Source organism: Crinia signifera, chromosome 7 (assembly GCF_055691185.1).
Source record: "Crinia signifera chromosome 7, ASM5569118v1, whole genome shotgun sequence".
Classification (NCBI taxonomy): domain Eukaryota; kingdom Metazoa; phylum Chordata; class Amphibia; order Anura; family Myobatrachidae; genus Crinia; species Crinia signifera.
The window spans coordinates 72300345-72588702 of NC_139223.1; the positions used below are offsets into that span (position 1 = coordinate 72300345).

The 288358-nt window shown below is 41.4% G+C and overlaps 1 protein-coding gene across 1 annotated transcript; it reads right to left on the bottom strand.

The window, feature by feature from the left end:
• Positions 1-26676: 26676 nt before the first annotated feature.
• Positions 26677-201014, bottom strand: LOC146021199 (uncharacterized). Its single transcript, XM_083154995.1, has 7 exons — positions 200864-201014; positions 30422-30487; positions 30231-30299; positions 29476-29559; positions 29098-29193; positions 28719-28796; positions 26677-26891 (listed from the first exon to the last, which is right to left on the bottom strand). The coding sequence occupies exons 1-7, from the start codon at positions 201012-201014 to the stop codon at positions 26692-26694; spliced, it is 744 nt and encodes a 247-aa protein (XP_083011121.1). The 3' UTR covers positions 26677-26691.
• Positions 201015-288358: the final 87344 nt, after the last annotated feature.

The window sequence follows — 288358 nt, forward strand, 5'->3', positions numbered from 1 at the left end:
TGCACTTGTACAGAGGTGACTGTGTAACCATGGCAACAACATAAACAGTGCACTACTACAGAGTTGACTCTGTAACCATGGCAACAACATAAACAATGCACTCTGCACTTGTACAGAGGTCACTGTGTAACCATGGCAACAACCTAAACAATGCACTACTACAGAGTTGACTGTGTAACCATGGCAACAACATAAACAATGAAGCTACTACAGATTTTACTGTGTAACCATGGCAACAACATAAACAATGCACTACTACAGAGCTGACTGTGTAACCATGGCAACAACATAAACAATGCGCTTCTACAGAGCTGACTGTGTAACCATGGCAACAACATAAACAATGCAGTGCTACAGAGGTGACTGCGTAACCATGTCAACAACATAAACAGTGCCCTTCTACAGAGTTGACTGTGTAACCATGGCAACAACATAAACAATTATCTACTACAGAGTTGACTGTGTAACCATGGCAACAACATAAACAATGCACTACTACAAAGTTGACTGTGTAACCATGGCAACAACATAAACAATGCACTACTACAGAGTTGAGTGTGTAACCATGGCAACAACATAAACAATGCAGTACTACAGCTGTGACTGTGTAACCATGGCAACAACATAAACAATGCACTTCTACAGAGCTGACTGTGTAACCATGGCAACAACATAAACAATGCACTACTACAGTGCTGACTGTGTAACCATGGCAACAACATAAACAATGCACTGTGCACTCTTACAGAGGTGACTGTGTAACCATGGCAACAACATAAACAATGCCCTTCTACAGAGTTGACTGTGTAACCATGGCAACAACATAAACAATGCACTACTACAGAGGGGACTGTGTAACCATGCCAACAACATAAACAATGCATTGTGCACTTGTACAGAGGTGACTGTGTAACCATGGCAACAACATAAACAGTGCACTACTACAGAGTTGACTCTGTAACCATGGCAACAACATAAACAATGCACTCTGCACTTGTACAGAGGTCACTGTGTAACCATGGCAACAACCTAAACAATGCACTACTACAGAGTTGACTGTGTAACCATGGCAACAACATAAACAATGCACTACTACAGATGTGACTGTGTAACCATGGCAACATCATAAACAATGCGCTTCTACAGAGCTGACTGTGTAACCATGGCAACAACCTAAACAATGCACTGCTACAGAGGTGACTGTGTAACCATGGCAACAGCATAAACAATGCACTACTACAGAGTTGACAGTGTAACCATGGCAACATCATACACAATGCGCTTCTACAGAGCTGACTGTGTAACCATGGCAACAACCTAAACAATGCACTGCTACAGAGGTGACTGTGTAACCATGGCAACAACATAAACAATGCACTACTACAGAGTTGACTGTGTAAACATGGCAACAATATAAACAAAGCACTACTACAGAGGTGACAGTGTAACCATGGCAACAACATAAACAATGCACTACTACAGAGGTGACTGTGTAACCATGCCAACAACATAAACAATGCATTGGGCACTGGTACAGAGGTGACTGTGTAACCATGGCAACAACATAAACAATGCACTACTACAGAGATGACTGTGTAACCATGGCAACAACATAAACAATGCACTACTACAGATGTGACTGTGTAACCATGGCAACAACATAAACAATGTGCTTCTACAGAGCTGACTCTGTAACCATGGCAACAACCTTAACAATACACTGCTACAGAGGTGACTGCATAACCATGTCAACAACATAAACAATGCCCTTCTACAGAGTTGACTGTGTAACCATGGCAACAACATAAACAATTATCTACTACAAAGTTGACTGTGTAACCATGGCAACAACATAAACAATGTACTACTACAGATTTGACTGTGTAACCATGGCAACAACATAAACAATGCACTACGACAGAGCTGACTGTGTAACCATGGCAACAACATAAACAATGCACTACTACAGAGTTGACTGTGTAACCATGGCAACAACATAAACAATGCACTACTACAGATGTGACTGTGTAACCATGGCAACAACATAAACAATGCACTTCTACAGAGCTGACTGTGTAACCATGGCAACAATGAAAACAATGCACTACTACAGTGCTGACTGTGTAACCATGGCAACAACATAAACAATGCACTGTGCACTTTTACAGATGTGACTGTGTAACCATGGCAACAACATAAACAATGCCCTTCTACAGAGTTGACTGTGTAACCATGGCAACAACATAAACAATTATCTACTACAGAGGTGACTGTGTAATCATGGCAACAACATAAACAATGCACTACTACAGAGTTGACTGTGTAACCATGGCAACAATATAAACAATGCACTACTACAGTGCTGACTGTGTAACCATGGCAACAACATAAACAATGTACTGTGCACTTGTACAGAGGCGACAGTGTAACCATGGCAACAACATAAACAATGCACTACTACAGAGGTGACTGTGTAACCATGCCACCAACATAAACAATGCATTGTGCACTTGTACAGAGCTGACTGTGTAACCATGGCAACAACATAAACAATGCACTACTACAGATGTGACTGTGTAACCATGGCAACAACATAAACAATGCGCTTCTACAGAGCTGACTATGTAACCATGGCAACAACATAAACAATGCAGTGATACAGAGGTGACTGCGTAACCATGTCAACAACATAAACAGTGCCCTTCTACAGAGTTGACTGTGTAACCATGGCAACAACATAAACATTTATCTACTACAGAGTTGACTGTGTAACCATGGCAACAACATAAACAATGCACTACTACAGAGTTGACTGTGTAACCATGGCAACAACATAAACAATTTACTACTACAGAGTTGACTGTGTAACCATGGCAACAAAACAAACAATGCACTACTACAGAGCTGACTGTGTAACCAGGGCAACAACATAAACAATGCACTACTACAGATGTGACTGTGTAACCATGGCAACAAAATAAACAATGCGCTTCTACAGAGCTGACTGTGTAACCATGGCAACAACATAAACAATGCAGTGCTACAGAGATGACTTCGTAACCATGTCAACAACATAAACAGTGCCCTTCTACAGAGTTGACTGTGTAACCATGGCAACAACATAAACAATTATCTAATACAGAGTTGACTGTGTAACCATGGCAACAACATAAACAATGCACTACTACAGAGTTGACTGTGTAACCATGGCAACAACATAAACAACATACTACTACAGAGTTGACTGTGTAACCATGGCAACAACACAAACAATGCACTACTACAGAGCTGACTGTGTAACCATGGCAACAACATAAACAATGCACTACTACAGATGTGACTGTGTAACCATGGCAACAACATAAACAATGCACTTCTACAGAGCTGACAGTGTAACCATGGCAACAACATAAACAATGCACTACTACAGTGCTGACTGTGTAACCATGGCAACAACATAAACAATGCACTGTGCACTCTTACAGAGGTGACTGTGTAACCATGGCAACAACATAAACAATGCCCTTCTACAGAGTTGACTGTGTAACCATGGCAACAACATAAACAATGCACTACTACAGAGTTGATTGTGTAACCATGGAAACAACATAAACAATTCACTACTACAGAGTTGACAGTGTAACCATGGCAACAACATAAACAATGCACTTGTACAGAGGTGACTGTGTAACCATGGCAACAACATAAACAGTGCACTACTACAGAGTTGACTCTGTAACCATGGCAACAACATAAACAATGCACTCTGCACTTGTACAGAGGTCACTGTGTAACCATGGCAACAACCTAAACAATGCACTACTACAGAGTTGACTGTGTAACCATGGCAACAACATAAACAATGTACTACTACAGATTTGACTGTGTAACCATGGCAACAACATAAACAATGCACTACTACAGAGCTGACTGTGTAACCATGGCAACAACATAAACAATGCACTACTACAGATGTGACTGTGTAACCATGGCAACAACATAAACAATGCGCTTCTACAGAGCTGACTGTGTAACCATGGCAACAACATAAACAATGCAGTGCTACAGAGGTGACTGCGTAACCATGTCTTCAACATAAACAGTGCCCTTCTACAGAGTTGTCTGTGTAACCATGGCAACAACATAAACAATTATCTACTACAGAGTTGACTGTGTAACCATGGCAACAACATAAACAATGCACTGCTACAGAGTTGACTGTGTAACCATGGCAACAACATAAACAATGTACTACTACAGAGTTGACTGTGTAACCATGGCAACAACACACTGTGTAACCATGGCAACAACATAAACAATGCACTACTACAGAGCTGACTGTGTAACCATGGCAACAACATAAACAATGCACTACTACAGAGTTGACTGTGTAACCATGGCAACAACATAAACAATGCCCTTCTACAGAGTTGACTGTGTAACCATGGCAACAACATAAACAATGCACTACTAAAGAGTTGACTGTGTAACCATGGCAACAACATAAACAATTCACTACTACAGAGTTGACAGTGTAACCATGGCAACAACATAAACAATGCACTTGTACAGAGGTGACTGTGTAACCATGGCAACAACATAAACAGTGCACTACTACAGAGTTGACTCTGTAACCATGGCAACAACCTAAACAATGCACTCTGCACTTGTACAGAGGTCACTGTGTAACCATGGCAACAACCTAAACAATGCACTACTACAGATTTGACTGTGTAACCATGGCAACAACATAAACAATGTACTACTACAGATTTGACTGTGTAACCATGGCAACAACATAAACAATGCACTACTACAGAGCTGACTGTGTAACCATGGCAACAACATAAACAATGCACTACTACAGATGTGACTGTGTAACCATGGCAACAACATAAACAATGCGCTTCTACAGAGCTGACTGTGTAACCATGGCAACAACATAAACAATGCAGTGCTACAGAGGTGACTGCGTAACCATGTCTTCAACATAAACAGTGCCCTTCTACAGAGTTGTCTGTGTAACCATGGCAACAACATAAACAATTATCTACTACAGAGTTGACTGTGCAACCATGGCAACAACATAAACAATGCACTACTACAGAGTTGACTGTGTAACCATGGCAACAACATAAACAATGTACTACTACAGAGTTGACTGTGTAACCATGGCAACAACACAAACAATGCACTACTACAGAGCTGACTGTGTAACCATGGCAACAACATAAACAATGCACTACTACAGATGTGACTGTGTTACCATGGCAACAACATAAACAATGCACTTCTACAGAGCTGACTGTGTAACCATGGCAACAACATAAACAATGCACTACTACAGTGCTGACTGTGTAACCATGGCAACAACATAAACAATGCACTGTGCACTCTTACAGAGGTGACTGTGTAACCATGGCAACAACATAAACAATGCCCTTCTACAGAGTTGACTGTGTAACCATGGCAACAACATAAACAATGCACTACTACAGAGTTGACTGTGTAACCATGGCAACAACATAAACAATGCACTACTACAGAGTTGACTGTTTAACCATGGCAACAATATAAACAATGCACTACTACAGTGCTGACTGTGTAACCATGGCAACAACATAAACAATGTACTTTGCACTTGTACAGAGGTGACTGTGTAACCATGCCAACAACATAAACAATGCATTGTGCACTTGTACAGAGGTGACTGTGTAACCATGGCAACAACATAAACAGTGCACTACTACAGAGTTGACTCTGTAACCATGGCAACAACATAAACAATGCACTCTGCACTTGTACAGAGGTCACTGTGTAACCATGGCAACAACCTAAACAATGCACTACTACAGAGTTGACTGTGTAACCATGGCAACAACATAAACAATGCACTACTACAGATGTGACTGTGTAACCATGGCAACAACATAAACAATGCACTACTACAGATAGAAAGAAATATAGAGAGGATGGCAGCGCCAGGAGTTGCAGCCGTGTCTATATTCGTGGGGCACTAGCTCTCCTTGGGTAGACGTTCAAAAACAGAAATAAATATACACTTCGGCGCTACTCCATAGGGTTTTTACCATGTGTAAATGTCAACGCGGTTTTCTCTAAGGCGGAATAAGCTAGAGCCGATTTTTCAACGCTATCTTGTTCACACATGTGTCTTGATTCACTGTCAACATTTTCCTGGTTTTCCCAGTGTTTACGCAACGTCTTAAGGGCACCTACTGAAATTAAAAAAGGTCCCTATGTGCACGTAGAGGTTTCTTTTATCCTTGCCAGGAAAACTGGTACTCTCAGCAGGTGGCAAAATAGGTGGATTACTGACCTTATAAAAAGGCCCTATGTTCACATAAGGGTATCTCTGTCCTATAGGTCTGTATCAGCTTCACTCCACATACAATCACTAGGAAACACACTCACCTCAAAATGAGGCCCTATGTTCATGGAAAGGTATCTTTAGTATGTCCACATCCGAAAGTCCCCTTGTAATAATGCTCGGATATCGCCGTAGCAGGGAAAAAGTTTATTCCAGGACGTATACAATAAAAACATACAGAAAAATCCAATTAAAAATACACACAGTCTCAGGTAAGCCCAAAGTCACTCACTCCCTGTATCTGGATACTAGGAGGAGTCAGACCAGATGTAAAAATGGTAAAGGGTCTCACCTATGCTGTGGATTCAGTCCTCTCACCAACGCGTTTCGGGCTTTAAGGTTAGCCCTTTTTCAAGGTGTGAGGAGTGTTGTAGTACCAGGGTATTTATACCCTCTAAGCAGTAAAAAACAATAAGGCATCTAAAAACCCGGCCTGGGGTAGTAATTCCCCTTTCCGGTATTCACCTACATACCTCTCTAATACAACTTCATAACCTCTCTATCTACCTAAACATATACACCGCTAGAGTCATACATGCTGGTGACACACATCAGGAGAAAATTACAGTGTATTAAAGATAAATGCATAATGTCCGTGTGTGTGTTGCAGTCCGGTGGTCCCGGTTTTCTATCTCACTTCATATCATATTCTGTCGATCAGCTGGTCTGGGAGGCTCGTTCTTGCGAAAGCGCGTCATTGCGCTTCCGTTTTGGACATCCTCCGTCGTTGGAACGCATATTTCCTGGTTTGCGTTCCAAAGTAGCGGGCGCCATTTTGTGCGTGGCTTTTACTTCAGCGCTTGGTGTGTATTCTTGTCCTTATTTCCACGCCATATTGGAGATTTGCTCAGCGAGATCAGCGCGCCATACAAACAACATATAGAACAGAATATTAGTATTATGTATTCATTATCCTATTTTCAAACGAAAGGATCATTTAGATTTGAACATAGTCAATATGATTAATATACATATGTTGTTTAAAAATGTGAATATCGAAAATATATATAAATATATATGAAAATGGGGTCTTAAAAAATTTCATTGATATAATAAAATAGAGATGAATAAAAATATTTTTTAAAAATGTTTACTACTACAGAGTTGACTGTGTAACCATGGCAACAATATAAACAAAGCACTACTACAGTGCTGACTGTGTAACCATGGCAACAACATAAACAATGTACTGTGCACATGTACAGGGGTGACTGTGTAACCATGCCAACAAAATAAACAATGCATTGGGCACTGGTACAGAGGTGACTGTGTAACCATGGCAACAACATAAATTGAACTACTACAGAGTTGACTCTGTAACCATGGCAACAACATAAACTATGCACTACTACAGAGGTGACTGTGTAACCATGGCAACAACATAAACAATGCACTACTACAGATTTGACTGTGTAACCATGGCAACAACATAAAAAATGCACTACTACAGAGGTGGCTGTGTAACAATGGCAACAACATAAACAATGCACTACTACAGAGTTGACTGTGTAACCATGGCAACAACATAAACAATGCACTACTACAGATGTGACTGTGTAACCATGGCAACAACATAAACAATGCGCTTCTACAGAGCTGACTGTGTAACCATGGCAACAACCTAAACAATGCACTGCTACAGAGGTGACTGCGTAACCATGTCAACAACATAACAATGCCCTTCTACAGAGTTGACTGTGTAACCATGGCAACAACATAAACAATTATCTACTACAGAGTTGACTGTGTAACCATGGCAACAACATAAACAATGTACTACTACAGATTTGACTGTGTAATCATGGCAACAACATAAACAATGCACTACGACAGAGCTGACTGTGTAACCATGGCAACAACATAAACAATGCACTACTACAGAGTTGACTGTGTAACCATGGCAGCAACATAAACAATGCACTACTACAGATGTGACTGTGTAACCATGGCAACAACATAAACAATGCACTTCTACAGAGCTGACTATGTAACCATGGCAACAACGAAAACAATGCACTACTACAGTGCTGACTGTGTAACCATGGCAACAACATAAACAATGCACTGTGCACTTTTACAGATGTGACTGTGTAACCATGGCAACAACATAAACAATGCCCTTCTACAGAGTTGACTGTGTAACCATGGCAACAACATAAACAATTATCTACTACAGAGGTGACTGTGTAATCATGGCAACAACATAAACAATGCACTACTACAGAGTTGACTGTGTAACCATGGCAACAATATAAACAATGCACTACTACAGTGCTGACTGTGTAACCATGGCAACAACATAAACAATGTACTGTGCACTTGTACAGAGTCGACAGTGTAACCATGGCAACAACATAAACAATGCACTACTACAGAGGTGACTGTGTAACCATGCCAACAACATAAACAATGCATTGTGCACTTGTACAGAGGTGACTTTGTAACCATGGCAACAACATAAATTTCACTACTACAGAGTTGACTGTGTAACCATGGCATCAACATAAAAAATGCACTACTAAAGAGGTGGCTGTGTAACCATGGCAACAACGTAAACAATGCATTGTGCACTTGTACAGAGGTGACAGTGTAACCATGGCAACAACATAAACAATGCATTACTACAGAGGTGACTGTGTAACCATGTCAACATCATAAACAATGCATTGTGCTCTTGTACAGAGGTGACTGTGTAACCATAGCAACAACATAAACAGTGCACTACTACAGAGTTGACTCTGTAACCATGGCAACAACATAAACAATGCACTCTGCACTTGTACAGAGGTCACTGTGTAACCATGGCAACAACATAAACAATGCACTACTACAGAGGTGACTGTGTAACCATGGCAACAACATAAACAATGCACTTCTACAGAGCTGACTGTGTAACCATGGCAAAAACATAAACAATGCACTACTACAGTGCTGACTGTGTAACCATGGCAACAACATTAATAATGCACTGTGCACTTTTACAGAGGTGACTGTGTAACCATTGCAACAACATAAACAATGCACTGCTACAGAGGTGGCAGTGTAGCCATGGCAACAACAGAAGCAATGCACTGTGCACTTGTACAGAGGTGACTGTGTAACCATGACAACAACATAAACAATGCACTGCTACAGAGGTGACTGTGTAACCATGGCAACAACATAAACAATGCACTGCTACAGAGGTGACTGCATAACCATGTGAACAACATAAACAATGCCCTTCTACAGAGTTGACTGTGTAACCATGGCAACAACATAAACAATTATCTACTACAGAGTTGACTGTGTAACCATGGCAACAATATACAGATAGGGCAGGTCCCATCCTTGCCGCCAGGCCGCCATGGCGGAGGTTCTGGCGCTCCGAAATTCTTCTTGCGCCGGCGTCCGCCAAGGGGCGTGGGTTCACGCCATGCAATACAATCCGCCACCACTGGGTGGCTAATGCTCCATCAAGCTAGAGTCGGAGTGCTATACTGCAATGTGCCAATGGAAACCCGCCATTCGCCGTACGGAGCGCGCTTGCAGTATGAGACGCTCGTGCGTGATGAGCTGCTCATAGGAAATGAGACGCTCGTGCAAATGAGTCGCTCGTGAACATCGAAGCGCGCAAAAGGGCCGTGTACTGTAGTGTCATGATCCTACAGTATAAAAGCATTTACCTTCACGTTCACGTAGCCGATGCTGAATATTTTGAACTGTTGGTACTGTGCATAATGTGTATGTCAATCGCCTCCTCCCTTTCCAGGGGAGGAGGGGGTTGACTTGACCTTAAATACAGTACAGCACATTACAGCGCTAATTCTTTAAAGGACCGTCTCAGACGCTGTCGTCGGGACTCGGGTTTCGCCAATGGGGCTGCAGACGCAACAGATTATTATATCAGCATTCTACCGACCAAAGACATCAATGTGTTGCGTAGTGTAGTGGGTAGCTGCGCCCGTCTTTATGCAGGAGACCCGTGTTCGATCACGGTGTCAATTTTTTTTTTTTTTTTTTATTCGAATATTTTGTAGAGTGATATTTCTTAAAGCCAAACCATGAAATGTAACAGTTTTAACAAAACTAGACAAAAAAAACAGTTAATGTTTTACAGGTGTCCTCACAGAACCATACTGTAAGTGAGGTAATTAGCTCCACCTGTGGATCATTTATAATGTGTCAGTCAGTAACGAGTACACCTGTGCCACAGCTACTGTAGGTGTTCATGAAGTGTTGGTACTGTAGAGTAAGAGGACTTGATTTGGCTACAGTACCATTGCACTATTGTCTCTTCCACGGAGTAATGTGTACTACAGTATACTGTATGCAGCTGAGGTCAACCGCCTCCTCCCCTCCCCCCCCTCACCCCAGGGGAGGAGGGGGTTGAATTGACCTGAAATACATTCCAGGACATTACACTACACCATCTCCTGCAGCGGTAATCCACGAAGGGGCGGGCCGTCTCAGACGCTGGTCTGTCTAGGGCGGGCCGTCTCAGACGCTGCTGGGGCTCGGGTTTCGCCACTGGGCAGCAGGCCCCACAGATTATTATATCAGCACTCTACCGACCAAAGACATCAATGTGTTGCGTAGTGTAGTGGGTAGCTGCGCCCGTCTTCATGCAGGAGACCCGTGTTCGATCACGGTGTCAATTTTTTTTTTTTTTTTATTCGAATATTTTGTAGAGTGATATTTCTTAAAGCCAAACCATGAAATGTAACAGTTTTAACAAAACTAGACAAATAAAACAGTTAATGTTTTACAGGTGTCCTCACAGAATCATACTGTAAGTGAGGTAATTAGCTCCACCTGTGGATCATTTATAATGTGTCAGTCAGTAACGAGTACACCTGTGCCACAGCTACTGTAGGTGTTCATGAAGTGTTGGTACTGTAGAGTAAGAGGACTTGATTTGGCTACAGTACCATTGCACTATTGTCTCTTCCACGGAGTAATGTGTACTACAGTATACAGTATGCAGCTGAGGTCAACCGCCTCCTCCCCTCCCCCCCATCCCCCCAGGGGCGGAGGGGGGTTGAACCGACCTGAAATACATTCCAGGACATTACACTACACCATCTCCTGCAGCACTAATCCGCAAAGGGGCGGGCCGTCTCAGACGCTGGTTCGTCTCAGACACTGCTGGGACGCGGGTTTCGACACTGGGCTGCGGATGCTACGCTGGCCACGCCACAGTATCTAAAATCAACTCCATGCCAACGTGGACAGTGGGGGTATGAACTATCCGCATTGGCATGGAGTTACAGTAAGTTACTTTATTTTAGATACAGTAGTTTGGCGAGCGCACCCAACCCGGAAGTAGCACGGCGCCATGATGGCGCCGTGAAACTACACAAGAACAAAATAAAGTTTTGGGACGCATGATGAATGTCATGTGTCGCACACAGCGTGTGTTACTAGGACGCCCGCTCCGCCATTTTTAGCCTACTGCACTGTATGCTGTACAATGGCGCAGCGCAGCAGAGAAGAGCCATACAGCACCCGGGAGCTTAGGCACCTGGTGCGCTGTAGAGACCTCACTCTCTCCAGCAACAGGGAGAAGGTGCGGGCGTATAAAAATGCCCGTAGGGCAATTCTTGCAGACACTGGCCGTGAGCGGTCTGTCCACTCCCTAGAGCGCCGGTGGAGCGACCTGGTCAGGAGAGATCCTGACAGACTTCAGGGCATCAGACGCTGTAAGTACAGTAATGTGAGGATACTGTACAGTGTACCAGAATAAAGTTTTAATAAAGTGGTGACTGCAGTACAAGTGTATACAGTAGTAACGCCAAGTGTACCCTTTAATTCCTGTGTTCACTCAAAGTTTACTGTACACAGTGTACAGTACCTGGGTGCCCGCCATGTGTATCCTACTGTACAGTACTATATAATAATACAGTACTTGGTGTCCCCCATACCTCCCAACATGACCCTCACCAGCAGGGACACAATGCTCTGCTTCTGGACTTTCCTCTTAATTTAGGATTACCATCACCTGTGGAGAAACACCTTTCTTATTAGTTAACCTGTTCAAAAACTGGTGATTGGCAATCATACTGTACTGTACATTAAGAGGAAAGTCCAGAAGCAGAGCATTTTGTCCCTCCTGGCATGGGTCATGTTGGGAGGTATGTAATACCGGTGGGGCCCACCATGTGTATCCTATAATTATACAGTACTTGGGGTCCCGCATAATACCGGTGTGGCCCTCCATGTGGATCCTATAATAATACAGCATTTGGGGTCCCCCATACTGTAATAAAAGTGTGGTTCCACCATGTGTATCCTACTGTATAATAATACAGTATTTGGGGTCCCACATAATACCAGTGTGGCCCTCCATGTGTATCGTACTGTATACAGTACTGCAATAGTACTGTACCTGGCGTTACAATATTTGTCACAATGGTTTTTATATAGACCTGTCACGCCGACGTCGGAGGGAGGAGCGGCGCTGCCCCCCCCTTACCACAGAGGCAGAGGAGGAGGATGATGAGGAGCAGCCGGGCACCAGCTCAACTGGTAAGTACTTTACAGTATAACACCAGGGGTCCAACCATTTCATTTACTGTACAGTATGTTTACAGTTTTTTTTGCATTTGTAGCATCGGTAAGCCACACCCCCACCCAGGGAGAAGAGGTGGTGGTGATGGAGGAGGAGGGAGATGAAGTGGTGGAGGAGGAAGAGGGGGAGGAGCAGGAGGAGGAGGAGGCGGCGCCATTCAGTAAGTACAGTGGTACAGTACATACTGTACACTATGAACAATTGGGGTTGTGTGTGAATAGCGATCAACAATGCGGTGTACATTGCTAAGCAAGGTTTACAGTATTTAATAAAACAATACAGTACACGATCTTGCATACAGTAAATTACACTGTACAATGCAGGGGGTACTGTGCAATGGTATTGCCAACTATTACGACAGAAGTGAGACATCTCACAGGATCTCTGCTACTGCAAGGTTTACAGTATTTAATAAAACAATACAGTACACAATCTTGCATACAGTAAATTACACTGTACAATGCAGGGGGTACTGTGCAATGGTATTGCCAACTATTACGACAGAAGTGAGACATCTCACAGGATCTCTGCTACTGCACAAACAATGGGTTAAACTACAGTACAGTGCAGTCCGGTTGTTATTGGGTGTATGGTGGGGGGGTGGCCAGTACACCTTGTCTGGCTGTGGCTTCTCGCTAGTCTGGACCTACAGTACAGTACTCTGCTAAGGGCAGCCAGATGCCTCTGTCCGGTGGAGGGGGTGCTTTGTGGGATGCGGAGGTGGGGGTTGGTTGCTGAAGAGGGTGGAAGTGCAGGTGGTTCTAGAGGACCTGACGATGCCATTTGGTTTAGGCATTCACTTTGGGGGGCTCTGCGGTGGGTGTCACGCAGCATTTGGGCCTTGGCTGGTTGTAAAGTAGGTGGCTGGTGCCCGCTTGGAGATGGTGTGTAGGCATTTCAATCTACAGCATTAGGGCCTTCTTCTACGGAGTTGTACAGTAGTAGGCAAATTACTGTACAGTATGTTGACAGTGTTTTTTTTTTTTTTTTTTTTTTTTTTTACATTTGCAGCATCAATAAGGCACACCTCCACCCAGGGAGATGAGGTGGTGGAGGAGGAAGAGGGGGAGGAGCAGGAGGAGGAGGAGGCTGCGCCATTCAGTAAGTACAGTGGTACAGTACATACTGTACACTATGAACAATTGGGGTTGTGTGTGAATAGCGATCAACAATGCGGTGTACATTGCTAAGCAAGGTTTACAGTATTTAATAAAACAATACAGTACACAATCTTGCATACAGTAAATTACACTGTATAATGCAGGGGGTACTGTGCAATGGTATTGCCAACTATTACGACAGAAGTGAGACATCTCACAGGATCTCTGCTACTGCACAAACAATGGGTTAAACTACAGTACAGTGCAGTCCGGTTGTTATTGGGTGTATGGTGGGGGGGTGGCCAGTACACCTTGTCTGGCTGTGGCTTCTCGCTAGTCTGGACCTACAGTACAGTACTCTGCTAAGGGCAGCCAGATGCCTCTGTCCGGTGGAGGGGGTGCTTTGTGGGATGCGGAGGTGGGGGTTGGTTGCTGAAGAGGGTGGAAGTGCAGGTGGTTCTAGAGGACCTGACGATGCCATTTGGTTTAGGCATTCACTTTGGGGGGCTCTGCGGTGGGTGTCACGCAGCATTTGGGCCTTGGCTGGTTGTAAAGTAGGTGGCTGGTGCCCGCTTGGAGATGGTGTGTAGGCATTTCAATCTACAGCATTAGGGCCTTCTTCTACGGAGTTGTACAGTAGTAGGCAAATTACTGTACAGTATGTTGACAGTGTTTTTTTTTTTTTTTTTTTTTTTTTTACATTTGCAGCATCAATAAGGCACACCTCCACCCAGGGAGATGAGGTGGTGGAGGAGGAAGAGGGGGAGGAGCAGGAGGAGGAGGAGGCTGCGCCATTCAGTAAGTACAGTGGTACAGTACATACTGTACACTATGAACAATTGGGGTTGTGTGTGAATAGCGATCAACAATGCGGTGTACATTGCTAAGCAAGGTTTACAGTATTTAATAAAACAATACAGTACACAATCTTGCATACAGTAAATTACACTGTATAATGCAGGGGGTACTGTGCAATGGTATTGCCAACTATTACGACAGAAGTGAGACATCTCACAGGATCTCTGCTACTGCACAAACAATGGGTTAAACTACAGTACAGTGCAGTCCGGTTGTTATTGGGTGTATGGTGGGGGGGTGGCCAGTACACCTTGTCTGGCTGTGGCTGTGGCAGCATTAGGGCCTTCTTCTACGGAGTTGTACAGTAGTAGGCAAATAATGTTTTTAATCTTTTATTCTCCACTCAGCCATCATTGTGGTGGATGACTATGCAATGGAGCTGGAGGAAGAGGAGGAGGAGGATGAAAGCGGTAAGAATTACTGTAGTACTGTACTGCTATATTTCAACAGGCTCCAGCAGAAACTGAGGCCCTTATTCTAGTTCACTCTTTCTGACAAAATCCTTCTTACTGTAGATGGACAAAACCATGTGCACTGCAGGTGGGGCAGATGTACTGTAACATGGCCAGAGAGAATTAGATTTAGGTGGGGTTTTACTTCAAAGTGAGATGTACTGTACTGTACTGTATACTGTATTGCATTGTAAAAATAAAGCAGCCAGTATTTACCCTGCACAGAAACAAAATGACTCACCCAAATCTAATTCTCTCTGCACATTTCAAATCTGCGCCCCTGCAGTGCACATGGTTTTGTCCATCTACTGTAAGAAGGATTTTGTCCAAAAGAGTGAACTGCTGTAGAATAAGGGCCTCAGTTTCTGCTGAAAAATAGCACTGGCTGTACTGTATTGTAACCAAGGGTTAAAGTGATGGGGAACGGGGTGGAACTGATTTCCACTACCTCTAATGGTAGGGGGAACTAATCTTGTGCAATCAGTAAATGGACTGTAGTGTAGACGTTGCTCTCTCAATCTACTGTACAGTATCTTTCTCACACTACAGTACTTCACAGTACAGTATCTCTCTATAACTACTGTACAGTACTGTATCTCTCCATACAGTAGCTCTCTCACTTTACTGTATTTCCCTTGGTACTGTCAGTTGCGAAAATTTGTATACTGCACAGTACTGCATTCTAATGCTCATTTTTTCTCCCACTACAGTGCCAATTGTCCATGGGGGCCCAAGGCCCGAACAGTGGCTGGGCAACCCCCACCGGCGCTCTCAACAGGGCAGGACAGATACAGGCTCCCAGGGGCCTGGCCCGGGCACCGGGCCAAATGATAGAGGTACTGTACAGTAATGTCAGTGATTCAACTGTTTGAATTGCTTTTGCACCTCAGGACTACTGTAAATCGCCTGTGTGCACCCCCTAGGTTTGCCACCTCATCCCTTTAAAACTGGAGACATATTAATTACACAGGTTCTGTGGCTGGCTCACTTCAAGACTCAATTTCAAATGTTTTATTTATTTATTTATTTTTTTAACAGCCATCAAACTTCATTCCAACTGTATTTTTGTAATCAGCCACATTAATATGTCTCCAGTTTTAAAGGGATGAGGTGGCAACCCTAGCGGATTAGGTGGCAACCCTAACACCGCCATCAACATACAGTACTGTATTATCACTACTACACTGTTCAATAATAACAATAACTGTATTTGTGTTGTACTGTACTTAAAGTAACAATAATATTTTACTTCCCCCCCCCCCACAGAACAACAACAAAGGGCTCAGCGGCTGAGGGCACTGGAAATGCTGCGGGTGCTGATGCACCACATTATTGATGTGCTTTTTAATTTTTTGTTGCGTTTAATTTAATGTTATTATTATTATTTTTTAATGATTTTTCTTACTTTATAAATATTTTATGGTTACTCCAATGTATCATTGTAATTTTTCCAGCGTGGGACAATACTGTACAGTAACTTACAGTACTGTATGCTACTGCAAATAAACACTTTTATTGACGGCAGATGGATTATATGACATACAGTACAATCAGTGGGGAAAAGGTAGTAAGGTACAGTACAGAATAATAAAAAAGGTAAAATCACACACACAACATTTTTTTTAATTTTTTTATTTTAATATTTGTTTGGGGTAGGGGTTCAATGAGACACACACAGAAAACAGACTGGTTACATCGCACAGAATCAACATTTTTTTTATTTTTTTTATACTTTTTTCAATTTAAAAAACACTTTTATTGACAGCAGATGGATGATATGACATACAGTACAATCAGTGGGGAAAGGTAGCAAGGTACAGTACAGAATAATAAAACAAGGTAAAATCACACACACAACATTTTTTTTATTTTTAATATTTGTTTGGGGTGGGGGGTTCAGCGAGACACACAGAAAACAGACTGGTTACATCACACAGAATCAAAGTTATTGTATTTTTTATATTTTTTTACCTCTAGAAAGAAACACTTTTATTGACAGCGGATGATATAAGATACAGTAGTCCGTTTTATAAATGCATATACTGTACCTGTACAGTGTACATTCCAATTAACTGTCTTCTTAACAACCTGCGTACAGCACTACATACCACTGGCTTGGCCATTTCTTTCAACGACAACAGGCAAAACTTTATACAGATGATTTATGTAATTATTACAGTTGTCCGGTGTCAGCACTTCTTGCCAAAATTTACGGATCCCATCTATCAGCTGCTGTTTTGTTGTTGGCTTCGCAGTGTTCCTGATGTACTTCTTCAGTTGAGCCCATACCAATTCAATTGGATTCATGTCCGGGGATCTAAAGTAAACAGTATGGTAAAGTATTTCAATAATGTTTCTTATAGAAAAGAAAAAACTTTTAAAACACAAAATACTTTAGAATGCAATACTCACTCTGGTGGAGTGCGTTCCCAATTGATGCCTTTCTCAACCATGAATTTCGCAGAGGCAGAGTGTTTGGGATCATTATCCTGGAATAGTCTGTGATGCAATGGGTAATATTTTTGCACGAATGGCACCATACATCGCTCTACTATATTTTCTTGAAAGAATTGTTTATCCATGATCCCTAGAGACATAACAACAAACAGTATTGTTTATTAATAATCACCTTATTCAATTTTAATTATTGTAGTGTACAGTATTTCTTACAAGCACAGGCAGAGCATCAAATAGACAGTAGTACTGTACCTTCGAACACTAACATGGGACCAGCTCCTAATCGTGATATGGCTCCCCATACGTGGATCTTCAATGGATGCTTTGGACGTGGCTTAAATGAGATATGGCCCTTCTTACGGAATGACATTCGTGAGAACCTCTCGAGTGCTACTGAGGATTCATCTGTGAAAATGGCATCCGGAAATGTTTCACCGCTCTCAATCCAACGACGTGCCTGTTCCACTCTCTTCTCTTTGTTAACATCTCTAATCATGGGAGTTATCCTGCCAACAGCACAAAAATCTAATTAAATACTGTTTACTGCACATCATTATACAGTCGTACTGTACTTTGTAAAGTACAGGTATTAAATGTGAAAAGGTGCGCATTATTGCATTACTGCTTTATACTGTATACAGTAGTCTTACCTTGAAGATCTATAGCTCCATCCCATATTCCGACGCATTTTTCGAATGCTGCCGAGTGAAATGTCAAAGTCATACTCTGATTTGAATATGTTTTTGATTTGTCGAGCAGTCATTTCATCATTGGCACTAGTTAATTGCTCCACAATTTTTTCAGCTCTCCTACAGTGCATAAATAAGAATTAATGAACAATTCAATGACTGAAAAGTAATGTTTTATGGTTTTCACTATACAGTATTATTACAACAAAGGTTAATACTACAGTACCGTTGTTTATAGTCAAGACAGTACAGTACTTTTTGCCAGTTTAACAAACAATACTTTTATTTACTGTACTGTACAGTAGTGATCTTACCATGAGCACTTTGGAGCAAATATTTTCTTTCTGGTTGTTGTTCTCTCGAAAGCATGATAGCGCACTGTTTCTAAAGTGACTACAATCCCACTTTCCTTCAGCCAAGCTTGGATCTCTTTGGTACTTTTCTTGTTTTTTTTCATGGTTGCAATTTGTTTGCTCATCGCCTCGTTGATTTTAACCGGCATGTTGTATAACTGTACTGTACACGGTCCTGTGTAAAGAAAATACATTTTTAAATACTGCTTTAGAAGACATGGACTTTTTTTTAACAAAACATTTACTACTTTTAATTTTATTAAAAATGTAATCTTTATTTGTCATTTGTAATATCAATGTAATAAAAAATGCAATGCTAAACAGTTTCAAAAAATAAAAAAGTATTTACAATGGTTCAACCACAGTGTTTGACTCCACCCCAACCCAAAATAATAAATAAGCTTCTAGTGCGTCTCATTTGCAAGTGACTCTCCTTTCCTTTGCAAATGAGTCTCCTTTGTAAGTGAGTCACATTCGCAAGTGAGTCTCATTTGCAGGTAAATTCATTTGCAGATGAGTCTCATTTGCAAGTGCCTTTCAGACTCGTGGGAAAGCAGACTCCTGGGCGTCCCAGGAAAGCTACCTGGCTACGGTACTGGCTGGGCTTGCGTCCTATTTGCTATTGCGACCGAAGCGCCGGGAGAAGGGAGCGTGCTGCAATGGGGCCGTGCTTTACGTACATGGCACGCTCGATACCGCTCGAGCGAGTTTCACTCGGGAGCTTACAAAATGGCGCCCAAAGCCGTGCAGACACGTGGCCAAGCCACGGAGGGAAACACGGAGTTAGAGCTAACTGGCTACGGTACTGGCTGGGCTTGCGTCCTATTTGCTATTGCGACCGAAGCGCCGGGAAAAGGGAGCGTGCTGCAATGGGGCCGTGCTTTACGTACATGGCACGCTCGATACCGCTCGAGCGAGTTTCACTCGGGAGCTTACAAAATGGCGCCCAAAGCCGTGCAGACACGTGGCCAAGCCACGGAGGGAAACACGGAGTTAGAGCTAACTGGCTACGGTACTGGCTGGGCATGCGTCCTATTTGCTATTGCGACCGAAGCGCCGGGAGAAGGGAGCGTGCTGCAATGGGGCCGTGCTTTACGTACATGGCACGCTCGATACCGCTCGAGCGAGTTTCACTCGGGAGCTTACAAAATGGCGCCCAAAGCCGTGCAGACACGTGGCCAAGCCACGGAGGGAAACACGGAGTTAGAGCTAACTGGCTACGGTACTGGCTGGGCTTGCGTCCTATTTGCTATTGCGACCGAAGCGCCGGGAGAAGGGAGCGTGCTGCAATGGGGCCGTGCTTTACGTACATGGCACGCTCTATACCGCTCGAGCGAGTTTCACTCAGGAGCTTACAAAATGGCGCCAAAAGCCGTGCAGACACGTGGCCAAGCCACGGAGGGAAACACGGAGTTAGAGCTAACTGGCTACGATACTGGCTGGGCATGCGTCCTATTTGCTATTGCGACCGAAGCGCCGGGAGAAAGGAGCGTGCTGCAATGGGGCCGTGCTTTACGTACATGGCACGCTCGATACCGCTCGAGCGAGTTTCACTCGGGAGCTTACAAAATGGCGCCCAAAGCCGTGCAGACACGTGGCCAAGCCACGGATGGAAACACGGAGTTAAAGCTACCTGCCTACGGTAATGGCTGGGCATGCGTCCTATTTGCTATTGCGATCGAAGCGCCGGGAGAAGGGAGCGTGCTTTACGGACTAACTACGGGAAAGCTTTTATCTGGCTACGAGCGTCTCAGTATGCTACAGTAATACAGGGCAAAGTTACGGTATTTTAATATAGAAATCATTAAAGAGATAGAAAAAGATTTACCGTTCAGGTACTGTACTTTTGGAACAAGCAGTTGAAATGAGCTGGATTCCGTGAGGCCAGCAACGATTTCAAGTGCAGTATTCTGTGGTATGTGAACAGTTGCAGTGAGATTTTCTAAGTGGAGACGGTCTGGAAAGCAAGTCTAGTGAGCAGTTAGGAAGCCTGCTATGAAGGAACCAGATATGCTGGTGAGACTCCCTTTTTATCTGATTCAAACAAAGGAAGTTTTTGCCGCCCAAAGCAGATCCTGGGATTGGCCTCTGCGGATATGTTGTGGGCGGTAACATTTCCATAATCCAATCACAGGATCTGCTTTTGGCGGAAAAAAATTCCTTTGTTTGAATCAGATAAAAAGAGCGCTCACAGGGACGCCAGCTACCAGTCGGCAAACCTGTTTCTTTGTTTGCAGACTTGCTGTCCGGCTCCTCTCAAAACTCGCTGAAGTTTCGTGCTACTGTTTCTGTACTTCTGCTTGAATTCCTGCATTTGAAATCGTTGCTGGCCTCACGGAATCCAGCTCATTTCAACTGCTTGTTGCAAAAGTACCTGAACGGTAAATCTTTTTCTATCTCTTTAATGATTTCTATATTAAAATACCGTAACTTTGCCCTGTATTACTGTAGCTTACTGAGACGCTCGTAGCCAGATAAAAGCTTTGCCGTAGTTTGTCCGTAAAGCACGCTCCCTTCTCCCGGCGCTTCGATCGCAATAGCAAATAGGACGCAAGCCCAGCCAGTACCGTAGCCAGTTAGCTCTAACTCCGTGTTTCCCTCCGTGGCTTGGCCACGTGTCTGCACGGCTTTGGGCGCCATTTTGTAAGCTCCCGAGTGAAACTCGCTCGAGCGGTATCGAGCGTGCCATGTACGTAAAGCACGGCCCCATTGCAGCACGCTCTCTTCTCCCGGCGCTTCGGTCGCAATAGCAAATAGGACGCATGCCCAGCCAGTACCGTAGCCAGTTAGCTCTATCTCCGTGTTTCCCTCCGTGGCTTGGCCACGTGTCTGCACGGCTTTTGGCGCCATTTTGTAAGCTCCCGAGTGAAACTCGTTTGAGCGGTATCGAGCGTGCCATGTACGTAAAGCACGGCCCCATTGCAGCACGCTCCCTTCTCCCGGCGATCCGGTCGCAATAGCAAATAGGACGCCAACCCAGCCAGTACCGTAGCCAGGTGGCTTTCCTGGGACGCCCAGGAGTCTGCTTTTCCACGAGTCTGAAAGGCACTTGCAAATGAGACTCATCTGCAAATGAATTTACCTGCAAATGAGACTCACTTGCGAATGTGACTCACTTACAAAGGAGACTCATTTGCAAAGGAAAGGAGAGTCACTTGCAAATGAGACGCACTAGAAGCTTATTTATTATTTTGGGTTGGGGTGGAGTCAAACACTGTGGTTGAACCATTGTAAATAATTTTTTGAAACTGTTTAACATAGCATTTTTTATTGCAGTGATACACATGATTTTAAAATGGCTGACTTTGGTACTGTAGTGCTCTGGCTGTTCAGCCTGACTAGACGTTGGACATAAAAGTTTAAACTGTTGTGCACATGATTAGATGTTATTGTATTTTAACCATAATGTACAGTATTGTGCTTAACATGCTTTACTGTTTACTGTACACAATTTAATGGTTTATTATATTTTTTTGTAGACAAACAACAATGAGCGTACCAAGTGCAACCTTCTATGGAAAACGCAGTGCACGTCCCACCAAAAGACAATTGTCTTTGGCTGCAATGGCTCCGCAACATCCACCCAAAAAGACAAAGAAGAATGCCCAAAAAGAGAATGTACCTGTGAAGCCAAGGAAAAATGCCAAGGCCAAGAATGGTTGTTTGGAACTCTTTGGTGGTGTTTTGAATGAAGTTAACAATGTGCAGTTATTTATTGCAGATAATGAAGCTGGCCCATCCCAGAAGGAGACTGAAGTGGCTGGATATGTACCAGTGCTCAGCATGGATCAAACCCTGGTACAGGCGGTGGGTAATGAAGCTGGCCCATCCCAGAAGGAGACTGAAGTGCCTGAACATGTGCCAGTGCTCAGCATGGCTGAAACCCTGGTACAGACAGTGGGTAATAATGTAAATGAAGATTGTTTGGTTTTAAATTTTGTTTCAAACCCAGGTCAGCAAATACATTCTTCACCAAGAAGAAAGCTTGATTTTGCCAATCTTTCTGGAGCAAAAGAATTGGGGAAGATGACGGACAACCTGCAAGATGACCATGGAGCACAGGACCTTCAAGCGAAGGTACATCGGCTGGAGATAGAAAATGCTGTGCTGAAAAATGCCTTGAAGGACACCATCGGATCAATGCAGGATGCGCTCATCGAATCAGTGAAGGACGCCCTCATCAAAGCGGTGAAGGACGCCATCTGCAACGCAATGAAGAAACACACACCACAAAGCATGGAGTAGCTGTGCCTGTATGTCACATTGAGGATGGACCTGGCAGACTGGGTGCACTCTGCGAATTGGAAGGATCGGGTGCACTCTGCGAATTGGAAGGATCGGGCGAAGTGGATGCATTCGGCGAACTGGATGCACTCGGCGAACTCTGTGAATTGGATGGACCAGGCGAAGTGGATGCATTCGGCGAACTGGATGCACTCTGCGAAGTGGATGCTGGCGGCGAGGTGGATGCACCCGGTGAAGTGGATGCACCCGGTGAAGTGGACAGCAGAATGGACTTCAACACACATGAACAACTGTCTTCACCAGCACATCCAGTGGTGAACTTTGATGAAGTAACTTTGCAGCTTCCTCGACCACCCATTCAGTGCAGCACCCCTGCAGTGTTGAAACCCAGGGAAATTCATGGTCCTCTTCTGCCCGATATTCCCCTTACTGACATCACGGCAGAAACTGAGAACGTGCTTTATGGAAAAGCAGATCAAAAACTCAACAGATATGCACAATTTCTTTTCCAAGAGCATGTGCCATTTGAAGTCTATTTGACATGGGCAAATCGTGTCAACTACTATGGCAAGGCTGGGAAATTTGCACTGCCAAGTAATTTGACCAAAGACATCATTACAAGATGTGGCAAAAAGATTGTACTTCAGGAGCACCATAAAACCAAGATAGTCAATACAATCAATGGACTACTACGGATGAAGAGGTAACACCGTGGGTCCGTCTCAATCATGTCACAACACCTTTACCACCATTGCCTACAGTAACACCATTGCCCAGAGTTTGTCCTCTCTTGTACACAACTTGGTGATGAACTTCAACCACACCATACGGTACAGTATTTCCTTTTACCCATCTATTTTCCGTGTGTGTGTCACTGTTCCTAACCCCCTGCAAAAATAAACCTACTGTACTGTACAGTAAAACAAAACATAATAAAAATAAAAACATAAAAAATCAAAAATAATATTAAAAAAATACAAAAAGCAAAAATAAAAAAAAATAATAAAAAGAAAAAAAAAGGAGTGTGTGATGTTAGCATTGTTTTTTTCCTCTGTGCTGTACTGCATCTTGTTACCTCTTCCCCACTGATTCGACTGTACTGTATCCCTAGTCATCCATGTGCTGTCAATAAAAGTGTTTCTTTCCAGTTGCAGCTGAACCAATTTTGGCGCCGTGCATCCAGCATCTGCTATTTTCCTTCACCGATCTGTCCTCTGTGTGTGTCAGTGTTACAAACTACTGTACCCCCACAAAAAAGGATAAAAAAATACAACCCCCCCACACACCCCCACACACCTCACCCCACCCTACAGTACAGTATTTCTCTTCACTGGTCTGTTTACCATGTGTGTGTGCTGCTGTTCCTACACACCCACCCCAAACAAATATAAAAAAAAATATATATACAAAAAGCAAAAATAAAAATAAAAATAATAAAAATAAAAAAAAAAGTAGTGTGTGATGTTAGCATTGTTTTTTTCCTCTGTGCTGTACTGCATCTTGTTACCTCTTCCCCACTGATTCGACTGTACTGTATCCCTAGTCATCCATGTGCTGTCAATAAAAGTGTTTCTTTCCAGTTGCAGCTGAGTCCATTTTGGCGCCGTGCATCCAGCATCTGCTATTTTCCTTCACCGATCTGTCCTCTGTGTGTGTCAGTGTTACAAACTACAGTACTGTACCCCCACAAAAAAGGATAAAAAAATACAACCCCCCACACACACCTCACCCCACCCTACAGTACAGTATTTCTCTTCACTGGTCTGTTTACCATGTGTGTGTGCTGCTGTTCCTACACACCCACCCCAAACAAATATAAAAAAAATATATATACAAAAAGCAAAAATAAAAAAAAATAATAAAAAGAAAAAAAAAAGTAGTGTGTGATGTTAGCATTGTTTTTTTCCTCTGTGCTGTACTGCATCTTGTTACCTCTTCCCCACTGATTCGACTGTATCTCTTGTCATCCCTCTGCTTGCTGTCAATAAAAGTGTACTGTAATTGACCACCCTGTCCCCCCCTTAAAAAATAAAAAAATTATAATTAAAAAATTGATGTTGTTCGTGTTTGTTTGTACAGTATCTTTACAGTATCTTTTGTATTGTTTGTTACTCTACAGTACAGTACCTCGTTTCCCTTTCCCCACTGATTGTATCCCAAATCATCTTCCGTTAATAAAGAAAGAGCCAAAACTACAGTATTGAACGTTTTTAACTTTATTTAAAAAAAAAAAAAAAAAACTAAAGCTGGCGGAAGGCGCCAATAAATAATTGGTCCACCAATTGGTGGAGAACCAGCTCAATATTCAATAAGGTCCTCCTGAGGTTTTCTGTGGGGGGAAAAAAGGGATACTGTAGTACAGTATTATGATACAGTAACTAAAACCCTACTTTAAGATAAATACAGTAACTGTAGAAACATATACTGTACTGTACTGTAGTAGAATTTGACGGCAGATACTGTAAGAACCATTTGCCCCATCTAGTCTGGCCCTTATTTATCCTTCAGGTCATCTTAACCCTTTTTAATCCTTATTTCTTTGTAAGGATATTCATAAGCCTATCCCAAGCATGTTTAAAATGTTCTACCGTCTTAGGGGGATATTCAATCTCCGTCGAGCATCTCCCGTGGAGGAGATGCTCGACGGGCCCTATTCAATGCTGTCTTCCCCGACAGCATTGAACAGGGTTTCCTGCCAGAACGAGCCCGACATCTCTAGCTGTCGGGCTCGTTCTGCCGAGAACAGCCGGGAAGTGACGAGCTGCCGGCTGCAGCTTGTCACTTCCCGGCCGCAACTCGCGGCCACGCCCCCTTCTCGACGCTCGGCGGCCGGGACATTGAATCCCGACTGCCGAGCTCCAGGCGAGCTCACCGAGAACGGGACAGGGGCACGGCTGTCGCACTAGCTCGACAGCCGTGCCCCTAACATTGAATACCCCCCTTGGCCTCTACCACCTCTGATGGGAGGCTATTCCACTTATCCACTACCCTTTCTGTGAAGTAATTCTTTCTAACATTTGACCTGTACAGTACCTTTTATTAATTTTATTTTTAATATTCCCTTTCTTACCCCTCTATATTGTAAGATAGGGAATATTAAAAATAAAATTAATAAAAGTTACATTTTAATAAACATTTTTTCAGTGCGTTCCCCCAGACAGCCTTTTCCTTCTCCTGCCTTGAAACATGTACCTAATGCTGTAGGGAACAGCACCCCCGTACTTGATTAAAATCTGGGGTCTACCTAACCTGTTTAAATCAGGGAATAATCAAATTAATAGGTTGTGCGAGCATGCACTAACTCAACACGGAGTAACCCCCCTTACCTGTACAGTACCTACATTACCTCCCTCCAGTTTCAGTGCATGTCCTCATGTTCTACAGTATAACTTCTTTTCGTGTGAAGAAAATTTCCCTCCTTACTACAGTATGTTCAAACCCTTGATACAGTATATTTAAAGATTTCTATCATGTACCCCCTTTCCCTTCTCTGTTACCTCTTCTTTTTTCGGCTACTGATTCCTCTCCCTATGCAACTAAGCATCTGACTAGCCTTCATCATTGCTTTGCTACTGTACTATTGCTTTCCTGCCTTTAAGTCATTTGAAATAATGACTCCTACTGTACAGTACTGTATATCCCTTTCCAGCATGGTGAAGAGAAACAGTGCAGTATGATTTACCTCTAGACAATGGGTCCTCTGGGGGAGTTTGGCTGTCCCACACAGCTCTGCACACCATATGCACCATATGGTGAAATATGGGCCACAGGGCACGCAGCCTTTCACGGTCAAGGTTACCTGTGAAAAAAGCAAAGGAAAAAACTGTAGGTTAAAGTACTGTATTGTACTGTACAGTATCCAGGACACATGTTCAGTAATGTGTACTGATAATACAGAAAATCAACGAATCAATAAATCTATGCTTTTATTATATTCTGTTTTCCTGACTGCTGCTATTATTGCTGCAGATGACTTTAGCTTGTTGCACAATGTACTATTCACTGCGTATGAGGCCTTCCCTTTGCGCTAAACAGTTATAATATGTCAGAAACGGCAGCCATTTTGTTGAACCATGACTTGCATAATAACATTATAAAATGGCTGATCATTCAGAACAGTGCTATAAAAGTGATTTCGGTACTTATGTAGTAACTGGGCTGCCGATTTTGAAATCGGGTCCATCGCATCGCATCGCACCCGACCATATCGCATGCGATGCGATGCGATGCGATGCGATGCGATGCGATGGACCCGATTTTTCCATAGGATTCAATGTTAAAATGGACTCTGTCCATTTTAACATAGAATTCAATGGGAAAAGGGGTCCTTTTCATACCCCTACTATCCAAGTGGGCATGGAGTTGGATATAAACCTGTGGCGAGCGTAGCGAGCCACCGAGCCCGAAGCGTGGCGAGCGTAGCGAGCCCCGCGAGGGGACACAGAATACCGTCCCCTCGCGGGGCTCGCTTCGCTCGCCACGCTTCGGGCTCGGTGGCTCGCTACGCTCGCCACAGGTTTATATCCAACTCCATGCCCACTTGGATAGTAGGGGTATGAAAAGGACCCCTTTTTCCCATTGAATTCCATGTTAAAATGGACTCAGTCCATTTTAACATTGAATCCTATGGAAAAATCGGGTCATCGCATCGCATCGCATGGTCGTATGCGATGCGATGCGATATCGCATCGCATCGCATCTGATTGTATGCCTTAACTTAAGGCATACAATCAAAAAATCGGCAGCCCAGATACTACATAAGTACCGTGATTTCTTATAGAGAATTGTTTTTGGTTTTAGAAGCTTACAGTAAGAATGTGATGTTGACAGTATAATGTAGCAAGGACAGAAAGCTACTGTACAGTAGTCTCCACAAACTGAATAATATGGGAACAAGGCCACACATGCGTAGACCCACAAGGCCACTGAAGTTGGGTGTTGGGTTAATTATGACATCATGATTGAAAGCAGAGCTTTCCAATAAGACTCAATGCTTATGAGTAATTAATTAATTAATGTGATTAAGGTTTAAATATCAGAGTTATAGAAGGAGGGGGAAGGCAGTTGAGGAAGAACCAGCAAGCACGGGGGGCTGGAGGTAATTATGAAGGAGGTTTAATCATGGCTGATCACTGTCCTTGAAAGGTGTCCATTTTGATTTAATTTAGAATTACTGTTTAAGTATTAGCTAGTCAGTTTTATGTTTCTTGTGTTAGTCTGCATTTGCAAATACCTGTAATGAAGCTATTCTTTAAGTAAAGCATTGTCATACATTTTATAACAAGGTTGTGTGGGTGTGCAATCATTTCAGCGTTGCCGTTATATTTAAAGGTAATAAGGTAAATAAATAAAAGTTTGGGTTATCAATCATATCTAATCTTATCAGATAAATATCTGCGTTATCAGTACTGTACAGTAAATGACAGTTGCACCACAATTATGGTAAACAAAATCTATTCTGGCCTTAGCATCTGGATGTGTCACGGCCGTCGTGCTGGGAGGAGAGGGGAAGTCGTATGGATAGTATAAACCATGTACAGTAGTTTCCTGTCAGTGCCCCCATTGTCTGTGCATCACCCCTGCTGTCTCTGTCCCAGATGAAATCAGAGTACTGTACAGTACTTACCAGCTGCCAATGGCCTGGAGGGGGATGGCTCAGTGGTCCTGCGGCGGCGGTGGCGGAGGGTCGTCTGGGTGGGTGGAACTGCAGAAAAGAACAGAAAAAGAGGTTAGTTTGAAACATACTGTACTGTACAGTATCCAGAACACATACAGTATTCAGTAGTGTAACCGTGACAATTGCAACACAATTCTGGTCACCTACAGTAAATGTATTCTGGCCGCGGCTTCTGGATGTGTCACGGTCGCTGCGCTGGCAGGAGAGGTTAGGTCATACAGACTGTTTGGCACCTGTTTCCTGTCAGTGTCCCCGTTGTCTATGTACAGTATCACCCCTGCCGTCTGTCCCAGATGAAATCAGGAGTAATGTACAGTACAGTACTTACCAGCTGTTGATGGGCCGGAGGGAGAGGGTGCACTGCTTCTGCGGCGTCGGGGGCGGAGGGTCATATGGGTGGTGGGGACGCTTTGGGATGTTGTAACTGTAAATAAAAAGACTAAATAAACATACAGTAGAGTAAATGGTTGGACCCCAGTTGTTATACGGTACAAATACTGTAACAGGCCTTTGTTCACTAACATGCCAACTGTATACAGTACTTGGGACACACGGCCATCTACTGTACTGAGGCTGGAGGAATAGAAATTCTGTACTGAATTACTGTAGAGTACTACTGTATGTTACAGGGTGGACCTACACGTACAGTACAGTACTTTCCGGTACACGTGGCGGGAGCCCTGATGTTATACAGTCCAATACTTACAATCCGCGCTGGTTCCCGGCTGCGGCTGCTGCTGCTGCTGCGGCCCCTCGCGGGCGTCCAGGGCGGTGGGGACAGTTTCAGACACTGCAACAGAAAAAAAAGACAAAATACAGTAAACATTCAGTACAGTAATGTACTGTACTGGACCATACAGTACTGTAGATACTGTACTGTATGTTTTACTTAAGTCAACCAACTGAACTGTAGTGGACAGTATCTACAGTAACTTGTAACTAATGAGTTACAAGTTACTGTAGATACCGTCCCGTACAGTTCAGTTGGTTGAACTTGATGGACTACAGTAACTTCTTTTTTTCAGCCTGAATTACTGCACAACAGTACAGGTAGAGTACTACTGTATGTTACAGGGTGGACCTACACGTACAGTACTTTCCGGTACACGTGGCGGGAGCCCTGATGTTATACAGTCCAATACTTACAATCCGCGCTGGTTCTTGGCTGCTGCTGCTGCTGCTGCGGCCCCTCCTGGGCGTCCAGGGCGGTGGGGACAGTTTCAGACACTGCAACAGAAAAAAAAGACAAAATACAGTAAAGATACTGTACCGTACAATAAATGGTATAAGGTACACCAGGTGTTATACCGCATGGCACACATGTGGGTCCCACAAGTGTTATAGGGTTCACATGGTGGTCCCACAGGTGTTACGCAGTACACATGTCGGGCCCACAAGTACAGTATGATATTATTCAGCACACATGGCGGGAACACTGGTGTTCTACAGTACAATACTTACCATCCGCGCTGGTTCCCGGCGTCTCCCGCTCCTCCGCTTCCTCTTCCTCTGTGTCAATGACCAGGCGTCCTGTGTGTAAAAGAGACAGTATCAAGTAGTGTCAAATAAGCAAATACTGTAATACAGTAACAGTAATACAGTATTACTGTATACTGTAGGAAAATAGTGAGCGTAACAATAACAATGATTACCACTATCTGAGCTGTCGCTGCTCTGCTGCTGCTCCTGGGTGGTGGGGCAGCTTTCAGCTGGCGCAACTAAAAGAAAAAGACAAAATACAGTAAACATACAGTACAGTAATGTACTGTACTGGACCATACAGTACTGTAGATACTGTACTGTATGTTTTACTTAAGTCAACCAACTGAACTGTAGTGGACAGTATCTACAGTAACTTGTAACTAATGAGTTACAAGTTACTGTAGATACTGTACCGTCCCGTACAGTTCAGTTGGTTGAACTTGATGGACTACAGTAACTTCTTTTTTTCAGCCTGAATTACTGCACAACAGTACAGGTAGAGTACTACTGTATGTTACAGGGTGGACCTACACGTACAGTACAGTACTTTCTGGTACACGTGGCGGGAGCCCTGATGTTATACAGTCCAATACTTACAATCCGTGCTGGTTCCCGGCTGCGGCTGCTGCTGCTGCTGCTGCGGCCCCTCCCGGGCGTCCAGGGCGGTGGGACAGTTTCAGACACTGCAACAGAAAAAAAGACAAAATACAGTAAACATTCAGTACAGTAATGTACTGTACTGGACCATACAGTACTGTAGATACTGTACTGTATGTTTTACTTAAGTCAACCAACTGAACTGTAGTGGACAGTATCTACAGTAACTTGTAACTAATGAGTTACAAGTTACTGTAGATACTGTCCCGTACAGTTCAGTTGGTTGAACTTGATGGACTACAGTAACTTCTTTTTTTCAGCCTGAATTACTGCACAACAGTACAGGTAGAGTACTACTGTATGTTACAGGGTGGACCTACACGTACAGTACAGTACTTTCCGGTACACGTGGCGGGAGCCCTGATGTTATACAGTCCAATACTTACAATCCGCGCTGGTTCCCGGCTGCGGCTGCTGCTGCTGCTGCGGCCCCTCCCGGGCGTCCAGGGCGGTGGGGACAGTTTCAGACACTGCAACAGAAAGAAAGACAAAATACAGTAAACATTCAGTACAGTAATGTACTGTACTGGACCATATAGTACTGAAGATACTGTACTGTATGTTTTACTTAAGTCAACCAACTGAACTGTAGTGGACAGTATCTACAGTAACTTGTAACTAATGAGTTACAAGTTACTGTAGATACTGTACCGTCCCGTACAGTTCAGTTGGTTGAACTTGATGGACTACAGTAACTTCTTTTTTTCAGCCTGAATTACTGCACAACAGTACAGGTAGAGTACTACTGTATGTTACAGGGTGGACCTACACGTACAGTACAGTACTTTCCGGTACACGTGGCGGGAGCCCTGATGTTATACAGTCCAATACTTACAATCCGCGCTGGTTCCCGGCTGCGGCTGCTGCTGCTGCTGCTGCTGCGGCCCCTCCCGGGCGTCCAGGGCGGTGGGGACAGTTTCAGACACTGCAACAGAAAAAAAAGTCAAAATACAGTAAACATTCAGTACAGTAATGTACTGTACTGGACCATACAGTACTGTAGATACTGTACTGTACTGTATGTTTTACTTAAGTCAACCAACTGAACTGTAGTGGACAGTATCTACAGTAACTTGTAACTAATGAGTTACAAGTTACTGTAGATACTGTCCCGTACAGTTCAGTTGGTTGAACTTGATGGACTACAGTAACTTCTTTTTTTCAGCCTGAATTACTGCACAACAGTACAGGTAGAGTACTACTGTATGTTACAGGGTGGACCTACACGTACAGTACAGTACTTTCCGGTACACGTGGCGGGAGCCCTGATGTTATACAGTCCAATACTTACAATCCGCGCTGGTTCCCGGCTGCGGCTGCTGCTGCTGCTGCTGCGGCCCCTCCCGGGCGTCCAGGGCGGTGGGGACAGTTTCAGACACTGCAACAGAAAGAAAGACAAAATACAGTAAACATTCAGTACAGTAATGTACTGTACTGGACCATACAGTACTGTAGATACTGTACTGTATGTTTTACTTAAGTCAACCAACTGAACTGTAGTGGACAGTATCTACAGTAACTTGTAACTAATGAGTTACAAGTTACTGTAGATACCGTCCCGTACAGTTCAGTTGGTTGAACTTGATGGACTACAGTAACTTCTTTTTTTCAGCCTGAATTACTGCACAACAGTACAGGTAGAGTACTACTGTATGTTACAGGGTGGACCTACACGTACAGTACAGTACTTTCCGGTACACGTGGCGGGAGCCCTGATGTTATACAGTCCAATACTTACAATCCGCGCTGGTTCCCGGCTGCGGCTGCTGCTGCTGCTGCTGCTGCGGCCCCTCCCGGGCGTCCAGGGCGGTGGGGACAGTTTCAGACACTGCAACAGAAAAAAAAGACAAAAAACAGTAAACATTCAGTACAGTAATGTACTGTGCTGGACCATACAGTACTGTAGATACTGTACTGTATGTTTTACTTAAGTCAACCAACTGAACTGTAGTGGACAGTATCTACAGTAACTTGTAACTAATGAGTTACAAGTTACTGTAGATACTGTCCCGTACAGTTCAGTTGGTTGAACTTGATGGACTACAGTAACTTCTTTTTTTCAGCCTGAATTACTGCACAACAGTACAGGTAGAGTACTACTGTATGTTACAGGGTGGACCTACACGTACAGTACAGTACTTTCCGGTGCACGTGGCGGGAGCCCTGATGTTATACAGTCCAATACTTACAATCCGCGCTGGTTCCCGGCTGCGGCTGCTGCTGCTGCTGCTGCTGCGGCCCCTCCCGGGCGTCCAGGGCGGTGGGAACAGTTTCAGACACTGCAACAGAAAGAAAGACAAAATACAGTAAACATTCAGTACAGTAATGTACTGTACTGGACCATACAGTACTGTAGATACTGTACTGTATGTTTTACTTAAGTCAACCAACTGAACTGTAGTGGACAGTATCTACAGTAACTTGTAACTAATGAGTTACAAGTTACTGTAGATACCGTCCCGTACAGTTCAGTTGGTTGAACTTGATGGACTACAGTAACTTCTTTTTTTCAGCCTGAATTACTGCACAACAGTACAGGTAGAGTACTACTGTATGTTACAGGGTGGACCTACACGTACAGTACAGTACTTTCCGGTACACGTGGCGGGAGCCCTGATGTTATACAGTCCAATACTTACAATCCGCGCTGGTTCCCGGCTGCGGCTGCTGCTGCTGCGGCCCCTCCCGGGCGTCCAGGGTGGTGGGGACAGTTTCAGACACTGCAACAGAAAAAAAAGACAAAATACAGTAAACATTCAGTACAGTAATGTACTGTACTGGACCATACAGTACTGTAGATACTGTACTGTACTGTATGTTTTACTTAAGTCAACCAACTGAACTGTAGTGGACAGTATCTACAGTAACTTGTAACTAATGAGTTACAAGTTACTGTAGATACTGTCCCGTACAGTTCAGTTGGTTGAACTTGATGGACTACAGTAACTTCTTTGGACCCCAGATGGTATAAGGTACACCAGGTGTTATACCGCATGGCACACATGTGGGTCCCACAAGTGTTATAGGGTTCACATGGTGGTCCCACAGGTGTTACGCAGTACACATGTCGGGCCCACAAGTATGATATTATTCGGCACACATGGCGGGAACATGGGAACACTGGTGTTATACAGTCCAATACAGTACTTACCATCTGCGCTGTGTCCTGCCTCCTCCTCCGGGGTGGTGCTGCTCTCCTCCTCGGAAGTGGGGGCGAGCGAACGCCGCCGCGGGCTCCGTTGACTTGGTGGGACTGTGGAAAAGCAAACCAAAAATAGGAAATTTTGTAACACACCTGTATTGTATGTGTTACAGCATGACACCACATGCATACTGTACATTACTGTACCTCCCAACATGACCCATTTCAGGAGGGAAAAAATGCTCTGTTGCTTGACTTCCATGCCAGTGGCAGTTGCAGGACTGCAGCAGAGTCCAAAAATCAGATAGGGTAGACCCACCAACTGCCACCCCAAACACCACAGTCCAGGACTCATTGTGTGGTTCCCCTATTTGAACTTTGGACAATGGTGCAGTTCCGCCTCTGCAACTGGCACTGGCAAGGAAGTCCAGGAGCAGTATGCCACATGTTTTAAAGTCAAAATCCATCTTTGTGCATACAGCAGGATACAGTACTGTATACAGTATGCACTGCAATGTACAGTACAGTACTGTACTTACAATGGTGTTGGTGCCTCTCCAGCGGCGTCATCCTGCTGATACCTGTAAAAATACAGTATACAGTATACAGTTACAGTATACAGTACCCATGAAAAAATGCACGCAAATACTGTACAACATGGCAATGAGAATGTAAGGACATGTAATGACCCATGGCAACAGGCATGTACTGTACTGTAATGACCACATTGAAAACAAATATCGTATGCAATCCCTCGTGCCAACCAACTACTGTAGCATGTAATCAGCCCATGGCAACAGGCATGTACAGTAAAGACCACATTGAAAACAAATACTGTAGGCAATCCCTCGTGCCAAACAACTAGCATGACAACATTGCAAACAAATACTGTTGGAAATCCTGTGTGCCAACTACAGAATCATGTAATCACCCCATGGCAACAGGCATGTAATGACCACCATGAAAACAAAATGCTGTAGGAAATCTCTGGTGACAACTACTGTAGCATGTAATCACCCCATGGCAACAGGCATGTAATGAACACATTGAAAATAAATACTGTAGGAAACTAGCATGTGGCAATAGGCATGTAACGACCACATTGAAAACAAATGCCGGCCCTAGGCATAGGTAAATTAGGCAAATTTCTAGGGCGTTTGGAATGCCTAGGGGCACCAGCAGCTAGGCATAAAATGATATGCAGCATGCCTATAATCTGTATGTGACTGAGGCTGTATCTGCATACAGTATGAAATAGTGTACTCATGGAAATCACTGTAACATACTGTACTGTACTGTAGCATTCCATATGCAGGTACAGCCAGCTTCTGGACCACATTGAAAACAAATGCTGTAGGAAATCACCCATGGCAACAAGCATGTACTGTACAGCATAGTTGCCTACCCTCCTGCAATCTGCAGGAAACTCCCTGAAATACTGTAGCAGCAATCTCCCTCATTAGTCTAGCAATCTCCCTCATTTCACCTAACCCCCGCAAGGGGACTCAGACGCACGGCGCCATATTGGCGTACTGTATAATACTTACATTCCCTTAGGGAGTCCAGCAGTTGGGGGTCCCGACGGACCAGGTCGCTCCATCTGCGCTGGAGGGCCCTCACTGGTCTCTCCCTCCTGAAGCGCACCCTGATGGCTTGGCTAGCCTCCTGGTATGCCTCCACCACCTCTCTGTTGGTCACCAGGGGCCTGTCCCGCCAAGCAACCAGGATGAGGAGCTCTCCGCGCCTGAAGGGCCTCGCTCTCCTCGCTCTGCGTGGTGCAGCCATCTTTTATTATCTTGATAATAAAAATGGCGCCCTGATCACGTGCGTCCTGTGCGGAACAAGCGTCGCATTCTGCGCGCCTGCCATTGAGTAGTTTATCACATAAAAATGGCGCCCTGATCACGTGCGTCCTGTGCGGAACAAGCGTCGCATTCTGCGCGCCTGCCATTGAGTAGTTTATCACATGGCAATCAGCTCCTACAGTAACTGTGAATTTACTTGTACTGTACATGCTTGTCCTAAAAACATGACAGGTACTGTACAGCACAGCAATGTATACAGTAGCAGCTGAATGACCACTGAAAAACTGTACAGTACTTCTGTAGTTTCACGGCGCCACTATGGCGCCGTGCGTCTGAGTCCCCTTGCGGGGCTCGGTGGCTCGCTACGCTCGCCACGCTATTTAAAATCAACTCCATGCCAACATGGATAGTGGGGGTATGAACTAACCATGTTGGCATGGTGTTAAGTTACAGTACTTTTTTTTACATATTTTGTGGCGAGCGTAAAACCTGTGAAACTACAGACATTGTATCACTTCAACGAGCTTACTAAATCTACAGTTCCACTGTATACTGTACATGACTGTAACCGTACTGTGTGCAAAAGTAAAATGATCCCTATACGAATCAGTAACTTACTGTGAATGTCATAACACCAAAATGTGGCCACCGTTAGAACATACTGTATACTGAGACGCATTAGCGTCCGTGCCGCTCCAGTATAGTACCAGTATAGTACCCGTGCAGACGCTCAAGCGCCCATGCAAATTTAGACGCCAAGAAAGCCTTATTGGTAACCGGAATTTTTTATGTGTGTTAAAACTACAATACTGTACTAACCAAAGGCCAGCACCTGTCAAAAAAAACCAATGAGACGTACAATACAGTACAGTATAATTTAATGTAATGATTGTGTACGCAATGCAATGTAATTTTATTTATTAGTGTGTACACTATCTATAGAACAGTACAGCTTGCTGGACACAGCACAATAGTAGTAAAGTACTTTACTGTAGTACCCTGCCATAATAACAACTCAGACGCAAAAGCATCTCATTACTGGAACGTCTGTGCAACTGGGTCGCAAGAGCGTCCGTCAGAGACGCTCCTTTGTGTTAAACAAATGCAGCGCCTCTCCGCCCGCATCAGCATGATCCTCTCCTTCAAAGAGATGGGATCATGCTCGTGCCGGTGGTGTGAGAGAGGCGCTGACTAGGCTTGCCAGGGACAATAAATTATTTAATGTAGTTCCTGCGCTTCATGCACGCGCTGCAGCATAAATTTTACGCATGCGCAAAGAGGTTTTCAAAAGTGACATCTGGTGGATGATCACTGGTATTGCACTCATCCGGAGACGCCACGGCGAATCGCCAAGCATTTAAAATGTATTGCGATAGCGGGCGCCATGGCCAGCTGGCGAAACTCTCGCCATAGGTAGCCAAGATGGGACCTGCCCCATCTGTAAACAATGCACTACTACAGAGTTGACTGTGTAACCATGGCAACAACATAAACAATGTATTAATACAGATTTGACTGTGTAACCATGGCAACAACATAAACAATGCACTACTACAGAGCTGACTGTGTAACCATGGCAACAACATAAACAATTCACTACTACAGATGTGACTGTGTGACCATGGCAACAACATAAACAATGCACTTCTACAGAGCTGACTGTGTAACCATGGCAACAACATAAACAATGCAGTGCTACAGAGGTGACTGTGTAACCATGGCAACAACATAAACAATGCACTACTACAGATGTGACTGTGTAACCATGGCAACAACATAAACAATTATCTACTACAGAGTTGACTGTGTAACCATGGCAACAACATAAACAATGCACCACTACAGAGTTTACTGTGTAACCATGGCAACAACATAAACAATGTACTACTACAGAGTTGACTGTGTAACCATGGCAACAACACAAACAATGCACTACTACAGAGCTGACTGTAAAACCATGGCAACAACAAAAACAATGCACTACTACAGAGTTGACTGTGTAACCATGGCAACAACATAAACAATGCACTACTACAGATGTGACTGTGTAACCATGGCAACAACATAAACAATGCACTTGTACAGAGGTGACAGTGTAACCATGGCAACAACATAAACAATGCATTACTACAGAGGTGACTGTGTAACCATGCCAACAACATAAACAATGCATTGTGCACTTGTACAGAGGTGACTGTGTAACCATAGCAACAACATAAACAGTGCACTACTACAGAGTTGACTCTGTAACCATGGCAACAACATAAACAATGCACTCTGCACTTGTACAGAGGTCACTGTGTAACCATGGCAACAACCTAAACAATGCACTACTACAGAGTTGACTGTGTAACCATGGCAACAACATAAACAATGCACTACTACAGATGTGACTGTGTAACCATGGCAACAACATAAACAAATCACTTCTACAGAGCTGACTGTGTAACCATGGCAACAACATAAACCATGCACTACTACAGTGCTGACTGTGTAACCATGGCAACAACATAAACAATGCACTGTGCACTCTTACAGAGGTGACTGTGTAACCATGGCAACAACATAAACAATGCCCTGCTACATAGTTGACTGTGTAACCATGGCAACAACATAAACAATGCACTACTACAGAGTTGACTGTGTAACCATGGCAACAACATAAAAAATGCACTACTACAGAGTTGACTGTGTAACCATGGCAACAATATAAACATTGCACTACTACAGTGCTGACTGTGTAACCATGGCAACAACATAAACAATGTACTGTGCACTTGTACAGAGGTGACAGTGTAACCATGGCAACAACATAAACAATGCATTACTACAGAGGTGACTGTGTAACCATGCCAACAAAATAAACAATGCATTGTGCACTTGTACTGAGGTGACTGTGTAACCATGGCAACAACATAAACAGTGCACTACTACAGATTTGACTCTGTAACCATGGCAACAACATAAACAATGCACTCTGCACTTGTACAGAGGTCACTGTGTAACCATGGCAACAACCTAAACAATGCACTACTACAGAGTTGACTGTGTAACCATGGCAACAACATAAACAATGTACTACTACAGAGCTGACTGTGTAACCATGGCAACAACATAAACAATGCAGTGCTACAGAGGTGACTGCGTAACCATGTCAACAACATAAACAGTGCCCTTCTACAGAGTTGACTGTGTAACCATGGCAACAACATAAACAATTATCTACTACAGAGTTGACTGTGTAACCATGGCAACAACATAAACAATGCACTACTACAGATGTGACTGTGTAACCATGGCAACAACATAAACAATGCACTTCTACAGAGCTGACTGTGTAACCATGGCAACAACATAAACAATGCACTACTACAGTGCTGACTGTGTAACCATGGCAACAACATAAACAATGCACTGTGCACTCTTACAGAGGTGACTGTGTAACCATGGCAACAACATAAACAATGCCCTTCTACAGAGTTGACTGTGTAACCATGGCAACAACATAAACAATTATCTACTACAGAGTTGACTGTGTAACCATGGCAACAACATAAACAATGCACCACTACAGAGTTGACTGTGTAACCATGGCAACAACATAAACAATGTACTACTACAGAGTTGACTGTGTAACCATGGCAACAACACAAACAATGCACTACTACAGAGCTGACTGTGAAACCATGGCAACAACAAAAACAATGCACTACTACAGAGTTGACTGTGTAACCATGGCAACAACATAAACAATGCACTACTACAGATGTGACTGTGTAACCATGGCAACAACATAAACAATGCACTTCTACAGAGCTGACTGTGTAACCATGGCAACAACATAAACAATGCACTACTACAGTGCTGACTGTGTAACCATGGCAACAACATAAACAATGCACTGTGCACTCTTACAGAGGTGACCGTGTAACCATGGCAACAACATAAACAATGCCCTGCTACATAGTTGACTGTGTAACCATGGCAACAACATAAACAATGCACTACTACAGAGTTGACTGTGTAACCATGGTAACAACATAAAAAATGCACTACTACAGAGTTGACTGTGTAACCATGGCAACAATATAAACATTGCACTACTACAGTGCTGACTGTGTAACCATGGCAACAACATAAACCATGTACTGTGCACTTGTACAGAGGTGACAGTGTAACCATGGCAACAACATAAACAATGCATTACTACAGAGGTGACTGTGTAACCATGCCAACAACATAAACAATGCATTGTGCACTTGTACAGAGGTGACTGTGTAACCATGGCAACAACATAAACAGTGCACTACTACAGAGTTGACTCTGTAACCATGGCAACAACATAAACAATGCACTCTGCACTTGTACAGAGGTCACTGTGTAACCATGGCAACATCATAAACAATGCACTACTACAGATGTGACTGTGTAACCATGGCAACAACATTAACAAATCACTTCTACAGAGCTGACTGTGTAACCATGGCAACAACATAAACCATGCACTACTACAGTGCTGACTGTGTAACCATGGCAACAACATAAACAATGCACTGTGCACTCTTACAGAGGTGACCGTGTAACAATGGAAACAACATAAACAATGCCCTGCTACATAGTTGACTGTGTAACCATGGCAACAACATAAACAATGCACTGTGCACTCTTACAGAGTTGACTGTGTAACCATGGCAACAACATAAAAAATGCACTACTACAGAGTTGACTGTGTAACCATGGCAACAATATAAACATTGCACTACTACAGTGCTGACTGTGTAACCATGGCAACAACATAAACAATGCACTACTACAGTGCTGACTGTGTAACCATGGCAACAACATAAACAATGCACTGTGCACTCTTACAGAGGTGACCGTGTAACCATGGCAACAACATAAACAATGCCCTGCTACATAGTTGACTGTGTAACCATGGCAACAACATAAACAATGCACTACTACAGAGTTGACTGTGTAACCATGGCAACAACATAAACAATGTACTAATACAGATTTGACTGTGTAACCATGGCAACAACATAAACAATGCACTACTACAGAGCTGACTGTGTAACCATGGCAACAACATAAACAATTCACTACTACAGATGTGACTGTGTAACCATGGCAACAACATAAACAATGCACTTCTACAGAGCTGACTGTGTAACCATGGCAACAACATAAACAATGCAGTGCTACAGAGGTGACTGCGTAACCATGTCAACAACATAAACAGTGCCCTTCTACAGAGTTGACTGTGTAACCATGGCAACAACATAAACAATTATCTACTACAGAGTTGACTGTGTAACCATGGCAACAACATAAACAATGCACCACTACAGAGTTGACTGTGTAACCATGGCAACAACATAAACAATGTACTACTACAGAGTTGACTGTGTAACCATGGCAACAACACAAACAATGCACTACTACAGAGCTGACTGTGAAACCATGGCAACAACAAAAACAATGCACTACTACAGAGTTGACTGTGTAACCATTGCAACAACATAAACAATGCACTACTACAGATGTGACTGTGTAACCATGGCAACAACATAAACAATGCACTTCTACAGAGCTGACTGTGTAACCATGGCAACAACATAAACAATGCACTACTACAGTGCTGACTGTGTAACCATGGCAACAACATAAACAATGCACTGTGCACTCTTACAGAGGTGACCGTGTAACCATGGCAACAACATAAACAATGCACTTCTACAGAGCTGACTGTGTAACCATGGCAACAACATAAACAATGCACTACTACAGTGCTGACTGTGTAACCATGGCAACAACATAAACAATGCACTGTGCACTCTTACAGAGGTGACCGTGTAACCATGGCAACAACATAAACAATGCCCTGCTACATAGTTGACTGTGTAACCATGGCAACAACATAAACAATGCACTACTACAGAGTTGACTGTGTAACCATGGCAACAACATAAAAAATGCACTACTACAGAGTTGACTGTGTAACCATGGCAACAATATAAACATTGCACTACTACAGTGCTGACTGTGTAACCATGGCAACAACATAAACAATGTACTGTGCACTTGTACAGAGGTGACAGTGTAACCATGGCAACAACATAAACAATGCATTACTACAGAGGTGACTGTGTAACCATGCCAACAACATAAACAATGCATTGTGCACTTGTACAGAGGTGACTGTGTAACCATAGCAACAACATAAACAGTGCACTACTACAGAGTTGACTCTGTAACCATGGCAACAACATAAACAATGCACTCTGCACTTGTACAGAGGTCACTGTGTAACCATGGCAACAACCTAAACAATGCACTACTACAGAGTTGACTGTGTAACCATGGCAACAACATAAACAATGCACTACTACAGATGTGACTGTGTAACCATGGCAACAACATAAACAAATCACTTCTACAGAGCTGACTGTGTAACCATGGCAACAACATAAACCATGCACTACTACAGTGCTGACTGTGTAACCATGGCAACAACATAAACAATGCACTGTGCACTCTTACAGAGGTGACTGTGTAACCATGGCAACAACATAAACAATGCCCTGCTACATAGTTGACTGTGTAACCATGGCAACAACATAAACAATGCACTACTACAGAGTTGACTGTGTAACCATGGCAACAACATAAAAAATGCACTACTACAGAGTTGACTGTGTAACCATGGCAACAATATAAACATTGCACTACTACAGTGCTGACTGTGTAACCATGGCAACAACATAAACAATGTACTGTGCACTTGTACAGAAGTGACAGTGTAACCATGGCAACAACATAAACAATGCATTACTACAGAGGTGACTGTGTAACCATGCCAACAACATAAACAATGCATTGTGCACTTGTACTGAGGTGACTGTGTAACCATGGCAACAACATAAACAGTGCACTACTACAGAGTTGACTCTGTAACCATGGCAACAACATAAACAATGCACTCTGCACTTGTACAGAGGTCACTGTGTAACCATGGCAACAACCTAAACAATGCACTACTACAGAGTTGACTGTGTAACCATGGCAACAACATAAACAATGTACTACTACAGAGCTGACTGTGTAACCATGGCAACAACATAAACAATGCAGTGCTACAGAGGTGACTGCGTAACCATGTCAACAACATAAACAGTGCCCTTCTACAGAGTTGACTGTGTAACCATGGCAACAACATAAACAATTATCTACTACAGAGTTGACTGTGTAACCATGGCAACAACATAAACAATGCACTACTACAGATGTGACTGTGTAACCATGGCAACAACATAAACAATGCACTTCTACAGAGCTGACTGTGTAACCATGGCAACAACATAAACAATGCACTACTACAGTGCTGACTGTGTAACCATGGCAACAACATAAACAATGCACTGTGCACTCTTACAGAGGTGACTGTGTAACCATGGCAACAACATAAACAATGCCCTTCTACAGAGTTGACTGTGTAACCATGGCAACAACATAAACAATTATCTACTACAGAGTTGACTGTGTAACCATGGCAACAACATAAACAATGCACCACTACAGAGTTGACTGTGTAACCATGGCAACAACATAAACAATGTACTACTACAGAGTTGACTGTGTAACCATGGCAACAACACAAACAATGCACTACTACAGAGCTGACTGTGAAACCATGGCAACAACAAAAACAATGCACTACTACAGAGTTGACTGTGTAACCATGGCAACAACATAAACAATGCACTACTACAGATGTGACTGTGTAACCATGGCAACAACATAAACAATGCACTTCTACAGAGCTGACTGTGTAACCATGGCAACAACATAAACAATGCACTACTACAGTGCTGACTGTGTAACCATGGCAACAACATAAACAATGCACTGTGCACTCTTACAGAGGTGACCGTGTAACCATGGCAACAACATAAACAATGCCCTGCTACATAGTTGACTGTGTAACCATGGCAACAACATAAACAATGCACTACTACAGAGTTGACTGTGTAACCATGGTAACAACATAAAAAATGCACTACTACAGAGTTGACTGTGTAACCATGGCAACAATATAAACATTGCACTACTACAGTGCTGACTGTGTAACCATGGCAACAACATAAACCATGTACTGTGCACTTGTACAGAGGTGACAGTGTAACCATGGCAACAACATAAACAATGCATTACTACAGAGGTGACTGTGTAACCATGCCAACAACATAAACAATGCATTGTGCACTTGTACAGAGGTGACTGTGTAACCATGGCAACAACATAAACAGTGCACTACTACAGAGTTGACTCTGTAACCATGGCAACAACATAAACAATGCACTCTGCACTTGTACAGAGGTCACTGTGTAACCATGGCAACAACCTAAACAATGCACTACTACAGAGTTGACTGTGTAACCATGGCAACAACATAAACAATGCACTACTACAGATGTGACTGTGTAACCATGGCAACAACATAAACAAATCACTTCTACAGAGCTGACTGTGTAACCATGGCAACAACATAAACCATGCACTACTACAGTGCTGACTGTGTAACCATGGCAACAACATAAACAATGCACTGTGCACTCTTACAGAGGTGACTGTGTAACCATGGCAACAACATAAAAAATGCACTACTACAGAGTTGACTGTGTAACCATGGCAACAATATAAACATTGCACTACTACAGTGCTGACTGTGTAACCATGGCAACAACATAAACAATGCACTACTACAGTGCTGACTGTGTAACCATGGCAACAACATAAACAATGCACTGTGCACTCTTACAGAGGTGACCGTGTAACCATGGCAACAACATAAACAATGCCCTACTACATAGTTGACTGTGTAACCATGGCAACAACATAAACAATGCACTGTGCACTCTTACAGAGTTGACTGTGTAACCATGGCAACAACATAAAAAATGCACTACTACAGAGTTGACTGTGTAACCATGGCAACAATATAAACATTGCACTACTACAGTGCTGACTGTGTAACCATGGCAACAACATAAACAATGCACTACTACAGTGCTGACTGTGTAACCATGGCAACAACATAAACAATGCACTGTGCACTCTTACAGAGGTGACCGTGTAACCATGGCAACAACATAAACAATGCCCTGCTACATAGTTGACTGTGTAACCATGGCAACAACATAAACAATGCACTACTACAGAGTTTACTGTGTAACCATGGCAACAACATAAACAATGTACTAATACAGATTTGACTGTGTAACCATGGCAACAACATAAACAATGCACTACTACAGAGCTGACTGTGTAACCATGGCAACAACATAAACAATTCACTACTACAGATGTGACTGTGTAACCATGGCAACAACATAAACAATGCACTTCTACAGAGCTGACTGTGTAACCATGGCAACAACATAAACAATGCAGTGCTACAGAGGTGACTGTGTAACCATGTCAACAACATAAACAGTGCCCTTCTACAGAGTTGACTGTGTAACCATGGCAACAACATAAACAATTATCTACTACAGAGTTGACTGTGTAACCATGGCAACAACATAAACAATGCAACACTACAGAGTTGACTGTGTAACCATGGCAACAACATAAACAATGTACTACTACAGAGTTTACTGTGTAACCATGGCAACAACACAAACAATGCACTACTACAGAGCTGACTGTGAAACCATGGCAACAACAAAAACAATGCACTACTACAGAGTTGACTGTGTAACCATGGCAACAACATAAACAATGCACTACTACAGATGTGACTGTGTAACCATGGCAACAACATAAACAATGCACTTCTACAGAGCTGACTGTGTAACCATGGCAACAACATAAACAATGCACTACTACAGTGCTGACTGTGTAACCATGGCAACAACATAAACAATGCACTGTGCACTCTTACAGAGGTGACCGTGTAACCATGGCAACAACATAAACAATGCCCTGCTACATAGTTGACTGTGTAACCATGGCAACAACATAAACAATGCACTACTACAGAGTTGACTGTGTAACCATGGCAACAACATAAAAAATGCACTACTACAGAGTTGACTGTGTAACCATGGCAACAATATAAACATTGCACTACTACAGTGCTGACTGTGTAACCATGGCAACAACATAAACAATGTACTGTGCACTTGTACAGAGGTGACAGTGTAACCATGACAACAACATAAACAATGCATTACTACAGAGGTGACTGTGTAACCATGCCAACAACATAAACAATGCATTGTGCACTTGTACAGAGGTGACTGTGTAACCATGCCAACAACATAAACAGTGCACTACTACAGAGTTGACTCTGTAACCATGGCAACAACATAAACAATGCACTCTGCACTTGTACAGAGGTCACTGTGTAACCATGGCAACAACCTAAACAATGCACGACTACAGAGTTGACTGTGTAACCATGGCAACAACATAAAAAATGCACTACTACAGAGTTGACTGTGTAACCATGGCAACAATATAAACATTGCACTACTACAGTGCTGACTGTGTAACCATGGCAACAACATAAACAATGTACTGTGCACTTGTACAGAGGTGACAGTGTAACCATGGCAACAACATAAACAATGCATTACTACAGAGGTGACTGTGTAACCATCCCAACAACATAAACAATGCATTGTGCACTTGTACAGAGGTGACTGTGTAACCATGGCAACAACATAAACAGTGCACTACTACAGAGTTGACTCTGTAACCATGGCAACAACATAAACAATGCACTCTGCACTTGTACAGAGGTCACTGTGTAACCATGGCAACAACCTAAACAATGCACTACTACAGAGTTGACTGTGTAACCATGGCAACAACATAAACAATGTACTACTAGAGAGCTGACTGTGTAACCATGGCAACAACATAAACAATGCAGTGCTACAGAGGTGACTGCGTAACCATGTCAACAACATAAACAGTGCCCTTCTACAGAGTTGACTGTGTAACCATGGCAACAACATAAACAATTATCTACTACAGAGTTGACTGTGTAACCATGGCAACAACATAAACAATGCACCACTACAGAGTTGACTGTGTAACCATGGCAACAACATAAACAATGTACTACTACAGAGTTGACTGTGTAACCATGGCAACAACACAAACAATGCACTACTACAGAGCTGACTGTGAAACCATGGCAACAACAAAAACAATGCACTACTACAGAGTTGACTGTGTAACCATGGCAACAACATAAACAATGCACTACTACAGATGTGACTGTGTAACCATGGCAACAACATAAACAATGCACTTCTACAGAGCTGACTGTGTAACCATGGCAACAACATAAACAATGCACTACTACAGTGCTGACTGTGTAACCATGGCAACAACATAAACAATGCACTGTGCACTCTTACAGAGGTGACCGTGTAACCATGGCAACAACATAAACAATGCACTTCTACAGAGCTGACTGTGTAACCATGGCAACAACATAAACAATGCACTACTACAGTGCTGACTGTGTAACCATGGCAACAACATAAACAATGCACTGTGCACTCTTACAGAGGTGACCGTGTAACCATGGCAACAACATAAACAATGCCCTGCTACATAGTTGACTGTGTAACCATGGCAACAACATAAACAATGCACTACTACAGAGTTGACTGTGTAACCATGGCAACAACATAAAAAATGCACTACTACAGAGTTGACTGTGTAACCATGGCAACAATATAAACATTGCACTACTACAGTGCTGACTGTGTAACCATGGCAACAACATAAACAATGTACTGTGCACTTGTACAGAGGTGACAGTGTAACCATGGCAACAACATAAACAATGCATTACTACAGAGGTGACTGTGTAACCATGCCAACAACATAAACAATGCATTGTGCACTTGTACAGAGGTGACTGTGTAACCATAGCAACAACATAAACAGTGCACTACTACAGAGTTGACTCTGTAACCATGGCAACAACATAAACAATGCACTCTGCACTTGTACAGAGGTCACTGTGTAACCATGGCAACAACCTAAACAATGCACTACTACAGAGTTGACTGTGTAACCATGGCAACAACATAAACAATGCACTACTACAGATGTGACTGTGTAACCATGGCAACAACATAAACAAATCACTTCTACAGAGCTGACTGTGTAACCATGGCAACAACATAAAAAATGCACTACTACAGAGTTGACTGTGTAACCATGGCAACAATATAAACATTGCACTACTACAGTGCTGACTGTGTAACCATGGCAACAACATAAACAATGTACTGTGCACTTGTACAGAGGTGACAGTGTAACCATGGCAACAACATAAACAATGCATTACTACAGAGGTGACTGTGTAACCATCCCAACAACATAAACAATGCATTGTGCACTTGTACAGAGGTGACTGTGTAACCATGGCAACAACATAAACAGTGCACTACTACAGAGTTGACTCTGTAACCATGGCAACAACATAAACAATGCACTCTGCACTTGTACAGAGGTCACTGTGTAACCATGGCAACAACCTAAACAATGCACTACTACAGAGTTGACTGTGTAACCATGGCAACAACATAAACAATGTACTACTAGAGAGCTGACTGTGTAACCATGGCAACAACATAAACAATGCAGTGCTACAGAGGTGACTGCGTAACCATGTCAACAACATAAACAGTGCCCTTCTACAGAGTTGACTGTGTAACCATGGCAACAACATAAACAATTATCTACTACAGAGTTGACTGTGTAACCATGGCAACAACATAAACAATGCACCACTACAGAGTTGACTGTGTAACCATGGCAACAACATAAACAATGTACTACTACAGAGTTGACTGTGTAACCATGGCAACAACACAAACAATGCACTACTACAGAGCTGACTGTGAAACCATGGCAACAACAAAAACAATGCACTACTACAGAGTTGACTGTGTAACCATGGCAACAACATAAACAATGCACTACTACAGATGTGACTGTGTAACCATGGCAACAACATAAACAATGCACTTCTACAGAGCTGACTGTGTAACCATGGCAACAACATAAACAATGCACTACTACAGTGCTGACTGTGTAACCATGGCAACAACATAAACAATGCACTGTGCACTCTTACAGAGGTGACCGTGTAACCATGGCAACAACATAAACAATGCACTTCTACAGAGCTGACTGTGTAACCATGGCAACAACATAAACAATGCACTACTACAGTGCTGACTGTGTAACCATGGCAACAACATAAACAATGCACTGTGCACTCTTACAGAGGTGACCGTGTAACCATGGCAACAACATAAACAATGCCCTGCTACATAGTTGACTGTGTAACCATGGCAACAACATAAACAATGCACTACTACAGAGTTGACTGTGTAACCATGGCAACAACATAAAAAATGCACTACTACAGAGTTGACTGTGTAACCATGGCAACAATATAAACATTGCACTACTACAGTGCTGACTGTGTAACCATGGCAACAACATAAACAATGTACTGTGCACTTGTACAGAGGTGACAGTGTAACCATGGCAACAACATAAACAATGCATTACTACAGAGGTGACTGTGTAACCATGCCAACAACATAAACAATGCATTGTGCACTTGTACAGAGGTGACTGTGTAACCATAGCAACAACATAAACAGTGCACTACTACAGAGTTGACTCTGTAACCATGGCAACAACATAAACAATGCACTCTGCACTTGTACAGAGGTCACTGTGTAACCATGGCAACAACCTAAACAATGCACTACTACAGAGTTGACTGTGTAACCATGGCAACAACATAAACAATGCACTACTACAGATGTGACTGTGTAACCATGGCAACAACATAAACAAATCACTTCTACAGAGCTGACTGTGTAACCATGGCAACAACATAAACCATGCACTACTACAGTGCTGACTGTGTAACCATGGCAACAACATAAACAATGCACTGTGCACTCTTACAGAGGTGACTGTGTAACCATGGCAACAACATAAACAATGCCCTGCTACATAGTTGACTGTGTAACCATGGCAACAACATAAACAATGCACTACTACAGAGTTGACTGTGTAACCATGGCAACAACATAAAAATGCACTACTACAGAGTTGACTGTGTAACCATGGCAACAATATAAACATTGCACTACTACAGTGCTGACTGTGTAACCATGGCAACAACATAAACAATGTACTGTGCACTTGTACAGAAGTGACAGTGTAACCATGGCAACAACATAAACAATGCATTACTACAGAGGTGACTGTGTAACCATGCCAACAACATAAACAATGCATTGTGCACTTGTACTGAGGTGACTGTGTAACCATGGCAACAACATAAACAGTGCACTACTACAGAGTTGACTCTGTAACCATGGCAACAACATAAACAATGCACTCTGCACTTGTACAGAGGTCACTGTGTAACCATGGCAACAACCTAAACAATGCACTACTACAGAGTTGACTGTGTAACCATGGCAACAACATAAACAATGTACTACTACAGAGCTGACTGTGTAACCATGGCAACAACATAAACAATGCAGTGCTACAGAGGTGACTGCGTAACCATGTCAACAACATAAACAGTGCCCTTCTACAGAGTTGACTGTGTAACCATGGCAACAACATAAACAATTATCTACTACAGAGTTGACTGTGTAACCATGGCAACAACATAAACAATGCACTACTACAGATGTGACTGTGTAACCATGGCAACAACATAAACAATGCACTTCTACAGAGCTGACTGTGTAACCATGGCAACAACATAAACAATGCACTACTACAGTGCTGACTGTGTAACCATGGCAACAACATAAACAATGCACTGTGCACTCTTACAGAGGTGACTGTGTAACCATGGCAACAACATAAACAATGCCCTTCTACAGAGTTGACTGTGTAACCATGGCAACAACATAAACAATTATCTACTACAGAGTTGACTGTGTAACCATGGCAACAACATAAACAATGCACCACTACAGAGTTGACTGTGTAACCATGGCAACAACATAAACAATGTACTACTACAGAGTTGACTGTGTAACCATGGCAACAACACAAACAATGCACTACTACAGAGCTGACTGTGAAACCATGGCAACAACAAAAACAATGCACTACTACAGAGTTGACTGTGTAACCATGGCAACAACATAAACAATGCACTACTACAGATGTGACTGTGTAACCATGGCAACAACATAAACAATGCACTTCTACAGAGCTGACTGTGTAACCATGGCAACAACATAAACAATGCACTACTACAGTGCTGACTGTGTAACCATGGCAACAACATAAACAATGCACTGTGCACTCTTACAGAGGTGACCGTGTAACCATGGCAACAACATAAACAATGCCCTGCTACATAGTTGACTGTGTAACCATGGCAACAACATAAACAATGCACTACTACAGAGTTGACTGTGTAACCATGGTAACAACATAAAAAATGCACTACTACAGAGTTGACTGTGTAACCATGGCAACAATATAAACATTGCACTACTACAGTGCTGACTGTGTAACCATGGCAACAACATAAACCATGTACTGTGCACTTGTACAGAGGTGACAGTGTAACCATGGCAACAACATAAACAATGCATTACTACAGAGGTGACTGTGTAACCATGCCAACAACATAAACAATGCATTGTGCACTTGTACAGAGGTGACTGTGTAACCATGGCAACAACATAAACAGTGCACTACTACAGAGTTGACTCTGTAACCATGGCAACAACATAAACAATGCACTCTGCACTTGTACAGAGGTCACTGTGTAACCATGGCAACAACCTAAACAATGCACTACTACAGAGTTGACTGTGTAACCATGGCAACAACATAAACAATGCACTACTACAGATGTGACTGTGTAACCATGGCAACAACATAAACAAATCACTTCTACAGAGCTGACTGTGTAACCATGGCAACAACATAAACCATGCACTACTACAGTGCTGACTGTGTAACCATGGCAACAACATAAACAATGCACTGTGCACTCTTACAGAGGTGACTGTGTAACCATGGCAACAACATAAAAAATGCACTACTACAGAGTTGACTGTGTAACCATGGCAACAATATAAACATTGCACTACTACAGTGCTGACTGTGTAACCATGGCAACAACATAAACAATGCACTACTACAGTGCTGACTGTGTAACCATGGCAACAACATAAACAATGCACTGTGCACTCTTACAGAGGTGACCGTGTAACCATGGCAACAACATAAACAATGCCCTACTACATAGTTGACTGTGTAACCATGGCAACAACATAAACAATGCACTGTGCACTCTTACAGAGTTGACTGTGTAACCATGGCAACAACATAAAAAATGCACTACTACAGAGTTGACTGTGTAACCATGGCAACAATATAAACATTGCACTACTACAGTGCTGACTGTGTAACCATGGCAACAACATAAACAATGCACTACTACAGTGCTGACTGTGTAACCATGGCAACAACATAAACAATGCACTGTGCACTCTTACAGAGGTGACCGTGTAACCATGGCAACAACATAAACAATGCCCTGCTACATAGTTGACTGTGTAACCATGGCAACAACATAAACAATGCACTACTACAGAGTTTACTGTGTAACCATGGCAACAACATAAACAATGCACTACTACAGAGCTGACTGTGTAACCATGGCAACAACATAAACAATTCTCTACTACAGATGTGACTGTGTAACCATGGCAACAACATAAACAATGCACTTCTACAGAGCTGACTGTGTAACCATGGCAACAACATAAACAATGCAGTGCTACAGAGGTGACTGTGTAACCATGTCAACAACATAAACAGTGCCCTTCTACAGAGTTGACTGTGTAACCATGGCAACAACATAAACAATTATCTACTACAGAGTTGACTGTGTAACCATGGCAACAACATAAACAATGCACCACTACAGAGTTGACTGTGTAACCATGGCAACAACATAAACAATGTACTACTACAGAGTTGACTGTGTAACCATGGCAACAACACAAACAATGCACTACTACAGAGCTGACTGTGAAACCATGGCAACAACAAAAACAATGCACTACTACAGAGTTGACTGTGTAACCATGGCAACAACATAAACAATGCACTACTACAGATGTGACTGTGTAACCATGGCAACAACATAAACAATGCACTTCTACAGAGCTGACTGTGTAACCATGGCAACAACATAAACAATGCACTACTACAGTGCTGACTGTGTAACCATGGCAACAACATAAACAATGCACTGTGCACTCTTACAGAGGTGACCGTGTAACCATGGCAACAACATAAACAATGCCCTGCTACATAGTTGACTGTGTAACCATGGCAACAACATAAACAATGCACTACTACAGAGTTGACTGTGTAACCATGGCAACAACATAAAAAATGCACTACTACAGAGTTGACTGTGTAACCATGGCAACAATATAAACATTGCACTACTACAGTGCTGACTGTGTAACCATGGCAACAACATAAACAATGTACTGTGCACTTGTACAGAGGTGACAGTGTAACCATGACAACAACATAAACAATGCATTACTACAGAGGTGACTGTGTAACCATGCCAACAACATAAACAATGCATTGTGCACTTGTACAGAGGTGACTGTGTAACCATGCCAACAACATAAACAGTGCACTACTACAGAGTTGACTCTGTAACCATGGCAACAACATAAACAATGCACTCTGCACTTGTACAGAGGTCACTGTGTAACCATGGCAACAACCTAAACAATGCACTACTACAGAGTTGACTGTGTAACCATGGCAACAACATAAACAATGTACTACTAGAGAGCTGACTGTGTAACCATGGCAACAACATAAATAATGCAGTGCTACAGAGGTGACTGCGTAACCATGTCAACAACATAAACAGTGCCCTTCTACAGAGTTGACTGTGTAACCATGGCAACAACATAAACAATTATCTACTACAGAGTTGACTGTGTAACCATGGCAACAACATAAACAATGCACTACTACAGATGTGACTGTGTAACCATGGCAACAACATAAACAATGCACTTCTACAGAGCTGACTGTGTAACCATGGCAACAACATAAACAATGCACTACTACAGTGCTGACTGTTTAACCATGGCAACAACATAAACAATGCACTGTGCACTCTTACAGAGGTGACTGTGTAACCATGGCAACAACATAAACAATGCCCTTCTACAGAGTTGACTGTGTAACCATGGCAACAACATAAACAATGCACTACTACAGAGTTGACTGTGTAACCATGGCAACAACATAAACAATGCACTACTACAGAGTTGATTGTGTAACCATGGCAACAATATAAATAATGCACTACTACAGTGCTGACTGTGTAACCATGCCAACAACATAAACAATGCATTACTACAGAGTTGACTCTGTAACCATGCAACAACATAAACAATGCACTCTGCACTTGTACAGAGGTCACTGTGTAACCATGGCAACAACCTAAACAATGCACTACTACAGAGTTGACTGTGTAACCATGGCAACAACATAAACAAAGTACTACTACAGATTTGAATGTGTAACCCTGGTAACAACATAAACAATGCACTACTACAGAGCTGACTGTGTAACCATGGCAACAACATAAACAATGCACTACTACAGAGCTGACTGTGTAACCATGGCAACAAAATAAACAATGCGCAACTACAGAGCTGACTGTGTAACCATGTCAACAACATAAACAATGCAGTGCTACAGAGGTGACTGCGTAACCATGTTAACAACATAAACAGTGCCCTTCTACAGAGTTGACTGTGTAACCATGGCAACAACATAAACAATTATCTACTACAGAGTTGACTGTGTAACCATGGCAACAACATAAACAATGCACTACTACAGAGTTGACTGTGTAACCATGGCAACAACATAAACAATGTACTACTACAGAGCTGACTGTGTAAACATGGCAACAACATAAACAATGCACTACTACAGAGTTGACTGTGTAACCATGGCAACAACATAAACAATGCACTACAACAGATGTGACTGTGTAACCATGGCAACAACATAAACAATGCACTTCTACAGAGCTGACTGTGTAACCATGGCAACAACATAAACAATGCACTACTACAGTGCTGACTGTGTAACCATGGCAACAACATAAACAATGCACTGTGCACTCTTACATAGGTGACTGTGTAACCATGGCAACAACATAAAAATGCCCTTCTACAGAGTTGACTGTGTAACCATGCCAACAACATAAACAATGCACTACTACAGAGTTGACTGTGTAACCATGGCAACAACATAAACAATGCACTACTACAGAATTGTCTGTGTAACCATGGCAACAACATAAACAATGTACTGTGCACTTGTACAGAGGTGACAGTGTAACCATGGCAACAACATAAACAATGCACTACTACAGAGGTGACTGTGTAACCATGCCAACAACATAAACAATGCATTGTGCACTTGTACAGAGGTGACTGTGTAACCATGGCAACAACATAAACAGTGCACTACTACAGAGTTGACTCTGTAACAATGGCAACAACATAAACAATGCACTCTGCACTTGTACAGAGGTCACTGTGTAACCATGGCAACAACCTAAACAATGCACTACTACGGAGTTGACTGTGTAACCATTGCAACAACATAAACAATGCACTACTACAGATGTGACTGTGTAACCATGGCAACAACATAAACAATGCGCTTCTACAGAGCTGACTGTGTAGCCATGGCAACAACCTAAACAATGCACTGCTACAGAGGTGACAGCGTAACCATGTCAACAACATAAACAATGCCCTTCTACAGAGTTGACTGTGTAACCATGGCAACAACATAAACAATTATCTACTACAGAGTTGACTGTGTAACCATGGCAACAACATAAACAATGTACTACTACAGAGTTGACTGTGTAACCATGGCAACAACATACACAATGCAATACTACATAGCTGACTGTGTAACCATGGCAACAACATAAACAATGCTCTACTACAGAGTTGACTGTGTAACCATGGCAACATAAACAATGCACTACTACAGATGTGACTGTGTTACCATGGCAACAACATAAACAATGCACTTCTACAGAGCTGACTGTGTAACCATGGCAACAACATAAACAATGCACTACTACAGTGCTGACTGTGTAACCATGGCAACAACATAAACAATGCACTGTGCACTTTTACAGAGGTGACTGTGTAACCATGGCAACAACATAAACAATGCACTACTACAGAGTTGACTGTGTAACCATGGCAACAATATAAATATTGCACTACTACAGTGCTGACTGTGTAACCATGGCAACAACATAAACAATGCACTTCTACAGAGCTGACTGTGTAACCATGGCAACAACATAAACAATGCACTACTACAGTGCTGACTGTGTAACCATGGCAACAACATAAACAATGCACTGTGCACTTTTACAGAGGTGACTGTGTAACCATGGCAACAACATAAGCAATGCCCTTCTACAGAGTTGTCTGTGTAACCATGGCAACAACATAAACAATTATCTACTACAGAGGTGACTGTGTAACCATGGCAACAACATAACCAATGCACTACTACAGAGTTGACTGTGTAACCATGGCAACAACATAAACAATGCACGACTACAGAGTTGACTGTGTAACCATGGCAACAATATAAACAAAGCACTACTACAGTGCTGACTGTGTAACCATGGCAACAACATAAACAATGTACTGTGCACTTGTACAGAGGTGACAGTGTAACCATGGCAACAACATAAACAATGCACTACTACAGAGGTGACTGTGTAACCATGCCAACAACATAAACAATGCATTGGGCACTGGTACAGAGGTTACTGTGTAAACATGGCAACAACATAAATTGCACTACTACAGAGTTGACTCTGTAACCATGGCAACAACATAAACTATGCACTACTACAGAGGTGACTGTGTAACCATGGCAACAACATAAACAATGAACTACTACAGATTTTACTGTGTGACCATGGCAACAACATAAACAATGCACTACTACAGAGCTGACTGTGTAACCATGGCAACAACATAAACAATGCGCTACTACAGAGCTGAGTGTGTAACCATGGCAACAACATAAACAATGCAGTGCTACAGAGGTGACTACGTAACCATGTCAACAACATAAACAGTGCCCTTCTACAGAGTTGACTGTGTAACCATGGCAACAACATAAACAATTATCTACTACAGAGTTGACTGTGTAACCATGGCAACAACATAAACAATGCACTACTACAGAGTTGACTGTGTAACCATGGCAACAACATAAACAATGTACTACTACAGAGTTGACTGTGTAACCATGGCAACAACACAAACAATGCACTACTACAGAGCTGACTGTGTAACCATGGCAACAACATAAACAATGCACTACTACAGAGTTGACTGTGTAACCATGGCAACAACATAAACAATGCACTACAACAGATGTGACTGTGTAACCATGGCAACAACATAAACAATGCACTTCTACAGAGCTGACTGTGTAACCATGGCAACAACATAAACAATGCACTACTACAGTGCTGACTGTGTAACCATGGCAACAACATAAACAATGCCCTTCTACAGAGTTGACTGTGTAACCATGCCAACAACATAAACAATGCACTACTACAGAGTTGACTGTGTAACCATGGCAACAACATAAAAAATGCACTACTACAGAGTTGTCTGTGTAACCATGGCAACAATATAAACAATGCACTACTTCAGTGCTGACTGTGTAACCATGGCAACAACATAAACAATGTACTGTGCACTTGTACAAAGGTGACAGTGTAACCATGGCAACAACATAAACAATGCACTACTACAGAGGTGACTGTGTAACCATGCCAACAACATAAACAATGCATTGTGCACTTGTACAGAGGTGACTGTGTAACCATGGCAACAACATAAACAGTGCACTACTACAGAGTTGACTCTGTAACCATGGCAACAACATAAACAATGCACTCTGCACTTGTACAGAGGTCACTGTGTAACCATGGCAACAACCAAAACAATGCACTACTACAGAGTTGACTGTGTAACCATGGCAACAACATAAACAATGCACTACTACAGATGTGACTGTGTAACCATGGCAACAACATAAACAATGCGCTTCTACAGAGCTGACTGTGTAACCATGGCAACAACATAAACAATGCACTACTACAGAGTTGACTGTGTAACCATGGCAACAACATAAACAATGCACGACTACAGAGTTGACTGTGTAACCATGGCAACAATATAAACAAAGCACTACTACAGTGCTGACTGTGTAACCATGGCAACAACATAAACAATATACTGTGCACTTGTACAGAGGTGACAGTGTAACCATGGCAACAACATAAACAATGCACTACTACAGAGGTGACTGTGTAACCATGCCAACAACATAAACAATGCATTGGGCACTGGTACAGAGGTGACTGTGTAACCATGGCAACAACATAAATTGCACTACTACAGAGTTGACTCTGTAACCATGGCAACAACATAAACTATGCACTACTACAGAGGTGACTGTGTAACCATGGCAACAACATAAACAATGAACTACTACAGATTTTACTGTGTAACCATGGCAACAACATAAACAATGCACTACTACAGAGCTGACTGTGTAACCATGGCAACAACATAAACAATGCACTACTACAGAGCTGACTGTGTAACCATGGCAACAACATAAACAATGCGCTACTACAGAGCTGAGTGTGTAACCATGGCAACAACATAAACAATGCAGTGCTACAGAGGTGACTACGTAACCATGTCAACAACATAAACAGTGCCCTTCTACAGAGTTGACTGTGTAACCATGGCAACAACATAAACAATTATCTACTACAGAGTTGACTGTGTAACCATGGCAACAACATAAACAATGCACCACTACAGAGTTGACTGTGTAACCATGGCAACAACATAAACAATGTACTACTACAGAGTTGACTGTGTAACCATGGCAACAACACAAACAATGCACTACTACAGAGCTGACTGTGTAACCATGGCAACAACATAAACAATGCACTACTACAGAGTTGACTGTGTAACCATGACAACAACATAAACAATGCACTACAACAGATGTGACTGTGTAACCATGGCAACAACATAAACAATGCACTTCTACAGAGTTGACTGTGTAACCATGGCAACAACATAAACAATGCACTACTACAGTGCTGACTGTGTAACCATGGCAACAACATAAACAATGCCCTTCTAAAGAGTTGACTGTGTAACCATGCCAACAACATAAACAATGCACTACTACAGAGTTGACTGTGTAACCATGGCAACAACGTAAAAAATGCACTACTACAGAGTTCTCTGTGTAACCATGGCAACAATATAAACAATGTACTGTGCACTTGTACAAAGGTGACAGTGTAACCATGGCAACAACATAAACAATGCACTACTACAGAGGTGACTGTGTAACCATGCCAACAACATAAACAATGCATTGTGCACTTGTACAGAGGTGACTGTGTAACCATGGCAACAACATAAACAGTGCACTACTACAGAGTTGACTCTGTAACCATGGCAACAACATAAACAATGCACTCTGCACTTGTACAGAGGTCACTGTGTAACCATGGCAACAACCTAAACAATGCACTACTACAGAGTTGACTGTGTAACCATGGCAACAACATAAACAATGCACTACTACAGATGTGACTGTGTAACCATGGCAACAACATAAACAATGCGCTTCTACAGAGCTGACTGTGTAACCATGGCAACAACATAAACAATGCACTACTACAGAGTTGACTGTGTAACCATGGCAACAACATAAACAATGCACGACTACAGAGTTGACTGTGTAACCATGGCAACAATATAAACAAAGCACTACTACAGAGCTGACTGTGTAACCATGGAACAACATAAACAATGTACTGTGCACTTGTACAGAGGTGACAGTGTAACCATGGCAACAACATAAACAATGCACTACTACAGAGGTGACTGTGTAACCATGCCAACAACATAAACAATGCATTGGGCACTGGTACAGAGGTGACTGTGTAACCATGGCAACAACATAAATTGCACTACTACAGAATTGACTCTGTAACCATGGCAACAACATAAACTATGCACTACTACAGAGGTGACTGTGATACCATGGCAACAACATAAACAATGCACTACTACAGAGTTGACTGTGTAACCATGGCAACAACATAAACAATGCACTACCACAGAGTTGACTGTGTAACCATGGCAACAACATAAACAATGCACTACTACAGAGGTGACTGTGATACCATGGCAACAACATAAACAATGCACTACTACAGAGTTGACTGTGTAACCATGGCAACAACATAAACAATGCACTACCACAGAGTTGACTGTGTAACCATGGCAACAACATAAACAATGCACTACTACAGATGTGACTGTGTAACCATGGCAACAACATAAACAATGCGCTTCTACAGAGCTCACTGTGTAACCATGGCAACAACCTAAACAATGCACTGCTACAGAGGTGACAGCGTAACCATGTCAACAACATAAACAATGCCCTTCTACAGAGTTGACTGTGTAACCATGGCAACAATATAAACAATTATCTACTACAGAGTTGACTGTGTAACCATGGCAACAACATAAACAATGTACTACTACAGAGTTGACTGTGTAACCATGGCAACAACATACACAATGCAATACTACATAGCTGACTGTGTAACCATGGCAACAACATAAACAATGCTCTACTACAGAGTTGACTGTGTAACCATGGCAACAACATAAACAATGCACTACTACAGATGTGACTGTGTTACCATGGCAACAACATAAACAATGCACTTCTACAGAGCTGACTGTGTAACCATGGCAACAACATAAACAATGCACTACTACAGTGCTGACTGTGTAACCATGGCAACAACATAAACAATGCACTGTGCACTTTTACAGAGATGACTGTGTAACCATGGCAACAACATAAACAATGCACTACTACAGAGTTGACTGTGTAACCATGGCAACAATATAAATATTGCACTACTACAGTGCTGACTGTGTAACCATGGCAACAACATAAACAATGCACTTCTACAGAGCTGACTGTGTAACCATGGCAACAACATAAACAATGCACTACTACAGTGCTGACTGTGTAACCATGGCAGCAACATAAACAATGCACTGTGCACTTTTACAGAGGTGACTGTGTAACCATGGCAACAACATAAGCAATGCCCTTCTACAGAGTTGTCTGTGTAACCATGGCAACAACATAAACAATTATCTACTACAGAGGTGACTGTGTAACCATGGCAACAACATAAACAATGCACTACTACAGAGTTGACTGTGTAACCATGGCAACAACATAAACAATGCACGACTACAGAGTTGACTGTGTAACCATGGCAACAATATAAACAAAGCACTACTACAGTGCTGACTGTGTAACCATGGCAACAACATAAACAATGTACTGTGCACTTGTACAGAGGTGACAGTGTAACCATGGCAACAACATAAACAATGCACTACTACAGAGGTGACTGTGTAACCATGCCAACAACATAAACAATGCATTGGGCACTGGTACAGAGGTGACTGTGTAAACATGGCAACAACATAAATTGCACTACTACAGAGTTGACTCTGTAACCATGGCAACAACATAAACTATGCACTACTACAGAGGTGACTGTGTAACCATGGCAACAACATAAACAATGAACTACTACAGATTTTACTGTGTGACCATGGCAACAACATAAACAATGCACTACTACAGAGCTGACTGTGTAACCATGGCAACAACATAAACAATGCGCTACTACAGAGCTGAGTGTGTAACCATGGCAACAACATAAACAATGCAGTGCTACAGAGGTGACTACGTAACCATGTCAACAACATAAACAGTGCCCTTCTACAGAGTTGACTGTGTAACCATGGCAACAACATAAACAATTATCTACTACAGAGTTGACTGTGTAACCATGGCAACAACATAAACAATGCACTACTACAGAGTTGACTGTGTCACCATGGCAACAACATAAACAATGTACTACTACAGAGTTTACTGTGTAACCATGGCAACAACACAAACAATGCACTACTACAGAGCTGACTGTGTAACCATGGCAACAACATAAACAATGCACTACTACAGAGTTGACTGTGTAACCATGGCAACAACATAAACAATGCACTACAACAGATGTGACTGTGTAACCATGGCAACAACATAAACAATGCACTTCTACAGAGCTGACTGTGTAACCATGGCAACAACATAAACAATGCACTACTACAGTGCTGACTGTGTAACCATGGCAACAACATAAACAATGCCCTTCTACAGAGTTGACTGTGTAACCATGCCAACAACATAAACAATGCACTACTACAGAGTTGACTGTGTAACCATGGCAACAACATAAAAAATGCACTACTACAGAGTTGTCTGTGTAACCATGGCAACAATATAAACAATGCACTACTTCAGTGCTGACTGTGTAACCATGGCAACAACATAAACAATGTACTGTGCACTTGTACAAAGGTGACAGTGTAACCATGGCAACAACATAAACAATGCACTACTACAGAGGTGACTGTGTAACCATGCCAACAACATAAACAATGCATTGTGCACTTGTACAGAGGTGACTGTGTAACCATGGCAACAACATAAACAGTGCACTACTACAGAGTTGACTCTGTAACCATGGCAACAACATAAACAATGCACTCTGCACTTGTACAGAGGTCACTGTGTAACCATGGCAACAACCTAAACAATGCACTACTACAGAGTTGACTGTGTAACCATGGCAACAACATAAACAATGCACTACTACAGATGTGACTGTGTAACCATGGCAACAACATAAACAATGCGCTTCTACAGAGCTGACTGTGTAACCATGGCAACAACATAAACAATGCACTACTACAGAGTTGACTGTGTAACCATGGCAACAACATAAACAATGCACGACTACAGAGTTGACTGTGTAACCATGGCAACAATATAAACAAAGCACTACTACAGTGCTGACTGTGTAACCATGGCAACAACATAAACAATATACTGTGCACTTGTACAGAGGTGACAGTGTAACCATGGCAACAATATAAACAATGCACTACTACAGAGTTGACTGTGTAACCATGCCAACAACATAAACAATGCATTGGGCACTGGTACAGAGGTGACTGTGTAACCATGGCAACAACATAAATTGCACTACTACAGAGTTGACTCTGTAACCATGGCAACAACATAAACTATGCACTACTACAGAGGTGACTGTGTAACCATGGCAACAACATAAACAATGAACTACTACAGATTTTACTGTGTAACCATGGCAACAACATAAACAATGCACTACTACAGAGCTGACTGTGTAACCATGGCAACAACATAAACAATGCACTACTACAGAGCTGACTGTGTAACCATGGCAACAACATAAACAATGCGCTACTACAGAGCTGAGTGTGTAACCATGGCAACAACATAAACAATGCAGTGCTACAGAGGTGACTACGTAACCATGTCAACAACATAAACAGTGCCCTTCTACAGAGTTGACTGTGTAACCATGGCAACAACATAAACAATTATCTACTACAGAGTTGACTGTGTAACCATGGCAACAACATAAACAATGCACTACTACAGAGTTGACTGTGTAACCATGGCAACAACATAAACAATGTACTACTACAGAGTTGACTGTGTAACCATGGCAACAACACAAACAATGCACTACTACAGAGCTGACTGTGTAACCATGGCAACAACATAAACAATGCACTACTACAGAGTTGACTGTGTAACCATGGCAACAACATAAACAATGCACTACAACAGATGTGACTGTGTAACCATGGCAACAACATAAACAATGCACTTCTACAGAGTTGACTGTGTAACCATGGCAACAACATAAACAATGCACTACTACAGTGCTGACTGTGTAACCATGGCAACAACATAAACAATGCCCTTCTACAGAGTTGACTGTGTAACCATGCCAACAACATAAACAATGCACTACTACAGAGTTGACTGTGTAACCATGGCAACAACATAAAAAATGCACTACTACAGAGTTCTCTGTGTAACCATGGCAACAATATAAACAATGTACTGTGCACTTGTACAAAGGTGACAGTGTAACCATGGCAACAACATAAACAATGCACTACTACAGAGGTGACTGTGTAACCATGCCAACAACATAAACAATGCATTGTGCACTTGTACAGAGGTGACTGTGTAACCATGGCAACAACATAAACAGTGCACTACTACAGAGTTGACTCTGTAACCATGGCAACAACATAAACAATGCACTCTGCACTTGTACAGAGGTCAATGTGTAACCATGGCAACAACCTAAACAATGCACTACTACAGAGTTGACTGTGTAACCATGGCAACAACATAAACAATGCACTACTACAGATGTGACTGTGTAGCCATGGCAACAACATAAACAATGCGCTTCTACAGAGCTGACTGTGTAACCATGGCAACAACATAAACAATGCACTACTACAGAGTTGACTGTGTAACCATGGCAACAACATAAACAATGCACGACTACAGAGTTGACTGTGTAACCATGGCAACAATATAAACAAAGCACTACTACAGTGCTGACTGTGTAACCATGGAACAACATAAACAATGTACTGTGCACTTGTACAGAGGTGACAGTGTAACCATGGCAACAACATAAACAATGCACTACTACAGAGGTGACTGTGTAACCATGCCAACAGCATAAACAATGCATTGGGCACTGGTACAGAGGTGACTGTGTAACCATGGCAACAACATAAATTGCACTACTACAGAATTGACTATGTAACCATGGCAACAACATAAACTATGCACTACTACAGAGGTGACTGTGATACCATGGCAACAACATAAACAATGCACTACTACAGAGTTGACTGTGTAACCATGGCAACAACATAAACAATGCACTACCACAGAGTTGACTGTGTAACCATGGCAACAACATAAACAATGCACTACTACAGAGGTGACTGTGATACCATGGCAACAACATAAACAATGCACTACTACAGAGTTGACTGTGTAACCATGGCAACAACATAAACAATGCACTACCACAGAGTTGACTGTGTAACCATGGCAACAACATAAACAATGCACTACTACAGATGTGACTGTGTAACCATGGCAACAACATAAACAATGCGCTTCTACAGAGCTCACTGTGTAACCATGGCAACAACCTAAACAATGCACTGCTACAGAGGTGACTGCGTAACCATGTCAACAACATAAACAATGTCCTTCTACAGAGTTGACTGTGTAACCATGGCAACAACATAAACAATTATCTACTACAGAGTTGACTGTGTAACCATGGCAACAACATAAAAAATTTACTACTACAGATTTGACTGTGTAACCATGGCAACAACATAAACAATGCACTTCTACAGAGCTGACTGTGTAACCATGGCAACAACGTAAACAATGCACTACTACAGTGCTGACTGTGTAACCATGGCAACAACATAAACAATGCACTGTGCACTTTTACAGAGTTGACTGTGTAACCATGGCAACAACATAAACAATTATCTACTAAAGATTTGACTGTGTAACCATGGCAACAACATAAACAATTATCTACTACAGAGGTGACTGTGTAATCATGGCAACAACATAAACAATGCACTACTACAGAGTTGACTGTGTAACCATGGCAACAATATAAACAATACACTACTACAGTGCTGACTGTGTAACCATCGAAACAACATAAACAATGTACTGTGCACTTGTACAGAGCCGACAATGTAACCATGGCAACAACATAAACAATGCACTACTCCAGAGGTGACTGTGTAACCATGCCAACAACATAAACAATGCGTTGTGCACTTGTACAGAGGTGACTGTGTAACCATGGCAACAACATAAATTCCACTACTACAGAGGTGACTGTGTAAACATGGCAACAACATAAACAATCCACTACTACAGAGTTGACTGTGTAACCATGGCATCAACATAAAAAATGCACTACTAAAGAGGTGGCTGTGTAACCATGGCAACAACGTAAACAATGCATTGTGCACTTGTACAGAGGTGACTGTGTAACCATGGCAACAACATAAACAGTGCACTACTACAGAGTTTACTCTGTAACCATGGCAACAACATAAACAATGCACTCTGCACTTGTACAGAGGTCACTGTGTAACCATGGCAACAACATAAACAATGCACTACTACAGAGTTGACTGTGTGACCATGGCAACAACATAATTTATGCACTACTACAGAGGTGACTGTGTAACCATGGCAACAACATAAACAATGCATTGTGCACTTGTACCGAGGTGACTGTTAAAACATGGCAGCAACACAAACAGAGCACTACTACAGAGTTGACTCTGTAACCATGGCAACAACATATACAATGCACTACTACAGAGTTGACTGTGTAACCATGGCAACAACATAAACAATGTACTACTACCGAATTGACTATGTAACCATGGCAACAACATAAACAATGCACTACTACAGAGCTGACTGTGTAACCATGGCAACAACATAAACAATGCACTACAACAGAGTTGACTGTGTAACTATGGCAACAACATAAACAATGCACTACTACAGTGCTGACTGTGTAACCATGGCAACAACATAAACAATGCACTACTACAGAGTTGACTGTGTAACCATGGCAACAATATAAACAATGCACTACTACAGTGCTGACTGTGTAACCATGGCAACAACATAAACAATGTACTGTGCACTTGTACAGAGCCGACAGTGTAACCATGGCAACAACATAAACAATGCACTACTACAGATGTGACTGTGTAACCATGGCAACAACATAAACAATGCGTTTCTACAGAGCTGACTGTGTAACCATGGCAACAACCTAAACAATGCACTGCTACAGAGGTGACAGCGTAACCATGTCAACAACATAAACAATGCCCTTCTACAGAGTTGACTGTGTAACCATGGCAACAACATAAACAATTATCTACTACAGAGTTGACTGTGTAACCATGGCAACAACATAAACAATGTACTACTACAGAGTTGACTGTGTAACCATGGCAACAACATACACAATGCAATACTACAGAGCTGACTGTGTAACCATGGCAACAACATAAACAATGCACTACTACAGAGTTGACTGTGTAACCATGGCAACAACATAAACAATGCACTACTACAGATGTGACTGTGTTACCATGGCAACAACATAAACAATGTACTTCTACAGAGCTGACTGTGTAACCATGGCAACAACATAAACAATGCACTACTACAGTGCTGACTGTGTAACCATGGCAACAACATAAACAATGCACTGTGCACTTTTACAGAGGTGACTGTGTAACCATGGCAACAACATAAACAATGCACTACTACAGAGTTGACTGTGTAACCATGGCAACAATATAAATATTGCACTACTACAGTGCTGACTGTGTAACCATGGCAACAACATAAACAATGCACTTCTACAGAGCTGACTGTGTAACCATGGCAACAACATAAACAATGCACTACTACAGTGCTGACTGTGTAACCATGGCAACAACATAAACAATGCACTGTGCACTTTTACAGAGGTGACTGTGTAACCATGGCAACAACATAAGCAATACCCTTCTACAGAGTTGTCTGTGTAACCATGGCAACAACATAAACAATTATCTACTACAGAGGTGACTGTCTAACCATGGCAACAACATAAACAATGCACTACTACAGAGTTGACTGTGTAACCATGGCAACAACATAAACAATGCACGACTACAGAGTTGACTGTGTAACTATGGCAACAATATAAACACAGCACTACTACAGTGCTGACTGTGTAACCATGGCAACAACATAAACAATGTACTGTGCACTTGTACAGAGGTGACAGTGTAACCATGGCAACAACATAAACAATGCACTACTACAGAGGTGACTGTGTAACAATGCCAACAACATAAACAATGCATTGGGCACTGGTACAGAGGTGACTGTGTAACCATGGCAACAACATAAATTGCACTACTACAGAGTTGACTCTGTAACCATGGCAACAACATAAACTATGCACTACTACAGAGGTGACTGTGTAACCATGGCAACAACATAAACAATGAACTACTACAGATTTTACTGTGTAACCATGGCAACAACATAAACAATGCACTACTACAGAGCTGACTGTGTAACCATGGCAACAACATAAACAATGCACTACTACAGAGCTGACTGTGTAACCATGGCAACAACATAAACAATGCGCTACTACAGAGCTGAGTGTGTAACCATGGCAACAACATAAACAATGCAGTGCTACAGAGGTGACTACGTAACCATGTCAACAACATAAACAGTGCCCTTCTACAGAGTTGACTGTGTAACCATGGCAACAACATAAACAATTATCTACTACAGAGTTGACTGTGTAACCATGGCAACAACATAAACAATGCACTACTACAGAGTTGACTGTGTAACCATGGCAACAACATAAACAATGTACTACTACAGAGTTGACTGTGTAACCATGGCAACAACACAAACAATGCACTACTACAGAGCTGACTGTGTAACCATGGCAACAACATAAACAATGCACTACTACAGAGTTGACTGTGTAACCATGGCAACAACATAAACAATGCACTACAACAGATGTGACTGTGTAACCATGGCAACAACATAAACAATGCACTTCTACAGAGTTGACTGTGTAACCATGGCAACAACATAAACAATGCACTACTACAGTGCTGACTGTGTAACCATGGCAACAACATAAACAATGCCCTTCTACAGAGTTGACTGTGTAACCATGCCAACAACATAAACAATGCACTACTACAGAGTTGACTGTGTAACCATGGCAACAACATAAAAAATGCACTACTACAGAGTTGTCTGTGTAACCATGGCAACAATATAAACAATGCACTACTTCAGTGCTGACTGTGTAACCATGGCAACAACATAAACAATGTACTGTGCACTTGTACAAAGGTGACAGTGTAACCATGGCAACAACATTAACAATGCACTACTACAGAGGTGACTGTGTAACCATGCCAACAACATAAACAATGCATTGTGCACTTGTACAGAGGTGACTGTGTAACCATGGCAACAACATAAACAGTGCACTACTACAGAGTTGACTCTGTAACCATGGCAACAACATAAACAATTTTCTACTACAGAGTTGACTGTGTAACCATGGCAACAACATAAACAATGTACTACTACAGATTTGACTGTGTAACCATGGCAACAACATAAACAATGCACTTCTACAGAGCTGACTGTGTAACTATGGCAACAACGTAAACAATGCACTACTACAGTGCTGACTGTGTAACCATGGCAACAACATAAACAATGCACTGTGCACTTGTACAGAGCCGACAGTGTAACCATGGCAACAACATAAACAATGCACTACTACAGAGGTGACTGTGTAACCATGCCAACAACATAAACAATGCATTGTGCACTTGTACAGAGGTGACTGTGTAACCATGGCAACAACATAAATTCCACTACTACAGAGGTGACTGTGTAAAAATGGCAACAACATAAACAATGCACTACTACAGAGTTGACTGTGTAACCGTGGCATCAACATAAAAAATGCACTACTAAAGAGGTGGCTGTGTAACCATGGCAACAACGTAAACAATGCATTGTGCACTTGTACAGAGGTGACTGTGTAACCATGGCAACAACATAAACAGTGCACTACTACAGAGTTTACTCTGTAACCATGGCAACAACATAAACAATGCACTCTGCACTTGTACAGAGGTCACTGTGTAACCATGGCAACAAAATAAACAATGCACTACTACAGAGTTGACTGTGTGACCATGGCAACAACATAATTTATGCACTACTACAGAGGTGACTGTGTAACCATGGCAACAACATAAACAATGCATTGTGCACTTGTACCGAGGTGACTGTGTAAACATGGCAGCAACACAAACAGAGCACTACTACAAAGTTGACTCTGTAACCATGGCAACAACATATACAATGCACTACTACAGAGTTGACTGTGTAACCATGGCAACAACATAAACAATGTACTACTACCGAATTGACTGTGTAACCATGGCAACAACATAAACAATGCACTACTACAGAGTTGACTGTGTAACTATGGCAACAACATAAACAATGCACTACTACAGTGCTGACTGTGTAACCATGGCAACAAAATAAACAATGCACTACTACAGAGTTGACTGTGTAACCATGGCAACAATATAAACAATGCACTACTACAGTGCTGACTGTGTAACCATGGCAACAACATAAACAATGCACTACTACAGAGTTGACTGTGTGACCATGGCAACAACATAATTTATGCACTACTACAGAGGTGACTGTGTAACCATGGCAACAACATAAACAATGCATTGTGCACTTGTACCGAGGTGACTGTGTAAACATGGCAGCAACACAAACAGAGCACTACTACAAAGTTGACTCTGTAACCATGGCAACAACATATACAATGCACTACTACAGAGTTGACTGTGTAACCATGGCAACAACATAAACAATGTACTACTACCGAATTGACTGTGTAACCATGGCAACAACATAAACAATGCACTACTACAGAGTTGACTGTGTAACTATGGCAACAACATAAACAATGCACTACTACAGTGCTGACTGTGTAACCATGGCAACAAAATAAACAATGCACTACTACAGAGGTGACTGTGTAACCATGGCAACAATATAAACAATGCACTACTACAGTGCTGACTGTGTAACCATGGCAACAACATAAACAATGTACTGTGCACTTGTACAGAGCCGACAGTGTAACCATGGCAACAACATAAACAATGCACTACTACAGAGGTGACTGTGTAACTATGCCAACAACATAAACAATGCATTGTGCACTTGTACAGAGGTGACTGTGTAACCATGGCAACAACATAAATTCCACTACTACAGAGGTGACTGTGTAAACATGGCAACAACATACAGAATGCACTACTACACAGTTGACTGTGTAACCATGGCATCAACATAAAAAATGCACTACTAAAGAGGTGGCTGTGTAACCATGGCAACAACGTAAACAATGCATTGTGCACTTGTACAGAGGTGACTGTGTAACCATGGCAACAACATAAACAGTGCACTACTACAGAGTTTACTCTGTAACCATGGCAACAACATAAACAATGCACTCTGCACTTGTACAGAGGTCACTGTGTAACCATGGCAACAACATAATTTATGCACTACTACAGAGTTGACTGTGTGACCATGGCAACAACATAATTTATGCACTACTACAGAGGTGACTGTGTAACCATGGCAACAAGATAAACAATGCATTGTGCACTTGTACCGAGGTGACTGTGTAAACATGGCAGCAACACAAACAGAGCACTACTACAGAGTTGACTCTGTAACCATGGCAACAACATATACAATGCACTACTACAGAGTTGACTGTGTAACCATGGCAACAACATAAACAATGTACTACTACCGAATTGACTGTGTAACCATGGCAACAACATAAACAATGCACTACTACAGAGCTGACTGTGTAACCATGGCAACAACATAAACAATGCACTACTACAGAGTTGACTGTGTAACTATGGCAACAACATAAACAATGCACTACTACAGTGCTGACTGTGTAACCATGGCAACAAATTAAACAATGCACTGTGCACTTTTGCAGAGGTGACTGTGTAACCATGGCAACAACATAAACAATGCACTACTACAGACGTGACTGTGTAGCCATGGCAACAACATAAGCAATGCACTGTGCACTTGTACAGAGGTGACTGTGTAACCATGGCAACAACATAAACAATGCACTGCTACAGAGTTGACTGTGTAACCATAGCAACAACATAAACAATGCACTACTACAGAGTTGACTGTGTTACCATGGCAACAACATAAACAATGTACTACTACAGATTTGACTGTGTAACCATGGCAACAACATAAACAATGCACTACTACAGAGCTGACTGTGTAACCATGGCAATAACATAAACATTGCACTACTACAGAGTTAACTGTGTATCCATGGCAACAACATAAACAATGCGCTTCTACAGAGCTGACTGTGTAACCATGTCAACAACATAAACAATGCAGTGCTACAGAGGTGACTGCGTAACCATGTCAACAACATAAACAGTGCCCTTCTACAGAGTTGACTGTGTAACCATGGCAACAACATAAACAATTATCTACTACAGAGTTGACTGTGTAACCATGGCAACAACATAAACAATGCATTACTACAGAGTTGACTCTGTAACCATGGCAACAACATAAACAATGCACTACTACAGAGGTGACTGTGTAACCATGGCAACAACATAAACAATGCACTACTATAGAGTTGACTGTGTAACCATGGCAACAACATAAACAATGCACTACTACAGAGTTGACTGTGTAACCATGGCAACAACATAAACAATGCACTGCTACAGAGGTGACTGTGTAACCATGGCAACAACATAAACAATGCACTACTACAGATGTGACTGTGTAACCATGGCAACAACATAAACAATGCCCTTCTACAGAGCTGACTGTGTAACCATGGCAACAACATAAACAATGCCCTGCTACAGTGCTGACTGTGTAACCATGGCAACAACATAAACAATGCACTACTACAGAGTTGACTGTGCAACCATGGCAACAACATAAAAAATGCACTACTACAGAGGTGGCTGTGTAACTTTGGCAACAACATAATTAATGCATTGTGCACTACTACAGAGGTCACTGTGTAACCATGGCAACAACATAAACAATGCACTACTACAGAGTTGACTGTGTAACCATGGCAACAACATAAACAATGCACTACTAAATAGGTGACTGTGTAACCATGGCAACAACATAAACAATGCATTGTGCACTTGTACAGAGGTGACTGTGAAACCATGGCAACAACACAAACAGTGCACTACTACAGAGTTGACTCTGTAACCATGGCAACAACATAAACAATGCACTACTACAGAGTTGACTGTGTAACCATGGCAACAACATAAAAAATGCACTACTACAGAGTTGACTCTGTAACCATGGCAACAACATATACAATGCACTACTACAGAGTTGACTGTGTAACCATGGCAACAACATAAACAATGTACTACTACCGATTTGACTGTGTAACCATGGCAACAACATAAACAATGCACTACTACAGAGCTGACGGTGTAACCATGGCAACAACATAAACAATGCACTACTACAGAGTTGACTGTGTAACTATGACAACAACATAAACAATGCACTACTACAGTGCTGACTGTGTAACCATGGCAACAACTTAAACAATGCACTGTGCACTTTTACAGAGGTGACTGTGTAACCATGGCAACAACATAAACAATGCACTACTACAGACGTGACTGTGTAGCCATGGCAACAACATAAGCAATGCACTGTGCACTTGTACAGAGGTGACTGTGTAACCATGGCAACAACATAAACAATGCACTGCTACAGAGGTGACTGTGTAACCATGGCAACAACATAAACAATGCACTGCTACAGAGGTGACTGCATAACCATGTCAACAACATAAACAATGTCCTTCTACAGAGTTGACTGTGTAACCATGACAACAACATAAACAATTATCAACTACAGAGTTGACTGTGTAACCATAGCAACAACATAAACAATGCACTACTACAGAGTTGACTGTGTAACCATGGCAACAACATAAGCAATGTACTACTGCAGATTTGACTGTGTAACCATGGCAACAACATAAACAATGTACTACTACAGATTTGACTGTGTAACCATGGCAACAACACAAACAATGCACTTCTACAGAGCTGACTGTGTAACCATGGCAACAACGTAAACAATGCACTACTACAGTGCTGACTGTGTAACCATGGCAACAACATAAACAATGCACTGTGCACTTGTACAGAGCCGACAGTGTAACCATGGCAACAACATAAACAATGCACTACTACAGAGGTGACTGTGTAACCATGCCAACAACATAAACAATGCATTGTGCACTTGTACAGAGGTGACTGTGTAACCATGGCAACAACATAAATTCCACTACTACAGAGGTGACTGTGTAAACATGGCAACAACATAAACAATGCACTACTACAGAGTTGACTGTGTAACCATGGCATCAACATAAAAAATGCACTACTAAAGAGGTGGCTGTGTAACCATGGCAACAACGTAAACAATGCATTGTGCACTTGTACAGAGGTGACTGTGTAACCATGGCAACAACATAAACAGTGCACTACTACAGAGTTTACTCTGTAACCATGGCAACAACATAAACAATGCACTCTGCACTTGTACAGAGGTCACTGTGTAACCATGGCAACAACATAAACAATGCACTACTACAGAGTTGACTGTGTGACCATGGCAACAACATAATTTATGCACTACTACAGAGGTGACTGTGTAACCATGGCAACAACATAAACAATGCATTGTGCACTTGTACCGAGGTGACTGTGTAAACATGGCAGCAACACAAACAGAGCACTACTACAAAGTTGACTCTGTAACCATGGCAACAACATATACAATGCACTACTACAGAGTTGACTGTGTAACCATGGCAACAACATAAACAATGTACTACTACCGAATTGACTGTGTAACCATGGCAACAACATAAACAATGCACCACTACAGAGTTGACTGTGTAACTATGGCAACAACATAAACAATGCACTACTACAGTGCTGACTGTGTAACCATGGCAACAAAATAAACAATGCACTACTACAGAGTTGACTGTGTAACCATGGCAACAATATAAACAATGCACTACTATAGTGCTGACTGTGTAACCATGGCAACAACATAAACAATGCACTACTACAGAGTTGACTGTGTGACCATGGCAACAACATAATTTATGCACTACTACAGAGGTGACTGTGTAACCATGGCAACAACATAAACAATGCATTGTGCACTTGTACCGAGGTGACTGTGTAAACATGGCAGCAACACAAACAGAGCACTACTACAAAGTTGACTCTGTAACCATGGCAACAACATATACAATGCACTACTACAGAGTTGACTGTGTAACCATGGCAACAACATAAACAATGTACTACTACCGAATTGACTGTGTAACCATGGCAACAACATAAACAATGCACTACTACAGAGTTGACTGTGTAACTATGGCAACAACATAAACAATGCACTACTACAGTGCTGACTGTGTAACCATGGCAACAAAATAAACAATGCACTACTACAGAGTTGACTGTGTAACCATGGCAACAATATAAACAATGCACTACTACAGTGCTGACTGTGTAACCATGGCAACAACATAAACAATGTACTGTGCACTTGTACAGAGCCGACAGTGTAACCATGGCAACAACATAAACAATGCACTACTACAGAGGTGACTGTGTAACTATGCCAACAACATAAACAATGCATTGTGCACTTGTACAGAGGTGACTGTGTAACCATGGCAACAACATAAATTCCACTACTACAGAGGTGACTGTGTAAACATGGCAACAACATAAACAATGCACTACTACACAGTTGACTGTGTAACCATGGCATCAACATAAAAAATGCACTACTAAAGAGGTGGCTGTGTAACCATGGCAACAACGTAAACAATGCATTGTGCACTTGTACAGAGGTGACTGTGTAACCATGGCAACAACATAAACAGTGCACTACTACAGAGTTTACTCTGTAACCATGGCAACAACATAAACAATGCACTCTGCACTTGTACAGAGGTCACTGTGTAACCATGGCAACAACATAAACAATGCACTACTACAGAGTTGACTGTGTGACCATGGCAACAACATAATTTATGCACTACTACAGAGGTGACTGTGTAACCATGGCAACAAGATAAACAATGCATTGTGCACTTGTACCGAGGTGACTGTGTAAACATGGCAGCAACACAAACAGAGCACTACTACAGAGCTGACTGTGTAACCATGGCAACAACATAAACAATGCACTACTACAGAGTTGACTGTGTAACCATGGCAACAACATAAACAATGCACTACAACATATGTGACTGTGTAACCATGGCAACAACATAAACAATGCACTTCTACAGAGTTGACTGTGTAACCATGGCAACAACATAAACAATGCACTACTACAGTGCTGACTGTGTAACCATGGCAACAACATAAACAATGCCCTTCTACAGAGTTGACTGTGTAACCATGCCAACAACATAAACAATGCACTACTACAGAGTTGACTGTGTTACCATGGCAACAACATAAACAATGTACTACTACAGATTTGACTGTGTAACCATGGCAACAACATAAACAATGCACTACTACAGAGCTGACTGTGTAACCATGGCAATAACATAAACATTGCACTACTACAGAGTTAACTGTGTATACATGGCAACAACATAAACAATGCGCTTCTACAGAGCTGACTGTGTAACCATGGCAACAACATAAACAATGCAGTGCTACAGAGGTGACTGCGTAACCATGTCAACAACATAAACAGTGCCCTTCTACAGAGTTGACTGTGTAACCATGGCAACAACATAAACAATTATCTACTACAGAGTTGACTGTGTAACCATGGCAACAACATAAACAATGCATTACTACAGAGTTGACTCTGTAACCATGGCAACAACATAAACAATGCACTACTACAGAGGTGACTGTGTAACCATGGCAACAACATAAACAATGCACTACTATAGAGTTGACTGTGTAACCATGGCAACAACATAAACAATGCACTACTACAGAGTTGACTTTGTAACCATGGCAACAACATAAACAATGCACTGCTACAGAGGTGACTGTGTAACCATGGCAACAACATAAACAATGCACTACTACAGATGTGACTGTGTAACCATGGCAACAACATAAACAATGCCCTTCTACAGAGCTGACTGTGTAACCATGGCAACAACATAAACAATGCCCTGCTACAGTGCTGACTGTGTAACCATGGCAACAACATAAACAATGCACTACTACAGAGTTGACTGTGTAACCATGGCAACAACATAAAAAATGCACTACTACAGAGGTGGCTGTGTAACTTTGGCAACAACATAATTAATGCATTGTGCACTACTACAGAGGTCACTGTGTAACCATGGCAACAACACAAACAGTGCACTACTACAGAGTTGACTCTGTAACCATGGCAACAACATAAACAATGCACTACTACAGAGTTGACTGTGTAACCATGGCAACAACATAAAAAATGCACTACTACAGAGTTGACTCTGTAACCATGGCAACAACATATACAATGCACTACTACAGAGTTGACTGTGTAACCATGGCAACAACATAAACAATGTACTACTACCGATTTGACTGTGTAACCATGGCAACAACATAAACAATGCACTACTACAGAGCTGACTGTGTAACCATGGCAACAACATAAACAATGCACTACTACAGAGTTGACTGTGTAACTATGGCAACAACATAAACAATGCACTACTACAGTGCTGACTGTGTAACCATGGCAACAACTTAAACAATGCACTGTGCACTTTTACAGAGGTGACTGTGTAACCATGGCAACAACATAAACAATGCACTACTACAGACGTGACTGTGTAGCCATGGCAACAACATAAGCAATGCACTGTGCACTTGTACAGAGGTGACTGTGTAACCATGGCAACAACATAAACAATGCACTGCTACAGAGGTGACTGTGTAACCATGGCAACAACATAAACAATGCACTGCTACAGAGGTGACTGCATAACCATGTCAACAACATAAACAATGTCCTTCTACAGAGTTGACTGTGTAACCATGACAACAACATAAACAATTTTCAACTACAGAGTTGACTGTGTAACCATAGCAACAACATAAACAATGCACTACTACAGAGTTGACTGTGTAACCATGGCAACAACATAAGCAATGTACTACTGCAGATTTGACTGTGTAACCATGGCAACAACATAAACAATGCACTACTACAGAGCTGACTGTGTAACCATGGCAATAACATAAACATTGCACTACTACAGAGTTAACTGTGTATCCATGGCAACAACATAAACAATGCCCTTCTACAGAGTTGACTGTGTAACCATTGCAACAACATAAACAATTATCTACTACAGAGGTGACTGTGTAACCATGGCAACAACATAAACAATGCACTAATACAGAGTTGACTGTGTAACCATGGCAACAACATAAACAATGCACGACTACAGAGTTGACTGTGTAACCATGGCAACAATATAAACAAAGCACTACTACAGTGCTGACTGTGTAACCATGGAACAACATAAACAATGTACTGTGCACTTGTACAGAGGTGACAGTGTAACCATGGCAACAACATAAACAATGCACTACCACAGAGGTGACTGTGTAACTATGGCAACAACATAAACAATGCACTACTACAGTGCTGACTGTGTAACCATGGCAACAACATAAACAATGCACTACTACAGACATGACTGTGTAGCCATGGCAACAACATAAGCAATGCACTGTGCACTTGTACAGAGGTGACTGTGTAACCATGGCAACAACATAAACAATGCACTGCTACAGAGGTGACTGTGTAACCATGGAAACAACATAAACAATGCACTGCTACAGAGGTGACTGCATAACCATGTCAACAACATAAACAATGTCCTTCTACAGAGTTGACTGTGTAACCATGACAACAACATAAACAATTATCTACTACAGAGTTGACTGTGTAACCATAGCAACAACATAAACAATGCACTACTACAGAGTTGACTGTGTAACTATGGCAACAACATAAACAATGCACTACTACAGTGCTGACTGTGTAACCATGGCAACAACTTAAACAATGCACTGTGCACTTTTACAGAGGTGACTGTGTAACCATGGCAACAACATAAACAATGCACTACTACAGACGTGACTGTGTAGCCATGGCAACAACATAAGCAATGCACTGTGCACTTGTACAGAGGTGACTGCGTAACCATGGCAACAACATAAACAATGCACTGCTACAGAGGTGACTGTGTAACCATGGCAACAACATAAACAATGCACTGCTACAGAGGTGACTGCATAACCATGTCAACAACATAAACAATGTCCTTCTACAGAGTTGACTGTGTAACCATGACAACAACATAAACAATTATCAACTACAGAGTTGACTGTGTAACCATAGCAACAACATAAACAATGCACTACTACAGAGTTGACTGTGTAACCATGGCAACAACATAAGCAATGTACTACTGCAGATTTGACTGTGTAACCATGGCAACAACATAAACAATGCACTACTACAGAGCTGACTGTGTAACCATGGAAATAACATAAACATTGCACTACTACAGAGTTAACTGTGTATCCATGGCAACAACATAAACAATGCCCTTCTACAGAGTTGACTGTGTAACCATTGCAACAACATAAACAATTATCTACTACAGAGGTGACTGTGTAACCATGGCAACAACATAAACAATGCACTACTACAGAGTTGACTGTGTAACCATGGCAACAACATAAACAATGCACGACTACAGAGTTGACTGTGTAACCATGGCAACAATATAAACAAAGCACTACTACATTGCTGACTGTGTAACCATGGAACAACATAAACAATGTACTGTGCACTTGTACAGAGGTGACAGTGTAACCATGGCAACAACATAAACAATGCACTACTACAGAGGTGACTGTGTAACTATGGCAACAACATAAACAATGCACTACTACAGTGCTGACTGTGTAACCATGGCAACAACATAAACAATGCACTACTACAGGCATGACTGTGTAGCCATGGCAACAACATAAGCAATGCACTGTGCACTTGTACAGAGGTGACTGTGTAACCATGGCAACAACATAAACAATGCACTGCTACAGAGGTGACTGTGTAACCATGGCAACAACATAAACAATGCACTGCTACAGAGGTGACTGCATAACCATGTCAACAACATAAACAATGTCCTTCTACAGAGTTGACTGTGTTACCATGACAACAACATAAACAATTATCTACTACAGAGTTGACTGTGTAACCATAGCAACAACATAAACAATGCACTACTACAGAGTTGACTGTGTAACCATGGCAACAACATAAACAATGTACTACTACAGATTTGACTGTGTAACCAAGGCAACAACATAAACAATGCACTACTACAGAGCTGACTGTGTAACCATGGAAATAACATAAACATTGCACTACTACAGAGTTAACTGTGTATCCATGGCAACAACATAAACAATGCCCTTCTACAGAGTTGACTGTGTAACCATTGCAACAACATAAACAATTATCTACTACAGAGGTGACTGTGTAACCATGGCAACAACATAAACAATGCACTACTACAGAGTTGACTGTGTAACCATGGCAACAACATAAACAATGCACGACTACAGAGTTGACTGTGTAACCATGGCAACAATATAAACAAAGCACTACTACAGTGCTGACTGTGTAACCATGGAACAACATAAACAATGTACTGTGCACTTGTACAGAGGTGACAGTGTAACCATGGCAACAACATAAACAATGCACTACTAAAGAGGTGACTGTGTAACCATTCCAACAACATAAACAATGCATTGGGCACTGGTACAGAGGTGACTGTGTAACCATGGCAACAACATAAATTGCACTACTACAGAGTTGACTCTGTAACCATGGCAACAACATAAACTATGCACTACTACAGAGGTGACTGTGTAACCATGGCAACAACATAAACAATACACTACTACAGAGTTGACTGTGTAACCATGGCAACAACATAAACAATGCACTACCACAGAGTTGACTGTGTAACCATGGCAACAACATAAACAATGCACTACTACAGATGTGACTGTGTAACCATGGCAACAACATAAACAATGCGCTTCTACAGAGCTCACTGTGTAACCATGGCAACAACCTAAACAATGCACTGCTACAGAGGTGACTGCGTAACCATGTCAACAACATAAACAATGCCCTTCTACAGAGTTGACTGTGTAACCATGGCAACAACATAAACAATTATCTACTACAGAGTTGACTGTGTAACCATGGCTACAACATAAACAATGTACTACTACAGATTTGACTGTGTAACCATGGCAACAACATAAACAATGCACTTCTACAGAGCTGACTGTGTAACCATGGCAACAACGTAAACAATGCACTACTACAGTGCTGACTGTGTAACCATGGCAACAACATAAACAATGCACTGTGCACTTTTACAGAGTTGACTGTGTAACCATGGCAACAACATAAACAATTATCTACTACAGATTTGACTGTGTAACCATGGCAACAACATAAACAATGCACTACGACAGAGCTGACTGTGTAACCATGGCAACAACATAAACAATGCACTTCTACAGAGTTGACTGTGTAACCATGGCAACAACATAAACAATTATCTACTACAGAGGTGACTGTGTAATCATGGCAACAACATAAACAATGCACTACTACAGTACTGACTGTTTAACCATGGCAACAACATAAACAATGTACTGTGCACTTGTACAGAGCCGACAGTGTAACCATGGCAACAACATAAACAATGCACTACTACAGAAGTGACTGTGTAACCATGTCAACAACATAAACAATGCATTGTGCACTTGTACAGAGGTGATTGTGTAACCATGGCAACAACATATACAATGCACTACTACAGAGTTGACTGTGTAACCATGGCAACAACATAAACAATGTACTACTACCGATTTGACTGTGTAACCATGGCAACAACATAAACAATGCACTACTACAGAGCTGACTGTGTAACCATGGCAACAACATAAACAATGCACTACTACAGAGTTGACTGTGTAACTATGGCAACAACATAAACAATGCACTACTACAGTGCTGACTGTGTAACCATGGCAACAACATAAACAATGCACTTCTACAGAGTTGACTGTGTAACCATGGCAACAACATAAACAATTATCTACTACAGAGGTGACTGTGTAATCATGGCAACAACATAAACAATGCACTACTACAGTGCTGACTGTTTAACCATGGCAACAACATAAACAATGTACTGTGCACTTGTACAGAGCCGACAGTGTAACCATGGCAACAACATAAACAATGCACTACTACAGAAGTGACTGTGTAACCATGTCAACAACATAAACAATGCATTGTGCACTTGTACAGAGGTGATTGTGTAACCATGGCAACAACATATACAATGCACTACTACAGAGTTGACTGTGTAACCATGGCAACAACATAAACAATGTACTACTACCGATTTGACTGTGTAACCATGGCAACAACATAAACAATGCACTACTACAGAGCTGACTGTGTAACCATGGCAACAACATAAACAATGCACTACTACAGAGTTGACTGTGTAACCATGGCAACAACATAAACAATTATGTACTACAGAGGTGACTGTGTAATCATGGCAACAACATAAACAATGCACTACTACAGTGCTGACTGTTTAACCATGGCAACAACATAAACAATGTACTGTGCACTTGTACAGAGCCGACAGTGTAACCATGGCAACAACATAAACAATGCACTACTACAGAAGTGACTGTGTAACCATGTCAACAACATAAACAATGCATTGTGCACTTGTACAGAGGTGATTGTGTAACCATGGCAACAACATATACAATGCACTACTACAGAGTTGACTGTGTAACCATGGCAACAACATAAACAATGTACTACTACCGATTTGACTGTGTAACCATGGCAACAACATAAACAATGCACTACTACAGAGCTGACTGTGTAACCATGGCAACAACATAAACAATGCACTACTACAGAGTTGACTGTGTAACTATGGCAACAACATAAACAATGCACTACTACAGTGCTGACTGTGTAACTATGGCAACAACTTAAACAATGCACTGTGCACTTTTACAGAGGTGACTGTGTAACCATGGCAACAACATAAACAATGCACTACTACAGATGTGACTGTGTAGCCATGGCAACAACATAAGCAATGCACTGTGCACTTGTACAGAGGTGACTGTGTAACCATGGCAACAACATAAACAATGCACTGCTACAGAGGTGACTGTGTAACCATGGCAACAACATAAACAATGCACTGCTACAGAGGTGACTGCATGACCATGTCAACAACATAAAAAATGTCCTTCTACAGAGTTGACTGTGTAACCATGACAACAACATAAACAATTATCTACTACAGAGTTTACTGTGTAACCATAGCAACAACATTAACAATGCACTACTACAGAGTTGACTGTGTTACCATGGCAACAACATAAACAATGTACTACTACAGATTTGACTGTGTAACCATGGCAACAACATAAACAATGCACTACTACAGAACTGACTGTGTAACCATGGCAATAACATGAACATTGCACTACTACAGAGTTAACTGTGTATCCATGGAAACAACATAAACAATGCGCTTCTACAGAGCTGACTGTGTAACCATGGCAACAACATAAACAATGCAGTGCTACAGAGGTGACTGCGTAACCATGTCAACAACATAAACAGTGCCCTTCTACAGAGTTGACTGTGTAACCATGGCAACAACATAAACAATTATCTACTACAGAGTTGACTGTGTAACCATGGCAACAACATAAACAATGCATTACTACAGAGTTGACTCTGTAACCATGGCAACAACATAAACAATGCACTACTACAGAGGTGACTATGTAACCATGGCAACAACATAAACAATGCACTACTATAGAGTTGACTGTGTAACCATGGCAACAACATAAACAATGCACTACTACAGAGTTGACTGTGTAACCATGGCAACAACATAAACAATGCACTACTACAGATGTGACTGTGTAACCATGACAACAACATAAACAATGCCCTTCTACAGAGCTGACTGTGTAACCATGGCAACAACATAAACAATGCCCTGCTACAGTGCTGGCTGTGTAACCATGGCAACAACATAAACAATGCACTACTACAGAGTTGACTGTGTAACCATGGCAACAACATAAACAATGCACTACTACAGAGCTGACGGTGTAACCATGGAAATAACATAAACATTGCACTACTACAGAGTTAACTGTGTATCCATGGCAACAACATAAACAATGCCCTTCTACAGAGTTGACTGTGTAACCATTGCAACAACATAAACAATTATATACTACAGAGGTGACTGTGTAACCATGGCAACAACATAAACAATGCACTACTACAGAGTTGACTGTGTAACCATGGCAACAACATAAACAATGCACGACTACAGAGTTGACTGTGTAACCATGGCAACAATATAAACAAAGCACTACTACAGTGCTGACTGTGTAACCATGGAACAACATAAACAATGTACTGTGCACTTGTACAGAGGTGACAGTGTAACCATGGCAACAACATAAACTATGCACTACTACAGAGGTGACTGTGTAACCATGGCAACAACATAAACAATACACTACTACAGAGTTGACTGTGTAACCATGGCAACAACATAAACGATGCACTACCACAGAGTTGACTGTGTAACCATGGCAACAACATAAACAATGCACTACTACAGATGTGACTGTGTAACCATGGCAACAACATAAACAATGCGCTTCTACAGAGCTCACTGTGTAACCATGGCAACAACCTAAACAATGCACTGCTACAGAGGTGACTGCGTAACCATGTCAACAACATAAACAATGCCCTTCTACAGAGTTGACTGTGTAACCATGGCAACAACATAAACAATTATCTACTACAGAGTTGACTGTGTAACCATGGCTACAACATAAACAATGTACTACTACAGATTTGACTGTGTAACCATGGCAACAACATAAACAATGCACTTCTACAGAGCTGACTGTGTAACCATGGCAACAACGTAAACAATGCACTACTACAGTGCTGACTGTGTAACCATGGCAACAACATAAACAATGCACTGTGCACTTTTACAGAGTTGACTGTGTAACCATGGCAACAACATAAACAATTATCTACTACAGATTTGACTGTGTAACCATGGCAACAACATAAACAATGCACTACGACAGAGCTGACTGTGTAACCATGGCAACAACATAAACAATGCACTTCTACAGAGTTGACTGTGTAACCATGGCAACAACATAAACAATTATCTACTACAGAGGTGACTGTGTAATCATGGCAACAACATAAACAATGCACTACTACAGTGCTGACTGTTTAACCATGGCAACAACATAAACAATGTACTGTGCACTTGTACAGAGCCGACAGTGTAACCATGGCAACAACATAAACAATGCACTACTACAGAAGTGACTGTGTAACCATGTCAACAACATAAACAATGCATTGTGCACTTGTACAGAGGTGATTGTGTAACCATGGCAACAACATATACAATGCACTACTACAGAGTTGACTGTGTAACAATGGCAACAACATAAACAATGTACTACTACCGATTTGACTGTGTAACCATGGCAACAACATAAACAATGCACTACTACAGAGCTGACTGTGTAACCATGGCAACAACATAAACAATGCACTACTACAGAGTTGACTGTGTAACTATGGCAACAACATAAACAATGCACTACTACAGTGCTGACTGTGTAACCATGGCAACAACATAAACAATGCACTTCTACAGAGTTGACTGTGTAACCATGGCAACAACATAAACAATTATCTACTACAGAGGTGACTGTGTAATCATGGCAACAACATAAACAATGCACTACTACAGTGCTGACTGTTTAACCATGGCAACAACATAAACAATGTACTGTGCACTTGTACAGAGCCGACAGTGTAACCATGGCAACAACATAAACAATGCACTACTACAGAAGTGACTGTGTAACCATGTCAACAACATAAACAATGCATTGTGCACTTGTACAGAGGTGATTGTGTAACCATGGCAACAACATATACAATGCACTACTACAGAGTTGACTGTGTAACCATGGCAACAACATAAACAATGCACTACTACAGACGTGACTGTGTAGCCATGGCAACAACATAAGCAATGCACTGTGCACTTGTACAGAGGTGACTGTGTAACCATGGCAACAACATAAACAATGCACTGCTACAGAGGTGACTGTGTAACCATGGCAACAACATAAACAATGCACTGCTACAGAGGTGACTGCATAACCATGTCAACAACATAAACAATGTCCTTCTACAGAGTTGACTGTGTAACCATGACAACAACATAAACAATTTTCAACTACAGAGTTGACTGTGTAACCATAGCAACAACATAAACAATGCACTACTACAGAGTTGACTGTGTAACCATGGCAACAACATAAGCAATGTACTACTGCAGATTTGACTGTGTAACCATGGCAACAACATAAACAATGCACTACTACAGAGCTGACTGTGTAACCATGGCAATAACATAAACATTGCACTACTACAGAGTTAACTGTGTATCCATGGCAACAACATAAACAATGCCCTTCTACAAAGTTGACTGTGTAACCATTGCAACAACATAAACAATTATCTACTACAGAGGTGACTGTGTAACCATGGCAACAACATAAACAATGCACTAATACAGAGTTGACTGTGTAACCATGGCAACAACATAAACAATGCACGACTACAGAGTTGACTGTGTAACCATGGCAACAATATAAACAAAGCACTACTACAGTGCTGACTGTGTAACCATGGAACAACATAAACAATGTACTGTGCACTTGTACAGAGGTGACAGTGTAACCATGGCAACAACATAAACAATGCACTACCACAGAGGTGACTGTGTAACTATGGCAACAACATAAACAATGCACTACTACAGTGCTGACTGTGTAACCATGGCAACAACATAAACAATGCACTACTACAGACATGACTGTGTAGCCATGGCAACAACATAAGCAATGCACTGTGCACTTTTACAGAGGTGACTGTGTAACCATGGCAACAACATAAACAATGCACTGCTACAGAGGTGACTGTGTAACCATGGAAACAACATAAACAATGCACTGCTACAGAGGTGACTGCATAACCATGTCAACAACATAAACAATGTCCTTCTACAGAGTTGACTGTGTAACCATGACAACAACATAAACAATTATCTACTACAGAGTTGACTGTGTAACCATAGCAACAACATAAACAATGCACTACTACAGAGTTGACTGTGTAACTATGGCAACAACATAAACAATGCACTACTACAGTGCTGACTGTGTAACCATGGCAACAACTTAAACAATGCACTGTGCACTTTTACAGAGGTGACTGTGTAACCATGGCAACAACATAAACAATGCACTACTACAGATGTGACTGTGTAGCCATGGCAACAACATAAGCAATGCACTGTGCACTTGTACAGAGGTGACTGTGTAACCATGGCAACAACATAAACAATGCACTGCTACAGAGGTGACTGTGTAACCATGGCAACAACATAAACAATGCACTGCTACAGAGGTGACTGCATGACCATGTCAACAACATAAAAAATGTCCTTCTACAGAGTTGACTGTGTAACCATGACAACAACATAAACAATTATCTACTACAGAGTTTACTGTGTAACCATAGCAACAACATTAACAATGCACTACTACAGAGTTGACTGTGTTACCATGGCAACAACATAAACAATGTACTACTACAGATTTGACTGTGTAACCATGGCAACAACATAAACAATGCACTACTACAGAACTGACTGTGTAACCATGGCAATAACATGAACATTGCACTACTACAGAGTTAACTGTGTATCCATGGAAACAACATAAACAATGCGCTTCTACAGAGCTGACTGTGTAACCATGGCAACAACATAAACAATGCAGTGCTACAGAGGTGACTGCGTAACCATGTCAACAACATAAACAGTGCCCTTCTACAGAGTTGACTGTGTAACCATGGCAACAACATAAACAATTATCTACTACAGAGTTGACTGTGTAACCATGGCAACAACATAAACAATGCATTACTACAGAGTTGACTCTGTAACCATGGCAACAACATAAACAATGCACTACTACAGAGGTGACTATGTAACCATGGCAACAACATAAACAATGCACTACTATAGAGTTGACTGTGTAACCATGGCAACAACATAAACAATGCACTACTACAGAGTTGACTGTGTAACCATGGCAACAACATAAACAATGCACTACTACAGATGTGACTGTGTAACCATGACAACAACATAAACAATGCCCTTCTACAGAGCTGACTGTGTAACCATGGCAACAACATAAACAATGCCCTGCTACAGTGCTGACTGTGTAACCATGGCAACAACATAAACAATGCACTACTACAGAGTTGACTGTGTAACCATGGCAACAACATAAACAATGCACTACTACAGAGCTGACGGTGTAACCATGGAAATAACATAAACATTGCACTACTACAGAGTTAACTGTGTATCCATGGCAACAACATAAACAATGCCCTTCTACAGAGTTGACTGTGTAACCATTGCAACAACATAAACAATTATCTACTACAGAGGTGACTGTGTAACCATGGCAACAACATAAACAATGCACTACTACAGAGTTGACTGTGTAACCATGGCAACAACATAAACAATGCACGACTACAGAGTTGACTGTGTAACCATGGCAACAATATAAACAAAGCACTACTACAGTGCTGACTGTGTAACCATGGAACAACATAAACAATGTACTGTGCACTTGTACAGAGGTGACAGTGTAACCATGGCAACAACATAAACAATGCACTACTAAAGAGGTGACTGTGTAACCATTCCAACAACATAAACAATGCATTGGGCACTGGTACAGAGGTGACTGTGTAACCATGGCAACAACATAAATTGCACTACTACAGAGTTGACTCTGTAACCATGGCAACAACATAAACTATGCACTACTACAGAGGTGACTGTGTAACCATGGCAACAACATAAACAATACACTACTACAGAGTTGACTGTGTAACCATGGCAACAACATAAACAATTATCTACTACAGATTTGACTGTGTAACCATGGCAACAACATAAACAATGCACTACGACAGAGCTGACTGTGTAACCATGGCAACAACATAAACAATGCACTTCTACAGAGTTGACTGTGTAACCATGGCAACAACATAAACAATTATCTACTACAGAGGTGACTGTGTAATCATGGCAACAACATAAACAATGCACTACTACAGTGCTGACTGTTTAACCATGGCAACAACATAAACAATGTACTGTGCACTTGTACAGAGCCGACAGTGTAACCATGGCAACAACATAAACAATGCACTACTACAGAAGTGACTGTGTAACCATGTCAACAACATAAACAATGCATTGTGCACTTGTACAGAGGTGATTGTGTAACCATGGCAACAACATATACAATGCACTACTACAGAGTTGACTGTGTAACCATGGCAACAACATAAACAATGTACTACTACCGATTTGACTGTGTAACCATGGCAACAACATAAACAATGCACTACTACAGAGCTGACTGTGTAACCATGGCAACAACATAAACAATGCACTACTACAGAGTTGACTGTGTAACTATGGCAACAACATAAACAATGCACTACTACAGTGCTGACTGTGTAACCATGGCAACAACTTAAACAATGCACTGTGCACTTTTACAGAGGTGACTGTGTAACCATGGCAACAACATAAACAATGCACTACTACAGATGTGACTGTGTAGCCATGGCAACAACATAAGCAATGCACTGTGCACTTGTACAGAGGTGACTGTGTAACCATGGCAACAACATAAACAATGCACTGCTACAGAGGTGACTGTGTAACCATGGCAACAACATAAACAATGCACTGCTACAGAGGTGACTGCATGACCATGTCAACAACATAAAAAATGTCCTTCTACAGAGTTGACTGTGTAACCATGACAACAACATAAACAATTATCTACTACAGAGTTTACTGTGTAACCATAGCAACAACATTAACAATGCACTACTACAGAGTTGACTGTGTTACCATGGCAACAACATAAACAATGTACTACTACAGATTTGACTGTGTAACCATGGCAACAACATAAACAATGCACTACTACAGAACTGACTGTGTAACCATGGCAATAACATGAACATTGCACTACTACAGAGTTAACTGTGTATCCATGGAAACAACATAAACAATGCGCTTCTACAGAGCTGACTGTGTAACCATGGCAACAACATAAACAATGCAGTGCTACAGAGGTGACTGCGTAACCATGTCAACAACATAAACAGTGCCCTTCTACAGAGTTGACTGTGTAACCATGGCAACAACATAAACAATTATCTACTACAGAGTTGACTGTGTAACCATGGCAACAACATAAACAATGCATTACTACAGAGTTGACTCTGTAACCATGGCAACAACATAAACAATGCACTACTACAGAGGTGACTATGTAACCATGGCAACAACATAAACAATGCACTACTATAGAGTTGACTGTGTAACCATGGCAACAACATAAACAATGCACTACTACAGAGTTGACTGTGTAACCATGGCAACAACATAAACAATGCACTACTACAGATGTGACTGTGTAACCATGACAACAACATAAACAATGCCCTTCTACAGAGCTGACTGTGTAACCATGGCAACAACATAAACAATGCCCTGCTACAGTGCTGACTATGTAACCATGGCAACAACATAAACAATGCACTACTACAGAGTTGACTGTGTAACCATGGCAACAACATAAAAAATGCACTACTACAGAGGTGGCTGTGTAACTTTGGCAACAACGTAATTAATGCATTGTGCACTACTACAGAGGTCACTGTGTAACCATTGCAACAACATAAACAATGCACTACTACAGAGTTGACTGTGTAACCATGGCAACAACATAAACAATGCACTACTAAAGAGGTGACTGTGTAACCATGGCAACAACATAAACAATGCATTGTGCACTTGTACAGAGGTGACTGTGTAACCATGGCAACAACACAAACAGTGCACTACTACAGAGTTGACTCTGTAACCATGGCAACAACATAAACAATGCACTACTACAGAGTTGACTGTGTAACCATGGCAACAACATAAAAAATGCACTACTACAGAGTTGACTCTGTAACCATGGCAACAACATATACAATGCACTACTACAGAGTTGACTGTGTAACCATGGCAACAACATAAACAATGTACTACTACCGATTTGACTGTGTAACCATGGCAACAACATAAACAATGCACTACTACAGAGCTGACTGTGTAACCATGGCAACAACATAAACAATGCACTACTACAGAGTTGACTGTGTAACCATGGCAACAACTTAAACAATGCACTGTGCACTTTTACAGAGGTGACTGTGTAACCATGGCAACAACATAAACAATGCACTACTACAGACGTGACTGTGTTGCCATGGCAACAACATAAGCAATGCACTGTGCACTTGTACAGAGGTGACTGTGTAACCATGGCAACAACATAAACAATGCACTGCTACAGAGGTGACTGTGTAACCATGGCAACAACATAAACAATGCACTGCTACAGAGGTGACTGCATAACCATGTCAACAACATAAACAATGTCCTTCTACAGAGTTGACTGTGTAACCATGACAACAACATAAACAATTATCTACTACAGAGTTGACTGTGTAACCATAGCAACAACATAAACAATGCACTACTACAGAGTTGACTGTGTAACCATGGCAACAACATAAACAATGTACTACTACAGAGCTGACTGTGTAACCATGGCAACAACATAAACAATGCGCTACTACAGAGCTGAGTGTGTAACCATGGCAACAACATAAACAATGCAGTGCTACAGAGGTGACTACGTAACCATGTCAACAACATAAACAGTGCCCTTCTACAGAGTTGACTGTGTAACCATGGCAACAGCATAAACAATTATCTACTACAGAGTTGACTGTGTAACCATGGCAACAACATAAACAATGCACTACTACAGAGTTGACTGTGTAACCATGGCAACAACATAAACAATGTACTACTACAGAGTTGACTGTGTAACCATGGCAACAACACAAACAATGCACTACTACAGAGCTGACTGTGTAACCATGGCAACAACATAAACAATGCACTACTACAGAGTTGACTGTGTAACCATGGCAACAACATAAACAATGCACTACAACAGATGTGACTGTGTAACCATGGCAACAACATAAACAATGCACTTCTACAGAGTTGACTGTGTAACCATGGCAACAACATAAACAATGCACTACTACAGTGCTGACTGTGTAACCATGGCAACAACATAAACAATGCCCTTCTACAGAGCTGACTGTGTAACCATGGCAACAACATAAACAATGCACTACTACAGAGCTGACGGTGTAACCATGGAAATAACATAAACATTGCACTACTACAGAGTTAACTGTGTATCCATGGCAACAACATAAACAATGCCCTTCTACAGAGTTGACTGTGTAACCATTGCAACAACATAAACAATTATCTACTACAGAGGTGACTGTGTAACCATGGCAACAACATAAACAATGCACTACTACAGAGTTGACTGTGTAACCATGGCAACAACATAAACAATGCCCTTCTACAGAGCTGACTGTGTAACCATGGCAACAACATAAACAATGCCCTGCTACAGTGCTGGCTGTGTAACCATGGCAACAACATAAACAATGCACTACTACAGAGTTGACTGTGTAACCATGGCAACAACATAAACAATGCACTACTACAGAGCTGACGGTGTAACCATGGAAATAACATAAACATTGCACTACTACAGAGTTAACTGTGTATCCATGGCAACAACATAAACAATGCCCTTCTACAGAGTTGACTGTGTAACCATTGCAACAACATAAACAATTATCTACTACAGAGGTGACTGTGTAACCATGGCAACAACATAAACAATGCACTACTACAGAGTTGACTGTGTAACCATGGCAACAACATAAACAATGCACGACTACAGAGTTGACTGTGTAACCATGGCAACAATATAAACAAAGCACTACTACAGTGCTGACTGTGTAACCATGGAACAACATAAACAATGTACTGTGCACTTGTACAGAGGTGACAGTGTAACCATGGCAACAACATAAACTATGCACTACTACAGAGGTGACTGTGTAACCATGGCAACAACATAAACAATACACTACTACAGAGTTGACTGTGTAACCATGGCAACAACATAAACGATGCACTACCACAGAGTTGACTGTGTAACCATGGCAACAACATAAACAATGCACTACTACAGATGTGACTGTGTAACCATGGCAACAACATAAACAATGCGCTTCTACAGAGCTCACTGTGTAACCATGGCAACAACCTAAACAATGCACTGCTACAGAGGTGACTGCGTAACCATGTCAACAACATAAACAATGCCCTTCTACAGAGTTGACTGTGTAACCATGGCAACAACATAAACAATTATCTACTACAGAGTTGACTGTGTAACCATGGCTACAACATAAACAATGTACTACTACAGATTTGACTGTGTAACCATGGCAACAACATAAACAATGCACTTCTACAGAGCTGACTGTGTAACCATGGCAACAACGTAAACAATGCACTACTACAGTGCTGACTGTGTAACCATGGCAACAACATAAACAATGCACTGTGCACTTTTACAGAGTTGACTGTGTAACCATGGCAACAACATAAACAATTATCTACTACAGATTTGACTGTGTAACCATGGCAACAACATAAACAATGCACTACGACAGAGCTGACTGTGTAACCATGGCAACAACATAAACAATGCACTTCTACAGAGTTGACTGTGTAACCATGGCAACAACATAAACAATTATCTACTACAGAGGTGACTGTGTAATCATGGCAACAACATAAACAATGCACTACTACAGTGCTGACTGTTTAACCATGGCAACAACATAAACAATGTACTGTGCACTTGTACAGAGCCGACAGTGTAACCATGGCAACAACATAAACAATGCACTACTACAGAAGTGACTGTGTAACCATGTCAACAACATAAACAATGCATTGTGCACTTGTACAGAGGTGATTGTGTAACCATGGCAACAACATATACAATGCACTACTACAGAGTTGACTGTGTAACAATGGCAACAACATAAACAATGTACTACTACCGATTTGACTGTGTAACCATGGCAACAACATAAACAATGCACTACTACAGAGCTGACTGTGTAACCATGGCAACAACATAAACAATGCACTACTACAGAGTTGACTGTGTAACTATGGCAACAACATAAACAATGCACTACTACAGTGCTGACTGTGTAACCATGGCAACAACATAAACAATGCACTTCTACAGAGTTGACTGTGTAACCATGGCAACAACATAAACAATTATCTACTACAGAGGTGACTGTGTAATCATGGCAACAACATAAACAATGCACTACTACAGTGCTGACTGTTTAACCATGGCAACAACATAAAAAATGCACTACTACAGAGTTGACTCTGTAACCATGGCAACAACATATACAATGCACTACTACAGAGTTGACTGTGTAACCATGGCAACAACATAAACAATGTACTACTACCGATTTGACTGTGTAACCATGGCAACAACATAAACAATGCACTACTACAGAGCTGACTGTGTAACCATGGCAACAACATAAACAATGCACTACTACAGAGTTGACTGTGTAACCATGGCAACAACTTAAACAATGCACTGTGCACTTTTACAGAGGTGACTGTGTAACCATGGCAACAACATAAACAATGCACTACTACAGACGTGACTGTGTTGCCATGGCAACAACATAAGCAATGCACTGTGCACTTGTACAGAGGTGACTGTGTAACCATGGCAACAACATAAACAATGCACTGCTACAGAGGTGACTGTGTAACCATGGCAACAACATAAACAATGCACTGCTACAGAGGTGACTGCATAACCATGTCAACAACATAAACAATGTCCTTCTACAGAGTTGACTGTGTAACCATGACAACAACATAAACAATTATCTACTACAGAGTTGACTGTGTAACCATAGCAACAACATAAACAATGCACTACTACAGAGTTGACTGTGTAACCATGGCAACAACATAAACAATGTACTACTACAGAGCTGACTGTGTAACCATGGCAACAACATAAACAATGCGCTACTACAGAGCTGAGTGTGTAACCATGGCAACAACATAAACAATGCAGTGCTACAGAGGTGACTACGTAACCATGTCAACAACATAAACAGTGCCCTTCTACAGAGTTGACTGTGTAACCATGGCAACAACATAAACAATTATCTACTACAGAGTTGACTGTGTAACCATGGCAACAACATAAACAATGCACTACTACAGAGTTGACTGTGTAACCATGGCAACAACATAAACAATGTACTACTACAGAGTTGACTGTGTAACCATGGCAACAACACAAACAATGCACTACTACAGAGCTGACTGTGTAACCATGGCAACAACATAAACAATGCACTACTACAGAGTTGACTGTGTAACCATGGCAACAACATAAACAATGCACTACAACAGATGTGACTGTGTAACCATGGCAACAACATAAACAATGCACTTCTACAGAGTTGACTGTGTAACCATGGCAACAACATAAACAATGCACTACTACAGTGCTGACTGTGTAACCATGGCAACAACATAAACAATGCCCTTCTACAGAGCTGACTGTGTAACCATGGCAACAACATAAACAATGCACTACTACAGAGCTGACGGTGTAACCATGGAAATAACATAAACATTGCACTACTACAGAGTTAACTGTGTATCCATGGCAACAACATAAACAATGCCCTTCTACAGAGTTGACTGTGTAACCATTGCAACAACATAAACAATTATCTACTACAGAGGTGACTGTGTAACCATGGCAACAACATAAACAATGCACTACTACAGAGTTGACTGTGTAACCATGGCAACAACATAAACAATGCCCTTCTACAGAGCTGACTGTGTAACCATGGCAACAACATAAACAATGCCCTGCTACAGTGCTGGCTGTGTAACCATGGCAACAACATAAACAATGCACTACTACAGAGTTGACTGTGTAACCATGGCAACAACATAAACAATGCACTACTACAGAGCTGACGGTGTAACCATGGAAATAACATAAACATTGCACTACTACAGAGTTAACTGTGTATCCATGGCAACAACATAAACAATGCCCTTCTACAGAGTTGACTGTGTAACCATTGCAACAACATAAACAATTATCTACTACAGAGGTGACTGTGTAACCATGGCAACAACATAAACAATGCACTACTACAGAGTTGACTGTGTAACCATGGCAACAACATAAACAATGCACGACTACAGAGTTGACTGTGTAACCATGGCAACAATATAAACAAAGCACTACTACAGTGCTGACTGTGTAACCATGGAACAACATAAACAATGTACTGTGCACTTGTACAGAGGTGACAGTGTAACCATGGCAACAACATAAACTATGCACTACTACAGAGGTGACTGTGTAACCATGGCAACAACATAAACAATACACTACTACAGAGTTGACTGTGTAACCATGGCAACAACATAAACGATGCACTACCACAGAGTTGACTGTGTAACCATGGCAACAACATAAACAATGCACTACTACAGATGTGACTGTGTAACCATGGCAACAACATAAACAATGCGCTTCTACAGAGCTCACTGTGTAACCATGGCAACAACCTAAACAATGCACTGCTACAGAGGTGACTGCGTAACCATGTCAACAACATAAACAATGCCCTTCTACAGAGTTGACTGTGTAACCATGGCAACAACATAAACAATTATCTACTACAGAGTTGACTGTGTAACCATGGCTACAACATAAACAATGTACTACTACAGATTTGACTGTGTAACCATGGCAACAACATAAACAATGCACTTCTACAGAGCTGACTGTGTAACCATGGCAACAACGTAAACAATGCACTACTACAGTGCTGACTGTGTAACCATGGCAACAACATAAACAATGCACTGTGCACTTTTACAGAGTTGACTGTGTAACCATGGCAACAACATAAACAATTATCTACTACAGATTTGACTGTGTAACCATGGCAACAACATAAACAATGCACTACGACAGAGCTGACTGTGTAACCATGGCAACAACATAAACAATGCACTTCTACAGAGTTGACTGTGTAACCATGGCAACAACATAAACAATTATCTACTACAGAGGTGACTGTGTAATCATGGCAACAACATAAACAATGCACTACTACAGTGCTGACTGTTTAACCATGGCAACAACATAAACAATGTACTGTGCACTTGTACAGAGCCGACAGTGTAACCATGGCAACAACATAAACAATGCACTACTACAGAAGTGACTGTGTAACCATGTCAACAACATAAACAATGCATTGTGCACTTGTACAGAGGTGATTGTGTAACCATGGCAACAACATATACAATGCACTACTACAGAGTTGACTGTGTAACAATGGCAACAACATAAACAATGTACTACTACCGATTTGACTGTGTAACCATGGCAACAACATAAACAATGCACTACTACAGAGCTGACTGTGTAACCATGGCAACAACATAAACAATGCACTACTACAGAGTTGACTGTGTAACTATGGCAACAACATAAACAATGCACTACTACAGTGCTGACTGTGTAACCATGGCAACAACATAAACAATGCACTTCTACAGAGTTGACTGTGTAATCATGGCAACAACATAAACAATGCACTACTACAGTGCTGACTGTTTAACCATGGCAACAACATAAAAAATGCACTACTACAGAGTTGACTCTGTAACCATGGCAACAACATATACAATGCACTACTACAGAGTTGACTGTGTAACCATGGCAACAACATAAACAATGTACTACTACCGATTTGACTGTGTAACCATGGCAACAACATAAACAATGCACTACTACAGAGCTGACTGTGTAACCATGGCAACAACATAAACAATGCACTACTACAGAGTTGACTGTGTAACCATGGCAACAACTTAAACAATGCACTGTGCACTTTTACAGAGGTGACTGTGTAACCATGGCAACAACATAAACAATGCACTACTACAGACGTGACTGTGTTGCCATGGCAACAACATAAGCAATGCACTGTGCACTTGTACAGAGGTGACTGTGTAACCATGGCAACAACATAAACAATGCACTGCTACAGAGGTGACTGTGTAACCATGGCAACAACATAAACAATGCACTGCTACAGAGGTGACTGCATAACCATGTCAACAACATAAACAATGTCCTTCTACAGAGTTGACTGTGTAACCATGACAACAACATAAACAATTATCTACTACAGAGTTGACTGTGTAACCATAGCAACAACATAAACAATGCACTACTACAGAGTTGACTGTGTAACCATGGCAACAACATAAACAATGTACTACTACAGAGCTGACTGTGTAACCATGGCAACAACATAAACAATGCGCTACTACAGAGCTGAGTGTGTAACCATGGCAACAACATAAACAATGCAGTGCTACAGAGGTGACTACGTAACCATGTCAACAACATAAACAGTGCCCTTCTACAGAGTTGACTGTGTAACCATGGCAACAACATAAACAATTATCTACTACAGAGTTGACTGTGTAACCATGGCAACAACATAAACAATGCACTACTACAGAGTTGACTGTGTAACCATGGCAACAACATAAACAATGTACTACTACAGAGTTGACTGTGTAACCATGGCAACAACACAAACAATGCACTACTACAGAGCTGACTGTGTAACCATGGCAACAACATAAACAATGCACTACTACAGAGTTGACTGTGTAACCATGGCAACAACATAAACAATGCACTACAACAGATGTGACTGTGTAACCATGGCAACAACATAAACAATGCACTTCTACAGAGTTGACTGTGTAACCATGGCAACAACATAAACAATGCACTACTACAGTGCTGACTGTGTAACCATGGCAACAACATAAACAATGCCCTTCTACAGAGCTGACTGTGTAACCATGGCAACAACATAAACAATGCACTACTACAGAGCTGACGGTGTAACCATGGAAATAACATAAACATTGCACTACTACAGAGTTAACTGTGTATCCATGGCAACAACATAAACAATGCCCTTCTACAGAGTTGACTGTGTAACCATTGCAACAACATAAACAATTATCTACTACAGAGGTGACTGTGTAACCATGGCAACAACATAAACAATGCACTACTACAGAGTTGACTGTGTAACCATGGCAACAACATAAACAATGCCCTTCTACAGAGCTGACTGTGTAACCATGGCAACAACATAAACAATGCCCTGCTACAGTGCTGGCTGTGTAACCATGGCAACAACATAAACAATGCACTACTACAGAGTTGACTGTGTAACCATGGCAACAACATAAACAATGCACTACTACAGAGCTGACGGTGTAACCATGGAAATAACATAAACATTGCACTACTACAGAGTTAACTGTGTATCCATGGCAACAACATAAACAATGCCCTTCTACAGAGTTGACTGTGTAACCATTGCAACAACATAAACAATTATCTACTACAGAGGTGACTGTGTAACCATGGCAACAACATAAACAATGCACTACTACAGAGTTGACTGTGTAACCATGGCAACAACATAAACAATGCACGACTACAGAGTTGACTGTGTAACCATGGCAACAATATAAACAAAGCACTACTACAGTGCTGACTGTGTAACCATGGAACAACATAAACAATGTACTGTGCACTTGTACAGAGGTGACAGTGTAACCATGGCAACAACATAAACTATGCACTACTACAGAGGTGACTGTGTAACCATGGCAACAACATAAACAATACACTACTACAGAGTTGACTGTGTAACCATGGCAACAACATAAACGATGCACTACCACAGAGTTGACTGTGTAACCATGGCAACAACATAAACAATGCACTACTACAGATGTGACTGTGTAACCATGGCAACAACATAAACAATGCGCTTCTACAGAGCTCACTGTGTAACCATGGCAACAACCTAAACAATGCACTGCTACAGAGGTGACTGCGTAACCATGTCAACAACATAAACAATGCCCTTCTACAGAGTTGACTGTGTAACCATGGCAACAACATAAACAATTATCTACTACAGAGTTGACTGTGTAACCATGGCTACAACATAAACAATGTACTACTACAGATTTGACTGTGTAACCATGGCAACAACATAAACAATGCACTTCTACAGAGCTGACTGTGTAACCATGGCAACAACGTAAACAATGCACTACTACAGTGCTGACTGTGTAACCATGGCAACAACATAAACAATGCACTGTGCACTTTTACAGAGTTGACTGTGTAACCATGGCAACAACATAAACAATTATCTACTACAGATTTGACTGTGTAACCATGGCAACAACATAAACAATGCACTACGACAGAGCTGACTGTGTAACCATGGCAACAACATAAACAATGCACTTCTACAGAGTTGACTGTGTAACCATGGCAACAACATAAACAATTATCTACTACAGAGGTGACTGTGTAATCATGGCAACAACATAAACAATGCACTACTACAGTGCTGACTGTTTAACCATGGCAACAACATAAACAATGTACTGTGCACTTGTACAGAGCCGACAGTGTAACCATGGCAACAACATAAACAATGCACTACTACAGAAGTGACTGTGTAACCATGTCAACAACATAAACAATGCATTGTGCACTTGTACAGAGGTGATTGTGTAACCATGGCAACAACATATACAATGCACTACTACAGAGTTGACTGTGTAACAATGGCAACAACATAAACAATGTACTACTACCGATTTGACTGTGTAACCATGGCAACAACATAAACAATGCACTACTACAGAGCTGACTGTGTAACCATGGCAACAACATAAACAATGCACTACTACAGAGTTGACTGTGTAACTATGGCAACAACATAAACAATGCACTACTACAGTGCTGACTGTGTAACCATGGCAACAACATAAACAATGCACTTCTACAGAGTTGACTGTGTAACCATGGCAACAACATAAACAATTATCTACTACAGAGGTGACTGTGTAATCATGGCAACAACATAAACAATGCACTACTACAGTGCTGACTGTTTAACCATGGCAACAACATAAACAATGTACCGTGCACTTGTACAGAGCCGACAGTGTAACCATGGCAACAACATAAACAATGCACTACTACAGAAGTGACTGTGTAACCATGTCAACAACATAAACAATGCATTGTGCACTTGTACAGAGGTGATTGTGTAACCATGGCAACAACATATACAATGCACTACTACAGAGTTGACTGTGTAACCATGGCAACAACATAAACAATGTACTACTACCGATTTGACTGTGTAACCATGGCAACAACATAAACAATGCACTACTACAGAGCTGACTGTGTAACCATGGCAACAACATAAACAATGCACTACTACAGAGTTGACTGTGTAACCATGGCAACAACATAAACAATTATCTACTACAGAGGTGACTGTGTAATCATGGCAACAACATAAACAATGCACTACTACAGTGCTGACTGTTTAACCATGGCAACAACATAAACAATGTACTGTGCACTTGTACAGAGCCGACAGTGTAACCATGGCAACAACATAAACAATGCACTACTACAGAAGTGACTGTGTAACCATGTCAACAACATAAACAATGCATTGTGCACTTGTACAGAGGTGATTGTGTAACCATGGCAACAACATATACAATGCACTACTACAGAGTTGACTGTGTAACCATGGCAACAACATAAACAATGTACTACTACCGATTTGACTGTGTAACCATGGCAACAACATAAACAATGCACTACTACAGAGCTGACTGTGTAACCATGGCAACAACATAAACAATGCACTACTACAGAGTTGACTGTGTAACTATGGCAACAACATAAACAATGCACTACTACAGTGCTGACTGTGTAACCATGGCAACAACTTAAACAATGCACTGTGCACTTTTACAGAGGTGACTGTGTAACCATGGCAACAACATAAACAATGCACTACTACAGATGTGACTGTGTAGCCATGGCAACAACATAAGCAATGCACTGTGCACTTGTACAGAGGTGACTGTGTAACCATGGCAACAACATAAACAATGCACTGCTACAGAGGTGACTGTGTAACCATGGCAACAACATAAACAATGCACTGCTACAGAGGTGACTGCATGACCATGTCAACAACATAAAAAATGTCCTTCTACAGAGTTGACTGTGTAACCATGACAACAACATAAACAATTATCTACTACAGAGTTTACTGTGTAACCATAGCAACAACATTAACAATGCACTACTACAGAGTTGACTGTGTTACCATGGCAACAACATAAACAATGTACTACTACAGATTTGACTGTGTAACCATGGCAACAACATAAACAATGCACTACTACAGAACTGACTGTGTAACCATGGCAATAACATGAACATTGCACTACTACAGAGTTAACTGTGTATCCATGGAAACAACATAAACAATGCGCTTCTACAGAGCTGACTGTGTAACCATGGCAACAACATAAACAATGCAGTGCTACAGAGGTGACTGCGTAACCATGTCAACAACATAAACAGTGCCCTTCTACAGAGTTGACTGTGTAACCATGGCAACAACATAAACAATTATCTACTACAGAGTTGACTGTGTAACCATGGCAACAACATAAACAATGCATTACTACAGAGTTGACTCTGTAACCATGGCAACAACATAAACAATGCACTACTACAGAGGTGACTATGTAACCATGGCAACAACATAAACAATGCACTACTATAGAGTTGACTGTGTAACCATGGCAACAACATAAACAATGCACTACTACAGAGTTGACTGTGTAACCATGGCAACAACATAAACAATGCACTACTACAGATGTGACTGTGTAACCATGACAACAACATAAACAATGCCCTTCTACAGAGCTGACTGTGTAACCATGGCAACAACATAAACAATGCCCTGCTACAGTGCTGACTGTGTAACCATGGCAACAACATAAACAATGCACTACTACAGAGTTGACTGTGTAACCATGGCAACAACATAAACAATGCACTACTACAGAGCTGACGGTGTAACCATGGAAATAACATAAACATTGCACTACTACAGAGTTAACTGTGTATCCATGGCAACAACATAAACAATGCCCTTCTACAGAGTTGACTGTGTAACCATTGCAACAACATAAACAATTATCTACTACAGAGGTGACTGTGTAACCATGGCAACAACATAAACAATGCACTACTACAGAGTTGACTGTGTAACCATGGCAACAACATAAACAATGCACGACTACAGAGTTGACTGTGTAACCATGGCAACAATATAAACAAAGCACTACTACAGTGCTGACTGTGTAACCATGGAACAACATAAACAATGTACTGTGCACTTGTACAGAGGTGACAGTGTAACCATGGCAACAACATAAACAATGCACTACTAAAGAGGTGACTGTGTAACCATTCCAACAACATAAACAATGCATTGGGCACTGGTACAGAGGTGACTGTGTAACCATGGCAACAACATAAATTGCACTACTACAGAGTTGACTCTGTAACCATTGCAACAACATAAACTATGCACTACTACAGAGGTGACTGTGTAACCATGGCAACAACATAAACAATACACTACTACAGAGTTGACTGTGTAACCATGGCAACAACATAAACAATGCACTACCACAGAGTTGACTGTGTAACCATGGCAACAACATAAACAATGCACTACTACAGATGTGACTGTGTAACCATGGCAACAACATAAACAATGCGCTTCTACAGAGCTCACTGTGTAACCATGGCAACAACCTAAACAATGCACTGCTACAGAGGTGACTGCGTAACCATGTCAACAACATAAACAATGCCCTTCTACAGAGTTGACTGTGTAACCATGGCAACAACATAAACAATTATCTACTACAGAGTTGACTGTGTAACCATGGCTACAACATAAACAATGTACTACTACAGATTTGACTGTGTAACCATGGCAACAACATAAACAATGCACTTCTACAGAGCTGACTGTGTAACCATGGCAACAACGTAAACAATGCACTACTACAGTGCTGACTGTGTAACCATGGCAACAACATAAACAATGCACTGTGCACTTTTACAGAGTTGACTGTGTAACCATGGCAACAACATAAACAATTATCTACTACAGATTTGACTGTGTAAACATGGCAACAACATAAGCAATGCACTACGACAGAGCTGACTGTGTAACCATGGCAACAACATAAACAATGCACTTCTACAGAGTTGACTGTGTAACCATGGCAACAACATAAACAATTATCTACTACAGAGGTGACTGTGTAATCATGGCAACAACATAAACAATGCACTACTACAGTGCTGACTGTTTAACCATGGCAACAACATAAACAATGTACTGTGCACTTGTACAGAGCCGACAGTGTAACCATGGCAACAACATAAACAATGCACTACTACAGAAGTGACTGTGTAACCATGTCAACAACATAAACAATGCATTGTGCACTTGTACAGAGGTGATTGTGTAACCATGGCAACAACATATACAATGCACTACTACAGAGTTGACTGTGTAACCATGGCAACAACATAAACAATGTACTACTACCGATTTGACTGTGTAACCATGGCAACAACATAAACAATGCACTACTACAGAGCTGACTGTGTAACCATGGCAACAACATAAACAATGCACTACTACAGAGTTGACTGTGTAACTATGGCAACAACATAAACAATGCACTACTACAGTGCTGACTGTGTAACCATGGCAACAACTTAAACAATGCACTGTGCACTTTTACAGAGGTGACTGTGTAACCATGGCAACAACATAAACAATGCACTACTACAGATGTGACTGTGTAGCCATGGCAACAACATAAGCAATGCACTGTGCACTTGTACAGAGGTGACTGTGTAACCATGGCAACAACATAAACAATGCACTGCTACAGAGGTGACTGTGTAACCATGGCAACAACATAAACAATGCACTGCTACAGAGGTGACTGCATGACCATGTCAACAACATAAAAAATGTCCTTCTACAGAGTTGACTGTGTAACCATGACAACAACATAAACAATTATCTACTACAGAGTTTACTGTGTAACCATAGCAACAACATTAACAATGCACTACTACAGAGTTGACTGTGTTACCATGGCAACAACATAAACAATGTACTACTACAGATTTGACTGTGTAACCATGGCAACAACATAAACAATGCACTACTACAGAACTGACTGTGTAACCATGGCAATAACATGAACATTGCACTACTACAGAGTTAACTGTGTATCCATGGAAACAACATAAACAATGCGCTTCTACAGAGCTGACTGTGTAACCATGGCAACAACATAAACAATGCAGTGCTACAGAGGTGACTGCGTAACCATGTCAACAACATAAACAGTGCCCTTCTACAGAGTTGACTGTGTAACCATGGCAACAACATAAACAATTATCTACTACAGAGTTGACTGTGTAACCATGGCAACAACATAAACAATGCATTACTACAGAGTTGACTCTGTAACCATGGCAACAACATAAACAATGCACTACTACAGAGGTGACTATGTAACCATGGCAACAACATAAACAATGCACTACTATAGAGTTGACTGTGTAACCATGGCAACAACATAAACAATGCACTACTACAGAGTTGACTGTGTAACCATGGCAACAACATAAACAATGCACTACTACAGATGTGACTGTGTAACCATGACAACAACATAAACAATGCCCTTCTACAGAGCTGACTGTGTAACCATGGCAACAACATAAACAATGCCCTGCTACAGTGCTGACTGTGTAACCATGGCAACAACATAAACAATGCACTACTACAGAGTTGACTGTGTAACCATGGCAACAACATAAAAAATGCACTACTACAGAGGTGGCTGTGTAACTTTGGCAACAACGTAATTAATGCATTGTGCACTACTACAGAGGTCACTGTGTAACCATTGCAACAACATAAACAATGCACTACTACAGAGTTGACTGTGTAACCATGGCAACAACATAAACAATGCACTACTAAAGAGGTGACTGTGTAACCATGGCAACAACATAAACAATGCATTGTGCACTTGTACAGAGGTGACTGTGTAACCATGGCAACAACACAAACAGTGCACTACTACAGAGTTGACTCTGTAACCATGGCAACAACATAAACAATGCACTACTACAGAGTTGACTGTGTAACCATGGCAACAACATAAAAAATGCACTACTACAGAGTTGACTCTGTAACCATGGCAACAACATATACAATGCACTACTACAGAGTTGACTGTGTAACCATGGCAACAACATAAACAATGTACTACTACCGATTTGACTGTGTAACCATGGCAACAACATAAACAATGCACTACTACAGAGCTGACTGTGTAACCATGGCAACAACATAAACAATGCACTACTACAGAGTTGACTGTGTAACCATGGCAACAACTTAAACAATGCACTGTGCACTTTTACAGAGGTGACTGTGTAACCATGGCAACAACATAAACAATGCACTACTACAGACGTGACTGTGTTGCCATGGCAACAACATAAGCAATGCACTGTGCACTTGTACAGAGGTGACTGTGTAACCATGGCAACAACATAAACAATGCACTGCTACAGAGGTGACTGTGTAACCATGGCAACAACATAAACAATGCACTGCTACAGAGGTGACTGCATAACCATGTCAACAACATAAACAATGTCCTTCTACAGAGTTGACTGTGTAACCATGACAACAACATAAACAATTATCTACTACAGAGTTGACTGTGTAACCATAGCAACAACATAAACAATGCACTACTACAGAGTTGACTGTGTAACCATGGCAACAACATAAACAATGTACTACTACAGAGCTGACTGTGTAACCATGGCAACAACATAAACAATGCGCTACTACAGAGCTGAGTGTGTAACCATGGCAACAACATAAACAATGCAGTGCTACAGAGGTGACTACGTAACCATGTCAACAACATAAACAGTGCCCTTCTACAGAGTTGACTGTGTAACCATGGCAACAACATAAACAATTATCTACTACAGAGTTGACTGTGTAACCATGGCAACAACATAAACAATGCACTACTACAGAGTTGACTGTGTAACCATGGCAACAACATAAACAATGTACTACTACAGAGTTGACTGTGTAACCATGGCAACAACACAAACAATGCACTACTACAGAGCTGACTGTGTAACCATGGCAACAACATAAACAATGCACTACTACAGAGTTGACTGTGTAACCATGGCAACAACATAAACAATGCACTACAACAGATGTGACTGTGTAACCATGGCAACAACATAAACAATGCACTTCTACAGAGTTGACTGTGTAACCATGGCAACAACATAAACAATGCACTACTACAGTGCTGACTGTGTAACCATGGCAACAACATAAACAATGCCCTTCTACAGAGTTGACTGTGTAACCATGCCAACAACATAAACAATGCACTACTACAGAGTTGACTGTGTTACCATGGCAACAACATAAACAATGTACTACTACAGATTTGACTGTGTAACCATGGCAACAACATAAACAATGCACTACTACAGAGCTGACTGTGTAACCATGGCAATAACATAAACATTGCACTACTACAGAGTTAACTGTGTATCCATGGCAACAACATAAACAATGCGCTTCTACAGAGCTGACTGTGTAACCATGGCAACAACATAAACAATGCAGTGCTACAGAGGTGACTGCGTAACCATGTCAACAACATAAACAGTGCCCTTCTACAGAGTTGACTGTGTAACCATGGCAACAACATAAACAATTATCTACTACAGAGTTGACTGTGTAACCATGGCAACAACATAAACAATGCATTACTACAGAGTTGACTCTGTAACCATGGCAACAACATAAACAATGCACTACTACAGAGGTGACTGTGTAACCATGGCAACAACATAAACAATGCACTACTATAGAGTTGACTGTGTAACCATGGCAACAACATAAACAATGCACTACTACAGAGTTGACTTTGTAACCATGGCAACAACATAAACAATGCACTGCTACAGAGGTGACTGTGTAACCATGGCAACAACATAAACAATGCACTACTACAGATGTGACTGTGTAACCATGGCAACAACATAAACAATGCCCTTCTACAGAGCTGACTGTGTAACCATGGCAACAACATAAACAATGCCCTGCTACAGTGCTGACTGTGTAACCATGGCAACAACATAAACAATGCACTACTACAGAGTTGACTGTGTAACCATGGCAACAACATAAAAAATGCACTACTACAGAGGTGGCTGTGTAACTTTGGCAACAACATAATTAATGCATTGTGCACTACTACAGAGGTCACTGTGTAACCATGGCAACAACACAAACAGTGCACTACTACAGAGTTGACTCTGTAACCATGGCAACAACATAAACAATGCACTACTACAGAGTTGACTGTGTAACCATGGCAACAACATAAAAAATGCACTACTACAGAGTTGACTCTGTAACCATGGCAACAACATATACAATGCACTACTACAGAGTTGACTGTGTAACCATGGCAACAACATAAACAATGTACTACTACCGATTTGACTGTGTAACCATGGCAACAACATAAACAATGCACTACTACAGAGCTGACTGTGTAACCATGGCAACAACATAAACAATGCACTACTACAGAGTTGACTGTGTAACTATGGCAACAACATAAACAATGCACTACTACAGCGCTGACTGTGTAACCATGGCAACAACTTAAACAATGCACTTTGCACTTTTACAGAGGTGACTGTGTAACCATGGCAACAACATAAACAATGCACTACTACAGACGTGACTGTGTAGCCATGGCAACAACATAAGCAATGCACTGTGCACTTGTACAGAGGTGACTGTGTAACCATGGCAACAACATAAACAATGCACTGCTACAGAGGTGACTGTGTAACCATGGCAACAACATAAACAATGCACTGCTACAGAGGTGACTGCATAACCATGTCAACAACATAAACAATGTCCTTCTACAGAGTTGACTGTGTAACCATGACAACAACATAAACAATTATCAACTACAGAGTTGACTGTGTAACCATAGCAACAACATAAACAATGCACTACTACAGAGTTGACTGTGTAACCATGGCAACAACATAAGCAATGTACTACTGCAGATTTGACTGTGTAACCATGGCAACAACATAAACAATGCACTACTACAGAGCTGACTGTGTAACCATGGCAATAACATAAACATTGCACTACTACAGAGTTAACTGTGTATCCATGGCAACAACATAAACAATGCCCTTCTACAGAGTTGACTGTGTAACCATTGCAACAACATAAACAATGCCCTTCTACAGAGCTGACTGTGTAACCATGGCAACAACATAAACAATGCCCTGCTACAGTGCTGACTGTGTAACCATGGCAACAACATAAACAATGCACTACTACAGAGTTGACTGTGTAACCATGGCAACAACATAAAAAATGCACTACTACAGAGGTGGCTGTGTAACTTTGGCAACAACATAATTAATGCATTGTGCACTACTACAGAGGTCACTGTGTAACCATGGCAACAACACAAACAGTGCACTACTACAGAGTTGACTCTGTAACCATGGCAACAACATAAACAATGCACTACTACAGAGTTGACTGTGTAACCATGGCAACAACATAAAAAATGCACTACTACAGAGTTGACTCTGTAACCATGGCAACAACATATACAATGCACTACTACAGAGTTGACTGTGTAACCATGGCAACAACATAAACAATGTACTACTACCGATTTGACTGTGTAACCATGGCAACAACATAAACAATGCACTACTACAGAGCTGACTGTGTAACCATGGCAACAACATAAACAATGCACTACTACAGAGTTGACTGTGTAACTATGGCAACAACATAAACAATGCACTACTACAGTGCTGACTGTGTAACTAGGGCAACAACTTAAACAATGCACTTTGCACTTTTACAGAGGTGACTGTGTAACCATGGCAACAACATAAACAATGCACTACTACAGACGTGACTGTGTAGCCATGGCAACAACATAAGCAATGCACTGTGCACTTGTACAGAGGTGACTGTGTAACCATGGCAACAACATAAACAATGCACTGCTACAGAGGTGACTGTGTAACCATGGCAACAACATAAACAATGCACTGCTACAGAGGTGACTGCATAACCATGTCAACAACATAAACAATGTCCTTCTACAGAGTTGACTGTGTAACCATGACAACAACATAAACAATTATCAACTACAGAGTTGACTGTGTAACCATAGCAACAACATAAACAATGCACTACTACAGAGTTGACTGTGTAACCATGGCAACAACATAAGCAATGTACTACTGCAGATTTGACTGTGTAACCATGGCAACAACATAAACAATGCACTACTACAGAGCTGACTGTGTAACCATGGCAATAACATAAACATTGCACTACTACAGAGTTAACTGTGTATCCATGGCAACAACATAAACAATGCCCTTCTACAGAGTTGACTGTGTAACCATTGCAACAACATAAACAATTATCTACTACAGAGGTGACTGTGTAACCATGGCAACAACATAAACAATGCACTACTACAGAGTTGACTGTGTAACCATGGCAACAACATAAACAATGCACGACTACAGAGTTGACTGTGTAACCATGGCAACAATATAAACAAAGCACTACTACAGTGCTGACTGTGTAACCATGGAACAACATAAACAATGTACTGTGCACTTGTACAGAGGTGACAGTGTAACCATGGCAACAACATAAACAATGCACTACCACAGAGGTGACTGTGTAACTATGGCAACAACATAAACAATGCACTACTACAGTGCTGACTGTGTAACCATGGCAACTACATAAACAATGCACTACTACAGACATGACTGTGTAGCCATGGCAACAACATAAGCAATGCACTGTGCACTTGTACAGAGGTGACTGTGTAACCATGGCAACAACATAAACAATGCACTGCTACAGAGGTGACTGTGTATCCATGGAAACAACATAAACAATGCACTGCTACAGAGGTGACTGCATAACCATGTCAACAACATAAACAATGTCCTTCTACAGAGTTGACTGTGTAACCATGACAACAACATAAACAATTATCTACTACAGAGTTGACTGTGTAACCATAGCAACAACATAAACAATGCACTACTACAGAGTTGACTGTGTAACTATGGCAACAACATAAACAATGCACTACTACAGTGCTGACTGTGTAACCATGGCAACAACTTAAACAATGCACTGTGCACTTTTACAGAGGTGACTGTGTAACCATGGCAACAACATAAACAATGCACTACTACAGACGTGACTGTGTAGCCATGGCAACAACATAAGCAATGCACTGTGCACTTGTACAGAGGTGACTGCGTAACCATGGCAACAACATAAACAATGCACTGCTACAGAGGTGACTGTGTAACCATGGCAACAACATAAACAATGCACTGCTACAGAGGTGACTGCATAACCATGTCAACAACATAAACAATGTCCTTCTACAGAGTTGACTGTGTAACCATGACAACAACATAAACAATTATCAACTACAGAGTTGACTGTGTAACCATAGCAACAACATAAACAATGCACTACTACAGAGTTGACTGTGTAACCATGGCAACAACATAAGCAATGTACTACTGCAGATTTGACTGTGTAACCATGGCAACAACATAAACAATGCATTACTACAGAGCTGACTGTGTAACCATGGAAATAACATAAACATTGCACTACTACAGAGTTAACTGTGTATCCATGGCAACAACATAAACAATGCCCTTCTACAGAGTTGACTGTGTAACCATTGCAACAACATAAACAATTATCTACTACAGAGGTGACTGTGTAACCATGGCAACAACATAAACAATGCACTACTACAGAGTTGACTGTGTAACCATGGCAACAACATAAACAATGCACGTTTACAGAGTTGACTGTGTAACCATGGCAACAATATAAACAAAGCACTACTACAGTGCTGACTGTGTAACCATGGAACAACATAAACAATGTACTGTGCACTTGTACAGAGGTGACAGTGTAACCATGGCAACAACATAAACAATGCACTACTACAGAGGTGACTGTGTAACTATGGCAACAACATAAACAATGCACTACTACAGTGCTGACTGTGTAACCATGGCAACAACATAAACAATGCACTACTACAGGCATGACTGTGTAGCCATGGCAACAACATAAGCAATGCACTGTGCACTTGTACAGAGGTGACTGTGTAACCATGGCAACAACATAAACAATGCACTGCTACAGAGGTGACTGTGTAACCATGGCAACAACATAAACAATGCACTGCTACAGAGGTGACTGCATAACCATGTCAACAACATAAACAATGTCCTTCTACAGAGTTGACTGTGTTACCATGACAACAACATAAACAATTATCTACTACAGAGTTGACTGTGTAACCATAGCAACAACATAAACAATGCACTACTACAGAGTTGACTGTGTAACCATGGCAACAACATAAACAATGTACTACTACAGATTTGACTGTGTAACCAAGGCAACAACATAAACAATGCACTACTACAGAGCTGACTGTGTAACCATGGAAATAACATAAACATTGCACTACTACAGAGTTAACTGTGTATCCATGGCAACAACATAAACAATGCCCTTCTACAGAGTTGACTGTGTAACCATTGCAACAACATAAACAATTATCTACTACAGAGGTGACTGTGTAACCATGGCAACAACATAAACAATGCACTACTACAGAGTTGACTGTGTAACCATGGCAACAACATAAACAATGCACGACTACAGAGTTGACTGTGTAACCATGGCAACAATATAAACAAAGCACTACTACAGTGCTGACTGTGTAACCATGGAACAACATAAACAATGTACTGTGCACTTGTACAGAGGTGACAGTGTAACCATGGCAACAACATAAACAATGCACTACTAAAGAGGTGACTGTGTAACCATTCCAACAACATAAACAATGCATTGGGCACTGGTACAGAGGTGACTGTGTAACCATGGCAACAACATAAATTGCACTACTACAGAGTTGACTCTGTAACCATGGCAACAACATAAACTATGCACTACTACAGAGGTGACTGTGTAATCATGGCAACAACATAAACAATACACTACTACAGAGTTGACTGTGTAACCATGGCAACAACATAAACAATGCACTACCACAGAGTTGACTGTGTAACCATGGCAACAACATAAACAATGCACTACTACAGATGTGACTGTGTAACCATGGCAACAACATAAACAATGCGCTTCTACAGAGCTCACTGTGTAACCATGGCAACAACCTAAACAATGCACTGCTACAGAGGTGACTGCGTAACCATGTCAACAACATAAACAATGCCCTTCTACAGAGTTGACTGTGTAACCATGGCAACAACATAAACAATTATCTACTACAGAGTTGACTGTGTAACCATGGCTACAACATAAACAATGTACTACTACAGATTTGACTGTGTAACCATGGCAACAACATAAACAATGCACTTCTACAGAGCTGACTGTGTAACCATGGCAACAACGTAAACAATGCACTACTACAGTGCTGACTGTGTAACCATGGCAACAACATAAACAATGCACTGTGCACTTTTACAGAGTTGACTGTGTAACCATGGCAACAACATAAACAATTATCTACTACAGATTTGACTGTGTAACCATGGCAACAACATAAACAATGCACTACGACAGAGCTGACTGTGTAACCATGGCAACAACATAAACAATGCACTTCTACAGAGTTGACTGTGTAACCATGGCAACAACATAAACAATTATCTACTACAGAGGTGACTGTGTAATCATGGCAACAACATAAACAATGCACTACTACAGTGCTGACTGTTTAACCATGGCAACAACATAAACAATGTACTGTGCACTTGTACAGAGCCGACAGTGTAACCATGGCAACAACATAAACAATGCACTACTACAGAAGTGACTGTGTAACCATGTCAACAACATAAACAATGCATTGTGCACTTGTACAGAGGTGATTGTGTAACCATGGCAACAACATATACAATGCACTACTACAGAGTTGACTGTGTAACCATGGCAACAACATAAACAATGTACTACTACCGATTTGACTGTGTAACCATGGCAACAACATAAACAATGCACTACTACAGAGCTGACTGTGTAACCATGGCAACAACATAAACAATGCACTACTACAGAGTTGACTGTGTAACTATGGCAACAACATAAACAATGCACTACTACAGTGCTGACTGTGTAACCATGGCAACAACTTAAACAATGCACTGTGCACTTTTACAGAGGTGACTGTGTAACCATGGCAACAACATAAACAATGCACTACTACAGATGTGACTGTGTAGCCATGGCAACAACATAAGCAATGCACTGTGCACTTGTACAGAGGTGACTGTGTAACCATGGCAACAACATAAACAATGCACTGCTACAGAGGTGACTGTGTAACCATGGCAACAACATAAACAATGCACTGCTACAGAGGTGACTGCATGACCATGTCAACAACATAAAAAATGTCCTTCTACAGAGTTGACTGTGTAACCATGACAACAACATAAACAATTATCTACTACAGAGTTTACTGTGTAACCATAGCAACAACATTAACAATGCACTACTACAGAGTTGACTGTGTTACCATGGCAACAACATAAACAATGTACTACTACAGATGTGACTGTGTAACCATGACAACAACATAAACAATGCCCTTCTACAGAGCTGACTGTGTAACCATGGCAACAACATAAACAATGCCCTGCTACAGTGCTGACTGTGTAACCATGGCAACAACATAAACAATGCACTACTACAGAGTTGACTGTGTAACCATGGCAACAACATAAACAATTATCTACTACAGAGTTGACTGTGTAACCATGGCAACAACATAAACAATGCATTACTACAGAGTTGACTCTGTAACCATGGCAACAACATAAACAATGCACTACTACAGAGGTGACTGTGTAACCATGGCAACAACATAAACAATGCACTACTATAGAGTTGACTGTGTAACCATGGCAACAACATAAACAATGCACTACTACAGAGTTGACTTTGTAACCATGGCAACAACATAAACAATGCACTGCTACAGAGGTGACTGTGTAACCATGGCAACAACATAAACAATGCACTACTACAGATGTGACTGTGTAACCATGGCAACAACATAAACAATGCCCTTCTACAGAGCTGACTGTGTAACCATGGCAACAACATAAACAATGCCCTGCTACAGTGCTGACTGTGTAACCATGGCAACAACATAAACAATGCACTACTACAGAGTTGACTGTGTAACCATGGCAACAACATAAAAAATGCACTACTACAGAGGTGGCTGTGTAACTTTGGCAACAACATAATTAATGCATTGTGCACTACTACAGAGGTCACTGTGTAACCATGGCAACAACACAAACAGTGCACTACTACAGAGTTGACTCTGTAACCATGGCAACAACATAAACAATGCACTACTACAGAGTTGACTGTGTAACCATGGCAACAACATAAAAAATGCACTACTACAGAGTTGACTCTGTAACCATGGCAACAACATATACAATGCACTACTACAGAGTTGACTGTGTAACCATGGCAACAACATAAACAATGTACTACTACCGATTTGACTGTGTAACCATGGCAACAACATAAACAATGCACTACTACAGAGCTGACTGTGTAACCATGGCAACAACATAAACAATGCACTACTACAGTGCTGGCTGTGTAACCATGGCAACAACTTAAACAATGCACTTTGCACTTTTACAGAGGTGACTGTGTAACCATGGCAACAACATAAACAATGCACTACTACAGACGTGACTGTGTAGCCATGGCAACAACATAAGCAATGCACTGTGCACTTGTACAGAGGTGACTGTGTAACCATGGCAACAACATAAACAATGCACTTTTACAGAGGTGACTGTGTAACCATGGCAACAACATAAACAATGCACTACTACAGACGTGACTGTGTAGCCATGGCAACAACATAAGCAATGCACTGTGCACTTGTACAGAGGTGACTGTGTAACCATGGCAACAACATAAACAATGTCCTTCTACAGAGTTGACTGTGTAACCATGACAACAACATAAACAATTATCTACTACAGAGTTGACTGTGTAACCATAGCAACAACATAAACAATGCACTACTACAGAGTTGACTGTGTAACTATGGCAACAACATAAACAATGCACTACTACAGTGCTGACTGTGTAACCATGGCAACAACTTAAACAATGCACTGTGCACTTTTACAGAGGTGACTGTGTAACCATGGCAACAACATAAACAATGCACTACTACAGACGTGACTGTGTAGCCATGGCAACAACATAAGCAATGCACTGTGCACTTGTACAGAGGTGACTGCGTAACCATGGCAACAACATAAACAATGCACTGCTACAGAGGTGACTGTGTAACCATGGCAACAACATAAACAATGCACTGCTACAGAGGTGACTGCATAACCATGTCAACAACATAAACAATGTCCTTCTACAGAGTTGACTGTGTAACCATGACAACAACATAAACAATTATCAACTACAGAGTTGACTGTGTAACCATAGCAACAACATAAACAATGCACTACTACAGAGTTGACTGTGTAACCATGGCAACAACATAAGCAATGTACTACTGCAGATTTGACTGTGTAACCATGGCAACAACATAAACAATGCACTACTACAGAGCTGACTGTGTAACCATGGAAATAACATAAACATTGCACTACTACAGAGTTAACTGTGTATCCATGGCAACAACATAAACAATGCCCTTCTACAGAGTTGACTGTGTAACCATTGCAACAACATAAACAATTATCTACTACAGAGGTGACTGTGTAACCATGGCAACAACATAAACAATGCACTACTACAGAGTTGACTGTGTAACCATGGCAACAACATAAACAATGCACGACTACAGAGTTGACTGTGTAACCATGGCAACAATATAAACAAAGCACTACTACAGTGCTGACTGTGTAACCATGGAACAACATAAACAATGTACTGTGCACTTGTACAGAGGTGACAGTGTAACCATGGCAACAACATAAACAATGCACTACTACAGAGGGGACTGTGTAACTATGGCAACAACATAAACAATGCACTACTACAGTGCTGACTGTGTAACCATGGCAACAACATAAACAATGCACTACTACAGGCATGACTGTGTAGCCATGGCAACAACATAAGCAATGCACTGTGCACTTGTACAGAGGTGACTGTGTAACCATGGCAACAACATAAACAATGCACTGCTACAGAGGTGACTGTGTAACCATGGCAACAACATAAACAATGCACTGCTACAGAGGTGACTGCATAACCATGTCAACAACATAAACAATGTCCTTCTACAGAGTTGACTGTGTTACCATGACAACAACATAAACAATTATCTACTACAGAGTTGACTGTGTAACCATAGCAACAACATAAACAATGCACTACTACAGAGTTGACTGTGTAACCATGGCAACAACATAAACAATGTACTACTACAGATTTGACTGTGTAACCAAGGCAACAACATAAACAATGCACTACTACAGAGCTGACTGTGTAACCATGGAAATAACATAAACATTGCACTACTACAGAGTTAACTGTGTATCCATGGCAACAACATAAACAATGCCCTTCTACAGAGTTGACTGTGTAACCATTGCAACAACATAAACAATTATCTACTACAGAGGTGACTGTGTAACCATGGCAACAACATAAACAATGCACTACTACAGAGTTGACTGTGTAACCATGGCAACAACATAAACAATGCACGACTACAGAGTTGACTGTGTAACCATGGCAACAATATAAACAAAGCACTACTACAGTGCTGACTGTGTAACCATGGAACAACATAAACAATGTACTGTGCACTTGTACAGAGGTGACAGTGTAACCATGGCAACAACATAAACAATGCACTACTAAAGAGGTGACTGTGTAACCATTCCAACAACATAAACAATGCATTGGGCACTGGTACAGAGGTGACTGTGTAACCATGGCAACAACATAAATTGCACTACTACAGAGTTGACTCTGTAACCATGGCAACAACATAAACTATGCACTACTACAGAGGTGACTGTGTAACCATGGCAACAACATAAACAATACACTACTACAGAGTTGACTGTGTAACCATGGCAACAACATAAACAATGCACTACCACAGAGTTGACTGTGTAACCATGGCAACAACATAAACAATGCACTACTACAGATGTGACTGTGTAACCATGGCAACAACATAAACAATGCGCTTCTACAGAGCTCACTGTGTAACCATGGCAACAACCTAAACAATGCACTGCTACAGAGGTGACTGCGTAACCATGTCAACAACATAAACAATGCCCTTCTACAGAGTTGACTGTGTAACCATGGCAACAACATAAACAATTATCTACTACAGAGTTGACTGTGTAACCATGGCTACAACATAAACAATGTACTACTACAGATTTGACTGTGTAACCATGGCAACAACATAAACAATGCACTTCTACAGAGCTGACTGTGTAACCATGGCAACAACGTAAACAATGCACTACTACAGTGCTGACTGTGTAACCATGGCAACAACATAAACAATGCACTGTGCACTTTTACAGAGTTGACTGTGTAACCATGGCAACAACATAAACAATTATCTACTACAGATTTGACTGTGTAACCATGGCAACAACATAAACAATGCACTACGACAGAGCTGACTGTGTAACCATGGCAACAACATAAACAATGCACTTCTACAGAGTTGACTGTGTAACCATGGCAACAACATAAACAATTATCTACTACAGAGGTGACTGTGTAATCATGGCAACAACATAAACAATGCACTACTACAGTGCTGACTGTTTAACCATGGCAACAACATAAACAATGTACTGTGCACTTGTACAGAGCCGACAGTGTAACCATGGCAACAACATAAACAATGCACTACTACAGAAGTGACTGTGTAACCATGTCAACAACATAAACAATGCATTGTGCACTTGTACAGAGGTGATTGTGTAACCATGGCAACAACATAAATTCCACTACTACAGAGGTGACTGTGTAAACATGGCAACAACATAAACAATGCACTACTACAGAGTTGACTGTGTAACCATGGCATCAACATAAAAAATGCACTACTAAAGAGGTGGCTGTGTAACCATGGCAACAACGTAAACAATGCATTGTGCACTTGTACAGAGGTCACTGTGTAACCATGGCAACAACATAAACAATGCACTACTTCAGAGTTGACTGTGTGACCATGGCAACAACATAATTTATGCACTACTACAGAGGTGACTGTGTAACCATGGCAACAACATAAACAATGCATTGTGCACTTGTACCGAGGTGACTGTGTAAACATGGCAGCAACACAAACAGAGCACTACTACAGAGTTGACTCTGTAACCATGGCAACAACATATACAATGCACTACTACAGAGTTGACTGTGTAACCATGGCAACAACATAAACAATGTACTACTACCGATTTGACTGTGTAACCATGGCAACAACATAAACAATGCACTACTACAGAGCTGACTGTGTAACCATGGCAACAACATAAACAATGCACTACTACAGAGTTGACTGTGTAACTATGGCAACAACATAAACAATGCACTACTACAGTGCTGACTGTGTAACCATGGCAACAACTTAAACAATGCACTGTGCACTTTTACAGAGGTGACTGTGTAACCATGGCAACAACATAAACAATGCACTACTACAGATGTGACTGTGTAGCCATGGCAACAACATAAGCAATGCACTGTGCACTTGTACAGAGGTGACTGTGTAACCATGGCAACAACATAAACAATGCACTGCTACAGAGGTGACTGTGTAACCATGGCAACAACATAAACAATGCACTGCTACAGAGGTGACTGCATGACCATGTCAACAACATAAAAAATGTCCTTCTACAGAGTTGACTGTGTAACCATGACAACAACATAAACAATTATCTACTATAGAGTTTACTGTGTAACCATAGCAACAACATTAACAATGCACTACTACAGAGTTGACTGTGTTACCATGGCAACAACATAAACAATGTACTACTACAGATTTGACTGTGTAACCATGGCAACAACATAAACAATGCACTACTACAGAACTGACTGTGTAACCATGGCAATAACATGAACATTGCACTACTACAGAGTTAACTGTGTATCCATGGAAACAACATAAACAATGCGCTTCTACAGAGCTGACTGTGTAACCATGGCAACAACATAAACAATGCAGTGCTACAGAGGTGACTGCGTAACCATGTCAACAACATAAACAGTGCCCTTCTACAGAGTTGACTGTGTAACCATGGCAACAACATAAACAATTATCTACTACAGAGTTGACTGTGTAACCATGGCAACAACATAAACAATGCATTACTACAGAGTTGACTCTGTAACCATGGCAACAACATAAACAATGCACTACTACAGAGGTGACTATGTAACCATGGCAACAACATAAACAATGCACTACTATAGAGTTGACTGTGTAACCATGGCAACAACATAAACAATGCACTACTACAGAGTTGACTGTGTAACCATGGCAACAACATAAACAATGCACTACTACAGATGTGACTGTGTAACCATGACAACAACATAAACAATGCCCTTCTACAGAGCTGACTGTGTAACCATGGCAACAACATAAACAATGCCCTGCTACAGTGCTGACTGTGTAACCATGGCAACAACATAAACAATGCACTACTACAGAGTTGACTGTGTAACCATGGCAACAACATAAAAAATGCACTACTACAGAGGTGGCTGTGTAACTTTGGCAACAACGTAATTAATGCATTGTGCACTACTACAGAGGTCACTGTGTAACCATTGCAACAACATAAACAATGCACTACTACAGAGTTGACTGTGTAACCATGGCAACAACATAAACAATGCACTACTAAAGAGGTGACTGTGTAACCATGGCAACAACATAAACAATGCATTGTGCACTTGTACAGAGGTGACTGTGTAACCATGGCAACAACACAAACAGTGCACTACTACAGAGTTGACTCTGTAACCATGGCAACAACATAAACAATGCACTACTACAGAGTTGACTGTGTAACCATGGCAACAACATAAAAAATGCACTACTACAGAGTTGACTCTGTAACCATGGCAACAACATATACAATGCACTACTACAGAGTTGACTGTGTAACCATGGCAACAACATAAACAATGTACTACTACCGATTTGACTGTGTAACCATGGCAACAACATAAACAATGCACTACTACAGAGCTGACTGTGTAACCATGGCAACAACATAAACAATGCACTACTACAGAGTTGACTGTGTAACCATGGCAACAACTTAAACAATGCACTGTGCACTTTTACAGAGGTGACTGTGTAACCATGGCAACAACATAAACAATGCACTACTACAGACGTGACTGTGTTGCCATGGCAACAACATAAGCAATGCACTGTGCACTTGTACAGAGGTGACTGTGTAACCATGGCAACAACATAAACAATGCACTGCTACAGAGGTGACTGTGTAACCATGGCAACAACATAAACAATGCACTGCTACAGAGGTGACTGCATAACCATGTCAACAACATAAACAATGTCCTTCTACAGAGTTGACTGTGTAACCATGACAACAACATAAACAATTATCTACTACAGAGTTGACTGTGTAACCATAGCAACAACATAAACAATGCACTACTACAGAGTTGACTGTGTAACCATGGCAACAACATAAACAATGTACTACTACAGATTTGACTGTGTAACCATGGCAACAACATAAACAATGCACTACTACAGAGCTGACTGTGTAACCATGGCAATAACATAAACATTGCACTACTACAGAGTTAACTGTGTATCCATGGCAACAACATAAACAATGCGCTTCTACAGAGCTGACTGTGTAACCATGGCAACAACATAAACAATGCAGTGCTACAGAGGTGACTGCGTAACCATGTCAACAACATAAACAGTGCCCTTTTACAGAGTTGACTGTGTAACCATGGCAACAACATAAACAATTATCTACTACAGAGTTGACTGTGTAACCATGGCAACAACATAAACAATGCACTACTACAGAGTTGACTCTGTAACCATGGCAACAACATAAACAATGCACTACTACAGAGTTGACTGTGTAACCATGGCAACAACATAAAAAATGCACTACTACAGAGTTGACTCTGTAACCATGGCAACAACATATACAATGCACTACTACAGAGTTGACTGTGTAACCATGGCAACAACATAAACAATGTACTACTACCGATTTGACTGTGTAACCATGGCAACAACATAAACAATGCACTACTACAGAGCTGACTGTGTAACCATGGCAACAACATAAACAATGCACTACTACAGAGTTGACTGTGTAACTATGGCAACAACATAAACAATGCACTACTACAGTGCTGACTGTGTAACCATGGCAACAACTTAAACAATGCACTGTGCACTTTTACAGAGGTGACTGTGTAACCATGGCAACAACATAAACAATGCACTACTACAGACGTGACTGTGTTGCCATGGCAACAACATAAGCAATGCACTGTGCACTTGTACAGAGGTGACTGTGTAACCATGGCAACAACATAAACAATGCACTGCTACAGAGGTGACTGCATAACCATGTCAACAACATAAACAATGTCCTTCTACAGAGTTGACAGTGTAACCATGACAACAACATAAACAATTATCTACTACAGAGTTGACTGTGTAACCATAGCAACAACATAAACAATGCACTACTACAGAGTTGACTGTGTAACCATGGCAACAACATAAACAATGTACTACTACAGATTTGACTGTGTAACCATGGCAACAACATAAACAATGCACTACTACAGAGCTGACTGTGTAACCATGGCAATAACATAAACATTGCACTACTACAGAGTTAACTGTGTATCCATGGCAACAACATAAACAATGCGCTTCTACAGAGCTGACTGTGTAACCATGGCAACAACATAAACAATGCAGTGCTACAGAGGTGACTGCGTAACCATGTCAACAACATAAACAGTGCCCTTTTACAGAGTTGACTGTGTAACCATGGCAACAACATAAACAATTATCTACTACAGAGTTGACTGTGTAACCATGGCAACAACATAAACAATGCATTACTACAGAGTTGACTCTGTAACCATGGCAACAACATAAACAATGCACTGCTACAGTGCTGACTGTGTAACCATGGCAACAACATAAACAATGCACTACTACAGAGTTGACTGTGTAACCATGGCAACAACATAAAAATGCACTACTACAGAGGTGGCTGTGTAACTTTGGCAACAACGTAATTAATGCATTGTGCACTACTACAGAGGTCACTGTGTAACCATTGCAACAACATAAACAATGCACTACTACAGAGTTGACTGTGTAACCATGGCAACAACATAAACAATGCACTACTAAAGAGGTGACTGTGTAACCATGGCAACAACATAAACAATGCATTGTGCACTTGTACAGAGGTGACTGTGTAACCATGACAACAACACAAACAGTGCACTACTACAGAGTTGACTCTGTAACCATGGCAACAACATAAACAATGCACTACTACAGAGTTGACTGTGTAACCATGGCAACAACATAAAAAATGCACTACTACAGAGTTGACTCTGTAACCATGGCAACAACATATACAATGCACTACTACAGAGTTGACTGTGTAACCATGGCAACAACATAAACAATGTACTACTACCGATTTGACTGTGTAACCATGGCAACAACATAAACAATGCACTACTACAGAGCTGACTGTGTAACCATGGCAACAACATAAACAATGCACTATTACAGAGTTGACTGTGTAACTATGGCAACAACATAAACAATGCACTACTACAGTGCTGACTGTGTAACCATGGCAACAACTTAAACAATGCACTGTGCACTTTTACAGAGGTGACTGTGTAACCATGGCAACAACATAAACAATGCACTGCTACAGAGGTGACTGTGTAACCATGGCAACAACATAAACAATGCACTGCTACAGAGGTGACTGCATAACCATGTCAACAACATAAACAATGTCCTTCTACAGAGTTGACTGTGTAACCATGACAACAACATAAACAATTATCTACTACAGAGTTGACTGTGTAACCATAGCAACAACATAAACAATGCACTACTACAGAGTTGACTGTGTAACCATGGCAACAACATAAACAATGTACTACTACAGATTTGACTGTGTAACCATGGCAACAACATAAACAATGCACTACTACAGAGCTGACTGTGTAACCATGGCAATAACATAAACATTGCACTACTACAGAGTTAACTGTGTATCCATGGCAACAACATAAACAATGCGCTTCTACAGAGCTGACTGTGTAACCATGGCAACAACATAAACAATGCAGTGCTACAGAGGTGACTGCGTAACCATGTCAACAACATAAACAGTGCCCTTTTACAGAGTTGACTGTGTAACCATGGCAACAACATAAACAATTATCTACTACAGAGTTGACTGTGTGACCATGGCAACAACATAAAAAATGCACTACTACAGAGTTGACTCTGTAACCATGGCAACAACATATACAATGCACTACTACAGAGTTGACTGTGTAACCATGGCAACAACATAAACAATGTACTACTACCGATTTGACTGTGTAACCATGGCAACAACATAAACAATGCACTACTACAGAGCTGACTGTGTAACCATGGCAACAACATAAACAATGCACTACTACAGAGTTGACTGTGTAACTATGGCAACAACATAAACAACGCACTACTACAGTGCTGACTGTGTAACCATGGCAACAACTTAAACAATGCACTGTGCACTTTTACAGAGGTGACTGTGTAACCATGGCAACAACATAAACAATGCACTACTACAGACGTGACTGTGTTGCCATGGCAACAACATAAGCAATGCACTGTGCACTTGTACAGAGGTGACTGTGTAAACATGGCAACAACATAAACAATTATCTACTACAGAGTTGACTGTGTAACCATGGCAACAACATAAACAATGCATTACTACAGAGTTGACTCTGTAACCATGGCAACAACATAAACAATGCACTACTACAGAGGTGACTGTGTTACCATGGCAACAACATAAACAATGCACTACTACAGAGTTGACTGTGTAACCATGGCAACAACATAAACAATGCAGTACTACAGAGGTAGAAGAAAGGGTGGAGTGGTGCGCTATCAATAGCAGCTGGCACTGGGTTGTCAGGCCCAAAAACAAATAGAAGATAAAAATAGGGGTGTGCCAGCGCTAGCTGTGTCTAATCATATAAACAAGGCGGTACTCATAGAATGATTATTTATTCATTAATTAATAATAACACAATATAAAACATATCATAAAAACATATAAGAAAAATAATAAAAAATTGAGCAATATAGTGGATAAATCTGGGATGTAAGGAAATGGGTTTAGGACTCCATCAAGATAATTTGTTGAGGAAATATATTGATACAGTATATTACCATCCAATTGATCTCCTGGATGAAGGTATGTCCAGATAATGGTGAACTCAAAAAGTCCCATTTGCCCTATGATCTCAATGGCTCAAGTCTCCCTATTCGTAGTGTGTTCTCCTTTAATACTGTAGCTGGATTGGGAATAAAGCAGGTATCCCAATTTTGCAAAGGTCCAGATGCACAGGAGTTTTTATCGTCATTGGTGGGGTGGACTGGTCAACGCTGGAAGGGTTTGGTGGATGTCCATAAACAGAATTTCAGCAGCTTAACGCGTTTCCCTGGATACTCTGTGTCCGGCTTCCTCAGGAGCAAGTGTGGACTGGGGAGTTAGAACCCAGTTTATATAGCAGTGGTTTAATTGCTCAATTAGTGCACCTTCAAATTGTACCTATCACCCCCTCGTGCTGTACCTGAAATATGTTCCAAACGTACTGTATGTTCTGCCTGAAAATAGTAGGTTTGGAACATATTTCAGGTACCACACGAGGGGGTGATATGTACAATTTACTCTGTAAGAGAGAGGTATATTGGACCGTCAGATTTAATTCCCTTTACCCCGATGGACTGAACGAAACAATCAAACTTAATAATGTTTTATAATCATGGATATGTATCATGTTATTGGTGAACTAATACTATACTCTTCTTCCTGTCGTGTAAAGTTTTTGATGCAGAGTGATGCCTATGAAATGTTTTGCAATATTACTGTTGTATCCATTTATCTTCTATATCAGTGGTTCCCAACCTTTTTTCTCTCCCGTACCCCTTGATTAGGCTTTTTATTTATAAGTACCCCTCCTCTTAATTTGACATTTCCACAGTACTTATGAGTGGAAGTGAGCAGTATGCATGTCCTAATATTAAGGAGTAGCCGTGGACTAGTATATGGTCAGGAATCAGGTCCGTCTTTGTCTGGCCGCTGGCTTTGTATTGTCTCCAGAGTTCCCGCTAACGCCTGTAGGATTAATGCTTCTTCCACCCATGTCAGTGCAGGGCAGAGGTTCACAGGTAGCTCTCAGTGAATTGCTGGTTGGGAAAAAGCATGAGGAGACGCTGACGACACTGCAGACAGCACTGGAAATGACACAACGTGGCTTGTTTCCATGTCAATGGTAGACTTCTTTTGCCATTGGGAGACTTTTTCATCTTCCGCCATTACCAATATTATTTCCAAGTACCTCCAAATGGTCTGCAGAGTACCCCCAGGGGTACTAGTACCCCAGGTTGGGAACCATTGTCCTTAATAATAAAATTATCAATGTATATTTGAAGTATATGACCTTAGATAATATGTTATTATCTTGATACTAATGAATCATTACCTAGAATAATGTCTGTTGTTCTCCTCTAAATAATGTATACTCTGTCATCTATAGGATTATAAAATTGTGTATCCTGAATATTATACATATGAAATCGTTGTAGATGAATATATGCCTTATGCTGGCCTATTTTATCCCTATGGGATTATCTATTGAGTGGTGCTTGACAGCGTCACAGGAGACGCCAGCCCGGTTGCCTAGCTACACTGGGAGCGTGCCCCACATGCAATATCCGTCAGCACGGTGAACGCACGTCTCCCTAGTGTGTTGGACGCCGAGTTGCCGCCCCCTTCGTTGCCAGATGGCGCCCGTCACACGTGACCTCTACGTCACAGGGCAGCCATAGCCTGGCATCGGGATAGACGCGGCGCGGGACGCTTGTGGGGATCCTGCTGCATCCACTGCCTATACCGGCAATCAGCGGTGGGCGGACGGGTCCCCCCAGTGCCCTAAACCGCACAGGGGCCATCACTATATTTATTATCTAGTGAATTTCTATTTAACTACCTGTTGCCTAAAATCATGCCTCACAATACACTTCCGGGTCATGTGACCTTAAATTCCGAAGGCTAACATTTTATTCTATCTTCTCTTTTGTTTAAGTATGTTAATTTCTGACAGCCCAAACTGCCTCCTGGACTGTCAGAATATATATCAATTCTGTTACAAGACGGTTCTCTTTCTTTTTAACCATTTATTTATGTTTGACATGTGCACCATGCTACAGGTGCACTAATTGAGCAATTAAACCACTGCTATATAAACTGGGTTCTAACTCCCCAGTTCACACTTGCTTCTGAGGAAGCTGGACACAGAGTGTCCGGGGAAATGCATTGAGCTGCTGAAATTCTGTTTATGGACATCCACCAAACCCATCCAGCGTGACTAGTCAACCCTCCCACTGACGATAGTAACTCATGTGCATCTATAGCTTTGCAAAATAGAGATATCTGCTTTATTCCTAATCCAGCTATTAAAGGAGAACACACGCCGAATAGGGAGACTTGAGCCCTTGAGATCATAAGGCAAACAGGACTTTTTGAGGTCACCATTTTCTGGACATACCTTCATCCAGGAGATCAATTGGATGGTAATATATCAATATATTTCCTCAACAAATTATCTTTATGGAGTCCTAAACCCATTTCCTTACATCCCAGAGTTATCCACTATATTGCTCAATTTTTTTATTATTTTTCTTATATGTTTTTATGATATGTTTTATATTGTGTCATTATTAATTCATGAATAAATAATCATTCTATGAGAACCATCTTGTTTATATGATTAGACACAGCTAGCGCTGGCACACCCCTATTTTTAACTACTACAGAGGTGACTGTGTAACCATGGCAACAACATAAACAATGCACTACTATTCCTTCTGAAGAAACCGTTGCTACTGATAACGGAGAAACGTGTCAAGGGTGGGGGAATACTGAACCCCTGTATCCACTCCAAATAATATTGGCTGCCACCTGTTAGCTTCCCGCATGGAGCATCCATTGCTAACTCATCCGACAAAGCGGCACCTGCAATTACCTGCAATTACCTGCTTCCATCTAGCTGAGTATAACACAAGTAACGCCTGCTTTTGATCACACGGCTTGCTCCCCCTCACAAACTCTGATAGCTGTCTGTCATCGGAAAACAGCACAGGACGGGTAGAGCGATAGCCGGCGAGGCACTCCAAACCTGCAATGCAGTGGGTACGCAAATTCATCTTGCGTTTAAACCAGCTCTCTTCCTGTCGAGTTCAACCAACAGCCGCCTGTCATCCTACAGCAGCAGGTGAGATTGAGCTGTTGGAGTGATACCTATTCCTGCAATTACCGGACCGCTGCCGGGGACATTTCCAACAAAAAGGTTGTATAAACCATTATCTTCAGCACAGGGCTCTGTGCGTTTCATAGTTGCTGCTTGAACAACTGCAGCCAGAACATTTACCATACAACTTAGCCCGCTTATATGTAACCATGGCAACAACATAAACAATGCACTACTACAGAGGTGACTGTGTAACCATGGCAACAACATAAACAATGCACTTCTACAAAGCTGACTGTGTAACCATGGCAACAACATAAACAATGCACTACTACAGTGCTGCCTGTGTAACCATGGCAACAACATAAACAGTGCACTACTACAGAGTTGACTGTGTAACCATGGCAACAACATAAACAATACACTACTACAGATGTGACTGTGTAACCATGGCAGCAACATAAACAATGAACTACTACAGAGCTAATCTTGAAAAAGCTGCAGGGGCAGCGAAACGCGTTGGCCATTTGGTACACCCATCCAGCTGCTTGTTCACTTTTTCATCACCCTCAGTCTGTGCCCACCAGCAAAGCTTTTAAAAACTCAATTCCCACTGGGACCACAAAAACCCCCTGGAGTGCGGGACCCTAGGGCGGGCAATTCCATCTTTGTGGAGAAACGCCACCTCTGTAATACTGCCGAACCAGGACCCAACATCCACAATAATCTTTGGGGTGACTCCGATACCAATTACCACCGATCTTTGGGGCGACTCCGATACCAAATTACCACGGAGACAATACAGTGGCACATCCATCCCATTCCACTGTTCACCCATCACCAAGGAACCATTTCCTTTTGGGCCCAAAAGAGGACAGGACACAGCTGATTTGAGGTGACCTTTTCGGGACTTTCATCCCCTATATACAAAATACCGCAGCACCAATTTCTTGTAGTTTTACATTGTATTTTTACATGTTACTAGTGTTTATCAATACTTTTTATTGATATTCTTAAAGCCACAGGTTCAAGAAGTGTGCGCTAATATTATCTTGTGAATATTTTTTACTACAATAAATATCCATGTTTTATTCCATGCATGACTGAATAGTACTGTATAGCGCAACCACCCAAATTTTTTTTCTCTTTTCTGCTGTAAGGGTGTGACACCCCCTTTTCAGGATGCAGCTTGGCAAGGCACACCCATATTGGCGCCCCTTATAGATACCTAGGTATCCTTTTCTACTACTACAGAGCTGACTGTGTAACCATGGCAACAACATAAACAATGCATTACTACAGAGTTGACTGTGTAACCCTGGCAACAACATAAAAAATGCACTACTACAGAGGTGACTGTGTAACCATGGCAACAACATAAGCAATGCACTACTAGAGATGGGACTGTGTAACCATGGCAACAACATAAACAATGCACTACTACAGATGTGACTGTGTAACCATGGCAACAACATAAACAATGCACTACTACAGAGGAGAATGTGTAACCATGGCAACAACATAAACAATACACTTCTACAGAGCTGACTGTGTAACAATGGCAACAACATAAACAATGCACTACTACAGATGTGACTGTGTAACCATGGCAACAACATAAACAATGCACTGTGCACTTTTACAGAGGTGACCGTGTAACCATGGCAACAACATAAACAATGCACTACTACAGAGGTGACTGTGTAACCATGGCAACAACATAAACAATGCCCTTCTACAGAGTTGACTGTGTAACCATGGCAACAACATAAACAATGCACTACTACACAATTGACTGTGTAACCATGGCAACAACATAAACAGTGCACTACTACAGTGTTGACTGTGTAACCATGGCAACAACATAAACAATACACTACTACTACAGATGTGACTGTGTAACCATGGCAACAATATAAACAATTCACTACTACTGAGCTGACTGTGTAACAATGGCAACAACATAAACAATGCACTACTACAGAGTTGACTGTGTAACCCTGGCAACAATATAAACAATGCACTACTACAGAGGAGACTGTGTAACCATGGCAACAACATAAGCAATGCACTACTATAGTGGTGACTGTGTAACCATGGCAACAACATAAACAATGCACTACTACAGAGGTGACTGTGTAACCATGGCAACAACATAAACAATGCAATTCTACAGAACTGACTGTGTAACCAGGGCAACAACATAAACAATGCACTACTACAGATGTGACTGTGTAACCATGGCAACAACATAAACAATGCACTGTGCACTTTTACAGAGGTGACCGTGTAACCATGGCAACAACATAAACAGTGCACTACTACAGTGTTGACTTTGTAACCATGGCAACAACATAAACAATACACTACTACAGATGTGACTGTGTAACCATGGACACAACATAAACAATTCACTACTACCGAGCTGACTGTGTAACCATGGCAACAAAATAAACAATGCACTACTACAGAGTTGACTGTGTAACCCTGGCAACAAAATAAACAATGCACTACTACAGAGGAGACTGTGTGACCATGGCAACAACATAAGCAATGCACTACTACAGAGGTGACTGTGTAACCATGGCAACAACATAAACAATGCAATTCTACAGAACTGACTGTGTAACCAGGGCAACAACATAAACAATGCACTACTACAGAGGTGAATGTGTAACCATGGCAACAACATAAACAATGCACTGTGCACTTGTACATGTGACTGTGTAACCATGGCAACAGCATAAACAATGCACTGCTACAGAGGTGACGGCATAACCATGGCAACAACATAAACAATGCCCTTCTAAAGAGTTGACTGTGTAACCATGGAAACAAGATAAACAATGCACTACTACAGAGGTGTCTGTGTAACCATGGCAACAACATAAACAATACACTACTACAGAGGTGACAGTGTAACCATGGCAAGAACATAAACAGTGCACTACTACAGAGTTGACTGTGTAACCATGGCAACAACATAAACAATACACTACTACAGAGGTGACTGTGTAACCATGACAACAACATAAACAATGCACTACTACAGAGGTGACTGTGTAACCATGGCAACAACATAAACAGTGCACTACTACAGAGTTGACTGCGTAACCATGGCCACAACTTAAACAATACACTACTACAGATGTGACTGTGTAACCATGGCAACAACATAAGCAATGCACTACTACAGAGGTGACTGTGTAACCATGGCGACAACATAAACAATGCACTACTACAGAGGTGACTGTGTAACCATGGCAACAACATAAACAATGCACTACTACAGAGGGGACTGTGTAACCATGGCAACAACATAAACAATGCACTGCTACAGAGGTGACTGTGTAACCATGGCAACAACATAAACAATGCACTTTGCACTTTTACAGAGGTGACTGTGTAACCATGGCAACAAAATAAACTGCACTACTACAGAGTTGACTGTGTAACCATGGCAACAACATAAACAATGCACTTTTCACTTGTACAGAGGTCACTGTGTAACCATGGCAACAACATAAACAATGCACTACTACATAGGTAGTGTAATCATGGCAACAACATAAACAATGCAATACTACAGAGTTTACTGTGTAACCATCGCAACAACATAAACAATACACTACTACAGAGGTGACTACGACAGAAGTGACTGGCAACAACATAAATGATGCATTGTGCACTTGTATAAAGGTGACTGTGTAACCATGGCAACAACATAAACAATTATCTACTACAGAGCTGACTGTGTAACCATGGCAACAACATAAACAATGCACTACTACAGAGGTGACTGTGTAACCATGGCAACAACATAAACAATGCATTTCTACAGAGGTGACTGCATAACCATGGCAACAACATAAACAATGCCCTTCTACAGAGTTGACTGTGTAACCATGGCAACAACATAAACAATGCACTATTACAGAGTTGACTGTGTAACCATGGCAACAACATATACAGTGCACTACTACAGAGTTGACAGTTTAACCATGGCAACAACATAAACAATACACTACTACAGATGTGACTGTGTAACCACGGCAACAACATAAACAATGCACTACTACAGAGGTGACTGTGTAACCATGGCAACAAAATAAACAATGCACTTCTACAGAGCTGACTGTGTAACCATGGCAACAACATAAACAATGCACCAGTACAGTGCTGACTGTGTAACCATAGCAACAACATAAACAATGCTCTTCTACAGAGTTGACTGTGTAACCATGGCAACAACCTAAACAATTATATACTACAGAGGTGACTGTGTAACCATGGCAACAACATAAACAATGCACTACTACAGAGTTGACTGTGTAACCATGGCAACAACATAAACAATGCACTACTACACAGTTGACTGTGTAACCATGGCAACAACATAAACAGTGCACTACTACAGAGTTGACTGTGTAACCATGGCAACAACATAAACAATACACTACTACAGATGTGACTGTGTAACCATGGAAACAACATAAACAATGCACTACTACAGAGCTGACTGTGTAACCATGGCAACAAAATAAACAATGCACTACTACAGAGGTGACTGTGTAACCATGGCAACAACATAAGCAATGCACTACTACTACAGAGGTGACTGTGTAACCATGGCAGCAACATAAACAATGCACTACTACAGAGGTGACTTTGTAACCATGGCAACAACATAAACAATGCAATTCTTCAGAGCTGACTGTGTAACCAGGGCAACAACATAAACAATGCACTACTACAGATGTGACTGTGTTACCATGGCAACAACATAAACAATGCACTGTGCACTTTTACAGAGGTGACCGTGTAACCATGGCAACAACATAAACAATGCACTACTACCGAGGTGACTGTGTAACCATGGCAACAACAAAAACAATGCACTACTACACAGTTGACTGTGTAACCATGGCAACAACATAAACAGTGCACTACTACAGTGTTGACTTTGTAACCATGGCAACAACATAAACAATACACTACTACAGATGTGACTGTGTAACCATGGACACAACATAAACAATTCACTACTACCGAGCTGACTGTGTAACCATGGCAACAACATAAACAATGCACTACTACAGAGTTGACTGTGTAACCCTGGCAACAAAATAAACAATGCACTACTACAGAGGAGACTGTGTGACCATGGCAACAACATAAGCAATGCACTACTACAGAGGTGACTGTGTAACCATGGCAACAACATAAACAATGCAATTCTACAGAACTGACTGTGTAACCAGGGCAACAACATAAACAATGCACTACTACAGAGGTGAATGTGTAACCATGGCAACAACATAAACAATGCACTGTGCACTTGTACATGTGACTGTGTAACCATGGCAACAGCATAAACAATGCACTGCTACAGAGGTGACGGCATAACCATGGCAACAACATAAACAATGCCCTTCTAAAGAGTTGACTGTGTAACCATGGAAACAAGATAAACAATGCACTACTACAGAGGTGTCTGTGTAACCATGGCAACAACATAAACAATACACTACTACAGAGGTGACAGTGTAACCATGGCAAGAACATAAACAGTGCACTACTACAGAGTTGACTGTGTAACCATGGCAACAACATAAACAATACACTACTACAGAGGTGACTGTGTAACCATGACAACAACATAAACAATGCACTACTACAGAGGTGACTGTGTAACCATGGCAACAACATAAACAGTGCACTACTACAGAGTTGACTGCGTAACCATGGCCACAACATAAACAATACACTACTACAGATGTGACTGTGTAACCATGGCAACAACATAAGCAATGCACTACTACAGAGGTGACTGTGTAACCATGGCGACAACATAAACAATGCACTACTACAGAGGTGACTGTGTAACCATGGCAACAACATAAACAATGCACTACTACAGAGGGGACTGTGTAACCATGGCAACAACATAAACAATGCACTGCTACAGAGGTGACTGTGTAACCATGGCAACAACATAAAAAATGCACTTTGCACTTTTACAGAGGTGACTGTGTAACCATGGCAACAATATAAACTGCACTACTACAGAGTTGACTGTGTAACCATGGCAACAACATAAACAATGCACTTTGCACTTGTACAGAGGTCACTGTGTAATCATGGCAACAACATAAACAATGCAATACTACAGAGTTTACTGTGTAACCATCGCAACAACATAAACAATACACTACTACAGAGGTGACTACGACAGAAGTGACTGGCAACAACATAAATGATGCATTGTGCACTTGTATAAAGGTGACTGTGTAACCATGGCAACAACATAAACAATGCCCTACTACAGAGGTGACTGTGTAACCATGGCAACAACATAAACAATGCATTTCTACAGAGGTGACTGCATAACCATGGCAACAACATAAACAATGCCCTTCTACAGAGTTGACTGTGTAACCATGGCAACAACATAAACAATGCACTATTACAGAGTTGACTGTGTAACCATGGCAACAACATATACAGTGCACTACTACAGAGTTGACAGTTTAACCATGGCAACAACATAAACAATACACTACTACAGATGTGACTGTGTAACCACGGCAACAACATAAACAATGCACTACTACAGAGGTGACTGTGTAACCATGGCAACAAAATAAACAATGCACTTCTACAGAGCTGACTGAGTAACCATTGCAACAACATAAACAATGCACCAGTACAGTGCTGACTGTGTAACCATAGCAACAACATAAACAATGCTCTTCTACAGAGTTGACTGTGTAACCATGGCAACAACCTAAACAATTATCTACTACAGAGGTGACTGTGTAACCATGGCAACAACATAAACAATGCACTACTACAGAGTTGACTGTGTAACCATGGCAACAACATAAACAATGCACTACTACACAGATGACTGTGTAACCATGGCAACAACATAAACAGTGCACTACTACAGAGTTGACTGTGTAACCATGGCAACAACATAAACAATACACTACTACAGATGTGACTGTGTAACCATGGAAACAACATAAACAATGCACTACTACAGAGCTGACTGTGTAACCATGGCAACAAAATAAACAATGCACTACTACAGAGGTGACTGTGTAACCATGGCAACAACATAAGCGATGCACTACTACTACAGAGGTGACTGTGTAACCATGGCAGCAACATAAACAATGCACTACTACAGAGGTGACTTTGTAACCATGGCAACAACATAAACAATGCAATTCTTCAGAGCTGACTGTGTAACCAGGGCAACAACATAAACAATGCACTACTACAGATGTGACTGTGTAACCATGGCAACAACATAAACAATGCACTGTGCACTTTTACAGAGGTGACCGTGTAACCATGGCAACAACATAAACAATGCACTACTACCGAGGTGACTGTGTAACCATGGCAACAACAAAAACAATGCACTACTACACAGTTGACTGTGTAACCATGGCAACAACATAAACAGTGCACTACTACAGTGTTGACTTTGTAACCATGGCAACAACATAAACAATACACTACTACAGATGTGACTGTGTAACCATGGACACAACATAAACAATGCACTACTACAGAGTTGACTGTGTAACCCTGGCAACAAAATAAACAATGCACTACTACAGAGGAGACTGTGTGACCATGGCAACAACATAAGCAATGCACTACTACAGAGGTGACTGTGTTACCATGGCAACAACATAAACAATGCAATTCTACAGAACTGACTGTGTAACCAGGGCAACAACATAAACAATGCACTACTACAGAGGTGAATGTGTAACCATGGCAACAACATAAACAATGCACTGTGCATTTGTACATGTGACTGTGTAACCATGGCAACAGCATAAACAATGCACTGCTACAGAGGTGACGGCATAACCATGGCAACAACATAAACAATGCCCTTCTAAAGAGTTGACTGTGTAACCATGGAAACAAGATAAACAATGCACTACTACAGAGGTGTCTGTGTAACCATGGCAACAACATAAACAATACACTACTACAGAGGTGACAGTGTAACCATGGCAAGAACATAAACAGTGCACTACTACAGAGTTGACTGTGTAACCATGGCAACAACATAAACAATACACTACTACAGAGGTGACTGTGTAACCATGACAACAACATAAACAGTGCACTACTACAGAGTTGACTGCGTAACCATGGCCACAACATAAACAATACACTACTACAGATGTGACTGTGTAACCATGGCAACAACATAAGCAATGCACTACTACAGAGGTGACTGTGTAACCATGGCGACAACATAAACAATGCACTACTACAGAGGTGACTGTGTAACCATGGCAACAACATAAACAATGCACTACTACAGAGGGGACTGTGTAACCATGGCAACAACATAAACAATGCACTGCTACAGAGGTGACTGTGTAACCATGGCAACAACATAAACAATGCACTTTGCACTTTTACAGAGGTGACTGTGTAACCATGGCAACAATATAAACTGCACTACTACAGAGTTGACTGTGTAACCATGGCAACAACATAAACAATGCACTTTGCACTTGTACAGAGGTCACTGTGTAACCATGGCAACAACATAAACAATACACTACTACATAGGTAGTGTAATCATGGCAACAACATAAACAATGCAATACTACAGAGTTTACTGTGTAACCATCGCAACAACATAAACAATACACTACTACAGAGGTGACTACGACAGAAGTGACTGGCAACAACATAAATGATGCATTGTGCACTTGTATAAAGGTGACTGTGTAACCATGGCAACAACATAAACAATGCCCTACTACAGAGGTGACTGTGTAACCATGGCAACAACATAAACAATGCATTTCTACAGAGGTGACTGCATAACCATGGCAACAACATAAACAATGCCCTTCTGCAGAGTTGACTGTGTAACCATGGCAACAACATAAACAATGCACTATTACAGAGTTGACTGTGTAACCATGGCAACAACATATACAGTGCACTACTACAGAGTTGACAGTTTAACCATGGCAACAACATAAACAATACACTACTACAGATGTGACTGTGTAACCACGGCAACAACATAAACAATGCACTACTACAGAGGTGACTGTGTAACCATGGCAGCAACATAAACAATGATCTATTACAGTGCTGACTGTGTAACCATGGCAACAACATAAACAATGCACTGTGCACTTTTACAGAGGTGACTGTGTAACCATGGCAACAAAATAAACAATGCACTACTACAGAGGTGACTGTGTAACCATGGCAACAACATAAACAATGCACTACTACAGAGGTGACTGTGTAACAATGGCAAAAACATTAACAATGCACTGTGCACTTGTACAGAGGTAAATGTGTAACCATGGCAACAACATAAACAATGCACTACTAAAGAGGTGAATGTGTAACCATGGCAACAACATAAACAATGCACTGTGCACTTGTACATGTGACTGTGTAACCATGGCAACAACATAAACAATGCCCTTCTACAGAGTTGACTGTGTAACAATGGCAACAACATAAACAATGCCCTATTACAGAGTTGACTGTGTAACCATGGCAACAACATAAACAGTGCACTACTACAGAGTTGACTGTTTAACCATGGCAACAACATAAACAATACACTATTACAGATGTGACTGTGTAACCATGGCAACAACATAAACAATGCACTACTACAGAGGTGACTGTGTAACCATGGCAACAACATAAACAATGCACTACTACAGAGGTGACTGTGTAACCATGGCAACAACATAAACAATGCACTACTACAGAGGTGACTGTGTAACCATGGCAACAACATAAACAATGCACTAGTACAGTGCTGACTGTGTAACCATGGCAGCAACATAAACAATGCAATTCTTCAGAGCTGGCTGTGTAACCATGGTAACAACATAAACAATGCACTATTACAGTGCTGACTGTGTAACCATGGCAACAACATAAACAATGCACTGTGCACTTTTACAGAGGTGACTGTGTAACCATGGCAACAAAATAAACAATGCACTACTACAGAGGTGACTGTGTAACCATGGCAACAACATAAACAATGCAATACTACAGAGGTGACTGTGTAACAATGGCAAAAACATTAACAATGCACTGTGCACTTGTACAGAGGTAACTGTGTAACCATGGCAACAACATAAACAATGCACTACTAAAGATGTGAATGTGTAACAATGGCAAAAACATTAACAATGCACTGTGCACTTGTACAGAGGTAACTGTGTAACCATGGCAACAACATAAACAATGCACTACTAAAGAGGTGAATGTGTAACCATGGCAACAACATAAACAATGCACTGTGCACTTATACATGTGACTGTGTAACCATGGCAACAACATAAACAATGCACTGCTACAGAGGTGATGGCGTAACCATGGCAACAACATAAACAATGCCCTTCTACAGAGTTGACTGTGTAACCATGGCAACAACATAAACAATGCCCTATTACAGAGTTGACTGTGTAACCATGGTAACAACATAAACAGTGCACTACTACAGAGTAGACTGTTTAACCATGGCAACAACATAAACAATACACTACTACAGATGTGACTGTGTAACCATGGCAACAACATAAACAATGCGCTACTACAGAGGTGACTGTGTAACCATTTCAACAACATAAACAATGCACTACTACAGAGGTGACTGTGTAACCATGGCAACAACATAAACAATGCACTACTACAGAGGTGACTGTGTAACCATAGCAACAACATAAACAATGCACTAGTATAGTGCTGACTGTGTAACCATAGCAACAACATAAACAATGCTCTTCTACAGAGGTGACTGTGTAACCATGGCAACAACACAAGCAATGCACTACTACAGAGGTGACTGTGTAACCATGGCAACAACATAAACAATGCACTACTACAGAGGTGACTGTGTAACCATGGCAACAACATAAACAATGCACTAGTATAGTGCTGACTGTGTAACCATAGCAACAACATAAACAATGCTCTTCTACAGAGGTGACTGTGTAACCATGGCAACAACACAAGCAATGCACTACTACAGAGGTGACTGTGTAACCATGGCAACAACATAAACAATGCACTACTACAGAGGTGACTGTGTAACCATGGCAAGAACATAAACAATGCAATTCTTCAGAGCTGACTGTGTAACCATGGTAACAACATAAACAATGCACTACTACAGTGCTGACTGTGTAACCATGGCAACAACATAAACAATGCACTGTTCACTTTTACAGAGGTGACTGTGTAACCATGGCAACAACATAAACAATGCCCTATTACAGAGTTGACTGTGTAACCATGGCAACAACATAAACAGTGCACTACTACAGAGGTGACTGTGTAACCATGGCAACAACATAAACAATGCACTAGTATAGTGCTGACTGTGTAACCATAGCAACAACATAAACAATGCACTACTACAGAGGTGACTGTGTAACCATGGCAACAACATAAACAATGCACTACTACAGAGGTGACTGTGTAACCATGGCAACAACATAAACAATGCACTAGTACAGTGCTGACTGTGTAACCATGGCAGCAACATAAACAATGCAATTCTTCAGAGCTGGCTGTGTAACCATGGTAACAACATAAACAATGCACTATTACAGTGCTGACTGTGTAACCATGGCAACAACATAAACAATGCACTGTGCACTTTTACAGAGGTGACTGTGTAACCATGGCAACAAAATAAACAATGCACTACTACAGAGGTGACTGTGTAACAATGGCAACAACATAAACAATGCACTACTACAGAGGTGACTGTGTAACAATGGCAAAAACATTAACAATGCACTGTGCACTTGTACAGAGGTAACTGTGTAACCATGGCAACAACATAAACAATGCACTACTAAAGAGGTGAATGTGTAACAATGGCAAAAACATTAACAATGCACTGTGCACTTGTACAGAGGTAACTGTGTAACCATGGCAACAACATAAACAATGCTCTACTAAAGAGGTGAATGTGTAACCATGGCAACAACATAAACAATGCACTGTGCACTTATACATGTGACTGTGTAACCATGGCAATAACATAAACAATGCACTGCTACAGAGGTGATGGCGTAACCATGGCAACAACATAAACAATGCCCTTCTACAGAGTTGACTGTGTAACCATGGCAACAACATAAACAATGCCCTATTACAGAGTTGACTGTGTAACCATGGCAACAACATAAACAGTGCACTACTACAGAGTAGACTGTTTAACCATGGCAACAACATAAACAATACACTACTACAGATGTGACTGTGTAACCATGGCAACAACATAAACAATGCGCTACTACAGAGGTGACTGTGTAACCATTTCAACAACATAAACAATGCACTACTACAGAGGTGACTGTGTAACCATGGCAACAACATAAACAATGCACTACTACAGAGGTGACTGTGTAGCCATGGCAACAACATAAACAATGCACTACTACAGAGGTGACTGTGTAACCATGGCAACAACATAAACAATGCACTAGTATAGTGCTGACTGTGTAACCATAGCAACAACATAAACAATGCTCTTCTACAGAGGTGACTGTGTAACCATGGCAACAACACAAGCAATGCACTACTACAGAGGTGACTGTGTAACCATGGCAACAACATAAACAATGCACTACTACAGAGGTGACTGTGTAACCATGGCAACAACATAAACAATGCAATTCTTCAGAGCTGACTGTGTAACCATGGTAACAACATAAACAATGCACTACTACAGTGCTGACTGTGTAACCATGGCAACAACATAAACAATGCACTGTGCACTTTTACAGAGGTGACTGTGTAACCATGGCAACAACATAAACAATGCCCTATTACAGAGTTGACTGTGTAACCATGGCAACAACATAAACAGTGCACTACTACAGAGTAGACTGTTTAACCATGGCAACAACATAAACAATACACTACTACAGATGTGACTGTGTAACCATTGATAAAACATAAACAATGTGCTACTACAGAGGTGACTGTGTAACCATTTCAACAACATAAACAATGCACTACTACAGAGGTGACTGTGTAACCATGGCAACAACATAAACAATGCACTACTACAGAGGTTACTGTGTAACCATGGCAACAACATAAACAATGCACTAGTATAGTGCTGACTGTGTAACCATAGCAACAACATAAACAATGCTTTTCTACAGAGGTGACTGTGTAACCATGGCAACAACACAAGCAATGCACTACTACAGAGGTGACTGTGTAACCATGGCAACAACATAAACAATGCACTACTACAGAGGTGACTGTGTAACCATGGCAACAACATAAACAATGCAATTCTTCAGAGCTGACTGTGTAACCGTGGAAACAACATAAACAATGCACTACTACAGTGCTGACTGTGTAACCATGGCAACAACATAAACAATGCACTGTGCACTATTACAGAGGTGACTGTGTAACCATGGCAACAAAATAAACAATGCACTACTACAGTGGTGACTGTGTAACCATGGCAACAATGTAAAAAAAATGCACTCCTACAGAGTTGACTCTGTAACCATGGCAACAACATAAACAATGCACGACTACAGAGTTGACTGTGTTACCATGGCAACAACATAAACAATGCACTACTAAAGAGGTGAATGTGTAACCATGGCAACAACATAAAAATGCACTGTGCACTTGTACATGTGACTGTGTAACCATGGCAACAACATAAACAAAGCAATGCTACAGAGGTGACGGCGTAACCATGGCAACAACATAAACAATGCCCTTCTACAGAGTTGACTGTGTAACCATGGAAACAACATAAACAATGCACTACTATAGAGGTGTCTGTGTAACCATGGCAACAACATAAACAGTGTACTGTGCACTTGTACAGAGGTGACAGTGTAACCATGGCAAGAACATAAACAGTGCAATACTACAGAGTTGACTGTGTAACCATGGCAACAACATAAACAATACACTACTACAGAGGTGACTGTGTAACCATGGCAACAACATAAACAATGCATTTCTTCAGAGCTGACTGTGTAACCATGGTAACAACATAAACAATGCACTACTACAGTGCTGACTGTGTAACCATGGCAACAACATAAACAATGCACTGTGCACTTTTACAGAGATGACTGTGTAACCATGGCAACAAAATAAACAATGCACTACTACAGAGGTGACTGTGTAACCATGGCAACAACATAAACAATGCACTCCTACAGAGTTGAGTCTGTCACCATGGCTACAACATAAACAATTCGCTGTGCACTTTTACAGAGGTGACTGTGTAACCATGGCAACAAAATAAACAATGCACTACTACAGTGGTGACTGTGTAACCATGGCAACAACGTAAAAAAAAATGCACTCCTACAGAGTTGACTCTGTAACCATGGCAACAACATAAACAATGCACTACTACAGAGTTGACTGTGTTACCATGGCAACAACATAAACAATGCACTACTAAAGAGGTGAATGTGTAACCATGGCAACAACATAAAAATGCACTGTGCACTTGTACGTGTGACTGTGTAACCATGGCAACAACATAAACAAAGCAATGCTACAGAGGTGACGGCGTAACCATGGCAACAACATAAACAATGCCCTTCTACAGAGTTGACTGTGTAACCATGGAAACAACATAAAAAATGCACTACTATAGAGGTGTCTGTGTAACCATGGCAACAACATAAACAGTGTACTGTGCACTTGTACAGAGGTGACAGTGTAACCATGGCAAGAACATAAACAGTGCACTACTACAGAGTTGACTGTGTAACCATGGCAACAAAATAAACAATACACTACTACAGAGGTGACTGTGTAACCATGGCAACAATATAAACAATGCAATTCTTCAGAGCTGACTGTGTAACCATGGTAACAACATAAATAATGCACTACTACAGTGCTGACTGTGTAACCATGGCAACAACATAAACAATGCACTGTGCACTTTTACAGAGATGACTGTGTAACCATGGCAACAAAATAAACAATGCACTACTACAGAGGTGACTGTGTAACCATGGCAACAACATAAACAATGCACTCCTACAGAGTTGAGTCTGTAACCATGGCAACAACATAAACAATGCACTACTACAGAGTTGACTGTGTAACCATGGCAACAACATAAACAATGCACTACTACATAGTTTACTGTGTAACCATGGCAACAACATAAACAATGCACTAGTACAGTGCTAACTGTGTAACCAAAGCAACAACATAAACAATGCTCTTCTACAGAGTTGACTGTGTAACCATGGCAACAACATAAACAATTATCTACTACAGAGTTGACTGTGTAACCATGGCAACAACATAAACAATGCACTACTACAGAGGTGACTGTGTAACCATGGCAACAACATAAACAATGCACTACTACAGAGGTGACTGTGTAACCATGGCAACAACATAAACAATGCACTAGTATAGTGCTGACTGTGTAACCATAGCAACAACATAAACAATGCTCTTCTACAGAGGTGACTGTGTAACCATGGCAACAACACAAGCAATGCACTACTACAGATGTGACTGTGTAACCATGGCAACAACATAAACAATGCACTACTACAGAGGTGAATGTGTAACCATGGCAACAACATAAACAATGCACTACTACAGAGGTGAATGTTTAACCATGGCAACAACATAAAAAATGCACTTCTACAGAGCTGACTGTGTAACCATGGCAACAACATAAACAATGCACTACTACAGATGTGACTGTGTAACCATGGCAACAACATAAACAATGCACTGTGCACTGTTACAGAGGTGACCGTGTAACCATGGCAACAACATAAACAATGCCCTTCTACAGAGTTGACTGTGTAACCATGGCAACAACATAAACAATGCACTACTACACAGTTGACTGTGTAACCATGGCAACAACATAAACAGTGCACTACTACAGAGTTGACTGTGTAACCATGGCAACAACATAAACAATACACTACTACAGATGTGACTGTGTAACCATGGCAACAACATAAACAATGCACTACTACAGAGCTGACTGTGTAACCATGGCAACAAAATAAACAATGCACTACTACAGAGGTGACTGTGTAACCATGGTAACAATATAAGCAATGCACTACTACAGAGGTGACTGTGTAACCATGGCAGCAACATAAACAATGCAATTCTTCAGAGCTGGCTGTGTAACCATGGTAGCAACATAAACAATGCACTATTACAGTGCTGACTGTGTAACCATGGCAACAACATAAACAATGCACTGTGCACTTTTACAGAGGTGACTGTGTAACCATGGCAACAAAATAAACAATGCACTACTAAAGAGGTGACTGTGTAACCATGGAAACAACATAAACAATGCACTACTACAGAGGTGACTGTGTAACAATGGCAAAAACATTAACAATGCACTGTGCACTTGTACAGAGGTAACTGTGTAACCATGGCAACAACATAAACAATGCACTACTAAAGAGGTGAATGTGTAACAATGGCAAAAACATTAACAATGCACTGTGCACTTGTACAGAGGTAACTGTGTAACCATGGCAACAACATAAACAATGCACTACTAAAGAGGTGAATGTGTAACCATGGCAACAACATAAACAATGCACTGCTACAGAGGTGATGGCGTAACCATGGCAACAACATAAACAATGCCCTTCTACAGAGTTGACTGTGTAACCATGGCAACAACATAAACAATGCCCTATTACAGAGTTGACTGTGTAACCATGGCAACAACATAAACAGTGCACTACTACAGAGTAGACTGTTTAACCATGGCAACAACATAAACAATATACTACTACAGATGTGACTGTGTAACCATGGCAACAACATAAACAATGCGCTACTACAGAGGTGACTGTGTAACCATTTCAACAACATAAACAATGCACTACTACAGAGGTGACTGTGTAACCATGGCAACAACATAAACAATGCACTACTACAGAGGTGACTGTGTAACCATGGCAACAACATAAACAATGCACTACTACAGAGGTGACTGTGTAACCATGGCAACAACATAAACAATGCACTAGTATAGTGCTGACTGTGTAACCATAGCAACAACATAAACAATGCTCTTCTACAGAGGTGACTGTGTAACCATGGCAACAACGCAAGCAATGCACTACTACAGAGGTGACTGTGTAACCATGGCAACAACATAAACAATGCACTACTACAGAGGTGACTGTGTAACCATGGCAACAACATAAACAATGCAATTCTTCAGAGCTGACTGTGTAACCATGGTAACAACATAAACAATGCACTACTACAGTGCTGACTGTGTAACCATGGCAACAACATAAACAATGCACTGTGCACTTTTACAGAGGTGACTGTGTAACCATGGCAACAACATAAACAATGCCCTATTACAGAGATGACTGTGTAACCATGGCAACAACATAAACAGTGCACTACTACAGAGTAGACTGTTTAACCATGGCAACAACATAAACAATACACTACAACAGATGTGACTGTGTAACCATCGCAAAAACATAAACAATGCGCTACTACAGAGGTGACTGTGTAACCATTTCAACAACATAAACAATGCACTACTACAGAGGTGACTGTGTAACCATGGCAACAACATAAACAATGCACTACTACAGAGGTGACTGTGTAACAATGGCAAAAACATTAACAATGCACTGTGCACTTGTACAGAGGTAACTGTGTAACCATGGCAACAACATAAACAATGCACTACTAAAGAGGTGAATGTGTAACAATGGCAAAAACATTAACAATGCACTGTGCACTTGTACAGAGGTAACTGTGTAACCATGGCAACAACATAAACAATGCACTACTAAAGAGGTGACTGTGTAACCATGGCAACAACATAAACAATGCACTAGTATAGTGCTGACTGTGTAACCATAGCAACAACATAAACAATGCACTACTACAGAAGTGACTGTGTAACCATGGCAACAACATAAACAATGCACTACTACAGAGGTGACTGTGTAACCATGGCAACAACATAAACAATGCACTAGTACAGTGCTGACTGTGTAACCATGGCAGCAACATAAACAATGCAATTCTTCAGAGCTGGCTGTGTAACCATGGTAACAACATAAACAATGCACTATTACAGTGCTGACTGTGTAACCATGGCAACAACATAAACAATGCACTGTGCACTTTTACAGAGGTGACTGTGTAACCATGGCAACAAAATAAACAATGCACTACTACAGAGGTGACTGTGTAACCATGGCAACAACATAAACAATGCACTACTACAGAGGTGACTGTGTAACAATGGCAAAAACATTAACAATGCACTGTGCACTTGTACAGAGGTAACTGTGTAACCATGGCAACAACATAAACAATGCACTACTAAAGAGGTGAATGTGTAACAATGGCAAAAACATTAACAATGCACTGTGCACTTGTACAGAGGTAACTGTGTAACCATGGCAACAACATAAACAATGCTCTACTAAAGAGGTGAATGTGTAACCATGGCAACAACATAAACAATGCACTGTGCACTTATACATGTGACTGTGTAACCATGACAATAACATAAACAATGCACTGCTACAGAGGTGATGGCGTAACCATGGCAACAACATAAACAATGCCCTTCTACAGAGTTGACTGTGTAACCATGGCAACAACATAAACAATGCCCTATTACAGAGTTGACTGTGTAACCATGGCAACAACATAAACAGTGCACTACTACAGAGTAGACTGTTTAACCATGGCAACAACATAAACAATACACTACTACAGATGTGACTGTGTAACCATGGCAACAACATAAACAATGCGCTACTACAGAGGTGACTGTGTAACCATTTCAACAACATAAACAATGCACTACTACAGAGGTGACTGTGTAACCATGGCAACAACATAAACAATGCACTACTACAGAGGTGACTGTGTATCCATGGCAACAACATAAACAATGCACTACTACAGAGGTGACTGTGTAACCATGGCAACAACATAAACAATGCACTAGTATAGTGCTGACTGTGTAACCATAGCAACAACATAAACAATGCTCTTCTACAGAGGTGACTGTGTAACCATGGCAACAACACAAGCAATGCACTACTACAGAGGTGACTGTGTAACCATGGCAACAACATAAACAATGCACTACTACAGAGGTGACTGTGTAACCATGGCAACAACATAAACAATGCAATTCTTCAGAGCTGACTGTGTAACCATGGTAACAACATAAACAATGCACTACTACAGTGCTGACTGTGTAACCATGGCAACAACATAAACAATGCACTGTGCACTTTTACAGAGGTGACTGTGTAACCATGACAACAACATAAACAATGCCCTATTACAGAGTTGACTGTGTAACCATGGCAACAACATAAACAGTGCACTACTACAGAGTAGAATGTTTAACCATGGCAACAACATAAACAATACACTACTACAGATGTGACTGTGTAACCATCGATAAAACATAAACAATGCGCTACTACAGAGGTGACTGTGTAACCATTTCAACAACATAAACAATGCACTACTACAGAGGTGACTGTGTAACCATGGCAACAACATAAACAATGCACTACTACAGAGGTGACTGTGTAACCATGGCAACAACATAAACAATGCACTAGTATAGTGCTGACTGTGTAACCATAGCAACAACATAAACAATGCTCTTCTACAGAGGTGACTGTGTAACCATGGCAACAACACAAGCAATGCACTACTACAGAGGTGACTGTGTAACCATGGCAACAACATAAACAATGCACTACTACAGAGGTGACTGTGTAACCATGGCAACAACATAAACAATGCAATTCTTCAGAGCTGACTGTGTAACCGTGGAAACAACATAAACAATGCATTACTACAGTGCTGACTGTGTAACCATGGCAACAACATAAACAATGCACTGTGCACTATTACAGAGGTGACTGTGTAACCATGGCAACAAAATAAACAATGCACTACTACAGTGGTGACTGTGTAACCATGGCAACAATGTAAAAAAAATGCACTCCTACAGAGTTGACTCTGTAACCATGGCAACAACATAAACAATGCACGACTACAGAGTTGACTGTGTTACCATGGCAACAACATAAACAATGCACTACTAAAGAGGTGAATGTGTAACCATGGCAACAACATAAAAATGCACTGTGCACTTGTACATGTGACTGTGTAACCATGGCAACAACATAAACAAAGCAATGCTACAGAGGTGACGGCATAACCATGGCAACAACATAAACAATGCCCTTCTACAGAGTTGACTGTGTAACCATGGAAACAACATAAACAATGCACTACTATAGAGGTGTCTGTGTAACCATGGCAACAACATAAACAGTGTACTGTGCACTTGTACAGAGGTGACAGTGTAACCATGGCAAGAACATAAACAGTGCAATACTACAGAGTTGACTGTGTAACCATGGCAACAACATAAACAATACACTACTACAGAGGTGACTGTGTAACCATGGCAACAACATAAACAATGCATTTCTTCAGAGCTGACTGTGTAACCATGGTAACAACATAAACAATGCACTACTACAGTGCTGACTGTGTAACCATGGCAACAACATAAACAATGCACTGTGCACTTTTACAGAGATGACTGTGTAACCATGGCAACAAAATAAACAATGCACTACTACAGAGGTGACTGTGTAACCATGGCAACAACATAAACAATGCACTCCTACAGAGTTGAGTCTGTCACCATGGCAACAACATAAACAATTCACTGTGCACTTTTACAGAGGTGACTGTGTAACCATGGCAACAAAATAAACAATGCACTACTACAGTGGTGACTGTGTAACCATGGCAACAACGTAAAAAAAAAATGCACTCCTACAGAGTTGACTCTGTAACCATGGCAACAACATAAACAATGCACTACTACAGAGTTGACTGTGTTACCATGGCAACAACATAAACAATGCACTACTAAAGAGGTGAATGTGTAACCATGGCAACAACATAAAAATGCACTGTGCACTTGTACGTGTGACTGTGTAACCATGGCAACAACATAAACAAAGCAATGCTACAGAGGTGACGGCGTAACCATGGCAACAACATAAACAATGCCCTTCTACAGAGTTGACTGTGTAACCATGGAAACAACATAAAAAATGCACTACTATAGAGGTGTCTGTGTAACCATGGCAACAACATAAACAGTGTACTGTGCACTTGTACAGAGGTGACAGTGTAACCATGGCAAGAACATAAACAGTGCACTACTGCAGAGTTGACTGTGTAACCATGGCAACAAAATAAACAATACACTACTACAGAGGTGACTGTGTAACCATGGCAACAATATAAACAATGCAATTCTTCAGAGCTGACTGTGTAACCATGGTAACAACATAAATAATGCACTACTACAGTGCTGACTGTGTAACCATGGCAACAACATAAACAATGCACTGTGCACTTTTACAGAGATGACTGTGTAACCATGGCAACAAAATAAACAATGCACTACTACAGAGGTGACTGTGTAACCATGGCAACAACATAAACAATGCACTCCTACAGAGTTGAGTCTGTAACCATGGCAACAACATAAACAATGCACTACTACAGAGTTGACTGTGTAACCATGGCAACAACATAAACAATGCACTACTACATAGTTTACTGTGTAACCATGGCAACAACATAAACAATGCACTAGTACAGTGCTAACTGTGTAACCAAAGCAACAACATAAACAATGCTCTTCTACAGAGTTGACTCTGTAACCATGGCAACAACATAAACAATTATCTACTACAGAGTTGACAGTGTAACCATGGCAACAACATAAACAATGCACTACTACAGAGGTGACTGTGTAACCATGGCAACAACATAAACAATGCACTACTACAGAGGTGACTGTGTAACCATGGCAATAACATAAACAATGCACTAGTATAGTGCTGACTGTGTAACCATAGCAACAACATAAACAATGCTCTTCTACAGAGGTGACTGTGTAACCATGGCAACAACACAAGCAATGCACTACTACAGATGTGACTGTGTAACCATGGCAACAACATAAACAATGCACTACTACAGAGGTGAATGTGTAACCATGGCAACAACATAAACAATGCACTACTACAGAGGTGAATGTGTAACCATGGCAACAACATAAAAAATGCACTTCTACAGAGCTGACTGTGTAACCATGGCAACAACATAAACAATGCACTACTACAGATGTGACTGTGTAACCATGGCAACAACATAAACAATGCACTGTGCACTGTTACAGAGGTGACCGTGTAACCATGGCAACAACATAAACAATGCCCTTCTACAGAGTTGACTGTGTAACCATGGCAACAACATAAACAATGCACTACTACACAGTTGACTGTGTAACCATGGCAACAACATAAACAGTGCACTACTACATATGTGACTGTGTAACCATTTCAACAACATAAACAATGCACTACTACAGAGGTGACTGTGTAACCATGGCAACAACATAAACAATGCACTACTACAGAGGTGACTGTGTAACAATGGCAAAAACATTAACAATGCACTGTGCACTTGTACAGAGGTAACTGTGTAACCATGGCAACAACATAAACAATGCACTACTAAAGAGGTGAATGTGTAACAATGGCAAAAACATTAACAATGCACTGTGCACTTGTACAGAGGTAACTGTGTAACCATGGCAACAACATAAACAATGCACTACTAAAGAGGTGACTGTGTAACCATGGCAACAACATAAACAATGCACTAGTATAGTGCTGACTGTGTAACCATAGCAACAACATAAACAATGCACTACTACAGAAGTGACTGTGTAACCATGGCAACAACATAAACTGCACTACTACAGAGGTGACTGTGTAACCATGGCAACAACATAAACAATGCACTAGTACAGTGCTGACTGTGTAACCATGGCAGCAACATAAACAATGCAATTCTTCAGAGCTGGCTGTGTAACCATGGTAACAACATAAACAATGCACTATTACAGTGCTGACTGTGTAACCATGGCAACAACATAAACAATGCACTGTGCACTTTTACAGAGGTGACTGTGTAACCATGGCAACAAAATAAACAATGCACTACTACAGAGGTGACTGTGTAACCATGGCAACAACATAAACAATGCACTACTACAGAGGTGACTGTGTAACAATGGCAAAAACATTAACAATGCACTGTGCACTTGTACAGAGGTAACTGTGTAACCATGGCAACAACATAAACAATGCACTACTAAAGAGGTGAATGTGTAACAATGGCAAAAACATTAACAATGCACTGTGCACTTGTACAGAGGTAACTGTGTAACCATGGCAACAACATAAACAATGCTCTACTAAAGAGGTGAATGTGTAACCATGGCAACAACATAAACAATGCACTGTGCACTTATACATGTGACTGTGTAACCATGGCAATAACATAAACAATGCACTGCTACAGAGGTGATGGCGTAACCATGGCAACAACATAAACAATGCCCTTCTACAGAGTTGACTGTGTAACCATGGCAACAACATAAACAATGCCCTATTACAGAGTTGACTGTGTAACCATGGCAACAACATAAACAGTGCACTACTACAGAGTAGACTGTTTAACCATGGCAACAACATAAACAATACACTACTACAGATGTGACTGTGTAACCATGGCAACAACATAAACAATGCGCTACTACAGAGGTGACTGTGTAACCATTTCAACAACATAAACAATGCACTACTACAGAGGTGACTGTGTAACCATGGCAACAACATAAACAATGCACTACTACAGAGGTGACTGTGTAGCCATGGCAACAACATAAACAATGCACTACTACAGAGGTGACTGTGTAACCATGGCAACAACATAAACAATGCACTAGTATAGTGCTGACTGTGTAACCATAGCAACAACATAAACAATGCTCTTCTACAGAGGTGACTGTGTAACCATGGCAACAACACAAGCAATGCACTACTACAGAGGTGACTGTGTAACCATGGCAACAACATAAACAATGCACTACTACAGAGGTGACTGTGTAACCATGGCAACAACATAAACAATGCAATTCTTCAGAGCTGACTGTGTAACCATGGTAACAACATAAACAATGCACTACTACAGTGCTGACTGTGTAACCATGGCAACAACATAAACAATGCACTGTGCACTTTTACAGAGGTGACTGTGTAACCATGACAACAACATAAACAATGCCCTATTACAGAGTTGACTGTGTAACCATGGCAACAACATAAACAGTGCACTACTACAGAGTAGACTGTTTAACCATGGCAACAACATAAACAATACACTACTACAGATGTGACTGTGTAACCATCGATAAAACATAAACAATGCGCTACTACAGAGGTGACTGTGTAACCATTTCAACAACATAAACAATGCACTACTACAGAGGTGACTGTGTAACCATGGCAACAACATAAACAATGCACTACTACAGAGGTGACTGTGTAACCATGGCAACAACATAAACAATGCACTAGTATAGTGCTGACTGTGTAACCATAGCAACAACATAAACAATGCTCTTCTACAGAGGTGACTGTGTAACCATGGCAACAACACAAGCAATGCACTACTACAGAGGTGACTGTGTAACCATGGCAACAACATAAACAATGCACTACTACAGAGGTGACTGTGTAACCATGGCAACAACATAAACAATGCAATTCTTCAGAGCTGACTGTGTAACCGTGGAAACAACATAAACAATGCATTACTACAGTGCTGACTGTGTAACCATGGCAACAACATAAACAATGCACTGTGCACTATTACAGAGGTGACTGTGTAACCATGGCAACAAAATAAACAATGCACTACTACAGTGGTGACTGTGTAACCATGGCAACAATGTAAAAAAATGCACTCCTACAGAGTTGACTCTGTAACCATGGCAACAACATAAACAATGCACGACTACAGAGTTGACTGTGTTACCATGGCAACAACATAAACAATGCACTACTAAAGAGGTGAATGTGTAACCATGGCAACAACATAAAAATGCACTGTGCACTTGTACATGTGACTGTGTAACCATGGCAACAACATAAACAAAGCAATGCTACAGAGGTGACGGCATAACCATGGCAACAACATAAACAATGCCCTTCTACAGAGTTGACTGTGTAACCATGGAAACAACATAAACAATGCACTACTATAGAGGTGTCTGTGTAACCATGGCAACAACATAAACAGTGTACTGTGCACTTGTACAGAGGTGACAGTGTAACCATGGCAAGAACATAAACAGTGCAATACTACAGAGTTGACTGTGTAACCATGGCAACAACATAAACAATACACTACTACAGAGGTGACTGTGTAACCATGGCAACAACATAAACAATGCATTTCTTCAGAGCTGACTGTGTAACCATGGTAACAACATAAACAATGCACTACTACAGTGCTGACTGTGTAACCATGGCAACAACATAAACAATGCACTGTGCACTTTTACAGAGATGACTGTGTAACCATGGCAACAAAATAAACAATGCACTACTACAGAGGTGACTGTGTAACCATGGCAACAACATAAACAATGCACTCCTACAGAGTTGAGTCTGTCACCATGGCAACAACATAAACAATTCACTGTGCACTTTTACAGAGGTGACTGTGTAACCATGGCAACAAAATAAACATTGCACTACTACAGTGGTGACTGTGTAACCATGGCAACAACGTAAAAAAAAATGCACTCCTACAGAGTTGACTCTGTAACCATGGCAACAACATAAACAATGCACTACTACAGAGTTGACTGTGTTACCATGGCAACAACATAAACAATGCACTACTAAAGAGGTGAATGTGTAACCATGGCAACAACATAAAAATGCACTGTGCACTTGTACGTGTGACTGTGTAACCATGGCAACAACATAAACAAAGCAATGCTACAGAGGTGACGGCGTAACCATGGCAACAACATAAACAATGCCCTTCTACAGAGTTGACTGTGTAACCATGGAAACAACATAAAAATGCACTACTATAGAGGTGTCTGTGTAACCATGGCAACAACATAAACAGTGTACTGTGCACTTGTACAGAGGTGACAGTGTAACCATGGCAAGAACATAAACAGTGCACTACTACAGAGTTGACTGTGTAACCATGGCAACAAAATAAACAATACACTACTACAGAGGTGACTGTGTAACCATGGCAACAATATAAACAATGCAATTCTTCAGAGCTGACTGTGTAACCATGGTAACAACATAAATAATGCACTACTACAGTGCTGACTGTGTAACCATGGCAACAACATAAACAATGCACTGTGCACTTTTACAGAGATGACTGTGTAACCATGGCAACAAAATAAACAATGCACTACTACAGAGGTGACTGTGTAACCATGGCAACAACATAAACAATGCACTCCTACAGAGTTGAGTCTGTAACCATGGCAACAACATAAACAATGCACTACTACAGAGTTGACTGTGTAACCATGGCAACAACATAAACAATGCACTACTACATAGTTTACTGTGTAACCATGGCAACAACATAAACAATGCACTAGTACAGTGCTAACTGTGTAACCAAAGCAACAACATAAACAATGCTCTTCTACAGAGTTGACTGTGTAACCATGGCAACAACATAAACAATTATCTACTACAGAGTTGACTGTGTAACCATGGCAACAACATAAACAATGCACTACTACAGAGGTGACTGTGTAACCATGGCAACAACATAAACAATGCACTACTACAGAGGTGACTGTGTAACCATGGCAATAACATAAACAATGCACTAGTATAGTGCTGACTGTGTAACCATAGCAACAACATAAACAATGCTCTTCTACAGAGGTGACTGTGTAACCATGGCAACAACACAAGCAATGCACTACTACAGATGTGACTGTGTAACCATGGCAACAACATAAACAATGCACTACTACAGAGGTGAATGTGTAACCATGGCAACAACATAAACAATGCACTACTACAGAGGTGAATGTGTAACCATGGCAACAACATAAAAAATGCACTTCTACAGAGCTGACTGTGTAACCATGGCAACAACATAAACAATGCACTACTACAGATGTGACTGTGTAACCATGGCAACAACATAAACAATGCACTGTGCACTGTTACAGAGGTGACCGTGTAACCATGGCAACAACATAAACAATGCCCTTCTACAGAGTTGACTGTGTAACCATGGCAACAACATAAACAATGCACTACTACACAGTTGACTGTGTAACCATGGCAACAACATAAACAGTGCACTACTACAGAGTTGACTGTGTAACCATGGCAACAACATAAACAATACACTACTACAGATGTGACTGTGTAACCATGGCAACAACATAAACAATGCACTACTACAGAGCTGACTGTGTAACCATGGCAACAAAATAAACAATGCACTACTACAGAGGTGACTGTGTAACCATGGTAACAATATAAGCAATGCACTACTACAGAGGTGACTGTGTAACCATGGCAGCAACATAAACAATGCAATTCTTCAGAGCTGGCTGTGTAACCATGGTAACAACATAAACAATGCACTATTACAGTGCTGACTGTGTAACCATGGCAACAACATAAACAATGCACTGTGCACTTTTACAGAGGTGACTGTGTAACCATGGCAACAAAATAAACAATGCACTACTAAAGAGGTGACTGTGTAACCATGGAAACAACATAAACAATGCACTACTACAGAGGTGACTGTGTAACAATGGCAAAAACATTAACAATGCACTGTGCACTTGTACAGAGGTAACTGTGTAACCATGGCAACAACATAAACAATGCACTACTAAAGAGGTGAATGTGTAACAATGGCAAAAACATTAACAATGCACTGTGCACTTGTACAGAGGTAACTGTGTAACCATGGCAACAACATAAACAATGCACTACTAAAGAGGTGAATGTGTAACCATGGCAACAACATAAACAATGCACTGCTACAGAGGTGATGGCGTAACCATGGCAACAACATAAACAATGCACTTCTACAGAGTTGACTGTGTAACCATGGCAACAACATAAACAATGCCATATTACAGAGTTGACTGTGTAACCATGGCAACAACATAAACAGTGCACTACTACAGAGTAGACTGTTTAACCATGGCAACAACATAAACAATATACTACTACAGATGTGACTGTGTAACCATGGCAACAACATAAACAATGCGCTACTACAGAGGTGACTGTGTAACCATTTCAACAACATAAACAATGCACTACTACAGAGGTGACTGTGTAACCATGGCAACAACATAAACAATGCACTACTACAGAGGTGACTGTGTAACCATGGCAACAACATAAACAATGCACTACTACAGAGGTGACTGTGTAACCATGGCAACAACATAAACAATGCACTAGTATAGTGCTGACTGTGTAACCATAGCAACAACATAAACAATGCTCTTCTACAGAGGTGACTGTGTAACCATGGCAACAACGCAAGCAATGCACTACTACAGAGGTGACTGTGTAACCATGGCAACAACATAAACAATGCACTACTACAGAGGTGACTGTGTAACCATGGCAACAACATAAACAATGCAATTCTTCAGAGCTGACTGTGTAACCATGGTAACAACATAAACAATGCACTACTACAGTGCTGACTGTGTAACCATGGCAACAACATAAACAATGCACTGTGCACTTTTACAGAGGTGACTGTGTAACCATGGCAACAACATAAACAATGCCCTATTACAGAGTTGACTGTGTAACCATGGCAACAACATAAACAATGCACTACTACAGAGTAGACTGTTTAACCATGGCAACAACATAAACAATACACTACTACAGATGTGACTGTGTAACCATCGCAAAAACATAAACAATGCGCTACTACAGAGGTGACTGTGTAACCATTTCAACAACATAAACAATGCACTACTACAGAGGTGACTGTGTAACCATGGCAACAACATAAACAATGCACTACTACAGAGGTGACTGTGTAACCATGGCAACAACATAAACAATGCACTACTACAGAGGTGACTGTGTAACCATGGCAACAACATAAACAATGCACTAGTATAGTGCTGACTGTGTAACCATAGCAACAACATAAACGATGCTTTTCTTCAGAGGTGACTGTGTAACCATGGCAACAACACAAGCAATGCACTACTACAGAGGTGACTGTGTAACCATGGCAACAACATAAACAATGCACTACTACAGAGGTGACTGTGTAACCATGGCAACAACATAAACAATGCAATTCTTCAGAGCTGACTGTGTAACCATGGAAACAACATAAACAATGCACTACTACAGAGTTGAGTCTGTAACCATGGCAACAACATAAACAATGCACTGTGCACTTTTACAGAGGTGACTGTGTAACCATGGCAACAAAATAAACAATGCACTACTACAGTGGTGACTGTGTAACCATGGCAACAACGTAAAAAAAATGCACTCCTACAGAGTTGACTCTATAACCATGGCAACAACATAAACAATGCACTACTACAGAGTTGACTGTGTTACCATGGCAACAACATAAACAATGCACTAATAAAGAGGTGAATGTGTAACCATGGCAACAACATAAAATGCACTGTGCACTTGTACATGTGACTGTGTAACCATGGCAACAACATAAACAAAGCAATGCTACAGAGGTGACGGCGTAACCATGGCAACAACATAAACAATGCCCTTCTACAGAGTTGACTGTGTAACCATGGAAACAACATAAACAATGCACTACTATAGAGGTGTCTGTGTAACCATGGCAACAACATAAACAGTGTACTGTGCACTTTTACAGAGGTGACTGTGTAACCATGGCAACAACATAAACAATGCCCTATTACAGAGTTGACTGTGTAACCATGGCAACAACATAAACAGTGCACTACTACAGAGTAGACTGTTTAACCATGGCAACAACATAAACAATACACTACTACAGATGTGACTGTGTAACCATCGCATAAACAATGCGCTACTACAGACGTGACTGTGTAACCATTTCAACAACATAAACAATGCACTACTACAGAGGTGACTGTGTAACCATGGCAACAACATAAACAATGCACTACTACAGAGGTGACTGTGTAACCATGGCAACAACATAAACAATGCACTACTACAGAGGTGACTGTGTAACCATGGTAACAACATAAACAATGCACTAGTATAGTGCTGACTGTGTAACCATAGCAACAACATAAACAATGCTCTTCTACAGAGGTGACTGTGTAACCATGGCAACAACACAAGCAATGCACTACTACAGAGGTGACTGTGTAACCATGGCAACAACATAAACAATGCACTACTACAGAGGTGACTGTGTAACCATGGCAACAACATAAACAATGCAATTCTTCAGAGCTGACTGTGTAACCATGGAAACAACATAAACAATGCACTACTACAGTGTTGACTGTGTAACCATGGCAACAACATAAACAATGCACTACTACAGTGGTGACTGTGTAACCATGGCAACAACGTAAAAAAATGCACTCCTACAGAGTTGACTCTGTAACCATGGCAACAACATAAACAATGCACTACTACAGAGTTGACTGTGTTACCATGGCAACAACATAAACAATGCACTACTAAAGAGGTGAATGTGTAACCATGGCAACAACATAAAAATGCACTGTGCACTTGTACATGTGACTGTGTAACCATGGCAACAACATAAACAAAGCAATGCTACAGAGGTGATGGCGTAACCATGGCAACAACATAAACAATGCCCTTCTACAGAGTTGACTGTGTAACCATGGAAACAACATAAACAATGCACTACTATAGAGGTGTCTGTGTAACCATGGCAACAACATAAACAGTGTACTGTGCACTTGTACAGAGGTGACAGTGTAACCATGGCAAGAACATAAACAGTGCACTACTACAGAGTTGACTGTGTAACCATGGTAACAACATAAACAATGCACTACTACAGTGCTGACTGTGTAACCATGGCAACAACATAAACAATGCACTGTGCACTTTTACAGAGATGACTGTGTAACCATGGCAACAAAATAAACAATGCACTACTACAGAGGTGACTGTGTAACCATGGCAACAACATAAACAATGCACTCCTACAGAGTTGAGTCTGTAACCATGGCAACAACATAAACAATGCACTGTGCACTTTTACAGAGGTGACTGTGTAACCATGGCAACAACATAAACAATGCACTACTACAGTGGTGACTGTGTAACCATGGCAACAACGTAAAAAAATGCACTCCTACAGAGTTGACTCTGTAACCATGGCAACAACATAAACAATGCACTACTACAGAGTTGACTGTGTTACCATGGCAACAACATTAACAATGCACTACTAAAGAGGTGAATGTGTAACCATGGCAACAACATAAAAATGCACTGTGCACTTGTACATGTGACTGTGTAACCATGGCAACAACATAAACAAAGCAATGCTACAGAGGTGACGGCGTAACCATGGCAACAACATAAACAATGCCCTTCTACAGAGTTGACTGTGTAACCATGGAAACAACATAAACAATGCACTACTATAGAGGTGTCTGTGTAACCATGGCAACAACATAAACAGTGTACTGTGCACTTGTACAGAGGTGACAGTGTAACCATGGCAAGAACATAAACAGTGCACTACTACAGAGTTGACTGTGTAACCATGGCAACAACATAAACAATACACTACTACAGAGATGACTGTGTAACCATGGCAACAACATAAACAATGCAATTCTTCAGAGCTGACTGTGTAACCATGGTAACAACATAAACAATGCACTACTACAGTGCTGACTGTGTAACCATGGCAACAACATAAACAATGCACTGTGCACTTTTACAGAGATGACTGTGTAACCATGGCAACAAAATAAACAATGCACTACTACAGAGGTGACTGTGTAACCATGGCAACAACATAAACAATGCACTCCTACAGAGTTGAGTCTGTAACCATGGCAACAACATAAACAATGCACTACTACATAGTTTACTGTGTAACCATGGCAACAACATAAACAATGCACTAGTACAGTGCTAACTGTGTAACCAAAGCAACAACATAAACAATGCTCTTCTACAGAGTTGACTGTGTAACCATGGCAACAACATAAACAATTATCTACTACAGAGTTGACTGTGTAACCATGGCAACAACATAAACAATGCACTACTACAGAGGCGACTGTGTAAACATGGCAACTACATAAACAATGCACTACTACAGAGGTGACTGTGTAACCATGGCAACAACATAAACAATGCACTAGTATAGTGCTGACTGTGTAACCATAGCAACAACATAAACAATGCTCTTCTACAGAGGTGACTGTGTAACCATGGCAACAACACAAGCAATGCACTACTACAGAGGTGACTGTGTAACCATGGCAACAACATAAACAATGCACTACTACAGAGGTGACTGTGTAACCATGGCAACAACATAAACAATGCAATTCTTCAGAGCTGACTGTGTAACCGTGGAAACAACATAAACAATGCACTACTACAGTGCTGACTGTGTAACCATGGCAACAACATAAACAATGCACTGTGCACTATTACAGAGGTGACTGTGTAACCATGGCAACAAAATAAACAATGCACTACTACAGTGGTGACTGTGTAACCATGGCAACAATGTAAAAAAAATGCACTCCTACAGAGTTGACTCTGTAACCATGGCAACAACATAAACAATGCACGACTACAGAGTTGACTGTGTTACCATGGCAACAACATAAACAATGCACTACTAAAGAGGTGAATGTGTAACCATGGCAACAACATAAAAATGCACTGTGCACTTGTACATGTGACTGTGTAACCATGGCAACAACATAAACAAAGCAATGCTACAGAGGTGACGGCATAACCATGGCAACAACATAAACAATGCCCTTCTACAGAGTTGACTGTGTAACCATGGAAACAACATAAACAATGCACTACTATAGAGGTGTCTGTGTAACCATGGCAACAACATAAACAGTGTACTGTGCACTTGTACAGAGGTGACAGTGTAACCATGGCAAGAACATAAACAGTGCAATACTACAGAGTTGACTGTGTAACCATGGCAACAACATAAACAATACACTACTACAGAGGTGACTGTGTAACCATGGCAACAACATAAACAATGCATTTCTTCAGAGCTGACTGTGTAACCATGGTAACAACATAAACAATGCACTACTACAGTGCTGACTGTGTAACCATGGCAACAACATAAACAATGCACTGTGCACTTTTACAGAGATGACTGTGTAACCATGGCAACAAAATAAACAATGCACTACTACAGAGGTGACTGTGTAACCATGGCAACAACATAAACAATGCACTCCTACAGAGTTGAGTCTGTCACCATGGCAACAACATAAACAATTCACTGTGCACTTTTACAGAGGTGACTGTGTAACCATGGCAACAAAATAAACAATGCACTACTACAGTGGTGACTGTGTAACCATGGCAACAACGTAAAAAAAAATGCACTCCTACAGAGTTGACTCTGTAACCATGGCAACAACATAAACAATGCACTACTACAGAGTTGACTGTGTTACCATGGCAACAACATAAACAATGCACTACTAAAGAGGTGAATGTGTAACCATGGCAACAACATAAAAATGCACTGTGCACTTGTACGTGTGACTGTGTAACCATGGCAACAACATAAACAAAGCAATGCTACAGAGGTGACGGCGTAACCATGGCAACAACATAAACAATGCCCTTCTACAGAGTTGACTGTGTAACCATGGAAACAACATAAAAAATGCACTACTATAGAGGTGTCTGTGTAACCATGGCAACAACATAAACAGTGTACTGTGCACTTGTACAGAGGTGACAGTGTAACCATGGCAAGAACATAAACAGTGCACTACTACAGAGTTGACTGTGTAACCATGGCAACAAAATAAACAATACACTACTACAGAGGTGACTGTGTAACCATGGCAACAATATAAACAATGCAATTCTTCAGAGCTGACTGTGTAACCATGGTAACAACATAAATAATGCACTACTACAGTGCTGACTGTGTAACCATGGCAACAACATAAACAATGCACTGTGCACTTTTACAGAGATGACTGTGTAACCATGGCAACAAAATAAACAATGCACTACTACAGAGGTGACTGTGTAACCATGGCAACAACATAAACAATGCACTCCTACAGAGTTGAGTCTGTAACCATGGCAACAACATAAACAATGCACTACTACAGAGTTGACTGTGTAACCATGGCAACAACATAAACAATGCACTACTACATAGTTTACTGTGTAACCATGGCAACAACATAAACAATGCACTAGTACAGTGCTAACTGTGTAACCAAAGCAACAACATAAACAATGCTCTTCTACAGAGTTGACTGTGTAACCATGGCAACAACATAAACAATTATCTACTACAGAGTTGACTGTGTAACCATGGCAACAACATAAACAATGCACTACTACAGAGGTGACTGTGTAACCATGGCAACAACATAAACAATGCACTACTACAGAGGTGACTGTGTAACCATGGCAATAACATAAACAATGCACTAGTATAGTGCTGACTGTGTAACCATAGCAACAACATAAACAATGCTCTTCTACAGAGGTGACTGTGTAACCATGGCAACAACACAAGCAATGCACTACTACAGATGTGACTGTGTAACCATGGCAACAACATAAACAATGCACTACTACAGAGGTGAATGTGTAACCATGGCAACAACATAAACAATGCACTACTACAGAGGTGAATGTGTAACCATGGCAACAACATAAAAAATGCACTTCTACAGAGCTGACTGTGTAACCATGGCAACAACATAAACAATGCACTACTACAGATGTGACTGTGTAACCATGGCAACAACATAAACAATGCACTGTGCACTGTTACAGAGGTGACCGTGTAACCATGGCAACAACATAAACAATGCCCTTCTACAGAGTTGACTGTGTAACCATGGCAACAACATAAACAATGCACTACTACACAGTTGACTGTGTAACCATGGCAACAACATAAACAGTGCACTACTACAGAGTTGACTGTGTAACCATGGCAACAACATAAACAATACACTACTACAGATGTGACTGTGTAACCATGGCAACAAAATAAACAATGCACTACTACAGAGGTGACTGTGTAACCATGGTAACAATATAAGCAATGCACTACTACAGAGGTGACTGTGTAACCATGGCAGCAACATAAACAATGTAATTCTTCAGAGCTGGCTGTGTAACCATGGTAACAACATAAACAATGCACTATTACAGTGCTGACTGTGTAACCATGGCAACAACATAAACAATGCACTGTGCACTTTTACAGAGGTGACTGTGTAACCATGGCAACAAAATAAACAATGCACTACTAAAGAGGTGACTGTGTAACCATGGAAACAACATAAACAATGCACTACTACAGAGGTGACTGTGTAACAATGGCAAAAACATTAACAATGCACTGTGCACTTGTACAGAGGTAACTGTGTAACCATGGCAACAACATAAACAATGCACTACTAAAGAGGTGAATGTGTAACAATGGCAAAAACATTAACAATGCACTGTGCACTTGTACAGAGGTAACTGTGTAACCATGGCAACAACATAAACAATGCACTACTAAAGAGGTGAATGTGTAACCATGGCAACAACATAAACAATGCACTGCTACAGAGGTGATGGCGTAACCATGGCAACAACATAAACAATGCCCTTCTACAGAGTTGACTGTGTAACCATGGCAACAACATAAACAATGCCCTATTACAGAGTTGACTGTGTAACCATGGCAACAACATAAACAGTGCACTACTACAGAGTAGACTGTTTAACCATGGCAACAACATAAACAATATACTACTACAGATGTGACTGTGTAACCATGGCAACAACATAAACAATGCGCTACTACAGAGGTGACTGTGTAACCATTTCAACAACATAAACAATGCACTACTACAGAGGTGACTGTGTAACCATGGCAACAACATAAACAATGCACTACTACAGAGGTGACTGTGTAACCATGGCACCAACATAAACAATGCACTACTACAGAGGTGACTGTGTAACCATGGCAACAACATAAACAATGCACTAGTATAGTGCTGACTGTGTAACCATAGCAACAACATAAACAATGCTCTTCTACAGAGGTGACTGTGTAACCATGTCAACAACGCAAGCAATGCACTACTACAGAGGTGACTGTGTAACCATGGCAACAACATAAACAATGCACTACTACAGAGGTGACTGTGTAACCATGGCAACAACATAAACAATGCAATTCTTCAGAGCTGACTGTGTAACCATGGTAACAACATAAACAATGCACTACTACAGTGCTGACTGTGTAACCATGGCAACAACATAAACAATGCACTGTGCACTTTTACAGAGGTGACTGTGTAACCATGGCAACAACATAAACAATGCCCTATTACAGAGTTGACTGTGTAACCATGGCAACAACATAAACAGTGCACTACTACAGAGTAGACTGTTTAACCATGGCAACAACATAAATAATACACTACTACAGATGTGACTGTGTAACCATCGCAAAAACATAAACAATGCGCTACTACAGAGGTGACTGTGTAACCATTTCAACAACATAAACAATGCACTACTACAGAGGTGACTGTGTAACCATGGCAACAACATAAACAATGCACTACTACAGAGGTGACTGTGTAACCATGGCAACAACATAAACAATGCACTACTACAGAGGTGACTGTGTAACCATGGCAACAACATGCTTTTCTTCAGAGGTGACTGTGTAACCATGGCAACAACACAAGCAATGCACTACTACAGAGGTGACTGTGTAACCATGGCAACAACATAAACAATGCACTACTACAGAGGTGACTGTGTAACCATGGCAACAACATAAACAATGCAATTCTTCAGTGCTGACTGTGTAACCATGGAAACAACATAAACAATGCACTCCTACAGAGTTGACTCTGTAACCATGGCAACAACATAAACAATGCACTACTACAGAGTTGACTGTGTTACCATGGCAACAACATAAACAATGCACTACTAAAGAGGTGAATGTGTAACCATGGCAACAACATAAAAATGCACTGTGCACTTGTACATGTGACTGTGTAACCATGGCAACAACATAAACAAAGCAATGCTACAGAGGTGACGGCGTAACCATGGCAACAACATAAACAATGCCCTTCTACAGAGTTGACTGTGTAACCATGGAAACAACATAAACAATGCACTACTATAGAGGTGTCTGTGTAACCATGGCAACAACATAAACAGTGTACTGTGCACTTGTACAGAGGTGACAGTGTAACCATGGCAAGAACATAAACAGTGCACTACTACAGAGTTGACTGTGTAACCATGGCAACAACATAAACAATACACTACTACAGAGATGACTGTGTAACCATGGCAACAACATAAACAATGCAATTCTTCAGAGCTGACTGTGTAACCATGGTAACAACATAAACAATGCACTACTACAGTGCTGACTGTGTAACCATGGCAACAACATAAACAATGCACTGTGCACTTTTACAGAGATGACTGTGTAACCATGGCAACAAAATAAACAATGCACTACTACAGAGGTGACTGTGTAACCATGGCAACAACATAAACAATGCACTCCTACAGAGTTGAGTCTGTAACCATGGCAACAACATAAACAATGCACTACTACATAGTTTACTGTGTAACCATGGCAACAACATAAACAATGCACTAGTACAGTGCTAACTGTGTAACCAAAGCAACAACATAAACAATGCTCTTCTACAGAGTTGACTGTGTAACCATGGCAACAACATAAACAATTATCTACTACAGAGTTGACTGTGTAACCATGGCAACAACATAAACAATGCACTACTACAGAGGCGACTGTGTAAACATGGCAACTACATAAACAATGCACTACTACAGAGGTGACTGTGTAACCATGGCAACAACATAAACAATGCACTAGTATAGTGCTGACTGTGTAACCATAGCAACAACATAAACAATGCTCTTCTACAGAGGTGACTGTGTAACCATGGCAACAACACAAGCAATGCACTACTACAGAGGTGACTGTGTAACCATGGCAACAACATAAACAATGCACTACTACAGAGGTGACTGTGTAACCATGGCAACAACATAAACAATGCAATTCTTCAGAGCTGACTGTGTAACCGTGGAAACAACATAAACAATGCACTACTACAGTGCTGACTGTGTAACCATGGCAACAACATAAACAATGCACTGTGCACTATTACAGAGGTGACTGTGTAACCATGGCAACAAAATAAACAATGCACTACTACAGTGGTGACTGTGTAACCATGGCAACAATGTAAAAAAAATGCACTCCTACAGAGTTGACTCTGTAACCATGGCAACAACATAAACAATGCACGACTACAGAGTTGACTGTGTTACCATGGCAACAACATAAACAATGCACTACTAAAGAGGTGAATGTGTAACCATGGCAACAACATAAAAATGCACTGTGCACTTGTACATGTGACTGTGTAACCATGGCAACAACATAAACAAAGCAATGCTACAGAGGTGACGGCATAACCATGGCAACAACATAAACAATGCCCTTCTACAGAGTTGACTGTGTAACCATGGAAACAACATAAACAATGCACTACTATAGAGGTGTCTGTGTAACCATGGCAACAACATAAACAGTGTACTGTGCACTTGTACAGAGGTGACAGTGTAACCATGGCAAGAACATAAACAGTGCAATACTACAGAGTTGACTGTGTAACCATGGCAACAACATAAACAATACACTACTACAGAGGTGACTGTGTAACCATGGCAACAACATAAACAATGCATTTCTTCAGAGCTGACTGTGTAACCATGGTAACAACATAAACAATGCACTACTACAGTGCTGACTGTGTAACCATGGCAACAACATAAACAATGCACTGTGCACTTTTACAGAGATGACTGTGTAACCATGGCAACAAAATAAACAATGCACTACTACAGAGGTGACTGTGTAACCATGGCAACAACATAAACAATGCACTCCTACAGAGTTGAGTCTGTCACCATGGCAACAACATAAACAATTCACTGTGCACTTTTACAGAGGTGACTGTGTAACCATGGCAACAAAATAAACAATGCACTACTACAGTGGTGACTGTGTAACCATGGCAACAACGTAAAAAAAAAATGCACTCCTACAGAGTTGACTCTGTAACCATGGCAACAACATAAACAATGCACTACTACAGAGTTGACTGTGTTACCATGGCAACAACATAAACAATGCACTACTAAAGAGGTGAATGTGTAACCATGGCAACAACATAAAAATGCACTGTGCACTTGTACGTGTGACTGTGTAACCATGGCAACAACATAAACAAAGCAATGCTACAGAGGTGACGGCGTAACCATGGCAACAACATAAACAATGCCCTTCTACAGAGTTGACTGTGTAACCATGGAAACAACATAAAAAATGCACTACTATAGAGGTGTCTGTGTAACCATGGCAACAACATAAACAGTGTACTGTGCACTTGTACAGAGGTGACAGTGTAACCATGGCAAGAACATAAACAGTGCACTACTACAGAGTTGACTGTGTAACCATGGCAACAACATAAACAATACACTACTACAGAGGTGACTGTGTAACCATGGCAACAACATAAACAATGCATTTCTTCAGAGCTGACTGTGTAACCATGGTAACAACATAAACAATGCACTACTACAGTGCTGACTGTGTAACCATGGCAACAACATAAACAATGCACTGTGCACTTTTACAGAGATGACTGTGTAACCATGGCAACAAAATAAACAATGCACTACTACAGAGGTGACTGTGTAACCATGGCAACAACATAAACAATGCACTCCTACAGAGTTGAGTCTGTCACCATGGCAACAACATAAACAATTCACTGTGCACTTTTACAGAGGTGACTGTGTAACCATGGCAACAAAATAAACAATGCACTACTACAGTGGTGACTGTGTAACCATGGCAACAACGTAAAAAAAAATGCACTCCTACAGAGTTGACTCTGTAACCATGGCAACAACATAAACAATGCACTACTACAGAGTTGACTGTGTTACCATGGCAACAACATAAACAATGCACTACTAAAGAGGTGAATGTGTAACCATGGCAACAACATAAAAATGCACTGTGCACTTGTACGTGTGACTGTGTAACCATGGCAACAACATAAACAAAGCAATGCTACAGAGGTGACGGCGTAACCATGGCAACAACATAAACAATGCCCTTCTACAGAGTTGACTGTGTAACCATGGAAACAACATAAAAAATGCACTACTATAGAGGTGTCTGTGTAACCATGGCAACAACATAAACAGTGTACTGTGCACTTGTACAGAGGTGACAGTGTAACCATGGCAAGAACATAAACAGTGCACTACTACAGAGTTGACTGTGTAACCATGGCAACAAAATAAACAATACACTACTACAGAGGTGACTGTGTAACCATGGCAACAATATAAACAATGCAATTCTTCAGAGCTGACTGTGTAACCATGGTAACAACATAAATAATGCACTACTACAGTGCTGACTGTGTAACCATGGCAACAACATAAACAATGCACTGTGCACTTTTACAGAGATGACTGTGTAACCATGGCAACAAAATAAACAATGCACTACTACAGAGGTGACTGTGTAACCATGGCAACAACATAAACAATGCACTCCTACAGAGTTGAGTCTGTAACCATGGCAACAACATAAACAATGCACTACTACAGAGTTGACTGTGTAACCATGGCAACAACATAAACAATGCACTACTACATAGTTTACTGTGTAACCATGGCAACAACATAAACAATGCACTAGTACAGTGCTAACTGTGTAACCAAAGCAACAACATAAACAATGCTCTTCTACAGAGTTGACTGTGTAACCATGGCAACAACATAAACAATTATCTACTACAGAGTTGACTGTGTAACCATGGCAACAACATAAACAATGCACTACTACAGAGGTGACTGTGTAACCATGGCAACAACATAAACAATGCACTACTACAGAGGTGACTGTGTAACCATGGCAATAACATAAACAATGCACTAGTATAGTGCTGACTGTGTAACCATAGCAACAACATAAACAATGCTCTTCTACAGAGGTGACTGTGTAACCATGGCAACAACACAAGCAATGCACTACTACAGATGTGACTGTGTAACCATGGCAACAACATAAACAATGCACTACTACAGAGGTGAATGTGTAACCATGGCAACAACATAAACAATGCACTACTACAGAGGTGAATGTGTAACCATGGCAACAACATAAAAAATGCACTTCTACAGAGCTGACTGTGTAACCATGGCAACAACATAAACAATGCACTACTACAGATGTGACTGTGTAACCATGGCAACAACATAAACAATGCACTGTGCACTGTTACAGAGGTGACCGTGTAACCATGGCAACAACATAAACAATGCCCTTCTACAGAGTTGACTGTGTAACCATGGCAACAACATAAACAATGCACTACTACACAGTTGACTGTGTAACCATGGCAACAACATAAACAGTGCACTACTACAGAGTTGACTGTGTAACCATGGCAACAACATAAACAATACACTACTACAGATGTGACTGTGTAACCATGGCAACAAAATAAACAATGCACTACTACAGAGGTGACTGTGTAACCATGGTAACAATATAAGCAATGCACTACTACAGAGGTGACTGTGTAACCATGGCAGCAACATAAACAATGTAATTCTTCAGAGCTGGCTGTGTAACCATGGTAACAACATAAACAATGCACTATTACAGTGCTGACTGTGTAACCATGGCAACAACATAAACAATGCACTGTGCACTTTTACAGAGGTGACTGTGTAACCATGGCAACAAAATAAACAATGCACTACTAAAGAGGTGACTGTGTAACCATGGAAACAACATAAACAATGCACTACTACAGAGGTGACTGTGTAACAATGGCAAAAACATTAACAATGCACTGTGCACTTGTACAGAGGTAACTGTGTAACCATGGCAACAACATAAACAATGCACTACTAAAGAGGTGAATGTGTAACAATGGCAAAAACATTAACAATGCACTGTGCACTTGTACAGAGGTAACTGTGTAACCATGGCAACAACATAAACAATGCACTACTAAAGAGGTGAATGTGTAACCATGGCAACAACATAAACAATGCACTGCTACAGAGGTGATGGCGTAACCATGGCAACAACATAAACAATGCCCTTCTACAGAGTTGACTGTGTAACCATGGCAACAACATAAACAATGCCCTATTACAGAGTTGACTGTGTAACCATGGCAACAACATAAACAGTGCACTACTACAGAGTAGACTGTTTAACCATGGCAACAACATAAACAATATACTACTACAGATGTGACTGTGTAACCATGGCAACAACATAAACAATGCGCTACTACAGAGGTGACTGTGTAACCATTTCAACAACATAAACAATGCACTACTACAGAGGTGACTGTGTAACCATGGCAACAACATAAACAATGCACTACTACAGAGGTGACTGTGTAACCATGGCACCAACATAAACAATGCACTACTACAGAGGTGACTGTGTAACCATGGCAACAACATAAACAATGCACTAGTATAGTGCTGACTGTGTAACCATAGCAACAACATAAACAATGCTCTTCTACAGAGGTGACTGTGTAACCATGTCAACAACGCAAGCAATGCACTACTACAGAGGTGACTGTGTAACCATGGCAACAACATAAACAATGCACTACTACAGAGGTGACTGTGTAACCATGGCAACAACATAAACAATGCAATTCTTCAGAGCTGACTGTGTAACCATGGTAACAACATAAACAATGCACTACTACAGTGCTGACTGTGTAACCATGGCAACAACATAAACAATGCACTGTGCACTTTTACAGAGGTGACTGTGTAACCATGGCAACAACATAAACAATGCCCTATTACAGAGTTGACTGTGTAACCATGGCAACAACATAAACAGTGCACTACTACAGAGTAGACTGTTTAACCATGGCAACAACATAAATAATACACTACTACAGATGTGACTGTGTAACCATCGCAAAAACATAAACAATGCGCTACTACAGAGGTGACTGTGTAACCATTTCAACAACATAAACAATGCACTACTACAGAGGTGACTGTGTAACCATGGCAACAACATAAACAATGCACTACTACAGAGGTGACTGTGTAACCATGGCAACAACATAAACAATGCACTACTACAGAGGTGACTGTGTAACCATGGCAACAACATGCTTTTCTTCAGAGGTGACTGTGTAACCATGGCAACAACACAAGCAATGCACTACTACAGAGGTGACTGTGTAACCATGGCAACAACATAAACAATGCACTACTACAGAGGTGACTGTGTAACCATGGCAACAACATAAACAATGCAATTCTTCAGTGCTGACTGTGTAACCATGGAAACAACATAAACAATGCACTCCTACAGAGTTGACTCTGTAACCATGGCAACAACATAAACAATGCACTACTACAGAGTTGACTGTGTTACCATGGCAACAACATAAACAATGCACTACTAAAGAGGTGAATGTGTAACCATGGCAACAACATAAAAATGCACTGTGCACTTGTACATGTGACTGTGTAACCATGGCAACAACATAAACAAAGCAATGCTACAGAGGTGACGGCGTAACCATGGCAACAACATAAACAATGCCCTTCTACAGAGTTGACTGTGTAACCATGGAAACAACATAAACAATGCACTACTATAGAGGTGTCTGTGTAACCATGGCAACAACATAAACAGTGTACTGTGCACTTGTACAGAGGTGACAGTGTAACCATGGCAAGAACATAAACAGTGCACTACTACAGAGTTGACTGTGTAACCATGGCAACAACATAAACAATACACTACTACAGAGATGACTGTGTAACCATGGCAACAACATAAACAATGCAATTCTTCAGAGCTGACTGTGTAACCATGGTAACAACATAAACAATGCACTACTACAGTGCTGACTGTGTAACCATGGCAACAACATAAACAATGCACTGTGCACTTTTACAGAGATGACTGTGTAACCATGGCAACAAAATAAACAATGCACTACTACAGAGGTGACTGTGTAACCATGGCAACAACATAAACAATGCACTCCTACAGAGTTGAGTCTGTAACCATGGCAACAACATAAACAATGCACTACTACATAGTTTACTGTGTAACCATGGCAACAACATAAACAATGCACTAGTACAGTGCTAACTGTGTAACCAAAGCAACAACATAAACAATGCTCTTCTACAGAGTTGACTGTGTAACCATGGCAACAACATAAACAATTATCTACTACAGAGTTGACTGTGTAACCATGGCAACAACATAAACAATGCACTACTACAGAGGCGACTGTGTAAACATGGCAACTACATAAACAATGCACTACTACAGAGGTGACTGTGTAACCATGGCAACAACATAAACAATGCACTAGTATAGTGCTGACTGTGTAACCATAGCAACAACATAAACAATGCTCTTCTACAGAGGTGACTGTGTAACCATGGCAACAACACAAGCAATGCACTACTACAGAGGTGACTGTGTAACCATGGCAACAACATAAACAATGCACTACTACAGAGGTGACTGTGTAACCATGGCAACAACATAAACAATGCAATTCTTCAGAGCTGACTGTGTAACCGTGGAAACAACATAAACAATGCACTACTACAGTGCTGACTGTGTAACCATGGCAACAACATAAACAATGCACTGTGCACTATTACAGAGGTGACTGTGTAACCATGGCAACAAAATAAACAATGCACTACTACAGTGGTGACTGTGTAACCATGGCAACAATGTAAAAAAAATGCACTCCTACAGAGTTGACTCTGTAACCATGGCAACAACATAAACAATGCACGACTACAGAGTTGACTGTGTTACCATGGCAACAACATAAACAATGCACTACTAAAGAGGTGAATGTGTAACCATGGCAACAACATAAAAATGCACTGTGCACTTGTACATGTGACTGTGTAACCATGGCAACAACATAAACAAAGCAATGCTACAGAGGTGACGGCATAACCATGGCAACAACATAAACAATGCCCTTCTACAGAGTTGACTGTGTAACCATGGAAACAACATAAACAATGCACTACTATAGAGGTGTCTGTGTAACCATGGCAACAACATAAACAGTGTACTGTGCACTTGTACAGAGGTGACAGTGTAACCATGGCAAGAACATAAACAGTGCAATACTACAGAGTTGACTGTGTAACCATGGCAACAACATAAACAATACACTACTACAGAGGTGACTGTGTAACCATGGCAACAACATAAACAATGCATTTCTTCAGAGCTGACTGTGTAACCATGGTAACAACATAAACAATGCACTACTACAGTGCTGACTGTGTAACCATGGCAACAACATAAACAATGCACTGTGCACTTTTACAGAGATGACTGTGTAACCATGGCAACAAAATAAACAATGCACTACTACAGAGGTGACTGTGTAACCATGGCAACAACATAAACAATGCACTCCTACAGAGTTGAGTCTGTCACCATGGCAACAACATAAACAATTCACTGTGCACTTTTACAGAGGTGACTGTGTAACCATGGCAACAAAATAAACAATGCACTACTACAGTGGTGACTGTGTAACCATGGCAACAACGTAAAAAAAAAAATGCACTCCTACAGAGTTGACTCTGTAACCATGGCAACAACATAAACAATGCACTACTACAGAGTTGACTGTGTTACCATGGCAACAACATAAACAATGCACTACTAAAGAGGTGAATGTGTAACCATGGCAACAACATAAAAATGCACTGTGCACTTGTACGTGTGACTGTGTAACCATGGCAACAACATAAACAAAGCAATGCTACAGAGGTGACGGCGTAACCATGGCAACAACATAAACAATGCCCTTCTACAGAGTTGACTGTGTAACCATGGAAACAACATAAAAAATGCACTACTATAGAGGTGTCTGTGTAACCATGGCAACAACATAAACAGTGTACTGTGCACTTGTACAGAGGTGACAGTGTAACCATGGCAAGAACATAAACAGTGCACTACTACAGAGTTGACTGTGTAACCATGGCAACAAAATAAACAATACACTACTACAGAGGTGACTGTGTAACCATGGCAACAATATAAACAATGCAATTCTTCAGAGCTGACTGTGTAACCATGGTAACAACATAAATAATGCACTACTACAGTGCTGACTGTGTAACCATGGCAACAACATAAACAATGCACTACTACAGAGGTGACTGTGTAACCATGGCAACAACATAAACAATGCACTCCTACAGAGTTGAGTCTGTAACCATGGCAACAACATAAACAATGCACTACTACAGAGTTGACTGTGTAACCATGGCAACAACATAAACAATGCACTACTACATAGTTTACTGTGTAACCATGGCAACAACATAAACAATGCACTAGTACAGTGCTAACTGTGTAACCAAAGCAACAACATAAACAATGCTCTTCTACAGAGTTGACTGTGTAACCATGGCAACAACATAAACAATTATCTACTACAGAGTTGACTGTGTAACCATGGCAACAACATAAACAATGCACTACTACAGAGGTGACTGTGTAACCATGGCAACAACATAAACAATGCACTACTACAGAGGTGACTGTGTAACCATGGCAATAACATAAACAATGCACTAGTATAGTGCTGACTGTGTAACCATAGCAACAACATAAACAATGCTCTTCTACAGAGGTGACTGTGTAACCATGGCAACAACACAAGCAATGCACTACTACAGATGTGACTGTGTAACCATGGCAACAACATAAACAATGCACTACTACAGAGGTGAATGTGTAACCATGGCAACAACATAAACAATGCACTACTACAGAGGTGAATGTGTAACCATGGCAACAACATAAAAAATGCACTTCTACAGAGCTGACTGTGTAACCATGGCAACAACATAAACAATGCACTACTACAGATGTGACTGTGTAACCATGGCAACAACATAAACAATGCACTGTGCACTGTTACAGAGGTGACCGTGTAACCATGGCAACAACATAAACAATGCCCTTCTACAGAGTTGACTGTGTAACCATGGCAACAACATAAACAATGCACTACTACACAGTTGACTGTGTAACCATGGCAACAACATAAACAGTGCACTACTACAGAGTTGACTGTGTAACCATGGCAACAACATAAACAATACACTACTACAGATGTGACTGTGTAACCATGGCAACAACATAAACAATGCACTACTACAGAGCTGACTGTGTAACCATGGCAACAAAATAAACAATGCACTACTACAGAGGTGACTGTGTAACCATGGTAACAATATAAGCAATGCACTACTACAGAGGTGACTGTGTAACCATGGCAGCAACATAAACAATGCAATTCTTCAGAGCTGGCTGTGTAACCATGGTAACAACATAAACAATGCACTATTACAGTGCTGACTGTGTAACCATGGCAACAACATAAACAATGCACTGTGCACTTTTACAGAGGTGACTGTGTAACCATGGCAACAAAATAAACAATGCACTACTAAAGAGGTGACTGTGTAACCATGGAAACAACATAAACAATGCACTACTACAGAGGTGACTGTGTAACAATGGCAAAAACATTAACAATGCACTGTGCACTTGTACAGAGGTAACTGTGTAACCATGGCAACAACATAAACAATGCACTACTAAAGAGGTGAATGTGTAACAATGGCAAAAACATTAACAATGCACTGTGCACTTGTACAGAGGTAACTGTGTAACCATGGCAACAACATAAACAATGCACTACTAAAGAGGTGAATGTGTAACCATGGCAACAACATAAACAATGCACTGCTACAGAGGTGATGGCGTAACCATGGCAACAACATAAACAATGCCCTTCTACAGAGTTGACTGTGTAACCATGGCAACAACATAAACAATGCCCTATTACAGAGTTGACTGTGTAACCATGGCAACAACATAAACAGTGCACTACTACAGAGTAGACTGTTTAACCATGGCAACAACATAAACAATATACTACTACAGATGTGACTGTGTAACCAGGGCAACAACATAAACAATGCGCTACTACAGAGGTGACTGTGTAACCATTTCAACAACATAAACAATGCACTACTACAGAGGTGACTGTGTAACCATGGCAACAACATAAACAATGCACTACTACAGAGGTGACTGTGTAACCATGGCAACAACATAAACAATGCACTACTACAGAGGTGACTGTGTAACCATGGCAACAACATAAACAATGCACTAGTATAGTGCTGACTGTGTAACCATAGCAACAACATAAACAATGCTCTTCTACAGAGGTGACTGTGTAACCATGGCAACAACGCAAGCAATGCACTACTACAGAGGTGACTGTGTAACCATGGCAACAACATAAACAATGCACTACTACAGAGGTGACTGTGTAACCATGGCAACAACATAAACAATGCAATTCTTCAGAGCTGACTGTGTAACCATGGTAACAACATAAACAATGCACTACTACAGTGCTGACTGTGTAACCATGGCAACAACATAAACAATGCACTGTGCACTTTTACAGAGGTGACTGTGTAACCATGGCAACAACATAAACAATGCCCTATTACAGAGTTGACTGTGTAACCATGGCAACAACATAAACAGTGCACTACTACAGAGTAGACTGTTTAACCATGGCAACAACATAAACAATACACTACTACAGATGTGACTGTGTAACCATTGCAAAAACATAAACAATGCGCTACTACAGAGGTGACTGTGTAACCATTTCAACAACATAAACAATGCACTACTACAGAGGTGACTGTGTAACCATGGCAACAACATAAACAATGCACTACTACAGAGGTGACTGTGTAACCATGGCAACAACATAAACAATGCACTACTACAGAGGTGACTGTGTAACCATGGCAACAACATGCTTTTCTTCAGAGGTGACTGTGTAACCATGGCAACAACACAAGCAATGCACTACTACAGAGGTGACTGTGTAACCATGGCAACAACATAAACAATGCACTACTACAGAGGTGACTGTGTAACCATGGCAACAACATAAACAATGCAATTCTTCAGAGCTGACTGTGTAACCATGGAAACAACATAAACAATGCACTACTACAGAGTTGAGTCTGTAACCATGGCAACAACATAAACAATGCACTGTGCACTTTTACAGAGGTGACTGTGTAACCATGGCAACAAAATAAACAATGCACTACTACAGTGGTGACTGTGTAACCATGGCAACAACGTAAAAAAAATGCACTCCTACAGAGTTGACTCTATAACCATGGCAACAACATAAACAATGCACTACTACAGAGTTGACTGTGTTACCATGGCAACAACATAAACAATGCACTAATAAAGAGGTGAATGTGTAACCATGGCAACAACATAAAATGCACTGTGCACTTGTACATGTGACTGTGTAACCATGGCAACAACATAAACAAAGCAATGCTACAGAGGTGACGGCGTAACCATGGCAACAACATAAACAATGCCCTTCTACAGAGTTGACTGTGTAACCATGGAAACAACATAAACAATGCACTACTATAGAGGTGTCTGTGTAACCATGGCAACAACATAAACAGTGTACTGTGCACTTTTACAGAGGTGACTGTGTAACCATGGCAACAACATAAACAATGCCCTATTACAGAGTTGACTGTGTAACCATGGCAACAACATAAACAGTGCACTACTACAGAGTAGACTGTTTAACCATGGCAACAACATAAACAATACACTACTACAGATGTGACTGTGTAACCATCGCATAAACAATGCGCTACTACAGACGTGACTGTGTAACCATTTCAACAACATAAACAATGCACTACTACAGAGGTGACTGTGTAACCATGGCAACAACATAAACAATGCACTACTACAGAGGTGACTGTGTAACCATGGCAACAACATAAACAATGCACTACTACAGAGGTGACTGTGTAACCATGGCAACAACATAAACAATGCACTAGTATAGTGCTGACTGTGTAACCATAGCAACAACATAAACAATGCTCTTCTACAGAGGTGACTGTGTAACCATGGCAACAACACAAGCAATGCACTACTACAGAGGTGACTGTGTAACCATGGCAACAACATAAACAATGCACTACTACAGAGGTGACTGTGTAACCATGGCAACAACATAAACAATGCAATTCTTCAGAGCTGACTGTGTAACCATGGAAACAACATAAACAATGCACTACTACAGTGTTGACTGTGTAACCATGGCAACAACATAAACAATGCACTACTACAGTGGTGACTGTGTAACCATGGCAACAACGTAAAAAAATGCACTCCTACAGAGTTGACTCTGTAACCATGGCAACAACATAAACAATGCACTACTACAGAGTTGACTGTGTTACCATGGCAACAACATAAACAATGCACTACTAAAGAGGTGAATGTGTAACCATGGCAACAACATAAAAATGCACTGTGCACTTGTACATGTGACTGTGTAACCATGGCAACAACATAAACAAAGCAATGCTACAGAGGTGACGGCGTAACCATGGCAACAACATAAACAATGCCCTTCTACAGAGTTGACTGTGTAACCATGGAAACAACATAAACAATGCACTACTATAGAGGTGTCTGTGTAACCATGGCAACAACATAAACAGTGTACTGTGCACTTGTACAGAGGTGACAGTGTAACCATGGCAAGAACATAAACAGTGCACTACTACAGAGTTGACTGTGTAACCATGGTAACAACATAAACAATGCACTACTACAGTGCTGACTGTGTAACCATGGCAACAACATAAACAATGCACTGTGCACTTTTACAGAGATGACTGTGTAACCATGGCAACAAAATAAACAATGCACTACTACAGAGGTGACTGTGTAACCATGGCAACAACATAAACAATGCACTCCTACAGAGTTGAGTCTGTAACCATGGCAACAACATAAACAATGCACTGTGCACTTTTACAGAGGTGACTGTGTAACCATGGCAACAACATAAACAATGCACTACTACAGTGGTGACTGTGTAACCATGGCAACAACGTAAAAAAATGCACTCCTACAGAGTTGACTCTGTAACCATGGCAACAACATAAACAATGCACTACTACAGAGTTGACTGTGTTACCATGGCAACAACATAAACAATGCACTACTAAAGAGGTGAATGTGTAACCATGGCAACAACATAAAAATGCACTGTGCACTTGTACATGTGACTGTGTAACCATGGCAACAACATAAACAAAGCAATGCTACAGAGGTGACGGCGTAACCATGGCAACAACATAAACAATGCCCTTCTACAGAGTTGACTGTGTAACCATGGAAACAACATAAACAATGCACTACTATAGAGGTGTCTGTGTAACCATGGCAACAACATAAACAGTGTACTGTGCACTTGTACAGAGGTGACAGTGTAACCATGGCAAGAACATAAACAGTGCACTACTACAGAGTTGACTGTGTAACCATGGCAACAACATAAACAATACACTACTACAGAGATGACTGTGTAACCATGGCAACAACATAAACAATGCAATTCTTCAGAGCTGACTGTGTAACCATGGTAACAACATAAACAATGCACTACTACAGTGCTGACTGTGTAACCATGGCAACAACATAAACAATGCACTGTGCACTTTTACAGAGATGACTGTGTAACCATGGCAACAAAATAAACAATGCACTACTACAGAGGTGACTGTGTAACCATGGCAACAACATAAACAATGCACTCCTACAGAGTTGAGTCTGTAACCATGGCAACAACATAAACAATGCACTACTACATAGTTTACTGTGTAACCATGGCAACAACATAAACAATGCACTAGTACAGTGCTAACTGTGTAACCAAAGCAACAACATAAACAATGCTCTTCTACAGAGTTGACTGTGTAACCATGGCAACAACATAAACAATTATCTACTACAGAGTTGACTGTGTAACCATGGCAACAACATAAACAATGCACTACTACAGAGGCGACTGTGTAAACATGGCAACTACATAAACAATGCACTACTACAGAGGTGACTGTGTAACCATGGCAACAACATAAACAATGCACTAGTATAGTGCTGACTGTGTAACCATAGCAACAACATAAACAATGCTCTTCTACAGAGGTGACTGTGTAACCATGGCAACAACACAAGCAATGCACTACTACAAAGGTGACTGTGTAACCATGGCAACAACATAAACAATGCACTACTACAGAGGTGACTGTCTAACCATGGCAACAACATAAACAATGCAATTCTTCAGAGCTGACTGTGTAACCATGGTAACAACATAAACAATGCACTACTACAGTGCTGACTGTGTAACCATGGCAATAACATAAACAATGCACTGTGCACTTTTACAGAGGTGACTGTGTAACCATGGCAACAACATAAACAATGCCCTATTACAGAGTTGACTGTGTAACCATGGCAACAACATAAACAGTGCACTACTACAGAGTAGACTGTTTAACCATGGCAACAACATAAACAATACACTACTACAGATGTGACTGTGTAACCATCGCAAAAACATAAACAATGCGCTACTACAGAGGTGACTGTGTAACCATTTTAACAACATAAACAATGCACTACTACAGAGGTGACTGTGTAACCATGGCGACAACATAAACAATGCACTACTACAGATGTGACTGTGTAACCATGGCAACAACATAAACAATGCACTACTACAGAGGTGACTGTGTAACCATGGCAACAACATAAACAATGCACTAGTATAGTGCTGACTGTGTAACCATAGCAACAACATAAACAATGCTCTTCTACAGAGGTGACTGTGTAACCATGGCAACAACACAAGCAATGCACTACTACAGAGGTGACTGTGTAACCATGGCAACAACATAAACAATGCACTTCTACAGAGGTGACTGTGTAACCATGGAAACAACATAAACAATGCACTACTACAGTGCTGACTGTGTAACCATGGCAACAACATAAACAATGCACTGTGCACTTTTACAGAGGTGACTGTGTAACCATGGCAACAAAATAAACAATGCACTACTACAGTGGTGACTGTGTAACCATGGCAACAACGTAAAAAAATGCACTCCTACAGAGTTGACTCTGTAACGATGGCAACAACATAAACAATGCACTACTACAGAGTTGACTGTGTTACCATGGCAACAACATAAACAATGCACTACTAAAGAGGTGAATGTGTAACCATGGCAACAACATAAAAATGCACTGTGCACTTGTACATGTGACTGTGTAACCATGGCAACAACATAAACAAAGCAATGCTACAAAGGTGACGGCGTAACCATGGCAACAACATAAACAATGCCCTTCTACAGAGTTGACTGTGTAACCATGGAAACAACATAAACAATGCACTACTATAGAGGTGTCTCTGTAACCATGGCAACAACATAAACAGTGTACTGTGCACTTGTACAGAGGTGACAGTGTAACCATGGCAAGAACATAAACAGTGCACTACTACAGAGTTGACTGTGTAACCATGGCAACAACATAAACAATACACTACTACAGAGGTGACTGTGTAACCATGGCAACAACATAAACAATACACTACTACAGATGTGACTGTGTAACCATGGCAACAACATAAACAATGCACTACTACAGAGCTGACTGTGTAACCATGGCAACAACATAAACAATGCAATTCTTCAGAGCTGGCTGTGTAACCATGGTAACAACATAAACAATGCACTATTACAGTGCTGACTGTGTAACCATGGCAACAACATAAACAATGCACTGTGCACTTTTACAGAGGTGACTGTGTAACCATGGCAACAAAATAAACAATGCACTACTAAAGAGGTGACTGTGTAACCATGGAAACAACATAAACAATGCACTACTACAGAGGTGACTGTGTAACAATGGCAAAAACATTAACAATGCACTGTGCACTTGTACAGAGGTAACTGTGTAACCATGGCAACAACATAAACAATGCACTACTAAAGAGGTGAATGTGTAACAATGGCAAAAACATTAACAATGCACTGTGCACTTGTACAGAGGTAACTGTGTAACCATGGCAACAACATAAACAATGCACTACTAAAGAGGTGAATGTGTAACCATGGCAACAACATAAACAATGCACTGCTACAGAGGTGATGGCGTAACCATGGCAACAACATAAACAATGCCCTTCTACAGAGTTGACTGTGTAACCATGGCAACAACATAAACAATGCCCTATTACAGAGTTGACTGTGTAACCATGGCAACAACATAAACAGTGCACTACTACAGAGTAGACTGTTTAACCATGGCAACAACATAAACAATATACTACTACAGATGTGACTGTGTAACCAGGGCAACAACATAAACAATGCGCTACTACAGAGGTGACTGTGTAACCATTTCAACAACATAAACAATGCACTACTACAGAGGTGACTGTGTAACCATGGCAACAACATAAACAATGCACTACTACAGAGGTGACTGTGTAACCATGGCAACAACATAAACAATGCACTACTACAGAGGTGACTGTGTAACCATGGCAACAACATAAACAATGCACTAGTATAGTGCTGACTGTGTAACCATAGCAACAACATAAACAATGCTCTTCTACAGAGGTGACTGTGTAACCATGGCAACAACGCAAGCAATGCACTACTACAGAGGTGACTGTGTAACCATGGCAACAACATAAACAATGCACTACTACAGAGGTGACTGTGTAACCATGGCAACAACATAAACAATGCAATTCTTCAGAGCTGACTGTGTAACCATGGTAACAACATAAACAATGCACTACTACAGTGCTGACTGTGTAACCATGGCAACAACATAAACAATGCACTGTGCACTTTTACAGAGGTGACTGTGTAACCATGGCAACAACATAAACAATGCCCTATTACAGAGTTGACTGTGTAACCATGGCAACAACATAAACAGTGCACTACTACAGAGTAGACTGTTTAACCATGGCAACAACATAAACAATACACTACTACAGATGTGACTGTGTAACCATTGCAAAAACATAAACAATGCGCTACTACAGAGGTGACTGTGTAACCATTTCAACAACATAAACAATGCACTACTACAGAGGTGACTGTGTAACCATGGCAACAACATAAACAATGCACTACTACAGAGGTGACTGTGTAACCATGGCAACAACATAAACAATGCACTACTACAGAGGTGACTGTGTAACCATGGCAACAACATGCTTTTCTTCAGAGGTGACTGTGTAACCATGGCAACAACACAAGCAATGCACTACTACAGAGGTGACTGTGTAACCATGGCAACAACATAAACAATGCACTACTACAGAGGTGACTGTGTAACCATGGCAACAACATAAACAATGCAATTCTTCAGAGCTGACTGTGTAACCATGGAAACAACATAAACAATGCACTACTACAGAGTTGAGTCTGTAACCATGGCAACAACATAAACAATGCACTGTGCACTTTTACAGAGGTGACTGTGTAACCATGGCAACAAAATAAACAATGCACTACTACAGTGGTGACTGTGTAACCATGGCAACAACGTAAAAAAAATGCACTCCTACAGAGTTGACTCTATAACCATGGCAACAACATAAACAATGCACTACTACAGAGTTGACTGTGTTACCATGGCAACAACATAAACAATGCACTAATAAAGAGGTGAATGTGTAACCATGGCAACAACATAAAATGCACTGTGCACTTGTACATGTGACTGTGTAACCATGGCAACAACATAAACAAAGCAATGCTACAGAGGTGACGGCGTAACCATGGCAACAACATAAACAATGCCCTTCTACAGAGTTGACTGTGTAACCATGGAAACAACATAAACAATGCACTACTATAGAGGTGTCTGTGTAACCATGGCAACAACATAAACAGTGTACTGTGCACTTTTACAGAGGTGACTGTGTAACCATGGCAACAACATAAACAATGCCCTATTACAGAGTTGACTGTGTAACCATGGCAACAACATAAACAGTGCACTACTACAGAGTAGACTGTTTAACCATGGCAACAACATAAACAATACACTACTACAGATGTGACTGTGTAACCATCGCATAAACAATGCGCTACTACAGACGTGACTGTGTAACCATTTCAACAACATAAACAATGCACTACTACAGAGGTGACTGTGTAACCATGGCAACAACATAAACAATGCACTACTACAGAGGTGACTGTGTAACCATGGCAACAACATAAACAATGCACTACTACAGAGGTGACTGTGTAACCATGGCAACAACATAAACAATGCACTAGTATAGTGCTGACTGTGTAACCATAGCAACAACATAAACAATGCTCTTCTACAGAGGTGACTGTGTAACCATGGCAACAACACAAGCAATGCACTACTACAGAGGTGACTGTGTAACCATGGCAACAACATAAACAATGCACTACTACAGAGGTGACTGTGTAACCATGGCAACAACATAAACAATGCAATTCTTCAGAGCTGACTGTGTAACCATGGAAACAACATAAACAATGCACTACTACAGTGTTGACTGTGTAACCATGGCAACAACATAAACAATGCACTACTACAGTGGTGACTGTGTAACCATGGCAACAACGTAAAAAAATGCACTCCTACAGAGTTGACTCTGTAACCATGGCAACAACATAAACAATGCACTACTACAGAGTTGACTGTGTTACCATGGCAACAACATAAACAATGCACTACTAAAGAGGTGAATGTGTAACCATGGCAACAACATAAAAATGCACTGTGCACTTGTACATGTGACTGTGTAACCATGGCAACAACATAAACAAAGCAATGCTACAGAGGTGACGGCGTAACCATGGCAACAACATAAACAATGCCCTTCTACAGAGTTGACTGTGTAACCATGGAAACAACATAAACAATGCACTACTATAGAGGTGTCTGTGTAACCATGGCAACAACATAAACAGTGTACTGTGCACTTGTACAGAGGTGACAGTGTAACCATGGCAAGAACATAAACAGTGCACTACTACAGAGTTGACTGTGTAACCATGGTAACAACATAAACAATGCACTACTACAGTGCTGACTGTGTAACCATGGCAACAACATAAACAATGCACTGTGCACTTTTACAGAGATGACTGTGTAACCATGGCAACAAAATAAACAATGCACTACTACAGAGGTGACTGTGTAACCATGGCAACAACATAAACAATGCACTCCTACAGAGTTGAGTCTGTAACCATGGCAACAACATAAACAATGCACTGTGCACTTTTACAGAGGTGACTGTGTAACCATGGCAACAACATAAACAATGCACTACTACAGTGGTGACTGTGTAACCATGGCAACAACGTAAAAAAATGCACTCCTACAGAGTTGACTCTGTAACCATGGCAACAACATAAACAATGCACTACTACAGAGTTGACTGTGTTACCATGGCAACAACATAAACAATGCACTACTAAAGAGGTGAATGTGTAACCATGGCAACAACATAAAAATGCACTGTGCACTTGTACATGTGACTGTGTAACCATGGCAACAACATAAACAAAGCAATGCTACAGAGGTGACGGCGTAACCATGGCAACAACATAAACAATGCCCTTCTACAGAGTTGACTGTGTAACCATGGAAACAACATAAACAATGCACTACTATAGAGGTGTCTGTGTAACCATGGCAACAACATAAACAGTGTACTGTGCACTTGTACAGAGGTGACAGTGTAACCATGGCAAGAACATAAACAGTGCACTACTACAGAGTTGACTGTGTAACCATGGCAACAACATAAACAATACACTACTACAGAGATGACTGTGTAACCATGGCAACAACATAAACAATGCAATTCTTCAGAGCTGACTGTGTAACCATGGTAACAACATAAACAATGCACTACTACAGTGCTGACTGTGTAACCATGGCAACAACATAAACAATGCACTGTGCACTTTTACAGAGATGACTGTGTAACCATGGCAACAAAATAAACAATGCACTACTACAGAGGTGACTGTGTAACCATGGCAACAACATAAACAATGCACTCCTACAGAGTTGAGTCTGTAACCATGGCAACAACATAAACAATGCACTACTACATAGTTTACTGTGTAACCATGGCAACAACATAAACAATGCACTAGTACAGTGCTAACTGTGTAACCAAAGCAACAACATAAACAATGCTCTTCTACAGAGTTGACTGTGTAACCATGGCAACAACATAAACAATTATCTACTACAGAGTTGACTGTGTAACCATGGCAACAACATAAACAATGCACTACTACAGAGGCGACTGTGTAAACATGGCAACTACATAAACAATGCACTACTACAGAGGTGACTGTGTAACCATGGCAACAACATAAACAATGCACTAGTATAGTGCTGACTGTGTAACCATAGCAACAACATAAACAATGCTCTTCTACAGAGGTGACTGTGTAACCATGGCAACAACACAAGCAATGCACTACTACAAAGGTGACTGTGTAACCATGGCAACAACATAAACAATGCACTACTACAGAGGTGACTGTCTAACCATGGCAACAACATAAACAATGCAATTCTTCAGAGCTGACTGTGTAACCATGGTAACAACATAAACAATGCACTACTACAGTGCTGACTGTGTAACCATGGCAATAACATAAACAATGCACTGTGCACTTTTACAGAGGTGACTGTGTAACCATGGCAACAACATAAACAATGCCCTATTACAGAGTTGACTGTGTAACCATGGCAACAACATAAACAGTGCACTACTACAGAGTAGACTGTTTAACCATGGCAACAACATAAACAATACACTACTACAGATGTGACTGTGTAACCATCGCAAAAACATAAACAATGCGCTACTACAGAGGTGACTGTGTAACCATTTTAACAACATAAACAATGCACTACTACAGAGGTGACTGTGTAACCATGGCGACAACATAAACAATGCACTACTACAGATGTGACTGTGTAACCATGGCAACAACATAAACAATGCACTACTACAGAGGTGACTGTGTAACCATGGCAACAACATAAACAATGCACTAGTATAGTGCTGACTGTGTAACCATGGAAACAACATAAACAATGCACTACTACAGAGGTGACTGTGTAACAATGGCAAAAACATTAACAATGCACTGTGCACTTGTACAGAGGTAACTGTGTAACCATGGCAACAACATAAACAATGCACTACTAAAGAGGTGAATGTGTAACAATGGCAAAAACATTAACAATGCACTGTGCACTTGTACAGAGGTAACTGTGTAACCATGGCAACAACATAAACAATGCACTACTAAAGAGGTGAATGTGTAACCATGGCAACAACATAAACAATGCACTGCTACAGAGGTGATGGCGTAACCATGGCAACAACATAAACAATGCCCTTCTACAGAGTTGACTGTGTAACCATGGCAACAACATAAACAATGCCCTATTACAGAGTTGACTGTGTAACCATGGCAACAACATAAACAGTGCACTACTACAGAGTAGACTGTTTAACCATGGCAACAACATAAACAATATACTACTACAGATGTGACTGTGTAACCAGGGCAACAACATAAACAATGCGCTACTACAGAGGTGACTGTGTAACCATTTCAACAACATAAACAATGCACTACTACAGAGGTGACTGTGTAACCATGGCAACAACATAAACAATGCACTACTACAGAGGTGACTGTGTAACCATGGCAACAACATAAACAATGCACTACTACAGAGGTGACTGTGTAACCATGGCAACAACATAAACAATGCACTAGTATAGTGCTGACTGTGTAACCATAGCAACAACATAAACAATGCTCTTCTACAGAGGTGACTGTGTAACCATGGCAACAACGCAAGCAATGCACTACTACAGAGGTGACTGTGTAACCATGGCAACAACATAAACAATGCACTACTACAGAGGTGACTGTGTAACCATGGCAACAACATAAACAATGCAATTCTTCAGAGCTGACTGTGTAACCATGGTAACAACATAAACAATGCACTACTACAGTGCTGACTGTGTAACCATGGCAACAACATAAACAATGCACTGTGCACTTTTACAGAGGTGACTGTGTAACCATGGCAACAACATAAACAATGCCCTATTACAGAGTTGACTGTGTAACCATGGCAACAACATAAACAGTGCACTACTACAGAGTAGACTGTTTAACCATGGCAACAACATAAACAATACACTACTACAGATGTGACTGTGTAACCATTGCAAAAACATAAACAATGCGCTACTACAGAGGTGACTGTGTAACCATTTCAACAACATAAACAATGCACTACTACAGAGGTGACTGTGTAACCATGGCAACAACATAAACAATGCACTACTACAGAGGTGACTGTGTAACCATGGCAACAACATAAACAATGCACTACTACAGAGGTGACTGTGTAACCATGGCAACAACATGCTTTTCTTCAGAGGTGACTGTGTAACCATGGCAACAACACAAGCAATGCACTACTACAGAGGTGACTGTGTAACCATGGCAACAACATAAACAATGCACTACTACAGAGGTGACTGTGTAACCATGGCAACAACATAAACAATGCAATTCTTCAGAGCTGACTGTGTAACCATGGAAACAACATAAACAATGCACTACTACAGAGTTGAGTCTGTAACCATGGCAACAACATAAACAATGCACTGTGCACTTTTACAGAGGTGACTGTGTAACCATGGCAACAAAATAAACAATGCACTACTACAGTGGTGACTGTGTAACCATGGCAACAACGTAAAAAAAATGCACTCCTACAGAGTTGACTCTATAACCATGGCAACAACATAAACAATGCACTACTACAGAGTTGACTGTGTTACCATGGCAACAACATAAACAATGCACTAATAAAGAGGTGAATGTGTAACCATGGCAACAACATAAAATGCACTGTGCACTTGTACATGTGACTGTGTAACCATGGCAACAACATAAACAAAGCAATGCTACAGAGGTGACGGCGTAACCATGGCAACAACATAAACAATGCCCTTCTACAGAGTTGACTGTGTAACCATGGAAACAACATAAACAATGCACTACTATAGAGGTGTCTGTGTAACCATGGCAACAACATAAACAGTGTACTGTGCACTTTTACAGAGGTGACTGTGTAACCATGGCAACAACATAAACAATGCCCTATTACAGAGTTGACTGTGTAACCATGGCAACAACATAAACAGTGCACTACTACAGAGTAGACTGTTTAACCATGGCAACAACATAAACAATACACTACTACAGATGTGACTGTGTAACCATCGCATAAACAATGCGCTACTACAGACGTGACTGTGTAACCATTTCAACAACATAAACAATGCACTACTACAGAGGTGACTGTGTAACCATGGCAACAACATAAACAATGCACTACTACAGAGGTGACTGTGTAACCATGGCAACAACATAAACAATGCACTACTACAGAGGTGACTGTGTAACCATGGCAACAACATAAACAATGCACTAGTATAGTGCTGACTGTGTAACCATAGCAACAACATAAACAATGCTCTTCTACAGAGGTGACTGTGTAACCATGGCAACAACACAAGCAATGCACTACTACAGAGGTGACTGTGTAACCATGGCAACAACATAAACAATGCACTACTACAGAGGTGACTGTGTAACCATGGCAACAACATAAACAATGCAATTCTTCAGAGCTGACTGTGTAACCATGGAAACAACATAAACAATGCACTACTACAGTGTTGACTGTGTAACCATGGCAACAACATAAACAATGCACTACTACAGTGGTGACTGTGTAACCATGGCAACAACGTAAAAAAATGCACTCCTACAGAGTTGACTCTGTAACCATGGCAACAACATAAACAATGCACTACTACAGAGTTGACTGTGTTACCATGGCAACAACATAAACAATGCACTACTAAAGAGGTGAATGTGTAACCATGGCAACAACATAAAAATGCACTGTGCACTTGTACATGTGACTGTGTAACCATGGCAACAACATAAACAAAGCAATGCTACAGAGGTGACGGCGTAACCATGGCAACAACATAAACAATGCCCTTCTACAGAGTTGACTGTGTAACCATGGAAACAACATAAACAATGCACTACTATAGAGGTGTCTGTGTAACCATGGCAACAACATAAACAGTGTACTGTGCACTTGTACAGAGGTGACAGTGTAACCATGGCAAGAACATAAACAGTGCACTACTACAGAGTTGACTGTGTAACCATGGTAACAACATAAACAATGCACTACTACAGTGCTGACTGTGTAACCATGGCAACAACATAAACAATGCACTGTGCACTTTTACAGAGATGACTGTGTAACCATGGCAACAAAATAAACAATGCACTACTACAGAGGTGACTGTGTAACCATGGCAACAACATAAACAATGCACTCCTACAGAGTTGAGTCTGTAACCATGGCAACAACATAAACAATGCACTGTGCACTTTTACAGAGGTGACTGTGTAACCATGGCAACAACATAAACAATGCACTACTACAGTGGTGACTGTGTAACCATGGCAACAACGTAAAAAAATGCACTCCTACAGAGTTGACTCTGTAACCATGGCAACAACATAAACAATGCACTACTACAGAGTTGACTGTGTTACCATGGCAACAACATAAACAATGCACTACTAAAGAGGTGAATGTGTAACCATGGCAACAACATAAAAATGCACTGTGCACTTGTACATGTGACTGTGTAACCATGGCAACAACATAAACAAAGCAATGCTACAGAGGTGACGGCGTAACCATGGCAACAACATAAACAATGCCCTTCTACAGAGTTGACTGTGTAACCATGGAAACAACATAAACAATGCACTACTATAGAGGTGTCTGTGTAACCATGGCAACAACATAAACAGTGTACTGTGCACTTGTACAGAGGTGACAGTGTAACCATGGCAAGAACATAAACAGTGCACTACTACAGAGTTGACTGTGTAACCATGGCAACAACATAAACAATACACTACTACAGAGATGACTGTGTAACCATGGCAACAACATAAACAATGCAATTCTTCAGAGCTGACTGTGTAACCATGGTAACAACATAAACAATGCACTACTACAGTGCTGACTGTGTAACCATGGCAACAACATAAACAATGCACTGTGCACTTTTACAGAGATGACTGTGTAACCATGGCAACAAAATAAACAATGCACTACTACAGAGGTGACTGTGTAACCATGGCAACAACATAAACAATGCACTCCTACAGAGTTGAGTCTGTAACCATGGCAACAACATAAACAATGCACTACTACATAGTTTACTGTGTAACCATGGCAACAACATAAACAATGCACTAGTACAGTGCTAACTGTGTAACCAAAGCAACAACATAAACAATGCTCTTCTACAGAGTTGACTGTGTAACCATGGCAACAACATAAACAATTATCTACTACAGAGTTGACTGTGTAACCATGGCAACAACATAAACAATGCACTACTACAGAGGCGACTGTGTAAACATGGCAACTACATAAACAATGCACTACTACAGAGGTGACTGTGTAACCATGGCAACAACATAAACAATGCACTAGTATAGTGCTGACTGTGTAACCATAGCAACAACATAAACAATGCTCTTCTACAGAGGTGACTGTGTAACCATGGCAACAACACAAGCAATGCACTACTACAAAGGTGACTGTGTAACCATGGCAACAACATAAACAATGCACTACTACAGAGGTGACTGTCTAACCATGGCAACAACATAAACAATGCAATTCTTCAGAGCTGACTGTGTAACCATGGTAACAACATAAACAATGCACTACTACAGTGCTGACTGTGTAACCATGGCAATAACATAAACAATGCACTGTGCACTTTTACAGAGGTGACTGTGTAACCATGGCAACAACATAAACAATGCCCTATTACAGAGTTGACTGTGTAACCATGGCAACAACATAAACAGTGCACTACTACAGAGTAGACTGTTTAACCATGGCAACAACATAAACAATACACTACTACAGATGTGACTGTGTAACCATCGCAAAAACATAAACAATGCGCTACTACAGAGGTGACTGTGTAACCATTTTAACAACATAAACAATGCACTACTACAGAGGTGACTGTGTAACCATGGCGACAACATAAACAATGCACTACTACAGATGTGACTGTGTAACCATGGCAACAACATAAACAATGCACTACTACAGAGGTGACTGTGTAACCATGGCAACAACATAAACAATGCACTAGTATAGTGCTGACTGTGTAACCATAGCAACAACATAAACAATGCTCTTCTACAGAGGTGACTGTGTAACCATGGCAACAACACAAGCAATGCACTACTACAGAGGTGACTGTGTAACCATGGCAACAACATAAACAATGCACTTCTACAGAGGTGACTGTGTAACCATGGAAACAACATAAACAATGCACTACTACAGTGCTGACTGTGTAACCATGGCAACAACATAAACAATGCACTGTGCACTTTTACAGAGGTGACTGTGTAACCATGGCAACAAAATAAACAATGCACTACTACAGTGGTGACTGTGTAACCATGGCAACAACGTAAAAAAATGCACTCCTACAGAGTTGACTCTGTAACGATGGCAACAACATAAACAATGCACTACTACAGAGTTGACTGTGTTACCATGGCAACAACATAAACAATGCACTACTAAAGAGGTGAATGTGTAACCATGGCAACAACATAAAAATGCACTGTGCACTTGTACATGTGACTGTGTAACCATGGCAACAACATAAACAAAGCAATGCTACAAAGGTGACGGCGTAACCATGGCAACAACATAAACAATGCCCTTCTACAGAGTTGACTGTGTAACCATGGAAACAACATAAACAATGCACTACTATAGAGGTGTCTCTGTAACCATGGCAACAACATAAACAGTGTACTGTGCACTTGTACAGAGGTGACAGTGTAACCATGGCAAGAACATAAACAGTGCACTACTACAGAGTTGACTGTGTAACCATGGCAACAACATAAACAATACACTACTACAGAGGTGACTGTGTAACCATGGCAACAACATAAACAATGCAATTCTTCAGAGCTGACTGTGTAACCATGGTAACAACATAAACAATGCACTACTACAGTGCTGACTGTGTAACCATGGCAACAACATAAACAATGCACTGTGCACTTTTACAGAGATGAGTGTGTAACCATGGCAACAAAATAAACAATGCACTACTACAGAGGTGACTGTGTAACCATGGCAACAACATAAACAATGCACTCCTACAGAGTTGAGTCTGTAACCATGGCAACAACATAAACAATGCACTACTACAGAGTTGACTGTGTAACCATGGCAACAACATAGACAATGCACTACTACAGAGGTGACTGTGTAACCATGGCAACAACATAAACAATGCACTACTACATAGTTTACTGTGTAACCATGGCAACAACATAAACAATGCACTAGTACAGTGCTAACTGTGTAACCAAAGCAACAACATAAACAATGCTCTTCTACAGAGTTGACTGTGTAACCATGGCAACAACTTAAACAATTATCTACTACAGAGTTGACTGTGTAACCATGGCAACAACATAAACAATGCACTACTACAGAGGTGACTGTGTAAACATGGCAACTACATAAACAATGCACTACTACAGAGTTGACTGTGTAACCATGGCAACAACATAAACAATGCACTACTACACATGTGACTGTGTAACCATGGCAACAACATAAACAATGCACTACTACAGAGTTGACTGTGTAACCATGGCAACAACATGAACAATGCACTAATACAGATGTGACTGTGTAACCATGGTAACAACATAAACAATGCACTACTACAGATGTGACTGTGTAACCATGGCAACAAAATAAACAATGCACTTCTACAGAGCTGAATGTGTAACCATGGCAACAACATAAACAATGCACTACTACAGAGTTGACTGTGTAACCATGGCAACAACATGAACAATGCACTAATACAGATGTGACTGTGTAACCATGGTAACAACATAAACAATGCACTACTACAGAGGTGACTGTGTAACCATGGCAACAAAATAAACAATGCACTTCTACAGAGCTGAATGTGTAACCATGGCAATAACATAAACAATGCACTACTACAGTGCTGACTGTGTAACCATGGCAACAACATAAACAATGCACTGTGCACTTTTACAGAGGTGACTGTGAAACCATGGCAACAACATAACCAAAGCACTACTACAGAGGTGACTGTGTAACTATGGCAATAACATAAACCATGCACTGTGCACTTGAACAGAGGTGATTTTGTAACCATGGCAACAACATAAACAATGCACTGCTACAGAGGTGACTGCGTAACCATGGCAACAACATAAACAGTACCCTTCTACAGAGTTGACTGTGTAACCATGGCAACAAAATAAACAATGCACTGCTACAGAGGTGACTGTGTAACCATGGCAACAACATAAACAATATACTACTACAGAGTTGACTGTGTAACCATGGCAACAACATAAACAATGCACTACTACAGAGTGGACTGTGTAACCATGGCAACAACATAAACAATGCACTAGTACAGTGCTGACTGTGTAACCATAGCAACAACATAAACAATGCCCTTCTACAGAGTTGACTGTGTAACCATGGCAACAACATAAACAATGCACTACTACAGTGGTGACTGTGTAACCATGGCAACAACATAAACAATGCACTACTACAGAGTTGACTGTGGAACTATGGCAACAACATAAACAATGCACTACTACAGAGTTGACTGTGGAACCATGGCAACACCATAAACAATGCACTACTACAGACGTGACTGTGTATCCATGGCAACACCATAAACAATGCACTACTACAGAGGTGACTGTGTACCCATGGCAACAACATAAACAATGCACTGTGCACTTGTACAGTTGTGACTGTGTAACCATGGGAACAACATAAACAATGCACAACTACAGAGCTGACTGTGTAACCATGGCAACAACATAAACAATGCACGTCAAGGGATTACTTGATATGTATTCCGCGTCTGATCGCTACGCTTCGGGATCGTTTTCTGCGTCCCCTCACTGGGCTCGCTGCGCTCACCACGCTTCGAGCTCGATGTCTTGCTGCGCTCGCCACACTGTGTAAAATCAACTCCACGCGGACGTGGATAGTGGGGGTATGAACAGGTCGGGAGGACACTGACTTAGATATTGGGGTGTGCAAGCATAGAATAGCATGCAAATCGGCAGGAAATTGCGGAAAATCGGCTGAAAATTGGCCGCGAAATCGCATTGCGGATCGAATCAGCCACAATTTGGCCACTAAATTGGCCGCTAAATATCGTATGCTATTTCGATAAAATCTGGCGCCGTGACAATACACCAAGTACCAAAAGAAAAAAATTAATAATTGTACAAAATGGCCTGGGGTTCCCCCCCCCCCCCCCACAGCCGTAACCAGCCCCGGGCTCAAAGAGCCAGTCCTGGTTTAAAAAAATCATGGGGTGAACTGAGTAGGGGTCCCCTGTATTTTTAAAAAACAGCACCAGGCCAGTCCTGGTTCTCAAAATACAGGGGACAAAATGAGTAGGGGTCCCCTATATTTCGGCAACCAGCACCAGGCACAACCAGCCAGCAGGGTAATGTCCAAGCCGAGGGGAGAGACTTTGTATACAAGTCACCCCGGCCAAAGCATTAACCCCCTGACTGGTCAGCCCGGGCCGGGACCCTGGGGAAGTGAGGACCCCAAAAAATTAAGGGGTCCTCCCCTCCAGAGTTACCCCTGCCTGGGCTGAAGCCCAGAGCTGTCCCCGGTACCCCTTGCCTGTGGTCACTTTGCTGATGTTTGTGTTAAAAAAAAGATAAACCTATTGGGTTCTGTTGTGGAACTATGAGTCCTAGCAAGCCTGGACTGCATACTGGGACTTGGAGAACCACAAGTCCCAGCATGTGGCCCATTATTGGGCTTGCAGAACTAATAGGCAAATAAAGACACAAATTCACCAGAAAATTTTAACTTTATTTCATCCATAGCCCATACATACAGATACCTACATATTGACCCAAAGCTTTGGTACTCTTGTCCTGTAGAATCCATATGGGGTACTCACCTACATCTTGACTCAGGTCCTGAGGTCGAGAGCAGCTGCATATCTACTCCTCCATTGACTAATGATAACACTTTGCACACTCTTCCCCTTACACAGCTCTAGCAGTTGACCCTAAGGGTGTCATAGGAACAGACAAACTTTTGCCTCTAGGGAGTCACGATAAGTGCCATTGATTTTATTTTCTTTATGAGCTCTTTAATACCCCTTTCACGTCTCAACTAATTACCGGGTACAAGCCGGTTTCTTGCCAGTTTTACCCGATAATTAGTGCAATGTGAAAGTGGTTACCTGGTCCCGCAAACGGGTAGCAACACAGCAATACGAACCAGTAAAAAAAGAAGGGTTGTTACCGGTTCATTGCAGTGTGAATGTGTTAAATGGGTCAAGCAACCCGTTTCCCATTCACAATATGGAGGAGGCTGTGCTTGGAGCAGCGCCTGCTTTAAGCGATGCCTCCTCCCCCACCCCCGATGACACGCATACTCCCCGCCGTGCCCCCGGATGACGTCAGCAAACCGGCAATAATGCTGGTTCGCTGAGGGGATGTGAACATCCCAAAATGCAGTGTCGTGCCGGGACTAAACCGTATCAAAGTCCCTGTGCGACCCTGCATTTTGCAATGTGTAAGTAGTATTGTATGCGGCTCAGTGTGCACAACTGTTGTTTCCAGTTTTTATCTACTTATTAAATATTATTGTGAAGATAATCCAATCATGTAATATACCCATTTCAGCACTGCTTACCTGTTTGTGTGATTTGAGCTGCCAGTAATACAACAGGAAGTGTTTAAAAAATGACGCTCCTCCTTTTATAAATGCATTAAGATACAGTATTTCACCAATCATGTGAAAGAACTATTTTTAAATGTATACACTTTCAGAAGAGAAAAAATGCTTTCTCTCACAATCCTTACAACACATAAATATTGGTTATATCACCTGAAATAAATTCAGTCCTCTCCCCATTTGCATGCAGTATAATTGTATAGGATGTCAAATATATATATTTATATTAATTGTATATAATTGTATAAATCTATATTTAGGGGGTTGTTCTGGTTTAAACGGAGGAACGATGGTGTGCGTCTGCGCATGTGCATTTCTGTGAATGCATCCTACACGGTGAGTGGTGGGCAGAGAAGGACGGGGAGTGGTGGGCAGCACCATTACCATATGGGATCACCCAGAGTTTCATGGGTGTCCCCATGAGAACGCTGGGCATTATCATGGTAATGAAGCTGTGATGCGGAGGTGGGGGGGGTGGCAGCCCATTTCCATCCAAGCGTGCACGCATATGTAAGTGACATGAAAGTAACCTTTATATGCATGCACCTTCCACATCTTTCGATGGTCGGCAACCATCGAAAGATGTGGCTGTTCCCTGAAGCATGCAAATTGATGTTTATGTTAACCATCCATTCGCAGCTGGTGCGGGCGAACCCGCACTGCAAGTGGGGTGGAGGGCCGGGCCTTCACCGGGTGGGGTTTGGTGGACTTGCAAGGCTGCAAATTTTCAGCCTTGCGATTCAAACAGAATAAGGGCCTTTATTTCAATATCATCTCATTGCATTAGTAACTTGTTTTCCTCCAGCTAACTGATCAAATCCAAATGTTCTTCATAAAACAATAGGATGTGCTATAGAATTTTTCATAACCTTCAGTTCCTTCTAGGATAAGTTATGCACACATTTCAAAACTGATCATGGGATATAAATAGCTGTACGGGCCAATAGTTATACACACTTTTAAATGTTTTGAGCCAAGAATGGAAATCGTATTTAAAAAGAGCATACATAGTCATGGGTGAACACAATGGGGGAAATTTACTAAAGGAAATTTGTAAAAAAATAGGTGTATTTGTATCCAGAAATACACTTATTTTTGACATTTGCTATCCCGAAAATACGGCAATTCGTAGTCGTATTGATGTGCTATCAAAACAAATACGAATTGCCGTATTTTCAGGATAGTAAATGTCAAAAATAAGTGTATTTCTGGATACAAATACACCTATTTTTTACAAATCTCCTTTAGTAAATTTCCCCAATGTGACGTATCAGAGAGCAATGGTAGGAGTGTCTATAGAACATATACTCTATTTGATTGTAACAACCATACCCAGGGCAGAGTGGTCGTGTATATTGCCATCTGACACTGGGAGCTGTGTGACCTGAAGATGTCTCAGGATTTGGTATGGTTTTAAATAAATAAGAATCATTGGAGAATTGTACTCTATCTAAATTTCTTTCATCAGCATCACACTGGCAGCATGGAAATAAAGGTAATTTCCACAAGGACAATAGAGAAAAGATAATAATTGTGCATAATTACTGGAACAAACACAAGTTTAATAATACTATACAGTACATCACACTTATAAATTGAATAAGGTTGAGAAAGCATGATTGAAAAACCCAAGGGGCAAAGCAGCTATGCATTGGAAACCACTATCACCAGCAACCTGTATTAGTCTATACCAGAAACAGGAAAGGAAGAATCCCTTTATCAGAAGCTTGCCTCAGCCCGGGTAAGTGTCCACAAGTCACACTTAATGCATTTCAGATGCTTTGTCCTTCATCAGAAGTGTGATACAAAATGAACAAGGAAGTACCTTTATACCAAACCAAATTAAAACAAATCTGCCCACAAATCTATGCCAAAATCCATTTTCTGGATATAAAGTCCATACAGTATAAAGAAATGGAACTTCCACTCCTGGCTCCCTTTTTGTTATAGAAAAAAGAGCGCTAATAATTATATGTCAATGAAATATGGACAATGAGTGGTACCTGTAAAGTAAAAGTTATTTAAAACAATGTTTACACCCTTTTGGGGAAAAGTTGGTATTTAAAAACAGATTTATAGATCCGGTATGTCTGCCCCTATCTTACCCTGCTTGAGCTCCGTGCTGTACTTCCGGGTGGCTTTAGATGTGAATTGCCAATGCTTAGCGGTGATGGAGAACTCCATTTGCCAGAAGTCCTTCAGTGCAGAGACTGGCTGGTCCACACATCCGTAGCAGCTGCTATGCTGATTCTCCATCTCAGCTGATAACCGGAAGGTGCCGGAAGTTGAACGGCGGTTCTCTCGGGTGGCTCAGAACGGTCAGTGGGGGCAGCATGCCAGTGTGGGCAGATGCTTGGAATTGTAACCAATGCGTTTCATGCGACTGGGCGCACTTTTTCAAAGATAATGAATCTGCAAGCAGTTTATGCTTTTATAGATAAAAACTTTATTAGTCAAAAACGATAGTTGTCTTCAGGAAGTAGTAAAAACAGTGGGAAACAAGTTTGAAGGATCGTAAACTTGTGTTTCCCACTGTTTTTACTACTTCCTGAAAATTTTTAAACATTGTTTTAAATAACTTTTACTTAACAGGTACCACTTATTCTCCATATTTCATTGACATATAATTATTAGCGCTCTTTTTTCTATAACAATCAATCTTTAATTATAAGAGCAGCTTAGCCTTGTTAGCGTGGAACCATATAACCTGTTACCATCTCCTGGCTCCCGCTGAAAGTCCACTTCCACGGAAGTGGCGCTTATGCATTTCATTCGCTACAGTGGAAGATAAGATTTTGATCTCCATCAGTCGGGATTTGGAACGTGGAAGTGTTGTATGTATTCCACCCGGTCCAGACAAGTTTCACATGCGTTCCAGACCATATACAGAAGTCCAAAGTGTATAACATATAGCCCAAAAGGTGCTTTTTGGGGGATATTCAATGTCCACAATAATGCTAAAAAAAGTTATTTATTTTCAAAGCGTAATTGGTTTGATAAAATAAATAAAATACATATAACATATTATAGATGCAGTTTTGGAGGGAGCACTCATGACAATTTCCAATTTTAATCAATGTATGAAAAAAGAGTTGCACACAAGTAGGTGCTGTAAGTCGACGTTTCGGGTGGTTACCCTTTATCAAGACATAACAAGAACACATAACATTACTTACATATATAGATGTTCACAGTGATTAACCCCGTGCCGTGAGTTCCACTCCACGCTGCAGCCGGGAGCCGGGTGACGTCATAGAGGCGCGGCCGCGCCGACGGTTCCGGACTCCCTGGGTGGGCGTATCCAGGAGTGACAGTGTACCCGTAAGCTAGGTGATGATACAAACAATACATAATTAAAATGGAGGCTTGCTCCAATGCGACTTGGTGAGCAGGACATACAAAGCAATGATGCTGCAATACTGTGCAGGAAACTCAAAAAGAACATAGTAGTCGAATAAATGCATGGTGTTACCAAAACAATTGCAGGCATGTACGTATTAAGCAGATAAACATAACATGTAACTGAACGTATCGAAAGTAATCTTAGATAAGGACGTCAGTCAAATCGGGTTAAAGGCAAAGGGCATTAAAGGACGTCAGTCACATCGGGTTAAAGGCAAAGGGCATGGATAATCAGGTACTGACAGAAAGATGAGGTAACGAGGTTTTTTTTATAGGAAGCAAGTGTAGGAGAGTTGTTCATTGAGGCCAAGGGGTTGGACCGTCTGTAGCCTGTGAATCCACTTGGATTCTAGTTGCAACAGACGGCGTCCCCTATCACCACCTCTAGAGCTGGCTGGTATGCAGTCAATGATTTTGTATCGCAGTGACGGTAAGGTATGGTTATATGTTTTGAAGTGCCTAGCGACCGGCTGATCCGATCCCTTTCCCTCCAGTGCTGCTCTGATGCTAGATCGATGCTGGGCAATTCTCTCTTTGAACTGCCTAATGGTTTTGCCAATGTAGAGAAGTCCACATTGGCATTTGATGTAATATATAACATAGCGGCTGCTGCAAGTTAAGGGATGGATTTTTTTCACCGGTTCTCGGGTGAAAGAAGTGGTCACCCACCCCCAGATTGGAACACGTCGTGCAACCTAGGCACTTGTAGTTGCCATTTTTGCATGATAGGAAGTGCTTTTTGGAAGGGGGCACAAGGGAGCTCACGTCATTGTGGAGTAGTAAGTCCTTGAGGTTCTTGCCTTGTCTGTAAGATGGTAAAATTCTGCTTTCTCTCAATGTCGGGAGATGCTTATCATTGGAAATTATGGGCCATACATCCCTGGCTGTTTTCATGAGGGTCTCGCTAATGGTTGTGAATTTTTGTGTCCACACTATGCGACTGTCATTGCTGTCAATTTTAGATGAACTGAGGACTTGGTCCCTGTTCATTTGTAAAACCTTCTGTTTGGTGTTTAAACGTAACTGGCGTGGATAGCCTCTGTGCAAAAAATCTAGGGTCATACGGTCAATTTCTCTCCCTGCCTCGGCTGTATCACTACAAATTCTAAATGCCCTTAGGAATTGCGAGTAGGGGAGTCCCCATTTCAGGGATGGGGGATGATGGCTATTGCTGTGCAGGATAGTGTTCCTGTCTGTCGGTTTTTTGTAAATGGTGGTAGATAATTTATAGTCATCTGTCACAGTGATCCTAACGTCAAGATAATGTATGGTGCTGAAACTGCACTCGTAGGTGAATTTTATGGACTGGTCGGCACTGTTGGCGAATTTCATCATGTCATGAAAGCTCTCCTCACTGTTACCCCACAAAATGAAAATATCGTCGATATACCTTAAAAAAGCCTAATTGACCCATTGGTATATCTGTCAGTCAGAAAAATGGCACGTTCTACATCATACATAAAAATATTAGCGAGGCTTGGAGCCACACACGATCCCATGGCAACCCCTGAGTGTTGCATGAAATACCTGTTGTCGAATAAAAAATAATTTCTGGATAAGGCCAGATCAAGTAATTGCATAAAGAATTCAGTGGCAGGGCCAGTGTAATATACGCTGGCAAACACAGATCGTCTCACCGCCTCCATGCCCCGATTGTGGGGGATGCTGGTATACAGCGAAACTACACCAATAGTACAGAGTAAACATTTGTCCGGCAAAGGGGAATTTTTCATAATTTCTCTGAGAAAGCTATTTGTGTCTTTTAAGTACGTTGATTGGCTCTGTGCAATCGGTTGCAAAAATAAATCAAGAAACTGGGCAACAGTGTAATACAGAGAGTCCCTGGCGGAAACAATCGGCCTGCCAGGGGGGTTTTGGGGATCTTTATGAAGCTTAGGTATGATATAAAGTATAGGGGTTTTGGGGAAATCAGTGGTTAGTGCGTCACTGATTTTATCAGGGATGATGCCCAATCTTACCCCCTCCGCGAGTACCATGTCCAGTTCTCTTTTGAAACGGTCTGTGGGATCACTGTCGAGTTCTCTGTAGACTGTGTCATCACTTAGTTGTCTGTAGATCTCTGCTTTGTAGGCAGACAGGTTCTGGACCACCAAAGCTCCTCCTTTGTCGGCCATACGAATAACGATATCCTTGTAAGATCCTAGTGATTTGACGGCTGCTTTCTCGTCTGTCGAAAGGTTATATCTGATATCTCGTGTGTTACGTGACAAGTCGTTGATTTTGGTGTCCATATAATTAGTAAATGTTTTTATTGCCAAATTGTTAGAGACGGGGTTGAAGGTAGACTTTTTCTTTATATTGGTGGTTGTTGCTGGCGCTGTGGCAGTTGAATCAGCGAAAAACTCACGAAGCCTTAATTGCCTCCCAAATTTGTATAAGTCCACCTTGTCCTCAAAAGCGTCTGGGCCATTCGTGGGAACAAAGGATAATCCCTTGTTCAGAACAGACTGTTCTGTGTGGGATAGGGTCCTGTCCGATAAATTGAAGACTATGTCCTCTTGTTGTAGCGTTTTCGTCGCGATCCGTGCCCACTGGCCTCCACGCCTTGTTCGAGAACGTCGGTCGGGCCTCTTCTTGCCCGGGTCAGAACCCCTAAAGGGGGCTTCTGGCCGCCTCTTCCTCTGCGTGTGGGAGCTTGGGTACATTCTGATTCACTTGAGGTTCCTGGACCACTCGAGTTGTCAGTGTTGAATTGAGGCTTTCTGCGATATCCTCGACGCTGCTGTTGGTTCTGTTCTCGTCCGTATGCCCAGCTATAGACTTTGAATTCTTGATAGTCTCTATTCACGGTGTCACATTTGTCTTTTTTAAATTGTATGAGATCCTTGCGGTATTGGTCAATCTGTGTGGATAGTTTTTGCAGCCAATCTTCTGATTTATCGGCCTTGATTGTATTGATGTGGGTAGATTCAAAGCTGGAGATTTTGGTGCGTACTGCGTCCAATTCTTTCTTGGACTCCTCGATAACCAATAGAATTAGGTAGTAGGAGCATTTATTTAATACCGCCATCCAACGGCGACAGAACTCAGGATTATTTCTACCGATGGTAGGTATATTTTTTATCCTAAACCCCCTCGGTATTTTCTTTTCACGGTAGTAATCGGATAGGGTTACTCCGTGTAGGTAATAGTCAATTTCTCGCTTTTTTAAGCGGATAAGTTGTGTGCACAATTGCTCAATGGAATCCTCAGAGCTGACATCCTTCAATTTGTCAGTGAACAAGATTTGTTCAGCATCTGAATCGGTGAGAACCAATGCATCCCCTACGGGGAGTGTCAAGTCTCTGAAGCCTGGTACAACTTCCAAGTCGGTCATGCCTGTTGCTCACTCACATAAGTGGCCAGGCTGGTATACGGATGATGAGTGTACACCAAAGAATTGTCGGATGGGGTCCTTTGAACAGAAGAGTTGGGGGTGCGGTGGCTCTGGGTGGATGTCACGCAGAAGATATATTTGTAGAAACGCCTGGCACTCTCCTGACTGTATCAGCGTGTCCGGTGCCTCCTTAATCCCAACAGGGAAATATAGATGCAGTTTTGGAGGGAGCACTCATGACAATTTCCAATCTTAGTCAATGTATGAAAAAAGAGTCGCACACAAGTAGGTGCTGTAAGTCGACGTTTTGGGTGGTTACCCTTTATCAAGACATAACAAGAACACATAACATTACTTACATATATAAATGTTCACAGTGATCAACCCCGTGCCGTGAGTTCCACTCCACGCTGCAGCCGGGAGCCGGGTGACGTCATAGAGGCGCGGCCGCACCGACGGTTCCGGACTCCCTGGGTGGGCGTATCCAGGAGTGACAGTGTACCCGTAACCTAGGTGATGATACAAACAATACATAATTAAAATGGAGGCTTGCTCCAATGCGACTTGGTGAGCAAGACATACAAAGCAATGATGCTGCAATACTGTGCAGGAAACTCAAAAAGAACATAGTAGTCGAATAAATGAATGTTGTTACCAAAACAATTGCAGGCATGTACGTATTAAGCAGATAAACATAACATGTAACTGAACGTATCGAAAGTAGTTTTAGATAAGGACGTCAGTCAAATCGGGTTAAAGGCAAAGGGCATTAAAGGACGTCAGTTAAAGGCAAAGGGCATGGATAATCAGGTACTGACAGAAAGATGAGGTAACGAGGTTTTTTTTATAGGAAGCAAGTGTAGGAGAGTTGTTCATTGAGGCCAAGGGATTGGACCGTCTGTAGCCTGTGAATCCACTTGGATTCTAGTTGCAACAGACGGCGTCCCCTATCACCACCTCTAGAGCTGGCTGGTATGCAGTCAATGATTTTGTATCGCAGTGACGGTAAGGTATGGTTATATGTTTTGAAGTGCCTAGCGACCGGCTGATCCGATCCCTTTCCCTCCAGTGCTGCTCTGATGCTAGATCAATGCTGGGCAATTCTCTCTTTGAACTGCCTAATGGTTTTGCCAATGTAGAGAAGTCCACATTGGCATTTGATGTAATATATAACATAGCGGCTGCTGCAAGTTAAGGGATGGCGTATGGTGATTTTTTCACCGGTTCTCGGGTTATCACCATATACGTATTTGCTAACTTCGCCTGAGGCGCACTGTGTCAATACCAATTTTTTATTTCATATCTATTGTCCTTTCCCTAACTCAGTTGAGATAACGGTGTGACGACATGTTTAGCTACAGAGACCGTAGACGCTCCATTTTTGACAATATTTTCAAAAATGAGGGTGAACATATAGAGTTACTTGATGTGAGTTTGGAGAATATAATGAAAAAATTAGAAAATACACTGCTCAAGGAAAACCGGATATGGTGGGAAATTGCAACACTTGAGAAATATATATTCCATCAGATTGTCCCTAGAGGTCTTAAAATAGATAAAAAAGGGCATCCTTTGATTCTTCTACCGAACAATTCAAAGCAGAATGGGACAGAATTATCACAAATTGCTCCTGTTCCCTGATAAAATTAATTATTGAAGAAAAACATAGGGATCTGGAAGACCTCAATAGCGAAATCATAAAATATGAGGATCTGATAGAACCCTTTGTGGATATGCCAGACTATAAAGAAATGGAAAAAAGAATAGAAGGTAACATTAAAAACAAAGAAAAAATCTTAGTAGATAAAAAGATAAAGAAATTTATTAGAGATAAAAAGGAAAAAGAAAATGAGGAGAATGACTAGAACCTATTAGATACATCTGTGGTTGGTTCTGTATGTTCAAATTTGTCAATTAATACCCCAGAAATATTAATCAAAAAGGATAAAAAAACAAAAACCCCGAAATAGAGAAAAGAACTCCCCACACATTCAATTTAAACATAGGGAATATGAGAGATCTGAACGAGAACCCTACAGGCCACCATATAGGAGACAACATTATAACAACAGAGACTATAGGAGAGAACATGAGTTCGACCAAAGAAACTGTAGGTTTAGGTATTACAATGATAATTTACACAGGAGAAATTGGTATCCACCAACAGAAAATAGATATCGCCCATTGGAAGAAGAAACTGCAAGGGCACATTTTTTAGACAGGGTGGGAACTCGCCCACTAAACAAAGAGAGGAGATACAATCACCGGGGGGGGGGGGCTAAAAAGAAAACACAAGGGAAATAGGGGTGGTCTCAAAACTAAAAAAATTAGAAAGAAGGCCCCCATAAAAAAAAGAAAAAGAAAAATAAAGACAAACAGAATGAAATGGCTATAGAAGGAAAAAGAAAAAAGTGTGTTCTGCGCTCAGTTTTAGCAGCTTTTTAGGAGGGTTGAATATGATTTTGCTAGAGAAAAAAGCGCTTGTGTATAGTGATTATATTAATAAAGGTGGGAGTGGGCAATTATGTAAAATAATAATAATGTGCTTAACCGCTGAAAAGAAAAAGTTAGTAAAATGTTTACAGCCCTGATAGGGCTTTTTTGATTGGGAACGAAGGTTTGCGGGTCCTGGCTGAGGCTGAAGGTTGAGCACTAGAAGTGAAGATCCCCGGCAGGCTACTAACTGTCCCTAGCTTACCTAGATCTTCTGGCTTCAGTCTTCATGCTTTTCTTCCTCGCCGTGTGTCTTCCGGACCTCCGCGAGAATGCCGCGACAACCGGAAGTTCGGGTGCGTTGACTTCCGGGATCGGCGGTACGCGGACTTCAGTGTTCCCTGGCTCCAACGCGTTTCGAGAGACTAGCTCTCTTTGACTAGCTCTCTTTGACAAAGAGAGCTAGTCTCTCGAAACGCGTTGGAGCCAGGGAACACTGAAGTCCGCGTACCGCCGATCCCGGAAGTCAACGCACCCGAACTTCCGGTTGTCGCGGCATTCTCGCGGAGGTCCGGAAGACACACGGCGAGGAAGAAAAGCATGAAGACTGAAGCCAGAAGATCTAGGTAAGCTAGGGACAGTTAGTAGCCTGCCGGGGATCTTCACTTCTAGTGCTCAACCTTCAGCCTCAGCCAGGACCCGCAAACCTTCGTTCCCAATCTAAAAAGCCCTATCAGGGCTGTAAACATTTTACTAACTTTTTCTTTTCAGCGGTTAAGCACATTATTATTATTTTACATAATTGCCCACTCCCACCTTTATTAATATAATCACTATACACGAGCGCTTTTTTCTCTAGCAAAAGGCTATAGAAGGAACAAATAACTCCTTAACGAAAGATAATGTAATGGAGGGATTAAAATCTTCAATATAAGTACCCATGTTTTAAGCATAAATGAAGAAAGGGTCCTCGAAAGAGGCCTGAAGTATGCCCCTACAATCCCTGTCAATAAATTTTCCACTTTTGTGGATATTCATAAATTCATAAGAAAATTATGTATTAAAAAACTCTATATGACAAAAGAGACAGTAAGTAATTTAGGAAATATAGAATTACCACCTTTGACCCCGTTTAAACCCAAATCAGTGTTCTTTCTGGCACATATGAAAAGCCGATATATTGAGACATTTTGTGCGATGGTACAGGATGATCTGAAAGATCTGAATAACACTGGGGTAAAATACAACCTTAGTTATAAAGAATGTCAAGCCCTAAAAGATCTTAAAAATAACTCCGAAATCATCATCAAACCCGCCGATAAAGGCGGGGGCGTGGTGATTATGGACAGATCTTGGTACGAGACGCTAGTTAAAAACCATTTAGAAGACAATATAACATATAAAAAAATAAAAATAGATCCCACAACCAAAATTATTGAAAATCTTAAACAGTTGGTGAAACGTTATGTATCTGATGGTATTCTAGGAGAAAAGGAAGAACAATTCTTATTAAATGAAGATGTCACCATACCGGTGATTTATATGTTACCGAAGGTTCACAAAGACCCGTATAACCCTCCGGGACGCCCGATAGTGTCGGGAGTGAACTCGGTGACTGCGAACTTATCTGAACTGATTGACTTCTTTCTCCAGCTTCTGGTATTGACTAATAGTTCTCATCTGCAGGACACGGGGGACGTCCTAAAATTCCTACCCACGGTCCAGTGGGGGAGTGGGATGTTCCTCGTGACTGCGGATGTAAAGTCTCTATACACCATTATAGAACATAATAGAGGAATAGAATCGGTATCTGAATTCTTGGCAAGAAGTGACATTGACAGTGGAGCACAAGAATTCATAAAAGATGGGGTTTGTTTTATCCTGTCAAATAATTATTTCCTATTTGGCGATGGTTATTATATCCAGCAGACAGGAACAGCTATGGGCACCAGGTTCGCCCCCAGCTATGCCAATATATTTATGGGCAGCTGGGAGTTACAACATATATGGCCACAAGGGCGGCATGGAGCGAACCTGGTGTCCTGGAAGCGATATATCGACGATATATTGTTTATCTGGCAAGGAGATAAAGAATCGGTAGACTCCTTCTGTTCAGCATTAAATGAGAATGCCTGGAATATAGATCTTTCATACAACATCAGTACAGAAAGTGTTGATTTTCTAGACTTAACCATATTTGTGGAAAGTAACAAATTGTGCACCAAGACTTATTCAAAACCGACCGATTCAGGGACTTATATTCACTACGATAGTTGCCATCACCGTAACTGGTTGGACTCGATACCCAGTGGCCAACTAAAACGGGTAAAAAGAAACTGTACTGATAAAGAGAATTACCAGTTACAGGCCACGAAAATGGTGGACAAATTTGAGAAATGTGGTTATAAAAGGAAATTATAAATAAAGCTGTAACACAAGTGGAAACAGCAGATAGAGAAAGTCTCTTAACAAAGAAAAATAATCTTAGAACGAATGATAACAAATTTGAGTGGGCATTCATCTCAGGATATAACACACAACACAAAAGAATAGAAAAATCTTTCCACAAACACTGGAATATCCTCAAAAAGGATCCAGTGTTAGGTGAAGCTCTTCCTTTAAAACTGTCCTTTATATACAAAAAAGCACCTAACTTGAGGGACACTCTAGTCAAGAGTGCATTCCTTCCACCACAAAAAGATAGCAATATAAGGACTAAGGGCTTTCATCATTGTGGGACCTGTTTAGGGTGCCGGGGGGTAAAAAGTGATGGAACAAAAAAAGTTGAGAAAATAATGATAAACAAAAAAGAACATACTGTGCGGGAATTTATCACTTGCCACACAAGTAATGTCATTTATATGATTGAGTGCTCCTGTGGTCTAAATTATATAGGCCGTACATCTAGGCCATTAAAAGTCCGTCTGGGAGAACATCTCAGGAATATACGGAAAAGCCTGGAGACGCACTCTCTATCCAATCATTTTAAAACCATACATAATTGCTCCACACTTTCAATAAAGAAATTTGTAGGGTTAAAAATGGTCAAAACCAATATGAGACAGAAAAACATCTCCACTCTTTTAGCTAAAAAGGAGATGGAGATGATATACGAGTTTGACACCCTGATCCCGAAGGGGTTAAACTCGGATTCCGAGATCAAATGGTTTCTGTAACTCTGCACTATGTGATAAACCCTTTTTCTTTTATATCTCTAACTTCCTTTTCTACATAAGGATATCATGTTATAGACCATTTTCTAAAAACCGTTTCTCTCTTTCTATTAGATATAATGGATGCCCATGAGAGATGCTATCGATCTGATAAAGTGTAATAGATGACTTCAGTCTCCTAATGGATCACGTGACCGCGATACACTGGAGCTGTTAATAGGAGAGGATCATCGCTTCTAAGCTAATAGCGCTACGTATGGCCGGAAGTATAGATTCTGCCATTTTAAGTAAGGGCATAACTATGCCAGGACTTCAGGGAAGACCTGAATAAACACTCCCACAATATCGGGTCACGTGACCGCTGGGAGAACTGATGATTGGCCGCACAGCACGGCAATAGGAACAGCTGTTCCGTTTTAGTGACTGATCGTCATCCTTTTTAAATAAGTGGACAATAGCGACTTTTACTACAGCCTTGAATAAGACCACAGTGGTGGTTGAAACGCGTTGGCGGCGAGAGTAGAGCTACTAAAGGACCTTCACATTTTCTGAGGAGGAAGACACCAGCCAGGAACCTTGCTGCAGCGGTCCGGGACTGGTAATAATTACATCAAGCTGTCATCCCCTGAAATGCTTTACTGAGAACTAATAACATCTAGTTCTCCACGCTTTCTGGTAATTGCAGACTTTCTGCCACCTCAGGACATGTGCTGATTCCGATGCTGTCATACTTTTTATGCTTGTTTGGGAACTCTTTTCATTAAGGTTCTCATTTTATTTTGGTAATTGTGCTTTTAGCTTGTCACCCCAGGAGGGAACCAAAAGCATTTATTTGGATTTTATTGTATTAAAATATACTGTGTTACGCTATGATCCACTCTCTTTTCTATTTTTGCATGATTATGACATCCAATTGATGAGAACACTTTTGTGATTCTGTACCTGAAGCATCCTCTACATTACAGTTCAAAAGGGTTGTATAATACCTTTATTCTATACATGTGAAGGTGGAGGCGCAGACGTTTTGGTGTTAAACTTTCTTTCTATGTGCACTTTCTGTAGGGTAATCTGGGAATACCCTTTTATCACCATATACGTATTTGCTGACTTCGCCTCAGGCGCACTGTGTCAATACAAATTTTTTATTTCATATCTGATGTTAATATCTAGATCATAAACTTTTTCCATTGCTTTTTTCTGAATGTAGAGGCGTAAGAATTTTTTTCTATTTTGGTGTTTTCAGTCAACTTTTATCCCCATGCCATATCTACTGTATATATCTTAAATAATATGAATTAAACATTTATATTGAAATACAGTAAGTATGATAAAGCTTAAAGCTGCACTTAAACGTGTGTAGTGTTTAAATGTGGTGAAGATGTGTATGTTATCTATTTTTTGTATTGAATAATTTAAAATACATTCTACAGTATATGAACAAAATTTGATTTTGGCTGTAAGTCTCTAGGGTATGACATAGAATAGAAATGGAATACAGAAGCATGTAAATAAATAATGTATACAATATTAAAGGTGAGTTCTATTCACTGAATAAACACATTTCAGCAAATCAGTTAATTTTGCTAGTGAAAATCTAAACCATTAATATTAATAAGACAAGAAAGCAATATAGGCAAATAATCCAAATGGGAAATTATACTGAAATATCTTTTCACATTTTCTGTCTGATCAAACATACTCTTTAAATAATGCAGAGCAAGCATATGGCATATGTTGGTTTATTAACCTGAACTGCAGAAGCTGAGCAATTATTATATATTCCCAGTAACAGTTTAATTATGCACATTATTTATTATACATAAAGTAAGAAATAAAAAAATGCACAGCGGTGAGCAATACAGCAGCTCCAAAAGAGTACTCAGCAAATATTTGCACACAGTATTAAATGTATAGTATATTGCACCTATCAGTGCTGTCTTTAAACACTGTTATTGTACAACTTTATGGAATTACTCTGTTGGGTCATCTATACAACTTTGTTTTTCTATCTCATTATACTGTATGTATTAAATAATAGTTTTTTTTTTATCTCATTATACTGTATTTATTAATTAATTAATTTGTTTATTTACTTATTGGGTATAGAACTTAACATTTCCAAATCAAAAATGAATATATATATATGCCTTAAAAATATCCAGCTAGTGCTCTCAGTCTGACAATTCCCCATTTGAGCCACCAACTACTGTAATTGATGGCTCAAATGGGAAATAATGATAATGATTTTATTGTACTTTACATTTAGTATATGTTAAGGCTATTTAAAGAAAAATAAATGACACTATTAGTAACTTAAGTTAAAAGTCTCATGCTTTGGTTATAACTTCATAATTGTGAAGTCTTTTGTTAAGTCTTTTAGTATAAAATTAAAGTTTAAAATCCAACTCTTGATAAAACAGTTAAAATCATGTAATTTCTGCATTCCAAGACCCCAAATTAGGATTTCAAATGTAAATTCCAAATCACAGGAAGATCCAAAAACTTTGTGTGGGTTCAATTGCACATCTCTATTATATGAGTAGAGAGGAGAGGGTTCAGGTTCCTCCTGAACCTAATGATTATAAGTGGATATCAGTTCTACAGTGTCTTCATGTCATGTTCAGAGCTGAAAAAAAAAAGTCAAAATGGCATCTTTCTCTCGTACTTTGAATTTGGGAGCCATTTTCAACATTCACTCAGGATACAAGAGGGTCAATACACACTTTACCATCAGAGGCCTCTATGTGCAGCTGCTGCTGACTGCATGTGTTCCCGAACCCTCTCCTATTGACAAACAGTGGTGACCCCGGGAAGATTACAGTGATGTGCGGACAATGTGAGGCATCCTCAAATAAGACACAATTGTGAGGTGAGATCATTAAGGACGTGTTGTCAGACTCCCCATGCCCTCCTGTGCTGAACTGGAGCCAATATGCCTGCAGGAGCCTTCAGGAGACCCAGTCCATGATGAAGGTATTGGGTGCAAAAAGAAAGTTTCTGGGCAGCGGAGGAGTGAGGGTTATGTGTGTTTGAGCCTGGTACACCACTGCCTTTATAAATTAAATTTACTAGATTGAGATTTTTGTGATTCTTGGATTCAGTTATATGGTGAGAAAAGGATTTTCTTATGTTTGTACACATATTTCATGAATAGCAGCTGCCATTACTGGTTTTGTCTATTACACTGACCATAAAACAGCACTGGTTTTGTCTGTTACATACCATAAATAATATGAGATGGTCCTGGACCACCAATTCAAGGCACCCTGCAAGTGTCCCAAGGCACCCCAGGGAGGGTGCCTAGGTACACAGTTTGGGACCAATGTGGCTTAACCTATAACGTAAATAACTGCACCAACCCTAAAACTCTATCCCAGACACCCTAACAAAGTGATTTTTCAACCTTTTTACCTTGCGGCACACTAAATAAGATTTAAAAAATGCCAAGGCACACAATGAGATTCCTACAGGCCAAAAAACATTGGCCCCCACAAAAAAAAAACATATTGGCCCCCATATACAAAGGTGACAAAAAAATACATTGGCCCTTTACATGAAAAGAAGAGACCAGTAAATAACAACTGGTGGTGGCTGTAAACTGGTTTGGGCATTTCTAGATCTGGGGGCACACTTGAGAACAGCTCAATGCACACTAGTGTGCCACGGCCCAGTGGTTGAAAAGCACTGCCATAGCGCCTATACAGGTAATGTATCCATTATCCATATTTCCAAAACCATGGTTTTTCAGAATATTTCAGGGGGGGGGGGGTGATTTTCCCCCCCTGCCACTTTTTTTATAGTTACCTCATCCCCCGGCATCCAAGACAGGCTTCAGGATCCTCTTCAGCTGCATCTCCGGTCCAAGGGGTGCATTAAACTCAAGCAATGCACCCTTGGGACCGCTGAAGAGGATCCTGAAGGCTGCCATGGACACTGGTGGACACGGTGGATGCCGGGGGACCATTGGGGCACCACCAAAGGACCAGGTAAGTATGTTAAAAAAATCTAAAACCTGGGAAAATCCCTTATCCAAAATGCTCATGGTCCCAAGCATTTCTGATAAGGCACACTCACCTGTACTAACCCAAATCCCTAAACTAACCCTTACTCATAATCAAAACCCCTAACTTAAACCTAATGCCATAGCCCTAAATTGAAAATTAGATGAGCGATATGGTTCTTATCTGCCATCAAATTCTATGTTTCTAATTTCAAGCATTTCAGAGTTTAAATATACAGTGACATAGCACAAAAATAATGCAGGCACATGTAGCTGATTAAACTATCATCCTGTCTGACACTGCTGTGCTGAAATGTTTCATAGATGCGCTATACTTTTATAGTAATGTCTGTACGTATTACATGATTTTAGCTGTTTTAACATATTTTAAAAAAATACTACAGATCCAAAACCATAACAAAAAAAGGATACAGATCAAAACCTAAAATACGGGGGTAGGCTCATATCTCTAGTTAAAAAGTACAACTTTATTCAATCTCTTGCTATAGATGATAATGTATATTATAGAAGTTAGCATATTTATTAATATTTGATTTTGTAAATGACTAAAAGATGAGGTGGTTGTGACAGACAAGCACGCTGTTGGAGCAATGTGGATGGGATGAAGAGGTACTGTATCACACTGTAATATATATTGAATATGTTAATTAACTAAGTCGGAAAACCAACAATTATCTTGTTGGGTAATATTAATGGATATGTTAGAGTGACCAAATGAATGACTATGAGAATACTAGACCAATAGTATTTATTTCTTAATAAATTACGTTAAGGTGCCAAAATTATTTTGTTTATAAAACAACTGTATAAAGTTTATAAACAATTTTAATTGGCAATATTATAAATCAGTTAAAATTGGTAACTTAGTAAAATTTATATTATTATGTTACTTATAATAATTTGATTATTATATACAGGTTGAGTATCCCGTATCCGAGTATCCGTTATCCGAATTATTCTGAAAACCATACATTCCAGAAAGTGAAAAAAAATATATTTTTTTTGCTAAAAACTCACTGGGGACATTTGTAACAGCACTACTGGTGACATGATATGTAACTGGCACTATATATGTGCAAGAAAATGATTGCTTGGCATTCAAATTCAATATCTGAGATAGTACACAAATTTTGTTTCATGTTTTGAAACCTTGTTTTTTGAACAAATAAAATATATTTGTGTGTATTTTATGTGGTAATAAAATATATTTGTATGTATTTTATGTGTTTATACAGCATACATGCAAGATACTTCAAAATACATAATTGAAATATTAAAATATTCCGAAATACGGAATAATCCGTTATCCAAAATATTCCTGGTCCCGAGCAGTGTTCCCTCTAAGCTGTGCGCGTGTGCGCGCGCACACAACTCGCCGAGTCCGCGCACAGACATTACAACTGAGCGCACAAAGGTTAAAATCTTGTTCTAGTGTGCCACGAGTTTAATAAGGTTGAAAATCACTGCTATAGCCTATATGTGCGGTGTGTGAAGTCTGTAAACATTCAAATTGCTTTATTAACTCAACATAACTCGAAACCTAGGCCTGTATACATTATGTGACGCACAAAAATGTACATTTCCTTCCAAAGTTGCACAGCTAATATCTTTTGGTGCACACAGCCTTCGTAAAATTAGAGGGAACATTGGTCCCGAGCATTTTGGATACGGGATACTCAACCTGTACTAATAATCAAATTATGCATTAATCTGGCCCCTAATATAGTCATCCAATAATATAGCTCACATAAGATATTATTAAGTTTAAATATTTTTAATTAGCTAGGCAGCCACTGCCCAGGAGTGTCAGGAAATGCCCAAGTGCTTTTTTATAGGGTTGATTTAGTCCCATAGTTTTCTTACATCTATCTTTCCTGTGTACTAGTTTTTACAACATCAGGCTACCCACATTCTCTCTTTGTTACAATAGAATCTAGCCTATATTATTATTTTATAGATAGCAAGTTCACCTCTAAAAATGAATGTGTCACATTCAAAGTATGCATCTTTTGATTTTTGTATGTATCTTTATTTACATGGTTAAATCCCGGGTGTCATTTAGGGGGGTGTTCAATCCCAGCCGCTATTTCCACCTAATCAATGCTGTAATTTCCAACAGCATTGAATGCAGATTCCAACAAAACAGATACAACTTTAAAACAAGTCATATCTGTTTTGTTGGAAACGGCTGTAGATTGTCAAATTCACACCCATTTTTCGACAGTTTGCAGCCGTTTCCTCTGATCCACCCATTTTCCGACACTGAGTCCAGAACATTGATTTTACATCAAGCTGAGTGAAAACGGGACGCTCCTGGATTGAAAACCCCCATTAAACTTTTCTACATTTTTTGATAATATTTAAAATACAGTGTTTATTTCTGCATGGTTCAGCTAAGATCTGCCCTTATTGTATTAATAGAACATATACAGTATGTACCTACTTACAAAGAGAAGCATAGTAAGTATTGAGACATACTGTATAAAGATTCAACTAACAATAAACAAAACATCAACAGATAGCATAATAGAAATGTGTGATAATGTGATATTATTATCTTTCTAATTTAGAATCACCCCTCCCTTTTAGCACCTAAGGGATACTGCTAATTTGATTGAGCAGCTTCCATCCTTTACTCCAGTTACTGTACATGTGATATCATACAAGTCAAACATACAGAACATTTATGTTGCATTGGTTAAGTTATATCTCAATTAAAAATGTTAATTTAAAGCAATGCTCTTCAGTGGCGTAAGTTCGTTCCAGTTGCCCGGAGGCAAGATATATATTGGTGCCCCCCCCCCCCCCACACACACACACACACACACACAACCCTATATAAACTTATATAAAATATATATGTCTGTTCAAAAATATAGATAGATAGAGAACACCTATATATTTCAGACTCCAGCCACAGAAGCAATATTATTGGCTTTTAAGTAACTGAATTAAACTTCTAGGTAGAGGAGAGGTGCCCCCTTGGGAGCAAGAGCCCAGCGGCAGATGTCTCAATTGCCTCCCAGAGTTCTGCCTCTGATGCTCTTGATCCTAAAAACATGATTTTTGCAGTGAATGTTATTTTTCTATGGTACACTAAATAGGCAGCTTTTTGCTCTTGTAGTTTGAAAAACAGCTGGAGTCAGGAGACATTAGCTTAATGAACAATTTCTTACCCCCCTTCAGTCACAAATAAATGAAGGAATAATTGGGTTGTGTTGTACAGTCACAACAAAATAAGTAAGTAGGTGTAGATTTTTAAAAAAAATACGGAATTGTCATTAAATGTTTGTGTTCTTTCAGCAATAATAAAGTAATAAAGATCCCCCAACAACAGAAAACTGTAAAGCGATTATACCAAATGATTCTATGTTAAGATTAATGACATTTCACCTTGCTAGCACATCAAGAGTTCTCATTAAATTAGATGGTGACATGTTGTAAACTAATACTAAATACACTGTGTTGGAATGTTTTTTTCTTTCCGATCTATGAGGCAGAAGATTTAGTTATCCTTAAAAATACAATGAAAGCATTAGAAAAGACTATTATAAATAAACCATAAAAATTAGTTTTCTTCAGTGATAATAGTTTTTAACCATAGAGCGAAAACATTCTGTGATGGGCTGTAAAGGAAGTACTGAATGGAGTCAAATGGAAAGCTGTTGCTGTTTTTGCTGGTTTTGTTTTTGTGCTTATATTTTATTTAGTTATCTGAATGATTTGCTTCTAGTTCCTTCTAGTTGTAGTTAAAAGTTATTTGTCAGAGATTGAAACTTTGGAAATGTTTTATTAAAACAGTTAAGTACAGTCTGTCATGGCCAACAATGTACATCAATTGGTTTCTTAAATTATAATGCAACTCAAATATTCCTAGACTTCTGTAGATTGTGAGATTGTGGCTTTTTTATTCATTTATTTTGTAATATTATATTTTATTTATAAGACGCCACAAAAGGTACATATAGCACATATTACAACAATACAGGGTACATAGAACTAAACATAACAGTAACTGAAGAACAAAAACAGAGCACAGGTAACAATAATTAGCACAATTCTTAGTACACAATACAGCTGAAATGTAGGGTAGCAGTGGAGCAGTCTGCATGTTTCAAGGGGCATGTTGCCAGTGGTAGATCAATACAGGTGAGAAAAGATGTGGGAATAGATGGTATGTGAGTAAGAGAGCTGTAATTGAGATGCAAGAAAAGGGTTGTGAGTACAAGAGGAAAGAAGGCCCTGCTCCAAGGAGGACCAAGGCCAGGAATGCCTACCACACATGAAAAAATCAACATGCAGGGCAGCCGAGAGGTATGCCGGGCCCTGGTAAAAATTTTGGGACGTGACCTATTTGTGGGAGTCGTGGCCAAAAGGTTTAGAGGGTTTTGAAAAATCACTCTAAAGTCGAGGGGGTTTTATTGCCCCCCACCCCCCTCAGCAGCAGAAGCAGCAGCACACACCTACAGCATGTGCTGTGCTGTCAGTGAGACGCTCATGCTGAGCCTGCTGTCAGCACACCACATGCTGTAGAGGTGTGTGCTGCTGCTGCCGGTAGAGATGTGGGTTTTGGACCAGGGCCCCTCCAGCAAGCCTGAGTCCGGGTAATTAGTACCCCCCTCTTGGCTGCTCTGTCAACCTGTAGTGCAAACTGCAACCTGCTAATGGAGAAACCATCCATGCAGCCATCTGAGTGAGGGTGCAGCTGGCAGGGTGTGCATAGTAGAGGTATAGCATACAGTGGTGGGTTACAGAAAGTAAATATTAGAAAAAGTGGCATACAACAGTGGTAATAAAACAGTGGTAATATAAAAGTACCGGGATTAGATTTCACCTGTTTCAGGGAGCAGCAGATGATATTTGTAGCAATAGGAGAGCAAGGTGATGCAGGATACAGTCAGGTAGGTATCCAGAGTAAGTAGTTAGATGAATGCAGTCCATAGGAGCAGAGTTGGCTGACAGATTATTCTTTATTGTACTCTTTATAGTACTCCTCTCTTTAACTCCTGTATAACTCCAGCTTCAATGTAAAAATTGTAATAACACTTTGATCTGATCACTTAGAATCTGAGCAGCCTTGGCTATGGTAGCCTAGCACTAACTATAATTAGGGCTGCTATCAGATGTCCACACAAAATTCACCCCACCCACACTAGCCTTCCTACCACAACTAGAGGTTATCAATCAAGTAACAAAATGGTGAGAGAACAGTCTATCCAACACAGATTCACAGTCATTTTCTGCCTTAATTCAAAGATTAAAACTAAGTATGTGAAATATGCTGAACAAGACAGAGTTGAACCCACATTAAACCAGCTCAAGATCCTGAGGGTTCAGCCAAAGCCCCCATAGACTGAAGCATTTTGAGATACAGAAAACACCCTCACCACTCCTGGACAGAATATCCATGAGTTTGGAGTATAAAACATCATCCAGCGGCACTCCAATCAAGACCAGGATAAAAAAGGTGACTGATCCCTTTAATGGTGGACAAGGGATTTAAACCTGTTAGACCGAGCATATAATAACAAAGCAGGAACACAACAAGTATATACCCAATCAGTGTCCATTTAATGTAATGATATTATCTTATTTACTGCACTTTAGTGCAACCATTTGACCATCCAATTGATCCAATTTTTCATCAGCACTCCACATTTGTTTTTCCTCTTTCCTTTGTGTTCTGGGAGTTGACTATCCCATGGGTGAGCAGCTTGACAAATCACCGCTTTTGTTTGCACCTTGATTTTATAGTTCGGCAAATGAGCCCATTGTTGACAATGATTTAAAAAAAAACATACTAAAAATAAAGTTGTGTTCTGGCAGAGTATCTATCCAGTCATGTTCTATCAATGTTATGAGTTCTTGAAGATTCCACCAATTGTTTGTAATAACCTCTAGTACACCGGTAGGTTTGCCACAATAGTCATCATCTGAGAGTGGATTGAAATTGCTGTTTCCTGACAATGAATAACAGAGAAATTTAAATTCAAATGGCATTTATTTCTCAACATAATCTCAATTAACTTCAGTATACTTCTACCATCAATGTTCCACCCTTTCATTCAGGAAAAAGTCTGGTGATTGGTATCAATCTCTGTTACAAAGAGAGAGTTGGTGGATTTTCAACCTTGATGCATTATCCCCAAGAGGTCTGAATGAAGGGATCAACTATAGTGCCTTCCTAGAAAGCTGAGTCTCCTGAGCAATCCGTGCCTTATATCCCCTGGTCATGCCATCACTTAGCATCTTTGCCCCCTGGACACTGCTGACAATTATCTAGTCACAACTTTCACCTCTTTATGCCTAGGCACCCCCTGCCACCCATCCGGTCAATTTTCACTCTATTGATTGCACCCCCAGTGCCTTCCCAACCCCATGTATGCCCATTCCCTATCTACCACCCAGCCATCTCAACACTGGACCCCCATATTACTCTCCAGCCCAATCAGCAACCACGTTCTGCCTATATTCTTATATTTATACAGTATATATCATATTCATATATATGCGTATAATTTCATATCTTTGTCACATCACATTGGTCCCATTTTTTGTCTTAATTTGTCATAATTTCACATCAATACTCTTCCAGTGTTTTTACCTCTCTCCGATTTACCTCTTTTCAGTTATACCTCTCTCCAGTTTTACCCCTCTCCTGTTCATGTTCTATATTAATATAATTATATAACCATATAGCTCACTATTTGTCTGTCCCCCATTGCTAATGGTGATAGTATCTACACGACATCCCAACAACACATCCCCATTCCCCTAAGCTATACCCCGTTATGCATCCCTACCACGTCCTTGTCATTAACTCTGTGCCTTGTGGATGGGAGTCTCCTGGAACTCCTGGAAATCTGTGGGAATAAGCTATACCCCGTTATGCATCCCTACCACGTCCTTGTCATTAGAATAACTAGCGGGTAGATTTAACCAACATGTAGCCTTTGCCCTACGTCAACAGCATATCTTATATGCACACTTCAACAGGGCACTCGCCTCACAGCTATTATAGCGACATCCCATTATATCATGGCATGTAATTACAACAACACACACCTAGCTGTCAGGCAATCCAATCATACTTCATCGGCCATTTAGCCTCTGTATCAGCCATTGTGCCCCTCTATTCGTCCACCGGACTGTCAATCACCCAGCCCACCTTTTCTATAGGCTGCCCACGTATAAGATGTGCCGGGGAATCCCTGATCAGTGCGTCACTGTGATCAAGCCTTCCCGGTGAAACACGTGTCAGACGTAACCTCGGGACCACCCCCTGACGTCATTCCCCATTCGGAATTCCTTCCATGCCAGACGCCGTGAGCGGATCATCCAGTAGTAGCTGTACAGCTCATAATGCTGTAACAGCGCCAGAACGGCACCTTCTCAGCAAGACCTGCCCAGAGTGAATCCTTCCTCACACGGAAACTTCGGGCTGAACAACAACCGCCAGCGGGTATTTACCCGCCAGGTACCCACACGCACACCCCACGCTCGAGTACCCACTTTTCCCACCCAGTGTGGGATTCCCCTCCATCCTACCTTGTGCTCCCGTTATTTGTTTTCCCCACTTGTGGTTATTTTCCGATACTTGTTGAGAAACGCATGCATGCCACTTATTACACTGACCCTGCCTTAATACTGTTCTCCTGATTTATGCAACATTATTTGCCTTTATAAGAATGCTTTAACAGTACTGTGCATTATTATGATTCTGGCCAACTGGGCTTTGAAAACGGCACATGCTAAGAGGGACACACACTGCAGTTATCCCTGAGCCGTTTGCCTGTTACATAATCTGTCTAAAATCTAAGGTGTCTCAGTCTGCAGAGATCTGCAGGGCACCAGAAAGTCCATCTTCAGTAAATTTGGACATCCAATGTCAAAAACTGTTAATATTTGAGTGTCAGCACCATTTTGTTTTTGCATTACCACCGCATCAGCAGTCTCTCTGCCTGTTCTTAGTTTGGGCATCCAATGTATGGGACTCAAATGCATAGGATGGCAATGGTTATGTATTTAATCTAAATCTGGTGTCTCTAACCCCTGTACCTTTTCACTACCCTTGCATTTACTTTGGGACTCTAACAATCTGTACTGTCCCTCTGTGATTTACATTACACAGAACTGTACCACACAACCTCGGATCTACTCTGGTGTTCATGTAATTCCTTCATGTCACCAGTTAGACCAACTGAATAGGGGGCACATTCATCCCTCTAAGAAGGGCCCTCTCATCCATTTCATTCTTTACTCTCTCGGTTCTCTATTTCTTGAGTTGAGCACTACCAGATTATTACTCTCAACCTCCATCCAATATATCCATATAATGGAGGGTAGTAGAAGGGTCTGGTTATTGCAACAATCTCAGTGCTTCCTGTCCTCATACCTCGTTGCTCTCTCATCCACAATCAGGTCGGACCCTTCCTGCAATACTCAGTGTAACAGGCTGTGGTCTCCCTCTATCTCTGGAAAGCAGAAGTGACTCTTGGTCCCAAATGCTATCCCTGTGTTGCTTCACCCAATAGAGTATACGACCATACATTACTGAGCCGCCTGATCTCGTCTGATATCAGTAGCTAAACAGTTATTGGCCAGATCAGTACCTACGGGGTGACTGATAGGGAATATCTGGTGCCGTATCAATAACAGGTGATCGCACAACACCAGTTACCTCAAGAAAGACCATTTTTTTTCTTTTTCCTTATCCCTTCTATCCTTCATGTCTTACAGTATGTATCCGCAATTGTTGTGAATTCTACCTATATTACTCCGTACCACATGTTACCAATATAACACCCAGACGTTGATAATATACCAATCCACAGGGGGTGGTGGTCCCCTAGGTTAAAACATTTTCGCCAACCCATTGTGATCCATTGTGATTGACTATTGTTGTTTATTATTTTTTTGAACTTATTTATTTATACTCTAATTTATCATATCTTTTGACGCCGCATTTAGACCCACATATATTTTAAGTGAACCCCAATAAAAGTTATATATTAACTAAATTACTGTACATTTTTTCACAATTTTTGTATAAAGAGTGCCCCAAAAAACAGTTTTGTTCTTCCTTGGTCCTTGCTTTGGACACATGTCTCCATACAGCGCTATTGCTGAACCTCTTTTGGGAGCACCACCAACCCAGCACCAATGACAACATCAGTCAACATTGGTTGTATGTTGGTATATCTAATATCAAGTGTTATTACTATTATCATTCTATCACCTATCCACCAAATAATTTTGCTTGTGACGATCCCTCCCTGTCTTCCAAACTGGTCCTCAAACCAGTCATGTTCAGAAGACATGACATCATCATCAGCCACAAAAGTCTTAACATGTTTTACTTGAGCTTTGGAAAGAGAAATATTAAGCCATTATGGATCATGTCAGGTGAACAGGGGACATGGTCAAACAATTTGAACCCTGCAGTGTTTACAGCAGCCATGATAAAATACTGTATATCAAGCTGTGCGTTGTTTTGGTGGAATGGGACCCAGTGTTGTACAGTATTTTCTACTGCCTCTTATCCTCGACTGCCTCACACACTTTTGGAATCAGTTGCAATTAATTGTCACCAGTTATAGTAGCTCCAAAATCCAAATAATCAATGAACCCAAGTTCATCAGCACCCCAAGAAATTTTGGCCATGATTTTTCAAGCCAATGGCTGAACCTGTCATTTCTTTGGTGGAGGCGAGGTTGTGTTTCAACTTCATTCTCATTCTTTTCAACCCTAGATCAAAATGGTAAATCCACATTCATTGTCAAGAATTATTCCAAAAACCTGGTTGTATTTTTATGACAGGTTGCCAAAAGAGGCTCACAACATATCAACTTCCTCTGCTTCTGATCAAGCGGCAACCCATCTTGATGACACCTGCAGCAGCCCCAGTTTTTCAGTCCTGAATTCTGGTACAAGATGCCAATAACTTATTCTAAATGTTGAAAGGTCAGTTGACAGTCAGCCTTGACAAGGTGGTCGATTTTGTTTACATTTTACAGAGTGGTTGCTTCCACAGGCTTTCTACTTCTGGCACCATCTTTGCATGACTGCCTTCCAATTCTGAATTCATGGCACCACTTTATCATTACACTATATGATGGTGCAGACATATCTAATTTGTTTTGCAAGCCTGTTTGAATTTCAGTAGGTGTTATCTTCTTCATTTGCAGATATTTCATGACAGCTCAAATTTCAGTATTCTCAATTTTTCAGGTTCTACCAATGTTGTTCCATTTACTCTTCAATACTGTATATTGAAACATAAAAGAAGTGTGCTGTAATATTCCACAGCTTTCTACTAAGACATCTATTACTTACCTACAAAAAATCAAGATAGGAAAACATCTGCTAGAGTACTACTACATCTAAAACGAATACTTTTGGATGCCCGATATTATTTGTGGTCTTCACCTACAATAGATCTTCTTTTTTCTTAGAAAGATACCCCAATAGATGTATAACCATATATTGCATCTAATTGTAATGACCAACACATGGGTGTGTATTGTCAGACAGACTGACAAAACATTAATAACTCAGTGGGAAAATGGCATGATAAAAGTTAATGGCAAATGGCAAGATTCTGAGGATAGGGATCACAAATGTTTTTATAAATATATTTAGATAACCAATTGCAAACAGAGGCCTAGACTTATAAAAGTGTAGTATGCCAATTTACATGGAGTTCATGTAATTGTGTGAAGATTTGTATGCAAGCATGACTGCAGTCACATAGGACAGTAGCCAGATGACCACTTGGGTAGGCATATGTCTTGGTATAAAGTTCACCAAAGACCAGTTAAGAAACCAAAATAGTTGTCTCTTTTTATTTTGAAGGGGTATCTATATTCTAACAGTCTGCATCTACATACAATAGATTCAGAACTCCAGTTGACGTGCACATCGCATTAGGGTGCAACAATGTCATATAACAATAACAGCACAGTTAAACTCAACAAGGATGACTTTGAAAATATTTGTTGGTGACTTTATAGGTCATATGTATGATATCATCAAGAATACTGTGTTCAGTCCATTTTTATTGCCCCACCTTAAGACCCTGTTTAACACAGTATTACATGGCTCTCAATTCCCCCAATCCATGCTAGAAGCTAACATAATTGTCATTCACAAAGAAGGTAAAGACCCCCATAATTGTGCAAGCTATAGGCCAATCTCACTGCTAAATGTTGATAATAAAATATATGCCGAAATCTTAGCCACTCGTCTGAATGGTGTTCTCCCTGGTCTCCATTATGATGAAGTTGGCTTCATTCCAGGAAGACAGGCCAGGCGAACAATAGATCTCATCCAAATTCTAAATCATAGCCAGTCTCCCTCTCTCGTCCTAGCCCTTGATGCCGTGAAAGTGTTCAACCGCATCTCATGGCCTTTTTATTTAAAACTCTACAAACTGTTGGCATAAAAGCAGAAGTTTTGTCAGCTATATCAGCCCTATATTTCTCCCCAACAGGGAGAGTTTTGACTAATGGTACTCTCTCAGACCCATTCCCGCTAACTAATGGCACAAGACAAGGATGCCCGTTGTCCCCTCGTTTTTGCCCTGTTCATTGAGCCTCTTCTCGTCATGATCAGAATGTCAGACGAAATACGCAGAGTTGAGGTTGGGTCCCATGACTTAAAATCTCGCTTTTTGCAGACAATGTTTTATTAACACTAACCCATCCCCAATCTTCCCTGCCTTCACTGTATGGCATTATAAATGATTATGGCCATCTCTCAGGCTATAAGTAGAGATGTGCGGCGGACACTTTTTCGGGTTTTGGTTTTGGATCTGGATCTCCCTTCGTGTTTTGGATCTGGATTAGTTTTGGCAAAACCACCCTTGTGGGTTTTGGTTTTGGTTTTGGATCTGGATTTTTATGAAAAAATGCTTAAAATGGCTAAAATAACAGAAATTGGGCCTGTTTTTGCCCCTAAAGTATTATTAGCCTCAATAACATTAGTTTCCACTCATTTCTAGTCAATTTTGATCACTTCACAGCTTACAAAATTGTTTTCATTAAACTAAGCTAAGCAACAGCAGTCGGCATCACATACATGTGGACCTTACACTTCCAACCTGGCAGAGCGGCACTGCAGGGGCAGACAGGGTGTCAGTTTAATAAACTATCCCAAAAAAAGAGAAATGCTCCAAACAGCAAATACAAAGAGGTATCGGCCTTGTCATGACTGGTGGTAGAAGCTTCAGCAATTCTATCAGGTTGCTGATCTCCCACTATTTCCTCCTCCATCATCCTCCAAAAATGTGTTTTTATTTTATTTATTACTTTTATTTATTTTTCTTACTTTACACTGGACACAGCCTGTCACACTGGACACGGCCCCTTGGACACTGGACACTGCCCCTGGACACAGCCCCTGGACACTGCCCCTGGACACAGCCCGTCACCCTGGACACAGCCCCTGGACAATGGACACAGCCTCTGGACACAGCTCTTGTACACTGGACACAGCCATCACACTGGACACAGCCCCTGGACAATGGACACAGCCGTCACACTGGACACAGCCTCTGGACACAGCTCCTGTACACTGGACATAGCCTTCACACTGGACACTGCCCCTGGACACTGGACACAACCCGTCACCCTGGACACAGCCCCTGGAAATGGACACAGCCCGTTACCCTGGACACAGCCCCTGGACAATGGACACAGCCCGTTACCCTGGACACAGCCCCTGGACACGCCCCCTGGACAATGGACACAGCCTCTGGACACCACCCCGGGACACAGCTCCTGTACACTGGACACAGCCGTCACACTGAACACTGCCCCTGGACACAGCCCCTGGACACAGCTCTTGTACACAGCTCCTGTATACTGGACACAACCCCTGTACACTGGACACAACCCCTGTACACAGCCCCTGTACATTGGACACAGCCCCTGTACACTGGACACAGCCCCTGTCACGCTGGATATATGTAGTCACACTGGACAATGGATATATGTCACACTGGACACTGGATATATGTCGTCACACTGGACACAGGATATATGTCGTCACACTGGACACAGGATATATGTCATCACACTGGACACAGGATATATGTCGTCACACTGGACACAGGATATATGTCGTCACACTGGACACTGGATATATGTCGTCACACTGGACAATGGATATATGTCACGCTGGACACAGGATATATCGTCAGTCGTCACACAGGACAGGACACAGGATATATGTCGTGAGTGACTCGTGACACTGGACAATGGATAAGATATAGGCCGTCACACTGGACACAGCCTCTTGTATTACTGCAGCCCCTGTACACAGTGTACTACTCAGCAGCACTGCAGCCCCTGCGTGTGAGCACTGCAGCACTGAGTTAGTTAGTTAAATCACAAAAAACACAGGGTTCAGGGCTAAATAAATCACAACACAGGGCTTAGGGCTAAATAAATCACAACAGGGCACGGGCCACAGGACAGCCCCTGTACAGTGGACACTGCAGCCCCTGCGTGTGAGCACTGCAGCACCTAGTTAGCTAAATCACACTACAGGGCTCAGGCCTATAAACAGTCACTGACTCTCAAGTCTACAACACAGGGCAGTGAGGGCACAGGGCAGGTCACGGAGCACAGCACAGGGCAGTGAGGGCACAGGGCAGGTCACGGAGCACAGCACAGGGCAGTGAGGGCACAGGGCAGGTCACGGAGCACAGCACAGGGCAGTGAGGGCACAGGGCAGGTCACGGAGCACAGCACAGGGCAGTGAGGGCACAGGGCAGGGCACGGAGCACATGGCACGGAGCACAGCACAGGGCAGTGAGGGCACATGGCAGGTCACGGAGCACAGCACGGAGCACATGGCACAGAGCACAGCACGGTGCGCACTTCCCAACCACCCTCTTCCCTCTCCAAGATTGGAGTGAAGATGGCGGGGTGCGCGTGCATCTTTTATAAGATCCCGCTCCCGCAAGAATCCGACAGCGGGATGATGACGTTCGGCCTCGTTATTGGTCCGGAATTCAGGCGGGAACTCCCGAGCCGGCTCGGATCTGGCCCGGATCCCCGATATTCGGATCTGTCGGATCTCGGGGATCCGGACCCGCTCATCTCTAGCTATAAGATCAACTTTTCTAAATCTGAAGCTTTCTCTCTGCATATTCCCCACAAATGACAGATCTCTCTTGCTTCTACAATCCATTTTAAATGGCAATCTCATAAAATTAAGTAATTGGGAGTCTTTATCCCCAAACGCTATTAATATCTCTATGCTGAAAAGTATCCCCGTCTTCTAAATAAACTCAATCAGGACTTTAAACTTTGGAGAACCTATATTATCTCATGGCTGGGTAGGATTATACTGTAGCTACAAAAATAACTATCCTACCTCAACTTCTCTACCGTGTTGCCCCGATAATTAGACCTACCCCGAAAATAAGGCCTACCCCAGATTTTGAACATTTGTCCAAAATAAGTGTGGCACCCCACTGTAGCAGCATAGGCTACCTGTATAAATTGTATCCCTGTGGCAGGTACAGAAAGGGTTAATAAAACCCCAGTGTGCACCCAGCTCCCTTGCACGTGAAGGGAGTCTGGTCTAATGTGGATTGGCTGACCACTGGCGCGGAAAGGGAGGTCAGGGGTGAGGAGGAGGTGATTTAAGGGAGTAGTGGGCGCACCTGAGGGGCAGAAGAAGAGAAAGAAGATTGCCACCGTGGAAGAAGCAAGAAAGTGGCAACTAACCTGCTAGCAGAGTGGTGCGCAGCGGAAGACTAACAAGGGAACCAGCGTGCAGGGAGCCGGAGAAGAACAGCGCTTCAGCGGCGGTGATTGACAGCTGCTGTGCGACGCTGCCGGGAGCTGAGAGAGACGCCGGGTCAAGTAGCTGCAGAGAGGAGAAGACACCCCAGACCAAGTGAGTGACGGCGGGCGGAGAGCGGAGCGCCGGGTCACGTCACTGAAGATCGCTGGAGTCCAGAGGAGAAGACGCTGCCTGCGCCCGGAGAAGAAGACGCTGCTGGTGCCGCGGGAGGAGAGAAGCTGCAGTGACCCCCGCCGACCTGAGGGAGAAGAGAGAAGACCCAGGACCCAGAGAGTCGGGAGCAGTGTCGGTACTGGCAGGAGCCGGCAACGGAAGCTGAGCGCACAGGTACTCTTTGTCACCCACCTAGCCTGCACCCTGGGAACCCAAGCCCCCTCCCTGAGACTCTGCCCCTTGGGACATTATTCTGAAAGCCCAGACAGTACCTTGCTGCCATAGGAGGGAGAGCCTACCCGCAGCCCCTGGGGTAGCACGCCCTCACACCACGTGCCCTGTCCAGCAGCCCCTGTTGTGTCACTGTGGGCTTCCCCTTACCCTATCCACCCACTGGGACGTTGCCTTGCCACAATACTATTAAAGGAACACTTGCCTGGAGCATCGACCCAATAGCAGGGAGTCACCCAGGGAGCGGGGACTCGCCTGTACCCCTAGGGGGACCATTACCCTACCATAGCCCCTTTCTGAGTAGTGTGCACACTCAAGTAGGCCATTATCCACCTTGAGGATTGAACGCCGTGGGACCTTTATTTAGATTTAGGGACACTGACTTACATCCGAGACTGTAATGTGAATGTATATGTAAGGTATATGGTGCCCTCTGGTGGATGTTCTTTATTGAAGCAGTTCAGCATCCTTTTGTACTATCCATCTTCATTATAGCTCTTTTATTTCTAGTTTAATTGCCGCATTCTTCTAACTGTCATTATCGTTGTTGTGATTTGATGTGTTATCCCTTAGCCTTACGGTGCCGTAGGTAGAATTGCTCATGGCCAAGGCAGTCTGTCCTTTGATACGGACTGAGGTGGTCATTGGTTCCTAGTTTGTTTTGCAGGGATATTTATTTATTCATTCATTTGTGCAGATATTACTGTAAGTGTGATGTTATTATATTTCATTGAGCAAAGCGCAGCAACCGTGCATTATTTTTCCATTTCATAAATATCAGTTGCTGCCAACTGTGGTTGTTTTGTGCTTTTTGGTGGGTTCTCTCCCGGGTGTTCCATCCCCTGCCACAGGTGCGTCCTCATCAGCAGAAAGGGCCGTGAAGACGCCAGAGTGTACAGCCGTCGTCTGATCCAGGTACGCTCTCTTCTAATCGTTTACAGGGGCATCTGTCACATAAGCCCTCCCCCGAAATTAAGACCTATGAAATTTCCCATTAAATTTACTTAAAGCCATTAAAATATACCCCCGCTCACCCCCGCTCAGCTGCGCTCCTCTGTGTTGTACTCTGAGCACAGAAGCGGCTACTTCTCCCATTCCAAGGGATGAATTGCGGTAGGCGCAGCGTGACGTCACGCCGCGCACATCACGCGGCTGGCTGCTGAACAGCACGGAGCGCTGTAGCATCGAGGGACAAGTCAATAAGCAGTAAACATGACCTCTCTATAATGGAAGTTTGGGGGCATAAATAAAAGGAATGGGGAATGTGGGGGCATGTTTGAAAGGAGGACTGGGGAATGTTTTCAAGGAGAATTGGGGCATGTTTACGCAAGGGGAACTGGGGCATGTGGAAGATGGAGGACTGTGGGCATATTTAAGATATTCAATGTCTATTAAAATAAGCCCTCCCCCGAAAATAAGACCTATGGTCTTTTTTGTTGGTAAAAAAAAATAAGACAGTGTCTTATTATCGGGGAAACACGGTACCTATTCCAGACACTTCCAGTAAAAGTCCCAGAGAAAGTATTACGGGAAGTTCAAGCATCTATATCCAGATTTATATGGAATGATAAACCCCCTAGGTTAGCCTTCAGCACTCTTAAATTACCCAGCTCATCAGGAGGGTCGAGGGTAACCTGATCTCAAGTTATACTGCATAGCGAGTCACTTAAGCCAAATAGCTGCTTCATTCACGCCACTGGGAACTCTAGCATGGATAGACTTGGAATCCTCATTGTTAGGGATCCATTCCCTTGCCTCTATTTGGGGCCTCAAGAGAAAGAAGACATAATGCAATCATGTATCATATATTTGGCATGATTTTATTTTAGATATTGCACTCACAAGGGATTGTAATAAAAGCGCATATCACAATAAAATCTTTCTTATCCTTTATTCTTCTGAGCAGATTCAAGAGCAGATGATTATTATTGCACTTCTTTCTCTTTTTCAGACTCCTGAATTTTATATACTAAAAGACTGTTGTATGAACATTATCATATTTGGTGTAAGTGAATTATAGGTTTCGCCAGTGGGTGTTAAAACACTTTTCTTGTCAAATGTTCTAAGGCTTTTGTTTGGTGAAGGTCTTCCTTATATCACCCTGGCAGAAATCTCTTGTGCTGTGGTTATCAGTTATAGTTTCCTTTTTGTATACGTCTATTTGGGGCCTAGCAAAAACCTTGAGACAACCTATCCATATCCTGCTTCCCTCCCTTAGATTTTCCCTCACTCTCGGGAACTACTCTTCCCCTAAGTTTATGCTATCCTCCTCTCCTTCCCCTCTTACTCTCCTATGGGATAATCCAGATTTCTCACCAAGATGTTCTCCCAATCAATTTCAAAATTGGTCCGGAGTAGGTATTAAATTAGTATCGGACCTCCATGTTAAGGGTTCATTGGCTTCTCTAGATGACCTTAAAACTAAATTCCTTTCACTGACACCCCTCTTTTATGAGTATTTTCATATCCACCATTTTATCAAATCACTTTACCATAACAGGACATTTGTAGCCCCTACCCCTTTTGAATGCGAATGTATCGAGAACCCGATGGGCAGGTAGATGATATATCGAGTGGATTCTATTCTAATAGAAGCTGCAGCTCCCGAACAGACCCATCATGAGTTGGAGTGGGAGAGGGATCTTGGACCACCCTGGACAATTTGTGCTGGGGAGAGGTGAGGTAGGGGATTGCCAAGGGCTCAATCTCCACACGCATAAAAGAAACCTCCTACAAACTGTATTATAGGTGGTATTATACCCCTGATAGATTTTCTAAAATCTTTCCCTCTGCTACTCTGGTTTGCTGGTGAGGCTGTGGGAGGAGAGGAACACTATACCACATTTGGTGGTCTTGCCCGGTCATAGTCACCTTTTGGACCCAGGTTCTAGACCTGCTGAAGTATCTCTCTGGCATTCTAGTTACCCTGGACCCATGGTCCTGTTTGCTAGCCTGACCCTTTCAGAACTTAGATCCCCACATGAACAAACTATTTTCTCACATGTTAGCTGCTGCATAATCCCATATAGCCAAAAAATGGAAATCACCCTCTCCCCCTACTTTACAGGCACTAAATAACTATATTGAATATATAGCAAATATGATTGCCCCCATAAATTCAACCTAATCTGGAGTCCCTGGATATTAGCAAACCATCCTACCTCTAACTGAGTCTTATAGGCTGCACGGGGGCTGTCGTGCCCCTTTGATGTCCCACCCTCAGATTCTCCTTACAGTATGTCACTACGTTTTTGTTAATGATGTTGATTTACTGATTGTATGTCTCCTCGCATGATGTCTTCAGCTCTATTTGCGAATACTATACAACGCTGCTATCGAACTTTCCAGTATTATTGAAACCAACATATCCGGATTATTACTTTTATTCATGACCTGACCCTACCCCTACCCCTCCCCCTTTCCTTCCTTTACTTTATTTGACCTTACTATTGTTATATCTAAATGTATGAGCTATTTGCATATAGCTATTCTTTCTCTAATTCGCAAAATGTTAACCTAGCTCTATTTGTCTAAATAAAGAGTTTAAAAAAAGAATACTATGTTCAGTTCTGGAGGCCATATCTCCGGGAGGAATTAAATACATTATAGACAGTACATAGAAAGTCCACTAAAATGATGCATATCCTACAGCACAAAACTTACCTGGAAAGAATGAAAGATCTTAATACTGTATGTATAGATTGGAGCAGAGAAGGGAAAGGGGGCACATGACAATATATCACTGGTTTTAACAAGGTACAAGACTGTCATGTCTGAGGGGTCTGGAGTCTGGAGCTGGAGTATAATGAAAGCTCTGGTCTTTATTAAGCTTAGACTGCAGATGGAATAATTAGAATCAATGGAGGAACTCCACACAGGAGTGCAGATAAAGTCACTAAATAGGAGGAGCCAGGAGATAAAAGGTAAGTATGGTGTGCCTCAGACTGGGGCTGATCAACAATGCAGTCTGCTTGGAGAATTCATTGCAGGTAAGTATGCTCTGGGGATATCACTAGTGTAGTCACTGGAGAGGTTCACCGATGATGACAATGACAACAGCAGATATCTGCCTCTGGTGAAGATGTTGATATTGTCTCTCTGAATGGTGACTGATGACAGTAGTGAGAATGGAAAAAACAGGAACCAATTTCAGATAGACTGAAATAACAGGTATTGTAGATGATTAGGTAGAAACAAGTACACTGTAATGGAGGATGCAATATCCTAGCCTGGACACTGGAGGGAGTCAGGTAGCAGCAGAGTGGAAAGATGCAGATGCTGGAATAGCAAATGTACTAAGAGAGCTCAGGATGCTGCTTCTCTAAGGACAACATTGTACTGACTGACTACTAGATCCAGCCCTTGCCTCTATATAGGCAGAGCATGCAGATGATTGTTGTGAGATGATGTCAAAAGTGACCAATGGGATTGGCTCAGGAGGAACATGTGGATCCAAGATGGCATTGCCTATGCCGGCAACCGGCATCCACACAGGGAGAGCCTGCAGCCTACACTGAAGCAGGGAGCCTGTGCCAAACGCTATACCACCCAGGCCACAGATGTCCCTGCCGATGGCATTGTGGATGGCACTGGTTGCACACCCAGTGCTATTCAGGAACCGGAGCGCAGCACGGAAGATGACAGTCTCTGTGTAAGCTTGGCAAAACATTTGGAAGGAAGCTAAGTATGTCTCAAACCTTGAGTTGTGAAAGATACTTTCTTCAAAGGAAGATAAGTATAAAAATATGATAACATACACTAACACTAGAGGAAAGTAAGTTTAGAGTAAATTTTTTTAAAAACTTTCTAGATTTCTCTAGTTTAAAACAGGTAGATACAGTAGCAATTTAAAGTCTTCAGGACTTGCTAGTGCCTTTAATACAGCTCACTGAGGACTATGGTATGTGTATGAGAGGGCTACAGTGTTACCCACCTCTCCTGTATGTCCCCTGTTCCAGAACCATGGACAGGTCTTTATCAGGACCAACATCCTTCTGTACCCGTCAACTAGGTTTTATCTTTACCCACTGCTTACTGTCTGGCCCCAGTGATGCTTCTGTTGACTCAGAACAACCCTGTTCCCTATCTCTTCCTGCTGCTTGAAGCCTGTTCTGTTCAGTCAGCCACAAAAGATGGCAGCCGGTGGTGACATTTCAAATTCAGCACTGACTGCAGTAAATTAAAGCTCACATCAGGAATGGCCTCAGCAGCTACTTCTCATTGGCCACCAGTCCATAAATTGTTGGGTTGTAGCCAGCACCAAATTCAAACTGCTCTCTCCATGGATGGAGACCATACTGTGATCTGCTGCTCTCCTCTCTGTGTACAGGCCTGGTATGCAATTCCCACAGTCCCCCCTTCCCCCTAATGGCAGCCCTGTTGACTACTATCTTCCTAATTTTTCCTCTTATTTTTCTCAACCTGGGCCTACCTCACACTGAGGCAGATGTATTAAGCCCGGTGAGGAGATAACGTGAAAATAAAGTGTTAATGCACCAGCCAATCAGCTATGTTTGAAAAATGATAGTTAGGAGTTGATTGGTGGTTGTTTTATCACCTTCCACTTAATGTCCACTTTATCTTCACTTTAGCTCTTCACCAGGCTTAATACATTTGCACCTATACTGTAAGTGCTTCCTTGTAGTCATCAGGCATCCACTATTTTAAACGCTGCCTCCTTTCTGCAACCTATGCAAATGGACCACCTCAACCATTTGGCCCATCTAGTCTTCCCCTTTTTTACCTTTTGGTAACCTCAACCCTATTATACTTAGTTCTTTGTAAGGATATTCCTATGCCTCAAAATTGGATATATCCCAAACTGGACTCCATATTTTGAGGTCACCTCACTATGTTTGCACTTACCAGGGCTTTTTCCATTCCATCTCCCATCAAACCCTGTTCTTCCTCATAAGATTACATTGTTTCCACCCATGCACCCTCCCCTTTTCATCCCTACTCACCACTCATACCCCTGGTCAGCATTACACCCCCTTTCTCCAGCACCCTTTGTCAGCAGTCCATTGCATAGACCAGGGGTGCTCAAACTATTTTGCTCTGGGACCCCATCAGACAAATAAAAATTATTACAGGACCCCAGTAAGTTACTAATGAATGGCCTCCACATGTGTGGTCAGTGAAGTGAAGTGACCGCTTTTGTGACAGGGAAGCAGTGGCTAATGGGGGGGGGGGTGGAAAGAGTGACAAGGGGATGGATGAGGGAAGCAGTGGGTGTTTACTTAATGAGTTATACCCTGTCCCCCCTCCACAGACACATTAGCCGGATGATCAGTAACATAGAGTCGTGACCCCATGCTAAGGTGGTCGGGACCCAATTTAGGGTCAGGACCCACAGTTTGGCCTAGACTAATTCTACAGAAGGCATTTCACAACTACATGATGAAAGTTTGAAATGTGAAAAGATTGCAGTTCATTCACTGGTGGACTCAGGGCCGGTGCAAGGCACCGGAGCGCCCCAGGCGAGTCGGGGTAGGGGCGCCCCAGTGCCATGGTGTGTGTGTGTGGGGGGGTACCTGTTGCGCCTTCTGTGGAGGAAGGGGTGTCTATTCCGGGATCTGACAGGAGCCTGCGCGGGTACCTGTCCTGCGACGCTTTTTGTATAAACCTGGCGGCGTCGGGGGTCCCTGCAGTGGATAATAAATAACTAGCTCTATCCGGCGGTCGGGCGGGAAGCGCATCTGTTTTGAATAAACACTGCCCGAACGCTGATTGGCTGAATCAGCGTGCGGCCAGTGTTTTCAAAATAGAAGCGCTTCCCGCGCCGCCGCATAGTGCTTGTTATTTATTATTCACTGCAGGGACCCCCGCCGCCGCCAGGTTTATACACAAAGCGTTGCAGGACAGGTACCCGCGCAGGCTCCTGTCAGATCCCGGAATAGACACCCCTTCCTCCCCAGACGGCACAACAGGTACCCGTGGCATGGGGGGCGAAATGCCGCCCTCCAGTGGCCGGCGCCCTAGGCAAATGCCTAGACTTGCCTAGTGGTGGCGCCGGCCCTGGGTGGACTCTCACCTGGAACATCTGGTATCTATGAGGGAAATCGTGTATGGTGCACCATGGAGTTTGGTCAATTGTGTTAAAATTAATTTATGCTGGGTGAACCTTTGCACTTAGAGAAAAGATGTGATGCCTAAGAGATGCAGTGAGGGGTATTAAGAGGCACCTGCTCACTAATTGGCTGTTCTATGCAGGCTGGTTTTCCTGATTTGTCCCTCATCAAAGTTTTTGTCCAGAGATAGTAGTGATTGCTATAGCTCTTGTAATAGCCCCTGATGATTTATGTATTTTTTGAGGCAGCAATTTAGAGGTAAGCATAGAAGCCATAACTCTGATGGAGAGATTTTTTTCCAGTGTTACTTGTAAAAGATTCACCTGATGTTATGAAAACTCATAACCTGATTTGTACTTCATTAGACCTGAAGGATGATTTGCATATTTGGTAAAAATTTTGGAGACTTTTATTGGGTTTTGTAATTAGCTTTCATGGACTTTGCCTGATTCAGAGCTGCAGTTGTATGCTAATGCTGCAAGTTTTGTCAGATTGTTATGCACTTTTTGAGAGCAAGTGGAACATGCAACTGATTGTTGTTGGCAGTCAAATTTTGGGTAGGCTACCTGAGCCATACTGAAAGAAAAGAATCCCTCCATATAAGTAAGGCATGCTGAAATAAAATCTGAAAAATAGGTACAATACTCTCCTAATTTGTAGTAGAACCAGTCTGGTTCCTCTTGGGGTTTCTTTGATTGTATATATAGAAAAGAGAATAAAACATCGACAACCGTCCTAGTGTAATACTGATAACGCAGATATGTCAGAATAAATGTTATGTGAAGTTATGTCACAAAATTGCTTTTGAAAGATTGTCGGGGGAGCCCCCTTTACCGGGTACTCACAAAGGTCACACTATTGGTTCAAAAACAGTTACACAGATTGTGAGTCTGTGCGGATCTTTAACTCTTCCTTTTTGCAAAGGTCACGGTATGTCAGGCACATCAATAAATTGTCCCGTCACCCGTGGTTTCTTTCCACTGCTGTCTGAACCAGATAAACCAGATTACAGCTTTTATCGACCAATGCGTTTAGGACAGAGTTAGTACTCATTCAGAGTAGTAAAATTTTAAATGTCATCAGGAATGTCCGAGCATCGCTGTAAGATCTTGGATTTAGACAGCTGTCTCCTGGTCAAGGAGTAATACAATAACCAAAACACATCACCAGTCTTGGGACATTGGGCCTGATTCAGATCCGTTAGCAAGGCTGAAATGCTTTCAGATGGACAAAACCATGCTACGCTGCAGGTGGGGCATACTTACCTACTTTTCAAAAGTGGAGCCCTAACATGCTATGTCTTTATATGGAGTATAGTTAATTGCAGCAGCTGCATGTTTTCTAATACAGAAGACATTGGCCTTAGGGTTGGGAGCATCACACCTATGTATCAGGGCCATATTAATGGGGTCTCAGGGGGGCCAGTACCCCTGGGTCCCCCTCTGTCTAGGACCCCGCTATTAATCCTTTAACCTGAGCCCCTTATGGCCACTTCTGAGAAGAAGAAGTTCTCCATTAGAGCTTTTAGATTATCAGCCATTATACCAACAAGTTTGTACGTACTCTCCCACGTCATTTTTTCCTATTCTTTCTGATCACCTCCAGTTGAAGACCACAGATTCCCTAACTAGCATGCTTACCCATAGGGTTAACATATACTCTCTCAACAACTTTGGAGTTTACATGTACTCTCATACTTCTACCTTTGCTTTATAAAATGTCCTTACATTTGAACTTGCCTCCTAGTTTATTTGAATAGTTAGTGACATTATGCATATGAATTATCTACATGAAAGGCTTTGCTACTAATATTGTCACTTGCTTTTATCTGCTATTTTAGCAACTCTTTGGATTTTAAGTATATACTGCCTTTACTCTGTGCTCTGACAGTGTAATATTCTCCCTTGCAGTTTGTGACCCCCCCCCCCCCCCCAGAGGCTTTCCCTGGCCCTGCTACAAATGGAGCCCTCCTCATCTAGCCCTTTAATAGGATTAAGTGAGTCATATCATTACTCTGCTAATCACCTACTGTATTGTTCTATGTATTGTATTGCCGTGAGAACAATAGGATAGCCATGGTGAGCCAAGACCTGAGGAAGATAGTTGAGAGGGGCTCCATCTGTGTATATACTAAGTACAGTAGCTCCTGGCATTCCCTATTTAATTAAATTATTTAATAGTGCACGTCACCAAACTGTAGGGGAAACAATGGTTGTTTATTTCATCTTTGTGCATGACATATTCTTTTTCTTTTTATAACTATCTAAGCAATGAGTTTGCAGCTCACAAAGACTCACAGAATTATTTTTAAGCAGGTCTAATAATTATTTTGTGAATCCGTGGTACACGGGAGGTTTGCAAGCTACGATCATGCAGTACAAGCTTAAATGGCATGGTGACCTATGTATTGTTTTATGTTTAAAGGTTAATTTAATTTCATTTGACAAAGGACAGTTTGTACAATTACAGCTCACATGCAGCAAGACTTTATGGATATGTTTTATAACATATTCCCTTGTGTTCATTATTGAAAAGTAAGTAATTAAAAAATAAAAAGGCTGCATATAACAAACAAAGGAATATTGTACCATATGCAACCCACAAAGCAATTATCATGCCCCTAAAGCTCGTTAAAAGAACAGTATGTTGCTATGAGACAAAATGGTTGCTGTTGCAGATTATAGGTTTATCCCTACTTTACTGTTAAAAATTAAACAAATTGGATATTAACTGGGACAGTAATTATAAAACAATAATACATTCATAGGAAAATCCTGTTTTTATAAGGGCATGCATAGAACTACTAGTGCATTTGTATAGTAAATAAAGCTGGGTACACACTAATATATATATATATATATATATATATATATATATATATATACTGTATATTTATATATATATATATATATATATATATATATATATATATATATATATATATATATTCTTTGTGCGGTCCGGCACTCCAATCCTGTGCCAACTGCCTGGGTGCCTGTCCCCAATGGGAATAGATAGATGCTGGAAAGAGGGACTGGCACTCCACGGTCTTTTAAAGTTGCTTTTTTATGTGCAAATAAACATGAATCCCAACGTTTCGGGGCGCAGCCCCTTTGTCAAGGTGTGGTGACAACAAGTGTAAAATAAAACAGTGCTTACCTTTTAACGGTTAGTGTACCATGATTGTGCCCTCCGTGCACGAGTGTCGCGCTGCCCGGCTGCTGGGGGAGAGACCGGAAGTGATGCGGCCAGAAGTAGTCACCGTCCGGCCGGAAGAACCTGTGGAACGCAAGCCACAGTGTAACCTGGGCAACCAGGAAGTGCAAGCTGGGTTTGCGCGTCTCTTGCAACGGGGGTAACAATGTGATGGCTATAAACAGAAATAAACAGTGCAGTGATAAGTCCATGTAAATCGTGCTCTATGGCTGAAAACAGTAGATAATGTCCATGCAAATAAAGTCCAATGCTGTATGTTAATTGCAAATGACATGAAAATGGTAGAACCATACACACTGGGCTATGTAAGTGGGCGCAATCCACGGAATCGCTAATGGTTGAGCTGTATGTGATGTCTGTAGGCGCTACTGGCTATATGAAGGCACATTCTCTGCTATTATGAGGATTATGTCTGCTGGGTGTCAGCGCAGTGTGTGCTCTAGAGCATGCTTTTTACTCTAAGGAAAGGGGGTGCAGGAATAGTTAAGAAAATACAGGGATAGAAAATTTAGAAAGATAAGGGAAAAATAAGAGTGGAAATTACGTGTATGAGAGAGGGCACTAAATGCAAGGATGTGACCCATGTGATGTCCAGGGATATATCCCTGTTGCGAGGTGATTCAGGCTTTATTTGAACCTATCAGCCTGCTTTAAACAGGGGGACAAGAGTGCTGGAAAGGTACTGAAAACTTAGGGATAGTAAGTTTAGAAAGGTAGAATTGGAATTGGATGTGGGCTGGAGTAGAATAGGTGTGTGTCACTGGTAAGTGCCATACAATGAGTTTGTGCTCTGTGGTCACTAAGGTAATCTCAGGGTTACTGCCACTGCAAGTGTCGGGCGTCCCTGTAGTAATATGGACCCATCCTTGAGGGTGTATGTAAAGTAAGAAAACACAGGGATAGTAAGTTTAGAAAGATAAGGGATATAGATAGTAGGACAAAGTTGAAATATGCGGTCCTGGGATGTGTGGACCACAATTGGAGAGTCTGTGTCACCCTTGTTGCTGTGGCTCAATATTGGACATGTATAGGGGTACGTGATGGTGCGAAGAGCGGTGTACCTTACTGAGGAGTAAGTAGGGTCAGTGTCCCCCTAATATAGTGTAGAAAATAAAGGGATAGAAAGTTTAGCAAGATAAGGGAAACTACAGAGAGAAGAGTTGAAGAGTAATGCATCTATGACAGTTATTGTGTCAACACATAACCAATGTCCCTACTAGGGACGTATATGTTGATGTATATCCCTGTATGCCTAAAGTTAGTGCCTCTAGTGTTGATTCTGGCCTCCGGGTTTGCCCCTGAGGTATGGTGATCAAAGAAAAAGAATATAGTAGGACCGCCAGAGGTCAAGAGGAGCCAAGGCACCCTCCATTTGCATCAGGTGTGCTACCTTACTACACAGGACTGTGTACAATTCAGCACGTTGCACTCCACAGAGCACTGAGCACCACTTTGCTAGTTGAAACAGAATTGGTAAATCCACCATGAACACCACGCCAAAACACACTGAGGAACATCCCGATCGGGGACCTGGCATGGCTGCGACATCCAGCACCCCAGGCTTTAGGGGTATTACGGTCGATTTAAAGGAACAGTACAGTTTCACAGCCGAGGATACGGCACGCAGACTTTTTTCTCAGAGTCTCACCAGTCTGGAGGGTTCACCCAATCGTGAACTAATCTACCGTGAGTGGTATATGCTCAAGAAGAGGGAGATAGATTTCTTGCTGCACGGCATATCACTGTCCGACTATATACGCGACCAAATGATCCCTAGGGGATTTAGAGTGCGTAATGCACCTACAATAGGTCGACATAATTCAGAATTTTGCCGCCGTTGGGTTGGTATACTCAACAAATGCAGCCATGATCTAATGGTACTGGTAGTGGAGGAAGCTGCGGCAGAGCTACAAAAAACTAAAGCTAAACTTGCCACATATGAGTCCAATCACAAGGATATCATGGCAGCGGACACCTCCACGGATTGGCTTGGCAAACTACAGGACCAATGCACCAACTACCAGCGCGAACTTATCAAGTTTAAAAAGAACAAACTTCTAACAGTCCAAGAGGACTACGAAAGAAATACCGTATATAGATGGTTATCAGGAGAAACACCGTTCATGTCAAGGCCCAATAACCGCAAAACAAGAACCTTCCGGAGGGCCCGAAGCAGCAGCACCCACAGATTGTCACAACGCTCACAAAGCGACAGTGATTTCCAGATCGACTCAGACCACCCTGAACAAGAGGTCCCTTTAGAGGTAGCCCAGGCGGCTACCACCGCCAAGGGCAGAGGAGGAGGAAAGCCACCCGTAGGGGCCGCCAAAACACGCGAGTCCCCAAGACTAAAGGACCCGAAGAATCGCTAGTCTTCAACCTATCAGACCAAATATTCAGTAAAACAGAACTCAAGGTACTGAATCTGGGCCTGTCCTACATCCCCACCATACCACATGATGACTTTGTTTGGAAATGTGACCTGCACAGACACGGCAGAAGATTAAGATTGACTGAACACTTCCAGCACCAACCGACGGCAGTGACCACTGAACCACACTCTATGTTTTTACAGAAACACAGTAAATCCAGCTTTGATCCCACTTCGCACAATGCCTCCATAGCTTCTTATTTGCGCCTCATGGACCAATCAGTGAGCAGATACAATGCCCCCAACCCTCGAATACATCACAACCTCAGTCAAGAGGAAAGATTGGCACTTAGAGCATTGAGCCAATATCAAGGGGTAGTTTTTCGCCCCGCAGACAAAGGGGGAGCGGTAGTAATCCAAAACACTACAGACTACATAGCGGAGGCATTACGACAGCTCACTGACCCCCTGGTCTATGAAAAACTACCAGGAGACCCCACAAAGGAATATAAAGTGGAATTGGATGTACTGCTAGACGTGGCCTGCAAAAACCGTTTAATTTCTGTAAAATTAAAAGCAGCACTGACACAAGAAGCGCCTATCATACCCATATTCTACACAGTACCCAAGGTGCATAAAACCATAAACCACCCACCGGGACGCCCTATAATCAGTGCAAGGAATTCCCTATTCCAACCCATTTCGGAATTCTTGGATAGCCTGGTCCAGCCACTGATCATCAAAGAGAGCACATATATCAAAGATACTACCGATTTCCTAAACCGATTGAACCATATCACTTCAATACCACAAGGGACGTTGCTGGTGACACTAGACGTCACCAGCCTATACACCAGTATTCCACAAGAGGAAGGATTGGAGTGTATGAAAAGATTTCTGATTAAGAACAACATGAATAGCCTGGATATAGAACTGTATATGCAATTGCTTAGAATGACACTTGAAAAAAATTATTTTTTGTTTAATGGAAAATTCTACAGACAAAGAACAGGATGTGCAATGGGTAGCTCCATCTCTCCGTCATTCGCTAACATTTACATGTTTGAGCAAGAGAAAACACTCATTTTAGAAGATCCCTTAGCACAATCAAATGTCATCCTATACACCAGGTTTATTGATGACCTGTTTCTACTCTGGTCAGGAGGAGAAGAGAAACTGCTACAGCTCATACAGAAAGCCAATCTAAACTCCACACATATCAAGTTTACCTCGAATATATCACAGAGGGAAATCAATTATCTGGACGTAAAAATCATCATGGAACAGGACAAAATCATCACTGAAGTTTTTACCAAACCAACGGATAGGAATACTCTGCTCCGGGCAAATAGTTTCCATCCAAAAGCGCTCAAAAGATCACTACCAAAATCTCAGATGATGAGAGCGGCCCGTATCACCAGCAACCGAGACACCTTACCTAAGGTCCTAGATGAATTTGTCCAAAAGTTTCAGGACAGAGGGTACGAGCTACAGGCTTTGAATCAACAAAAGCTTGAAGTGCTAGCGATGGATAGAAAGAAACTCCTGGAACCCACGGTGAAAACACAAGATCAAACCTTTATTCCGTTTGTAACGAAGTATAACACATCCAGCACAGTGCTTCCCAGAGCAACCAGGGCACTCTGGCCAATCATTAAAACGGACCCAGATTTGAAAGGACTTCATCAGAAAAAGCCCTTACTGTGCTACACCAGGGGCAGGAGCATTAGAGACAATATAGTACATACGGACATTACAGCCTTCAACAAGACCCCACCTGGACACTTTATGACTAAACCACCTGGATGTTACAAATGTGTCAAGTGTACTACCTGTCAGCACATGATAACGGGCACCAACTTCAATCATCCCAAAACGAACCAAAAATTCCCTATTCGACATGTACTCACGTGTACATCAACACATGTCATTTATGCCATCACATGTCCTTGCCAGCTCATATACGTGGGAAAAACAATCCGGACAGTAAGGGAAAGAGTGGCTCTCCACCGGTCAGCAATTACCCAGGCCATTAATAACCGAAGCAATGATCAACCAGTGGCTAAGCATTTCCAGCAAGCGGGACATAAATTATCAGAACTTCAACATATGATCATTGACCACGTACCCAATAAGATCCGAGGGGGAAACAGAGAAGAGGATTTACTACGACTAGAAGCCCGCTGGATCCACAGACTGCAAGCCATGAAACCACATGGACTCAATGACAGGATTGCATACAATCTTTTTCTTTGATCACCATACCTCAGGGGCAAACCCGGAGGCCAGAATCAACACTAGAGGCACTAACTTTAGGCATACAGGGATATACATCAACATATACGTCCCTAGTAGTGCCATTGGTTATGTGTTGACACAATAACTGTCATAGATGCATTACTCTTCAACTCTTCTCTCTGTAGTTTCCCTTATCTTGCTAAACTTTCTATCCCTTTATTTTCTACACTATATTAGGGGGACACTGACCCTACTTACTCCTCAGTAAGGTACACCGCTCTTCGCACCATCACGTACCCCTATACATGTCCAATATTGAGCCACAGCAACAAGGGTGACACAGACTCTCCAATTGTGGTCCACACATCCCAGGACCGCATATTTCAACTTTGTCCTACTATCTATATCCCTTATCTTTCTAAACTTACTATCCCTGTGTTTTCTTACTTTACATACACCCTCAAGGATGGGTCCATATTACTACAGGGACGCCCGACACTTGCAGTGGCAGTAACCCTGAGATTACCTTAGTGACCACAGAGCACAAACTCATTGTATGGCACTTACCAGTGACACACACCTATTCTACTCCAGCCCACATCCAATTCCAATTCTACCTTTCTAAACTTACTATCCCTAAGTTTTCAGTACCTTTCCAGCACTCTTGTCCCCCTGTTTAAAGCAGGCTGATAGGTTCAAATAAAGCCTGAATCACCTCGCAACAGGGATATATCCCTGGACATCACATGGGTCACATCCTTGCATTTAGTGCCCTCTCTCATACACGTAATTTCCACTCTTATTTTCCCTTATCTTTCTAAATTTTCTATCCCTGTATTTTCTTAACTATTCCTGCACCCCCTTTCCTTAGAGTAAAAAGCATGCTCTAGAGCACACACTGCGCTGACACCCAGCAGACATAATCCTCATAATAGCAGAGAATGTGCCTTCATATAGCCAGTAGCGCCTACAGACATCACATACAGCTCAACCATTAGAGATTCCGTGGATTGCGCCCACTTACATAGCCCAGTGTGTATGGTTCTACCATTTTCATGTCATTTGCAATTAACATACAGCATTGGACTTTATTTGCATGGACATTATCTACTGTTTTCAGCCATAGAGCACGATTTACATGGACTTATCACTGCACTGTTTATTTCTGTTTATAGCCATCACATTGTTACCCCCGTTGCAAGAGACGCGCAAACCCAGCTTGCACTTCCTGGTTGCCCAGGTTACACTGTGGCTTGCGTTCCACAGGTTCTTCCGGCCGGACGGTGACTACTTCCGGCCGCATCACTTCCGGTCTCTCCCCCAGCAGCCGGGCAGCGCGACACTCGTGCACGGAGGGCACAATCATGGTACACTAACCGTTAAAAGGTAAGCACTGTTTTATTTTACACTTGTTGTCACCACACCTTGACAAAGGGGCTGCGCCCCGAAACGTTGGGATTCATGTTTATTTGCACATAAAAAAGCAACTTTAAAAGACCGTGGAGTGCCAGTCCCTCTTTCCAGCATCTATATATATATATATATATATATATACACATACTGTATACAAACAAATCGGGCAGTATGTTCTTCACAAACGCTGCCTGTTTCATCGGGACTGACATCACAAATGGGTGGGCGCATTTGCATGCATGCCACTGAGCTGTCAATCACCAGCTGCTCCTGGCGTGGCTGTCAGCAGATCACCCAGAAACACAACATGGGCATCGGCTGTGGTGCACCGATATATAGCTCATAAACACCGGCCGATAGTGCATCGATATACTGTATCGTGCTTTCAATCAAATTTTTTTTTGCTATATTACTTTTTAGTCTTTTTGCTCCAATCTATTAAACAGATCTTGCCTGTATATTCTAGATACTGACTGCATCTTTTAGATGTCTTGACCTCTCAGAAAATGTCATTTTTATTCCAACCCCCCACATCCATTTTTTTTATCAAGAAACAGATTTCAGATATTTGATCTCTCACAAGAAATTAACTTCAAATGTTATGTAACAAAGCTCAGTTCTCTTTTAATTTTATCTGCTGGCTTCAGATAACAAGTGTAATTATATATTTCGTTAACTTTTGACAACCTTTAATGATTATTCTTCTGTGGCTGGATGCATTACAATTAAAATACAATTTTTAACTTTTATTTGATGCTTTATTTTTAGGTATAATAGTTTGTATGTCCTGTTTTATTATGTAATACTGTTTTAAATGTATTTATTTATAAATGTAATATTATTTTTTAATTGATAAATGTCTCATCAATTATTGTCTGCGCTCAAGAAAAAAAATGTAATTTGTTTATCAAGTAAAGTAGTTATATATTTTTTTAATGTAATTTAGGGCCAGATAAAAGTCTGTAGGGTCCCTGGACAGCACAGTTGTGGAGGCCCTATCAATTACAATATAAGTTTGAATCTCTAAAATAGGGAGCTATATTTTATTATATTTTCTATGTTTTATGTAATTCTGTTACCTGGGTTGGTTGTTTATTTTTATTTTTTTCTAAACCCATTAAAAAAAAAACATTAAAAAGATTTTCAATAAAAGACTCTGCTTTAATATTGACACCCTTATATAAAAGAGTAACAAAACATTTTGTAATAACAAATTAATATTTGATACAATTAAAATCATATATACAGTAGTCTGTCAATAATTCATGCAATGTTATACATTTAAATATACATCATACAGCTTTTCTTATGGATGAAATTTTCCTTTCTCAGGTTTCCAAATTGGATCTTTAGAATCTTAATCTTAATCATATGCATTCTGTATCCAAGAGACTTCTTCGGGGATTTTCCTTTACTTTGAAAAACCATGAAACTAGCCAGTACTTTTCTTAATATGTTCAAGTACACATAAAACCCTTCTAGTGGATGACTTTTCTTAAAGGTGCCGTAATAAATGTTTTTTTTTTTTTTAACAGGCTCACTGTAGTAGAATAGGGACAGCTGTTTTAACCTCTGATCTAGAATGACTTCCTCTCCTTTTGTGAAATTAGCATACAGGGTATGACAGGGTAGCGTATTAGAGTACATCTCTAGAAAAAAAATAAGGCTGAAAAAAATTGGAATTGTGGAACTATTGATATTTTAACTTATTTTATTCTGGTAGATAGAAATAGCTGTTAACGGGAGCGCACAGACAAAATTTAAAACTCAACTTTTAATTTGTAATACAGTAAAACTCCCTTGTTTAACAAATATCATACACTGTCATTCTACAAGAATCTAATAAATTGGTATTACATAATCAGCAGTAAATTATGAAGGCAATTTAGCCACATGAAAACTGCCCCTCTTGAGAATACACACCACTAAAATGCTGTTGCTTATATTTATACATGCCAATATTAAGGGAAAATAATGGTGATTTATTAGGACAGTATTTAGATCTACACAATGGGCGGTATTCAATGAGGCTGATTCGCCAGGTTTTTATGGCGATTTTGTGCTGTAAGGCGAATTTCTGACTAAAACGGTGAATCACCCTATTCAATGACCAGATGGCGAATACATTTCAGGGTTTTTTTCGCCATGATTCTTTTTATAGTGAAGTGGAAGGTGAACTTTTAAAATAAAGTGTTTTGTTTTTTATAATTGGTGTCAAAAAATCTGGAATTTTATTCTGAGGAGGGGCATGCTATTTTTATTCATGTGCTGTAAGCACATGAATATATATTTAATTTAAAAAATTTAAAAATATATATATATTTTTTTACACAGACCAGCCAGCAGGGGGCCGGAGCCGAGCCGCTCATTAGATATTCATATATTCACTGCACCCGATCATTACATATGCATGATCGGGTGTAGTGAATATACCCGGTCCCCTGCTGGCACCCCCGGGGGGCAGCCTGTGCTGCCTGGCTCCCGGGGAGCCCACCTCCCCCCCACAAACGTTCTGGGGCAGGCATCTCCCTGCCTGCCACCGTCCTCAGGCTCCCTGCGGCGTCCGCCGCAGGAGCTTAAATTCGCCAGTCAGGGGCAGCGAGCCCCTGACTCGTTGAATACCGGAGCCGGCGAGGCTCCGGAACGCAGCGAGCAGTGGCGAATGTGCAGTGAATCCTAAACAGGATTCGCTGCACGTCGCCAGTATTCACATTGAATGAGGAGCAGCAAATACTGATGTAAAAATCAGCCTATATTTATTGAGTACCAGCAGAGGACAATAAAGTTAACTGAATCTAACAAGTGCTTAGATATTGTGCTCTTCCTAGTTTAGTGATATACAACTAGTAGAAGATGGTAAAGGCTATTTAGCCCCAATATGGTGTTTCAATCATAATTTCACACTGACACTAATGAATCAATAAGGACATCTTCAAATTGACATTTGTACTATTTTTAAAAAACACTTTCTGTATTTCACAATAAAACACACTGTGTATATGTGTATGTCTATGTATGTGATTTTAACCCCTATAATTTCACTGTTATCTCCCACAAAATAAATTACAAGGGAGTTTTAATGTACTAAAAATTAAAAGTTAAGTTTTACATTTTGTCTTTGCGCTCCCATTAACGGTCTATTTTCTCTTTTTCTGTATATTATTGTAACTCTTGAATGTTGGGAACTGCACCCCCATAACTGATCATTGAGAAAAAAACTTTTTGGGGATCCTAATCTTTCTACAACAAAGAAAAGTTTTCCAGTGTGCAGGTATCCCTCTAGTTCCTGAAACAACCATCCTCCAGATAGAAATAGCTACCTGGATTATCATAGTTGCCATTATAAGAAAAGTAGCCTTTTTGTGCAATTAATTAGGTGGAGATTTATGTATTGTAATTCACTACAGCAATTTTGAAGAACAATTGAAAATGTACATTTGAAGGTGAAAGGATACCTTCTCCCTTTAGTGAATACAACAGTAGTAGGTATAGATATTTAATAGGATGACAATTATTTATTTATTATTTTATTTATTTATGAGCAAAAACACATAACGAATTACATTACAAGACAGCTAAGGACAAGTACATGGTTAATACGGACAGTTGCATCAGGGGAAAGGACACTGAAATAATCATCAGGGTGGCAGTGGTTTATATATTCTAAGAATGTCACATGAGGAGAGAGTGCCCTGCTCATGAGAGCTTACATTCTAAAGGGGAGGGTTAGACAGACAGGGGTGACACAGAAGGGAAAGAAGTGAGCATAAACCGGTTAAGGTGAGAAATGTTCAGGTTTTATGCAGGAGGGTGGGAAGGGGTCAGCTTAGTCTTTGATATTTTAAGTCTAAAAAAGCGCTGGGTCATCCAAAGTAGACAGCAGAGAGACAGTTGGAGATATGAGTGAGGATAGAGGGAGAGAGATCAGGAGAGGAGAGGTATATTTCAGTATTATCAGCATACATAGATGTGATAGTGAAAGTCGAGTGAGCACATAAGCTCACCCATAGAGGACGTGTAGAGAAAGAGAAGAAATTAAAAATGTATACACATGGACATATAATAAAAACTACATATTAAGAGCGGTGGACAATTAAAGGTAAAAAATATAAAAATATATATAAATAAAAGCAAAAAGATAAGCTGTAACAACAAATTCAATAAAGTGCTTATCTTAGGAGATGGTAGGAGGTAGGTCACCTAACGCGTTTTGTCAATGTGACTTCATCAAGGGGTAGGGGGCAACTGAAGTTAGGCCGATATTTATATCTGTATGCCTGTCAGAATAGTCTATGACATCACTTTCTGTGGCTTAATTGATTAGAAAGGACTACACATGTCCTAATTATTTGTAGGGGTAAAACATGCACTCTGTTTTCTATTTAGGTAATTTGTCAACATAACCTGCTATATTTATAATATTTTGTAATAGCTAGAACAAGTCCAAACACAACATAATTCGTAAATCACGGCACTTCCGCCACGTTTCCGGTGTCCAAAGAGCGCTAGTGTGCATGCCCGGCTCTGTAACCAAGGGATACAGTGTCCCTCTTCTCAAGTGAGCATGCGCCGTGAGGTGGCAAACCCGACGGACCTTTTTTTCATTTCCCCACAGCTCTTGCGGATGTGTCCATATTAGCGGGTGCCGGCGGCCATTTTCTTGGAGGATTTCTAATAGGAAATCTGTTCTATTCAACTCGCGGCCATCTTATTGTAGGTTGATATGCTGTGGGAATAATATATGAAAAGACAAAAACATAGTAACTATGCAAATCAGGGCTGTATTACTTAACATATAGTTATACGGGGATGGTTTAATGTTCAGAGAATTTTGCACATTTATATGGTGATTTTAATAGGAAAATTGCCACTGTGTTAAATAGGTGAAGAGAGGGTTATATAGTGAATTAATATATAGTGCACAATTTTAGAAGTCAGTGACTTAATTATATAGTGCACAATTTAAGAAGTCAGTGACTTAGCTATGTAAATCCTGCTGAAACGAATAAAAGTGCTAGTGCTAGAAATATGTAAAATGCTGAACTGCAAGAGTGCTAAAGTGCTAATGCATTTTAATGTGTAAAAATAGACTTTATTAAATTTCTTTTTAGACATTAAAATGCATTAGCACTTTATCACTCTTGCAGTTTATTTATTTATTTACAGTTTCTTACATAGCGCAGCAGATTCAGTTGTGCTTTACAATAGTAGACAGTGATAAAACAAACTGGGTAACAACAGACAGACTTGGAGGTAGGAGAGCCCTGCTGCAAGCTTACAATCTATAGGGATATAGGAGGGAAACACAAGGACAGGCACCAGTAATAGCATAGCAGTCCCACCAAGTTACAAGTCCAGAAGGGAAGCTAAATAATACATAAGTGCCTAAGAGGGTTAGGCGTGTAGAACTTAAATATGATAGGCTTGCCTGAAGAGGTGAGTTTTCAGGGAATGCTTGAAAGTTTGGAGGCTAGCGGAGAGTCTTATTGTGCGTGGAAGGGCATTCCATAGGATGGGAGCAGCCCGATGAAAGTCCTGTAATAGTGGATGGGAGCTAATGATCCGTGCAGAAGAGAGACGCAGATCTTGTGCAGAGCAGAGTGGTCGAGATGGGAGATATTTTGTGATAAGTAAGAATATATATGCTGGTGCAGTATGGTTAATAGCTTTATATGCGATTAGAAGTGTTTTATATTGAATACGGTAAGATACAGGAAACCAATGGAGGGACTGGCAGAGCGGATCAGCAGATGATGATCGTCTTGCAAGGAAGATCAGCCTAGCAGCAGCTTTTAAAATGGATTGCAGGGGTGACAGTCTGTTCTTGGGTAGACCAGTTAGGGGACTATTGCAATAATCAATGCAGGATATAATGAGTGCATGGATAAGATATTTAGTAGTGTCTTGTGTGAGATACGGTCGTATTTTGGATATGTTTTTTAGATGCATGTAACATGATTTGGAGACAGATTGAATGTGTGGATGAAAGGACAGTTCAGAGTCGAGGATGACCCCTAAGCAACGAGCTTGTGGGGTAGGGTCGATTGTTGAGTTGTCAACAGCAATGGAGATATCAGGATGGTAACTGTTCTTAGTTGGCAGGAATATAAGTAATTCCGTTTTGGAAATATTAAGTTTGAGTTGGCGAGAAGACATCCAAGATGAGATGGCAGAGAGACATTCAGATACTCTGCTCAAAACCACTGGTGACAACTCTGGGGTTGATAGGTATATTTGAGTATCATCTGCATACAAGTGATACTGAAATCCGAAAGAGCTGATTAGTTTGCCAAGAGAGGAAGTATAGATTGATAAAAGCAGAGGACCTAAGACTGAGGCTTGCGGAACTCCGACTGACAGAGGTAGTGAAAAGGAAGTAGAGTCAGAGAAGCGAAAACTGAAAGAGCAATCAGATAGGTAAGATGTGAGCCAGGAAAGGGCTGTATCATTAAGACCTAGGGAGGGTAGTGTTTGTAGGAGAAGAGTGTGATCCACAGTGTCAAACGCATCAGAAAGATCTAGAAGAATAAGTAGTGAGTAATGGCCTTTAGACTTAGCAATTACCAAATCATTCACCACTTTAGTCATTGCTGTCTCAGTGGAGTGTTGGGAGTTCAGCACTTTAGATATTTCTAGCACTAGCACTATTATTCATTTCAGCGGGATTTATATAGCTAAGTCACTGACTTCTTAAATTGTGCACTATATAATTAAGTCACTGACTTCTAAAATTGTGCCCTATATATTAATGCACTATATAACCCTCTCTTCACCTATTTAACACAGTGGCAATTTTCTTATTAAAATCACCATATAAATGTTCAAAATACTCTGAACATTAAACCATCCCCATATAACTATATATCACAGTGGTTTAAGTAATACAGCCCTGATTTGCATAGTTACTATGTTTTTGTTTTTCCATATATAACTCCCACGGCATATCAACCTACAATAAGACGGCCACGAGTTAAAGAGAACAGATTTCCTATTAGAAATCCTCCAAGAAAATGGCCGCCGGCACCCGCTAATATGGACACATCCACAAGAGCCGTGGGGAATTGAAAAAGAAGCTCCGTCGGGTTTGCCACCTCCCGGCGCATGCACACTTGAGAAGAGGGACAATGGATCCCTTGTTGGTTACAGAGCCGGGCATGCGCATTAGTGCTCTTTGAACACCGGAAACGTGGTGGAAGTGCCACGATTTAAGAATTATGTTGTGTTTGGACTTGTTCTAGCTATTACAAAATATTATAAATATAGCGGTTATGTTGACAATTTACCTAAATAGAAAAAAGAGTGCATGTTTTACCCCTACAAAGAATTAGGACACATGTAGTCCTTTCTAATCAATTAAGCCACAGGAAGTGATGTCATAGACTATTCTGACAGGCATACAGGTATAAATATCGGCCTAACTTCCCCCTACCCCTTGATGAAGTCACATTGACGAAACACATTGGATGACCTACCTCCTACCATCTCCTAAGATGGGCACTTTATTGAATTTGTTGTTACAACTTATCTTGTTGCTTTTATTTATATAATTTTTATATTCTTTTTATTTTTTTTCCTTTAATTGTCCACGTCTCTTATTATGTAGTTTTTATTATATGTCCATGTGTATACATTTTTAATTTCTTCTCTTTCTCTACACGTCCTCTCTGGGTGAGCTTATGTGCTCACTCGACTTTCACTATCACATCTATGCTGATAATACTGAAATATACCTCTCCTCTCCTGATCTCTCTCCCTCTATCCTCACTCATATCTCCAACTGTCTCTCTGCTGTCTACTCTTGGATGACCCAGCACTTTTTTAGACTTTAAATATCAAAGACTAAGCTGACCCCTTCCCACCCTCCTGCATAAAACCTGACCATTTCTCACCTTAACCTGTTTATGCTCACTTCTTTCCCTTCTGTGTCACCCCTTTCTGTCTAACCCTCCCCTTTAGAATGTAAGCTCTCACGAGCAGGGCCCTCTCTCCTCATGTGCCTTTCTTAGAATATATAAACCACTGCCACCCTGATGATTATTTCAGTATACATTTTTAATTGTCATCCTATTAAATATCTTTTTTAATTACCTATTATATTTTTATGTGCAATACTTAGTCGCTGCTGTCTTTTTACACTGCTATACCTACTACTGTTGTATTCACTAAAGGGAGAAGGTATCCTTTCACCTTCAAATGTACATTTTCAATTGTTCTTCAAAATTGCTGTAGTGAATTACAATACATAAATCTCCACCTAATTAATTGCACAAAAAGGCTACTTTTCTCATAATGGCAACTATGATAACCCAGGTAGCTATTTCTGTCTGGAGGATGGTTGCTCCTTTCAGGAACTAGAGGGATACCTCCACACTGGAAATCTTTTCTTATTTGTGGAAAGATTAGGATCCCCAAAAAGTTTTTTTCTCAATAAGCACTTTATTGAATTTGTTGTTACAACTTATCTTTTTGGTTTTATTTATATCATTTTTTTATTTTTTTTTACCTTTAATCCTTTAATTGTCCACCTCTCTTATTATGTAGTTTTTACTATATGTCCATGTGTATAAATATTTAATTGTCATCCTATTAAATATCTTTTTTACCTATTATATTTTTATGTGCAATAATTAGTCGCCGCTGTCTTTTTACACTGCTATACACATTTTTTAGTAACGTACCATTACTTTTTCTAAAAGACTGGCTGACACCCTCTATAAATAAGGGAATATTATTGTTCTAATTACTAATAAAGCACAGGTGGCGGCACTCATTCAAAGTTAACACAACAGTAGTAGGGTCTATGAAATTAAATAGGAAAGAGTTAATCCTATATAAGCACCGTCAAGGTGCATACACAAGGAGGCGATTATTGCAAATATCGCTGGTGACCATATTGCCAGCGATGGGAGTGTGCACCGGCGATAAATCACCAAGTGCGGGCTCCCGTTTTCACACCCTGAATCATACCCCCTTCCACTGCAGTACTTAGGGACACAGATATAACCTTTCACCATTCCTGGAAGGAACATCAGCAACATCGTGAGAAAACTCCTGATTTTGGATTGATCCCTTTTACTAGTGGATAATAGGGGAATTATCTGAGCGTACTAGGAACAAAGCGGGAGCATACCAAGTATACACCTCAGTACAGATTTCCTTCTGATGAAACCGCAACCCATTTCTAGGGGAGAAATGCTTCAAGGATAAAGATTGGATATAACTAACCTCCCAATATCACCTGCCCGGACTGCCTACCACCATTTCATCACTACCCGGCACCTCTTGCCATCAACCGCATACTGCCAACACGCTTCATCTACCTGCTACCGTCTGGAGCTTGTAAGTTCATACTCCTGCACAAGCATCTGTGGCTCGCTCCCTGACAAATCATCTACAGCGGCCTGCCAGCTATTGCCGACCGCTGAGCGGGTGTAGCTGGAGCCACATCTTTCACATCATCGTGTGGCTGCGGGAAAAGTACGGTTATATTTGAACTGAGGTATTGCCGGTTTTGTGTTCACAAAGGTCATTTTTTGAACATAACCAAGCAGGCTTATTCACTGCCTACTGTAGATTGGCCATTTTTTTAATACTGTTCAAAGGATTAAGGTCCTAAGAACTGACTATTTGATCATCACTATTTTTTCACAACCCGATTTAATTCATTATAAAATTTCTCTACCATCGAGAGACTTCATTTACAATTTAGTTTTCACTAAAATATAATTTTTCTATAGGATGTGGTACCACTCCGAAGCTGGTTATAGCAGATTAACACCATCTGCCTTTTTAAATATGTATTGAAGAGCTGTTATATATCTTATTGTTGATATGTATGCATTATGGAGTTTGTATGCAATCATGTTTTAATAGTTATACTTTTAACTAACTGGATTAAGTTAATAAATATATATTCTCTTAATTGAACATTGTAGGGGCTCTGCACACACTAAATTAACTGATAATAAATAGTGGAGATTTGGTTCATGAATTGATCAATGCATTAAAGCCTGCAGCCCCCTTCACGGGACCCCACTTTTCTGCAGGTCCTAACACTATCGCTCAAAATGGCTACAATACACATAGCTATCACATCAATGTTTGATTCCAGGCAGGCTATCTGGTCTAAAGCTCACAGCAGACTGTGCTTTTATAGGTGAGCAGTTACCAACACACCTGTCGCTAATCATCTAGGGAACTGATTAACATAAGCTATGGAATAAAGGTTAAAACAGGGTGCATGAGAGAATCTGACCACAATAAGACTAATTTAAAAAATGTATCTAATAAACAATATATACACTAAACATTGGCACTCACCTTTCCTAGTTTTGGGGTGCCCTATGGCTTGTGACCACATTGTTTAAACAGACATTATAGGGGCTCTGCACACACTAAATTAATTGATAATAAATAGTGGAGATTTGGTTCATGAATTGATCAATGCATTTAAGCCTGCAGCCCCCTTCACGGGACCCCACTTTTCTGCAGGTCCTAACACTATTCTCTTAATTATAAATTTCCAGAAATGTGGCGCTCTCTTTTACAGTTACAGAGTTATATATACACATGATTGATTAATTGCTCTGAATTTGTAAGCTATCCATTTGACCTCAGTACAGTGTCTATTTTAATGTGATGACATTTTTTTTCATTTAGTGCTCTTTTATATTTGATTCATTATGTTAATATGCATGTTATTCTAATTAAAGCATTTTGTTTTTTTTACTATATCCAAATGATCCAATTTTTATTAGCGCTCCACCAATCTTCTCACATCCTGGCTAGAGCTGGCATTACACACTCTCCCCTAAGCTTGGCACACCTGCATTTTCCCTGACATTCCCAATGGTTTTTAGGCATGCCCAGTGTGTTTCTTAGCACTCCCAAAAAATGGTTGTTTCCAGCTTCCCACTCCCTGTCAATCACCTTGTAAATGGCCAGCGAACAGACGTACAGTAGTTGCAGGATATTATCGCAGGACAGCCTTGCGCAAGCGTGCTGTGAACCATACCCATGCACAGTGCATCGATAATCACCTGCTGTGGGAATTTGCAGCCTTTCAATCAGGTCTGAATCAAGGCCAGTGTGCAGGGGCACCAAATGTGTGGGTTAATCCTGTTACCCCACCTATAATCTGGCCCTGATGTAATTAATAAATTAAAAATGTATATTATTTACATTTTTACTTTGTTGCTCTCTTTTGGTCATTCCTACGTTATATCCTAGTTCACTGTGTGAATAAATGGTTCATTGTTATACTGGTTAATTCTGAGACAATTATCAGGACATAGCCTATTCCCAACTGGTAAGTGTTAAAATAAAAAGCAAACTGATGAATATATTTATTTATTTATACAAAATGTTGGTTCCTATGGGAGTGTAGCAGCTTGTAATGTGCCAGTTCAAAATATTTGACTGACTACCCAACTGTCTCTGTCTGTAGTTATTCCATAAACCATTGATCTATTAAAACACACAGCAGCATGTTTAAAAACATGGATGATTTCATTATTTCATCCATCTCCTCTGCAATATGTTTTGTTCAATTTGTGATTCATTATTGCTGAATAATCTAATGGCCACCAAATGTTATGAGATTTGTCATTCTGTATAATGTGGTGATTTTGACTCCCAAATACACTTTGCTTACTCCGGTCATTTTGAATGTTTAAAGTTAATCCTTTTGTCAAATCTGCAGTATATATGTTTTTTTTTTGCAAATTACAACACGGTAAAGTTTTATATACTGTATAATGGGCCATTTCTAAAACCTTATGTTGCCAAGTAAATATTTTTGTTGATTTCTTGTAAGACTGAATGTTAGTAAGCTACCTTACAATGTACTATAGAACCATATAGTAGGTATAACAATATTCAACATGCTAGGAGGTCAACAAATTGAATTGCTTAATGTAAAAGTTAATAGTTTAATTTAACATTGAAATTATTTTAGTAAAGGTTTAAATGTGTCTGTTATTAAACGTTGCTTAAACTTGTAAAAACATTTTGTTAGTTTTATTTAAGATTAAATGTTACCAAGATATATTATATTACCCAATATCAACAAGCCATTCAAAAGGAAAGGAAATTGCAGTGTAAAGCAATTTAAGTATAACTTATCACCCCAAGTATCTATCTATCTATCTATCTATCTATCTATCTATCTATCTATCTATCTATCTATCTATCTATCTATCTATCTATCTATCTATCTATCTAGATATATATATATATATATATATATATATATAGATATATATATCTATATATATAGATATAGATCTATATCTATATATATATAGATATATATATACTGTATATATACACAAGAGATATACCCAGCACAAAACAGATCCTTATTCGATCACAGATCAATCCAGTTATTGCCCATCAACATGTGCAGTCTCTTTCAGGGATCATTACCATTGATCCAGTAAGGAAATTAGAAAAAAAATGAGAAAATCTAAAGAAACGCACCAATGAGTAAAATTGAAGTATGGGTGCGTCTTCACTCGTCTGACGTATTCTTGTCTCCTGCATCCACCGGAAAGATCAGCAAGTGCTACAACCAGGCTCATGTGCGGTGGTAAGAGCGTCCTGCCTTCCATCTGCAGCGGTGGACATGTGGAGTATTCCTCCTGCACGTGCCGTGTTTTTTATCCTCTGATGTGATGCTGTGATCTGGCAATATGATTGTTTTTACCTCAGTGTATGTGACCAGGTATTTTGAGTAAATTATATACTTCAGTTTTGCTCATTGGTGCGTTTCTATTTTCTCTTTATATATGTATTATTGCTGCGCCCTGACGAAGAGGTGTTCATGAATTGATCAATGCATTTAAGCATGCAGCCCCCTTCACCGAACCCCACTTCTCTGCAGGTCCTAACACTATTGCTCAAAATGGCTACAATACACATAGCTATCACATTAATGTTTGATAGCTATGTGTATTGTAGCCATTTTGAGCAATAGTTTTAGGACCTTCAGAAAAGTGGGGTCCCGTTAAGGGGGCTGCAGGCTTAAATGCATTGATCAATTCATGAAATAATTCTCCACTATTTATTAATATCAGTTAATTTAGTGAGTGCAGCGCCCCTACAATTTCTGTTTAAACAATATGGTCACAAACCATAGGGCACCCCTAGGAAAGGGGAGTGCCAATGTTTAGTGTATAATATATATATATATATATATATATATGTGTGTGTGTATGCAAAATCTAAAAATAATGGCACCTCAGGGGCAAAAATAAAGTTTCAAAGATGAATGTGTACTAAATAAAGCTTTCAGGGTTTGACTCCCTTCATTAGCTGTAGGATTGTGATGAAGGGCATCCAACACCCAAAGTTTGATTTATTACGTATCCCTTTTGGAAACTTTACTATTGCCTTTGGAGCGCCATTCTCTTTGGATTTGTATGTATCTGTGTTTGGGCACTGGGTACTGCTGTATTCTTTTATTGAGTGCCGTATGTCTTGGACATTATTATATATATTCTATAATTTATGTATTTGATCTCTTATTCAGCAGCTGGTAGTTAGAAAACTGACCCTGGCATCCTGGTGCCCATGACATGATAGATTCTAAACTTCTCTCCTCCATCCCCCTAACCATAATTTTCCACAGCCTAATTCTAACCTTCTCCCTCACGGCCTAAACCTAACTCCCCTTCCCATACGATAACCCTAACCTTTACACTTTGAGCAGCATAACCCTAACCCTGCTCCCGTCCCCTTAGCCTACTACTAAGCTACTTACTTACATTCATGAAGTTGGCTGTTGGGACTCCGATGTCGGTATCTTGAGCACCGGTATGCCAACTACTTAGTAATGCATTTCCATATGTGACACATAACATATCAATAACAAGCAGTTAAATAATTTGAAATCTCTCATATATAATTGTGAAAACAATCAAATAAACAATATATACTGTATACATATATAACAATTAACAGGAGTGTATCTGGTTTATCCATCATATCAAAACATGCTCATTTCTAATACATAGAAAATATCTTCACAGTTCACTTCTTGTATACATTGTGTATGTACCCAGCTTCAAGAGAGTATAGTACTTTGATTTCTTGCTACAGTAGTTCAGTGCTTTGATCAAAACTTTGGATTGTATAACACTTTTCTCTGTACTCACTATCCTTGGCTTCTTTCTTTGACCAGGTTGGTATCACTGGCCTGCTTCTTATTTTCACACATCTCTCCTGCCCTTAGGTTTGTCTTACAATTTTATATTTTTTAAGAACTTCAGCAAGTGGCATTCACTTACTGAATAATATACTGTGTACACATAGTTACGCTGCATATATCTCTGTCTTCAACCAAATTCTCCACAGAATAGTATGAACCATGATTACCGTATAGATCAGACATCATTTTTTAAAGGTCCCCACTGAAATCCAAAGTCCAGTTAGAAGCACTTTTTCTGAAGACCCGCACTTACATCATATCATCTTGAAGCCGTGTCTCAGCCATTTTCTGTTTAAGAGAGGAAGGAGATCTAATTCTTTTAAAGAAAAAGATATGGGCACCTGTGATTTTGGTCCCCAAAAAGCAGCTGCTAAAATATAGGCGTAGTCAATCCCTATGAAAGAAACAAGGCAAAATATATACAATTGTAGCACACTTATCTACAATGAAATAATACTAAGCAACAAATATAATATAATATAAATTTTGGTACTTATGTAGTAACTGGGCTGCCGATTTTGAAATCGGGTCCATCGCATCGCATCGCACCCGACCATATCGCATGCGATGCGATGCGATGCGATGCGATGGACCCGATTTTTCCATAGGATTCAATGTTAAAATGGACTCTGTCCATTTTAACATAGAATTCAATGGGAAAAGGGGTCCTTTTCATACCCCTACTATCCAAGTGGGCATGGAGTTGGATATAAACCTGTGGCGAGCGTAGCGAGCCACCGAGCCCGAAGCGTGGCGAGCGTAGCGAGCCCCGCGAGGGGACACAGAATACCGTCCCCTCGCGGGGCTCGCTTCGCTCGCCACGCTTCGGGCTCGGTGGCTCGCTACGCTCGCCACAGGTTTATATCCAACTCCATGCCCACTTGGATAGTAGGGGTATGAAAAGGACCCATTTTTCCCATTGAATTCCATGTTAAAATGGACTCAGTCCATTTTAACATTGAATCCTATGGAAAAATCGGGTCATCGCATCGCATCGCATCGCATGGTCGTATGCGATGCGATGCGATATCGCATCGCATCGCATCGGATTGTATGCCTTAACTTAAGGCATACAATCAAAAAATCGGCAGCCCAGATACTACATAAGTACCTAAATTTTATATAGACATTAAAAATTCACATACATTACAATGCATTTCAAAATAGTTTTTAATAAAAACTATTAATAATCAAATTTGATTGACAAGCTCACTCACAGGATTGGATATGAATGAATAATTCCGGTAAGTGCACATTACCAAAAGGAAGGACTGGATAAGGGATCACTATTCTTAAATGTTGGATTGTTGGAGCAGCACAGATCCTCTCTAGGGTTACGGACTTGCAGATAGGCCGTTGGAGGAATCTGTGGGAATTGAAGCTGTTGTGGGACTCCAACCAGCCCAAAAATGGGCCTCACTCGGAGCAGCATGTGTCCTCTCTATTAGCACAGTGGTAACAGTTGATTCCGCTGGAGGAGTCTGTGCAGAGATGGTGTGTTTTTAACCTCAATTTTCTCTTAATAGGTCTCACCAATGGCAAAATGTGCTGCAGAGACTGTTGGCAAGGAGGTGAGGGCCAATATATGGTACCAAGTCCTCTTGTGTTTGTTTAGAGGTGGGAAATCTCACCTGGGGGTTCTCACCAAAAAGCATCCAAGTGGTAGTAGGAGGGGAAGGTGGCAATCAGTCCCATGTGGAATTCCAGAATCAGAGTAGTGATCCAGTTGGAGGGGAAAGTCACAATTGTAAGGAGTCCAAGTCCCAATCCTGGAGTGGAACCCCTAACGCGTTTCGCTACTGGCTGTAGCTTTATCAAAGGTGACAGGGGATGTGTAGGTTGGTGATATATATATATATATATGAGAAAAGAAATGGCGGCACTCTTAGGCTGATAGTGAAAAAAGCTGGTTTTATCAAATCATCACAAATGTGCAAAAGATGTCAGACGTTTCGGGGATGTCCCCCGTTTTCAAGGTGCAGAACACAAACAACAACGGTGTGTGTAAGATCTCTTACCTTTATGGGGTCAGAGAAGGCTGAGGCGGGAGCCCGTCCCCCACGTCCGTGGCCGGCGTTTATGTATCCCGGCTGGCCAATACAAAGCCCTGTGTTGGCCGGAAGTGGTTAAGGCGGAAATGACATAGCAGGACAGTGTCAGTTTCGGCATCTATTTGTGTCCCTAATGGCCAACACAGGGCTTTGTATTGGCCAGCGGAATTCCACATGGGACTGATTGCCACCTTCCCCTTCTTCTACCACTTGGGGGTTCTCACGAAAAAGCATCCAAGTGGTAGAAGAAGGGAAAGGTGGCAATCAGTCCCATGTGGAATTCCAGAATCAGAGTAGTGATCCAGTTGGAGGGGAAAGTATGATAGAGAATTCATTAACATTTAATTTTTTAATTGATAAAATAATGACATTGCTATATATTACTGTGGATGGTGTAATAGTTAGCACTAGTGCCTCACAGCACCATGGTCATGGGTTTGATTTCAGCTTGTGTGGAGTTTGTATATTTTTCCTGAGCTTGAGTGGGTTTCCTCTTCCTCAATGAAAAAATACTTTATATTGGTAGGTTAATTGGCCCCACCCAAAAAATGAACCCTAGTGTCTGCATGCATGCATATATATATATATATATATATATATATATATATATATAACTCACTCACACGGCGGCACTCCAAGGACGAAATAAAAAGTCGACACACACTGTATGTGTTCAACGTTTCAGTGCTGTGCACTTTTATCAAGAACAGTGTAACTTGTCTTGATAAAATTGCACAGCACTGAAACGTTGAACACATACAGTGTGTGTCGACTTTTTATTTCGTCCTTGGAGTGCCGCCGTGTGAGTGAGTTATGGATACCTGATTTTAGGTGTATTTTGGAAGGCACCAGGCAAGACAAGCACCAAGCACTTTGGAGTGCCGGCCAGACGCCCGCTATATATATATATATATATATATATATATATATATATATATATATATAGGCAGGATGGTCAAGTGATTCTTATGTAACTTTCAATCTTATCATTTTTTTGTTATTTAATGTAAAGCCAATATACAGTATCTTCAAAACTTGTTTTACTAGTTCTGCTAGCTGGAAGTTGCTTGGCTAGCTATGGGGCAGCTTCTCCTGGGGTCCAATTCTCCAGTCTTTATACATTTTTAAAACATTTCCCATCAGTTTCTATGAATCTAATTAATTGTATTTATCAATGATTAAATATTCCTTTGAGTGTAGTGGAATTAGGTCTTTATTTCTGTTTTCTGATAAATGAGCCCTTTACATTCTGTAAATATATTTTTAACAAGATCAAAAATATATACTTTTCAATAAGGTTGAAAAATGCCTCATTTTTTAAAACTATTAAGCTATGAAAGTGAAATATTAGCTATGAAACCATTGAGAAAAATTCTTAACACCTACTTTATGTAAATTATTAACAATTTGTTGTAACAATGCATGGCATTTATATGTCACTTCAAAAGCTTTAATTAAACCTATTATCATGTCATTACAGAATGTTCAAAATGCCAAACCCCAAAATGCAGCATTTTCAATTATAAGTCTAATGCCACAAGGCAAAACAAAATAATTAAAAATAAGTATGCAACTGCTTTGTTCATTTAGTTGTAACAAAATCACTCTTTTGTAAAGAGTAGATGTTCATGTATTTCAATTTATTGTTATACAAACTACATGCTTGTTTAAATGTATTAAGTAATATATAGCAATGTCATTATTTTATCAATTAAAAAATTGAATGTTAATGAATTCTCTATCATACTGTTACCATTACTAGTAGTCTATCTGGAGAAAAATAACAAGCCATCTTGATGAAGTGGTCCTTTAAAATTTCTGGGGGACATTTTTTAGCTCTTGTCAGGAGGTTGCTTTGTAAACTGCTCAATAAAAGTGTCTGAGGTCATTGGCCAAATAATATTTTCTATATAAACATTGGCAGATCATTTTCATACAATTTGACCAATCATTCTGCAATTTACATAATGGGCTGGCTTTTTAAAGAGCACACCGAAAAATTAAATCTGATTTTTTCCCTTTTATCCTGTGCTGCTTGTCCATTACAGTCCGAAGCAACAGGAACCAATTAGCAGATGGGAACCTTTTTTTGCAACAGGCATGGTGTTCAGTTAGGTTTAAACTTAAAGTATTCCTTCTTGCAGGAAAAATTCCCAAACCTAACTATCCCACTTTTTCAGTTTCTACAGGCACAGAGTTAAGCTCTATATCTGTCACCAAAATAGTGCATACACACCGAGCTATTTTCTCAAAAGAGCAAGAGGTGTTCAGGAGTCGAAAGAAAATCTTTCATATAAAAGGCTATTTACATAATGGGCTGGGTTTCAATTTCAAGGGTGGGAACAGCGCCCATTTTATTCAGTGCATTTCTGTTCTTGGTGCCTAATTCAGAACTGATCGCTGGGCTGCGTATATTCAGAGCCCAGCAATCAGGTATATGCACCCCATGGGCCATTAGCGTGGAGAGCTAAAACCTCATGGTGGGAGGGAACAGCATCTTTCTGAGGATTCCCGGGCACAGATAATATCCCCTAAGAATAAGTGAAAACTTGGCGCCAATCACGGCACTGAGGCAGTGATAATGTAAGTGCGGCGGAACCGGAAGTACCCAAATGTACGGGTGCGCGTGGTTATGAGCCGCATATTGGAGCACACACATCCTGAAAGCTGGAAGTTCGGCTATCGGGTGCAGGAGTGGTGGAATGCACTGAAGCGCATAGCTTCCGGGTCTCTCCCGGCGCCAACTATGAAAAAAATAGATAATACGAATAAAAGCACAAAAGACGGGTTATACAACTAGAAATATAGAATGGGGATAATGCAATACATTGAGATGCCTAATTTGGTGTTAATCTATCAGGGAAAAACCAGGGTCCGTTTAATATATGTGTGCACATGTTGCCTGAAGTTTAATGTGTACTACGGTGTCTCACTATCAGTGGACATCGAATGAATGGTGAATGGGTTCAAGTTACAACTGGCGAATATGTGCACACATATACATTTCTAACAATCGATGTGTTAGTGTTCTGGGGGTATCCCCGCCAACCCCTGTCTCCATTGCCTCAGACAGGGGTTGACAGATGCGTGCAGAGCTAGTCTTCTCCTTTAACCGCCCTGGCTGTAAGGGTGAATTAGGTCCACCCAGACTCCGTTGCAGTCAGGTCTTATGTTTTGACAACACGTCCGTCAAGGCCAGAAGATAGCAAGGGGGAAATTAACTAAAGCCCAACAAGATACGGGGAATCCCCAGAGTGCCCAGGGGAGCAACAATGCTCAGGAGATGACACACAATGACAAAATGGACAGCACTGGTAACAATGGTAGCACAATACATGGTGTGGACGCAACAATGCGCAGGGATGGAATACAAATAATAAAGTTACTCCTAACCCGTGACATGGGGGTGAACAACCACTTGGGGCCGTACCACCCAGGCCGTGCACAATATAACCCATTGGAATTGCAGGTATGCAGGGAGTAAAAGGAATGCAGGGCGAACCCTGACTTATCTGAGAGATGGAAAGGATTACAGATGGAAGGTGGACTTCAGCAGCGCTGACACAAGGAAACACTTGACCAGATATCCAGGGACCAGGAACTTATACAAGGAGCCAGACACGGGTGACCAGGACTCATCCAGGACAAGACACTGTACTGGGACACCAGGAGAGGACTGGGGACACCCACAAGGATAATCCAGGGTTCAGGAACACACCGGGGACTGAGGCAAGACAGAGTCCAGGAAGCTGGGACAGCACAAGTTTGCACACAGAACTATGGCTGGGAGCTCTGAACTACAGGCTATGACTGGCAGGGTTGCACAGATCAGGATGCCTTATCAAGTCCTCAGGCAATTAGAGCAGCTGTGAACTCCAGGATAGCAGGGTTTAATGAACACACACACTTGTGCATAATTGATGCACAGAGGACTGGAATGAAACAGCACAGACTCACCACTGGAGGCCACCAGGGAGTCGATACCAACACAGGCTGCAATAAACCCATGACAGGCAAGACAGATAGGAATCATAGGTGATGACTCCTAACAGTACACCCCCCCCCCCCTTGAGGACCTAGGACACAACACAACCAGACAATAGCGTGTGATCACAGGACATGGCACAAGGCCAGTGCTTATTCTTTTTTTTCCTTTTCATAAGTGCATGATTGGAATAGCATGCGAAAAGAAGAGAGAATAGAACATCCCGCAGTCAAGGCTTAAACTCTTGTGCCAGCTCTCCAATATCTTGAGGTCTTTCAGCACACAAGACAGGCTATTTAGAAGAATTTGAGCAAAATTCTCTGGGAGCAAATTTCTTAAGAACTGCATCACGAAATGCCTGGAAATCCTTTAGAATGGGATCTTCAGATTTAATCAATTCAGACGCCCATTTGAAAGGCTTCCCTCTGAAGGAGTATATCAAAGAGGGCACAAGATTATCTGAAGTGATACCTAAAAATGGTCTGGACTCCATAATGGTTACATAGTGGTTAGTGAGCGCAACAAATTGGGCTAAGTCCCCATCAAAGACTAAAGATGTAGAGATATCATCCAAAGAGTCACAATTTGCTTTATTATCACCTGACTGATTTGACTGCATAGCTGGGGTTATGGCACTTGAGGCTGTGATTTTAGGGACCTCGGCTGAGGCAGTGGCCCTTGTGACCTCGGCTGAGACAGTGGCCCTCGAGACCTCACTTGGGACTAGAGACTGAGACTGTGAGCCACCACTCGGGGCTACAAACTGAGACTGTGGGCCCCCACTTGGGGCTGCAAACTGAGACTGTGGGCTCCCACTTGGGGCTGCAAACTGAGACTGTGGGCCCCCACTCGGGGCTTCGGCCTTTGGGCCCCTGCTCGGGGCTGCGGCCTTTGTGCCCCCGTTTGGGGCTGCGGCCTTTGGGCCCAACACTTTCTGAATGGTTTTCAAGAAAGCAGTTAGATCCCTTAAGATGGGATCATTAGCCTCAATGAGAGGTTTAGCCCACTCCAAAGCTCTACCTCTAAATAATGGAAGAAGATATTGGACAGCATTAGTGGGGGTTATCTTCAAAGTTGGTGTGGAGTCCATCTTAGAGAGGAATTGTTGGGCAATGGAGCATAACTGGGCCCAATCTCCATCGAAATATAGAGTTTCCGGAGTACCATCAGACTCACCCGGTGGCCCCTGGAAATTCGACTTGCTCAGTAAGTTCTGAGCACTGGATTCGCCCAGCAAACCCCCGGCGTAAGACTCGCACGGCAGGCCCCCCAGCATCAGACTCGCACGGCGGGCACCCGGCATCAGACTCGCACGGCGAGCCCCCGGCATCAGACTCGCACGGCGTGCCCCCGGCATCAGACTCGCAAGGTGGGCACCCGGCATCGGACTGGCTCGGCGGGCCCCCGGCATCAGACTGGCTCGGCAGGCCCCCGGCATCAGACTGGCTCGGCGGGCCCCCAGCATCGGACTGGCTCGGCGGGCCCCCAGCATCGGACTGGCTCGGCGGGCCCCCGGCATCAGACTGGCTCAGCGGGCCCCCGGCATCAGACTGGCTCGGCGGGCCCTGGCCATGGAGTCGCCCATGGGGACCAGGAGACTGGGTACCAATCTGAAACCCCCAACATCGGAAGCAACTCTGGGACCTCCAACATCGGAAGCAACTCCGGGACCTCCAACATCCGAAGCAACTCCGAAACCTCAAACATCGGAAGCAACTCCGGGCCCTCCAACATCGGAAGCAACTCCGGGCCCTCCAACATCGGAAGCCACTCCGGGACCCGCAACATCGGAAGCAACTCCGGGACCTCCAACATCGGAAGCCATTCCAAAAAATATGCCACCTGAGCCTATCCCCTGGGGTTTCCCCTTAGGGATTTGCAACTCTGATTCTATAGGATAAAACATCCCAGTATGTGGGGAGTACCCCCTCTGTTGATTCCTGAACCTACGATGGGGCTTCTCAGTACTTGGACCAACAGTATACATCAGAGCGCTTTTAATGGATGATTCGGCGGTACGTTCCTTAGTGCCATAGTGGTGACAGGCAAAGATCTAACTATCTGACTTGACATGGCCACAGGAACCACCCTGTTGTCACCACCAGGATTGCACAATTCACAATCCCGGAGATAGTGGCCTGAATCTCCACAGTAGAAGCATAGAATTAAGTTTCTACGCCGCTGACTCTCCTCCAGCGAAAGCTTCGGCCGTAGAACACTTCTATGCTTCTCCTGAACCTCCGAGTCTGAGGACTCGCTGCCTAATAACTCCTTAGACAGGGTCTCATTAGGGGCTGAATGAACCCCAGTGACCTCTGGGAGGATCAAAAAAATATTGGTTAGGAGTTTTTGCACCTGCAGTAGGGACTGCTGCAAAACCTCCAACCGCCCAGGTTTAAAGGCAGTGAACAACAAATTTAGAGCCGCTAATGACTCTTGCATGGCCTGCATAGTAGAACCGTGCAAGGTCACAGACCGGGCAAGACGAACTATGACACGACAAACTGTGACAAGGCAAAACTGTGACAAGGCAAAACTGTGACAGAACAAACTGCTGGACTGAGAGGACTGAACTCAGTTCCAGAGTTATTTTTGTGGGCCAGTCATAATGTTAGGGCTCTGGGGGTATCCCTGCCAACCCCTGACTCCGTTGCCTCAGACTGGGGTTGACGGACGTGTGCAGAGCTAGTCTTCTCCTTTAACCGCCCCGGCTCTAGGGGCGAATTAGGACCGCCCAGACTCCGTTGCAGTCAGGTCTTATGTTTTGACAACGCGTCCATCAAGGCCGGAAGATAGCAAGGGGAAAACTAACTAAAGTCCAACAAGGGATGGGGAACCCCGAGTCCCTAGGGGAGCAACAATGCTCAGGAGATGAAACACAAGAACAAAATGGACAGCACCGGTAACAATGGTAGCACAATACACGGCGTGGACGCAACAATGCGCAGGGATGGAATACAAATAATAAAGTTACTCCTAACCCGTGACATGGGGGTGAACAACCACCTGGGACCGTAGCACCCAGGCCGTGCATAATATAACCCAATGCAGGTGGAATTGCAGTTATGCAGGGCGTAAAAGGAATGCAGGGCGAACCCTGACTTATCTGAGAGATGGAAAGGATTACAGATGGAAGTTGGACTGCAGCAGCGCTGACAAGAGGAAACTCTTGACCAGATATCCAGGGACCAAGAACTGATACAAGGAGCCAGACACGGGTGACCAGGACTCATCCAGGACAAGACACTGTACTGGGACACCAGGAAAGGACTGGAACACTTGACTCTGTGAGGAGATCTGCAAAACATGAACTGTGTCGGGTCCTGAGGACCGACTTTAAAAACCTGTGTTCTAGGACGTGCTAAATAAGAAGATTATGATAAGTAGATGAACATAAAGGATTTGAACCCAATTTGCAAACTTATAATGCGCTCATATAAAAAAGTAGCACTTTGCTAATTGTGCAGAATTGGTCAAAATGTGCTTGTCTCCTTGTAAAAGTTTACAAGACAAATTCTAATATTCTAAAATGCCATATGGATACTGTTCTTTTTTATTGCATGATGTCATTAGCTATATAATATAGAACTGCTGTTATGTGTTTTGCTGTATTCTAAATTTTGGTTATTATATAATTGTTTCTAATTCCTATATATAATATCTACCTTTTAAAAATATATTTAGTTTAGTATGATAATTCCTTGACATGCTGAATATCAGCTGTAAATGAATGATTGCTAAAAAATATAGCTGGATGATAGGCAATTTAAATATCCCTTTTATTTCATTCTGATTAACCTGTATTATAGAGAAATGTGTCACTAGTCTTTAGCTGACCTATGGTAACAATCAGCTAGACGCAGTGAATTCTGATTTTCACAGTGATAATTTAAAGCTTGAAATAGCTGACACTTGAATGGAGCACATAAGTTCAAGGAATGGTGAGACTACTTTTATCAGTTCTTTGTCTGCATATCATATACGATATATACAATAATAAGAGACTCTCATATATATAGTATTATGTATATACAGTATATATATATATATATATATATATATATATTATCATATGTAAATTTGCAAACACTGTATTTAGTATACAGTACACCCAAATGAACATGGGAAATTGTCTTTTCTTCCTAAAAAATACATATAATCAAGTTATTAGAGCTTTTTTTTTACTTTAACCGCGTACAGTATCTCTAGACAAATTATATTTTAGAAAGGCGGATGGGGGTCTGGGTATACCGGTATACCTAATATTGTAGCCTTTACTCAATCGGTATTTATGGAGTACTGTATATGCTAGACTGGTTTCAGTGTACCTCCCACTACACAATTAAATATTTGGAGGAGGATTTGGTGTTGCCATTTTCCATGGTGGGCCTGCTTCATGTTCCATGGGTATATTTACCACGGCAAGTTCAGGATAATATTCTGTTTATGGATACCTATTCCGCATGGTTAAGTATTAATAAATCACTGGGTCGTAATCATCAGAACACTAAATATGCTCCCTTCTGGGGAAACCCTGAATTCACTCCAGGGTTGTCCGACTCTGGCTACGTCCGGTGGAAGAAACAGGGAATCATGGTCGTCAGTGTCTTTGACCCGGGAGGTCAGTTGTTGACCTTTCAGGATCTGTCAGTAAAATTCTCTCTACCTAATTTTTCATGTACCTTCAGGTAAGGCATTATATACAAACAAGGCCTAGTCCCATTATTAAGATTGAAAACCCAGATCTGTTGCAATCTACAGTATATTTATATTAAGACCCTCAGATCCTTATAGACACTTGTACCCAGAAATTCTTCCCTCTACTTTTGAAGCAGTGTGGTCAGCCATGGTGCCTAGGTGGCAGGTGGATATTCCATCTGTCACTTCTGCTACGGTGCTCAATAAACATATGGAATTTTTATTTTTTTATTTTACACTCTGCTATGTTAAAAAAAAGAAAGTCCATATAAAGACATTGCACTGGGCTTATTTTCCCAGGCTCCGAGGAAATATTTTGTACCATGGGATATAGGTATCTGTTTGAAGTGTAAAAGCTCTGTGCCTACATTCCTTCACCATCTTTGGCATATGCAATCTGCGTTTAGTCACACTTTAAAAATATATATTTATTGGGGCTGCGGGTGCGTCGGGAGGACTAGGACCTGTCCGCCCGCCCATGTGTCCGGCCACCCACACGTCAGCTGCGGCTGCTGGCCCCTACCTTCCCCTGTCTGTTCCTTCCCCTGCACACAGAGAGCCAGACACTAGAAGCCATAGTTCACCTCTAGCGTCTGACAGGAAGCACAGCTCTGCACTTCCTGGTAACGCTGCAGAGCTGTGCTCCCTGTCAGAGATGCTGGAAGTGAAAAATGACTTCTAGCGTCTGTCTCTCTGTGTGCAGGGGAATGCAGGGTAAGGCAGAGGCAGCAGCAGCTGAGGGGCGGGCGGCCGGACACATATTAACCCCTTGGTAATGAGCAAGAACCCCTGGCAATGGAAATTAACCCCCTTGGCAATGAGCATTAACCCCTGTCAAAAAATATATAAACCCCTTGGCAACATCCAATAACCCCTGGCAACGCATATGAACCCCTTAGCAATGAGCAAGAACCCCTGGCAATAGACATTAACCCCCCTTGGCAACGAGCATTAACCCCTGCCAAAAAATATATAAACCCCTTGGCAACATCCAATAACCCCTGGCAATGCATATGAACCCCTTGGCAATGAGCAAGAACCCCTGGCAATGGACATTAACCCCCACCCCCCCTTGGCAACGAGCAAGAACCCCTGGCAACGGACATTAACCCCCCCCCCTTGGCAATGAGCATTAACCCCTGGGAATAAATATAAACCCGTTGGCAACAACCAATAACCCCTGGCAATGCATAACCCCTTGGCAATGAGCAAGAACCCCTGGCAATGGACATTATACCCCCTTGGCAACGAGCAAGAACCCCTGGCAACGGACATTAACTCCCCTTGACAACAAGCAATGCATATTAACCCCTTGGTAATGGACATTAACCCCCCTTGGCAACGGACATAAACCCCCTTGGCAACAATGAAAAAGGGGAACCACCAGTGTAGCTATAGCTGCTGTATCGGGAGGGTGTAAAGCTCCCAAAAGTACAAGAACAAGAAAAAATGTGGATGTGATACAGCGCTAGGGATTTTTCTGAATAAATTCATTTACAATACAAAAAAAGTAAAATACAAGTCATATACAATATATTGCGTATGAGAATTCTCACAAAGAAAATAATGATAAAAACTGCGTGTTTTAAAAGGATAATTTCCAGCTAGCATTCAATGTTGGGGCAAAAGTGGTTATTTTTGGTCCAAATCAACACCAAGGTATATAATTACCATATATCGTGGATGACCTTATTTGGAAAAGGATTTTCAAAGTCCTGGAGATTTCCCAGTAGAGGATTCCCAAATGTCACACATGTGGTGGGATGGTAAAGAATGCAGTCCATAAGGTATGGCAGATACCAGATTTGATGGCTGCAGGTTTTGACTGGCTTTTTTTCAATTATTACTGACATAACATTTATTGATAATAAATTATTTGCATAAGTCTATGAGCAAGATGAAAAAGGGTGTGATTTCACTGGCAACTATGAAATCATGCCAAGTCGCACATGTAAACCATGTGATTACCCCCCAAAAAAAATCACATATGTATTAGAGTGCAAACTTTCTGAAAAAAAAAAAACAAAAGCCCCTGCCATATTGGAGGTACAGTATACAGTATCCTGAACTCCTTGGAGAGCATGTCTACTGTGCACCCCTGATGTCCGCAGGAGGGCAATGTGGCAGTCTATTACCACAGCTTTCAATGCAGTCAGCAGCTGCAAGCGCAAGTCAAAAAGAGCTTTAATGATGTAAAGCAGTGGTTCTCAATCTCATTCCTCAAGTACCCCCCCCCCCCCCCCCACAACAGTTCATGTATTCCAGGTCACTTAGCAGGTGCACAGTTGCACTCATTACTCACTCATTACTCACTGACATATTTTAAAAGATCCATGGGTGAAGCTAATTATTTCACTTGCAATTCTGTGTGGAGACCTGAAAAATGTGAACCGTTGGGGGTAAGTGAGAACCACTGCATGTGCTTTATTGGAAAAGGTCAGACAAGGAAAGGGAGGCTCATGAAATGGGTGGAGACCCCAGGATTCCTGTCCGTTATACCCCCTTTGAAGAAGAGTTAAAGCAGGTCATCCCCCAGGGCTTTCTTTCAGGCGTACAGTACAGTAATGGCTGATACTGATCAGCCATTACCACCCCCGCATCTAGATGAGTGAACAAATTTAACTATATTTGACCAAGTGTGTCAGTTTGCAAGTTTTGTGCTTGCTGAAATGTGTTCACAATGGCTAATTTGTACTTTAAATGTACAGTATGTACTTGGTTGTGAATGCATTTGTCAACTCATTAACTCAGTATTGTGTTTTATAGTGTTGCTAAAAATTACAGTTGCAAGAAAAAGTATGTGAACTCTTTGAAATTACCTGGATTTCTGCATAAATTCGTCATAAAATGTGTTCTGATCCTCATCTAAGTAACAACAATAGACAAACACAGTCTACTTAAATTAATGCCACAAAAACAATTATATGTTCTCATGTTTTTATTGACCACACCATGTAAACATTCACAGTGCAGGGTGAACAAAGTATGTGAACCCCTAGGCTAATGACTTCTCCAAGAGCGAATTGGAGCCAGGAGTCAGACAACCCGGAGAACAATTGATGAGATGAGATTAGTGGTGTTGGTTAAAGCTGCCTTGCCCTATAAAAAAATAACATACCAGTTTTGAGTTTGCTATTTTCAAGAAGCATTGCCTGTGAACCAAACACAAAAGAGCTCTCCGAAGACCTACGATTAAGAATTGTTGACTTGGATAAAGCTGGAAAGGTCTACAAAAGTGTCTCTAAAAGCCTTGCTGTTCATCAGTTCATGGTAAGACATATTGGGTGAGATTTAATAGGATGAGATATTCAGAAAGTGAGAGACTTGGGACGAAATCTCCAGTTTTTTTAAAGCAGCAATCATTTACACTTCAAAAATCAAACTGGTTTTGCAGTGTAAATGATTGCCGCTTTAAAAAAACTGGAGATTTCTTACCAAATCTCTCACTTTTTGAATCTCTCATCCTATTAAATCTCACCCATTGTCTATAAATGGAGGAAGTTCAGCACTGTTGCTACTCTCCATAGGAGTGGCCGTCCTGTAAAGATGACTGCAAGAGCACAGCGCAGAATGCTCAATGAGGTAAAGAAGAATCCTGTAGCCCAGGACTTTTGTGGTGGCTGCCTCTGTTTGGGTCTGGAGCTGAGGTCACACTTCAAATGCCCCGGCACGCCTGGATTATCCTTGACACTCCAAGAAAATGGCCACAGCCCCATCCCTACACGCCGGCTTTCTGTCAATAAACTTGCATATGGCCATCAATAAAGTAGCAGAGGTTTATGGCAGGATTGCCTCACGCATGCATACTAAGAGCCATACACATGTACAGTATATTGATTATCATCCAGCCTGCAAGTTGCAGCTGTGAAATTAGGTCAGAATAACCCCCACAAATGGGCCCATCACGATGGCAGTATGATAATGACCAGCTTGCCAGAAGTATTAAAATTGTATTATTATTTTTGGCACAAAATTGTGCATTTTTTTAATTTTTACTTAAATAGAGAGACATTGGGTGAAATGTAATAGGATGAGAGATTCAGAAAGTGAGAGATTTGGTAAGAAATCTCCAGTTTTTTTAAAGCAGCAATCATTTACAAGGCAAACCAGTTTGATTTTGAAGTGTAAATGATTGCCGCTTTAAAAAACCTGGAGATTTCTTACCAAATCTCTCACTTTCTGAATATCTCATCCTATTAAATTTCACCCATTGGGTCTGATAGTATAATAGGTACTAATAGTATAGGGGGCTGATAGTATAGGAGATACTTTACATGTATTCCGTGTCCCCACGCGAGGCTCGCTGCGCTCGCCACGCTTCGGGCTTGGTGGCTCGCTGCGCTCGCCACACTATCTAAAATCAAATCCACGCCGACATGGATGGTGGGGGTATGAAAAGGTCGTAGGACGCGTACCACCGCCCCTCGCGGGCTCGCTGCGTTCGCCACGCTTCAGATTGGCGTTGATAGTATGGGTGGCGCCAATCACGGCACTGAGGCAGTGATAATGTAAGTGCGGCGGAACCGGAAGTACCCAAATGTACGGGTGCGCGTGGTTATGAGCCGCATATTGGAGCACACACATCCTGAAAGCTGGAAGTTCGGCTATCGGGTGCAGGAGTGGTGGAATGCACTGAAGCGCATAGCTTCCGGGTCTCTCCCGGCGCCAACTATGAAAAAAATAGATAATACGAATAAAAGCACAAAAGACGGGTTATACAACTAGAAATATAGAATGGGGATAATGCAATACATTGAGATGCCTAATTTGGTGTTAATCTATCAGGGAAAAACCAGGGTCCGTTTAATATATGTGTGCACATGTTGCCTGAAGTTTAATGTGTACTACGGTGTCTCACTATCAGTGGACATCGAATGAATGGTGAATGGGTTCAAGTTACAACTGGCGAATATGTGCACACATATACATTTCTAACAATCGATGTGTTAGTGTTCTGGGGGTATCCCCGCCAACCCCTGTCTCCATTGCCTCAGACAGGGGTTGACAGATGCGTGCAGAGCTAGTCTTCTCCTTTAACCGCCCTGGCTGTAAGGGTGAATTAGGTCCACCCAGACTCCGTTGCAGTCAGGTCTTATGTTTTGACAACACGTCCGTCAAGGCCAGAAGATAGCAAGGGGGAAATTAACTAAAGCCCAACAAGATACGGGGAATCCCCAGAGTGCCCAGGGGAGCAACAATGCTCAGGAGATGACACACAATGACAAAATGGACAGCACTGGTAACAATGGTAGCACAATACATGGTGTGGACGCAACAATGCGCAGGGATGGAATACAAATAATAAAGTTACTCCTAACCCGTGACATGGGGGTGAACAACCACTTGGGGCCGTACCACCCAGGCCGTGCACAATATAACCCATTGGAATTGCAGGTATGCAGGGAGTAAAAGGAATGCAGGGCGAACCCTGACTTATCTGAGAGATGGAAAGGATTACAGATGGAAGGTGGACTTCAGCAGCGCTGACACAAGGAAACACTTGACCAGATATCCAGGGACCAGGAACTTATACAAGGAGCCAGACACGGGTGACCAGGACTCATCCAGGACAAGACACTGTACTGGGACACCAGGAGAGGACTGGGGACACCCACAAGGATAATCCAGGGTTCAGGAACACACCGGGGACTGAGGCAAGACAGAGTCCAGGAAGCTGGGACAGCACAAGTTTGCACACAGAACTATGGCTGGGAGCTCTGAACTACAGGCTATGACTGGCAGGGTTGCACAGATCAGGATGCCTTATCAAGTCCTCAGGCAATTAGAGCAGCTGTGAACTCCAGGATAGCAGGGTTTAATGAACACACACACTTGTGCATAATTGATGCACAGAGGACTGGAATGAAACAGCACAGACTCACCACTGGAGGCCACCAGGGAGTCGATACCAACACAGGCTGCAATAAACCCATGACAGGCAAGACAGATAGGAATCATAGGTGATGACTCCTAACAGTACACCCCCCCCCCCCTTGAGGACCTAGGACACAACACAACCAGACAATAGCGTGTGATCACAGGACATGGCACAAGGCCAGTGCTTATTCTTTTTTTTCCTTTTCATAAGTGCATGATTGGAATAGCATGCGAAAAGAAGAGAGAATAGAACATCCCGCAGTCAAGGCTTAAACTCTTGTGCCAGCTCTCCAATATCTTGAGGTCTTTCAGCACACAAGACAGGCTATTTAGAAGAATTTGAGCAAAATTCTCTGGGAGCAAATTTCTTAAGAACTGCATCACGAAATGCCTGGAAATCCTTAAGAATGGGATCTTCAGATTTAATCAATTCAGACGCCCATTTGAAAGGCTTCCCTCTGAAGGAGTATATCAAAGAGGGCACAAGATTATCTGAAGTGATACCTAAAAATGGTCTGGACTCCATAATGGTTACATAGTGGTTAGTGAGCGCAACAAATTGGGCTAAGTCCCCATCAAAGACTAAAGATGTAGAGATATCATCCAAAGAGTCACAATTTGCTTTATTATCACCTGACTGATTTGACTGCATAGCTGGGGTTATGGCACTTGAGGCTGTGATTTTAGGGACCTCGGCTGAGGCAGTGGCCCTTGTGACCTCGGCTGAGACAGTGGCCCTCGAGACCTCACTTGGGACTAGAGACTGAGACTGTGAGCCACCACTCGGGGCTACAAACTGAGACTGTGGGCCCCCACTTGGGGCTGCAAACTGAGACTGTGGGCTCCCACTTGGGGCTGCAAACTGAGACTGTGGGCCCCCACTCGGGGCTTCGGCCTTTGGGCCCCTGCTCGGGGCTGCGGCCTTTGTGCCCCCGTTTGGGGCTGCGGCCTTTGGGCCCAACACTTTCTGAATGGTTTTCAAGAAAGCAGTTAGATCCCTTAAGATGGGATCATTAGCCTCAATGAGAGGTTTAGCCCACTCCAAAGCTCTACCTCTAAATAATGGAAGAAGATATTGGACAGCATTAGTGGGGGTTATCTTCAAAGTTGGTGTGGAGTCCATCTTAGAGAGGAATTGTTGGGCAATGGAGCATAACTGGGCCCAATCTCCATCGAAATATAGAGTTTCCGGAGTACCATCAGACTCACCCGGTGGCCCCTGGAAATTCGACTTGCTCAGTAAGTTCTGAGCACTGGATTCGCCCAGCAAACCCCCGGCGTAAGACTCGCACGGCAGGCCCCCCAGCATCAGACTCGCACGGCGGGCACCCGGCATCAGACTCGCACGGCGAGCCCCCGGCATCAGACTCGCACGGCGTGCCCCCGGCATCAGACTCGCAAGGTGGGCACCCGGCATCGGACTGGCTCGGCGGGCCCCCGGCATCAGACTGGCTCGGCAGGCCCCCGGCATCAGACTGGCTCGGCGGGCCCCCAGCATCGGACTGGCTCGGCGGGCCCCCAGCATCGGACTGGCTCGGCGGGCCCCCGGCATCAGACTGGCTCAGCGGGCCCCCGGCATCAGACTGGCTCGGCGGGCCCTGGCCATGGAGTCGCCCATGGGGACCAGGAGACTGGGTACCAATCTGAAACCCCCAACATCGGAAGCAACTCTGGGACCTCCAACATCGGAAGCAACTCCGGGACCTCCAACATCCGAAGCAACTCCGAAACCTCAAACATCGGAAGCAACTCCGGGCCCTCCAACATCGGAAGCAACTCCGGGCCCTCCAACATCGGAAGCCACTCCGGGACCCGCAACATCGGAAGCAACTCCGGGACCTCCAACATCGGAAGCCATTCCAAAAAATATGCCACCTGAGCCTATCCCCTGGGGTTTCCCCTTAGGGATTTGCAACTCTGATTCTATAGGATAAAACATCCCAGTATGTGGGGAGTACCCCCTCTGTTGATTCCTGAACCTACGATGGGGCTTCTCAGTACTTGGACCAACAGTATACATCAGAGCGCTTTTAATGGATGATTCGGCGGTACGTTCCTTAGTGCCATAGTGGTGACAGGCAAAGATCTAACTATCTGACTTGACATGGCCACAGGAACCACCCTGTTGTCACCACCAGGATTGCACAATTCACAATCCCGGAGATAGTGGCCTGAATCTCCACAGTAGAAGCATAGAATTAAGTTTCTACGCCGCTGACTCTCCTCCAGCGAAAGCTTCGGCCGTAGAACACTTCTATGCTTCTCCTGAACCTCCGAGTCTGAGGACTCGCTGCCTAATAACTCCTTAGACAGGGTCTCATTAGGGGCTGAATGAACCCCAGTGACCTCTGGGAGGATCAAAAAAATATTGGTTAGGAGTTTTTGCACCTGCAGTAGGGACTGCTGCAAAACCTCCAACCGCCCAGGTTTAAAGGCAGTGAACAACAAATTTAGAGCCGCTAATGACTCTTGCATGGCCTGCATAGTAGAACCGTGCAAGGTCACAGACCGGGCAAGACGAACTATGACACGACAAACTGTGACAAGGCAAAACTGTGACAAGGCAAAACTGTGACAGAACAAACTGCTGGACTGAGAGGACTGAACTCAGTTCCAGAGTTATTTTTGTGGGCCAGTCATAATGTTAGGGCTCTGGGGGTATCCCTGCCAACCCCTGACTCCGTTGCCTCAGACTGGGGTTGACGGACGTGTGCAGAGCTAGTCTTCTCCTTTAACCGCCCCGGCTCTAGGGGCGAATTAGGACCGCCCAGACTCCGTTGCAGTCAGGTCTTATGTTTTGACAACGCGTCCATCAAGGCCGGAAGATAGCAAGGGGAAAACTAACTAAAGTCCAACAAGGGATGGGGAACCCCGAGTCCCTAGGGGAGCAACAATGCTCAGGAGATGAAACACAAGAACAAAATGGACAGCACCGGTAACAATGGTAGCACAATACACGGCGTGGACGCAACAATGCGCAGGGATGGAATACAAATAATAAAGTTACTCCTAACCCGTGACATGGGGGTGAACAACCACCTGGGACCGTAGCACCCAGGCCGTGCATAATATAACCCAATGCAGGTGGAATTGCAGTTATGCAGGGCGTAAAAGGAATGCAGGGCGAACCCTGACTTATCTGAGAGATGGAAAGGATTACAGATGGAAGTTGGACTGCAGCAGCGCTGACAAGAGGAAACTCTTGACCAGATATCCAGGGACCAAGAACTGATACAAGGAGCCAGACACGGGTGACCAGGACTCATCCAGGACAAGACACTGTACTGGGACACCAGGAAAGGACTGGAACACTTGACTCTGTGAGGAGATCTGCAAAACATGAACTGTGTCGGGTCCTGAGGACCGACTTTAAAAACCTGTGTTCTAGGACGTGCTAAATAAGAAGATTATGATAAGTAGATGAACATAAAGGATTTGAACCCAATTTGCAAACTTATAATGCGCTCATATAAAAAAGTAGCACTTTGCTAATTGTGCAGAATTGGTCAAAATGTGCTTGTCTCCTTGTAAAAGTTTACAAGACAAATTCTAATATTCTAAAATGCCATATGGATACTGTTCTTTTTTATTGCATGATGTCATTAGCTATATAATATAGAACTGCTGTTATGTGTTTTGCTGTATTCTAAATTTTGGTTATTATATAATTGTTTCTAATTCCTATATATAATATCTACCTTTTAAAAATATATTTAGTTTAGTATGATAATTCCTTGACATGCTGAATATCAGCTGTAAATGAATGATTGCTAAAAAATATAGCTGGATGATAGGCAATTTAAATATCCCTTTTATTTCATTCTGATTAACCTGTATTATAGAGAAATGTGTCACTAGTCTTTAGCTGACCTATGGTAACAATCAGCTAGACGCAGTGAATTCTGATTTTCACAGTGATAATTTAAAGCTTGAAATAGCTGACACTTGAATGGAGCACATAAGTTCAAGGAATGGTGAGACTACTTTTATCAGTTCTTTGTCTGCATATCATATACGATATATACAATAATAAGAGACTCTCATATATATAGTATTATGTATATACAGTATATATATATATATATATATATTATCATATGTAAATTTGCAAACACTGTATTTAGTATACAGTACACCCAAATGAACATGGGAAATTGTCTTTTCTTCCTAAAAAATACATATAATCAAGTTATTAGAGCTTTTTTTTTACTTTAACCGCGTACAGTATCTCTAGACAAATTATATTTTAGAAAGGCGGATGGGGGTCTGGGTATACCGGTATACCTAATATTGTAGCCTTTACTCAATCGGTATTTATGGAGTACTGTATATGCTAGACTGGTTTCAGTGTACCTCCCACTACACAATTAAATATTTGGAGGAGGATTTGGTGTTGCCATTTTCCATGGTGGGCCTGCTTCATGTTCCATGGGTATATTTACCACGGCAAGTTCAGGATAATATTCTGTTTATGGATACCTATTCCGCATGGTTAAGTATTAATAAATCACTGGGTCGTAATCATCAGAACACTAAATATGCTCCCTTCTGGGGAAACCCTGAATTCACTCCAGGGTTGTCCGACTCTGGCTACGTCCGGTGGAAGAAACAGGGAATCATGGTCGTCAGTGTCTTTGACCCGGGAGGTCAGTTGTTGACCTTTCAGGATCTGTCAGTAAAATTCTCTCTACCTAATTTTTCATGTACCTTCAGGTAAGGCATTATATACAAACAAGGCCTAGTCCCATTATTAAGATTGAAAACCCAGATCTGTTGCAATCTACAGTATATTTATATTAAGACCCTCAGATCCTTATAGACACTTGTACCCAGAAATTCTTCCCTCTACTTTTGAAGCAGTGTGGTCAGCCATGGTGCCTAGGTGGCAGGTGGATATTCCATCTGTCACTTCTGCTACGGTGCTCAATAAACATATGGAATTTTTATTTTTTTATTTTACACTCTGCTATGTTAAAAAAAAGAAAGTCCATATAAAGACATTGCACTGGGCCTATTTTCCCAGGCTCCGAGGAAATATTTTGTACCATGGGATATAGGTATCTGTTTGAAGTGTAAAAGCTCTGTGCCTACATTCCTTCACCATCTTTGGCATATGCAATCTGCGTTTAGTCACACTTTAAAAATATATATTTATTGGGGCTGCGGGTGCGTCGGGAGGACTAGGACCTGTCCGCCCGCCCATGTGTCCGGCCACCCACACGTCAGCTGCGGCTGCTGGCCCCTACCTTCCCCTGTCTGTTCCTTCCCCTGCACACAGAGAGCCAGACACTAGAAGCCATAGTTCACCTCTAGCGTCTGACAGGAAGCACAGCTCTGCACTTCCTGGTAACGCTGCAGAGCTGTGCTCCCTGTCAGAGATGCTGGAAGTGAAAAATGACTTCTAGCGTCTGTCTCTCTGTGTGCAGGGGAATGCAGGGTAAGGCAGAGGCAGCAGCAGCTGAGGGGCGGGCGGCCGGACACATATTAACCCCTTGGTAATGAGCAAGAACCCCTGGCAATGGAAATTAACCCCCTTGGCAATGAGCATTAACCCCTGTCAAAAAATATATAAACCCCTTGGCAACATCCAATAACCCCTGGCAACGCATATGAACCCCTTAGCAATGAGCAAGAACCCCTGGCAATAGACATTAACCCCCCTTGGCAACGAGCATTAACCCCTGCCAAAAAATATATAAACCCCTTGGCAACATCCAATAACCCCTGGCAATGCATATGAACCCCTTGGCAATGAGCAAGAACCCCTGGCAATGGACATTAACCCCCACCCCCCCTTGGCAACGAGCAAGAACCCCTGGCAACGGACATTAACCCCCCCCCCTTGGCAATGAGCATTAACCCCTGGGAATAAATATAAACCCGTTGGCAACAACCAATAACCCCTGGCAATGCATAACCCCTTGGCAATGAGCAAGAACCCCTGGCAATGGACATTATACCCCCTTGGCAACGAGCAAGAACCCCTGGCAACGGACATTAACTCCCCTTGACAACAAGCAATGCATATTAACCCCTTGGTAATGGACATTAACCCCCCTTGGCAACGGACATAAACCCCCTTGGCAACAATGAAAAAGGGGAACCACCAGTGTAGCTATAGCTGCTGTATCGGGAGGGTGTAAAGCTCCCAAAAGTACAAGAACAAGAAAAATGTGGATGTGATACAGCGCTAGGGATTTTTCTGAATAAATTCATTTACAATACAAAAAAAGTAAAATACAAGTCATATACAATATATTGCGTATGAGAATTCTCACAAAGAAAATAATGATAAAAACTGCGTGTTTTAAAAGGATAATTTCCAGCTAGCATTCAATGTTGGGGCAAAAGTGGTTATTTTTGGTCCAAATCAACACCAAGGTATATAATTACCATATATCGTGGATGACCTTATTTGGAAAAGGATTTTCAAAGTCCTGGAGATTTCCCAGTAGAGGATTCCCAAATGTCACACATGTGGTGGGATGGTAAAGAATGCAGTCCATAAGGTATGGCAGATACCAGATTTGATGGCTGCAGGTTTTGACTGGCTTTTTTTCAATTATTACTGACATAACATTTATTGATAATAAATTATTTGCATAAGTCTATGAGCAAGATGAAAAAGGGTGTGATTTCACTGGCAACTATGAAATCATGCCAAGTCGCACATGTAAACCATGTGATTACCCCCCAAAAAAAATCACATATGTATTAGAGTGCAAACTTTCTGAAAAAAAAAAAACAAAAGCCCCTGCCATATTGGAGGTACAGTATACAGTATCCTGAACTCCTTGGAGAGCATGTCTACTGTGCACCCCTGATGTCCGCAGGAGGGCAATGTGGCAGTCTATTACCACAGCTTTCAATGCAGTCAGCAGCTGCAAGCGCAAGTCAAAAAGAGCTTTAATGATGTAAAGCAGTGGTTCTCAATCTCATTCCTCAAGTACCCCCCCCCCCCCCCCCAACAGTTCATGTATTCCAGGTCACTTAGCAGGTGCACAGTTGCACTCATTACTCACTCATTACTCACTGACATATTTTAAAAGATCCATGGGTGAAGCTAATTATTTCACTTGCAATTCTGTGTGGAGACCTGAAAAATGTGAACCGTTGGGGGTAAGTGAGAACCACTGCATGTGCTTTATTGGAAAAGGTCAGACGAGGAAAGGGAGGCTCATGAAATGGGTGGAGACCCCAGGATTCCTGTCCGTTATACCCCCTTTGAAGAAGAGTTAAAGCAGGTCATCCCCCAGGGCTTTCTTTCAGGCGTACAGTACAGTAATGGCTGATACTGATCAGCCATTACCACCCCCGCATCTAGATGAGTGAACAAATTTAACTATATTTGACCAAGTGTGTCAGTTTGCAAGTTTTGTGCTTGCTGAAATGTGTTCACAATGGCTAATTTGTACTTTAAATGTACAGTATGTACTTGGTTGTGAATGCATTTGTCAACTCATTAACTCAGTATTGTGTTTTATAGTGTTGCTAAAAATTACAGTTGCAAGAAAAAGTATGTGAACTCTTTGAAATTACCTGGATTTCTGCATAAATTCGTCATAAAATGTGTTCTGATCCTCATCTAAGTAACAACAATAGACAAACACAGTCTACTTAAATTAATGCCACAAAAACAATTATATGTTCTCATGTTTTTATTGACCACACCATGTAAACATTCACAGTGCAGGGTGAACAAAGTATGTGAACCCCTAGGCTAATGACTTCTCCAAGAGCGAATTGGAGCCAGGAGTCAGACAACCCGGAGAACAATTGATGAGATGAGATTAGTGGTGTTGGTTAAAGCTGCCTTGCCCTATAAAAAAATAACATACCAGTTTTGAGTTTGCTATTTTCAAGAAGCATTGCCTGTGAACCAAACACAAAAGAGCTCTCCGAAGACCTACGATTAAGAATTGTTGACTTGGATAAAGCTGGAAAGGTCTACAAAAGTGTCTCTAAAAGCCTTGCTGTTCATCAGTTCATGTAAGACATATTGGGTGAGATTTAATAGGATGAGATATTCAGAAAGTGAGAGACTTGGGACGAAATCTCCAGTTTTTTTAAAGCAGCAATCATTTACACTTCAAAAATCAAACTGGTTTTGCAGTGTAAATGATTGCCGCTTTAAAAAAACTGGAGATTTCTTACCAAATCTCTCACTTTTTGAATCTCTCATCCTATTAAATCTCACCCATTGTCTATAAATGGAGGAAGTTCAGCACTGTTGCTACTCTCCATAGGAGTGGCCGTCCTGTAAAGATGACTGCAAGAGCACAGCGCAGAATGCTCAATGAGGTAAAGAAGAATCCTGTAGCCCAGGACAACTTTTGTGGTGGCTGCCTCTGTTTGGGTCTGGAGCTGAGGTCACACTTCAAATGCCCCGGCACGCCTGGATTATCCTTGACACTCCAAGAAAATGGCCACAGCCCCATCCCTACACGCCGGCTTTCTGTCAATAAACTTGCATATGGCCATCAATAAAGTAGCAGAGGTTTATGGCAGGATTGCCTCACGCATGCATACTAAGAGCCATACACATGTACAGTATATTGATTATCATCCAGCCTGCAAGTTGCAGCTGTGAAATTAGGTCAGAATAACCCCCACAAATGGGCCCATCACGATGGCAGTATGATAATGACCAGCTTGCCAGAAGTATTAAAATTGTATTATTATTTTTGGCACAAAATTGTGCATTTTTTTAATTTTTACTTAAATAGAGAGACATTGGGTGAAATGTAATAGGATGAGAGATTCAGAAAGTGAGAGATTTGGTAAGAAATCTCCAGTTTTTTTAAAGCAGCAATCATTTACAAGGCAAACCAGTTTGATTTTGAAGTGTAAATGATTGCCGCTTTAAAAAACCTGGAGATTTCTTACCAAATCTCTCACTTTCTGAATATCTCATCCTATTAAATTTCACCCATTGGGTCTGATAGTATAATAGGTACTAATAGTATAGGGGGCTGATAGTATAGGAGATACTTTACATGTATTCCGTGTCCCCACGCGAGGCTCGCTGCGCTCGCCACGCTTCGGGCTTGGTGGCTCGCTGCGCTCGCCACACTATCTAAAATCAAATCCACGCCGACATGGATGGTGGGGGTATGAAAAGGTCGTAGGACGCGTACCACCGCCCCTCGCGGGCTCGCTGCGTTCGCCACGCTTCAGATTGGCGTTGATAGTATGGGTGGCGTGGGGGTGCTTTTAACATTGTAAGCACCTATTACGGTGCTTATACAATTATTTATCTTATAGGGGGCACATTTAACATTGAAAACACCCAATAGGGTGCTTATACAATTTAAAATCGTATATCATTGTATATGCCATACAATGGCATACAATTCGATGGAATACAATTTAAAATTGTATAACATCGGCTAACATCGCATTGCATTGCATCGCATACCATCGTATGCCTTATGGTATGCGATGCGATGGGCGCTGTGCTAGGAAACAAGTACCATAATTTTTCTAACTCAGCCTGTGGCATGGCAGTTAGCAGCTGATTGGCTGGTGGTTTATCACTCTTTATTTTATCACTTTTCAAGTTTAGTACATATGACCCCTTATGTTATGGAAAATTTTAAAACTATTCCTGTGAATGACTTTAACCTAGATTGCATCGCCATTGAAGATATTTCCAGACAAATTAATATATACTTTACTGGTGATTTGTTGAAAGCTCATATTAAAACGTCCCAGAACTGGAGCAATTTGTCTTACTAAAATATAAGCGTGATTGACAATTGCAAAAGCAACAAGCAGAAAGATTTCAGCTTTCATCCTAATCAGATAAATGAGCTGTAATTTTGCCCTGACAATCTTGAACCGCCTTTAAACTCTTCTTCTTTTTTCACTTTTACAGGCATATTTAAAATGATAATGTTGTGTTTTAACATCCTTTTCACATTATGTTATCATCACCTGAATGTACTGTACTAATGGGCAATTGGAGGAGTTTGCGAATTCTCCTCCAAGTCCTTAACCCCTTCCCGACATTTGACGTACATGTACGTCATGGTCGGGAAGTACTTCCCGACATTTGACGTACATGTACGTCATGACTTCTAACTGTCACTGCGTCTAGAGACGCAGTGACAGTTAGGTGATGTCTGCTGTCCCTGACAGCAGACATCCCCCCTCGTCGCCCAGGGGGGGCAGGGGTGCCCCCCCCGGTCGGCGATCGCTGTGATTGGCTGTTCAAATCTGAACAGCCATTCACAGCGTTTCCTGTGTTACCGGCGGCTAAGCCGCTCGGTAACACAGGGATCGGTGGTGATCGGTGCTGTCAAGTACAGCACCGATCACCACCGATGTGCAGCCCCCCCTCACAGCCGCCGGGCACTCACCCGGCAGCAGCGGCAGCTCCCCCGGCTCCCCCGGCAGTGTCAAGAGCGCACGCAGCGCTGCCCTCCTCCCCCCTCCCCCCCGCAGCAGCAGCAGCAGCATCAAGCTGCAAAAAAAGTGATTTAGCAGTAAAAATAAAAATATATGTACCGAATATATATATATATATATATATATATATATACACACACACACACATATATATATATATATGTGTGTGTGTGTATATATATGTATATATATATATATATATATATATACACACACATATATATATATATATATATATATATATATATATATATATATATGTGTGTGTGTGTGTGTGTGTATATACCCCACCGATCGCCAGCCCCCCCCCCCCCTCCCACCCGGCAGCCCCCCTCCCTCCCACCCACCCGGCTGCCGCAGCGCCAGCACCCCTCCCACCCCCCCGCCAGCCGCAGCGCCAGCCCCCCTCCCAAAGCTGGTGACTAAAATGGGGTCACTTGTGGGGGGGTTCCACTGTATTGGTGCTTCGGGGGTCTTGCTAATGCGACATAGCAC

Coding starts and splice junctions, on each gene's coding strand:
- LOC146021199 (XM_083154995.1), bottom strand. CDS start 201,014: ATGGAGAATCAGCATAGCAGCTGCTACGGATGTGTGGACCAGCCAGTC. Junction 30,488..200,863: donor CAGCACGGAGCTCAAGCAGG/GTAAGATAGGGG, acceptor TTTTTCTTTTAG/TTGCGCCAGCTGAAAGCTGC. Junction 26,892..28,718: donor CTCCAGGCCATTGGCAGCTG/GTAAGTACTGTA, acceptor CTTTTTTCACAG/GTAACCTTGACCGTGAAAGG.